Source organism: Monodelphis domestica, chromosome 5 (genome assembly GCF_027887165.1).
Source record: "Monodelphis domestica isolate mMonDom1 chromosome 5, mMonDom1.pri, whole genome shotgun sequence".
Lineage (NCBI taxonomy): Eukaryota > Metazoa > Chordata > Mammalia > Didelphimorphia > Didelphidae > Monodelphis > Monodelphis domestica.
In genome coordinates, this window is record NC_077231.1 from 239,868,204 (window position 1) to 240,156,561 (window position 288,358).

General features: G+C 35.5%; 2 protein-coding genes across 23 annotated transcripts in view; one reads left to right on the plus strand and one right to left on the minus strand.

Moving 5' to 3' along the window:
- Positions 1–47,244: 47,244 nt before the first annotated feature.
- ZMYND11 (zinc finger MYND-type containing 11) lies at positions 47,245–188,855 on the plus strand. Of its 16 annotated transcripts, none has more exons than XR_008912376.1 (16): positions 47,245–47,709; positions 102,849–102,982; positions 124,283–124,442; positions 136,217–136,378; positions 158,592–158,669; positions 159,186–159,278; positions 161,715–161,802; positions 162,938–162,993; positions 164,622–164,699; positions 166,235–166,353; positions 173,809–174,016; positions 174,465–174,533; positions 175,364–175,636; positions 175,968–176,153; positions 181,856–182,199; positions 184,882–185,116. XR_008912376.1 is itself a non-coding variant. In XM_016426281.2 (16 exons), exons 4-16 carry the CDS (start codon positions 124,287–124,289, stop codon positions 181,976–181,978), a joined length of 1,689 nt encoding a protein of 562 aa, XP_016281767.1. In that variant the 5' UTR covers positions 102,846–102,982; positions 121,838–121,952; positions 122,267–122,353; positions 124,283–124,286; the 3' UTR covers positions 181,979–185,116. The 16 variants fall into 16 exon arrangements, 11 of the variants coding, with proteins under 11 accessions (XP_056655964.1, XP_016281764.1, XP_056655967.1 ...); XR_008912377.1 differs by lacking the exon at positions 184,882–185,116 and adding an exon at positions 188,672–188,855 and having other exon boundaries at positions 47,313–47,729; XR_008912375.1 differs by having other exon boundaries at positions 47,313–47,729.
- Positions 188,856–223,507: 34,652 nt separating this feature from the next.
- Positions 223,508–288,358, minus strand: part of DIP2C (disco interacting protein 2 homolog C) — a 634,433-nt gene continuing 569,582 nt past the window's right edge. For 5 of the 7 annotated variants that reach the window (XM_007504698.3, XM_007504696.3, XM_007504699.3 and 2 more), the window contains 8 exons: positions 288,208–288,358; positions 276,830–276,859; positions 274,576–274,637; positions 243,167–243,224; positions 240,165–240,239; positions 237,789–237,963; positions 234,916–235,039; positions 223,508–226,963 (listed from right to left, as the gene is read on the minus strand). The exon at positions 288,208–288,358 is cut by the window's right edge and continues 20 nt beyond it. In XM_007504698.3, coding sequence (XP_007504760.1) covers positions 226,711–226,963; positions 234,916–235,039; positions 237,789–237,963; positions 240,165–240,239; positions 243,167–243,224; positions 274,576–274,637; positions 276,830–276,859; positions 288,208–288,358 — 928 coding nt within the window. In that variant the 3' untranslated portion in view covers positions 223,508–226,710. The remainder of the gene's footprint in view (positions 226,964–234,915; positions 235,040–237,788; positions 237,964–240,164; positions 240,240–243,166; positions 243,225–274,575; positions 274,638–276,829; positions 276,860–288,207) is intronic. The other 2 variants (XM_007504697.3, XM_007504700.3) reach the window with 1 other exon arrangement.

Below are 288,358 nucleotides of genomic sequence, written 5' to 3' on the forward strand. Positions count from 1 at the left end.
CTCATAGATTCCCTTCATGGTAAAAAGAAATGTTTCCAGTAGACCGGAGATACAGATAAAATGTTTAAGGAGAAAAATATTTTATAACTGGCCTCACTGTGAGCCTTAACAGCAATCTGCCATACTTAGCATTAAAGCAAACCATTTCTTGGAGGAGATCAGTGATGTATATATAGATATAGATGATAATGATATAGATAGGTGTGGATATATCCATTTTAATGCTACCAAGAAGTTCCTCCCTTCATGAAGAGGGAAATAGGGTCACCAGATTAGAAGAGTACTAACAAATTTCCCACCCCAAAAGTGAGAAAATATATACAATATCCTTCAGTTTCAAAAGATTTGCTTCTTTCACCTAAATTTATGGAGTTATAATATATACTTCTGGGAAGACAACAAACTGAAAGATCCCTCAGAAATCAGAATAATCACTGTCCTATGGGAAAGGAGCAATAGGAACACCAATTTGATCTCCCAAATAAAAACAAATTACTAGACTATATTTAAACAAAACTTAAATTATGAAAAATGAAAATGTGGCAAACAAAAACTAATAAAATAATAATGTGATTTTAAAAACAACAGAGAAAGAGGAATAATGATAGTGTCTTATCATCAAGAAGTTTACAATCTATTAACTAAAAGAAGGAAGACTCTTAAAGAAATATTATCCTTCACTGGAAGAATATAATGAGGTAAGGTTATTGGAACATAGTGTCCTGCCTGAGGAACACCAAAAAGACCAGTGTGACTATATTATAGAATTCAGGAAGGTGAATGATCTGCAATAGGGCTGGGAAAACATGTTGGAACAAAATTATAAAGAGCTTTAAAAGTCAAACAAGAGTTTATATTTGATAGGTACACTAATAGAAAGTCATAAGAGTTTAGATCATTGGTCAGTGATATGGTTAGTCATAGGCTTTAACAGCTAGCTACATGAAGGCTGCACATGATATGGTTTCTGGGTGCTAAGTGGACACCAAATGAGGAAAGCAGCCCAGAAAAGACTCTGCAAGCCTTCACACCAGAGGAACTAGTCTTCCCTGAATACCCTGTCACATCCCATTAAACCTTTTTGGCAAGAAGACTAAATCAGGTGGTGGGTAACTGAGAGGCTTCAAACCTATCAATGAGTCAGGGGGTTGTCTACCCTAGATTTGTGAAGATTTCCCCAATAGCATGGGTAGATAAGAACAATTTGTTCCAACATCCTTGAAGGTAGTGAAAGCTGGTGCTGTAAAGCACTTAGATCTTGGTTTGACATCAAAGAAATCAAGATCAAACACTGGATCCCAGACCATCACCTGCCATCTTGATTTTTGTTTTGCCACTGAACTTTGATGACTCTGGAAGAAAGAATGAAGCTGACATTTTTCTTCTGCTGCTTCACTTAAATTCAATTTTGCTCGAGTCAAAAGATATCACCCATGATGTCATTTTGGTCCTCTTTGAGTTCATGAGACAACAAACAATGTATTTGGAGTGGGAAGAGATTTGAGACAGGGAGACCATTTAGAATGCTATTAAAATGAAAGTAAGGGGCAGTTTGGTGGCTCAGTGGATAGGGAACCAGGCCTGGATATGAGAAGTTCTGGGTTCAAATCTTATATCAGACACTTCCTAGATACATGACCCTGGGCAAGTCACTTAATCCCAAATGCCCAGCCCTTACCACTCTTCTGACTTGGAACCACTACTTAGTATCAATTCCAAGACAGAAGGTAAGGGTTTTTAAAAATAGTTCAGTGTGGGAAAAGAAACACAGAAGAAAAACAACTGCTTGATCACAAGGGTCAGTGAGGCTATGACTGGGAAAGTAGACTCTAAAAGATCATCCTAGTGCAAATATTAATAATATGGAAATGGGTCTTGATCAATGACACAAGATCAATGAAAATGACACAGTGGAATTGCACGTCAGATATGGGAAGGAGGTGGGGGGGAGGGAAAGAACACAAGTCTTGTAACCATGAAAAAAATATTCTAAATCATCTAATTAAATAAAATTTTAAAAAGTAAAAGCAAAAAAATTTTTTTAAAGATAAAAAATAATTCAGGTGAGGGTAATGGAGGCCTGAACTAGAGTAATAGCCAATAATTTCAGCTACCTTTGTTTTATTGATATATAGTAATGGAATTATATTGCATTATGAGAAACATAGAGAATACAGAGAACTAAGGTAAGACTTGTATGAGGTAATATAGAGGGGGAAAAGCCAAAATAACAATATAGAAAATTACTACAATGTAAATAAAAACAACATTGGTAGGCAACAAAACTGGGGTCAAATACAATTGTCAAAGTGTCATACTGTCAAAGCTAAAAGGATATTTATCTCCTGTTAAAAATTTAATCAATCTGCCCTTATAAGTGCTTACTCTGTAACAAACAGAATGAACAGAATAGTGAATAAAAAGTTGGCTTCTAAGGCAGAAAGACTTGGGTTCAAGTCCCACCTTTGATCCTGGGCATATCATTTAACTTTACTATGTTCTAGGCAACAAAAGTTGTAAGACTCAGTGAGGGTACCAACCTGTATAAGTAGAAGGAGTTTCTTCATCCAGTAATTCCTTAATCAATGAAATCACAGGTCTAGTTTTTATCCTTACCCCTAACTGATTAGGTTTCAGAGATACAATAACAAAAATGAAACCATCCTTCCCTCTGGTTCTAATGAATCTGGGTTTGTATACCAAAGAGATAAAAAAAAATGTTTCTACAAAAATATTTATAGCTATGCTTTTTGTGGTGGCAAAAATTGGAAAATGAGGGGATGTCTATCCATTGGGGAATGGCTGAACAAACTGTGATATCTGATGGTGATGGAATACTATTGTGCTATAAGGAATGATTAACTGGAGGATTTCTATATGAATTGCAAGAATCTCCATGAACTAATGCAGAATTAAATAAACAGAACCGGGAGAACACTGTTAACAGAAACTAAAACATTGTAGCACAATTAAATGTATTAGATTCTGCTACTAATATGATTGCAATGATCCCAGACAATCCTGAGGAACTAGTGAAAAAGAATGCTATCCATGTCCAGAGAAAGAATTGTGGGAGTTGAAATGCAGAAGAAAAACGTATGACTTATCATGTGATAAGTATATGATTATATATATATATATATAAGTATATGATTGGGAGTTTTGGTTTTCAAAGCTCACTCTATTACAAATATATAATATAGAAATAGGTTTTGAGCAATAATACATGTATAATCTAGTGGAATTACGTGTCAACTCTGGGAAGGGGGACGAAAGAGGGGAGGGAGAGAATAGGAATCATGTAACCATGGAAAAATATTCTAATCAATAAATTAATTCAATTTTTAAAAAAAGAAGTACTTATTCTGTCAAAATAAAATGCATAAATAAAAATTTTAAACTAATTGTTTGGTAGGAATAAAAGATTTGAGAGGAAAAGATGATGCATTAAGTTTTAGAAATGTTGATTTTTTTAGGATCTGGAGGTATGTCTAAGTATATCTAGCAAAGAACTGAAAATATGGTAACAGAGCTCAGGGGAGAGATAGAAGTTGGCAATATACATTAGGTTGTGATCTACATAGAAATAATAATTGAAGTCTTGGGAGTGGATGAAATTGCCAAGGGAAAATATGTAGAGACAGAAGAAAAATGAAAAATGGAGTCTAGGGAGACCTATCATTAGGGAACAGGAGAGGAGAAATTGTTGTGCATAAGAGGGTTTGCTTTGGAAGAGCTTACTTTGAAACTTAAAAAAAATATTGACACATGTTAAGCTATTTTTCAAAAAAGCTAGAGCTATTTTGAATACCTACTAGTTAATCTTAGAAGATTTGCTTTAGGGGATCCTATTATGTGTTGAACTAAAGTTTGTGATATATTTTATTTTTTAACTAACTTATATCTACTATTTTGGTGTAATCTAAAGTCCTATATTGTGTGGTAGGGTAGTGTTTTTTTCTATATTTATCTCATAGTTAAGTATTTATTATTTTGTGATAAACTAAATACATGCTCAGTGAAGAACCATGAGGACATTTAGGTCAACAGGAAGCATCAATTCTTAATAAAAAACTCAGTGTCAATCAAGAAAAAAAGAACTAAATGACCTTAATAAATCGAGAAATCATCTACAAAGGGTTCAGTAACCAATGGGGTTAACAGATTCAATCTAACTATCTCCCAGGCAACCCTTTCAGTTATGGGATAACTCTTCTGTAGAGAAAAAAAAAAGAACTAAAGTTAAAAGCAATTATCATGGGCAAATGATTGTAAGTGAGTAGGAAAATGGAAACAAGGAGAAAATTACATCATAGTAAAAAGAATAGAAGGATTATGAAAAATTTTAACAAATATCTGTTTAGGGAAATAGTCTGAAAAGATATATCTCTCCAAAACTTCCTCCTCCCTCCAAATTTTCTGAGTTAGTTATAATCAATAAAACTTATTGAGATGCTCAAAAAAAAGATTTTAGTTATCATATTAAATTGTAACTCCAAACCTCTATGGGATGTAACAGGGGTAGACTACAACTGGAAAACATTCAAAGAAAAATAGCTAAAATTTATATATTGCTTTAAGGATTTCAAAGTACTTTACTTATGTTATCTCCTTTGAACCTCACAACAACCCAGAAAAGTAAATGCTAATATTATTCTCATTTTGTAGATGAAGACATTGAGGCTGAATGATGTTAAGTAAGTGACTTGCCAGGGCCATATAGCTAATAAGTAGATTCTATTATTATTTCCATTTTACAAATGAAAAAACTAAGACCAATAGAGTTTTGGTGACTTTCCCAGGATCTCTCAGCTCATGTGTAACTGAGGCAGGATTTGAATTCAGTTATTCTTGAATTTAAGTCCATTACTCAATTCACTCTAGCCACTCTAGCCATTTAATTAACAATGATAAATAAATGAAGAAGGCAAATAAGGAACTAATATGCTGAAGTGGGGAGAATCACAGAAGTTAAGAGAGAAGAGGTGATTGCTAATACCAAATGCTTTGCAATTAACAACAAAGTTTTTTCAGCACAATCCCCAGATGCAACAAATTCGTAACAAAGGAAGACCATAATAATAGTAATTAAATTTGCATCAGGAAGACAAGAAAACAGTAAAAAAAAACAGGCAAAATAAAATTATTCTGAAATAAAATTGACAATTTTAACATTTAATGCTAACCCATTCTATCTACTCTTAGCCAAATCAGAGTGCCAGGCATAGTCCACAAATCAACCAAGCAAGTTTCAATTTCAAGTGGTACCACAATTCAAAGTAAAACACTGATCCTTCCCAGCCAAGTAATAAAGTATATGAGAGTACTAGAGAAGATAAAGAGACATTGTGCAGAACTCATTAAAGGGGAAAGGCTTTCTGGAGGACTAGAAAGGTAGCCACAGTATCTTCCATCCTCACAGACTTCTTAGTGGGCATTAACAAGTATATTTTTCTAATCATTTGATAAGCTTCCCTATTTCAGGTAAATTGACAGTCAGTCCTGCAAAACTGTTCCTCTTCAGCACTGATGTGATTTGAGTATTAATCTAATGAATCTATTTACCCATTTGTGGTTTTTTTAGTTATCATTTATACTTTTTCTATTATGAGTGTATTTTGTAGCCCACTTACTACTGTCATTGATTGAGAATATAGTCTGCAAGTCTTCGTGGAACTCTATCTTTCATCTATATACACAGTCCTTCCTATTTCATTCATAAATGCTCCCAAAATAATCTAATTAAACTGGATCTCTCACCAAGCATTTTGTAAAGTTTTTTTCTCTCCACCACTTCTTGCTATTTTATGTGGCAATATAGTTTATAATTGTCCTCTCTAAGATTTTACAAATGAATTTATTTTCTAAATTAATATTACTCTTGCCTGCTATATATCAATACTTATCAAGGAGGTTATGTGAATGTTGGATGAGTGTTTTAGGCTCTTTTGGTTTCTTTATTATGAGGATTGAGTTACATAAGCTACATTTAGGAGATTAACCTGGGTTAGTATCTATTGCTTTATTCACCTTCCATTTGTTTATAAAAAAGTTCAAGTAAGGGTGATTTTTATTGGATACCAGTTTTCTTATCATTTTTACTTTCTACTAATATGATGCTGACTTTTCTATCTACTCTAAAAAAATAAATGGCCTGATTATGTACATTTTTGTAATGTGATATTGCATGAGCCATGACTAGTACCACATAACTCTCTTATAAAATAAATATTCATGATGTAGAGGTATATTTGTTTACAAGTCATTTTGCTTATCATGAAGCATTTTAGTAACATTTCTCTTGTCATCCTCATCTATGCCCACTTTTCATTGAAGTTACAGAGTATTATTAACACATATATTGGTTTAATATGGATGATATTTTGAAATTCACCCTGAATTTTTATTGGCAACAACTCTATACTTCTATAACTATATTTATGGTAGTCTTTTTTCAATTGTTATAATAAATACCAAAATATGAAATAGTCAAGATCCCTAGGAAAATGGGTTTCTTGTAATCTCTGGATTTCCAGATAAATCTATCTCTTGCCAACTCCTTTATATCCCCTCCAAGGGGAAGCTGTGAGTTAATTCTCCATCAACTGCAATATCTCTTGTCTTCTGATTTCATTTTAAGTGAAAATTTATTGGCAAATATATGATGATTTATTCTCATCTGCCACTTTAATATCTGATATATTAAATCAGGAAGAAGTCATTGAATAAAGTTAGAAGGGCTACTAGTGAAAAGAGAAAGATAGGAAAGAAAGGAAAGAAAGAAAGAAAGAAAGAAAGAAAGAAAGAAAGAAAGAAAGAAAGAAAGAAAGAAGAAAGAAAGAAAGAAAGAAAGAAAGAAAGAAAAGAAGGAAGAGAAAGAAAGAAAGAAAGAAAGAAAGAAAGAAAGAAGAAAGAAAGAAAGAAAGAAAGAAAGAAAGAAAGAAAGGAAGAAAGGAAAGAAAGGAAGAAAGGAAGAAAGGAAGGAAGGAAGAAAGGAAAGGAAGGAAGGAAAGGAAGGAAAGGAAGGAAGGAAGGAAGGAAGGAAGGAAGAAGGAAGGAAGAAGAAGGAAGAAAGAAAGAAAGAAAGAAAGAAAGAAAGAAGAGAAAGAAAGAAAGAAAGAAAGAAAGAAAGAAGAAAGAAAGAAAGAAAGAAAGAAAGAAAGAAAGAAAGAAAGAAAGAAAGAAAAGAAGGGAGGGGAGGGAGGGAGGGGAGGGAGGAGGGATGGGAAGGAGGGAGAGAGAGAGAAAAAGAGAGAGAGAGACAGAGAGAGAGAGAGAGAAACAAAGAAATGAAGAAGTCATACACAAACATGTGTATGCATGAAACTACCTATATAGTCTGGCTCCAGATTTCCTACCTAGACTTATTTGAAACTCTCCTTTATATACTTTTCTTCTAAACAAACAGTATTATTGTTCCCCTAAATCAACAATCCATTTACCATTTCCCTGTCTTTGCACAAACTTAGCCCCCATTCTTGGAACAGACTTCCCTGCTAACCTATCTTTCTTTGAATGCCTCCTTCAAGGCTCAGCTCAGATGCCACTTCCTCTGGAAAGCACTTCTTGATCCTCCTAGTTGTTATTCTTTCTCCTACCTCAAATTACCTACTATTTACTTGAAATCCAGGGTACCATGGAAATCTCTGCACCTCTAGCTGTTACTTTGGGGTTCAGTGGAGTGTGTTTGTTATAATACAGTTAGGTAAATATGGCTCAAATCATCATTCCAATAAATGTTATCAATTCAAATGTCAATTAGTAACTATAAATTAAATAGCAAAGAATTTAGTTAAAACATGATCCAAGGTAACTGAAAGGAAAGGCAAAGGCACCAGAGTCACTCTGTTTCCAATCCCATAGGTGCAATCTTTCATAGACAATGGAGGGGAAACTTTCAAGGAAACCTACCCCAGAGTAGGAAAATTCTGCCTACAGGAAGGAAGAACTGGAGGAGGGGTAGTGTACAGAAAGGATTAGGAACAAGTTCTACTTGTTTTACCTGCTCTCATCTTTGGTACCAGGAGTAATGAGAAGCTAGTAGAGTTTATTGAACAGGTAAATTACATGGTCAAACCTGTGATATATAGAAGATGGATGGAGGAGAAGGGAAATTTGAGTCAGGGAGCATATAACAGTTTGAAAGTAGAAGCAGAGAAAATAGATTACGAGAGTGATCCAAGGTTTTGAATAATAGAGTGGGAACAGTAAGGCAAAAGGATTTAAGGTTGAAAGATGGTGTGTTGTTGAAGTGACTGCCTATTAAGGCAAGATGATGAAAAAAAAATGAAGTCATTAGATGGAAGATGGACAAGAAGGGACTAATATGATTACAGTGAAGAAAAGATTTAGGAAATGAAACATGATAGAAGAGCTAGACTAAACAGAAAATTGCCATTTCAAAAGATAATTTCAGTTTTGAATCTTGAAGGTAGGCTAGTGTCAAGGAACGAGAAGATATAAGAGATCTATGCTAGTGGAAGGTTGAGATAGAGTGAAGAGGGAAATTACAGGGTTTGAGAAGGCTATAATGTGAAGAAAGTCTGGGGTAGTAGAAAGAGCTCTGGAATGAACAGGGGAAGGAAGTGACTTTGAGTCCTGCCTCAGACACTCATAAGCTGTATTTCCTTCACCAAGTCATTTAACTTTTCTCAGTCTATTATTTCCTCCTCTCTGAAATGTGAGATAATTATCACCAGCTTCACAAAGTTGTGGTGAAGACCAGAAGTCATAATGTGTGTAAAGCACCTTGCAAATATTAAGGCACAGCATAAATGTTAGCCATTACTGTCACAAAAGTCAATAAATATGAATATTAATATAACTAAAGATGGCAGGGGTTGACAGTGGAAAGAAAAGTGATATGCTGGCTGATGAAGTATATACAGGAGGGTGGTAGGTTGCATTGGCAAGGTTTGGCAGTGTTATCAGTATTAATTCCAACAGGGAAGTTTGTTGAGGGGTAATGAAAGAGCAAGAATTTCGAAGTAACAATGGACTGGAAGGATTATGACAACTTCTTTTGGACTTAGTAAGAGAAATAAAGGTCTTTAGAAGAAAGTGGAGTTTCAATTGGGTGGCAGAAATGAAATGTTTGTTAACTGTTTTTAAAACCCTTACCTTCCATGTTAGATTCAATGCTACAGTCACCAATCAAGGAAGGGTTTGCCATCAGATTTGAACCCAGGATGTCCCATCTCTAGGCCTGGCTCTCAATCCACAGAGCCACCTACCTGCCCCCATTTGTTAACTAAGAAGAACATCATTCTTGATGACACAATGAAAAAGACCAATAGTTGCTGAGGAAGTGTAGGGCTGAGCCAAATAGAAATAAAAGAACAGAGGAAATTATGAAAGGAAAATGATTTTTGGCTTAAGGTAAGACTGATTCTGAATGATAGGCAGGAGAAGACTGGGGTTTTCCAGCCATAGAGACTTCCCTAAAAGGCAAAGTCTTGTACAATTAATCAGTCTTAAGGTTCAAATGAAAATATTGATATGATGGTGCTGTCATAGATCCTATCTCTCAGGTGTTTATCATAGGGCCAGTGGTGATGAATGTAGCACAGAGAAAAAAGGGCAGGAAAAAAATGATATACAGCAAAACATTATCAGCAGTTGATTCAGAAATATGTGTGTGAGAGAGAGAATGAAGGGTGGAGAAGAGAGAGAAAGGAGGGGAGAGATACTTAAATGGACAATAATTGCATTTAAGGTAATTAAAAAGAAAACATTTACCAAATTTAAAAAGCTGACTTCCTCCATTGCTTTTTTTGCAGGAGAGTAGGGTATCTCGCTGGCAGCATTTTTTTATTTTATCAGCCCTGGTAAATATAAGAACATCATTTTTGCTGTAGTATTGCTTCATTCAGACACACTGGCATTGTTTCTGGGATGTTTTTAGTTGTAACACCATAGTGAAAATATCAAGACACCAGTTCTAAGTGACTATATTTCTATGCACAACTTCCATTCAAAGATAAATTACTTATATGTGGGAGCAAGATCATTGATTTATTGGGCACTTCTTAGGCTGGGGTCAGGTCTTATCAGAAAAATGAAAAAAAGCAAACAAGGGAAAAATTCTGTCAAATATGAAGAATTGAGATACTGTTAACTAACGGTCCTGTCTGAGCTTGTCACATCAAACTGCTGAACTAGCAACTTCTGGAAAATTGTGTATAATCCATATGATAAAAGATTAACCAATTGGATTTCATTCTTCCTATATGACAATATCAGTAATATCAGAAGGTACCATTTTTATTTTTGTACCACAATTATAATGATTGAAGCACTTTTAACTGTCTTTTTAATATTTTTCCATGTTTACAAGATTCATTTTCTTTCTCTCCCTTTTCCCTCCCCCCTCCCAGAGCCAATAAGCAAATCCATTGGGTTATACAAATGTTATCACTTGATTGATTTCCATTTTATTTTTGAAATTGTTTTAAGCACTTATTTTAAAAAATCTACCATGTAAAAAATATGTTTCTTTTGTTGGATTTCTTAAGATGATGCTTAGATGAAAGTTGATTTTTTTTTAAGTTCGTGAAGGAATTTAAATTTGGACTTAGCTATCTGGATAAAGGACAAATAATACAGTATTTCATTAATTTTGTCATAGTTCAATAAAAACCCTTTATTTCTATTTTGTGGATAAGAATGGATATTAGCAAGTAATGGGGGCAGCTGGGTGGCTCAGTGAAGAGAGACTAAAGCTTGAAGATAGGAAGTCCTGGGTTCAAATTTTACTCTCAGACACTTCCTAATTGTGTGACTCTAGGTAAGTCACTCAGCCCCAATTGTCTAACCCTTATCACTGTTCTGCCTTGGAATTGATACTTAGTATTGATTCTAAGATAGAAGGCAAGGATTTTTAAAAGAAAGTTATGGTAAGATAATCTTTTTTTTACTACTCCAAGAAGAGAAATTGTAATGCCAAATCTTGTCCCATAGAGTGAGAGAAGGATTATAGTCACAGAATGGCAGGGCTAGAAGGGACATTAAAAATAATGTAGTTCAATCTGAGAGTTTGAAAGAGTTAAAGTAACTAAAGTAACAAGGTCATACAAGTAAGAGGCAGATTTATAGGAATGGAACATATATTTTCTGACTCCAAATTATTCACTTTTTCTACTCCAACACAATTCCTCCCATGCTCTGAGAGAGAAAAGGAAAGAAAGGAAGAAAGGAAGAAAGGAAGAAATGAAGAAAGGAAGAAATGAAGAAAGAAAGAAAGAAAGAAAGAAAGAAAGAAAGAAAGAAAGAAAGAAAGAAAGAAAGAAAGAAAGAAAGAAAGAAAGAAAGAAAGAAAGAAAGAAAGAAAGAAAGAAAGAAAGAAAGAAAGAAAGAAAGAAAGAAAGAAAGAAAGAAAGAAAGAAAGAAAGGAAGGAAGGAAGGAAGGAAGGAAGGAAGGAAGGAAGGAAGGAAGGAAAAGAAGAAGCAAAATTCTGGGGCTTTCTGGCAATAGAAATGAATAGTGTTCTTGTCTTGTGGGGTACCCTAGACTCTTTCTTATTACAGGACCCCTAAATTGAAGCCTTATCCTCAAGTGTAGGACCCTGGTTTAGGGTCAAGTAGAGACAGTATATTCTCAGTTATTTAGTTTTTACTTTCTAGAGCAATTTTGCTGCATAATCTTACTATAAGAAGAAAATCTAGTAAGGATTAGATGAGTATATTTCTCCTTTATATGGTTGGGATGGAATATTCCTTCTGCCTCCCTGAGTTCAAAGGGAAAACATTGACTCAATATTTATTAACATCCTTCATGCATGCTTACTAGGAACTATCTAGTGTGGCTCAAGTAATTTGAAGTAATTATAAACTTCAAAGGCACCCTAAATCTTGTTCTCAGAAAGAAAAAATATCTTTGACACATTGAAAGAAATTTCATTTAACATTTTAGTAGTCCTTTGAACTTCTATAGACTCTTTAAAGAAGGATGCCAATAAGCTTTATGAGTTTCACAAGATCTCTACAAGGTAGATGGAGACCCATTCCACTAATTACCACTATGTAGCCTCTAACAGAATAGCAGTTTTGACCAGAATATGAAAAATTATATTGCACCTAGTTGAATAGGGACAGAGATTAGAACTGTGATTTCTTTTGGGTAAGGTAAGGAAGGTACCTTCCTGCTCTAATCATATATGCTATTAAAGAAAAGGGGAGAAGCGAAATAAGAATAACACTTTCTAAAAGGGGAAAATGAAAAATAGATTTACCCTTCCCCAAAAAAGATGTATAGGAAACAAACAAGAAGAAATATATGAAAACAGAAAAGAGTATTGAATAGAATTAAAACAAAAAATAAAAAAATAAGAATAAAGAACAAAGAAATGAAAAGAATTCAGCAATAATAATTCTCAAATCCACAATTTGGGGTAAAGAGTTTTATTGATTGTATTTTTAGTGTGTAGTTCCCTACTATATTCCATTGTTTATTCCTGGCAAATTTCCCATAATTTTAAGTTTGAAAAAAAGAATTTATCAGAATGATGTTGTTACAGGGAAATCAGTCTTGTTTATATTTTTGGAAGAGAGGTGCTTATTTATTTTTAATTATGTTGTATTTCAAGTTCATTTCTTTCTTATGTTTCTTTTCCACATTTTAGAAATCATATTTATTCTAAATTTTATTTTGTATCCAGGGTCATTTTCCTTTAAAACAATTATCTTCTGAATCAAGGAGCTCATATTGACAAAGACTAGAAATAAGTTTTATAGCCAAAAACAAAGGTAGAAAAAAATATCTGAAATTTGGAGTACATAATTGGTTATGATTTTCCTACCTATTTCCTTTAGCTCAGAAAAAAAAACAAACAAACATTGTCACTCCCAAACTCACCCTGAAAATTCTTGTCTGGCAGCCTTTCCCCATTAAAGGCATTCAAGTAGCAGCAGGGGGAAGTTTAAATAGTAATTCTTCACAAGAATTGGTGCTTTCAGAATGTGAACTATTCTAACTTTAATTTTATTTTTTGGGTAACCCCTCTTCATAATGTACTTAAAGTGTATTGTCTGGAGAATTAGTTGTTACAAAATTCGTGGAGGTTTTTTTTTCCCCTAGGAAATTTTTACAACTCTAGAGAGAGGGGAACACAGCATGATGGGAAAACCCACCTTACAACTTCTATATGCATAGTCAACCAAGCTGAGAATCCATTAACCGCTTCAACATATCCAAGTCCAAAATAAAAATAGAACTAACACTCCCTTATTAAATTCTCCCAAAGAAGTACAGTCTGGTTTCCTAAGTTGCAATTTTGAAGGAAGAGCAGACAATTGCCTGAAAATCATTTTGTCTCCTAATAGGCTCCCATTTTTTCCTGCATATATGCCTAAAAACACGACTTTAATACTAACTCTATTTGTTGAATAACTACAATATGCCCAGCACTACTAGATGCTGGGGATACAAACAAAGAAATAAAACAACCAAATAGTCCCTACTCTCTACAAGTTTACCTTCTGGAGGTACACATATAAGTTAATAAAAAATATATACAAAGTAATTTGCTGGTGGGGAATGGAACTAAGAACTAGAGAAATAAGCAAACCTCCTGATAGAAAGTGGGTTTTTTTTAACTTTTTTTCAAGTTTACATCAAAATGCTTTTTAGTAATTGTTTTTCAAACATTTTGTGATTCATGTTCTCTCCCTCCTTCCCATACCTCCTGCCTCCCTGAGATGGTAAGTAATATGATATAAATTGTATGTGTGTTGCCATATAATACATATTTCAATGTCCATTGTATTGTGAAAGAAGACATATCATTTGTACTAGAGAAAAAATATGGAGGAAATAAAGTGAAGAATAATATGCTTCAATCTGTATTCAAATTCTGTCAGTTCCTTCTATAGTGGTGGATAGTCTTTTCAACATGAATCCCTTAGAGTTGTCTTGAATCTTTGCATTGCTAGCAATAGTTGTCATTAAGTTGGCCATCATACATTATTGCCATTATTGTATACAATATAGAAGGCAATTCTTGAGCTGACCCTTGAAGGAAGGAAGTGGTCAAAGGTTCCCAAGAAGTTGGGAAGAGGAGGCAAAAGATTTCAGTCAGAGGGGCCAGCCTGTATTACTTAAAAATAATCCTCTTACTTCCTTAAAAAAAAAGGTAGAGAAGGTAAGTGGCTAAAAAGGAAGTCACAGAACAAAACATACATCAGTAACTTATTGGATACAAATTCAGGGTCCGATATTTTAATGGATACTTAACAGTTAGGTGACATGGTGGAGAGAGTACTAGACCTAAAATTAGTAAGACTTAAGATCAGTTTTGGCTTCAGACATTTACTAGCTGTAGATTGCTGGAAAAGTCACATAACTACTGTTTGCCTCAGTTTCATTCACTAAAAAATGGGGATAATAATAGCTCGTATTTCTCAGGGTTGTTGAGAGGTTCAATTAAGGTCATAATTGTACAGCACTTAGCATAGTGCCTGACCCACACTAAGCACTATACAAATATCAGCTATCATCATCATCATCAAATATCAGATATATAAATGAGTTTTCTTTATGATGGAATGGTATAACATGAAAATAAAAATCATTTAGTCTCATCGTGTGTATGTTATGTTCCCTCCCTTCCCTCAGATTTAGTGACATTATACAACATTATTGCATTTGTGCATTTTCCCGCCCATTGATCACTAAAAGGAAGGCATAACTCTTGGTACAACTGGGTGCCAGCAAGAGTAGAGTCAACAGCATCATAATGGCAGTGCATCTCCAACCTCAGTGATGATGAAGCTGCCCAGCATTGCAGGGGGTATATCCAAGCTCATTCAAAATCTAAATGGGCATAGCTAATCCATTCTCCCAGCAACCACACAGCAGGTTGCTGTGGCTACCAGTCTATTATTCCCTCCAGCCAGGCATAAGAATGTAGGCAGAGGATGAAGGATCTTCTGATAGCCACATGCAAGAGGAAATACATCTAATATCCTCCTAGGCTCAAAAGTGAAAATTCAGACCAGTACTGCCTCTTTACAGAGGAAAGTCTCTAGTGTACCATGTGGTCAATATATGTAATCATTCTTCATTGAATTTTGGTGCAAAATATAATGGGCTCTAATCTACTTATTGAATGTGCTTTTCGAGGACCAAATCTTCCTAAGTTCTCTTTAATAGTGATTTCTTTTGAACAAGGACTTATTCTTTAAACTTTACAATCAGTAAAGCTATCATACTGCATATTAAGTATGATTTCTTTTAAACCCCTTTCAAAATGTACTATTTTTTTTATCAACATGTCCCAGAGGGAAAAAAGCTTCTAGGCTCTCTTTCCAGCTATATTGTTCCCTTGCACCTTAAAAAAAGTCTGCCAATATCTTCATGTTGCTAAGGTGCAGAAATCAGGCATGATCATTCTATCAGATTTCAGAGTTTATGAAATACAGAGTAAGAATAGCTACTTGTTCCATAAATGACAATAATATATACCTTCATCAAAGCAAAACAGAAAATGTTTAAGCTTTCACTAATACATGCTTTTGATGAGGATGACTAAGGAAATATGCAATTAAGAATCCGTCTTAAGATGGTAACTACTTGGGATAGGCAGGTAGCACAGTAGAAAGAGAGTCAAGTCTGGGGATGGGAGGTCCTGGGTTCAAATATGGCTTCAGATATTTCCTTGCTATATGAGTCTGGGCAAGTCACTTAACCCCATTTGTCTAGCCCTGGCCCTTTTGTCACAGAGTTGTTACTAAAACCAAAAATCAGGGTTTTAAAAAAAGATGGTAACTGCTACTATGTTTTCTCTTCTCTGGATAAATTTCTATTTTTTCAGAATAAAACTATTTTTTTAAAGGATGATATTTAGAGGAGATAGAAATTCCTGCCTTAAAAATAATCACACCTTGAAAAATATTTCCTGCACATAATCAAAGATATACATCTTTACATGAGGGAGACTGTGTTGTGCTAGAAAGACAGAGAAATTGGTGTGTGAAGTGCTAGGTTCAAGCTCTGACTCTGCTACTTACTACCATAGGACCTTGGATAAATCACTAAATAAATACCACTTTCCACATCTATCATATGGTCATAATACTTATGTCACCTAACTCATAGAGTTATTGTCAGGATCAAGTGAGATTATGCATATAAAGTACTTTATAAACTATATAATATTCTGTAAATATAAATTATATATTAGTAGTAGCATTTGTATTATGTTTCTGGGTGATTAAGTTTAATATTAACTCTGTCTGTAATCTAAAAAAGATTTTATTGGAATGAATAGGAACTGGAATGAAATGGGGAATGGATAGAGTACTTGCTTCTGTGGAATAAATTACCTAACCTTTCTGAACTCTGTAAAGTACACTGCAGCTGTCCCATTATATCAGGGCTTAAGATTCCATCTAGCATATCATTCCAATCCACTGCCTCTAAGGAATGGAAGTTTGATTAGTAACATTTTTATTATATAAATTATCTATAATTTATTTTTTAACAATATACTACATTACATACCTCCAAAAGTGAAGATTTAGCAAGTATACGTTACATACAAATGTTCTTCTTTAAGATACATCATTTTCCTTTCTCCATAGAAAATGGCTGAAATCTCCTTGATGTCTGCCTATATTCTCCAGGGACGGAAACAAGTGATACCAGATCTTAGACTTCAGCATGAAGTCATAATTACAATTATATATACTCTATTTTAAGAATTGTTTTTCTGATATTTTATGGGGAACTAATAGTGAACTAGTTTTTAAATTTCCCTGAGAAAAAGGATAATTTTGAAAGACTCTTTTTTTACCAAGAAATCGCCTTGATAGGAGTAAACAAAAACTAACATTATTTTCAAGATTGAATTTTAGTATGTGAAATACTTTTAAAAACCAGAATTAAGGTCTGACTGCCCTGGCTGCTCATTTTTTAAAGAAAACTACCCTTTCTTATATACTGGAAATGGCAACTTCATTCCCAATACAATCCTTCTTTGTCTGTGGTGATAAATCTTATTTATATTGGGAAACTGGGTCTGGAGGGAAATGACTGAAAACAAGGTAACTATAGATCTCAAAACTTAGATGGACAAGAACAGAAGAAACATTAATGACCGGGGAACCAGAAAATTATTTTCTTTATATATTTCATCACTGAAAAATTGTACACGTATGGGACAATCATGGTGTTAGAAGAGAGGTTATATGGGTAGGTGTAATTTAAGGAGGAAGAAGAGGTATTAAGTCTCAGTATGAAAAATAAACAGCTTGACAACGTAAAAAAAATGTGGCTTTAATTTTCTCTTTTTCTAAATGAGGGATGCAACTTGGAAATCAATTATTTGGTATAGAAAGCTAATAAAATATTTATATATGAAATGTCTTAATTCCTGATCCCAAAGAGGCTATGTTTCCAAAGGATTGATTCTAGAGGGCTGGGTGGCTATGTGGGAAAAGAAGAACACTCCAAGAAAATGGACTAGTTGTGTGATGGGCCAGTCAGTGTAAGTAAAATGGAACAGTTTGCCATGTTTTCCTCTAATGGGGGAAAGGGCAATAAAGTGGACAAAGGATGGACTGAAATCTGGGGAAGAAATCAAAGATAAGTCTTGGACTTATTGTCCATGACATTTTAACTTTATATTATAAAATTACAAGCTTTGGGAGATTCAAAGAAGAGGGAGAAGAGAAAAAATAAGAGGGACATATCTAATTGAGGGTTTGGGCAGGGAAAGAGGGTGATATTTTTAAATCATCTAACGTCTGACTAATTTACTATAAGTAAAGAAAAAGAAATCTTATATTTTTCCAGTTTTGCCAATGTCATGATATCTTTTGAAAACTGAAAGATAGTACTGGAAAAAAATGGTTGTTGAAAAAAATCACAAAAGTATACATCTGAGCCTAACAAGAGGACAGTATTTTAAATGGAAATCTTTTTTTCTGATACTATACTGAGTATTTATATACATAAAATGAGCCTGTTTAATATCAAATGGCTCTGTCTGAAGTCCTGCCTAGTGTCAGCAAAAAAAAAAAAAATTTTTTTTCTAGCTTACAACTGTAATAAAAACCAATTATTTCAGGTTGTTCCCATGGTTTTTCTATTAACTGAACTATTCTGAACTGTTACCACTGCTACCCTAACAGCCATGAATAAGAGACTCTTCATAAAAGCTCCAGCTGATAGAGAAAATAGAAATCCAATGGTTTTGCTAATTTAAGAATCTGTGTCAACCATCAGTAAAAAGTATAAACCAAAGTGCAGAAATTATAGAAATGCACAGTTTTCTATTTACAGCAATATCTAGAAACAAAGAAAATCCATGAAATATGATAATTTACTCAGCCTTTGAGAGATCATGAAGTTGAACCCTTGTAATGTCACTGCAGAGAGTAAATGAAGGAGCCAAATTTAATGTAGAAAAAATACTTGAGAAATTTACTTGTTAGCATTGATTTTTTTGCTTGATCTTCAAAAACCATACTAACAAATTAATTTTGTATTTAAGCCAGAAATTAACCATAACTATCAACTTAGATTAAAAGTTGTAAATAGAGAATCATATATGTAATAGTTAAAAGATGATAGAAAATTAACCTCTCCCCCAAATTCCCCCCAAATGGGGGGATATGGGGATGAGATGTGTGGGAACACATTTCTGGCATCTATCATTTTGCCCATGCAAAAATGGCAAAAATGATCCACATCCTGCCTCTACATTGCTGTACATTGCTCTACATTGCTGCCCCAAACATTGCTGAATTTCTCTAAAACTCCCTGAATACTAGGTCTGATGCAATTGCTATGATTTTTATCAAGATAACATAATATAATAAACCTCTAATGTTTGGGAGACTAGCACATAATTCTCATTAATGTGTCATGCATTTGTTTTTAAGGCAGCTGAATAAAGTCACACGTCTTAATGTACTAATCACTCATATTCTTTTTTTAATTCATATTTTAGTGTATCATTGAGCTATATAAGGAATTCATTAAAAGTTTTAATCAGAAAGCCAGGGTGAAAAAATATCAGGGTCATAGCAGCTGGGAAACTGTACCCCCAGGCATGTTTTTAATTTAGCAAAAATGTGGCCCCAGTGTCTTATAAAGCACTTTACGGGCTTTGTTACATGAGGGCAAAAGCACCTTGGGGATGCTGTTTCTTAAGGTAAGAAACATTGAATACTGAATACTCTTTCCTGGTGCTCTCTAATTTTCAATGAGCTGAACAACTGGTAATCCCTGCTGAGTGATCTTTTTGTACAGGACTGAAACCAGTATCGAAAAAATTCACTTAGGGTCTGTTTTAAATTAATTTAAACAATGCAGAAAATTGTACTTTATGTTACAACATGTTGCTTTGTCTAGGAACCTGACATTTAAAAATGCAAGTGTCAAAATGAGTTACAGTTAAATCTTTCACTTATTTTTTAAAAAGGTCTATTTTCAGCTTTACATGACTTAGTTGCATAGTAACTTAAAGTTAATGAGAAGATTATTTTCACAGTTCTTTCCTGTTGTTCTTCTTTTAGACTCTACCTCCATTTATGCACTTATGTTTGATAAACATAAAATTTTGAATGTCTTATTTGTTTATACCCTTTTAAAAGGAGTGAGTATTTATTAGAAACCTAATCCATGCCTGACCTTTTACAGGATAGTGATAAACATATAGCAACTGTTCTGCAACTGGTAGTCTTAGATTCCCTCCAACCTGATGACACAGAGATGTTAATTAAGTGAGTTATCCTACTATTCAGTCAATATTTGTTATAGGTAGAACATGAACCCAGATCTTAATTTTCTATCTACCTTTTTCTAGTGTCTATTACTTTTTTCTACTTTTCTGTTTTCTATTGCAAGTGATCTGAAAATTAAAACACTATCACCACCCCTTGTCAAACTTGTCTCTATCCAAAAGTTTGTTTATACACTATGAGCTAAAAATGTTTTTTTTAATTTGCCTAATTTGTCCTGAAAACTGTAATTTCTTGACCCTTCTGCTATACTGTGCTGAACAGACACAATTAATTACTCGGTCATGTTGAATTTAACAGTAAGTTAAAATATAGATTATATAAACTCCCCTCTCATTGGGAGGGTGAGTTCCCAGGGAAAGGCCACATCTTCTCCACAGAGTTTCAGGGGTTCCCCTGTGGGATCAGAGTGTCTTTCTAATTTTATCAACTTTAGTCCCCCTTCCAGAGTGTTTCCCCTATATCAAACACAAGCCTTCTCTTCAGTATCCGCTAACCAAAATCCATTAATATCTCTCCTCTATATCATTAAACCAATTAAATTCACCTAGATTTTACAAAAGGATATTCACTGAGAAAATAGAGTAAGAAACAGAAATACAAACATTCCCCTGAATTGATCCATACTCTTCAAAAATTACCTTTATCCTGGGGAGAGTGAGCTCAAACTTAAAATAGTTACTACAAAGAGTTTCCAAAGAAAACTTTCTTTTGCTATATGTTAGAAATGGCAATGTTGTAGTCAATACAATCCTTCTTTGTCCACGATGATAAATTTTTGCTTTTGATGATAAATTTGATTTATATGGGGAAACTGGGTCTAGGGGGAAATGACTGAAAACAAAGTAACTACTTTATAGCCCTTGAAACTTAGGTGGGCAAGAACAGAAAAGCATTAATTTCTGAAACCAGAAAGTTTATTTTCTTCTTTATATTCAGAATTTACTTCACTTCCAAATGTGGCATAGCTACTGAATCATCTTGGATGTCATCCATGATTGTTATAATTGTTGATCTACTGTTTTATATATAATAAGTTATATATATAATATATATAAGATAAAAGGCTTCAATATTGAGTCATTTAGACTAAGGGGTCCCAATACACAGAAAAACATATTAACAAAGATAGTTTATATTTTTCCACTGTTAACACTGTGTCAGGCAGATAAGTCTTGTAGCTTTTAGTTTGATGTAGTTCTTGCCTGGCTAGAGAGATCTGAATTATTTCTCTCTTCTGCTCCCTTAGATACTTAACATTTGATCCTTTCACCAGTTTGTGGTTCCAATAAGGAAATAAAGAAAACGTCTTCATCACATTTGCATCTGATTAGAAATGCCACCTCCCAATTCTAACACCTGTTCTCAACTAACCCCATTTTTAGGATATATATGATTTTGCCACCTGAACTCAACTTTTAGCAGGTTTTCTCTCTGACATATCTCCTTTAACCTCACAAGAAATTGGCTGGGGTATCTTTCACTCATTTTTCTCTATTTTCAATCCAACACAATTTTCTGGGATCCTGTGGATCTTCTATAACATAATCCCTCAGAAATATCCTGGATCATTGCATTGCTGCTAATAGAGAAGTCCTTTACTTTCGATTGTGCCATAATGTATCCATCTCTATGTACAATGTTCTCCTGATTCTGCTCCTTTCACTCTGCATCAGTTCCTGGAGGTTCTTCCAGTTCACATGGAATTCCTCCAGTTCATCATTCCTTTCAGCACAATAATATTCCATCACCATCAGATACCACAATTTGTTCAGCCATTACCCAATCAAAGGGCATCTCCTCATTTTCCATTTTTTTTTGCCACCACAAAGAGCGCAGCTATAAATATTGTTGTACACTATGCCCAAAGGGCTTTAAAAGACTGCTTGCCCTTTGATCCACTCATACCACTGCTGGGTTTATAGTCCTAGGAGATGATAAGGGAAAAGACTTGTACAAAAATATCTAGATAGAGGAATATTGGAGAAGGCCATGGCCTTGTGATCTTTGAAAGGTGAAAACACTAGCATCTGGCTTGAAGAGGGAGCTGCCAGAAGTCTAGGGATGGGCGTCCATGCCAGAGATTTCTGGTGTCTGAACTACATCAGGAACAATCTGGATGACCCATGATAGCAGTGAATCATTGTTTTATTTGGTCTCACAGCTCCAGACCTGGGAGCCAGGAAACTGGTACTAGGGAAGCTGATAGAATCAAGAGTTTTATTATTACCAGATGAAGCAAGCAGGTAAACAAAAATTATAAATATTATATATATATAAATTATAGTGTTCATAATATATATGTATAAATATGCATATTTATTCAGCAATATAAATAGACAGGATTCCCCAGAAGTGGAAGAAACCACTTTGTGTGAGGTTAAAGAAGATATGTCAGAAAGAAAACCTGATAAAAGTTGGGTTCAGGTGGCAAAATCATATATACCCTAAAAATGGGATTAGTTGAGAACAGGTGTTAGAATTGGGAGGTGGTCTTTCTAATCAGATGCAAATGTGATGAAGAAGTTTTCTTTTGATAGTATGCTTGAGTGAAGTTCAGATAAGGGGAATTTCCTTATTGGAACCACAAACTGGTGAAATGATCTATATTAAGTATCTAAGGGAGAAGAAGAGAGAAATAGTTCAGACCTCTCTAGCTGGGAAAGAATTTCATCAAACTATGCCAACAAGATTTTAGTTAAAAGACTTATCAAGACTACTTATTGCCTGCTTAGGCTTAGTACCTATAAACAGCCTTTCTTGACCTAAGCAAATAGAGAAAAAGAAGAAAAATGAATAATAGTTAACAAAAATGAAAAGAAAAAGGATAAATTCTATCTTCTTTCAAAGAGAGAAATTCTAATGTCAAATGAAGTCACAGAATATATGGGATGTCTCAAGGGTGATATTACCTCCTCTCAGGTGAGAAACTGTCCCAGGCAAAAATTATTTTGAGTTCTTTCACTCAGAATGATCCAACTGGAAATCCAGAAAGAATTCCTCTAGGTATCATTTCACACAAAAGGTACAGCAATATTTTTCCATGAATCTTTGCATGTCTAGGACAATTGTACTGGAGCTCAAAATAAAAAAATATATATTCTTTGAGAACAGGATGAGGGAAATTTCTCAAATGTTTCATTGATAGCATATAGGGCAATCCAAATGGAGTTTCTGGCTCACCCAGTGATAGGATACAATAGCTGCCATTTAGGTGGTTTGCAGATCAACACCATAGGCATTATTGTAGGTAATTTTCACATGTAAGGAAATTTAGTCTCAGAGTTAAGTGACTCATCCAGAGTCACAAACTTCAAACATATCAGAAAAGATTTAAACTCAGATCTCTATAAATTCTAAGCACCTGTATTTTCCCACACTGCCTCTCTCTGTGTTTTAGAACATTTCATTTGACTTATTACAAATAAAAATTTAGATTTCACAGATTATATCAATTTCTGACTTTAAAACATAAATATTTTATCTAATAAACTTTTGGGTTCATAATTGAGAAAACCAAGCCTAGCATATTACTTCAAATAAAGAATATAACATCAAAATAGGACCCTTTGAATCTAAAAAGTTGTCTTAAAACTAAACTTAAAATTACATCTTTGAAAATCTTTTTTTGTTATTGCACAATGGTATGTAATTTCCTTAGAAAATGTATGCTGTAGAAAAGGTAGGCTTTTAACTGAGTTTTTTTAAGTTCATTTAAAGTGGATAATTAGAGTTATACAAAATCAAAGGCCCTAGACTATAGATAATCTAGACTATTATTCCTATTAGCAAATTAAGAAAGGAATATAGATTTACTATTAAAAATATATATTTTAAATAAGTCAGAACAAAAGCCCTAGTACTTATTTTCTAGAATAGTCAACTTTTCATTATTAGATTTCAGAGATTTAAAGGTCTCTGGACATATATAAATAATTCAATCTTGCTGCAATGGTTTTGATTTTATGCTGAAAGACAACATACAAAATCTTTCCTTTGAATTGACTGCTCACCCATAAGAATTACATTAGTAAGTCCCAAGTCCCGTGTTATGTCCTATTTTCCTTCTAATTAAAAAGCATAGTTGTGATTTAAGGTTTCTTTTTCTGATATGATATTGGCAATAGTAATCGTCTATAATCATAACTCAGCATTGATTCAAAAGATTATGCTTCTAAAGTGGATAATGCAATTGTTTATTGTTCTACTTATTAATGAAAATCAAATACATTCTCAGATATCCTGATTGAGACTAAGAATGATCTGTATATGGGGCAACTTAATGGTGTAATAGACAGTGTCAGGCCTGAAGTCAGGAAGATACTTCTTTCTGAGTTCAAATCTGATGTCTGACACTAGTTGTATGACCCTGAATAAAGCACTTAGCCCTGTCTAGCTTAGATTCTTCATCTGTAAAATGAGCAGGAGAAGACGTGGCAAACCACTCCAGCATCTTTGCCAAGAAAAACTCAAGTGGGATCACAAAGAGTCAAACCTGATTTAAACAACTGAACAATAACAATCTGTATATAAGAAAATTCTCATGGTTCATGGGGCGAAGGCTTCCTCATATATATTTTAAAATCTAATAGATTGTATGTTGTGATAGCTAATACTTTCTGCAATCTCTTCTTCCAGGTGAAAAAATATGGAACTTTCTACCAATGCATTAATATGGAAAGGAAAGGTTTGGAGCCTAACCTTTTAGAATCCCAGGTTCCTTTTCACACTCAGTTCAAGTGCTACTTCTCCAAGAGACTTTTTCTAATCTATCCAACTGATCATTCTCTTCCCCTCTGCAGCTCCCTACCACCTACTATCAATATATCTATCATTCAATTTATGTATATGGTTTTCCCCATTAAAATGTAAGTTCCTCAAGGACAAGAATTGATTTTGCTTTTTCTTTGTTCACCAATGCTAACTATGCCTGGCACATACATTTTAAAAAACAAATGTTCATTGATTAACTAAAAATGATGTTACCCAGAAGACCATTCTGGCTGAAATAGAGTTAAATAAGCAAAGGTTGGAGAGAAAAAGTTACACATTCTTTCTCATTTGTTATATAACATGGCAAATTAAATTTACATAATGTTCTTATTTAAATGTGTTTATCTGTTACATTAAAATACCCAGTTAATTCCCTCCATCTCTCTCATCCCTTCATTAGAAAAGCAGTCATTTGACAAAAAAAAAAGATATAAATAAAACTGTATCTTACTTATTTCTATTTATCAGTTCTTTCTCTGGTGGTAGACTACCACAAGTCATCCTTCAAACAATATCTCTGTTGCTATATATAATATTCTCCTAGTTCTGCTCATTTCATTCTTCATAATTTCTCGTATATCTTTCCATTATTTCCAAAATTAACCTGCTTGTCATTTCTTACAATGCAATAGTATTCCATCACAATCATAAGCCAATACATGTTCAGTCATTCTCAAATTGGTGGATATCCCTTTCATTTCCAGTTCTAGAAAATAGATGTAGACCACTATCTTACACCATTTACCAAGATAAGGTCATATCCTGCAAAGCATACATGGCCTTGGCATAAAGGGAGAAATAATAAGCAAATTAGAAGATCAGGAACATGCTACCTATCAGATTTATGGATGGGAGAAGAATTTGTGAATAAACAAGATATAGAAAACATTGTGAGATGTAAAATGTATGGATACTTCTGAATACATTAAATTAAAAGGGGATTTTACAAATAAAACTAATGCAGCCAAGATTAGAAGGAAAGCCATGTTAGAGAAAAAATTTATAGACAGTTTCTTAGGCAGAAGTTTCATGTCTAAAATATATAGAGAACTTGATCAAATTTAGAAGAATATGAGCCATTCCCCAATTGATAAATGGTCAAAATATATGAATAGTCAGTTTTTAGATGAAGAAATCAAATCTATATATAAATATATGAAAATGTTCTAAATTATTATTATTTAGAGAAATGTACATCAAAACAACTCTGAAATATCTAACACCCATCAGAATGACAAAACAACTCTGAAATATCTGACACCTATCAGACTGGCTAACATAATAAAAAGGCAGAATGACAAATGTCAAAGGAGATGTGGAAAAATGGATACACCAATATATCTTGGTGGAATTGTGAACTTATCCAACCATTTTGAAGAGCAATATGGAATTCTACTCAGAGTTAATAAAACTGTGTATATTTTTTGACCCAACAAAACCACTATTAGGTTTATTTCTTTAGGTGATCATGTAGAAAGGAAAACCTATAAATTCTAAAATATTTGTAATAGCTCTCTTTGTGATAGTACATAATGTTTTAAGTTTTACAGAATGCTATCCTCATGGCAACCTCAGTGAAATTATTATTATTAACATCATTTTTCTGATGAGGAATCTAAGGACAAGAGAGATTAAATGAATTGTTCAAAATGATATAACTAGTACAGTTCAGAACTGTATTAAGGAAGAGAAAAGACTGCATTTATCTTCCTTAATACAGAATGAAGATTCAAATTCATATCTCCTGAATTCAGTCCTATGCCATAGTGCTTCAGCATATTTTAATCTGCAAGGAAAAAATAAAAATAGTATTTATAGAGAGCTTTAGGGTTTGCAGAATTTTACATATGTTATCTCATTTGATCAAAAACATTTTCTAAAGCATTTGCCAATTCTAATTGTTTGAGGGTGGTCAGAGGAACTGATTTTTACAGCACAACTTCTGCTGTCAAGTATTTCTCCCCTAGATAACCAACCCCATGTCAGTTCTTAATTAGTACCTCCCACAGTTTTCAATACAAAAAGTTCTTTCATCTATGAAACAGAATCTTTTTTTTTTAATGTTCAGGCCTAATCAGTTAATGTTTATCTATAAAGCAATGGAAACAAAAAGAATTTTGTAAATGTTAATAGCTCCCTCCCAAAAGTCCTAAACCAATGCCAAATCATGAGGTGGTAATGAACCTCTCAAGAGATTATTAGGTTATGCCAGCAGAACTGCATCTCTAACAAATTGTACCAGGTTGAAAAGACTTCAAGGATGGTCCAGAAACAGAATGCTTCTGCTTTCCAAAGACCAACCTAGCTAAGTATAGAGAGGTTCATCATGTGGCTGATCTCTCGGTGATGAATTTTTTATCCATGAAAACCCAAGGGAAAAAAAAAACAACAACCTAAAAAATATAAGATAGCCTTCGGTACCCACCCCTCTACTTCTATAGTGATGGTCACATATTTACAATTTCTTACTGCATAAAAAAACACTCCATTTACCTTCATGTATCTGAGGTTTTCCAGTCTTCTTAAATCAATTGACATTTGCTTTGTTTTTGTTTTTTGCTACCATAAGAACTGCTATGAATATCTTGGTTTAAGTTGGACTACTATTTCTGTCTTTAATTGTCTTAGGGTGTGCAGGAAAAGGGTGTACACAAAAGGTGTGTACAGTTTAGTTACTTTTCTTGCATAATTATAAGTAGGAATCCAAAATGTTTGGAAGACTTCACAGCCCCATTAGCAGTATATCACAAATTGATGTCATTTCTTGGGAGCTCCTGCTTTTTCCATCCTCCTATCTCATATTACTTAGATGCCTTTCATCACAAACTTTTCTAAACATCTCCCATTGAGTAATCCTCACATAAAATGGCCTCTCCTTGCCACAGCAAACCCCTCACCTTGACATTTGACCCTATTCTTTCCCATTGTTTACATAAATTTATGACAAAGAAGTTAACAGAAATGATATAGTTAAAGTAAAGCAAGACCTGGATTCAAGTCCTGCCCCTGATTTATATTAACTATGTGGCCTCAAGTCAACCTTCAATTCCTTAGAAAAATCTGGAGGTATAAATTAAAGAATAACTGAATTGCAATGGTGGAAGGAGTTTCCATACTGGGAGCTTCTCACACTGATAAAATCATAGGTATTGATGAAAAATAAAAAAAATGTTGATTCGTATTTAATATAATCTACATGTGCATATGTTTTGATCAAGTCTAACATCAAATATTTATATATTTATTATGCTATTGCAAGTAATTTGGTATGAAATGGGTTGGATTCTAGAGATATCATCTCCAACCTGAGTAAGTGAACAGACTTGTTCTGGAAATCTAACTGACAAAATGATACAAAGTCAAAGCTAGTTATCAATTATTTATATTTTTAAACTGAATGCTATTCCATAAGGAATGCCTGTTTGGGTGAGAAAATTCCCTCTAACCAATGCAGATCACCAACTACTCAGCAAGTTATAGTCCTAATGAGGTGCCTGAGGACACTGAAAAGTTGTGTCTTATCTCAAACCAGCAGCCAGTATGTGTCAGAGGCGGTACCTTAACTCACTATATGATTGTGAGGCTACTCTTTAATTACAAAATAGGAAAAAAACACAGTTTTTCTGTCTAAAAACACAGGTTTTGACAAGATAACCTACCAAGGTCCCCGCCAACTCTGAGATCTCTGACTGTTTCTCTGTTAGTTTGGGGCTACCAACTATCAGAGCCATAGGATGTCATTGGTCTTCTTCAAAACAAAGGACAAACATAATCTTGGAGAAACAGCATAATTTGTATCACCTGGCCCAGGTGTGCTGGAGGAAGATGAAGGGTCAAGAATCAAATGGAAAAAGGGGAAATGCCTTTCTAAGACCAAGACTAAACAGGAGGTATTAAAGCAAGTGAAAGAAAGGAATTTTGCCTAGTCTATGAAAGAGGTTGACTAGTGATGAGCTATTCTAGAAGAGAAATGAGAAGTTCTAGAAGAGTTGTTAGAATTTCCAAAACAAAATTTCTAGAAGAAACCTGATTGTGTGCTCCAAGAAAAATACATTACAACCTTCACCTGAAGGGATCCTTTGTGTGGTGGATGGGGTTGAGGGATCTAGGAGTAAAACAATGGATAATTTAAATAGACACTTTGATCCTCCAAAAGCATGAAAGGGCTGTAGCACTGTTAGCTGAAATTTCTATATAATCACTTCAGCTTAGCCTAAGAGAGAAAGTAATTTGTGTCATCTACTGGAAAAGAGCCAAATAATGAGAAGCATCAGAGTGCCAGGAACAGGTAGTACCCAGGGTACCTAAGAATAGTCACAGAGATTGGACAGGTCCCTAAAGGGTGGTCTCCTGGAGGTGATTTGTATCTTGAATCTCTAAAATGTCGCTACTAAATCTTAGTTCTTTTTTTTTCTTCTTTTCTTTTATTGAAAAATATAACCCTTACCTTCCACCTTAGAATCAATACTATGTCTTGGTTCCAAGACAGAAGAGTGGTAAGGGCAATAGGGAGTAAGTGACTTGCCCAGGGTCACACAGTTGGGAAGTGTCTGAGGTCAGATTTTAACCCAGGACTCCCATCTCTAGGCATGGCTCTCAATCCACTGAGCTACCCAGCAGCCCCCTAACTCTTAGTTCCTGACTAAATAAATAAAACTATTTGAGGCTTTGTGAATCTGAGTGATTACAATTGGAAACTGGTGACTGCCCTTCAGAAATTACATGTGCTTAAAGAATTGATCAATAATATAATATTCACAGATCCCCAAATAACAATTTCTTACATTTGTATGGCATTTTATCAATTTAGAGTTTTTTACCAATATTTCATTTGACCTCAACAATCATAATATAAATGGGCCAGATATTCCTCTTTTACAAATGAAAACACTAAGACTCACAAAGGTTAAAGGGTAGCATAATCTTTGGTTTTAATCCTGACTCTTTTGTTAAGTACTTGTGACCTTGACCAAATCACATAAAATCTTTGGTACACAAATTGGATGTGACAGAGGCAGAATTCATATCTTGATAGTCTGACTCCTGAAATCCCTTTCAACTGCCTCTTACTATATGATCCTGGGCTAAAGCTGAGCAAACAAAAATTCAAGCTTCCAACCATATCAATTTATTAAAGAATGAATGTCATTTGCCTAACAAATCAGGATCCATAGTCTTCTTAAGCTTTGGCATGACTTCCAAATAATAATAATAGTAATACTTGTCCAACTTTTCCAATGTAAGGTACTACTATCCCTTTGGTATGTGAACATTTCTGGTTATAGGAAAAGAACATTCCTATAAGGCATGCTAATAAAAATTAGTTTGAGAAGAAATATAGCCCCAGATTAAAATACTTGAGGGGAGACACCTAAGGACATAGAGAAAACTACTCCTCAGACAAATGTCCTGAGAAGATCTATTTGAAAGCAGAGAAGCAACTTTGACCAACAGAAGAGTTGTATGGATCAGAAAGGGATCAGCTAGAAGTGGTTCAGTTTTTCCCAATAGGTACCAACTATTCCCTGAAGAAATAAGATCAAGGTCATCAAGTTTCAAGACAGAATGCTTCTCTGCTAAGAAACTGTGTGCATTGGTGGTAGAGTGTGGCCCATATTTATAGGTGGATTATTATTTTGGATAATTTCTTTTGCCTTTGTAATCAATAAATGTTATGTTTATTCTTGATTTTGCCTAATAGTAAATGTTTTGTATATTTAATGGATATACCTAAAGAAACTATATGTTCTAAAATATTTATTGCAGCTCTTTTTGTGGTGGCAGAGAACTAGAAGCTGGAGGTATGCCCATCAATTGGGTAATGGCTGAACAAATTGTGGTTTATGATTATAATGGGAAACTACTATGCCATAAAAGATAACAAAGCGATTTAAAAAAAAAAAACTTGGGAAGACTTATATGAAGTGGTTTAAATTATGGGAGTAGAACCAGGAGAATTTTGTATACAATAACAACAATAATGTATGATGATAAACTGAGAATGACAACTATTATCAACAAAAGAAGGATTCAGGACAACACCAAGGGACTCATGACAAAAAGGGATATTCATAGTCATAGAAGGAACAGATATAATCTAAATGAAGTTTAAAATTCACTTCATTTCCTCCATGAAATTTTCTCTAGTGTCAACAATATGTCTTATTTCCCAACATGATAAATAGGGAAATAAGATAATATATACACAATCTATATCATATTACCTACCTTCTTGAATAGGGATGTAAGATTTAAAATTAGGTTTGACTCAGGATGAGAGTTAGACAAATGAGATTGTGGTCACTATTTATAAAATATTAGCCCTTAAGTCAAAAATGACTGTTAGCAGTTTTTATTTACAACAAGGTAGAAATATTGAAAGTGGGAAATGTAGGAAGGAGACAGAGCCTTGTCTCAGCTACCATCCTAAGTGCTGATCTGGTAAAGTCTGGCTCAGCCCTCCAAAGGGGCTCCCTCAAGTCCCGATCTCCTCTTGGAAGTCCAGGTGGCATCTTTGGCCAGAAATCCACCAAGGAAAGCCCCTTCCTTCAGCCTGAGTCATTCACCCAGTAAGCCTCTCCAGGGTAGAAAGCTCCAGTCAAGGATGAGTCTAGGACAACTTAATGGCATCCAAGAAGAATCTTCCTTCAGCTCAGCTCACCTCCACAGAATGAATCCAGGAAAAAAGAATGCCAGAGCATATTCCATCTCCCCTTTTATACCCCCTTTTCTGCATCACTTCCTGTCTCTTCCCCTCTTCATAGGAACCAATCACAGCCTTTTAATTTGCCTAGCACTGGGGAGGAGGTGGTTTTGCAGGGAGTACTTTAAATTCTTGATTTGATTAAATTAAAGATTACTGATTGATTACATTAAAATGAATTAATTCTCTCTTCACAGGGATAGGGATGAAAGGAGTTGGAAAAAAGAATAAAAGATTTTTCGACATAGCTAATATGAGAATTTGTTTCTTGTGGATAAAAATTTATTCTAATTCATTATGTATTTATAATAAATAATATGTATTTTAGTTATGTTATATATTTTCTTTTAATACATAAAAATAAGTGGTAACAAAAAAAGAGTCAATGGTTTATTGTGATTATTTTATGTAATTGATAAGCATACCAATGGGGGTTTAGGAACTACAGGAAGAGTAATAGGATGGTATTCCACCATATCAGGTTACCCATAGGCATCTTATAATTTGGATAGTAATCAAGTGGTTATGGTTTTGTCAGGCTTTTTATTTGGAAAAATCCATTAGACCTGTCAGGAAAGATTTGGGTTTGTGTGAGTTAACCAGCCCAGAGAAAAGGGAAGGGGGATGAGAGGTCCAATAGTGGTATATTGCTAGGATATCTGGGCTATACAGGGGAGGATAGGTAAAGGAAGTTCTTAAGAAACTTGAATCCAGATAAATGAGAAAAATAATTTCTTTCAATGAATCTCTTGTATTTGAATAACTGCTCTAGTGGGATACTTAAATTAGTACAGAAAAGGATCTATATGGCATATAGATACATGTGCAACCTAGGTTTCTTTTAGCCATTTATTTAAAATTAAATAAATATTTTTATTCTTCTAAATGACTATGAATGTAAAATACAAAATTATGAAATAAAATCATTTGTGGCATTCTAAGCCTAGCCATATCTGAACAAAATTCCTCAGTACACTTTGAACATGTATATACACATATATACCTTCCTAAAATTAATAATAATACTCATTTCAATTTTGAGCTTAAAAAATATCATCCTCAGGATTAAGGTCTTCTAACATATATACATATAAAACACATATAGTACATATATATCAGATATATATATATATTATCTTAGAGGGATTTGGTATAATAATGGTTCATTAGTATATTAACTCACTCTGTCCATAACCTTCAAAAGTCTTTCACTTTTATCTGATAACATCAATTCAGTCTTAACAGAATTGAGTTTGAGCAGACTGGATTTCTTCAAGGAAGTAATTACTGAAATAACCAAGGTGTACTCATCTGAAAACATTCTGGGCCCACACAAGAGAAAATCAAAGAAAAAAAAATAATGGTTTTCCTCTTTTTTTTTTCAGGAGTGGGGATGGGAAGGAAGGTAGCATACATTGGAACATTCCCAACTTACCAGGCAGGCTATCATGGGGATTCCTTTTGTATTTACTGTAATTTGGATTAAATGGTTGCCAAAATATCTTTCAGTTCTCAAATTCTGTAATTCTCTTTCTCTGAATGTTGTATATTGTATTTTATTTAACAGAAGCTCAGGATTTTAAAACTGGAAGGAACCTCAATGATCATCCAGTTCAATTCATACCCCAAAATTAATTCCTACTAAAACACACAAAGTAATCTTCCAGCCTCTGCTTAAATATCTCTATTGATGGAGAATCTACTCCTTCCCAAAGAAGCACATTCTACCTTTGCATATCTCTATTTGTTAAGAAGTTATTTGCTGTTATTAAACTTATATTTGTCTCTTTGTTACTTCTAAACATTGTTCCCCTGTTGCTTTCTCAGACCAAAGAGAGCAATTCTAATCCCTCTTCCATATGACAGAATTTCAAATGCTTGGAATACTTCATACACTGGTCCCCTTCTGCCATCTTGCCCTGTATTTAATCTCCAAATGAAAACATTCTCAGGTGATTCTCAGGTAAGAAAACATTCTCAGTGTCATATAGTATGGCCTCAAATCCTTTTATCCCATCCTAGATGTCCTCCTTTCTCTTGGTGTTGCCTGACCAGAACAGAGAACAGTAGCATTATAACCTTTTTAGCCAGGATGCTATGTCTCTCTTAACTATTATTAGCTCACTAGCTATTTTTGGTTGCCATAGGAAGGCAGCCTATGATGAATTATGATCAAGATTTTTAGAAACTGAGTAAGTATGGATGTAAAGGAAACACCCAAATCAATGAAATAGTATTTAGAGTATTGGTGTTTTCTCACAATTGGTTTATAAGTCACTAAAATTCTGAATCTTTTTCTCCTTACCTATGCCTCCCCCATCTTATGTTTGTGATGTTGATTTTTGGTACCCAAGGTAAAACTTTACATTTATCCCTGTTGACTTTTATCTTATGGTATCAGATTCAACCCAATGATCTATCTTATCAAAATCTTTTTTGATTTTGGGTTTCAACACTTGTGTTAGCTATTTCTCCCAACTTTGTATCATCTGCCAATTTGATGAACATACCATCTATGTTTATCTAAGTAACAAGTGAAAATGTTAAATAGCACAAGACCAAGAACAGATCCCTGTAGTATTCTGCTATAAGCCTACTGCTAAGTTGACATTGCATGAATAATTAATGATTCTTTGAGACCAATCATCTAATCAGTTATGAATTCATATCACTGTATTATATGATGGTAATAATAACATTTAGACATTACTTTAAGGTTCACAAAGCATTTCACAGTTATATGATTTTATTAGCCCAACAACTATAGGAGGTTGGCATTATTATTATCCCCATTTTATAGATGAAAATGAGTCAGATAGAAGTTAAGTGATCTGCCTAGGAGCATACAGCTAAGTGTGTGAAGACAGAGATGAACTCTAGGTTTTGCTGAGTTCATATCCAGCATTCTATCCATAGTGTCATATAGTTTCCTCTAGTCCATATATATTTTATCATATGGTTTGGTAAAATTCATGTTGTATTTCATAACAAAAATCAAACATATATAACTGAGAATTTTTGTTTAAGAAGGCATAGCATGTACCTAAAAACAGTGGAATAAATAAATAAATAAATCTAGTGTCAAAAAAGGGATTTGCCACATTAAAGATTATATTGTAGATGGAATAGTATAAAGCATCTTTCCTGTTCCTTTTAGTAAATATCTTGACTCTTACAATATTATATTATAAACAACAATTACAACTTATAGCATTAGTATTAAACTGACTTTTAAGATGATTTTCCTGGATAAGAATTATGCCTTGAACTCTACTTTTTTGGTTGAACTGCTCTTGGGAACTGAGACTCTTGCTTTATTTTATTTTATGAGTTATTCATAGAAAGTTGGCTATAAATAGTTTATATTAACTGAATTATATATTTCCATTGGCTTGTTTGTCTTAATGCAAAACAAATACTATTTAAAAGTCATTAAAATACAAATATGATGACTTTCAAAAGGTTCTTAAAAGATTATCTCAAGTCTTTCATCACCAAAAAATTGGATCAATAATGTTATCTTCCTATACAAATGATGGTTTTGATTTTAATACAATTATTATATATAATGTCTCAAGTATAATACTAGGAAAATAATTTTGCTCTTATTATACTTATTCTACTAAATAAAGATTTCTGCACACAATGCTTCCTTTAAATTGGGGATCTCTACCTTTGCTGGTATTTTTATACCTAGGGATGCTACTTTTTATCATGCTAAATTATACACATCTCTGGAAAGTAGTAAGTAGAGCAGTAAGTTTTAGTATCAAAAAAGTATGTCCTAAACAGAAGTTTATGGGTTTAATAGTTAAAGGATTCCTCCCTGAGGCAACAAATCTGATTAGCAGTTTTGCAAAACTGTATTTGCTTAACAATATTCTTCCTCAAAACTTTCCCCTGAAGCAAATTTGGTATTGTAATTTTTTTTAGAGAATAGAAAAAAAAAAGTACAGATTTGCCCACCCTGATAAGTGAGTTCAGCAGCAAAGTCAAATACAGAATTGTCTGAATTGCTTGGATTGAAGCTTACCAACTCAACCATTTAGTTTGATGAGGCTTGCTTTGAAACAAAAATATAATTAACAACATGGATGCAAACGGCAATTCAGTGGGTGAAGGAGACAGAGGTCCTGAGGTGGCTGCCACCAGGGATAGGGGTTGGGAAAGCAAAGAAGAATGAGATGATTAGCGATTCAGTTGGAATGTGGCTATGGTGGGGGAAGAAAAGCACCATTTCCCATCTTCTATTTTAACTATTCTTATCCCTAAGTTTTAAGCTTACTTGTTTCTTTCATGCAAAAGGAATAAACGTGCTGTCAGAGCCCTATTAATTTTGACATCTTGGGGCAAAGTCCCCCTTCGGCCTGTTCCTATTTTAATTCTGTTAAAAAAAAAAAACCAAACCAACCAGCACAATAACCCAACTATTTTAATCTTCATTGTCTATCACGCCTTGTTTACCTAGATGGTTAGGTGCCCTCGCTAACAGCTTTGTAATGATATCTCAAGCATCCACACTAATGGGGGACAGGAATGACAGCAATAAATGCAATATATATATTTCACCTAAACTTCATTTTTGTCTGAAAGTCACCCTCTTTCTCTTCTATGAAACCTTCTATCAGAACTAATGAGCATCAAAATAGACTTAGGTGAATTTCATTACCTCTCCCTTCACCATCCAAGCTCTGGTGATAATGTCAAAATAGGGGCAGCAGGCAGGGGATAGAGAAAAAAAGAATGGATAACAAGTCCCTGTATAGGCTCACATTTAGTGTGTAGATTGAAAGAAATACAAGGCGTAGCTACTGGCCGAGAATAGAAGGAGGGAAGTGAAAGAGAGGACATAATAGAAGTGGCAAGGCACAAGAGGGGGAAGAAAAAGAGTAAGTTTTGTTATACAGTGCCATGCAACAGCATTTGTTATATAGTGTCAGATAGTGGTGAGGAGAGCTCCCAGCAGGTGTGTTGAAGACCAGCAGAGCAACTTTTGAAACCACAAGGTTAAAAATGGAAAAAGAGGAAAAACTCCTTTCAGTTGAGGTCAGGGTTAATGATGGGGTAAATTGTGCAAATGTACCTGATACTCTGACTTCATCTGAACACTGTGCATACACAGAAGGAAATTTATCTAGGGCAGATGCACAGAGATAGTCATGCCCCCTCCCCAATCACAAAATGCATAACATAATGGTAGTGACTCATTAGAAAGTATAATTTAATGACACGTTGTTGTTGCGGGTTTTGACTTTCATGTTTCCTCTCTAAAGTTTACTTATACTTTGCTTCCTTCCTGGGACATGAATTTTTCTTAACCCCCTGCTCTTTGGGATTTTTGAGGGTGATTAATTGCACTGATTCTTTTCACAAAGAGAAGAGAGAAGGGAAGAGGTTAAGGATTTTTTTTTTAACTTTGGCTAACCATATAAGATCTTTTATTTTATTTTTTTATATAAGATCTTTTAAATAGTTACTTTACCTCGGGCTGATATGCTTCAAAAGTACATGTTTCCCCCTAAGTTTTATAAGTAATTTCACTGGTTTTATATACTAAAAGCATGTAAATGAACTTTTTAAATTTAAATTTTCTTTTTAGGTAATTAGGGTTAAGTAATTTACCCAGGGTCACATACTTGGAAGTATCTGGGATAGGATCTGAACCTACATCTTCCCAACTCCAGGCCCCTCTGCAAATAAACTATTAAGATAATTAGGATAGCCAGGACTAGAAGTAACCTTCTCCAAATGTTGAGTAATAATTGAAATTCATATAGTGTTTTGTGTTTGATCCTTATAACAAACCTATGAGGTTGGTCTCACAAACATTATCCTCATTTTACAGATGAGAACACTGAAGTTAAGAGAGAATAAGTGATTTGCCCAGGGTTATATAACTAGGAATCATGTGAAGCAGGATTTGAAACTAAATCTTCTTGATGTTTGACTTCCAAAGAAAAACAGGGGAGCCATGAAAACAGCCAGGTGACAAAGTCGCCAGTTTGCCTAGCCTAGAGTCAAGAAGCCATCTTCCTGAGTTCAAATCTGACCTCAGACACTTACTAGGTACGTGACCCTGAGCAAGTCACTGAACCCTTTTGGCCTCTGTTTCCTCATCTGCAAAATGAGCTGGCGACGGAAACAGCAAACCATTCTCTGGCATGCCAAATCTTTGCCAAGCAACCCCCAAATGGGGTCACAGAGAGTCAGATGCTACCAAAACAACTGAACAACAGCAATAAGGATAATCAAAGCATGAGAGAAATTTCCAAGACACCCAAGGACACAAATTTGTCACAAAGTATGTGTAGCACTCCTTTGTTATAATCCTCAGCTCTCCAGGCAAACATCCCAGAGGACAACTATCGCAAGCTCAAGGCACTCTCTTGGTTCACACAACTAAAACCTTAGCTTAACCAGATCCCATTATTGTGTTTATCCCTAATTGGCAGAGAACAAAATTATCTCAAAATAAAGGTAAGATGGTCCACAGTAGAACATCCCTTCACCCCATACATTTAGGGCATAGTATTCCCCACATATTGTTCATTGGTAGAGTAAGAAAGTACCATGATCACATATGAGATGCCTACTATAGGATCAAAATGAATATCCAATAACTTCAAGTAGTATATTTTATAAGGCTTATTCATAATCACTTGAAGTGGAAAGAAAATAAACTAAAAGAAATAGAAGTTCAAACCTAATTATCTAACAAAAAGTAAAACCATGTGTGTAGATTCTCCTGCCTGGCATAAAGCCTGCTTTCCTAGTTGTGATCAGGGGGAAAGCCAGAGAGGGTAGAGCTACATTCATAACTTTATCACTAAAACATAAGGACGAAAGGCAAGAACAAAGATGGGAAGCTGGGAAAGAGAGTTTTGGGGAGCAAAATTCCAATTACACACTACACACAAGGAATACAAGTGTTTGAATCTCCAATACTGCATATATCCTTTTGCAATGTCTCTGTGCTAGTCCCTACTTGATGATCAAGACATATTGGCTAAGCACACAGCTTTTCTGGGTGTTCTGGGCTCTTTAAAAACAGGAACAGAGTGGATGGAGTGTCAGGCCTGTAGTTGAGAGGACCTGAGTTCAAAACTGGCCTCAAACACTTCTTAGCTGTATGACCCTCCACAAGTTGCTTAATCCATTTGCCTAGCCCTTGACATTCTGTCTTAGAATTGTTTCCAAGACAGAAAGTAAGGTTTACCCAAAGAGATAATAAAAAGGGGGAAAGGACCTACTTTTGCAAAAATATTTATAGCTGCTTTTTTGAGGTGGTAGAGAATTGGTAATTGAGGAGATGTCTGTCAATTGGGGAATGACTGGACAAGTTGTGGTATATGTTGGTAATGGAATACTATTGTGCTATAAGAAATGATAAGCAAGATGATTTCAGAAAAAGTGGAAATATCTGAGGGAAGTGATGCAGAGCGAAATAGGCAGAACTGGAAGAACATTGTACACAGTAATAGCAATGTTGGACAATGATTATCTGTGAAAACTTGGCTACTCTCCACAATTCAATGATCTGGGACAATCCTTGAAGGAATTATGATGGGGAAAGCTGTCCACTTCCAGGGAAAGAATTGTTGGGGTCATCTTTCACGAGTGTATTTTTGGTTTTATTTGGGGGTTTTGGTTATGGATGAACTTGTTTTTATAACAATGACCAGTACAGAAGTGTGCATCACATGACAATAAGAACGGGGTGGGGAGAAAGTTAGGGTTAAAAAAAAGAATGAATGGTGCAATGTGGGGGAAAATAATCCAAGAGAAACAATCAGCAGTTCTTTGGGGAAGAACCAGGAGGCAACTTTAGAGACTGAGAGATAGGTATTGGAACTGGGATTCAACTCTAGGAACACAAGTAGTCTAAATTCTGGGATTCTGTGACTGCACTCTCCCTCTGTAAACAAGATTTCCCTCCCTTTCCCCACATGTTATTGGGGAAAATAAAATAAAATATCACTGGAAAAAAATTTAAATAATCTCAAATTTAATTCAAAGTGAGTGGAGAAAAGACCCTGGGGCAACCTATTCCCAAGAGTCAAATTCCTGGTTCCAGTCACTTACCCTTCCTAAAATTTCCTGATTTTTAGCTTCTCAAAGATCTGATACCTTCACCAAGTGGATTGAGGAATCAACTCCCTCATTCATCACATAATTATGGGTTGGTTAGCTATAGAAAAAATGAAAATCACAAATACACATTTGGATCTTGGTATGTTTCTCACTTGTTTTCATTTGTTATCACAAAATTCCTAGATGACAAGTTAACAAATAATAATTTTTAAAAATCAAAAATAGAAAAAGAACGACATATTGCAGCTACTATTTGAGAACCAAATAGTAACTCTTGATTTAGGATCACTGAAATTGTATTGTATTGAAGTTGTAATATAATTCACAGAGATAGAACCAGTAGAGATGGTCCACATTTTACTGAATTCCAAATTTGTGGAATTGATAAAATACCTCTCTCTAACTAAAAAAGGAGCTGTATATTGGGTTGCATAAGCATTTATTAAACAAATACTATGTACCCGGCAATGTGCTAAGCATTTTAGGGTCTTGATTATTTAAAATGCTTAAGGGGGGGGGGGGGGGAAGAGGGATGATTTCCCTGAGGCTCTTGTCTGGTAGTATGAATCTCTGAATGAACATATAAAATTAGAGCTTTGGAAGAGTTTCCATCTCCATACCACTTTGTGGTTTATAAAGGCTTAACTCACAACCTAATGAAGACATTAATAAAACTATCTTCTCCATTTTACTGTTGAGAGGAATTGAATTACAAGTAAGTTAAGTGACTTGTTCACCATCCCACAGCCAATAAGTGTGAGAGCAAAGAATACAACCCACATCTTCTGGTATCAAATTTCATGCTTTTTCCAATGCGCCATGTAGTCTCTGGGAACTTATATGGCTGAACCACTATGGGATGCAGTTGGAGATGCTGACTGTGAAGAGCTAAAGGAGTTTCAATTAAATTTAACCAATTAAGGGTTTACAATGGGCAAGGCATCTTGCTAAGTGTAGGAATATAAAACCAAAACTGAAACCATTTTTCCCCCTATGAGGGTCAGTCTTGTAACTTTATTAATATAGAGACTCCAGAATAGAAGCTCCCTTCAACAATACAGACCCACAATTCATTTGTAATTTAGTCTTAGAGAATTATGGGTATTGAGAGGGTAAATTAAATCTGCCCTTGTTCAGACAGCTCGTATATGGCACAGATAAGACTTGACAGGTGATCCTTCTGCCTTGAAAGTTGTTTGTTTATCCACTAAAGAGTGCAATATCTCTTACATAAGGAAGTCAGTGAAGTCTGGCAAGTCTGGAGTCAGGAAATGGATTAGGAAAGGTTTCACGGGGGAAGAGCATAAAGGAGATGAACCCTGAAAGAAAATGAAGGGTTTTCTACCCAAGAGGTGGAGTTGAGGGAGTATAAACCCAAGTATTGTTATTCAGTTATTTCTGACTTTCTATGATCCCATTTGGGGTTTCTTGGAAAAGATTCTGGAGTAGTTTGCCATTTCCTTCTCCAGCTCATTTTACAAATGAGGTAACTGAAGCCAACAGGATTAAGTGACTTGTTTAGGGTCACACAATGTCTGAGGTAAGATCTGAATGCAAGTCTTCCTGATTCCAAGTCTGGCATTCTATCCATGGAACCACCGTGCTGCCCCTATCCAACTATAAGGGATAATGACATGAATGGACAGTCAGAGGATAGTATATTGAGTTCTGGGGACAAAATATATTCCCTTTGGCTAGTATATAAAGGGTATGAGTAATGTGGAGGGGGGGAAGGGACCAGAAAAGTAAACTGGAGCCAAATTTTGAATAACAAGAGCATCAAAAAAGACAAGATGATCAGGGATAAAGACAAATTAGAAGGTTCTGATGCGGAAAGAGAAGATTAGCCAAAGACTTCTGAGAAGGGCTGGGGGTGGGGAGTGTGGTGGGGTGGCAAGATGAAGAGGGAAAGCAGGATCTTGGGGATATAATTGAAACAGGGGTTATTACTCTGGGATCCAGGGACTAAGTACCCTGTGATAGATTTTGGGATGTCAGTGATCTTGGGGGGAGGAGGGAAATGACATCTTAATCTTTATTAACTTCTAACTAAAATATATTTTTTCTCTGATCATTTAAGAATATTATTCTGAGAAGTCCCTGGGCTTCAACCAGATTGCCAAAGGCATGACACAAAAACAGGTAAGAACTGTCGCTTTACAGGAACGTTGGTATGATTGATTGGGATGAGGCTTGTCATGGGCAATCTTTTTTACTAGGTAATGATTTATTTAATTGTTATTATGTAGCTTATTTTGAAGTGTATGATTGATTGGGCTGAGGCTTGTCATTACTAGGTAATGACTTATTTGTTATTATATAGCTTATTTTGAAGTGTTACTGATGAATGAACTTTTTTAAAAAAATCCTTCCCTTCCCTCTTGGAGTCAATACTGTGTATTGGTTCCATGGCAGAAGAGTGGTAAGGGCTAAGCAATGGGGGTCAAGTGACTTGCCCAGGGTCACACAGCTGGGAAGTGTCTGAGGCCAGATTTGAACCTAGGACCTCCCATCTCTAGGCCTGGCTCTCAATCCACTGAGCTACACAGCTGCCCCCTGAATGAACTCTAATTTTAGAATTACTGGTGAGAGACAGAGACCTAAGAGAGGCCAGATCCATTTATCACTTATTGTACATTGAAACCACAAGTGTCACCTCTAGTTTGGGTGATGTGTCTCCTAAGTAGAAGAAATAGTTGTATTAAAAGTATAGTTTACTGTAATAATTCTTGCTTATGTAACAAGAATGTTATTTGAAGTACGGTGGCTCAGTCTTATAGTTTGTATGCCTAAAGTAGAATTGTTTTTCTTTTGTAATGAAATTAACATTTCATTGATGCCTTTAGTCTTTATTATATCCCTTCCACATGAAGCCTGCTCTGTTACAAAGAAAAAGAATTAAGCAAAAACATCCAATAAAGTCATTGTGCTTAGCATTATACATAGTATTCTGAGTGAGTGGCCTCATCCCTTTAACCCCTGCTTCTATAACTTTTGTTACATTTTTACAAGATGTCTTTTAGGATTTCACTTAAAATCTAAAATTTTTTTTTCTAATTTAAGGATACTTTAAGGATAATTACATTTGAACTGGGCATATCACCTACCCTGTGATAAAAGTTACTTCTCAAGGCTTCAGAAACCATGTTATCCTTAGTCTGATTATGAGAAATTGCCCATTACAGGACACTTGCACAGAACAATCCGTGTCTGAGTTTATTGAGGGTGTTGAATTGTATAGCTAGGATGAATTGTCCAAAAGACCAATAATAAGTATTAAAAAGAATGTCTACAAGCTCTGGCATCACACCCTGGATAACCAGTGCTTCCAAATCTTCTGGGGCATGTTTTGAAGTGAGTTTGCTGTTATTTTTTGTCAGAGGAAATTATTTTGTTCCAATCTAACAATCTAACTTTAAATTACTTTGCTTATTTAAAAGCTGTTGCTTACATCAGCATTTAGATTCTGTCTCTTATCTTGGAAGCATCCAAGGGTTCTGTGGAAGCATTCACATTCTATTTACTTGCCATCTTTGATACCTAGCTGTAGCATAATCACCAATAAACCCCATTGGGAAATATATGACTAGTACATTGGGTTTTGTCTTTACCTTTTAGTGTCATGGCAGAAACATCTGTCACCCAACTATTTTTCTAGAGAGCATTTGGCTGATGAAAGTTAGGGAATGGGCAGAAGAGATTTGTCTCCTCTCTAACCCTTTGAATTAGTCCCATAAACCTAAGACAGGCAACAAAGACACACCAATTTCCACCAAAAGCAAAAATAAAGCAGGGTGGTAGGGAATCTAGAAGTTAAAAGAAAAGATCTTTGTTCCTTGAGACACTAAAAGTAGACTAAAAGATAATAGTTTAATCTGGAGTTGAAAGGTAGAAGCAGTGTTAGATTGAGAGGACAGGATTTAGGACTAGAAGGGGAAGTGTAAGTACACAGAATGCCTGGAAGGCATCATTTAAAACCAACATCAGTAATGTGAGTCTGCACCTGTGATTTCTGTCAACTGCATTGCAATCTGTCCCCCACTTCTATCACAGCATAATAAAACTGAGTTGAGGGCTTGAGACAGTAAGTGTGTATTGCCATACATTGTGATGTTAGAAAGACCAGTATTTTTGAAATCAGGGCATCTAGGTCAGAGTTTGGACTTCTGGCTATATGATGATGGACAAGACTTCACAGCTTTGCTCTTCATTATTCTCATCTGTAAAATAAATAATCATACTACACCTAGTTGCAGGTGTTTTGAAAAAAAGTACTATCAAATTACGTTAGGATTACTTTCAGAGAAATAAAGGGAGAATCTAGGATTCTGACTGTGGTGTTACCTCTCAAAGTACTTGGTGCTTCCCTTATTCACTTATCTATTCTGTTTTGAATTATGATTATTTGTGTGCATGTCATATCCTCTTCTATCCTACTTGGATATATCTTTGTAGCTCCATCACTCCCTGTCACCACTCTTTGTGAGTTGAAGGTACTTATCTAAAATGTTTATTGAATGGAGAAAGATCCTTTTTTACTGTTGCCAGTGGCATCGCCAAATCTAGGAGAGCTAGTACAGGGAGTTTATTCTCTGTCTTATTACACAGGGCCCCAATGTATTTTAAGAATTTCAGATAAAAATGCATCATATGTTGACTGGCAAAGTGGAATATTAAAGAATCAATCAATTAGGCATTATTTTAACATTAGAAAAGCTGGGTCTGTTTCTATCTTAACTCTTTCCTTCTTCAAAGTTGTCAACCTAGCCTCAAGCATTTTTCTCCAATGGGAAGACAGCTATTATCAAATTAGATGATGTTTATAAATTACTTTGCTAACCTTAAAATGCTATAGAAATGTCAGTTATTCAAATTTGGAAGGAAAGAATATTTTATTGATGTTCATATTTCTCTATAAAAGGAGAAATTTCATAATTTATGCATGAACACACATATAATCATAATTTTCAGCATGAAAAGGCAACCAGTTTGTAGCCTACATGTTCTTAAAGTGGATTCTGGAGAACATAAGCAGAGAGTTTGTATTAAACAGTTTGAGACATAAGTATGTGAGGAAGTCAGAGGGATTGGAATAATCATATGGATTGGATTTGTGATTCCACTGTTAGAAGGCAGTCCTAAATATAGAAACTTCCTCAACCAATGCAATTCAGTGCCCTTTCTTTTTTTATTCTTCATATTTCTTCTTTCCTTTTTATTTATTTGTTTGTTGGGTTCAATTTGTTTGTTTTTCTGTAATTTGAAGTGTCAAAAATTTCCCTAGAGCATTGATGTATTAAAGTGACTTACCCAGGGTTACTCACAGTATTAGGGAAGACTTGAACTCAGGTCTTCTTGGTTCCAAAGTCATCTAAGGGGCAGCAAGGTGACTCAGTAGATAAGAAAGCCAGGTTTGGAGTCAGGAAGCACTGGGTTCAAATCTAGTCTCAGATACTTCCTAGTTATGTGACCCTGGGCAAATTATTTGACTCCCACTGCCTAGCCCATAACACTTTTGTCTTGGAACCAATAAACAGAACTGATTCTAAGAAGAAAGGTAAGAGTTAAAAAAAAAACCCCACATTAGAACTTTGAACTAGAATCAGGAGCTTAAGCATAAACATGCTTGTCCAGTGGGCTCTTCTTATTAGGTGGTCTATTTCAATTACTGAAGGAGAGCTTTATATACTAAATACCAACGTAAACTGGCCTATTAAGTGATACCCAAACTTGATTTCCTTACACCTCAGGACGGCTCCAATTATCTCATGGGATGTCCTAAATTAATTTATCTATCTATCTATCTATCTATCTATCTATCTATCTATCTATCTATCTATCTATCTATCTATTATTCCCTACTGCCAGGAAGCAAACTTTTTTGAGGGGTGGGGGAGTGAGGAAAGGTAATTTCCCAGTTCTTCAGATAGTTTCATTTTTTGTAACTATTTCTGAGTGGAAAAAACAGTGGACTAGGTGTCATGAGATTCATCTTCTAATTTCAGCTTTGTTATACCAAACTAACTATGAAGTCATTTCACCCTTTGGGTATTTTCCACATCTGCAAAATGAGGAGATTTGACTGGATGGTATTTAAGGTCCCTTCCAGATTTAATATTCTTTGATTCATTAACTTCTAAGTGCCCTTTTGTGCCTTTCAAATGTAATTTCTTTTTTTTTTTTAATCTCTGTCCTTCAGTCATCCTCTCTTTTCAAAGTGGATGGAGGTTGATGCTGTTTTCTTTCCCCCACCTCACCTCCTACAATTAAGAAGAGATTAGAGAAGCTGGTAAGTGAAGTTGGCCAAAAAGAGCAAACCCTGAAGGGGAGATTGTCAGGTTAGCTTTAGGAGAAAAGCCAGAGAACAGTGATATTGTGAAAATACAGAAATATGAGTTGGTCTCTTATGAGAAAGAGAAAACAGATGGAAGAATAAAAAAAATGGAAGAATTAAATTAGCAAAATATAATTGGATTACAATTCGAATTTATATAGCATTGTTTTTCTTAAGAGTAAATAAACCCTTTTTACACTCACAAACACAAACATAGCATGTGTGTGTACTCAAATGAAATAGTATAATTATTTCTGAAATACATAAGGCCAATTATTATCTTCATTTCGTAGAATGAGATTTTTAATTCCATAGAAGTTGATTTATTTCAATTAGCCAGTGGTGAATTTCCTCCTGTTCCTTTTGATACTGCCTCACCTTTCCTTTGTCTTATTTTTTCTGCTACTCCAAAAGTGTTCGTTCTGTGGTATGTTCTTCAAATTAATTTAGTTTTGGGAATTGTAGGACATCCCATGAGATAATTGGAGCCGTCCTGAAGTGTAAGGAAATCAAGTTTGGGTATCACTTAATAGGCCAGTTTACGTTGGTATTTAATATATAAAGCTCTCCTTCAGTAATTGAAATAGACCACCTAATAAGAAGAGCCCACTGGACAAGCATGTTTATGCTTAAGCTCCTGATTCTAGTTCAAAGTTCTAAAAAGATCTGTAAGACCTGCCAGAAGATTGATGATTTGGCTTAAAACTGGATACTCCCAGTGTATCTCCCTGAGCAAGTGACTTCCAGTTACAGCACAGTATCAGATTTAATAACCAGGTAAGAACCAGAGGGAAGATCTTGGTCATTTATCTACCCAGAAAATCAAGTTCACCTACTCCCATACCTTCCTAAACCCAGCATCTGGATTTCTTATGGATTAGGACTGATAGTAAAGAATCATCTCTTCCTCTGATACTTATACTGTCCCTGTGAAAATGAACCATAATAATAGATATTTTGTACATTTCAACATAGGATGGCACCCATCCCTCCGACTTTCCCGGACTACATTTCACTACATCAGGCACTGAAAGTATCTCACAGACTTTGGTAATTTTAAAGATGAATGCTTTCAAGGGGTTTATTGAACCTTGGATAGAATTCCCATGGCCACGTAAAACATGGATATAACCGACATAAATATAATGGTGTAATCCCATTTAAACAGGAGCCTTGCCAGAATCTCACACACGCACACCTCTTTTGCAGTTGCCACTGCCGAACAATGAACAAGAAAGCTCCCGTTTAAATGTTTGCCTAGAGTAACTATTCATTATTACTCAAGTGTGCATGATATGTTTTTCACACGTGTCTACAGAATCCATATCCGTGAAGAGGGAGAAGTGTTAAGTTGCAACAAACCGCATCCAGAAGTGAGGGGTGGTGGTGGGGTGGGGTGGGGCGGGAGGCTCCGGGTAACTGGGTGTAAATGCAGATTTATTTTCATCATATAAATATACGTTAAAAAAAAATCTCTGCTTGGGGAAAGAAGCAAGTCCGACGACAGCCGCTAGAGTTCTCCTTCTCCCCACGCAGCGGCGGCTCCTCCTCGCACCCTCGGAAACCAACCCTGTTTACCCCGAGAAACCTGACCTGTGGCCACAGGGGGGGGGGGGAAGGGGGAGGTTCAGACACAATAAAACTCCAAGGGGGGGGTGAGAAAGGGAGAGCGAGGTAGAGGGAGCAGAGAGCAGGGAGGAGGGAGGGAGGGACGAGGGAGGGAAGGGTAGGAAAACACACACACGCACACGCAGACACACACACGTACGCACACAAAACCAACATGTGAAGGGGGAGGCAGCAGCAGCGGCCTGGGGAAGGGATTGAAAAGTTTCCCCCGGCAGCTAGGCAGGCCGGCGGGCGCGCCTCCCAACTTCTCGCCCCCGCCGCTGCCGCCGCCCCCCTCCCCCGGTCCCCCTCCCTCTCTGCCTGCCTCCTTTCCTCGCTCCCCGCGCCCTCCTCGCTTGCTCGCTCGCTCGCTCCCTCCCTCCCTCCCCGGCTCGGGAGCCAGCCCGCCGCCCGCGCGCCGCCGCCGCCGCCGCCGCCGCCGCCGCCGCAGCACCAGGTGAGGAGCGGAGCGACGCTGTAAGTGGGGAAGAGGCGGGCGGGCGGACTGAGGGGGAGGCTGAGAGGCTGGGGCGGCCGGGCTGAGGGGGCCCAGCCGAGCGGACTCTACCCCCGCCGCCTCGGGGCGGCCCCAGCGCGCTCCCTCCCCGCGGCCCCTTCCTTCTCGTCCTCCATTGTCGCAGCTCTTTTCCCGCCCCCCCGCCTCGGGTCTCTCTCCTTCCTTCTCCTGGGGCGGGTGGTGTGATGGAGGATTATCAACATGGCGCCTTACAAACTCCCGAGCCCCAAGCCCCCGGGCCCAGCCAGGAGGGGAGGGCGGCGGCCGCGGGGTCCTGCCCCCCGGGCAGGGCCCCCCCCAGCCTTCAGCCTGGGGCGCCCCCCGCTCCTTCCCGCCCTTCCCTGTCATGCCCTCCCCCGAGCTCGAGGAAGAGGGGGAAGGAAGGAAGGAAGGAGGGCGGGCGATGGGCGGGAGTGTCTGTGTGTGAGTGAGTGTGCGCGCGTGGGGGGGTGGTGTCGGGGGCGCCTGGCAGAGCCGGAGGAGCCCGAGGCGGCGGCGGCTGCGAGGAGCCCGAGCATAATGGTGGGGAGAAGCAGCCCGCCCTGGGGGGGGGGGGAATGCGGGGAGGAGGGGGGGGTCTTCAGCGAGAATTCCTGGCGGGGAAGGGGGATCCGCATTGTTATTCGCCCGACTCCCACCCCAGCCCCGCGATCTGCCCTTCTCACACTCGCTCCCCCAGGCTCCGGCCGAAGTTGGTCGCTGGAGCCGCGTGGGGTAGCGTGGCGGGGCTCCTGGACCCGGCGGGAGATAGGGGTGGCGGCCGTGGGCGGTGCGTTCTCGAGTCGTGGCTTCTGGACAGGTCCCTTTTTTTTCCCCAGGGGTGAGAGGAGTGACCCCTTTCCCTTTCCCCTTCTCCTCGGTGGATTTCAAAGGACGGTGGGAAAAGCTTCCCTTGGAAGAACCGCGTCGAGGCCTGGTCCGCGACGGGGAAGCCGGGGCGTCGCGTGGAGGCCGAGGGCCGGTCGCGCTCAACCTGGCTTCCTGGACCCTTCCACGGGAGTTCCCCCGCCCCCCACCTCTAGGGAACGTGTATGTGTGTGGCGCTGGCCGAGAGGTGGGGAAAAGGGGAGGGGAAGAGGGCGGCGGAGTGCTGCCACCGGCGTGGCTCGTCGTGGGGGTGGGGGGAGTAATGGCAGCTTCTGCTACTGTCGCCGCCGGCCCGGCCCCTGAAGGACTTGGGCGCCAGCGGGGCTTCCAAGCCTGGTGGGCCTGGCACCACCTTCACCTCCCTCCTTCCTCAACAGGTCCCTGCTCAGCTCATGCCTTTAAACAAATAATAATAAAAAGTTCCTCCTTCCCCCTCAAGCCCACCTCCTCTTGTCTTCTCTGGGCTGCTTGTAAGTGAGGAATTGCCACAAGCAAATGTCATTTGTCTCTTTGGGGAAGCATTTAGAGAAAAGCAATGTTTCCGTTTATAGAGAACCCTCTCATCCCTCTTTAGATTCCCCAGTGTCTTAAAGGTGTCTAAGTTTGTGGAGGAAAAAGAGGGTGGGGGGCCCAGGCTAAGGAAGGAAGAAGTTGGGTCAGCTGGCTCGTGCTGCTCTCCTGACCTTTTCGAGGAGGTTAAAGGGGGAGATCTCCCTCAGCTCTGGCGTATAAAGTCTCCTTTTATACTGGGGATACTTTGATTGCTTACTCTGAATTTGCTCTTTATACCAGACCCCATTAGATGCTAAGGGTCTGTGTGTGACGCTAGAGTTAAAATGCAACAACTTGGAGATTGTCTGGGGTAAAAAAGCAAAGGCTGCAAAAAGTTCCCTCAGTGAAAGCCCATCTTGGAAATAGGGAACTGATCTTTTTTGTAAGACAGTATTGCATTCCATGTAGGAAAACGATAAAAACAGGTGGAATTAGTGAAAAAGGCATTATTGATTCACATATAGAGTACCTCGAGTTATTTAGTCTCAGGCATTTTAACAGTGGGGAGCTAACACTACATCACTTTATAAACAATTTTATTATCGTCTTTTTATCCTAAAACAAGGTTTTTAAAGGGAAAAAAAAAGAAATTGGCTTTGTGAGTTTTAATTCAGGCCTTGTTAAAAGGGAATAAAGACTTTTTACCAGACTTAGGGGAGTCAAGATCTTCTTAGAGATTAGATTTCATTTACTTGCAAGACTATATTATTGGGGAAATAGCTCTTAGGTGTTTTGGAAGTTGTCATGCTTACCTTTTACTAGACAAGTACCCATTTGTATTTTTTGGTTTTCAGAACTGCTAAGCTGTTGAAGCTTAAGAGCTGAGTTACTAACTATATCCAATAAGCTTCTAGGAATAGTCTGCTTTATGTTACCTGAACAGTTTGATACTGTGGTCTGCTTTGCTTACAATCTTTTGGTCAACTGTCATTCTTTTCTGGCTGACTAAATTAAGAGTTTGGAGATCAGAAAAGATAATATATCTAAGCTCACACTAATTTTCCAGATAAATTTGAGATGAATTCATCAAAACTATAATACTTTAGCTGTGGTTGACATAGTATTTTAGTTTAATGAGGTACTTTTCACAAGCACAGATACTTTAAAGACCAATAAATTTGGTCATAGATATTGTCAGCATCTCTTCTTGGGACTCTTTTTTAAGCATAGTGTTCGTTCCCAAAGTGGTGACATTGAAAAAGTTAATTCTTCCATTAGTGGTCCTCATTTTTCTCATATGCAAAGTGGAAGGGTTGGTTTAGTTGGCTTCTCATATCTCCTGGAGCTCTAAATCTGTGATCCATTTATTTGGGTCTTTATGCAATGTATAACACAAAATATATAATATGTATATATATATATATATATACACACACACACACACACACACACACACACACACACACACACATATATATATATTTCTCAGAAATCAAATTGAAGGTTGATGCCCTCATAATTCCTAAGACATTTTTACTTGGCTGCTTTGTTATATCAGTCCCTAGTGGGATACAGTAAAATCTACTGATATGATTGAACACCTGTATTCTAAATATTTTAACTAGTTTGGCTACAGCCTTAAACATCTTGTGTCTAATGATCATTTTATTTCATGTCCCACAACTCACATCCACGTGGAAAACTTTGCAGTTAAGCAGTTATATGAAAGAAATTAAGGCAAAACTGGAGAGCAAAAATTTGCCATTAATTTTTTTGCAAGCAAAGTTTATCCTATTCTGCTTGAAAATTTTTAGTATTAAACATTGGGTTTAAAGTAGTTTTTTGCTATGTGAATGATGGTTCTGTCATGGATTCTTCTTTATTCATCATCTAGACATTTTATAAGAAAACATTGAGTTTTTCACATTCTAGGTATTTCAAAATATAAATCCTTTTAAAGTAGATTAATACATAATTCACCATTACTAGATATTTTTTTCTTGGTTTACTGCACTCTAAGAAATTCTGAACTCTTGCCATTTGGGGGGGCTTTTTGTTATTATTAAGTAAAATTTGTCTTTGATAGAAGAAAAGTGAAACTTTCTCATCCTTTGTTTTCAATGTTGTCTTTTTCCCCCAGCCCAGCTTATGTTATGCCAGCATGAAAAAGAAGGTATCATGCACACAGCATTTGCCAGTATCATTTTTTTTCTAAGTTACTTTGATAGATCTGTGATTTCCTCTATGAGGGTACTGCCTCAAATACAGTTTGCCCGCTGGCAATGGTGGCTCTGGCAGTAAAGCAAGATTATATCTTACTTTCCCAGATAAGAGTTGCAATGCCCACTGTACTAAATGAACAGAATGTACTGAGAGGACAAATGGGAGCATATAGCTAAATTTATCTTTATCATTAAAGGGAGGTATAGTGGAATGATAAAAGAAAGCCAGATTAATCCCAACCTTGATTTTATCCATCAATATATTTATATTCAGTTTAGAATCTTTTTTTTTTCTTAATTTGGTCCTTCAATTCATGTAATACTAAGTATGGAAATAAAAAGAGTAAAAGATAATTTGACTTTTGTATTCTGTGTATTATAGTCACTATTTGTTGAACTAACATTCAATTCTTGAATAACAATTTAAATAATTTTTTTTAAACCTTAGGAATCAATATTATATTCCCATTATTAATGGAATCTGTACTAGTCTTGGAGTCAGAAGATTTGGGTTTTAGTTCTGAGTCTATATTCTTTTATAACTGGGGAGATCTTAGACAAATTGTGAGCCTCAGTCTCCTCATCCATAAAATAAGGATACTAATATAATACTGCCCTGGTTTACAGGATTGTTAGCATCAAGGAATAATATTTTATAGAGCTTTAAAGTTTGCAGAGTGCTATGCAAAAGTTATTTCATTTTTTTCTCAACTATAATCCAGAATGGTTCTACTATCTCTATTTCTCAGAGGAAGAAACTTGAGTCAGAGGTTAAATGACTTCCATAGAGACATACAGTTAGTAAATGTCTGGGCCTGCATCTGAACTCAGGCCTTCCTAACTCCAAGTCCAGTTATCCATTCACTGCATTATTTAAGTAAAATAAAGTAATCTGTAAATACCTTAAAATATAAGCTATAACTGGTAACACAATAGCTGTATTCCTAACTTGAAGAAAAGCTTTTGTAAGGTAACTGCCTCTTATCTTGTATGTGTATTTACAGGTTACAATTCACTTATAGCCTTCAATGTACAGATCAAAGTAGATATATATAGGCAGTTATCTGGGGATGTAAGTAAGGGGGTTCTGTTTTTGTGATATTCAAGATTGATATTTTTTTTTGTACACCATATTAAGGATCTTTTAATAATTAGTTCTCAGTAGCAATTCCTTCTGAAGTCTTTTTACTACTTAATGATGGTGACTTTCCCTTATTACAGAAACGCTATTCTTCATTTACTCAATAAGTGTTGACTGTTTTGACCACAAAACCTTTACCTACATCTTATAATAAGTAACAAATTGAACTGCTTTTTTTCTACTCATTCTTTATTGATGTATTCCCCATTTGTTACTTCCTTTGTCAGAGGGGGTGCTGTGAAATTCCTAAGTGAAAATGAAATAGCATCAATTAAAATATATGTACCTTATAACTCTCGGAATAATGGGATTGCTTGGTGATCTTGAAAGGAAAATCCTGTTATATTTGAGTACTATTTTGAGATTGAGTGGTCTATTATCCTCCAGGAAATTAGCAATCTTGTCTTTTCTAGTATTTTTTAAAAAAATAATGTGATATCATCCCTGGTTTTGTTTCAGTCATGAATTAATTATTATTCAGTAACAGTAAATACATAAAAATCAGTACCAATTCTGGATTATTTTTCATTAACAAAGAGAAATATGGCATTGTTTGGATGTTTCATTGGAATTTTGTCCTAGAGGATGAATACTACTGACCAAAAAAGTATGTGAATCGATACTGAGATGACTATTAACGTCAAAATGCAAGCAGGACGTAGGAGAAAAATAGTCTAAGGAATATGAAAAATAACATAATCAGGATAACGATTAAAACAGCTATGTTATATAGAAACTGAGGTTGCTACTTTAGAGAAGTTTTACCTGTTCACTATTTTTTAAAAATTCTATATAGGTTTAATACGTTATAAAATTAGAAAAAAAATTGTTGGAACTTTTAGATAAATTTTTGTAGTCTGCAGAATTTTGTAGAATAACATTTTCCCAATTTATTTGGACAAATTATTTAAGTAGTTAAATGATATTTTGAAATGTTAAATATCCTGGCATTAAAGGTAAATTTTATATTTTCCCGGAAAATACTTTAACAAATTAAAGCAATTTTAAAAAATAAAGATGGGTAGGAGAAACTCTAGCTTATTAATAAATTATATTTAAATTTTTTATGTTTTTCAATAAATACAAAATATTTCTTTTGTTACTTTAAAAGTAGCTGAAAAATAATATTTTGCTTATGATACCTTTCTAGAATTTTCAGTAAATAATTACATAGCACTTAATGTGTAAATGTTAGAAGAGTTTATTGTCTGAAGTTTTAGTATAAAGGAGGCAATCTAATTTTTTCACATTATAGTATAAAGTGTTTTTTTTCTTAACATTGTTATATAATATTGGAGAGGTGCTTTTTAAATGGTGCCATAATAAATTAGTATAGAAAGAGCTCCCTGAATCTGAGGTCAGTGCAAAGACTGATGACTTATCAAGTCACTTCATCTCTGTGGGCCTTAATTTCTTAATTTGAAAAGTGACAAAATTTTACTGGAGAGTCCCAGCTAAGTATACACTTTCCATTGCCGCTTCCAAATACTTCCCCCCAAAGAATGAATGAAGCTTAATAGACTAAGTGATGGGGCTTTTAACCTTGTTTATGTCATGGCCCTTTGGCAATCTGGAGGGCCTTTCTGAGAAAACTTTAAAATAAAATAAAATATACATTTACAAGGAAATAGTTATCAGAACTTTAAAAAAATAGTTCACACATTCTAGGTTAAGAATCCATGGAATTAAATATTCATGAGTACTCATTAGGATCATAGAGTTTGAGTTACAAGGGACCTTGGAGATCATCCAACACAACCCTCTCATTTTACAGATGAGGAGACTGAGCCCTGGAGAATTTGAGGGATTGCCTATATTCACACAGGTAGCATGTAATCTATGGAATGGATTTATTTTTAAGAAGTGTATAATCATATTTTAAATGCTGTAGGAAAGCAAATCTCATGCAGAGAAATTTTTATGGGGCTAATGGCAGATGTTTTTATAATGCAAATCACTAATCTGACATAAATTCATATTTATATAACATTGAGGCTTTTTAAAGCAAGGCAAATCTGTCTGAAAAAATGAAAACTATCTTAAGATGATTTTAATTGAGTTAATATTACTATATAAACCTTAATTTTAATTATTTTTAAATGAGTTCAACCTAACATTTTTACATTGATTTTTCTTGGAACAAAGATTATTTTTAAAAAGCCACATGAAAGAAAAATAATTGCTATTTATGCTTTAACTCTGATTATTTCAAATATATGTTCTGAACTAAAGGTCATTTTTTAAAAGTCACAGAAACAGCAAAAAGCTTTTCTTAAAGGGTCCCATCTTAAGTCTTCATAATTTCCCCAGTCATAGCTGCATTAAGCTCTAGCCACATAACTATTAAGTAATACTTATGTCTACAGCTATGCCTTAAACATGTTTTATATTTTTTATAATTTCCTCCAGACTTCTAAGTGACAGTCATTCAAAATTTTTTTTTCAGTAATTTTTAAGTGAAATTAAATCTCAGATGTTATGTAAAGAACATAATTATTTTTCTTCACTTAGCTAAAAGGATTTTATAATGCCTTGAATTGATTAAATAAACTTGGAAAATTTTTAGCTAGAATTTTTTAAAATAGAGTTTACAGTGGAAGCATATTTCACATGATCTTAACTCTAGCATTTTAAACTAATTATTTTAATTCATTCACAGAAAAAATGAAAATAATTAATTGCAAGATAATTAAACAAAACAACTTTGTATAATGTGTTTCTGAGTTTTTAAAGTGAATATGAATGTACATTAGGTCACTTCAGAATCTTGCTTACTGCTGTATGCTGTAGCAGCTTTCTGAAGGTTGGCTGTTTCATCATAAACGTATTATACTGCCTGTGGCAGCAGACATTTTGAAGATAGCATGGCTCAGGGAAATTAAAAGCAACCCCCCCCAAAAAAAACAAAACAAAACAAAACAAAAACTGCAATACTTCTTTTAAGGGAAAGAATTTGAAAATCTTTTGAAGTTGACTTCAGTACAAATATTATTGATATATTAGATTTGGGAGGTAGTTAAGCAGTAAATGAAAGGAGTTGCTTTGAGCAGTATAGTAACTTAGAAAGGTCTCTGCTGAATCAGTACAGTTTCAGAACAGTTTGAATTGAAATGACTGCTGTAAGTGATGAAGCTTCGTAATTCCATAATATTTGTAGAATCCTTTAAAATAAAACTCATGCTCCTTCATAAATATTATGAAGGTGTGAATACATCAGGTAATTTCTAGACATATTCCTATCATACAGAGTCTCCAGTATCCCTATGTGGAGTAATATAGATGTTAAAACTTTTTTTTTTTAATTTCAGTTATGGAAAAACAAGAAATAATGAGTATTACTCTTTAAAAGTGTCCCAAAATCATTGCCTAAAACTCACAATAATTTATATGAATTTATTGGGACATTTTTCCTTTATGTGGGTTCTTGAATTAACTAGTATTATTGGTTCCCCACAAATTTGTTACATACTTGTTTTTATCAGAAGTGTATTTAGGGAGTATATAGGGCTTCTTATTCTGGTAGAAATTTGATAGGAGGGTCTTCTCAAGTAAAAAAGCTTTATGAAGTTAAAGAAATGAACTTAATTTATCTTTGACTTCAATATCTGCCACTTTTGATAATTTTTTGTGTATATGTTATTACCTTTGAAGTATTTTTTACTTATAATAAAAATGGACAATATGTTTTAATCCCCCCTTTCTAACTTGTAGTTTGTAGTCTCAGCATGTTTTGATAAGAGATATTTTATATCACCTTTCCTGACAACATTTTTTTGCAGTACATTTATGCTAATTATGTATTCTCTATAACTTCTAATTTTGACTTGCTGATCTCTTTAGTGTTTGTAAATGAAAAATTAAAGCTTATAGAAATGGAGATATTTCCAAGTTGTCTTGGATTTGTTTAATTCAGATTACATCAAATAATACTAATTTTATTCTTAAATTGCCAAGTTAAAATCCCACAAACAGTTCAGTTTTACTTGCTGTGGTAGTTGTGTATTTAACTATTCTGTGCCAGGTGCTATACTAGGGCCCTGGGTTAAAAAAAAAAAAGGATCAGTACTTTGATAGTTTATATTCTAAAGAAAAACTTCATACTCCTTACCAGTTTTCACTGGTGTATTTGGACAGTGTGCCTTTTTAAAAAAAATAAAGTCTATGATTTTATAGATTGAAAGATAAATGACTTTAAGGGATTATGACTGACCTCATTTAATTTTTAGAATTAATATTCTTCTGATTAGTGCTCTACTCCTGATACCATGTGACATAGTAAAGCAGAAAGTGTTAAGATTTATAATTTGCTTTTAAAGTTTGCTAATTTGTATTCTTAAATATTTGTTTAATTGTCAGTATTTTCAGTTTAACAAATGTATTTGAGGGGGCAATCTCAGTGGATTGAGAGCTAGGCCTAGACATGGGAGGTCCTAGGTTTAAATCTGAACTCAGACACTTCCCAGCTGTGTGATCCTGGGCAAGTCATGTAACCTCCATTGCCTAACCCTTACCACTCTTCTGCCTTGGAATCAATAAGACAGAAGGTAAGGTGTTTTTTTTTTTGTTTTTTTTTTAAGGTATTTGAATGTGGATATTCTGTTTGACCTGACATTCTGGATGCATATTTTCCTCTTTTAAAAAGGAACTGATCTCTTTAATATTCTTTCAGAATAAACTTCAGAATATAATTTGAAAATTTAACTTTTGTTGAGTCAGCAGAGTATAATTATCTAGTTTGAAGTACAAAGAATTTAGTTTAGCATAGAGATAATATTTCAGAGACTTCCTAAAGAATTTATGTTGGAAATAACATGAAGAACCCATTTGGAGGAAATTGCTTTCTTTTTAAAACTTCATAATTCTATTATAAAATAATTCAGATTATTAATTGCAACTAATATCAGGAATGGCAGTGGTTATTTTGAGTTAATTATTTAGCACCACCTTTCTTATATAAAATTATGATTAAACTTATTTCCTAAAGTTTTCGTTGCTATTGGGCAAACCTCTCAAGAGATTCTCTTAATTGCAAGGAAAAATACAGAATGAGATATACTAGTATAAGGTTCTGGCATAAAAAAGTTTTATAACTAGACTGGTTATGTAGACTTTTGATGAAATTAAAGTATTACTAAGTACTATACCATAGTGAAAAGGCAATTGTTAGTGTATAACAAACAACCCCCTATCAGGATTAAAGTGCATTCTCAGTTGAGAGCAATAATCACACATTGCTTGGTTCCTACACCCCCATCCCCCTTTGTGTATATCTGGCCCTATAATGTGTCCTCCAGAACTCTTAGCAAGGTGGTAGTTTATAGTTGAAGATCATCAATCCGAATTAAGCAGGAACTATTGTATAATTTACACAAATGTGTACGACTACTGAACATCTTAAAAGGAAAAAATTTCAAATTCGTGAAAATATAATTTAAGTGTAATTAGTATGTACCTGGACATTAAAATATGAAATGTGGGAATTCTGAGGCCTTCTTGACAGTAGGAGTAATAATATTTATCTAGGAGTAATAATATCTATCTCTGATTCTGTGAAAAACTTTGGATTACATTGTTAACTTTCTTGTGATTGTTTCACCTAGTCAACATACCAAATACCAACAAATTCGGATTGTTAAATCTTCCAAATAAGTAAGCTGTTTAAGTTTGGTTGTGATTGACTTCTTTTGAACCGTACTTTATCACTTAACTGCAGTTATTAAGACTCCATAGTATCTGCTAGCTAAATATTATCTGCTAATTTTAAAAATCTTTAGGGACATAGCCAAATTATATGTGGTCCATTCAAATCAAATTAAACTACCAGCCACTGTGCTTTAAAAAACTATGAATCAGGTTAAAAACAATAAGGACAGACTATTCAGCAAATGTAAGTAATTTAAAGATAAAAACCCTAAGATAAAAAATAACTGACAATATCCAATCCTGGAAGTAAAAGGGTCTTTCTTTTGATTTTTTAAAGAGATGTGGGACAACATTATGTTTTACAGAGTTTGAAAGGGACTTCTGGACATCTAGTTCAACTGAGATCTGAAAAAGAACCCTCTCTACATATACCCATTGAATGGCAGCCTGTTCTTGAGCATCTACCTTCCAAGATAGTCCTTTATACCCTGTCATAACTGTAAATGTTAGGAAAATTTTGTTTACACGAATTTTCCTTGTATTTCTCACACATTGTCCTTGGTTTTGCTTTTTAGGACTAAGTAGAACAATCCTAATCCCACTTCCACATGAGAACCTTTAAATTTTTAGAAACTCTTAGAAGACTTATTTTCCCTTCCCAAGTCTTCTCATGGATTCATTCCTTTATTAAAAAAGTATTAAGTACGCATTTATTCTGTGCTATCTGTTAAGGGCACTAAAACAATCTGCCTTAAAGGAGTGTATATTCTTCTAGGGGGAGACAACTTATATACTTCTAACTCACTAGAAAACTTATAAAAAAGTAAATACAAATGGATTTTGAAAAGGACCATCTTAATATGCTATTTACTCAATCCCCTTCATTATCCTCCTTATCCTGGTTGCCATTCAGTTTATCAGTGTCCATCCTAAAATCCTTGGAACTTCATTTTATATGCCATTGTCTGACTACAGCAGGGTATGACCCTCCTATAAACTTCTTATTCTTGGGTAATTTGGCTTTCTGAAAGCCACCTTTGACATGTCAAGAATAAGAGGCTAAAAGAAACTAATGATAAATACTACTTTTAAATGTTTAGCAAAATATTGGGACTTGATAAAAACTGATAAGAAAAAAGTATTTTGAATTTATATTTACATACCATCCTACCTGTTTTCTCCATTGTTTTTTATTTGGCTTATCAAATAGCTGCCTTGGTTCCAGGCAATAAACTGAACCCAAATCCTATTACTCTTTACACTAAAACTTTATTTTTTTTAATACTTTCATTAATTAAATTAGAATATTTTTCCATAGTTACATGATTTCATGTTCTTTCCCTCTCCTCTTCCCGGCCCCCTCCCAGAGCCAATGAGCAATTCTTCTGGGTTTTACATGTATCATTGTTCAAAACCTATTTCCATATTATTTATATTTGCAATAGAATGATCATTTAAAGTCAACATCCCCAATCATATCTCAGTTGAACCATTACATTAAACCTTTAGAAATCCAAAGTTCCAGCATTTTCATTTTTTTAAAAGGCTATACATGATATGATTTTCAAACTTTTTTTTTCTTGTTCATATTAAGACATTTTTGTAGCAGTGTACTACTTCCTTCATCTAAATACTCTTTCTGACTTGAGTTTTAGGCTATTAGAAATTTCAAATTTCTTGTTAGAATTAAGAGAGTAAACTGTAAAGACTTTCATTAGGTAATTAGGTGATCCCTCATTGGAGTTGGTAGGAAGTTCTGAAATAATTTTTAAGCACATATTCTTTGTATGAATTTATTTTTACATTATAATTATTCCAAGTAACCTTCTTTCCCATCGTCCCTGCCCAGATATCCATCCCATATAATAAATAATTATCATTTGAAGGGAAAAAATTAAGCACAATTGGTTAATACATTTTTAAAAGTCCCAAAACTTGGGACTTTTAGTATAGAATACCTGCTGCCTCTTTGAAAAAATGTAAGCACTTATTCTTAATTCCAGTAGTTAATATGTGGTCCATGTCATTAGTTCTTAAACCTCTTCAGTTTTAGTTAATTACTTCAAATATAATTAACCTGAATTATAGTACTTTTAACATGTTTTCAAAGTTTCTTGTTTTTCTACATTGAGGCACTAAGCGACATACCTCATAAAGTCTATGTTAAAGATTAGGTGTACAAAATGGAGAACTGAATCATTTAATTGTATTAGCTTATCCCAATCTAAAATTACTTTTCAGATTAAATGTTTTAAATAAAAAACCATGAATTTAATTCTGTGAATTTATATAATTTGATAAAATGATAGGCATAATTTAAAATAACAGCATTTCTGGATATTATTTAGAAACTTATAAACATTACATATATGAATTTCTACCAAAGTAATAACTAATCACTTTACTTTTTTAAGGCAGTGTTTATTTTAAGGAGAGGCAGCTTGGCATAATGGATAGAGAGCTGACCTGAGAACCAGGAAGATTTGGATTCAAGTATTGCCTCTGACTTGTGTTCTTGGGCAAGTCCCTTAATCTTTCAATGCTAAAGATAACTTTCCTAGACTCTGAGATACAGGGAATGTACAGACCTGCACTTAGGTCTCATGTTAATGAAATCATAGTTAGCCATGGCCCCTATCCCTGGATTCACATATTTTCAAATACTTAGAAATAGTGGTCTCAATTATATGCAGATGATTATTTATGAATTCCACATGAGCCACATCTATATAATTTAATCTTTGCTTTTTATGCTCAATGCCTGATATATAGTAAGTGCTTGATAAGTGCCTTTCGTTCTTTATAAGTCCCCCTTTTTCCTTGTAGCTGATACTTAGGAAAGGAAAGGAAAGGAGTAAGCATCTATATATAGCACATGCTATATGCCTATAGTTTTTATCTGGTGATTCTCACAACAACTTTAGGAGAAAGATAATGTTTATTGTCAGATAAGAAAGTCAAGGCAAATAGATGTTAGTTAAAAGTTCCTTTCTCTAGGTCTCAAAGCTACTAAGTGTTTTGAGGCCACATTTGAGCTCATCTTCCTGATTCCAGATCCTGCATCCTATCCACTCTGCCCCACTCCACTGCTGCACACCACCTCTGTGCCTCTTCACTATCCAGCAATCAGCATTTACAAAGAACAGTCTATTTGTCAGGTGCTGGAGATAATAATGAAAAGCAAAAACCCCCCAACTACTTGAGGACAAAAACAGATTAAGTCACATACAAAGTTAAATGCAGAAGAGATAAAGTAACCTTTGAGATGGGGACTAGGAAAGGCCTCCTGAAGGAAGTAGTACCTTTGCTGAGTCTTAAAGAAAGCCAGGGATTCTGATAGGCAAGCTTTGTAGGGAGCTTATTCCAAATATGCAGAAGAACCAGTGCAAAGGCTTGGAGATAGGAGGTGGGTGATATTATATGCAGATAAAGGAATATGGCAGGAAAAGTAGAAACAGTCTTAAGATTTAAATACTAAAAAAGGACTTTATTTTTGCCCCTATTAGAGTTTGAACAGTTTGATGAACATGGCCAAACCTGTTATTTAGAAAAATCATTTTGGCAGCTCAGTGGAGAATGGAATGGAATAGAGTGAGGTGGAGAGGTAAATTGGAAGGCTATTGGTGGATTAGTCAAATCAAGAGGTGATGAGGGATTGGAGCTATATGGGTGGAGAGAAAGGGACATATAAGAGAAATGTAGAAAATGAAGGCATAAAATATGACAAATAATAGTAATAATGAAGTTTATAAGATGGTGAATTCATAGAGAAATCTAATAATTATATGTTTTATGTTTCATAACTTAATAGAAATAGATGCCTCATTCCTTTGAAAATGTAAAAAATGTCAACAGTAATATAACTAAGTTTTCTTACTAATGGTAATATTTCATTTGTTTCCTTTGCCTCTAGTATATTAGCTTTGTAAATTTCCAGATCTAGATGAAACATAGTTGACTTTGTTTTCTTCAATCTCCCCCTTTTTTTATTTTCACAAAACCAGTAAAGCATCTTCTCTGGAGCACAGTGTAGCTACAACTCTTTTTTAACATGTAAAAGTACCCTGAATATGCCCTTGAAAGAAATTAGCTTTTTAAGCAAAATAATCTTAAGAATCATGCTTAATATTTTCATTCATTGCTAAAATTGGTGGTAGTACCAATTACAGGTTACAGTATTATCTCTGATGTACCATCCTTATCCTGCCTTTATTAAAACCCTTAACCTTCTGTCTTTGAACCAAGACAGAAGAATGGTAAGGGCTAGGCAGTATGGGGTAAGTAACGCCCTGGAAATAGCACCCAGCTGCTTATCTACCCCCTCTCCCTTTTTATTTTAAATCTAATGGTCTTTGTAGGAAGTCAGTGTACCCTATTTATTAGCTGTTTATATAATGTTTTAAGTTTTGTGAAGCAATTTACACTTTTAAATATGAAGAACTAGGTATTTTTATCACAGTTTTAACAGATGAGGATTCTCAAGCTTAGATAAGGTAAGTGAATTGAACATGGTCACACTGTTCGCAACTGTCAGAGAATTTCAGTTCAGTTTCTTTCTAACCCCATTACTAGCACTTTTCCATGCTGGCTTCCTAGTACTCCTGCTGCTGCCCAAAGTCATTAATTCCACATTCTATTATGTAATATTGACCTCATGTCATTCTCCCCAGACTGACTTCTCCTTCTTTTGCAATACTGAGTCTGTTTCCACTTGACCCAGCAACTGTTCTCTAATCTTTACTAAATCTACTTCCTGGTTCAGGTCTTTGGTTGTTAGTGTTGGAGTGACAGACCACTTTGAATTTTGCTGACAAAGGTGTTCCTAGCCAAGAGATTGGCTTTGATAGGAAGGAGAAGAGAGAGAAAAAGAGGGAAGATATAGGGAAACTGGAGGAGGGAGAGATGGAAGAGATAGAGGAAGGAGGTGGGAAGGGGGAGAGATCATGAATGAGGAAGAAAATATGATGGGAGTATGTAATTGTTAAATGTCAAGTGTAAGAATGCTCAGGAATGTAAATGACAGGTGACCGTTTTTAATAGTATAAAAAGGAGGATTTATGAGACAAAATGTATCACATAAATCAGCAAAGGGAAAAGTGAAAAGTAACTAATATCAAATGAAGTCAAAGTACATTCTGATTTTGCCACATACTGTGATTGGTGATCACAATGAGACAGCAAGAGATGAAAACTTCTAGTTCCTGCAATAATTAGCCATAATATAGGAATTGTGCTGTCAATATTATGTAAGTATAGGCTGCCAGTACTAAGAGATTGGTCAGTGCTGATTGAAGAGAACATAAACATACATGTGTAACTTCATCACGATATTGAATTGGTATAGTCTTTCATCCTGTGTCCTTTCTGGCTTATGCGCTCTCATAGATGTTCTACAGAGGATTTGCATTGCTTTGGGGTTTTTTACATAATAAGAGCAGCAGTTTAAACTCAGTTATTCCATCTCTTACTACTCAATTTTGCTAAATGACTACCTAACTTTTCTAGTCAGACATTTCTTCAAAACTATCTTAGTTATTCCATGCATTTAGTTATTTCATGCATGCAATATACTACAATCTATTTAATACTATTTTGCCTTTTAGATCACCTTTAATTTTGATTCTCCAGAGATTGTTTAGTTTCCATGTTCATGACCATAATTCATCTCTGTGAAAATATTTGTTGGTTTTTGTGCTGGGAAACAGTTTATAATGATTTCCTAAATGCAATTTAACCTACCCTCTATCTCCTATGGATATTTTAGTTATATTTTTAGTATTATTCTAAATTGTTTTTCAGAAAGCTTGGACCATTCACAGCTCCACCAGTGGGGTAGTGTGCTTGCTTTTCCATAACCCTTTCACAATCAACTCTTTCCAGTTTTGTCTTATTCACTAATTTGTTATATGTGAGGAACAACTCAAGATAGTTTTGATATACAAGTCTCATTTTCTTGAAGGAATCTTTCATGTAAGTGTTAACAGTTTGCAGTCCCTTTGAGAGTTGTTTAAAGTTTTATTTAATAGAAATTATCTGTTTTATTTTCTGTGGTCTTTTCCTTTACTTGGTTAAGAATTCTTCTCCTAGCCTTAGTAAGAAAATTATTTGGTCTTGTTTTCTTGTAAATTTTTAGGGTGTAATCTTTTCTTTTAGGACATATTTCAGTTTGATCTTGTTGGTGTAAAATGTTCTAAACTTGATTTCTGCCAAACTTCTTTCCTGTTTTCTCCACAATTCTTATCAAATGGAAAATTATCTGGTTTATATAGAACACTGGGTTATTGAATTTAACTTTTTCAGATGCTGACTTATCTAATCTGTTCCACTTATCTACTGTTCCTGTGCTTTAAATAGTACCAAATTGTTTTGATAATTATTGGTTTGAATATAATTTGAAATCTAGAGGTATTTTCCCTCCTTTATTTCTATTTTCCCTCCCATTATTTCCTTTGAGATTTTAGGGGTTTTTAGTGCTATTTTAGACTTGTTTTCACTATATAGATTTTAATAATCAATATTAAAAAATAATTCTGCCTTGGGCTGGCATTTCTTTTTTCCTTGCTAGGGAAATTGCTAGTTAAGGCAAAAATTTGGATTCTTTTGGCCTTATTGGTGACTGCTTTACCTTGGTTAAACTTTTTCAGAAAATGGTGGTAGAGGAAATACTATCTTTCAATTTTTGGTTTTGGGATATTATAAAGCACGTTGAAATAGGTCAACTTAAAGCTGTTGTATGCAGTAGTAAACAATACCATATCCCTTTTATCCTTCTAATTTGTGTTCATTTTAACATTATCTGTAATGGCGATAAGCTAAAAACCTTCCCAAAAAGGTCAGGAGTACAACAAGGATGCCCATTATCACTGCTACTATTCAATACTATACTAGAAATACTAACGATAGCAATAAAAAGAAGGAATTAGAATAGGCAGTAAGAGAAAAAATAAAGATATCACTCTTTGTAGATGATATACCCAGAAAAATTCTTGAGAAGTAACAAAAAACTAATAAAAATAACTTTAGCGAAGTTGTAGGATGTAAAACTCACAAAAATCAATGTTTCTCTATACTACCAATAAAGCCCAACCATAAGAGTTATAAACAATTGGAAAAACATTAATTGCTTATGGATAAGCCAAACCAATAAAAAAAATGCAATTCTTCCAAAATTAATTTACTTTTTGAGTGCCATACTAATAAAACCACCCAAAAATTATTTGAGAGAGCTAGAAAAATCACAACATACTCGATCTGGAAGAACAAAAGATGTAGAACAGTTATGGCAAATCTTTTAGAGGGGTGGGTGATGTGAGAAATGTCCTCAGACATGTGTAGAGAGGGGGAGGGGAGAAGCCCTACCCCACACCCCTGTGATTTTCTAGTAATGAATTCTAGCAAATGTGCTGGGGCAATGGCACATGTGCCCACAGAGAGGCTCAGTGTCCCCTTTGGCACGCATGCCATAGGTTTGCCACCATGGACCTAGAATGTCAAAGGAATTGATGGGGGAAAAAATGAAGAAAGCTACTTCAATGTACTGGATTTCACACTATATTATAAAGTGGTAACCATCAAAATAATCCGATACTGGCTAAGAAATAAGGTGGAAGACCAATGGAATAGATTAGACCAGAGATGATGAACCTTTTAGGGACTGCATGCCTTGCCTCACCTCTACCCTAGAGACCATGTGCTGGGCCTCTGCCCTGTCCCCTTACCCTGAAAGCACTTCCATTGGGCTCCTGGGCAGAGGGGTAGGGGAAGTGAGGAATGTTCTCAGTGAGTGTAAGAGGGGTAGGGGAGTGTCCCAAGCATTCTGCTTCTCTCCAGCTCTGCTGCCTGTGAGCTGTCCACCTTACCCCCTGTGTGCTCCCATTGGGCAGAGGGGCAGAGGATGTGAAAAAATGTCCTCAGGCACAGTGGAGGGGTGAAGGAGCAGCTCCCTCCAACTGAGTCTCTGCTTTTCTAGTAAAGAACTCTGGTGGGCAATGGTACACATGCCCACAGAGAACACTGCATGCCCTCTTTGACATGTGTGACATAGGTTCATCCTCACAGGATTAGACTTTCAACATGCAATGGTAAATGACCATAGTAATATAGTATTTGACAAACTCAAAGATCCAAGCTTTTGGAAGAACAACTCATTATTCAGCAAAAACTGCTGGGAAAATTATGACAGAAATTAGGCATAGACTAACACTTCCCACCATATACTAAGATCCAGTTAAAATGGATATGTGATTTAGAAATAGAGAAGTGATGCCAGGAATTCAGGGACCACAAAATAATTTACTTGTAAGACTTATGGATAAAGGGAAGAAATTAGGTGAAAGCAAAACATTCTAAACATTATATGTAAAATAGATAACTTTGACTATTAAATTTAAAATTTTCTGCAAAACAAAAGCAATGCTACTAAGAGTAAAAGGCAAGCAACAAACTGGAAAAAATATTTAAAGTGAGTTTTATTGACAAAGGCTTCATTTGTCACATATATAGAGAAATGAACAAGTTCTGGTATATGTTTGTATGGAATATTGTTGTGCCATAGGAAATGACAAACAAGATCACAAAAAAAAAAAAAAAACCAACCTAGATAGACATATGAAGTGATGTAAAGTGAAGGGAGCAGAATCAGGAGGTTGTACATAGTAACAATATTGTATAATGATTAGTTGTTAGTGGTTTAACTTTTATCAACAAGGCAAGGATCCAGGATATCTCTTAAGAGACTCATTACAAAAAAAGGATATTCACAGCCATAGAAGGAACAGATGGAGTCTGAATGCAAATTGAAACATGACATTTTTTATTTTATTTCCTCAAATTTTTCTGTAGTATAAGCAATATGGGTCATCTTTCATAATGTGATGAGCATGGAAGAATACATGTGTATTATTTGATAATATATGTGCAATCTTTATCATATTACCTGTCTTCTTGAAATGGGAGGGAGAGAAAATATCAGAAAACTATTTTATAAAGTGTATTGACATATATTCCGGAAAAAATATTAAAAACATTCTAAACTTAGTAATCTACAAAACAAACTTGATACACAAGCAAGAATAAAAGGGCATGTATATAAAACAAAATTTTTGTAAAGTGTATATTGACTTTAAATAGTGGAAGAGATACTTGCTTCCTTGTATCTTTTTGAATTTTCTCTTGTCTTTTCCTGGATTTTGTTTGCTTTTTCATGGTCATCTATATATATATATTCTGTTCCAGTATTCTTTACCTTATACCATAAGTTTTCCCATATTTCTTTAAATTTTAAATATTAATTACTCTGTTATATATTAATGTAGTTAATAAACATTTATATGCTATATCACATTAACCCAATATGCCACAATTTTTGATATATCTAAATTGTTGGATACAGGCTTTTCTGATATTTTTATTATGAATAATGAACATTTGTACAGATAGATATTTTTATAACAGATTTATAGGATCAAAGGGTATTAAGTTTTGTGTTCAGTGTAAAATGACTTTGTAGGTCATATTTCATAAATTCATTAGCATATCTATGTGTGTGCATGTGGGCACACTGGTATGCTGGTAAATGTTTTGCAACCAGCTCTCTGGGGGGGAAGGGAAGATGTATTCAGGATACATTTTAAATTTTAATCTATATTGTTAAGATTTTCTCCATTACTTGATTCTAGACAGTAAGATAGTAAATCAAACCCTGATTTGTAGTCTTTGCGAATTTCAAAGGTATAATGCTCACACTTATACTGAAAATGAAAATTTGTCAATTGGCTTTCTCCAGCCCAATTCAAGCTAACTCCAGCATGCCCCTTTCCCCTCCTAAGTCATCTTTCAATATACCCCAACGTTTTAATGGTCTTTCTAAAATGGTACCCACACTTGAAATAGTATATGTATGTGTGAAAATCGATGTGGGTATGATCAGGGAGAATATATAGTAAGGCTATTGCCTCATTCACTCTTCATGGTATGTTCACTTCTAAGGTAGCCTTAAAATATGTACCTTCTTTTGAGCTCCATGAAAGAGTGTTGATTCACCAGATTTGCTGGCTTTTTGAATGACCTGCTTTCTAATCATGTCTTCTCCATTTTATATTTGGGCAAGATTTCTCTAGCATATTATAAGTATAATTCCTAGCATCATGAACTTTGCAATCTCATGGTTATCCAACATTATTTTTAGAATGTGGAAGGGGAGAAATGGAACATAGTTTTTTAGAAGAAAATGTGCATGAGAAAAGAACTTAATGTGGATGCTTAAACTTACTCCTTTTTTAAAATGAAAACTGCTAAAGTTTGGAAATATGCCTTGAATATATGAAATAATATATTTTTGCTTTTATATTAATATTTTTGTTGGTTGTGATTTCATTGACATGGGTTCTCTTTATCCATGCAGATCATATCTTCTCCATTGCTTTTACATTCTATCCCATTCTTGGTGTTTTCTCATAAATCATCTATAGAGGATCTCTTCTGCCTGATAGGCAATTGAAAGGATACACACAATTTAAAATTAAAGTTTATTTATTGGATCATTTTCTTGTATATTTATAATTTTGGCAATACGTTCCTATGATAATTATGTAATCCTAATATTCACTCTGAGAAACATTTTGCATTTGTATGTAATTTGGATGCATCAAAAATTTGCTTACACATTTTTATTAAATGAGTTGTACATTTCAACCAAAGTATAATTAAAACATGCTTTTTTTCAAACTTTGCACAATTTTATTGAAGTGATATTTTATTTTTAACAGTCATTTTCACTTAGCATTCAATACATAGCTATTAAATAGCCAATATATACATAATACTTATGTAATGGTATGAACTTGAGCTACAGAGATGAAAAATAACATTCCTGTCTTCAAGGACTTTATGGTTTAATATACATAAACAAATACAATTCAAAGTGCAGTATTAAATGGGTAATAGAGATGGTTTTCTTGGAGATACATATCCAATATCCTTGGTCATGGTTTTTTGTTGCAGGCCCATGGAGAACAGTATGCATAAGACATACATAGTATTTCAAAGAAATATACCAGTGATACTGTATTGATTTTGCCTGTTTTTCTTATATTCAGTAAAATGTAAGCTTTTTGTAGGCATGGGCTCTTTTGTTGTGGCCATTACATCCTCCATGCCTAATACAGTACATATGCATGGTAGGCATTTAATAACATTTACATAGTGCTATAAAGTTTGCAAATAACTTCATGTCTTTTATCTGCTTTGAGTCTCGCAACAACTCTTTGAGATATAGATCCTAGAGGCATCACCCCCATTTTACATTTGTAGAAATAGGTTTAGAAAAGTTAGATGAATTATCTATTGTCACACTACTATTTGGTGTTAGAGGTCAGCTTTGAGTCTAAAATATTGATGCCACACATCTAGCTTTACTTACTGTAGCATTTATTGGAATTGAATTATAAAATGGCAACTTCAGATGGAATTGTCTTGCTTTTCAGCTTTACTTTGCAGCATTAGTATATATCTGAATCTTCTGCTTCTTCCCACTTATGCACTTCTCAGCATGTTGACAATGATTGTTCAGTTTGATTACTTTTGCTTACATTTTTCTTTTGACATGTTGCAAAACATTTGACTGTATAGGAAATTCTCACCTATTTGGAACTAACATGCATAGCCCTTGAATTGGTGAATACTTTGTAACTCTGCATGATTCCATTTTTGGGTTTTTCTTAGCAAAAATACTGGAATGGTTTGCCATTTCCTTTTCCAGCTCACTTTACAGATGAGGAAACTGAGATCAACCACATTGAGTAACTTTCCTAGGGCCACCCAGCTAATAAGTGTCTGTGGCCAGATTTGAATCCAGATTTTCCTGACTCCAGACCCAGTGCTCAATCCTTTGTGCCACCTAGCTCTCCTACTTAAAGCTCAAAATAATAAACCTGTTTTCCAGTTTTTATTTCATAACAGTGGAGTTTTCTGTTTTTTTAACTGTCAGATCAATTAAAGCCATTTTATTCATTTAGTACTTTTGAAATTGCTGTTTTAATTAATGATGCTTAAGTAGAAGTCATTGATTTAAAAACATTGAATCAAGCTTTATATTGTATTTTTTAACAAAGCACACTTAATCTTCCTCTTTGTCAAAAGACAATTTGTGTATAAAGACACTTAACATTCTCTTGACAAGCAGGCATTGGAGCTTATAAGAGGAGGCAATATATTAACACTTTAGGAAGTAATATAATAACACTTTACATGGCTTGACATGGTGCTTGGTATTTTTCTAAGTTTTTGATAGTCACAGAGTCCTGGTTTTTTGTTGGAACTCCTTGGAAGGCAATTACAGAATAAGGGAACTGAGGCTCAGAGACATGAAGAAACTTTTTTCAGGTCACAGAGCTAATTAATATTAATGCCCAGATCTCCTGAATCTCAATACAGTGTGCTTTTCACTATGCCATGCTTCTTGAATTGAATAAATGACATAGTTTTCATTAGCATACATGACATTGAGGCTCCTAGCCTTAAACTCAGAAAAGACATGTATTCAAATTCGGCCTGATAGACATTCTGATTGTGGACCCTGAGGAAAAAAGTGACATAACATCTATTGAAGCCTCAGTTGTTTCATTTGTAAAAAGGGGATAAGAATACCTCAGAGTTATGGGGAAGATCAAATGAGAGAATAAAGTAAAGCTTTGAAACCTTAAAGTATTATTTATATTTCAGGATATTTCTTTGCCTTGTACATTTTATTGAATAATAATTGGTAATGATAGTTCAGAAAGAGATATGTAATCATTTAGCATCAAGGTTATTTGGAATTCTTTTTCCTTTAACTCTTTCTTGAAAGTGAGTGCTTTCTCTATCCTTAATGATGCTATAGAATCCAAATTCAGGAAATATAACTTTCTTTATTTCACTGTAATGTTGAAGATTTTGTTTTCAAATTTTACCTGCTTCCTGTTTTGTTCCACTTTGGTGGATTCTTAAGTTGTAAAATTATTCATAACTGAGGTCACAAATTTTCAGCCATTCATAAACTAACAAAAAAAATTAAGATGAATTAAAATCTTTAAAGTTTAATAGCCTATAGTTTTTTTTAAGGGAAATAGGTAAGTTTGTAGCTATCTTTGAAATTATATTTTAAAGTTTCATATACTAAATTTGTTAGTGGACCAATATTGGAGTATTTTTTTTTCTAAATTACTGACTTTAGTCTGAAAAAAGGTGTTTAAAAAAACAAACCAAAACCTAATTTTCACTACCCTCTATTTCTTTTCTTTTCCCCTAGAATAACTTGTCCTTATTACCATCCTAGGTTCACAATAAACTTTATTTTAATGTGGGAGGATTGTTGGACTTTTTGCTGGGATACATTCAGAGAATACCTGGAGGAACTGTCTCCTGAATCTTGGGCCCCTAGCAGCATAGCAAATGGATGGAAATCATGGAGAACAGCATGACAGACCTTCCAAATCTCACTATATTTTATTTGCATAATATTAAGAGCCTTGTTAGGGATATGGTAGCAAGAACCAAGTGGGATTTTCCTGGTGTCTACCTTGTAAAACTTACTGCTAATAAGGGAATATACTAGACATAAAAGTGACCATCATGCAAAGTAATACATACTAAGTATATATGAAAGGTATGCCCTGTGGAGGTTTAAGGTAAATGATCATCAACATCTGGGGGAGATGAGGAAATGTTTTGTGGAGATAATTACCATTTGAGCTGAGCTTTAAAGGAAAGAGAGGAATTCAGCAGGGTTGATGGGGGCAAGGATGGAGAATGGGGAAAGAGAGATATACCAAGTATAGGAAACATATCATATTGGAAATGGTAGACTTTGGTAGTCAAGTAGTAGCAGGAATAGAGAATGAGATAGGCACACAGTTGTTGAGGGAAATTTCTCTAACCTGCCTGGTGGCATGGGTTTATCACATAGAAATTTAATCAAGACTTCTTTTAAACTAAAAGGGAAAAGAGAAAGAAAATAGCAAGATAAATTCAAGATTCCAGTATAAGGAGATACAGATAACACTACTCTGAATATGGAATAGGATAAGTATCATGAATTAATACGGAAGGTAAATTGAGGTTGAGAAACTTATTGGCACATAACATCATATACCAGTCAATTCTGTGCCAATCACTATGCTTAGATACAGATTCAAAACAATGAAAGAACATCTACAAAGGGAGCTTATGTTTTACTGGAGAGATACAACATATGTGGAGAAATACAAAATTATTGTGTGGGGATAGGGTGGTGGCAGGATTAGCAGCTAAGGGGTAATCAGTAAAGACCTTACAAAGAAGTTTGAGTTGAGCTGAACTTTAAAGTTGAAACTAGGGATTCTGAGAGGCAAAGGTAGGTGGGAATATGAATAATATTCCAGGCATTTGGAAAAGGCATTCAGATGGAAGATGTGTGAGAAACAGTAGAGAGGCCAGTTTGACTGGGGCATTTAGAAGGGCAACAATATGTAATAACAGCTTTTCTCCCTTTTCTATAGAAAAAAAGATGATGATGACCTATAAAGAATCTGAGAAATACTAGTAGTTCTTAATTATATTAATCTGCTTCCACTTACTTGTCTCCTGTTTCTCATGCCCAGACTTCAGTCATTAGATGGTATACTTTCTCTGATAATGCTTGTTTTTATTTTGGAGTTTCTTTCAGGAGGTGATTGGTTTTCATTTTCACTTTGGTCTCTAATTCTAGATTGTTTTCAATTATGATTTTTAAAAATATGGCACCCATGCCTTTCCCCCCTTCAACATTTTAGGAATTCTGATAGTTATTTTTTTATTTTGCATTTGTTTTAATAATTCTTTTTTCATTAAATCATTCAGATCTGCTTGGTGTAGTCTTTTAGGATGTTACTTTGCTAAGGTTTTGCTGTTCTAACCTATTTATTTGCCTTCCAGGTTTTTTTCTCCAGAACTCTTCTTTCTGTATAATTCCATTTTTTAAAAATCTCTTGCTTCATTTTTTCTAGCTACTCTCACAACTATTGTGACCAGGTCATTTTTTTTCAAGGCTCTGCTTATAGTTGTTTTGGAGTTATGTTCTCCTGGTTTTACCTTTTGGACATCTCTTGATCCATATTTCTTCAGTTTCTGTTATCTCTTGACTTAGACTTTGTGCTGAGAGATCTGACTCCATCAATTTCCACACTGTTTTATTTGGTCAGACCCATTAACTCCATTTCTTGTGCTCCTGACCCTGGATTTTATCTCACTCATGTATTTAGGACATGAGCTAGCTTCCATGGCCTCTGGGAGAGGTAGGCAATTGGCTGTCTCCAGTTGGACTGCTGCCACTCTGTCATTTCATCCACCAGGAGAGTCTCTGTTGCAGTTTTCTGGTCTGTTCACCTAAGCTTATAGTAGCTTTGCCATTGCAATCTCGTTTCCAGCTTTGAGATTCTTGGCGGTTTTGGGGAGGTGGTCCTGGGCTATTTTTTTTTTGTCATCATTTTTTCAGTTTGATGTTCTTTTTAGATTGTTACTAGAAAATATATGGGAGAGCTTTTTCCTATGCTTTTTCATGTCTAATATTACTTTGAATCCTAGAAATGTTTACCAACAGAAATACTTTAACATATAAAAAAATAAATTCTTAGCAATTATACTCTTTTAAGCAAAATTTTATTTTCAGTAAGTCACGGCCCCTTTTTTTCTATTTTATTAGGTAATAATTTTTATAATTTAAAGTAAAATTTACCCTACTCCATGCTGCTTTTAAAGTTACAGATGTCTGTATTTTAACATTGTTTATTATGAATTTAACTTTCTATAGGAACAAAATTTGTGTTTGTTTTGTTATAGTATAAACTATATGCATATATGTAAACATAGATTGTAATTCAATACATCTCAAGGAAAAAACAAGCATATAGAGAGTAAGCAAAATACTGAATTTGATTAGATACCTTAACATTGAATTTTTTTCATTGAAAGTCAGCTCAAACTTTAGTTTTCTTTACAAAGTTTTTATTAAAGAACACAATACATCATTTATTACAAATTCTCATTGCAATATGTGGTTTTTTCCATACTCTGTTTCTGCAGAAAAAATGCATTGCTGTCATGTTCACAAGTGTTTTGGTATGTTTCTGACACTGAAAATGTGAAAACATCATTTTACATCCCAAATAACTGATTATGTTAGTGAGTCTATCATGCCACTGTGGCTTTTTATTATTATAATATATTAGCCTTGTGTTTTAGTGTATTTCTCTTTAAATACTTGAACAGTAATAGGGAATAAAATTTTCTGATGTTTACAGTAAAACAGCACAAATGAAAACCTGTAAATTTTGTTATTTCAGTGGTTACTCTTAACATTGTTAGGAATAATAATAGGAATAACAAAAAAGTAATACCTTAGGATACGAAAAAGATATCTTCCTATTGTCCTTTGGGGATTTTCGCTAAGATTCCATATGCTTAGAAATATTACTACATATTGCCTGTCTTCTTAATAAATGTCTAGAGTAGAAAAATGAAAACTGTCAGTTTTGGTTAATAGCTGAAGTGCAGATTTTGCTAGTCCAGAAAGTAGAAAGTCAACAGGTTGCTAGTAATAATAATGATTGGCTTTTTTACATGACACTACAAATTATTTTCTGACATTTTGTGATCCACGTGCTTTCCCTCCCTTCTGCTCCTCCCCAAGATAGCTGATATATACTATATGCTGTACATGTACATATTTCCATGTTCATCTTCTTGTGAAAGAAGACATATCACTTACACTAGAGAAGAATTTCCTGGATGAAATAAAGTGAATAATAACATACTTTAATAATACTTTAACATTTCAGCCTCTGTCAGTTGTTTCTAAGGCAGTAGATAGCCTTTTTTGTCGTGTAGTAATAATGTTAATAATAGCTAGCAATTATATAGTACTTTAAGGTTTGCAAAGTGCTTTATAAATATAATATCAGTCTCACAACCTGGGAGGTTGTCAATATTGTTGTCCCCATTTTACAGATGACAGTACTGATAAAGAGATTGTGGAGATTGTGACTCAACCAGAATTACCCAGTTATAAGTGTATAGAGCCAGATTTGAGCTTAGGTCTGTGTGGCTTACAGTACCGTACTCTACCCATTACGCTATTAGTTGCTTCTACCACCAAACCTGATGACTAGTTTAAACTAGCTGTATTGGCCTAGTTTTGGAAGTACTTTTTTCCTTAACAAACACAGAAATGGCTAGACTGTTTTCAAGGGTAATTATTATAATAAACTAAGGTAAACAAAGCAATAAAAATTGTGAAGTGGAGTTACAAACAAAAATTTTAGTAGGTTAATCTTATTCTTAATGTTAATTATGGACATGTTAATATAACTGGGATAAAATAGACTTTTAGTTAGAGGAATATTTGGGATATATCCTTAATCTCTCTTAGAAACTTTTTTCTCCTTCCTACATCAGAATATGGGGTCTCAATTGTTACCTATCATTCAAGTCAACCAATTGTCAATTGTTTAAATTAAAAATTTACTAGGGGATTGGGATTGTGGAAAGATGGTGGAATAAGGCTTTACTAATACCACCCACAAACAACCAAAAATAACTCCACACAATCAATGCCAAAAGTAGAAAAAAACAGGAATCAGGAGTGAAGCTGAATGGCCAGGGGACAACAAGGAGGAAGATTTCTGTCTTCCTTGGCCTTCGTCTTACCACTGTAGGCCCTAGGAGCAGGAATAGAGAAAATAAGAGTATTGTAAATTCATTGAGCAGGCAACCTCACCTTGTTTGCTGAGCCATGGCTTGCATTCACAAGGATACCACTGGAATCCATAGATGGAGGGCCCTGGGAGAAGCTGTGTCTGCTGCAGACTTGGTTCCAGGGACCCCCCCCCCCATTGGTCCATAGTTGGTTTGAAGGAATAGACACCGCATTGTCTATGGGTGCCAGGATTGTGGAGGAATATAACTAGACTTGCTCTATCCCAGCCTGTAGTGGCAGTAGGAGTCAAGGATTGAGTTAGGAGGGCACATTGATGACTATGGTTGTTGAGGGACTGGGGCCCTATCAGCTGTGGTCACTCCCAAGGGAATGTGGTCCCTGGTTGGAACACCTGAGGCCCATTACTGACTGGGGTTTAATCAAAGAACCAGGAGTACATCTGGCCCTGGACTATAATTAGAATGATTAAATAGGACCCAGGAAAAAACAAAAACATTTTTAAAATCCTGAAATCTGAGGTAACACACTAGAAATGCTGAGAGCCCAGCCAATAATTAAGTCTATTGGACTGACTGCTAAAATTTTTAAATATAACTAGAAATGAGTAAGCAAAGGAGAAAGAACCCAACTATTGATAACTATTATGGGGACAGAGAAGACCTTGGCTCAAATTTAACTGCCAGTGAGGTGAAAAACCTTACTTCAAAAATAGCAAAGAAATATAACAAATGATCACAAGCTCATGAAGATATTTTAAAAGACCTGAAAAACCAAATGGGAAAGGTTGAAGATAGATTAGGGGGGAAAAATAAGAGCAATTCAAGAAAATTATAAAAGAAGGACCAGTCAAATGAAAAAAGAGATCCAGAAATTCACAGAAGAAAATAATGTATTAAAAACTAGAATTGGAATAGGAGAAACGATTTCTTGAGATAGGAAATAATAAAGAAAAGGTTTTTTTAAATGAAATAGAAGGGAATATGAAGCATCTCATCACAAAAACAACTGACCTAGAAAGTAGATCAAAGAGTCAGTATTTGAATAGTTGGATCCTCAGAAAGATATTATCCAAAAAAGAGAGAGAGAGATAGCTTAGACATCATACTATAAGAAGTCATCAAGAAAAACTTCCCAGAAATTCTAAAATTAGAAGGTAAAATAGAAATTGAAAAAACTGATTATCACCTCAAAAAGAGATGAAAATGCACAGGAACATCACTGCTAAGTTCCATGGCTCCCAGATTAAGGAGAAAATAAATACTGTGGAGCTACAGTGAGAATAACACAAAACTTAGTAGCTGCAACATGGAAAAAAAACCCCACAGGATATGGATCAAAGCATTCTGTGGAACAAAAAAACAAGTTTACAACCAATCTAACAAACATGAGCATAATTATAAAAGGTTTAAAAATGGATATTCAACAAACTAAAGGCAGCTACTTCTGGGTGGAAAACCAGAACTCGGCAGAAAATTTAATCTATAAAAAACATACAAAAGTAATGGAAGACTTAAAAGCACCTCAAAAGGTCAGATTGTTAGATTCTTATATGAGAAAATTTCATCTATGGTTCCTGGCAATGGCATCATTGGGGTCATATATCAAATTGAAGTGAATGGAATGAGCCAAAATGGCAGTAGAATAGACCAGGAGGAGGTAGGGTGGAATGGCTATCTCATATGGAGCAGGAATGAATAGAGGACATGCCATGGAGAAGGAGAGGAGGGAGCAGAGGGTTGGTAGTACTAGAATTCTACTCTTTATCAAACCTGAGATAAAGAGAGAACAACATATACAATAAGGGTAAAAATCTTCATACTTGTACAGAAAAACAAAAAGGAAGGAGGTTGGGATAAGGGAGGTCCTGCAGGAATTTCCTTGGAAAAGTGAGGGAATAAGAGAAGGAAGGGTGGGTTATGGGGATAAATAAAAGGAGTTGATATCTAAAGGGGAGAGTACATATGAAGAGGTAGGGGGATAATGGAGGGGCTCTTAGAATAAGGAAGATGAGGAATTTTTAGAATTGAATCCATCAAAAGGTAGGAGAGCACAGTTGAGGGGATAAGGGGTTTTTGGAAAGGTAGATTTGAAAAGGGAAGAGAAGGGACCTTTTAAAAGGTGGGCCAATTTGGAACTTAGAGGACAAGGGGAGAAAATAAGGGAGGATTTGAGGGGGATATGAATTGGAGAGATTGGTCAAAAGGAATTTAATATCTAAGAAGGCACATGGCGGGAAAAAAGGAAGAATGGGACAAACAGGAGAAATGTAGTAGATGGAAATGCACAGCTAGTAACTGGCATAGACCATAAATGAGGTGAATCCATGAGAAGAAAAATGTAGTAGTAGTAGTAGTCTCTCGGTAACCAAGGATGACAATTGTCTTTGTGCGTTTTTGTGCACAAAGACACTTGTGCATGAAGATTTAAGTGGAAAAGTCGATGCACAGAGACATTGGAAGCCTGGGTCCATTGGCATGAAAAGTTGTTACACCCGGAGACTTCCTCAGCTGCATTGGATGGCCGTGTTGTCTTTTGTGCTCCAATACGCCCTAAGCACCCCACAGTGCTTTGCTGTATCGCATCTCAGCCGTTGAACCTTCTTATTGGTTTCTTCCATCTGTTCAGCCGAAGCAGTCTTCACATGCTGGGTGAGCAAGGCCCTAGTTCACCAGGGGTCGAAGACGACCCGATGGCTACCCTCACAAGGTTTAGCCGGCCTGTCGAAGCCGTTGCCCGGGGTGTGGCCGCTGCCGCATGCTAGCAGTTACTGAGAGCCACAAGTGAGAGCTGGGTGTCAGGTGAGGGTCAGAGACTGGAGAGCTGCCCTAGGAGGGCACGACAAGCCCTCCATACCAAAGATATTACTCCTCCCTGAGCACCCCATACACCCCAGAAGAAAAATAGAAAGGATCAAAAACCAGTTTTTGATAAATGTGTTGTTTATAATAAACACACTGAAAATAAGAAATACACAGTGTGAAGATGAGGGGCTAGAGCAGAACATACTATGTGTCTCAAGCTGATCCAGAGAAGGCACGGGTTAGTAGTCATGATCTCTGACAGAGTTGGAGCTAAAACAGCTATAATTGGAAGGAATGAACAGGGTACTTATGGAGAGTGGGGAGGTACTGTGAATGATGAAGCATTATCATTATTGGACTTGTATGCACCAAGAATCCAGATTTTTAAAGGAAAAAGTAATAAAATAGTAATGAGGGCATTTAATTTTCCCCACTCAGAACTAGATAAATCTAAAAAATTAAGGAGAGGAATAGAACTTTAGCTAAGTTTAATGTGATAGATATATGGAGAGCCCCCACAACTCTGTATGAAGCTGTTGTAGATCTAAACCTGAGCATAGACATGATCCAAACATAGTTTCTAGTGGAACAACAATGATTTGGAAAGCATAAATATTATGCAAAAATCTTACTTTAACATTCCTCATAAAGCTGTAGATACAGTCTATTGCTAAGATCATACTCTTTCCAAAACCAAGTCTTTACAGCTTGGTCATACCTAGTAGAACTTTTGTTCCAATTTCACAATCCATCAGAAATGCAGGATTACCTCTATTGTCGGTTGTCAGGAAAGACGATGTAGAAGATAGTGCTTGAGCTGAATCCTGAAGGAATTAAAGGATTTGAAGAGGAAGTTGTGAGGGAGTTTATTCCAGGCTTAAGGAATAAGGGAAAAGGCATGAAATCAAGTGTTAGGAGTATCATATGTGAGGACTATAAGGCCAGTTTGGATTGTAGAGTAGTACATGACGGGCTATAATACATAAAATTGGAGAGATAGTTTGGACAAGCTTTAAATGCCAAGCAGTGGAGTTTATAAGGAACCACTGGAGTTTCTTGAATAGAGTGATACCAGATCTTCACATTAGGAAAATCATTTTTGTAACTTATGTAGAAGATAGACTGGAGTGGAGAAAGATTGAGGGTCAGGAGACCAATTAGAAGGCTCTTATAGTAGTAAGGATTAGTCTAGAAGCAAGATTCATGGTCTAGAGGTCTTCCCTTTCCTAGGGGCTCCTGTTCTCATTTTGAGATGTCCAGTAAGGCAGTTGGAAATGTGAGAATGGAATTAAGGAGAGACAAGATGTCTGGATTTTGTAAATTTGGGTGTCATCTCCAATAGAGATTATTATTGAATCTATGGGAGCTTCTGAGATGAGCAAATATAAATTAGAGAAAGAAAAACAAAAGGCCCACAAATGTGCCCTGAGGTATATCTGCATTTGTGATGCAGAACATGGATGATGGACTCTACAGTAGTCTGAGAAGGATTTTAGCAAAAAACCCAGATGCCATCTTATCTCCTCACTCTGACCTCCCAAAATCTATTGCCAAGTCCTTTCAAGTTCTGTCAAGTTGAGCTTCATAGACTCTCTCTCACCTATGCCCCATTACCTACTCTAACACTCTTACACTTTAGTGCAGCCCTTTATCATCAGTTCATGTCTGGATTATTATCTTTTTGACTCAAGCTCTCCTCATTTCAGTCCATTTTCTACTAAACTGTCAAATTGATCTTCCTACAACACAGGTCTAACCAGGTTATTCCTTATTAAATTAACCACAGTGGGTCCCTATAATTTTCAGGATCAAACATTAAATCCTCTTATTAAAAACCTCACCCCTCAAACCTTTCCTGTCTTCTTATACCTCACACCCACGTACTCTATGACCTTCATCCTGTTACTGAAACAAGTCATCCTCCCTCTTTACACTATACATTTCCATGGGTTCTCACAACTTCTCTTCTTTCTTCCTCTCAGTTTCTCCAGCTTTCTTCAAAAACTTAACTAAAAATACCACCTAAAATTTCCCCCCTAATATCCTTAATGCTATGGCCTTCTTTATTTTGAATGCTTCAAATGTGTCCTAGAAATATTGTTTGTACATAGTTATTTACATGTCTCTTCCATTAGATTGTGAACTTGAGATTAGAGACTAGAGTTTTTGTTTGTTTGTGGAAAAGTGGAAATAATGTTACATAGGCAGCATTTTCCAGGAGTTTAGCTATGACAGAAAAAAAGATTAATAGAAATAGAACATGGTATGGGATGGTAATAGAATAGTCTGTAAGTACTTAGTAAGTGCTTATTATGTGCCAAAGGCTAAAAATGTGATACATGCTCTCAAGGAGATCACTTTGTGATATATTGTAGGTGCTAGAAGTAGTAGGAATTCTTTGAAGGAAATAACTAGGCACTGGGAAAAAGTAGAGTCCTGGAAAAAACTTATGCATAAGATAGGATTTGAGAGAGTCTTGAAGGAAGCTGGGGAACCAGGAAATAAGAGGAGAGAAGGAAAGTAGGCATGGGGAACAGCCAGTGAAATAGTATGGAAGTAGGAGATGGAGATGTGTGAGAAACAGCAGGTAGACTTATGAAATTGGATTGCACAGGACATGAAAGTGTAGGAAAGAGTCAACTTTAAAAGCCAGAGAATACATTATTAAATGGATATATGAAGGAATATCAGTGACAGAAAAGTCAGTTACTCATTACTTCAACACTTGTCAAAAAGAAAAAAGATGACAGCATATATTTAAAGTAATTTGCTTTGAAATTTCGACTCTTGGTAATATAGTTAAATACTATATTTTTAATCAGCTTGCATGATTCTGGATTTTATGATTTCATTATTCTTTGGATATTTTCTTCTCTGATGAAGATCATTATCCTGAATTATCATTTTGTGAAATTCTTGTCTTTTGTAAATTATGAATTATAATCTTGTGAAATTCTTCTGTGTCTTATAAATCCTCCATAGAAATTCTATCCAATCAACTAGATGCCTTTTCCTCATGCTTTTAATATTTCATGAATATCATCAAAGCTTAGAGAAAATCCATTTTTACTACTTGAGGTACTAGCTCCATTTCTGGTCATACATATATATCCTTGATGAATTATTTTGAAGGTTATTCTAAATAAACCTAGTAACAATCAACAGAAACATTTAGATACACAAGGAATACAAAATAATGGTTTTTAAAACTGGATATGTCTGTAATTTCATTTTTAATATGGGCGATATTTTGGGGTAGTGGATAGAAAGCTGGCTTACTTGATTTCATGTTTTGCCCTCACACATAGGTTGTATTTCCCTGGGTAAGTCTTATAATGCAGTGATGTAAGCAAATCTCTTAAGACTGTGAGTAGAATAGGCTCATTCTGGGAAGAAGTAATTTCCTTCCAATAAGGAATAGAATACTAACCAAGTTTGTAGATGATACAGGTAGGAATCTAACTAACACTTTGAGAGTCAGTCTAGTTCCAAAAAGATCTCACCAGAATTCCAGCTTTTTGCATTCTGTTTTCAGAGCTGCTTAATAAATGCTTTTTGACTTGGACTTTAAAAAAAAAAAAGTTCAGGCACCAGAACAGTGTTATAATAGAGTTTAGTAACTTCACAGTAAAGTGTGAATTGCAGATAGAAGGAACTTCCCTTTGGTCATCTTAATTCATCCCCATACCTGATCTAGAGCAAAAGTCAGCAACTTATGATGCAATGGCCAAATGCTCTCACCCTCTTTTTTATAAGTCTTGTTGGCTAAGAATTTTTTTTTAACATTTTAAAGTAAAGTTTCATTGTATTTTAAAATGTTAAAATTATTCCTAGGTGAAACTTAAGGAGATAGTTTGCAGATCCCTGATCTAAGGGAAAGTATATAGGGATTTAAAGCCAGAACGCTAGAGACAAACTCCCTTACCTCATATTTATTGCATAGGTTTGTACTCTTTTCTAGGCTGCTCGTTTTCTTTGATGTTCATCTGCAATCCAGCTCTCACCTGTGGCTCCAGGAAACTGAAGCATATACTGTAGCCACATCCTGGCAAAAAATTAAGCCAAAGACTCACAATTGGCAAAACCAAGTTGAGAGTAACCTATAGATCTACCCTTCCCAGTGGAAAGGGCAGATGAGAACCATTTGTTCTAACAGCCATGAAAGGTGGAAGTAGGCATTGTGGAGTACTTTGGTTAGACATTGATGAAGCCAATGTCATTCACTGCATCCCAGTTATTCTAACTTGTCTTGCCACTGCACTTTGATGATTGTGGAAGAGAGTGAGGTTGACAACTTTGTGCAACTCTCTCACTTAAGTCCAATTTATGCACAAGTCAAAAGACATCACTAATGATTTTGGAGAAGTAATTTCCTCTCTCCAGGGCTCAGGTTTTCCATATGTAAAATTAAAGGGTTATTACCAGGCCTAGGGGGAAAAAAACGTATCCTAGGAGGCTGAAAGAAGGAGGAGATGGAATCTCTGGTTGAACTGTCATTAATGTTCACTTTGAAAGATTATGAGTTAATCAACTGATGTGATTGACCATTTATAACAAAAATGTTTCTATGAATTGAGAGGCAGCATAGTGTAGTGGGTTGGGAGTTAGCTTCAAAATCTGGAAGACTTTGATTCAAGCTTTCTAACACTTACTGGCCTACAACTGTATAGTGTAATTTGTCATTCTTTAAAATTTATATGAACTGTTCTCATTCCTTTCAATTCACTCTACAAAAGTTTAGAGAAATCTTCCCACTTGTCTCTGAAATTGTCCACTTTGTCATTTCTTATTGTACAATAATACAACAATATATTTGTTGGCAATAATTTGTTTTGCCATTCCTACTAGTTTCCAGTTTGGAACCAGTATGACTAGGTATTATAAATATTTTATATGTGTGGGCCTTCTCCCTTTCTTATATGTGGAATATATACCTTGAAGTAATATTATTTGGGCAAAAGGTATAAAACAGACAGTGTAGAACTAGATATAAGACTGTGTCTGGTATTAAGCCAAAGACTGCAAACTTTTTTTCAAATGTGCTGACCCAAACTGACATTTAATTTGTATGTGATTACTATATTCAATTAAGCACAGTCCTAATTATATCTTATTTCATTAAAATTTTATATTCAATAAAATTTATAAATAAACTTAATACTATATTAAAGATTATAGTAAGCATATGGGGTCCTAAACTGAGATACTTTTAATTATTACAGAATATCCCACATAAAATATTTGTGATTTTTAATATTTATCATTTTAATTGTAGATGGAATAAAATTTTATATTTAATAGTTATATAAATTTTAATTTGGAGCTTTAGGGGTAAATTTACCATTGTTTCTAGTTATCACTAGCACTTAATAAATCTATAAGAATATTATGTCATATTTTAAATTACCCTGGCTGTTCTTGCAACAAAAATCATTGGAACCTACAGGAGTAGAGACAGATATACGTTGTGAAATCTTCTCCTTAGAAGACTCGGTAAGTCTCTGGTGATAAAGTAAAAAAGTAGTATCTTGCTACTAGGTTAAAGTTTATACTTGGAGGGGACCGTAGAATATTTTTAAGCTGGAGAATGACTTGGTAAGTAAGACCTGTGCTAAAGCTGAAGGATACTTTTACTTACATTTGTGTTAAACATAGATTGGAAGTGAAAGGACCTAGATTGTGAGTGATCAATTAGGGGATGTTAGACTAATCCAGGCAAACACTGAAATGGGTGGTGGTAGTGTAGGAGTAGTGAAACTATGTGTTAATGTCCTGGATGAAGGGCTGGGTTTATGGGGCAAAATGAAAGTGGTAGTATCTTCAGTATATTGGTTAATGGAAAAAGTATCATTAGAAATTAATTTTTCTATATTGACAAGCATTCCTAGTAACTCCCGCATTAGACTTACAGTAATTTATCCATTTTCTGAGAAAAAGGAAAGGAATAAAACAAATTATAATTCAATGAACTTCAAGTCCAATGAAAATTCTAAATTGTTAAAGAGCTAGTTGGTGAATGTCTAGAAAGGGAAGCAGTGATTACAAAAATTTAATATGATTTCTTAAAGAATTACTACAGACTAACTTATTTCCTTTGTTGATTCTTACAAACTGGTAGATGAGAGGAGTGTTGTAATTATTACTTAACTAGGTTTTTTTGAAGTTTTTTATAAAGCATGTCAGTGTTGTTCTTGTGGAGAAGATGGACCTATGTAAACTAGATAATAGATTCATAAGTTGTCAGATTGCTTAAACTCAGAATTAATGGTACAATGTCAATATAGGATAATAGCATAGAAAGTGGAAGAGACCTTTGAGTTCATTGAGTCCAGTTCTCTTATTTTATAAATCAGACAATCAGGGAGGTCAGGTAACTTGCCCCAAATTGTATAGCTATTATGTGTCTAAAACAGTTTTCGAAACCAGGTCTTCTGAGAATGGTAAGAGGTTGGTCTCCTATGAAACATTCCAGAAAATTGTGTTTGGCTTTGTGCTAATTGACATTTTATCAATTACTTGGTTAAAGGCATACATGGTATGTTAGATTTGCAGATGCCACTATGGAAAACTAAATGACAAGATTCAAAAAGACTTTGGCAGATTAGAGAATTAGGCTGAATCCAGTAAGATGGAATTTAGTAAGGATAGATACCAAATGTTAAACTTGAGTTTTTTTTAAAAAATCAGCTTAACAAGGAGCAGAAGATGAAAAGGCAGGGCTAGATAATAGTTTGAAAAAGATATGAGGTTATTGGTCAACTGCAGTTCAACTTCATTATGAGTCATCAGTGTGATATGGTAACCACAAAACCTGATGTGATCATAGGCTGTGTTAAAAGAAATATACCTTCTAGGAACAAAGAAGTAATAGAATAGTTACACTGTATTGTCCTCATACCTTATCCTCATGACCTTATCTGAAGAGCTGTGTTCGATTTTGTACAACACAGTTTAAGGATATGGATAAGGGGGTGAGTCTTCTAGAGGAAGCTGGATACCTCCTTGTTGAGCTATGCTATATTGGAGTTTCGTTCAGGTATGGGTTGAAATGTCCAGTGAGTTCCCTTCTAAATTGCAAATTCTTTGGTATTCCAAGAGTTTGGTACTTCGGGTAGTTCTATATTTTACTGCAAAGATTGGAACATTTTGTTCCATTATAAGTTAAATAACGTGATTCTGGGAAGATCTTGTTGACTATAAAATTATCTTGCAAGACATCTGCTAAGGTGTTATTGTTAGAATTGAGATGAAAAGATGTCATAACCTTACTCATGGGCAATAAATATAGAAATGTTGATTGTATATATTACTATTTCCCTACAAGGGTATCTTGTATCTACTTTGTATCTTGTATGTCCCTCTTTATTTTCACTATTCTAATGGAAGTTATCTCTCTTCAATTAGAATGTAAGCACCCTGAGGGGAGGGACTGTTTTTGCCTTTCTTTATATATATTTCTTAACATTGTGCTTGACACTTTTTAAAGGTTTGATAAATGGTTGTTGATTTGTTAATTAATATCAGACTTAGAAAATTATAATCACCCATGGATTTAAACAACATTTTGCAAAGATTGATGGAACTAATGTATAATATTAAAAGATAATTTAGCACATGACTCTCCTTATTTTAAGGTTCTCAGATGTTTTATATTTTAAAATAATTTAGTCAACAAGTTGTACTATAAGCCTATAAATAATTATTTTATATAAAGTAAATTGTATTTCTGACTTTATTTTCCTTTTAGACTTGCTTTTTTCATTCAATCTTATGTTCTTCATGCTAGAATTCATTGTGACAAAAACTGAGGTCTTTACTGACCCTCAGCATTTCTGTTATATATATATATATATATATATATATTATGGTTACTAACAGTATCTGAATGACAAGTATTATGGAAGAGAAAAAAAACAATGACTAAGAATACCTGTTAACATTTTAACTTGGAAAATACCTGATAAAAGACTTTGCATTTTAAAGGCTTATATAGTATATTCAAATGAATCTAAATCACATGCAACTTCTTTCCTGTCCCTACTGTTTTTCATAGTTGCCCTCAGAAGATCCCACTGAATTTCCAGTAGGATAGTTTCCACTCATTTGGCTTCATTGTGTGTTTAAGTAGGTTTTTACTTGAATGTCCTCCATAGATGGATATCTATCCTATTTTCAAAGATCTCTTGGGATATAGATTGAGATCAGATCTACTCTTATATTTAAAAGACAAATAAAATAGGCAATTTACACTTAATTTTTCATTTGTCTCTGGTATGTATTATTTCAGGTTTTTGATTTTTGATTTCTTTCATCACTTTGAATGCAACATTTTTTTAAATAGATGCTTGGAATTTTCAGGGGCTTAGGTAGGAAAATGTTTTCTTTATGTCTGGAAATACCTGTGGCTCCCAAAATTGCCATGCTTAAAACTCATTCTAATTCTTCTCCTATGGTATTATATGTAGAATGATCCATTTACAAAGGGATCTGATGTTTAAGTTGCATTGCTTTAAAAAGAAACTATTTTATAATAGATTAGATGTAGATTTTTTTTTGCATTTACTTAGAATTGATCAATTCAAAGCCTTTTATAAATAAAATAGCTGGTTCTTCTGAAAAAGACCTGAACATTTGTATGCTGAAATATGAGTTTAAACAAATAAAGAAAGCTTATATAACTAGTGGCCTTTGTATGTGATTTTCATATTTTTGAAATGAGCAAAGTATACTGAAGTACTTGATTTTTATTTCCTTGATAACGCTTAAAAGACAATAGTGTGAATATCTTATTATCAGAAACTCTGACCTTTGAATTTTTTAAGGTTATTTCCTATTTCAAATAAATATGGTATGTGTGGAACGGGAGAATGGATCTCAGCTGGGCCCTCACTGTTGCACAAAAATCCTCTTTTTTTTCCCCATATTTGGCTTTTCTTCACATCCATCTGCCCTCCATCTCTAAATTGAGTTCAATTCACCAAATATTTATGAATGTAATAATGAAAGGCAAGTAAGATCATTTGATGGGACATCACTATCTATAGGGAATTTCTCTTTGAATTGGACAGTGTACTGAAACTTCTCCCATTACAGTAATGAATAATTTTGGCAAGCATATATATCTCTGTTTTATATCTCATTTGATGTTAGTGGATCAGTGTCAGAAAAGGTTATCTAGAGTCACATTTTGCCAAGATAGTCTACATTTTTTAATATTCATGTATGAAAACTTGCTGAAGGGAGCCTTTAAAGTTTTGCTTTATCTAATAAAAAAAATTTTTAAGCTCAGAAGTAGATTGTAAACTTTGATAGTTTGTGTGAGATTAAGGCTGTGATGGGCAGTGCCAGGATAAATATAGAGTGTGTGCTAGGGCTAAAGACAAATGTTTTAACATTTGATCACTGTGTGACCGCAAATCACTTAACTATGTTTGCCTCAGTTCCTCTTCTGTAAAATGATCTGGAAAAGGAAATGGCAAACCATCCAATATCTTCACCAAGAAAACCCCAAATGAAGTCACAAAAAAATCATACATAATCTACAACAACAACAAAAATAAAGATGTAGTATATACTGTGGATTTTTTTTCTTGCAAAAGTTCTCACTGTTCCCTTATACTCTCATGAAGTATGTAATGTGTGTAGATTATTCTCATAAATAATTTTATATAGCTGAAAATGTAGTCATTCAGATTATGCATAGTCCAGGTCCTCATATCTAATCTGTATTGTTGCAGTAGTGTTCTCTCTACCTTAGCTCACTCCTCTACTCCAACTTCTGTAACCAAACTGATATTGCTAACATGTCATTTCTCTTTTCAAAAACATTTAGTGGGTGCCATTTGTTGGTTAGTAACAAATACAAACTCCTTTGTAGACATGTAAAGCCTTTCTGGGAGGCAGCTGGGTGGTTCAATGGATTGAGAGCCAGGCCTAGAGACGGAAGATCCTAGGTTCACATCTGGACTCAGACACTTCCCAGTTGTGTGACCCTGGGCAAGTCACTTGACCCCCATTGCCTAGCCCTTACCACTCTTCTGCCTTGGAGCCAATACACAGTATTGAATAAATGAATAAATAGATAGATAGATAGATAGATAGATAGATAGATAGATAGATAGATAGATAGATAGATAGATAAATAAAGTCTTTCCTGCTACAAGCCTATCTTTCCAGGTGGAACACATTTCTCTCCTTCATTTGCCCCATGTTCCAACCAAATTGCCTACCTATTGTTCCCTATAAACTATATTCCATCTCTTGTGCTTTTTCCAAAGCTGTTCTTCCTTATTACCTCCCTCCTTTGCAATATTTAAGCTTCCTACAAAATTCATCTCAAATACTAATTCCTTCAAGAAACTTTTCTGGATTTCCTCCCCCCCCCCCCCAGTTGACAATGTGCCCATACTCCAAACCCAAAATGTATATATATTTTGTATACATACTATTTTTGCTGACCTGTCACCTATTTTCTTTTCTAATCCACTTCTATCCCAATAGAATGTAAGTTCTTTGAAGGCAGGGACTATATCAGTTTCGTATTTAAGCTTTTAGGTATATTGATAGTTACTGATGTTATTTTGGTAACATTTTAGAGGTAAATACAATACTTGGGATTTAATTTTTTTCCCCTTTGACTTCTTTAGGCATCTTGAGAATTATTATCTCAGCATTTGCAAGATTGTCACTTCCATCACAGACTTGTATATATTTGGTCTATTATTGCCATTTATCCTTCTTTTTTTCTTTAGTAAATCATTTCTACTTCATAAGCACATCTGGGGCTATAATATTAGTCTAAATTACTCTCTTACATATATGTATTTATTACATCTCTTCCTTTAGAGTGGAACCTCATTACAACTAGGGATTATTTCATTCTTCACATATATATGTATATATATCCCTAGTATATCATAACACATTTATTAAGTAGTTCTTAATAATTTAGTTGTTGACTAATATTATCATAAAAGACTATGTCAGTTCATGGAGAGAGAGGGAGCGGGGTGGAGATAATTTATATAGTTCATCAATATCCTTATGCAGTTAGGAGAACTTGAATAAAGCCCACTGCAGTTTGGGTGTCCTGTAATAATGAATCTATGAGAGGATGTTGAGAAGAGTCTCATAAGATAGGCAATATGGAGTGAATTGTCATTTGGAATTAATACCCACTCTGAATTTACAGGACCTTTGGAAAATTTGGAAATGTTCAAAGTGTACCACATAATTTTTAAAATGCAGCCTGGGGTGTTCTTTTTTGTTTCTATACTTTTCTTGCTCTCTAACTTTAGAGTTTGTCTGAGGAACCTGTCAAATGGTCTGTGTATTCCACTCTTATCATATAGTGCAAGATCTTTGAAAGCAAGAGATATATCCCATTTTAATTTTTTTCCATTAACAAGCATTTATTTTTCTCTCCATCCTGCCTACCTTCAATTGAAAAAAAGGGGAAAAAACTTTTACCAAATATGCATAGTCAAGCAAAACAAAACAAAAATCCCACATTCATCATGCCCCAAAATGTATATTTTGATCTGTCTTGAATTTACCTCTTACTTAGGAATCGAGTTGTTTGCTGCAGCATTATCATACTGGTATCAGGTTTATCACTTTCTCACACATAGTCAACAAGAATTTATTAAGTGAGTCATATGCCAAAGAATTGTGCTCTTTAAGGTAGGGTACAAAGTCTAAAATTAGATAGTTTTTTTCAAATCCTTCAGGCACTTACATTCTATTAGAGAAATACAAGTACAAAAATAAAAATCCACAAAGTACAAGGTAACTTTTTTTAGGAGAAAGTGTTTACCAAACATTTGTTAAATTAAAATGTGGGTAATCTATAGTCAGTATATAGCATCAATTATAGAAATGCCAGGTGCAGTTATTTGCCAAGGGTGGAGATTAAGGGTTTAAGGAGATAGAAGATGTGAAATAATTTTAGTAGTATGCTATAAAGAGTACCACTTTAAAAGCAATTGCCTGGAAAAGAGAATTATTAGGAACCTAATTTTAAAATAAAGATAGCCATCTCTTATTTTACTTTTAGAATTGAATAGCTATTCTTTTAACATTTACTTAATAAGGTTCATGTTAAACTATAAAATGTCACATGTCTAGAAACATATACAAATGGAGAAAAAAGTCTTTAAGGTATTATTATCTTACATTTTCTTAACTTTTTTTAGAAACCATAATTAAAAATAAAACAACTCATTTGGCAAATACCTTCAGTTTTAGTGGAATATATCACATTATTTTATTTTTTACTCCACGAGAGACAAAAAAAAAAGATTTTATTATAATTTTAAGTTTATAGTATAATTGAGAGTAAAAAAATAATCAAAAGGAAATTCATTTTATATGTAGAGTAAAAACACCACACTAAATTTGTTTTGCAGCCTCATCAGATCACAGACTCTTGGTGTCAAATCACTAGATAATCTGTTGGGTATAAACTAAAAGTGGATTCTTAGGATTTCAATTTTCTTGTTTTAACTATTCTCAGATATACTTTTGTATATGGCTTAGTGATATATAAATGAATAATTTTAACTTTACTAAAATTCATGGTGAGCTTAATCACATTTAATGTGTTCTTAAATGGCTAACTAAACAAGTAAACATAAACATTGGGTGCTTCATAAATTTGTTGATTGATTGGATTGGAATTTTGGAAGTGTAATGAGCTGGAATGAAGGCAAATGAAACTATCTAGTTGTTTGAGTCTTCTTACTTAACTTTGTACTCCCCAAATAAAGTATGTCCAGAGTAGATTATTAGCCGTAAGGAATTTGGAAACCGCAGCATGACCCAAAGCAGATGATATGCCACAATTTCAGTCTCCACCTCAGGTAAAAGTAGAGTACTTTAGTATTGCTTACATGGGATTATTTAGATCATAAATCTGGGATTAACATAGTTTATAATTGTAGCTTCAGCCTCTTAAGTCAGTTTTTAAAAAGACCTAAAAATAAAGTGAACTTCTAGTGGTGTTTACTAAAGCTTAATATTCAGCACTAAGTATTACACCTTTACACATGGTTTACCTTTATAATTTGTAAGAATATTATGAAACAAAACCTTTTTTTCTTGAGATATACAGTCAATATTCATATTATGCAATTAGAACAAGTTATGTTGACTTATAAAAGACAGCTAGTTTTCTGAAACCTGAAAAAGATAACAGTGGGCAAAAGGTGCCCACTTATCAGAGAAGATAGATTTGAATTCGAATTACATTGAAAGGCTTTAAATTAAATTAAACTCAATTAAAATTCCTTTCTAGAAAATGAAAAAGTTATTTTAAAAAGTGCTCTCTAGGAAATATAAGCAATTTGTTCAGTTGTGTGTGTAGGTTTTTTGCCTACTTAGAGCAAGAATATATAATTTTAAAGTATATCATGTGTGGGTTTATGGGCTCAAAAAAACAAAAGGAAATTTAGATTTACTGTGATAGTATTGTGCCTGACATAATTATCTAGGCATATTCATTTATTAGCAGTACTAGATAATGAACAAAGGTATCTCACTATGTAGACTTACAAAAGTATATAAAACCATAAAGAGAGGGTAACAAATAGGAGATTGAGCTAAATTGTGATTAGTTCTGTTAAAACAATAGAACATATGAGTTTTTAGGATTTGATTATAAAGAAGGGAAGCATTGTCTGCTGATATGTTTTAATAAGAGATGTGGGAGACAATATTGAATAATATAACATGTTGAATAGCTAACTCCCAAAGGGAATTTTTTTTAAAAGTGCAAGTATCAGAATGTTTTGGTTAAAGATATACATAGCTAAATATTTTAGTGGTGTTATACCTGTGTGATGGAGGAACTTTGATAGTAAAGGATTGATATTTTAGTTTGTCATATACTTGAGGAAAAATATAGCATAATATATATTTTATTTGTTCTGAATCTGCAAATCCAGCTGAGGAAAATGCCACAGTAAAAACAGATGAGAACAATTTTGCAACTAATTGTTACAAAGATGTAGTAGTGACAGGAGGCTCTTCAGCCACTTCAGTTTGCTTTTCCCCTGTTTATTAAAAGTATTGATTCTAAACTAGAAGAGCAGTATGGGCTAGGCAGCTGGGGATTAAGTGATTTGCCCACGGTCATATGGCTAGGTAATATCAGAGGCCAGATTTGAACCTGGGTCTTCCAGGCCTAGCACTATCCACTGTATTATCACATCCCTATTGCTTATTTCTTCAGTATAATGGCATAATGCATTTTCTTTATTCTGAGAGGTTATAGCAAAGGATCTGTAATTGTCTTATCATTTTTGGCTCCAAGCCCTATTCAGAAGCCAAAATTTATAGCAGAAGAACTCTTTGTTGAATAAATCTCTCCCTTCTCCCTCTCACCCCATCTTTACTATCTCTCTCTCTTCCTCTTCCTCCTATCAGTTAACTAGCATTTATTGAGCACTTACTATGTACCTGGCAGTCTGCTAGGCACCCAGGTTACAAAGCTAAAACAAAGTGCTGCATGCTAAGCGCAGACATTATTCCTACAACTATATACTCAAGACCAATAGAGAATAGATGTATCAGAGGGGAAAAGCACAAGTAGTTGAAGGAAGGCCTCCAGCAGAAGGCAGGATTTCAACATTGAAAGAATCCAATCAAGTTGAGAAAGGACTTTCTAAGTGGGGTGGCAGGGTCAGATAAAAAAAGTCTTTAATTGCTTCTATTTGTGCTCAGTACTTCCACACTAAGCAATGTTCAAGGTTCACTTTGTTTATAAAGACAAAGTAAAAACTGAAGATAAATAAGGAAACAACCTTTAGAGTTTCAAAAAAGAACCTCAAAAGAAAAAAAATTACTGTTGTGGGGTATGGAGAATTCAGTAGTATTCAGTAGTACCCCTCATTTCTGAAGTCTTGGCCCATCTCCCATGGTGGCTGCCTTTACAGTTATCCAGTCTTTGAGCCCAATGAAGCTTCTCCAGACTTCCCTCTTCCAACCCTTTTCAAGGTGTGGGTACCAGAGATGTCAAACATAATGGTCCCAAGTGCTACTGAGTCTAATTAAAATATAATTGGGAAACATTTTTTTAAATTGAGAAATATTTAACAACAAAAATTCAATAGTGTCAAGTTTTTTTATTTTCTAAGTCTGTCTGTTGACCACAGGAATCATTTTGATACTTAGATACTGTTGATATCCCCTTGTTTTTATTTAAGTTTGATACCCCTGTGCTGCATCTGGTTAGAAGCTAGGTTCCTCATCCAGTCTGATTTTGGCCTGACTTTAAAGGTCAACTAGGGCAATTTGCTCCCTAATATACTCTTATGGATGTTTAAAATTGTTTAATGCTTTCTTACCAGCCTTTTTTATGTGATTAGGTCCTGAGCTTGAGTCACTAAAAAATTAAGTGATTAATCCAGAATCATTTAACCATTATATGTCCGAAGTCAAAATTAAACCTACGTCACCCTCACTGTAAGGCCAACTTTTTGTCTGTCCCTCTCGGATGCATTTTAGCATAATATTTTAGTTGGATTTGAAAAAAGTGAGTTCTTAAAGGGAAAAATTGGTAGAATTTGTAAACAGGTTATTAATCAACAGATATTTGCTAAACTGTGTGCCAAGTGTTGTATTAGACTGTAGAGATAAAGACATAAGGGAAACATCCCCTACCCTCTCAAAGTTTATATTTTATTATTGGAGACTTGGATATGGATATGGATAAGTACATAAAATACAAAGCAATTTTATGAGTACTAGTAGCATCTGAGTGTTCAGAAAAGACAATGTAGGAGATAGTATTGGAGCTTAATTTTGAGGGAAGTTTGAAATTGTATGTGGTAGGTTGTGAAGAGTAAATGTTCAGTCTTTGGGAATCAATTCTTATAAAGGCATGGAGAAAGTGAAGGGAAATGGGATATGAGGACAATCTGGTTGTCCAGTTTGGCAAAACTATAGGTGTGTGTGCATGCATGTAGTAATATGTAAAAAGCCTTGAAAAGTAAGGAGGCAGATTGGGAGGAACATCAAATGCCAGAGTTTACATTTGCTCCTAGAGTTAATAGGGAGTTGCTGGACCTGAGTTGAGTGATATGGTCAGATTCTTTCCTGTAAACAAGAATATCCCTTTGCTAACTATGTGGAGGGGATAGGTTAGAGAGGGGAGAAACTGGAAACAAGGCATTCTATAAATATTTATTAAATGCTTTGCAATGTGCTAGGCATACAGAAAAGATGAAACTATCATTAGTTGCAAGTATCTTGCATTCTAGAAGGAGGAGACAACAGAATAAATATGAAGAAAAGCAAATACAAGTGGTTAAAATGAAGGTAGTTTGAGAGGGGGGAGCACTGGCAGTTGAGATTGAGAAAGATTTCACTTTGGTGGTGTTTGAGCTATGTGTGAAAGGAATAAAAAGGATTCATTGAAGTGAAAGTGAGAGGGCTTCCCAACTATTCCAAATGGCTGGTGTAAAGACAGGCAAGAGCCTGGTGAGTCATGGGTGATGAACAGAAAAGTGAGTTTGACTGGACTGCAGAGTACCACAGAAGGGAAATACAAGTGAAGGGAATGTTATAAAGGACTTCAAAAGCTAAACAGAATTTGCATTAATCTAGAGTCCATAGAGAGCCACTAGAGTTGATTGATTAAGAGACAATGATATGTGTTTTTTTTAAGGTATAAGGAAAAATTACAAGTTTGGAAAATGGAATGTTACAAAATGTAAGGTAGAATGATCATTTAAAATCTAACATTGTCTTTTATACGTCTCATATTAAACCTTTCTCGCTGGATTTTAGTCTTGCACATTTTACATTATAATCCACACACAAGGTGGGTAAACAATTTGACTGTACCTCTGAAATGTTTCTAGAGATCTGCCTCAGGTTGGACTACTTAAATTTTAAAGATTTAAAGATTTTTTAAGATTATAAAAAGGAAATACAAATGACTTGATTTTATTTATAGTCTCCATTTTGGTATGAAAGGTAAATATAGTTGTACCTTGCTTTGAAAAGTTGTCTGAAAATTAAGTTTTATTTTTGTTTTGTTTTTTTAACATTTTTTTATTTGGTCAATTTCCACTGGGTATAACATGTGTCCTTGATCAGAACCCATTTCCATGTTTAAAAATTAAGTTTTTTAAACAAAATCAAAATTTCTGATAGTTGACATTAGAATTTCTTGTGTATATATATTCCATGAGAGAAAAATTTTGCCCTTTGCTATAATAAAAATCACATGAGTAAAATGAACTTTTTAAATGTATCTCTCCAAAGAAAAATATCATATTATGAATCAATAATAATGAATGATATTCTGACTTTGTCTTGCATTTGACAGTTTATAGTCTTAAAACAATAAGATAAAGCATCTTGTAAAAAATATAAGGAAACCTTCATTTGGGATGAGTCTAAGTATTTTCAGGGCTATCTCAGTTTTCCAAGGTAGGGGAAGCTGCACCTTACTAACATTTACTTAAATTTATGGGTCTGTGATGCTTTCATTGTGGAAATCCTTCCACTAATAGTGCATCTTGCAACTTTTGTTGTTTTCATTTTTTAGTCATGTCTGACTTTTCACTACCCCTTTTGAAGTTTTCTGGATAAAGATACTGGAATGGCTTGTCATTTTATGTCATTATATGAGTGCCAGCTCATTTTATAGATGGGGAAACTGAGGCAAACAGGTTTAAATTATTTACCCAGGACCATACAGCTATAGTAAGTGTCTGAGGCCAGATTTAAATTTGGAAGATGAGTCTTCCTGACTCCAGGGCAGGCCTTTCTAACCACTGAGTCACCTAACTTACTCATATTGAAACCACTCTTTAGTAGATGATCTTTGTAACAGTTGTGGAATCTCAGAGTTGGAAGGAATCTCAGAGGCCATCTCCCTCACCTTAGTTCTAAAAAAGAATCCTTTTAACCATATATACTACCTTATGATCATTTTTTCCTTGACTTCCAAGAGGAAGTCATAAATAAGAGAAACTCTACTACCTCCTAAGGGAGTACTTTCAACTTTTACATAGTTATAATTGTTAGGAAGTTTAAATTTATTTGTTCTTCATCACTTCTATCTATTGCTTTGAATTCTGTCCTCAGGTAGTAAGCAATAAAGATGTAATTTCTTTTCCACATGACTGATCTTCAAATATTTGCAAACTTCATGTTCCCCTTGAATCTCCTCTTTACCAGGCTAAACATTCTGTGTTTCTTTGACTAAATCTCTATGATATAAACTCAAGGCTCACCCTTCCTAAAAAGTGAAATGAGAACCTAACAAAAATTCTCAACGTGTGGTATGACAAGGTTTATCAGAGTTATTACTTCCTGGTAGCTATGCCTCTCTTAAAGAAGCCCTGAATCGCATTAGTGTTCTTGGCTGTCACATCACACACTGTCATTAGAATAAATATTAATTTCATTTTTGACTAAATAAATTTAAAACTTCAATATGCTTATGTAACAATAAGTGTTTATTGAATAGATGAAAAAAAATTAGTCTTTACTATGAACCAAGCACTGTGCTAAAATTCAAGGCTACAGATACAAAAGCAAAGGGGTAGTCCCTTCCCCTTTAGGAATATAAATATATATGTGTATATATATATTAAACCCTTAACTTCCATTTTAGAATTAATACTGTGGTATTGTCTTGAAGGCAGAAGAGTGGCAAGGGCTCTGCAATGAGAGTTAAGTGACTTGCCCAGGGTCCCACAACTGGGAAGTATCTGAGGTCAAATTAGAACCTAGGACCTCCCATCTCTAGGCCTGGCTCTCAATCCACTGAGCTACCCAGCTGCCCCCTCAAATACATTTGTTAAACTGAAAATACTGACAATTAAATAAATATTTTACCCACATTTTTTATCATGAATCCTCTAGAGTCCTGGTTAGGCACTAAATTGATTGTATAAATTGTTCTGGTTTTGCTCGTTTCACTCTCTCACTTCATACATCTTCCCAGGTTTCTCTGAAACATTCCACTTCATCATTTCTTATAGCACCAATAGTATTCCATCATTTTCATATAACATAACTTCTTCAGCTGTTCCCCTATTTGATGGGTACCTCCTCATTTCCCAATTTTCCACTACTACAAAAAGAGTTTCTATAAACAGTTAGAAATTAACAACATGGCAATGGGTTCAAGTCAAGAACACATATGATACCAGTGGAATCACACGTCGGCCATGGGGGGTGGGAGGGAGGAAAAGAAAATGATCCTTGTCTTTAATGAAAAATGCATGGAAATGATCAAATAAAATACTATAAAATTAAAAAAAAATAAACACACAAAAAAATAAATTTATTATACATCATTAAAAAAAATAAACAGTTAGAAATAAAAACTTTAGAAACCAGAATTATAGAAATAGGAATTGGGGAAATAATGACAATGCTCAAAATGAAGAAAATTATAATGATAATATAATACCCAACAACAAAATATAAGAAATGGAGCTTGTCCAAAAAATAGTCGAGGTGCCCTTCAGGGGGGTGCCCAAGGAATATCCCAAACACAATGATGGTGTCTGGGGGGAGGGGGGCTGGGGCACAGGAATCAGAGGATACAACCTTTGATTTTCCAGATCCTGATGTCCTACTACCTGTTGTCCCTATCCACTGCCCTCCCCATACTAATGAACCCCATGTTACCTTAAAGGTGGATAACACTTATTATGATTGTCTCTTTTCCTCTCTCACTGATGTCTTTTGGAGTATAGACTTAGTAGTGGTATCATAGGTTCAAAAAGTATGCCCAGTTAAAAACACTGGGGACATAGTTCCAAATTGCTTTCCAAAATAATTGGACCAGTTCACAATTCCACCAACAATGCATTAATGAAAATGTTTTCCCTCAGCTGCTCAGGCATTTTTCATTTTTGTCATCTTTGTCAATCTGGTGGGTTTGAGATGGAGCCTCAGTTGCTTTAATTTGAATATCTCTAATTCATGACTTAGAGCATGTTTTTGATATATTGATAACTTGAATTTCCTCTTCAGAAAATTACCTTTTTATATCTTTTGACCATTTATAAATCCAGGAATAACTCTTATACTTGTGTATTTGAATCAATTCTCTATATATCTCGGAAATGAGACTTTTAATAGAAAAATTTGTGGCAAGATCTCCCCTCCCCCCCCAATTTATCTACTTTTCTTTCTGCATTGGTTTCATTTAGGGAAAACCTCTTAATATGAAATTAGAAATGCCCGTTTTTCCTCCTAGGATCTTCTTGACTATCTCTTGTTGGTAGTGAATTCTTCCCGTATCCCTATATCTGACAAATAATATCTTGCTTCTTTCACTTATATCACTTTTCATGTTTAAGTTATATACCTAATTTTATTTTATTTTATTTTATCTTTATCTATACCTGGTTTCTGCCATATTGCTTTCCATTTTTCCAAGCACTTTTTGTCAAGTAGCGAATTCTCACCTCAATAGCTGGGATCTTTGGGTTTATCAAACAGTAGGCCAGCATGCTCATTTGTTTCTATATGTTGTGTTCCTAAATCGCTTCTACTGATCAACCCCTGTTATTTCTTAATACAAAATTGTTCTGATTTTTTTCCTGCTGCTTAGTCTAGTTTGAGTTCTAGTAATGCTGGGATACCTGTTTTCCTATGTTCAAAAAATCATTTCCATTAAGATTTTATATACTTTATTCCTTTAGATGAATTTTGCTAGTTTTTCTAGTACAATAATTTTTTTTTGGTATGGCACTGATTTGATTGGTCTATAGTTATCTTTCTCTGTTACGTGGAAACTCTTTATCTGACTCAACTTATAAGTATCAAGACCATAATTTTATAATGGAAGGAATTTGGTAGGATTTCTTTTTTCCATTTTTTTTCCAAACATCTTTTATTGTTTTAAAATGTTTTGTTCTTTAAATGTTTGATAGAATTAGCTTATAAATCTGATCCTAAGGTTTTTCCCCCCCTTTGGGAGCTCACTTATGGCTTTTTTGTTTCTTTTTCTGAGATTGAGTTACTTAAATCTTCTATTTATAATCTGTACATTCTGTATTTTGGTAATATTCAATCATCAAAATGATTTTCCAAATAACCTCCAAGTTAGAAGAGACTAAATTGACCATTAGGTTTAACAGTGCCCTGAACAAAAACCTTCTCTAAAAACAAAAAAATACTCAAAAACACCCTAACCAAGTGATTGTTCAGTCATTTTCTGAAGACCTCTGGTGACCTACTGAAATCTATGTATTATAAAAATGTTTGTCCTTACATAAATTTTAAATTTTCTTTTTGCAATTTCCTTGAAATGTTTTTTAGTTCTTCTTCTGGGACCAAATATTACAAGTCTAATCTCAGTTCCACATGACAGCCCTTTAAATACATAATGACAGTTATCATATCTTCTAAATCATTCCTTCTCTAATATAAACATACTTTCATTATCCATTCCTTATTTGATATAAACACAAGTTTCCTTTGCCATTGTAATTGTGGTCATCATACCCTAGACAAAATTTGGTGCTAAGAATTGAGTATAGTACTCCAAATGTATTACCTCTTTAGTCCTGGAAACTTATATTCATTTAATTATACTATGCTCTGGTTCATCTGTTTCCTTTGCCCCCCCCCCCCACACAGCTATTGCATGACTTTATCAAATGTAGTAAGCTTTGAAAAGGAACCTTTGAAAGATTATGTAGGCATCATAGCTCATTGCTACTTTTCACCTGAAACTTTTAGAAATTTTGTAAATAAAGTTGCTTTTATGTTCTTACTCTTGATTGATTACTTCACTTTCTTCCTTAGTATTTCTGCTTAGTATATATTCAGAGGCCTTATTTTCTAATCACTCAAACTTAATCACTTTTGTTGATTTAAAATGGTAGTTTATAATTGCTAAACTACATTTCCTTTTACTACATGAAGTTATTTCTGAAAATCTGTTCATTTTGACATGTAGTATCATATTGCCATTTGGCAATTTGGAGAATTCAGAAAATAGCCTTAATTTTACTTAGTAAATGTGTTTCAAATTATTTCCATTTTCCTTTGATATTGCTTAAGAAATTAGTGCATTGAGAAAAACATCATTTGTTAAATATTTAAAACTTGTTAAGGAAAGGGTTAACTTTAGTGTCATTTCACATTAGCATAGTATATACAAACTCATCATGAGGGAAATTAAAGGAGCATTCTAATATTTCTGCTTCTTTTGGGTTTCCCACTTGAGTAAAGTCACTGTTAGTCCTGCTTAAAATTTTAGTTTCATCTTTTGTTCCTCTTATTTCTTCCCCTCCTATATCCAGGCAGTTTCCTATTATTGTTATAATCATAATCCACTTATTCTTTCATCAGTCATTACATATTTTAAAGGCTTTCTAGATGTAGTTCATATTAAAAATTTTTACCATCCTTCTGACAGATCACTTACCTTCTAAGAGTTATCTTCAGTAACATGTTTTTCCATCCATTAGAATCTCTACTATTTAATTTTTCTTTTACATTTGCTCCTAGACTAATCATCCTAATAATGAATGCTCATATCAGATCATGTCATTGCACTGCTCTAAAATTGTTTTGGGGAATCTCATTGGAAGAAAGAAAATAAATAATTTAGTAACCTTTCTTGCATAATTCAAAAATGTTTTCTAGGTTTATTAGAACTTTTGAATTCATAGATCTAATTACTATGTCTCCAACATTGACTCTATCTGTGTTCGGTAGTCAAGGGGTGGAGGACCCAACCTGACATCAGTAAGACTCAATTTCCTGAATTCAAATCCAGCCCCAGATACTTAACCAGCTGTGTGATTCTGGACAAGTAACTTAACCCTATTAACCTTAGTTTCCTTAACTGTAAAATGAGCTGGAAAAGCAATTGTTAAACCGCTCCAGGATCTTTGCAAAGAAAACCTCAAATGGGATCATAAAGAGTCAGGCACAACTGAAAGCAACTGAAAAACAACATCTTTTGGCAGTTTTCTTGATTCACTTAGTGTGAGTTGAAATCCCCAAATTATTTCATTTTGTATTTCTCTTGTAATTAGTCACTTGGGACATTTTCCCACATATATTTCTTCTTTTGAATATGACATATCTTTTTACAACTTATGCATTGAATAATGGCCTTTAATCATTTTGTTGTTCAGTTTTTCAGTGGTCATAATACATTTATGTTGATTTCCATTCTATCTTGCATACCAAATTTTTATTCATCACTTAGTATTTGTATGCATTGATTTTGTTTGTATAAAACTTGTTTTTTTCTCTATTTCTTTTTAGATATTGAATTCTGCCCTTTACCATCAATCTAAAAGATGTATCCTTCCATTCTCCTTAAATACAAGTGGCCCTTATGTTTAATTTGCTTATTAATTTGAAACAATGGCATGTGATACATAATATACTTAGCCAAAATACTTTGTAAAGATTAATATTTCAGGTTATATAAAATAGTATTTTTCAGGATTTATGAATTTGAAGTTAAGAAAATTAATCTAATTTAATTAAATAAGGTTCCTACATATTTTCAAGTGCTAAACATTTTGGTTACTTTCAAAAATAGTGGAAAATTACATAAAGCAGTTTTTAAAAATTATTTTGAGTTTATGTAGGCTTCTATTAAATTAGTAATGTTCCTTGTTAAAACTTTGGCACTGTCACTGCAATTGATGACTGAAGCAGAGTTTGGAGAGAGAAAAAAAGATGGAACAATGGGGAAAGAGAGACTATTACTTTAATACCTTAAAACAGATTATTAAAAATGTCTTTCCTTTTAGTAACTTAAAAGTTTCATATTTTGAGAGGTAAAGTAGATTCAGGTGTTTACTTTTGTATACAATTGTTGGATCTCCTAAAGTGCCTTCCATGACAAATGCTAATTTTTACATAAGTAATATTCATGGAAGTTGAGGGTCTTTGGAAATAAATAGAAGTGCTTTAAACTGGTTCTAGAGAAATGAGGAATATGACAATGTGACCTCACTGGGGCTAGGATAGGAATAAGGTTTGAAGCAAAGAGGCATTCAACAATCCTAGGACTATGACTTCCATGTCTTCTAAACTTTGATGCTCCAAAGTTAAGCTGAGAACCATCGTCTAGATGTTTTAGAACTGTATTATTTTTTTTTCTAAATCAGGAATTGCTAATAGTTCTATTTATCACAAGAGATATTGGTATACTTAATTCCATAACTAAGTATATGTATATTCTTTGTGTTTTACTGCAGCAAATTCGTGAATAGGTCATGGCACGCTTAACAAAGAGACGACAAGCTGATACAAAAGCTATCCAGCATCTTTGGGCAGCAATTGAGATTATTCGAAACCAGAAGCAAATTGCTAACATTGATCGCATTACAAAGTAAGTAGTACTTCATAATGAATATTTTTAATATTTTAAATTAATCTTTGTGAACTCTGTATAAAAAGATTTACAAAATCAGTATCAAAAATACTTTGTTTTTATAACATACAATTGTTGCATAGAAAATAATTGTGTTTTCTAATGCTATATAGAGTATTTTACATAGCTCATTTGATTGTAAATATCAACATCCTGATTTTGCAGGCAAAGGTAAAATATTTTAATCAAGATTATACAACCAATATATGGCAGAATTTGACCTCTGGGTTTCTGAGGACAACACTATTGTTCTTCCCATTCATTTATAAGTAATGAGAGAAACATTTAATTTGATATTCAGTCATTTGGGGGTCTGATTGATACCCAAAACTGTGCAACCAAAGCCAACAGACAACATACAAAGACTAGAAATATAGGTTTATCTTAAAAAGTTTAGTAACTTATAAATGCTTAAAATGTATGTACTGATATATATATATATATATTTAAATTTTCATATTTATTTGGGATTTTTTATTTCCTTTTCATATTTTTACTTAACATTGACTTCCATATAGCCTATGACTGAATATTTAATCCATATTTTACAATAAGGTACTGTAAACATCCCATAAAAGAAAAAGAAAAAATTCAGGCTTCTTGCTTGATCTAAAGGGAGTAGTCTCTGACATCATAATGCCTCAATTGCTAATAGAGAAGTAGAAACAGCCCTTTTTAAAAGCAGCAACATAGAAGTATTAGGACTAGACCAAGTATTCATAGAAAAAGGTCCATTCTGCTAGAGAAAAAATAGTTTTGGGGTATTTTTTTCTCAAGATATATAAAAGAAGGAGCAGATACCCAAGTTGTGGGTAATACCGAGTTTTCACAAGATCCTACTATGCTTATTGTCTGTAGTGTATTTTGTGGGGTGGGGGGCAGGGTAGGGTGGGGTGAGTGTTGATTCACTAGCAAAAATAACATTGTCTTAAATACTCTTCTAAAGGATTGTCAGAATAATACATGATTCTTTGTAAAATAGAACAGATAACCTTGCATATTGGCACTGATCCTTGATATCAAGTGAGTCATAAAAATCTCAAACTCAAGAAGCAAACTTTGCGATAACCATTAACCCATATACCTACCTTCCTGTTTATATAAAGTAATTAAAAGAATAATCTTTGTAAACATTGTGGGCATTTTTGATGAGGGTATTAGTAAGGAACAAAGTAGATTTTTGTAGGTGATAATCAATGGTACATTTCATCTGTGGTCTTCTTGCACAATTGATTGAAAGTTGTAGAACTACAGGATCACATTGTGTTTTTTGTTTATGCCTTGGGATACCTAAAAGCTACATCTCTATTATAAAACAGAATTCTAATACTAAAGTGTTACATCTTTTATTTGAGTTTAAAGAAAATAGATGTATTATTTTAAATTTTGGGGGGTAGAAAATAAAGCTACTAGGCAAATATATTGTGTTTAAAATTTCATAAACATATTGTATTTAAAATTATAAAATATTTTTGGTAAATAAAATTTCTAAACAACTCATGAGTCTTCAGAATTTCCTATCCATGTAAATGTACACCTAGCCAGTCATATCTCCCAAAGCAGCCCATTCCTTTTTAGTAATACACTTCTTGTTGGGGGCAGAGGTGTTTTTAGTTTTTACATCAAACACAAATCAGCCTTCTTGAAATTTTTGTCTATTATAGAGAAACAGAACAAAACTAATCGTTCTTCCATTAAACTATCTTTCATGTATTTGAACACAACTATCATATCTGCTATAAGACTTCATTCTTCAATGCTAAATGTCTTAGTTCCTTCATTCCTTCTACAAACTGTCATATGTCATGATCCTAAGTGCTTTCACTATTAGTTTTTCTCTCCAGACACTCTCTAGCATATTAATGTATTTACTAAAATGTTGTACCCAGAAGTGAATTAAGTAATTCAGTTTTATATAATATGACAAGGCAGAGGATACTTGAAATGACTCCCACCTTTGAGTAGTTCTTAAATTTTTATTTTTCTTCTTTGCCTAGTATTTTTCTTTGCCAGGAGGAAATGCTACAGAGAACAGAAACTTGGGAGACTCAAGCAATGTCGTAATATCACATCTTGTAAATTCTATATGATTTGCAGAACATTCACATATACATGTTAGATTGCTGTTATTATAAGTTCCATAGAATTTTTTACATTTCTCATACCTTTTATACTTTCATCCTTTTTACCCAGCTTTGTAACACTGTCTCCTTCAGTGGATAATATATTAGTTTTTTTAGTTTCCATGTCACATTGTTCATTAACGTTGTTTATAATTCACTAAAAACACCAATTTTTTAAATGAACTGATATCAAACTATGCATGATAATTTAAAACTCAATCATAACCACATAGCCATTCCCCAATTGATGGACATCCCTTCAATTTCCAATTTTTTGCTACCACAAAAAAGGCTATCTTAACTATTTTTATACAAATAGGGCTTACTATTTTTGGTAATCTCTTTGGCATACAGACCTAGTAGCAGTATTTCTGTATCAAAGGGTATGCGCAGTCTTATTTTAATTAGTTTGTTACATTAAAGTTTCCATGTATTTCCATCTCTCCTACCTTGAGAAGACATTGTTTGACAAAAAAAAAAAGATATATAAAAAAACTTTATCTTGCTTATGTCTATTTATTAGTTCTTTCTCTGAAGGTGGACATATACAAGTAATTATTGAAACAATATCTTTGCTGCTATATTTTCTTGGCTCTAAAGCCCTTCAGGAACAATTGCAAACTCCTCTCCAGAATGATTGGATCAGATCACAACTCCAGTAGTGCTATTAGTATACCAATTTTCCCACATCCCCTTTGACATCTAGTATATTCCTTTTCAATCATACTGGCCAGTCTGATAGATATAACAATTTTCCCACTAATACACATTCTAGCAGAATTCACTCAATATTCCCCTCCAAACAACTTTAAAATAATGCATCAAATAAAAATTCTGCAGCGGGAAAAGAGAAAACAAAGAATTTGTGTGTGGCAAGATGCGATTCTGTTAGTACCAGGATTGTTTTTCTAGTTTGGGGTTCGGCAAGTTAACAAAATTCAGGCATCTTAGGAGAGCACTTAAGGGTCACCTAATGATTGTTTAACTGGCTTCCTCTTTGGATAAAACTTTTCTGAGTCCAGAAAAGTAAAACAGTTTATTGTCACTATAGAAAAATGAAACAAATTCTAGTTCTAGAGACAATGGAAAAAACGAGAATATATGCTCCCCATTTTTAAGTCTAATGGAAGATAGTTTTCTAAACTATAAGTACTTAATCTGTTTTCTACAGGTCAGGTTTTATTATTAAATTTAAACCTTAAAACCAAACATTTCAACATGCAAAGAACAGAAAATAAGATATATATGAATAATGTTATTATTTACCTAAGAAACAAATATTAAATTTAATATTGTAGGAAAAAAGTTCTGTAGTGGGTTAACAAAAGATCAAGGATAACCTTTGGAGCTCAGAAGGACAAAACCCCATGACACTGGGTTTGGGACTAGTTGACAGCACATAGGGTAACATTGCCTTTGGTCTATGGAGACAGTGCACCTCTTAACAGCAACTATAGTACCAGTAGTTCATACCACCCAAATACAATAAGGGGATTAGATACCTTATCAAAAAGACATGATAAAGGATCTCTATTTGGGCACTAGGCTTGAGAATAGAAACCATTTGGCAACCCAATTGCCCACTACCCAGTTCTGGGCCACAGTTCCAGGTAAAAGAGATGTGTTTGCTGTCACAAAGGAGCACAAATGGTCACATTTCCAAAGCAGAGAATGATACTTGTCATCTCAAAGGAGCTAGTTTGCTTTCTAGGTAAAGACCAGAACAGGTTAGTAATCATATCTCTCCCCAGACACACTATTCTGGAAGCCTCTAAAACTTAGAGACCCACAGAAATAGCTGCAAGAACAGTAGGGCTAAAAAGCTTAAAGCTTGAAACAATGATCCTCTCCCCCAGGAATGAGTAGAACTCTACTATAAAGGTGAAAGTCAAGAAATAAACTAGGAAAATGAGCAAACAACAACAAAAGGAACCAGAGCATAAAAATCTACTGTAGTCACAATAAAGCTCAAGATACAAATTCAGGAGAAGACAATAGTATGAAAACATCTATGAGCAAAACTTCAAAGAAAATTCGAATGCTGGATATAAGCTCAAAAAGAATTCCTAGAAGAGCTAAAAAAATTTTTAAATCATTTTAAAAAGCAAATAAGAGTAATACGGGGGGGGGGGTATCAGGAGAAGAAGTGAGAACAATATAAGAAAATTATGAAAAGAATAGTTTAGCAAAAGAAGCACAAAAAAGCTAAAGAAAAAACTTAAGAAACAGATCAGCTAAATTATGAGGTACAAAACCTCACTAAAGAAAATAACTCTTTAAAAAACAAATTGAATAAATGGATAAAGTGGTTAAAAAATCAGTGAAGAAAATAATTCTTTTAAAATTGGAATTAAGTGGAAGCTAATGACTCCACGAGGCATTCAGAAACAATAAAACAAATTCAAAAAAGTGAATAAAATAAAATGTGAAATCTTTCATAAAGAAAAAAAAAACCTGGCCTGTGTAAGGATGATATTAGAAAATAAGTATTGTTTTATTAGTTTAGTGATAAGAAATAAAGTGGTTGGCTTGAGAAAGAACTGGAGTTTGAAGCAGAGCTGAGAGAGCATGTTGATTTCAGATGTTGGCAGTTATGACCGTTTTCTGTGTCAATTACTCTCTCTGGCAGTTGGGAGTTGGTCTCTGGAAGTTGGTAGAGACACTCTCAAAGACTCTCTCAGGGTTGGAGGAGGTAACATCTTTGCCTCTCTCTCTGTGTCTGAGGGAAAGACCTAGAGGAGCTCAGTGTTTTCCTTTCCCAACTTGGGAAACACTACTGAATATCTATTGTGGTTGTTATAGATTGTTTAACTCTGAGAAGACCAAAGAAAAACCTGGTCTTTGGTTTGGACTGGAGTCTTACCAGTCTCAGAGTCCTGACTTGATTCTTGTTGAGACTCAACCAGCTAGCCTTTGCTATTTTATAATTCGGAAACAAAGTTAAGATTTATAAGGATAATAGTGGTAGTTTTATTTAGATAGTATAAATTTGATTAGTCAGATCAGGGAGGATTAGTGTAGCCTGGAAACACAGGAGAAGCAGTTCCTTGTGGAACCAGGAAGTATAAGAGTCTCTTTAGCATCCTTGCACCTAGCCCTGAAGGGAAGTTCACATTTGAGCTTCACTTCATCACTTAGGATACTTCTGAACAGTTTTGAACCTATATTGAACAATTTTTCCATCTAAATATTTTATTTATTTAACTCTTCAATTTATTTTTACATCTGTGAAATAGATGAGGTAGAGATAATTTTAGGCCACTTGAAAACTATGATAAAAAAAAGAGCCTAGATAACAAATTTTTAAGAAATTATCAAATAGCAATTTTTTAAAAGGGTTCTTCATTTTATAACATAGGTAATATATTTTTCTCCCAGTAATAGTGTTTCAGCCATGTGGATTGCATTGTTTTTAACTTTTTCAGTCATATGTAGGAATGTTGTACTAACAGCTCTAGAAATAGAAATGAAATACTCATTTCAATAATTTAAAACATTCATAATTTCATTAATCTTAGTATTATCTCCACTAATGCAGATCACATGTTCTTAGTTCTGGTTCATTGAGTTGTTGTAGCCAAAAAATACTCATTACCTGATACCAGCCTTCTGGTGATATGTTTCTTCTAACCACTTATCCTGATTCTCAGAAGATAGTCTTCTGCTAGACACATTCTCAAAATTCACCCCACTTGTATTCATACTTGACCTTGTACTCATTGAGACATCCACATAGCGCTTTAGATCAAAGATGGGTGCATAAAAAACCAGGAACTATCAAGAGTTGGCAGTGAGAGGAGGCCTAGAACTGAGATCTCAGCAGTCCCAAATAAGGAGTGTTGCTCAATTTTCCAGTCCAGTTTTAGCCTTATGTTGTTATAACCAAGAATAAAATTGTACACATAAACCTCACTCTCATCACATGACTAGCCCATTTTTTCTCTTCATGCATTTTGATAACATCCTTTACATTTTTACTACTTTTCATTCAAACTTCATTATTTGTAATATATTGCAGCTTGGTTGTAATTGCTTGGCATGCTCATACTCATTGTGCTCTTCACTTTTGACCTCTGGGTACTCCTCAACTATAATACATTATTTATAGCTGTAAAACATCACTTGAAGAATATTGGTATTAAAAAGGAGCTTTTATTTCAGGGAGATTCTTGAGATCTTTAAAAGAAAATTTGAAATTTCTTATGAGCAATACACATTAATTAAACTTAATAAACATTTGTTACCACCTACTCTATCAAGACAATAAGAACTCAATTAATACTACGTAAGGGTTGAAATCAGTCTACCAGGACCTAAAAATCAAAAGACATGAAGTGTTATCGTTTCTGCCTTTTAGATACTCTGTCTAATGATCGAATAAGAATATCAGTTACTGAGAAAAGATAAGCATCTTTATAATTTTTTATATTATCCAGCTCTTTATTTTTCCATTAGGATAATTTTTCTTTCAATAACTACTATTCAAAAACTTAATTCTATTTAATTACTTACCTGGTAATTCAGTGACACTGTCTAAAACCTTTTAGAACTTGGATATAAATTGGAAATTTAATCTTAAGTAACCCATCAGAATCTAAATAAAGTTTGGTTTCTGGAGCCTTTACAAAAGGGAGGAGAGCAAAGGAGATACCCAGACTAAGTATGTGGGAAATTTTGAAAAGCCTCTCTTTAGACTTATAATAAAAGTAATTTTTCATGAATATTTATTAACCCTTTTATTGTATGTGGAAATTAAGTTAGCCAATGTTCAGTCACTACTAGACCATCTTAGACATCTGAATTCATAATTATGAAGAGAAACCCAGACCCTCCTTGTTGGATTGAATCTCAAATGCAATGACTTTTTTAATAAAAATATTAAATGACATATGAAGAGTTAGACAAAAGCCACATTTACTTACTTTTTTGAAAACTAGTAGAAAGTGTAAACATAAAGCAAATAATTTATTTTAACTCTGACATGAACCAAAAATGTTATATCTGGTAGTATTTTTAATCCATCAACTCTATCATTGTTGTAATACCAAGAGGTATTGGAAAGATTGATGAAATTTGAAGTAGGAAGATAGATTTTTGTTTGTTTTTACTAGAAAATATGCTGTTCATCCTTCTTGAAAGGAATATTGAGGGGGCAACTGGGTAGCTCAGTGGATTGAGAGGCAGGCCTAGAGATGGGAGATCCTAGGTTCAAATCTGGCCTCAGGTACTTCCCAGCTGTGTGACCCTGGGCAAGTCATTTAACCCCCATTGCCGAACCCTTACTGCTCTTCTGCCTTGGAACCAACACACAGTGTTGACTCCAATATGAAAGGTAAGGGTTTAAAATAAAATTTAAAAAAAGGGAGGGATATTGAACTAAAAAGAAAGCTCTTTTTTTTTTTTTGGAGAAAATACATTAGCAGTATGTCCAGCAGGTCTTTTTTGTTTTAGGTTTTTTGTGAGCTGTAATGGAAAAGATACTTTTCAGTTCTCTATAATTCTCTGATAGTCTTCTATTGTTTATTTCCAGTTTATCCTGTAGGTCTCTTATTTATACATAGTTGTTTTCATGTAGTCTTCCTCATTAGACTGAGCTCTGAGAATAGGGACTCTTTCCTGCCATCTTTTTATCCACTATCTTTAAAACACAGTGCCTGGCACATAGTTTTGTTCAGTCTTTCAATAGTGCCCAAGTCTTCATGACTCTTTGGACATTTCCATGAGAATTTTGGTGGGGCATATTTGCCATTTCCATCTCCAGTGGCAAATAGAGGTTAAGTGACTCGTCCAAAGTCATACAGATGGGCAATTTCTGAGGCTGGATTTAAACTAAGGTTTTCCTAATTCCATGCCCAGCACTCTATTCACTCTGCCCTCTAGCTGCTCAGATACTTAGTAGAGACTTAATAAATATTCATTAACTGACTACTTTGGGGCATCTGAGTGGCACAGGGGAAAGAGCACTGGGTCTAGAGTCAGGAAGATTCAAATTCCTGAGTTGAAATTTGTCTTCAAACACTTATTAGCTAGTTAACCCTGAGCAACTAACATAAGATTGCTATTTGCCTCAGTTTCCTTATCTATAAAAATGAGATAGAGAAGGAAATGGCAAACCACTCTAGTATCTTTGCCAAGAAAACCCCAAATGGGGTCATGAAAGGTCAGATATGACGGAAATGACTAAATGGCTAGAAGACTCTGATCCTTATTGTAGCCTAATTAAATGTTTTCTTGGCATGATACAGTTCCAATTTAGAAATCACTTAATGCATAGTTACGATAGTTGAATGCCAAGTACAATGCCATCCATTCATTGTATTTAGGAAGAATTATTCTCAGTATTTAGAAGGAACAATTTCTTTTCTATCATTTCAATAGTAGACAGACCACAACCAATTGAACAAGTTTGCTTTTTTGGGTGCCTTTTTAAAAAACTATATTAAATCCTATTATCATTTCCATAGATTAGTTCCTTTAAGACTAATGTTACCATCTTAAAAGAGAAAGTAAATGAACAAAGAAGTTCAATTATTAATATAGTAAGAAAATTGATCTCTCTTCCCTATTTTGCACCATGGACCAAGGATAGGGAAGAGCAAAGCCATTTCTGCCCTTTCACTATTTTGACCTAGAATGCCTCAGCATGACAGGGGGAGAAGTGATATTGGTAGTATTTAGTAACCAGAGAGGAGTAAACTTTGCAACATATACAGAGTAGAGTGCCTTTTCTCTGAGAGAATCTTCAATTTATATTATATGATGTTATGTTATATTTGCTGCATAATTGTTTGCTGTCTGTGTTTTCCATTAGATTTTGAGTTCCTTGGGAGTAGGCAATATTTTATATGCTTTTATATGTTCATCACTTAGCACAGTGCCTGGCACATGTAGGTGTTTAATAAATAGTTGTTGACTTGACTGCAAGAAATCCGAGAGTTTAAAAGCATTTGGCTGGTACAGTTGCTAATGTTAAATGTTAATGTTAAAGTTTCTGAACTTATATGAATTCCTCTTGGGATTCAGATACCAACCATAATGAAAAATATAGATGGTAAGGGATTTCTTTTATCTTATAAATTAGTCCTACTCTTATCACTAGGTTCAAACTGTGATATTTTTCTAGGTTTAGAGAACATAATAATATTCTCTTATCCATGTAAATTCCTGCATATGCCTCTCTTCATAATATAGCATTCACAGCAGAAGATAGAACCCATGCAATAAACTTATGTACCTGAATGGGATCACTCAACCAAAATGCACTTTTAAAAATTTGTTACATTAAAATATCCAATTAATTCCCTTCATCTCTCTCCTCCCTCATTAGAGAAGGCATTTTTTGACAAAAAAATATATGTCCATTTAAAGTTGTCATTTCTATTTATTAGTTCTTTCTCTGGAGTTGGAAATACTAATTCTTCAAACACTATTTCTGTTGCTATATAGATCTCTTGATTCTTCTAATTTTATTCTTCATAATTTCACATAGGTCTTTCCATGTTTTTCCAAAATTAATCCCTTTTGTCATTTCTTACAACATAATAGTATACTATTATAATCATATGCTACAACTTAAGTGCATATATTGTAAAATTTACTATACTAGGTGCTTGGGATACACATTTTAAAATTTAATAGTTCCTGCTCTCAAGAGATCTTACATTCTGTTGGAAGAGCTTTGCTTATTAATTGCATGTGACTTTAAGGATATCTTCTGAGGTCTCAAGAGAGATGATATACAGTGCTATAAATATTCAAGTTTCACCAAGAGGGCTTCTTAGCTCTTTTGTATAGGAAGGTTCCTGTCTCTGCTGTACACTGTTGACTTGCTCTTATTTTCTTGAGAGTCTAGGGCATTACTAGAAAGTCAGAGGGGCCATGGGGTGGCGATGTTCTCCTCCCCCTCTCTATGCACAACTGAGGACATATCTCACATCACCCACACCTCTAAAAGGTTCACCATCACTGGTCTAAACCAATGATTTTTAAAGACCATCTGATCATGCCCAGCCCTACCCCGCACTATGTGCAGTGCTGTCCCTCTCCCCCCAAAGAATCCTGTAGGGAGGAGGGTCTACTTTTCAGGATATTGCTTAAGACCTTAGGCAGCTTTCTTCAGGAAAAGCCACATGGAAGAGATTCCTAGGCCAGTAAGTCCTGCCACCATTCAATTGGGGAGAGGAGATAGAGGTGGTTTAAACAGGGTTCTAGAATAGGATGAACTTCCCTTTTTTAAAAACAAAATTGTCTTTTGTGGCAGCTAATCCTGATCTGGGTTCAGGTCAAGTCTGAGCTTGCAAGAATTGATTTACCAGTGTTTCTGGTCTGGTTGCAAACCTGAAATCAGAAATTTTTTCTTAACTGATTTTTAAACCAAAAAGAAAAGCTCAGCAGGGTAATAAAAGGCCAAGGGAACCATTTTGGGATATGCAGTCATATTTGTGACTGGTAAGACAAATCATAACTTTGATGATGACTTTGATGATGAGGAAAATAATCAGAACTGAAAAAGAACTCAGATTATTTAATACAAACCTCTCAACAGGGGTTCTTGTAATAAAGCAGTCTTTAAGTTGTTCTATATCAAGCACAACAAATGTTAACATAAACAAGTTTCTTGATTGTTAGTTCAGTGCTCTTTCCACTCATAAGTTTTGCGTTTACTTTTTAATCAAAATATACTTCTTACTAAGATAAATAAATAAAATCCAAGCAAACCTACCTACACAAAGTTAGAATCAACTTTGGTCAATTTCACTGTAATACAGAGTCCATAACTAGCATGTTTGCCCTTATTCCCCCTCTACTCCCCCCCCCCCCACTGTTGCTCATCTTATGAGCTAAGAAATTTTTACATATTTTATTAAGATTTTATGATATTGATGTTTCTCCTTCCATATCATCTTTGGCCAGCCCACCATGTTTACAGCTGCTGCTCATGATGGAAGTAGCAGTAGGGGCAGCAGTGGTAGAGCCATACTGCCTCATTCTGTGAAGGGTGGAGCCAGCCAAGATTCCAATCTTGAAAGCAAAGGAGGAGCCCCAGGGAGGGGGACAGAGAAGGCTCCACAGGCTTGGAAGTCCAAAGGAGGAGTGGCATTTGGCCCAAACCTTCACCCACAGTTTCCTTCCTGCCTGCTGCCCAGGGTGGTTGCACTCAGCCTTCAGTGCTTAAGTCTCATCCTCCTCTCCACTGTTTTCCTTCCTTCCTGGCACCCAGGGAAGCTACATGCAGCCCTTAGCACCCAAATCTCCCCCTTAGCCTCAGCTTCCTCTCCTGAAGGAGGAGGGTCAGTGGCCTGAGGGTTCCATCCAGCGGAAGGGGGGAAGCACAGAAGGGCAGGGAGACGTGGTAGAGAAGGGGAAGGAAGTAACTCTACCAGGAATAGTCCCACGTGCCCACAGAGAGGTCTCTGCATGCCATATTTGGCATGTGTACCATAAATTCACCATCCCAGGTCTAGGGCGATTATTGGTGGAGGAATAAGTTAATCTACAATAGAAAGTTCTGATATGTTTCACTTTACCTACTGACATCAGTTTTGTTGCCTAGACCAAAGAACATTTCTCAAAGGACTTAACTAATCTTTTCAACTTTCATGAGTTCACTATATCTAATTTAGATCCACTTCATTTAAAAATAAGAAAGTTGTCTAGAAAAAAAAGCTACTTTGCTTTGTCAATGATTTAAAAAAAAACTAGTTTGATTAACTACATTTTGCATGGATAACTCAACCTTCTAAGTTATTAGGAACAAAATGATGACATCAAGGATTTCACACTTCTCTACCATATTTTAACTTCTTTCTAAAAAGGCTAAAAATTTCTCATACTTTCCATTTGCTAAGAAACGGAAAATAATGGTTGAGAATACAATAAAGCAGTGTTGCCTCATTTCTTTCTCTAATAAGAACTAATAGTAGGATCACTGTAGTAACTGTTTTCATCTCTCTTTGTTATTGAATCATTCCATTTTAATACATACTGCTCACAGTACATTTTATAATAGTATTATCTAACTCCTGGGATTAAGAATATAGTATGAATTTAATTTTGTTGGTATTTTTCTATTAAGTTTCTTATAATTGTATTGTATAAATGTATAATTTATACAATGTAAAATGTATAATTATATAATTATAATAATAAATTAAGTTTCTTATAATTCTTATAATAGATCTTTTTATAATTGTGTATTTACAAATTGTCAGTTATTAGAAATACGACAATTGTTAACAATGGTGGTGTTGATGATGACACTTTAAGATAATTATATCCTATAATCTTTATAATGATATTTATTTCTTTGAGATTTTGAAATCTTCAGACTTCCGCACTGAAGGGAATAACTTTTCTATCGGAATACCCTAAAGTTAGTGTTATGGTAAGCCTATTTACCCAAAAGGCAGTAAAATTCCATTTTTCAAGCTTTCAGTGATCCTTTTAAATTGATTAAATTGCCAGTCAACTTAGTCTTTAAGATTTAGATAACTAGAGTTTCTTTTTTCATTAATAAAGGGAACCATTGTCCTATACTAGGTGACATGGTAGCTAGTTCTGGTCCTGGAGTCAAGAAGACCTGAATTCACTTCTGACTTCAGACACTGGGTGTATGACTTTGAGAAGTCACTTAGCCCTGTTTGCCTCAGTTTCTTCAGCTGTAAAATCAGCTAGAGAAGGATATGGCAAATCACTCCAGTATCTTTTCTGAGAAACCCCAATTGGCATCCCAAAGAGTCTGCTGAAATTACAGAACAATAGCAAAAGTACATTTTTCAGTATTGTGCTTACAAAATTGGGGTGCAACATGGAAAGCTTTAGAAATCATAGTTCATAAATTTAAAACTTGATGGGAACCCAACCTCATTTTATACATGAGGAAAATAAAACTCAGAGGGGTTTAGGGACTTGTCACCAAAATTACTGTGAGTTTCAAAACCAAATCTTCCTGACTCCAGTTTATTAGTCTATTGTGTACTATACTGGTAGTATAGTAATACTGACTAGAAGGATCAGAGGTCAGTAGGGATGTTTTACTAGCATTCTTTTAATGAATGATGAATTACATGTTTTGTTAAGTTATTTCCCACATGTACCATTCTTGGTTAAAGTGCTCAAAGAGGTAAGTGCACCAGAATCATCAGAGATTAGAGCATTTTTAAGAGTCTTTGATGTCATTATATATATCTTCAAGAATCCATAGTACAGAAACACAATCAGCATACCTTTTTTAGCATTTAAAATAATATTTCACAAAAATTGGATAGTTCTCAAGCGATAAAAAATATTTAAGATAGATTTATTTATAGCTACTAATTTGCTATTGTTGGCATTGAGGTTTTCAGAATTAAAAGCTATTTACCATATTTTAGTTTTGCTAACATTTAAAATTTATCTCAGAAGAGCTGGAATGACATGGGGATTCTCATTCTGTTGCTTAGCTATATAATAGTGTTCAGAATTTTAGGAAACTAATCTTCTACCAGGCATTAAGAGGTATTCAGTTAAACCAAGAAAAAGAACTAGAGAAATTAAACTGGAGAAGAATAGGGATGTAGAAATATATTTCCAAAAAATTCAAATTTAAAGTGATAAAAATATTTCAATATTAAAGGTATTAAACATGAACAAAAACTTTCATGATTTAAGCAAGTCAGTGAAAAGAATTAAAGATGGAGGATTGCCAGACTGTTATAAGTTAATTACTTCTGTGGTATTATTTATGCTTATTGAATTGAAAAAGACAACAAAACTGCAATGGATTAAACATCAAGTAGGGTACTCAGACTGGTCTTAATTTAAATTTTAAATTTAATTCATATGAGATAAATTTGATTTAACACATTGATGAATTGCAAACCTTAGAAAATGAGTAGTACATTCAGTTCTGTTATTGTACTTGAACTGTGAGAAGATCACTCCTTGAGAGTTTACTCCTTGAGAGTTTACTTATCAAAGTCGATTTTAACAAATCAAAAGACATTCAACCAGTTGTTCTAAACATGGGCTGGTAGGTGACAATATGAATAAAGTTCTAGGTCTAGAATCAGGAATGTTCAGATTTGGCCTTAGACACTTACTAGCTATGTGACTCTGGGCAAGTCACTTAATCTTGTTGGCCTCAGTTTCCTCATCTCTAAAATAAGCTGGAGAAGGAAATGACAAATCACTCCTGTATCTTTTCCAAGAAAAACCCAAGTGGGATCACAAAGAGTTAGGCATAACTCAAATAACCACAATTCTATCTTTAACAAAAGTCAGAAATACAAGATATAGCGAGAATTTACAAAAACAGAGGAGTTAAAATTTTTCCCCACTGGTGAGTGGGCAAGGGATATAAATGCTTTTCAAAGAAACGTAATCTATCAATAACACTGTGGGAAAAATGCTTTAGATCAGTAAGGGTAAGAGAAATCCCAAATAAAGTAACATGAAGGTGTCACTCGTTCCCATGAGTTTGTCAAATTTGATGAGTCTAAAAGTGTTAGAAGAGCTGTGAAGCAATAAATACTCTAATATACAGTTACTTCAACTTTTAATTATTACAGTTATTTTGGAAAACAATTTAGAATTAATTAAGAAAATTTAGTAACCATAGTTTGACTCGTAAACTATAATATTGATTTAGAAATTCCAGTAGTGGATGTGTACCACAAGGGGTCATTTACAGAAAGATGTCCAAGATATCTGAAAATATTCATAGTGATATTTGTAATAGAAAAAAGCTGGGAACACAGTAGTTACCATTAATTAATGGATGTCTGAATGTATTGTGGCATATAATAGAATATTATCGTTCTTAAAGAAATTAAAAATATCGGGAATTAAGAGAAAGAAAGGAGGACTTGTATGAGTTGATACAGAACAAAGGAGGCCAAAATTAGAAGAATAATATACACAATTTAAATTTGTAAAATAAGAATTCAGGCCAAATGTGATAATAATCATTATTGGTTCTAGAAGACATATTGGAATATAGTTCTCTTAACTCATTTTCTCTGTGGACAGGTCTTGTTTCCTTCCTAGACTATAGAGACAATATCATTTTCCATCTAACATAATGCATTGCACATTTTAATAATTAATAAATATTTGTTCAGTTGAAGGGCACTGAGGTTGAGCTAAGCACTTTCAGTAGCCTCTTTTCTATATGTGCAAAGCTGTTTGTATCTCATCAAAGTCATTATAATAGGAGCTCCTTTGCTGTGGGGCAGGTTTTGCTTTTTTTTTTTTTTAGTTCCCAGCTCTTAGCACAGTAGCTGACATATACTAACCACTGAATCAACATTTATAAAATGAGGAGCCAGTTCAGGGTTTTCTGAGTCTCTCAGAAAACAGAAAATATTGGTGATTAGCTGGTTATCAGTATATACTTGCTAAAAGTGTGCTCTATCATCAATACTATTGCTGTGGCTAAGGCTAGAGACACTTTTGATTTCAATGGCCTTCTTATCCAGGCTGTTCCTTCCTTATCCAAGGATGATGATCATCTTTTGTGATCAAATTCATGGGGGAAGCTAATAGAGGAACCATCTAGTCAGTTAACAGCCATATAGTAAGTTCCTAATAGGTGCTAAGCATCATACATGGGCTGGGGATAAAAAGAATGACAAAAAGTACCATTGCACCCACAAGAAGCTTTCATGGAAGCTTTCATGGAAGAAATGGCATGTAAGTAAAATAACCATCTTTAAGCAAGTTACAGAAAGGACATAAATGGAAAGTACTACAATCAGAAGGGACCAGCAAGCTACAAAGGGACAAAGCACTACAAACATGTAGGGCAATCAATTCAGGGGGCAACACAGAGTCTAGAAATAGAGTAGGTGGTGGTGGTTGTTTTGGGAAGGGGGGTTGCTAGAAATAACAAAAACTTCAGTGCCAAGTGGAATATAGAGTACATAAAGGAGAATAAAGTGTAAGAAGAATGGAAAGGTGGTAGGAAAGCTCCAGCTCTTGAAGGGTTTTAGCTGCCAAATAAAGCATTTTATATTTGATTCTAAAGTTATAGGGAGCCATTGTAGTAGATGTATTTTGGGGGGTATGACAGCAGACCTATATTCAAGGAAATCTCTTTGGCAGTTGACTAGAAGATAGATTGAAATGAAGAGAGGCTTGAGGCACAGAAACCTAGAGTATAACTCTAGGTGAGAGGTGATGAAAGCTTGTACTAGGATAATGGCCATGTATGTGTAGAGAAGGGAGAAGAATAGAGAAAACATGGAAGTTGAAATGATAATATTTGTCAATAATTAGATATGGGAGGGAAGGAAGATGATATTGAGATTGCAAGCTAACATGACTGAGAAGTTAGAATGGTGATTGGTACCTCAAAAGTAATAAGTTTTGGAAGAAGAGGAAAGTTTGGAGGAAAAGATAATGAATTGTGTTTGGGACATATTGATGCCTAGTTCAAGATGGCAAAAAGACGATTGAGTTTGTAAGCCTAGAGTACAGAATTAAAGACCAAGCCTATTTATGTAGATCTGGGAATTATCTTCATAGAGGCAGTAATTTGGATGCTGATGAGATCACAAAGTGAGATAGTATTCAAGGAGAAGAGAGCCTGGGACAGTCTTGATCATTCACCCATAATTATGGTCATGACTTGTTTAAAGATCTAGAAAAAGACCCTAAGAAGGAATTATCAACAAATAAGACAAGAGCCAGGAAAGAACCACACTTCAAAAGAACATAAGAATGTATATTCAGGAGGAGATGGTGAAAGTTTCAGACAGGTCAGTGAAGTTGAGGGTTGAGAAAAAGACATTAAATTTAACAACTGAGAAAACATTGGTGATTTTGGAGCAGACAGTTGAATGAGGAGATTAGAAGACCAATTCCAGAAGGTTTAGGAGTGAGAGAAACCAGAGGAAATAAAAATACCGAGTATATGCATGTTTCTCATTTATTTTCCCCACAAAGGGGAGAAGAGATAACAAACAATAAAAAGAGGGAAGGTTAAATGAAAGAAGGATTGTTTTTCTTTTTTAAGGATGGAATTAGAATTGGGAGGGGGGCGGATCCTCAGGGAAGGAACCAATTAGATAGTGTACTAGCCAGGGATCAGGAACCAAAGCTTGAAAGGTCTATAAGAGAGGGAGATAAATAGAAGCACTACTTCCTCTCCCAGGCAGAATTATACAAGGGAAGGTAACATTGGATCAATGTCCAGAGCTGAAAGGTAAAAAAGGAAATCCCCTTCAGGGTCTGGTTTCTGTTTTCTTCCCTGGATGAATAGAATGAGATTAATATAAATACAAATACAAATGAATTAATATAATCTATTTAATATTTTGATATTCAGGAATGGTAGGTTTAGGGGAAAAGGAAAAATAGGAAGTCCCTAATTCTATTTCAACCTAAATTACCTTCAAGTCTGGGGACCCGAGTCCCTGATGAAGTTGTGGAGTCAGGCTGGTTATTTCCTAATATAGAGAGATACAGCTATTGAAGATATCAATGGGAAAATTTTCTTGGGTGGATAGTCTCTTATCTTTCCCAAAGGGAAAAAATCTCTATCCACCACTATTGAGGAAGGATAGCTAAGTTGCTCTTCTCCCTTTCAGTTCAAAAGGGGAAAAGAACTCCTTTCCCACTGTCTATCTGCTTTTCTTGGCTGGAGATTCTAGCGCCATCCCCTGTTGTCACCAAAGTTCCATTTCCTTCCTGCATGAGGTTTCCTTGTAAATCAAGTCCTTGCAGTGTAGTCTGTACCTCTCTCATCCACAATAGGAAAATATTGAAGAACGGGAATGAGGATGATAGTGGAGGAATATGTTGAAGAGGATATATCACATATGTTTTCCTTGTCAAGGAACAGGACCACCAACTTAGAAGAATTTCATTAGAAACAGGAATGAAAGAAGAAAAATGGAGGAAGATGTCTGAATAATATGAGAAGAGAATGAGGGGTGAAGAAGGAGCTCTTAGAACAATTACAGTTTTTTCAGTGAAGGCAAGTTTTTAGCAGATATAGTATGAGGAGGTAGTACAATGAACAACTTGAAGACTAAGGAACAAGTTTGGAATAGCTATCAGAAAGTTAAAATATATAGGTGTCTATTATAAAGGTTACCTTTAAGGGGGGAAAGCACCAGCAAGCTAAAGGTGGGAGGTTCAAAAAAGGTATAATCCAGAAGGAGGAAATTGAGCTGTCTTGGAAGATACCAAGAACCCCCATGAGTCAAAGAAGAGTGATCATTCCAGACATGAGGGACAGTTGTTCCTCCCCCCCCCCAAAAAAAAAGCATGGAATGAATGAGTGGTAAAATATTTGAAAATATTTGTTAAGCAAGATACAATTTCATATGTAATGAGCATTTAGTAAATAGTATTTTTTGGACCATAGAATATGTAAAGAGAAGTAATTGATAAGACTAGAAAACAAGATAAGGCTAGGTTGTGAGGAGAATTCAATGAGAAACAAGTTTATTTTTATCTTGAGGATAATAGGGATTCACTGGATTTTTTTAAGGTGATATAGATTTGTGCTTTAGGAAAATTAATTGGCCAGTTGTATGGAAGATGTAGAGGTAATGAACTTGAGGCAACTAAAACCAATTAGGACGCTGTTTCAATAGTCCAGATGAGAGGTGATGAAGGCCTAAATGAGTGTGGTGACTTTGCAAGTGGCGACAAAAGGGGTATATATGAAAGATCTTATTTGGCATCTGTTTGGATACATTAGGTGAGTGAAAGTGAAGAGTCAAGGATAACACCTAAGTTTCAAGCCTGGATGACTGGATGGATGGATGGTGGTACCTTCGAAAGTAATAGAGAACTTCAGAAGGGGCCTGGTTTGGGTAAGAAAGATAATGAATTCTGTTTTAGACATATTGGGTTTGAAATGCCTCTGTTTCACATGTGCAGTTGGTGATGTGGGACTAGAACTCAGAAGAAAGACTAGAGCTAGATATATGTTTCAAGAAAGGCTTCTATAGCTACTGATACATGAACCTCCTTGAAGGAAGCTAAGGATTCTAAGAAGCCAATATGAGGGAAAAGTTCATTCCAGGGATAACCTGAATTCTTCAAACATGTAAATTCTTCAAATCAGGAGAAAACCAGAAATCCATCAAGTGAGAATTATTTTCTTTGCCATTGTATTCTCTTCTAGCTACATACGGGGCTGGTGGAAGAGAAGGGGAGCAGACATTTTTCAAGTGGAACTATGTGTCCCCCAGGCAGGTTGACTAAGATAATGGTGAGCACAACAGGAAGTATGTTCCTTTCTTGCTGTGATCATGAAGGCAAAGTGGCTAGACATGGGTCCTGGGATAGATAGACAGGTACCTGGGCAACAAAAGGATCTGAAGCATGGAGTCCGGCATTATTCCTTTCCCCAAGATCTGTCCTCTTATTTCTTCTTTCCATCCCTCCTCAATTCAATTTCCTTATCTCTTCTCCATTCTCACACTGTACTTAGATCTGTCAGTCCATCTTGAGTGGGGAGTGAGTAGTATGGAGGGTAAGAATATATCTTTATCACCTCTTATTACTTTACATAAAATAAAATTTTTCATTAGAGGTAAAGTTTTATTCCTTCTGGTGATTAGATATCTTACAAATCTGAGAAGTGTCTTGAGGTTCAGAAAGTAAGTGTCACAATATCAAAATGACCTTGATCCTCAGGTTATCAGAATTCTTTGGCCCTGTACCACACAGCTTCTTCTACTGAGATGAGAGATGAATTTGTTTCTTGTTTTGAGTGACTTTGAGCAGATTTTGTCTTCTAAAATGCACACTAAATTTTCTTCCTCAGCTAAATAGAGATATTTCAGACAATCTGGTTCTGTAGATTGAGACCTTTGTGGGGCTTGTGTCATTTTTCACTCCTTAGCAATCTATAATAGTCTTGTTGAATCTTTTACTTTTCCTGAAATGCAAATCCTTGTGGTAGAAGAGGGAAAACATTTATTAAGCATTTACTGTGTGCTATTCACTGTGCTAAACACCTGCGATACAAATACAAAATTGAAAAAACTCTTCAATTCAAGTACCTTACATTCAAATGAGAAGTCACAGCATACATATAGATGTGGTCACCCAGGAAATACATATCACAAGAATACTCTTTCCAGGAAAAAAAAAAAAGATAATATGGTAGCATTAATTAAATTAGCAAGAGAGACTTTCATGGGTATGATGCTGCAGAAAGACAAAATGGGGAAAGGGAAGGTTTAATGACTGAAAATCATGGTCTGATTTGGTGAGTTGGGCCTCACTAAATATTGTGAACTTGTTGGGTTGATGACGATTTGACTCAGAATATGAGTTTCAAAGCTCAGTGTATTAATTTCCATGAGAACTGGGATATTTTTCTGTCTTTCTGGTCTGGAGATGATATGGTGCCAGTTGGTTAGAAAAAGGAAGGCAAGAGCATTAGGGAAATGGTGGAGGTGGATGAGTATGAAATGTGAAGTTGCAATGCTATATTTGTAATAATGGTTTTTTCCTATTTTTTTTAATTAATGTGTTTCTACAACTAGCTTAAGAATCACAGTTCATTCGTATCACTATTTTCATAGGAAAACATGTTCAAAGTTCCATCTAACATTTATAATAACTTGTTTGTAAGTTAAAGAATTTCATCCATTTTAAGTGTTTCAAGCATCCAAAGACCAAATTCAATTGGAAATGAATTTTTCTCAATGCCAGCTTTTTTCTTTGATTTTTTTCCCTCTTATCTTTACTAAACTTATTATAATTCCTACTTTTTTGCCTCTCTCCTTTCTAACTTTTGAAAAAATGGATTTTGATGTTCCATATTCTACTTCAGGAAAGCAAAAACAATACAATCCTTAAATATAAAAGCTATGAGTGGTCATTGCTGTGAACTCAAGATTAAATGGAATATTTGGCTGAGATCTATTAAGTGAATTGTGTTTGCTATTTATAGATCATTAAAAAATTTATAACCCCTATAAATACTAAAAAAACAAAATCACATTTTGTGAAGCAAAGATACTAAATGAGAGTGGTCACACTAAAGAATCAGACTTTTTCATTTTACTTTTCATATTCTTGAGCTTTGGCTGTAGGTACCATAACAAGAATGCCTGAAAATGGATTCTTTTATTCATTTTTTAATTGTTACCAAAACGAGTAAGGTATGTTTTTCCTCTGTGTTCAGGTATATGTCTCGAGTCCATGGTATGCATCCAAAAGAGACAACACGTCAGCTGAGCTTAGCAGTGAAAGATGGGCTCATTGTTGAGACCCTAACTGTGGGCTGCAAGGGGTCTAAGGCTGGTATTGAACAAGAAGGCTATTGGTTACCAGGAGATGAGATTGTGAGTATAATTTGATGAATCTTACCACATTTCTGTATATATTGAATTTTTATATTTTTAAAAACTTGTTTAATCATTGCTAATATATGTACATCATAAAGAAGTAAAAATTTTTCAGAAATTTACTATTTAAATGTAAAGAGACTTTCTCAAAATTAAGAACTTATACCTCCTTTGGATGTGCTTTTTTGGATATCTTTCAAGAATTACTAGGTTTTTTTGTTTTTTGTTTTTGTTTTTTAAGCAAAAGCCTCTTTATTGAACCAATATTGACAAATCTTCAGGAGAAAGACAAGGACTTCTTAAAAAATACCTTTCTAAGAGGCCATCTATAATTAGTAGCCCTTGAAAAAAATGTTTTCTTTCAGGATTTGTACCTAAATTTATGTTTGAATCAGAGACCAGGGTTGACAGTTTGATAGATGAAAAGAATGGACCTCAGGAGAGTGATGTTAGGGGCCTATTTAAAGGCTAAAGTTGAATTTTGGTACTAGGTAGAAAGGATCCATATTTTAATTTTTTCCAGTACTAGTACTGGAAAAACTTATTGTACTAGTATAGTACAGTTCTATATACAATAGTATAGTACTATTCTTGTCTGTTTTTGTGGCAAATGTATAAAAATCAAAATAGAAAGATTATTAGGTTTGTTCTACTTTTACTCTTGGCCTTATTTTTAGACCTTCATTTATTTAGATTGTATTATAAACTTTTTTTTAATCTGGGTATATCATTTTGCTTCAGTGGTTATTTAAAGGAGTAACCTTTTTCTTTTTTTCATATGTAAAAGTGATTTAGTATATAGTATTTCTAATTCCTTGAGGTTCTCATGTTTATTATTTCTGGTGTGGATATGACTTTTAAAATACACTATTTTAAAATGATAGGTTGAAAATGTGCCAAATTTTAAAATTAACTGAATTTGATAGAGCTTAACTTATTTGGCTTAACTATTAACTATTATTAAAAACTATTATATAGTTTTAAAATTAGTTTGTGAAAGCTTTAAAATAAAAACCAAAAATGCAATCTTTTCTATAGCTATACCATCTGTTTTGAGATGTTTGCAAGGATAAAAATGTTTTTTACTTCTTTTTTCTTACCTTTTTTATAACAATGAACTCACAAACACAGGAGCTGATAGTTCTGTCCTTTCCTGACACATTAGCAGGAGTTAATTAACAAATTTTGTTTCAGTCATGATAATTCACAAAAACAGCTATTGGAGGCTGATAAAGATAAAATTGGATAAGTAAACTATAGCACTTTATGTTAGTGGAATTAAAAATATAAGAAAACTCATTTGATGAGTAAAACAAAATTGTGAAAATAAAAGTATTTAATCGTGTAAATATTTTATGATATTTTATAGGCATTAGCTATACTGAAAAAAGTTTTAAAATATATCAGTTATTTTATTTGCATACTTTATAAAAATACAGATTTTCCATTGAATTTACATTAAGGCATAAAGAACTCACTGTCACAAAATATTTAAAAGAAAAAGATTGATTTTCATGATTTTATTGTCAAACTATTACAGAATTATTACTTTAGATAATAAAGGCTTTCAGCTACTCTGCAACATATAATATAGTATGCTTTATACTTGGCGATTATTTTTACAGTAACTGCCTAGGAAGTTGTAATCAACCACTCTAATCCAGGGATAGAACTTAATCCATAAGATTGAAGTTTGGGGATTGCTTGGAAATTTCCTTGATAATAGCTGTTTTTCTGTTTGCCAACCAGTATAACTTTCGACTCTAACCTTTTTATCTGTAAACCTCAAAATTTCTTAGACTTATAAATGTTGGAAATTTCACCATTGGGAAATTTCATACTTGAAAAATTTCCTATTGATAGTGGGTCTTGACTATTGGAATGTGAACCCCATTGGCATGGGAGGTTCCTTCTCTTCCCTTCTTCAGATTACTTTAGGACAGAAACCTTTTGCTGAACAATGGAAAGGACTTTGACCTATGCTTAAGCATAGAACAGGAATTTCTTTGAGTCATGATTGATTTTAGAATTGATACAATGGAGATACTTGGAATCAATCTCCACCCTATTCAGTCCTAACAGGATTGAGTAAGGGCTGCAGCCTAGATCAAAATTTAATTATTCCAATCTCTACCCTACTCAGGTTAACAGGATTTAGAAAGGGCTGTAGCAAAGGAGCAAAGATTTAATCATTTGAAAATATGACCTTCAACAGACATGTGCAAAGCCTCTGGGCGGTCCTGGGTTAAGCTAGAGCCTCCATTGGCACAGGGAAATTGATGGACAGTGATTGGTAGATGTGAGAACTGAGGGGAGGCAACTTGGATGGTTTCCTTAAAGATCAGGGGGGTCTGAAGACTCGGGGTGGTTAAGGAGTTGATCGGAGTGGTGGCAGTGTACTCTGAGAAGCTTGCTCTGAAGGAAGCTGAAGGTGGGGGCCCTGAGACTGTTTCTCCATTTTGGTCACGTGAGTAATAGGGACTGATCTCCTTTCTTTGCCCCAGCTATCTAAGGGCTTGGGCCTTTTGGCCCAGCCTAAACAGAAGGGGTATTTAAGCCCTAATGAACATTTAAACTTTTGTTCTGCCTCTGTAAGTTATTTACTTCTCCTGTACTTTGCTTTCCTAAATGCTTTCATTTCTCCCAGGTTATTAGGTTCTTTTTGTTCAGTTCATTTCCACAAACATTTCTATAAACTACAATGTGCTCAGCACTGTGGTAGATGGTTTGTCTTAATCATTTTATATTTTTATTTGTTTTGGGGTCATATGAACCTAGGTCCTCCCAACTTCAGGCCTGGCTCTATTATCATACTACCTGACTACTATTCAAATTCTTAATAACTATACAAGCATAATCACTGGAAAGAATCGTCTTTATATTTTGTGAATTCTTAGAATGTAACGCAAATACATTTCTAGAGTAATTATACTTAAAAGTGTATACAGAGAGTATATAAAATACAGAGTAGCAAAAATTTCTCTGTATGACTTATAGAATACTTTTTAATGGTTACATGATGTTTTTATTCACATTTCATGTATGGTACTAACATATACCAAGTACTTTGGATAATTAATTGTAAATGTAACATTTAAATTTTAAGAGGTTACAACTTTGGCTTACAATGATGAACAACAATTATGGCCTATTTATGGCCCAGATTCTAACTCCTCCATCAAAAGTAGAGGGTTGAAATCAGGTGACTATAATATGACATTGTGTGGGTAAGGCAAGATTTTTTTCCTATTTATTGTTTGTAAATGTTTGTAAATGTCATAATACTTTTCAGCCTGGCAAGTTTCCATAATACAATGGAGTGAAACACCTTTTTTCCCCCCACCTTAAACTCTTGCAGCTATGAGTAGGGAAAAGGAAGATTATCTCCTTTCTTTAGTCCCCACCAGTTGTATCCAGGATACTTTAGGTGGAAAAAAGACATCAGCAAGCTAGTTTTCTTTTACTTACACATCTAAATAGGCTTTTGTTGGCAGAGAACATCCATTAGTAAAGTATCTTGTGGTTATACATTTTTAATAGTGGTTTTAGTTGTCATGTTTATTAAGTTTTAGGGTATTATGAAGGTTGTAGAACATAAACTGCTGATGGATTTCATTTAACAGCAACTTAATTTTTAAAAAAGAATATAACCTATTATTACAGTTTTCAAATAAATTTTTATTATCTATTTTTAAATTGTCTAAATTTCTTCTAGCATATCTTCTCATTTTCATTCCCAAAATAAGATGTCTAAATATAATACATAAAAGAAAAAGATGAAGAAGAAAAATTATCAACAAAACTAATCAAAACATAAGAAAAGTCTGAAAATTTTGTAGTGTCCCACATTGTTGCAAAGGAGTAGGAGAAAGGTGTCTTCTTATATCTTTCTGGCTATTCATTTCCTTTGTGATTCTGCAGCATTCATTTTTAGTTTTCCTGAATACACCTTCCATTTACATTGTTGTAGTCATTGTAAATATTGTTTTCTTTCCTCTACACTTTGTATCAGTTTATTTAAGTTTTTTTTTTCCATGCTATCCCATAATCATCAGATCTTACAGTACAATAATATCCCATTACTTTCTTGTACTGCAATTCAGTAGCCATTCTCCATTTAATGGACATCTACTTTCTAAAATATATTTTTTTTAAATGCTCCCTTCTGTGTAATTATAATTTTCTCCCCAGGGTCTTTCCCAGCATCCCATTTATTTATCTACATTAACATATTAACATAGGGAAGATATAAGTTTTGTGTAGCTCCTCCCTTGAGCTCTTCTCCTGGAATGTGGCTGTGGTGGTTGGGTGAGTGCTAGGCATAAGTTTATGCATGTGGTCATACTTACGTTTTGTACTTTGTTCGTTTATTTCTTCTACTTCAAGTGATTACTAATAAATCTTATAAAATATAATACTTGGAGTTATTGGATATTAATTTAAATTTTACACTTCCAATATACTAGGTTTTTTGTTTGCTTGTTTAATTTCATGGCATATTAGAGTGGAGGACCTAAGTTTGAATCCTGTCTTTGATATTTATAAACTATATGACCATGAGCAAGTTACTTAATTTCTCTTAGTCTCAGTTTACCCATCTATAAAATAAGGTGCAATATCTCACAATGCCTGCAATATATGACAAAATGGTGATTAGAATCAAATGAAATAATTTATGTAAAACATTTTTAAACATTAAGACTTTTTGTAAGTGCCAAGTATAATTTTTTAAAATTCTGATATATATTGAAAAATGCCATTGATGACATGTGAGCCTAGGTGTACCAATTATTTCCTACAGGAATAAGTTTGCCATAATCAATCATTTCTAATCTGGCATCACATTGACACTATGCTATATTAGATTAAGAGAAATTTTAAGAAATGAAAGTTAAATCATATTGCTAAAGACTTAGGAAACTAGAATTAAATTATATTTTTCTTTATTTGATGTTTTAGAACAATAATGCTGCTGAACCCTGAGGGTAGTAAGTGAGCAGGTGTGAATAGTCTTCGGTACATTATTAGTATTAACCTTCTACGATGCTGGAATTTACCTGTATCAGCATATAAAATAGGGATAATCAGGGCATTCTACTGCTGGTGTTTGAAGATACTACTTGTAAAATTTTATAGATGAAAAAAATTGAACTTTGTGAAAATAGAGCAGTATAATGTCAGTTTGGATTTTTCTTAGGAGTTTTTCCTTCTGTGTTTTGAGATGTTTTTCACTTTGTGATATGTATGTTGTGTTCCAACAAGGAATATTCTATATAAGCCATGACACCCCATTACCCACGTCACATGCAAGGGATTTGGCAGTAATACATTAGTGTCACCTATTCAGCAATAGCCAGGCATCTTGGGAGTTATGACCTCTTCCAGTGCTATGTCAGTGTTGAGAGTTTGAGGGATGCTGCCAGTAAAGTGTTCATAATATGCAAGAATAGAACCTAAGAGTCCATCTTTTTGAGTTGAAAATGAAGATACCAAATTTTTTCAATCCATGAACAGTGAGATTTCTTTATATTAGTTAGATAATATATGAGAAACCATTTGAATTTGACCACTCACTGTTATAACATATTTTAATTGACTAGATCTGGGAATCAGTGAAGTTAATGTCATCTATCTGATGACTTCTGAATTGTTACATGCTAGAGAAATTTTGCTCATCTTTAATTAAGCAAAGTAAAATTCATATCAGAAAATTCATTTTGAATGTGAATTTTGGAATTGATAAAAATGTAAATTGACCATTGCTATAAACCATTTCCCCATTTACTTACCTGCCAAACCTGAACTCAGGGTCTCTTGTTTCTTCTTCCATAGTTGATGTCACTACAAAAATTAAACAATACAGGGAATGTAGCTTACATTTTCTGTGGGAATGCTTCCACCATTTTGTTTTGCTGCTTATGATTCAAGAGAAACTGGAAACTTGAACTCAGGTCTTGGCTGTTAAGTTCTTCTACTTCAATTTGAGTACTTTCTTTCCACTCAGTCCTGTTTGTATTGCCTGGTAAGCAGAATTTCATAATATTTTGACACTCAAACATAGATAGCTACTTTTAAATGAAACAGTGAAATTTATTCTTTTGCTTTTAAATGAGAATTTTAGTCTTTTTTCCTTCTAATTGTAGTTGATGACAATTGAATGATTTTTAGTTTTTAGATGAAGTAAAAGCTTCATGTTGGGCTACTAAATTCTGAGTGAACCATTTAAAATTTTTTATTTCACCTTTTTGATTTGTGATAAATAATGTCTTTCTACCTCATATAGATTTGCAGTATAAACAGACTCAATTCATATATATTTTTAAAAATCAACTGCATCAGATACATCATTTGGATTTGACATTGGACTGGTATTAAAAACCTTATTTTGCAAAATAAAAATTAAGATCATGGCAAGAAGTGTTCCTTTTAGCTTTCTTTTTAGAGAACATTGTTAATGGGGAAGAACTTATTTCAGTTTTTTTTTCTTTCCTGATCCCCTTATCTCCACAGTTATGCATCTATAGATTGTTGGTACAGGAACAGTTTTAAGAAAATATTTTTTTCTTTTTGTATTAATTTACTTCACGTTTGGCATGCCATTTATACTAGATTAGCATATATTTTAAGTGCACTGGAAGTTAACATCAGTTCCCTAACTTTGTGTTTTTTAATAAGTATTTCAGCATGTTCATGTTTGTTAGATGTAAAATCACATGCTCCTTTAAAATGTCCATTACCTGTCTCCATTACAAAGAAATTCATCATAATTTGTTAGTGATTAAGTATTTCCTTTATACATTAAAATCAAATGAGGGAATATTTTTAAATTGCTTAGCACAATGCCTACCATATAGTAGATACTAAATAATACTAGCTATTGCTATGATTTTTATTATTAAAATTATTCCTGTTTTGACAAGTAGTTCCATTATATTTTGCAAAATGGTTTAAGATTGTGATACCCTACCTCATTCTTTTCAGAGCATATCAAGATTATCCCTGTCTCTTTCTAAATCCTATATTACTATATCCAATAGCACAGTTAGAAATATTTTATCAGATTCCTGTTCTTTTATGAGAAATTGAATATGTTAATACAAAAGTAAAAACAGTAAATTATAGAAATCTAATTTAGTATTAGGCAGTTTTATATTAGTGCAGCCAGGTGGCACAATGGATAAAGCACTGGGATTGGAATCAGGAAAACTCATCTTCATGAATTAAAATGTAGCCTCAGACATTTACTAGCTATGTGACCCTGAACAGGTCACTTAACCTCATTTGCCTCAGTTTCCTCATCCTAAGCTGAAGAAGGAAATGACAAATTGCTTCAATAAATTTGCCAAGAAAACCCCAAATGGAGAAACAAAAAGTTAAATACACCTGAAGAACAATAAAGTTTTATGTTGTAGCCATGAATGAAAAATTGGGAAGTGGTATGAATTAGTAAATAGAAGGCCAGCTTTAGAAACAGGAAGCCCAGATTCATTTCCTATTTATCACATACCTACTTTGAACCATGTTTAGACTCTTAACCCCTCAGTTTTTCAGGCAACTCTCTAGGCCTATAAATTAAATAAGAATTGTACATCTCTATAATTTTACCCTAAGAGTTTCATCTGCTGATGTAATCACAGAGCCCTACCCAATCCTACACCCTGCCAAAGAAAAGAAAAATACTGTGTTCAGCAATGTATTTGGAAATTTCATCTATTCATTTATACATACATATATTTATATGTCAATGTATCTGTTTATTAAAGAATACTAAATAAAATTGAAACTTTCTTAGGACAGTTGTCTATAGTGGAAATAATACCAGACTTAAGAGATTTGGAAGACCTGGATTCTAGTCTTGGCTTTTCCATTAATTTGCTTTCTGACTCTGGACAAATAGTTTAACTTCATTGTGCTTCAGTTTCCTTATCTGAGGGACATGAAAAGGATTACTATGAACAGGATATATGGTTTTACAGTTTGGTGGTCCTTTGGGCACTGTGGTAAAGTAGTATATTTGTGGCATACTAACAGATTTAGGTATCTAGACTGCTGCTGAATTATGTAAATTTTTAATCCTTGTAATTTACAAATTTGTATTGAAGTGCTAAGTTTACTTTCATACTATAGCAACCCCATTTATATTTAATCTTTTTTGAAAAAAAATTATATATCTTTATGACTTGTGACTTGATGGCAAACAGAGTTGTAGAATGTAGATAAGAATTTTTTTTTGTCTTTATCTTGAAAGCCCTATATTAGGAAGTCTTTCTTTAGGACAGTAGCCCAAAATGGAGTGAACTCCTTTGGCACTATGTGTTGTGACTTAGATTTCTTTATTGTACGTTATATATTCCTGTCTTCTGTTAGGATAATTTAGATAAATTTATATAGACTAATCCTTAAAATCTTACTATCAACACCAGGCTTCCAGTTTTGAAGTATATTTTCCTATCTGCTCTTACACAGATGCAAGCAGTTACCACATGCTTTGCTTTTCAGGATTCCTTTGAGCCAAGTTATGGAGTGGCTGATGACATCTGGTGGAACATACTTGAAAGTACAATCTAACTGTGTTTACATGTGTTGAATTTTAAGCCTGAACATTAATATCCAGATTTTGTTACTTAAATAACTTTTCTTCTGTAAGATACATAAGTATCTCCACTTAAATTACACATATTAACTTCTTGTGCCATTTATAGAATTTATTTGCTATATGAAGAATCAATCCTTCTGGAGAATGCTAGTGTATTTCCAATGGCTGTCTTGAGATTGAAGATATACTTTGGAGAAATTTTGCCAGAAGGCAGTTAGACCCTTCTAGGAAATATCTCTATTTATCAATCAACAACCATATGCCAGTTACTGTGTTAGGTATACAAAGGCAAAAGTGAAATAGTCTTTGCTCCAAAGGATCTTCCAGACTCCTCAAAAGAACAACATATACAATATAAGTAGATACAGAATGTATTCAAAATAAATACAGAGTAGGTCAGGAAAGACATGAACATTTGTTGGCATCTAGAAAGGCTTCTTTCAATAAAAGTAGAATTTGAGTAGAGGGTTAAAGGAAGCAAGGGATTCTGGGAGGCAGAAATAAGGAGGTAATGCATGCCAGGCAAAGCAGATAGCCAGTTCAAAGGACATAGAAAGCAGTTGGGGTACCAGTAGCATGAAGAATAGCAAACCAGGCCAGAAAACCCAGATAGGGAAATATCGCACAATGAGGCAGAACAGGTAGATAGGTATGTCTACAAGTTTATATTTGACCTTAGAAGTACAGGAAACTATTAGATTTTATTGAGCAGTGATCTGATCAGACCTGTGCTCAAAGCAAATCACTAGCAACAGGATGAAAGATACATGAAAGAGACAATTTCCAACTCATTTGCCCAATTGTGAGCTATTCTACTGTAGTATAGCTTGATTATTGCTTTTAATTTTGTATTATGAAAATTGGGGTCTAAAACTAACCATACTCTATGATAAAAACATCTTTTTTCTTTTAGAAGGGAAACCTTTTTGTCTCCTGTTTTCTTCCATTAAGTGACCCAAGTTCTGTGGACTACTATCTTGAATATTTTTGAAAATAATTTCTTAATTTAAAAAAAAGAGGAAAAAGTATAAATTTTGCAATGTCACAATGCTCTGTTGCTTATACAAAGCCAAACATATGGAAATATTTTGATGTTCTGTGTCAAATTTCTCAAAAAAATTTTAAATTTCTGCACAGAAATGTAAATTGTTAGCAAATGTTTATGGAATGGAAACCAGCAAAAGAGTTTACTGAAAGCAAATTTCTTTACATATCCAAAGAGGTTGTGAGATATTTCAGGAAAATGAGAATAAAGATTATCTAAACATTATCATTGGAGCAGTTTTCATGAGATAACGTTAATTTTGCCATCTAGCTATTCAAGATACAGTTACCATGTTGGACTTTTCATTGATCAAATTTATTTGATGGAAGATATAGATCTCTTTAGCAACTAAGGGAATAATCATATCCATGCTATCTTTAGTTTTGTTACTTAATATTAAGTAAACTCATAATATAAGAAGATAAAAGATTTTGAATTATGTTCTTTAACTTAGATGCTGGTAGTAGTCATACCAGAGACTTGGTTTGTGGAAATTTTATCAAATCTTGTTGTTCTAGAAGGAGCAGTGCTAATTATGGTAAAAGAGTGAAAGACCAAACTTGTAGAATGAGGAAGGGAAAAAATCCCACTTACTGCTAAATGAGTTATTCAACTTTAGAATATGTTAAAACAGTGAAGTTTATAAACAGGAAAATGATGATGTATCCCAGTCCTGGAAATTTTTGAGACCTTGAAAATGCCCTTGATTGAACCAACTGGCTATTTTAACAAATACTCATTTGAATGGAATTGGGGGAAGGGAATTTAGTTCTGAAATCAAAATTGCCAATTATTTCATCACTCTTTTATATAGGTCATTTTTATCATTAAGCACTTAAAGCAATATTTATGAAAGATAAAAAGGCTAGATAAAAAGAAAATGTAGAGAGCATCTATGTACTAATAATTATATTTATTTACATCCAAGAATATCCTTAGTAAAGATTTAGCCCTAAAAATGGCTACATTTTAAAATTGATCAGGATAAACTTTTAGTTTTTTTAAAACTGTATTCTTACAAATTGATATTCAAAATTTAGAATCATAATCAAAGGCACATATGCTAGTTAATGGTAGTTTTTTTTAATTAATCAGGTAAATATATAAATAAAATCATTCCAATATGAAAAAAGGGTAATAATCATAATTCAACAGTGATCATCATCTCTTGGGTATTCTAGGCACTTTACAAATTTAATACTTTGCACATTAAAACAGACTTTCCAATAATTTAATTAAAAGGCATTTGTTAAGCCCTTATTCTTCAGTAGGAACTCTGTTAAGCTCTGGGGGTACAAATTAAGGCAAAAGACAGCTTCTATCTTCAAGGGAGCTCACAGTCTAAGGTGGGGAAAAAACAAGAAAATAAATACAAATAGGTTATACATAGGCTAAGCAGGAAATGAGAAGGTACTAAAATTAAAAGGAATTGGGAAAGGCTACCTGAGGGAATAAAGGAAGTAGAGGTGAAGAAGGAAAGCATTCCAGGCATGACAGACAGCCAGGGAAATGTCCAGAGCCAATAGATTGACTGTCTTTTTCATGGATCAGCAAGAAGAGCATTGTCATTGGATTAAAAATACATAGTTTGATTCAAGGTGTAAGAAGACTAGAAAAGTTGGTTTTGGAGAGAAGTACATTATTAAGGACTTTGAATGCCAGAGCATTTTGTATTTGATTGATGCTGAAAATGATATAACCTCTAGAGTTTGAGTAAGGAAGGTATCAGAGTTTGACCAGCACTTTAAGAAAATCACTTTGGTGGCTGAATGAAAGATGGTTTGGGACATTAATTATTTATTAAAATTTATTAAATTAATTGCTGATAAATTATTATTAATGAGTGGACCATTGGTTATATAAAAGATGAGTGGTAGGTAATTTTATAGCTTTAGATTAAATTCTATTTAGATTAGTTTTGAAATTTTATCTTCATTGATGATGTTTGGGGCAGCATTTAAAAAATTATTGAAGTCCTTCAAAATTCTAGATTTTTAAAAATTTTAACACAAATAAAATATAAATATTCAGATGTTTTTATTAGTTTTCTAAAGTGCTTCAAATTTTTTATCTTATTTTGTTGGATATGTAAGCAAAATTTTACAACAATTTTGCTTTTGTTTTTTGTAGGACTGGGAAACAGAAAATCATGATTGGTATTGTTTTGAATGCCATTTGCCTGGAGAAGTGTTGATATGTGACCTGTGTTTTCGAGTTTATCATTCCAAGTGTTTATCTGATGAGTTCAGGCTTAGAGACAGCAGTAGCCACTGGCAATGTCCGGTTTGCAGGGTAAGTATACCTGAGCTTTAATGTGCTGTTCAAAAAGTAGACTTCATCGATAACTACATTAAGGTGTCCCAGATGATCTGGCTAGATTAGTGAATAAATTAATGATATGTTGTCTGTTGAAATTACGATAAATGCAATGAAAAAAATGTGGATATTTCTGAACACTGAAATTATTCTAGGGTATTGCCCAGGAAAACTTTTCATCCTAAATTATATACTGCCTTCTCTTACTGTAAATCAGTTTGCTGGTGATGTTACTGATCAAGTCCCAACCAACATTGTATCCTCTATAAGGTTAATATTAGAAATTGTCTTGTTATATGAGTTTAGAGATAAGAAGTAAAGAAGCTGTCTTGAGAAAGAATTGGAGTTTCAAACAGAACTGAGACAGTGTCAGTTTCAAGTGTAACGGTTTTTCTGTGACAGGTGGTCTCTGGCAGTTGTTAGAATTAGACTCTCTGAGGTCTTGGAGGAGGTAACATCTTTTCTCTCTCTCTGACTCTCTGTCTGTGTCTCTCTCCCTATCTCTAGATTTCTCTCCTGTCTGAGGTTAAAGGAAAGGAGAAAAAACCTGAAGGAGCTAAGTGTTTTCTTTTTCCAAACTGGGAAACACTATTGACTATCTATTGCTATTTTTATAGATTGTTTTAACTCTGAGAAGACCAAAGAAAACGCTGGTCTTTGGTTTGGACTCTGAGTCTGCTATGGCTCAAAATCCTAATTTGGTTCTTGCTGAGACTCAACCAAGCTAGCCTTTCTTATTTTTATAACTTGGAGACAAAGTTAAGAATTAGAAGGCTAATACTATTAGTTTATTTAGAATAGTAAAAAATTGGGTTAGTCAGATCAGGAAGGATCATAGTAGTCTGTGGAAACAGGAGAAGCAGTTCCTTGTGGGACCAAGGATTTTTATTTGGTGGAGTTAGAATTCCTTGGAGTTAGAAATCCTTTTTTATTTTATTTTTTATAACAAGAGTCTCTAGCATTCTTGTGCCTGGCCCTGAAGAGAAGTTCACTTATGAGCTTCACTTCACTGATATAAACTGAAGATACTTTGTAAGCACAGCAAGCAGAGTATCAAAATCAGTTTATAAACCAATAATCATTCTATTGCTTTATTATTTTTACAGGTCACCTATTATATTTGTAGTCTCTCAGATTCTCTTCTACAAGTATATGATTATGAATTTCAAAATCTTTGGCACCCAGAGGAACATTCTAAAAAGACATATTCTGAAAAGTAGAATGCTTTATCTTTTTTTATTCTTCCCTTTTTTATGAACTGTTCCATTTATTTTTGTTATATCTTGAATTAGCTTATTTTCTTTATGTTTTATCTTGAGGAAGGAAATAAGGAAGAAGCAAGTATTAAGGATTGTAGGGGAGTTTTTTTGTTTAACAGGTAAATAAAAATAAGTAATGTTCAAAATTTATTTTATTCCCCCATTCCCATTCAAATATGTCTTCTATAATGGTAGATGGATATAAGGACATATGTTAAAATTTAATATTTAAAGATATTTTTGGAGAATAAAAAGAAAGTAAAAGATGGGAAGCACAACTGATTAGTACATGAAAAAAATTCCAAAAATGTGTGTATTGTGTAATATTCATGGACCTTCCCTCTCCAGTACAGGGTGACTGGTGATGTCCTCTCATATCTCTTTCTTTGAGTCCTTTTTGATCTTTATAATTTTGTTGTGAATGCTTTTGGTTTTTGGTTTTGTTTTGTTTTTTGATTTGTGGTTCTTTACATTTACATTATTATAACTTTTTTTTTCTTGGCTCTATTTACTTTTCTCCACATCAGTTCATGAAAACTTTCTATGCTTCTCTCTATTATTAATACACTTCATTTCTTACAGCACAGTAATGTTTCATTACATTCATATACTTGAATTTGTTTAGCCATTCCCCATTAGATGGGCAGCTTTGTTTTCAGTCCTTTGTAATCATTAACAAAACTGGTATAAATATTTTGGGATATATGAGGACTTTCTTCATTAATGTATTCTTTTGTGTATAAGCTCAGTAATGGAATCTTTGATTCAAAGAGTATGGAAATTTTAGTCCCTTTATTTGCTCATATCCAAATTACTTTATAAATTGATTATACTGTACTGTTACTGTGCCAATTTGCAGGGTGTAGAGTGAAATCTTGTGATCTTTCAATAAAGATGATTTAGCTTTTATAGTGAGGAACTTCAGAAAATAAATTGCTAAATGTTTAATGCAAAAAGTACAGAAGTCTGCTTAAGAAAAATAGTAATAAAAACCTAAAATATGAATACCTGGGCTGAAAAAAGTATACTTGATAATTATTTTGAAGAGATCATTTAACCACAGTTTATTTGCATGTAAAAATTGTCCTTATAATGTTGCTAAGATCACTCAGTCAGTCAACAAGTATTTATTAAGTGTTTACTTTATGCTTCGCACTATACTAAATGCTAGGGAGACAAAAAAGGAAAATAGCCAGTCTTTGCTCTCAAGGATTTCCTCTTCTAATGTAGGAGACAGCATGCTACAAATTTATACAAACAAGATAAATACAGGACAATTTGGAGATAATCACAGAGGAAAGGTTCTAGCACCCGTCTCTGGCTTAAAGTGATTAGGTTTCTTGAAATCATAAAGGATTCTTATAGAAGGTGAGATTTTAGCTGGAATTTGAAGCAAGTTGAAAAGCAGGTTTATTAGGAATGATGACATTATAGGCATGAGGGACAGCTTTAAAAGCCAAACAGAAGATTTTTATTTCCCCTGGAGATAATAGATCATGACTGAGTTCTATTGCTTATATGGCTTGGAGGGTAGGGGTGGAGGTGTGGGAAGAAGGGATGATGACATAGTCAAAGATAAATTGAGCAGCTGAATGAAGGATATATTGAAAAAGAAAGTTGAGGCAAGGAACAAGAAAGTTATTGTAATAAACTTAATCATGAGAACCTCTGTAGGGTGGTTGCAGTATCAGAGGAGAAAAGATAACATACAAGAAATGCTACAAAATAGAAGGGCAGCTAGGTGGTGCAATGTATAGAGTTATGAGCCTGGGGTCAGGAAGTCCATAATTCAAATGTAACCTCAGACATTTTCTATCTGTGAGACCTTAATCCAGTTTGCCTCAGTTTCCTCATCTGGAAAATGAGCTGGAGAAGGAAATGAACAACCTAGTAATTTTGAACAGCAAGAACAAAAAGAAGGGACAGCTCTTAGCAACTGATTAAATATGAGGGTAGGGGAGCTTGAGAGAGAGAGTCCAGAATGATTATCTAGGTTGTGAGCCTGGGTGACTGAAAGGATGGTGGTGCCCCTACAGTAATAAGAAAGTTAAAAAGAAGGAAAAGCTTGATAGAAAAGAGAATAAATTCAATTTTAAATGGGTCGAGTTAACTACTGGATATCCAGTTAGAGATAAGCAAGAGATAGTTGAAGTTTTGAAATTAGAGGTTAGGAAAGAGGTTAGGGTTAGATAGGTATGTTTGAGAATCATCTACATAAAAGTAATAGTTGAATCTGTGAGAACTGATTAGATTGCTACACAGAGAGAGAGAATATAAGCAGGTACAAGGCAGAGCTTTAAGAGGTAACCATGGGTCGTGGGCATGACCTAGATAAAGATCTAGCAGAGGAAACTGAGGAGTGGTCAAACAAATAGGAAACCTTGAAGGAGTAGAGTCAAAGAAACTGAAGAAAAGAATCAAGGAGAAAATCAATAGTAGAGGCAAAAGCTACAGAGAGGTCGTAAAGGATAAATATTGAGAAAAGGCCATTTGATTTGACAATTAGGAAATTATTGGTAAAGTGAGGGGAAAAGGAAGTAAGTAGAGGGCTGTTATCACTTATTTTTCAATTGTGTGAATTTATTCAGTTCAAACAGCTTCATCTTGCTCATTCAACTTTGCCCAACATAATTTGCCCAACTGCTTAGGATATTTTAAAATATAATCCCAAAATACTATTGTGCTGAAAAAAATGATTAACTGGAGGAATTCCATGTGAACTGGAAAGACCTCCAGGAATTGATGCAGAGCAAAAGGAGCAGAAATACGAGAACATTAAACACAGAAACTGATATATTGTGGCACAATCAAATGTAATAGACTTTTCTACTAGCAGCAGTGCAATCATTCAGGACAGTTCTGAGGGACTTATTAGAAAGAACACCATCCACAGCCACAGAAAGAACTGTGGGAACAGAAAGGCAGGAGAAAAACATGCTTGATCACATGGTTTGATAGGTATATGATTGAGGATGTTAACTTTAATTTTATTGCAAATATGAATAACATGGAAATAGGTTTTGAACAATGATATAAGTAAAACCCAGTGGAATTGCTCATCAGCTCTGGGAGGGGTGAAGGAAGATGAGAGGGAAAGAACATGAATCATGTAATCATGTAAAAATATTCTAAATCAAATAAATAAATGAATTTTTGAAAATATAATACTAAGAATTATTTTTGTAAAATAACATAAAAATTATTTTTGGTAATAATTCACAACTCTACAAAATATCTTTTTTGGACATTCTACTTTGAAATATATATCTTTGTAGATTGCTTTTGGGCTTTTATTTTATAAACTCACTGGATTTTTATTGTTAATTAGTTTGTGAATACTGAAATGGCATTTTGTTTTAGAACAGAAGAAGCCTTGCAGCAAATATTTGGCAACCATCATATTTTATTAATGGAATGTAGTATTTAATCTTTATTAATTTTCCTAGAACTAGTCTATATACAACACTTTCTGACCCTATTTGGATTTTGGAAATGTGATTATTTATATCATGTAACATTTCAATAAAAACTTAGAGACTAAAAGATAACATAACTTTATAAATCACGATTGTATGTGCATGTATATATATGTATGTGTGTTTATATATATATATATATATATGTGTGTGTGCAAATGTGAAACACAGGTGGCATTTTGTTGTAGTCATTTTCTTTTCTCTTCCATGAATGAGAAAAATGGGCTTTTTTAAAGAAAGTTGAGAGCCATTTCCCTCCCTACTACAAAATGTCCCCTTCACCCCTCCTTTTGTAGGTGTTAGCACAATCACTGTTTTAAAGGAAACTAGGGAATTCCCAGAGGCAGAGGCAAGGAAGGTGTGCATTGATGCATTAGAATAGCTTCTATAAAGGTATGGAGAGATAATATTGAATGCCAAAATTGGGAAATACAAATAGATCAATTTGGTTCCAGTCACACCTACAAAGAGGAAATTTATGCTATGGAATTTTGTTCTTTAAGATTTCATGTTTTTAAGTGCCTTTGAATGTATTCTTCTCTTTATCTCATAATACTTCTGACTAGAAAGAGAATTATAAGGAATGAGAGAGGGTATAAGGCAGTGATGGTGAACCTAAGGCACAGGTGCCAAAGATGGCACTCAGAGCACTTTCTGTGGGCACACAGGCTGCCACCCCCCAAAAATTGGTTACTAGAAAGGCAGAGGAACTCTGGCTTAGCTGCTCTCCCCCATGTCTCAGGACATTTTTTCACATACCCCCACCCGCTGCCCAGCAGCCCAATGGGAGCCCACAGGAGATAAGGTGGAAGACTCACAGGTGGCAGAGCTAGAGGGCAGCGGTGTACTTGGGCCACTCCCCTCTCCCTCTCTATACTCACTGAGGACATTCCTCACTTCATCCACCTCTCCACCCAGCAGCCCAATGGGAGCGCTTCCTCCCTCCCCTGTGTGGGGTGAGGTGGGGGGAGCAGGATACACCTAGTATGTGCAGTCTCTAAAAGGTTTACCACCACTGGTACAACGTTTTCTTTTGTACTTAAATTAAATATATAGCTAGCACCCTTTTTCCAGCTGGAAGTCAGTTTAGAATTTGTCGTACAAAGTGGTTAAGTTTGTTTTTTTAGTGAATATAAAGATTAGAAGGATACTGAATTCTATAGCTTGAGGTCTACTTGTTTAGAAATTTTAGGCAGCAAGGTTATCACCTTTTTTCTTCTATCCTATTAATGTTATGTGTACACTTGGGTGGATGAATATTGTTTTTGTAACTTGAAGGAAATTTCAACTACCTTTTTCAGAGGTTTTTTGTTTTGTTTTGTTTTTTTTCCATTTAAATGCAGACTCAAAGCTAGGGATTTAAAGTTCTTTTTAAAATAGCTTTCCTATACCCAAATCATTTTAGAAAATTTGAGGGAATGGATTGGATCGCCCATGGTGATTTACAAGCTTTTTCTTCCTAAACTACCCTAAGGTAGATTATAGCCCAAGTGAAATTCATTCAAATATTCCTAACTTGATTATGACCATTTATCAATACTATAAGATTATAATACTGTACTCCTCAAAAATCTCAGATTCACTATGTAAATTTTATATTACTTTCATATTAGACCAAAGAGAAGTACCTTTTAAATGGAAGGAGTAACTTGAGTTACAATAAATAATAAGAATTTATCTAAGCAATTGAGCAAACAAATATTGCTATTTCCATTTTACTTTTAAGTAGGAAATATTCTATCTCAGTGTAGTATTTTATTGAATTAGCTTAATCAAGAGATAAACTATTGTAGAACAACAGACCTTATGACAGAGAGTGATGGAAAATTCTGTAGAAATTGAAACTAGAATAAACATTTTAACAAATTTAAATCTAAGCTCCATAGAATTTTTAAAGATTTTTGTTTCAGTACCTAACAAAAATGTAATGTCATATATCAGATTGCTTTCACTGCCTACTCTCCTACTTTATTATATGGTTACTGGAGCTTTACTGAGATCAAACTGCAACTTCCTTTGCAAGTCTTCCATAAAAAAAATTACTGCAGCTTCTTTTGAAGCGATCACCCAGTAATTTTTGTTCATTTCTATGCAGTCTAACTCCCCATGAGGATAGAATGTTTTAAGAAACTTGATTCTTAGGGGAAAATATACAAAAATAACAACATGGATATACATTTGTGAAATTAAAATATTTTAATTTTTATTTGTTTTCTACTCATGAACTTGCTTTACATCAGAGCATAATGATTTTTCAGTTAAGTTACTGAAAATCTTAAATGAATTTAGATCATTCAGTGTTAGCAATAGACCTCAGAGCCCTCTGCTTAATGTTCAGTATAGTGAAGCTGTAATGTAGGATCCTTGAGGATGTTATACATCAGATTAAATAGCTAGAACTGGAATCCACTTTGGATGCCATGAGGAAGAGCGCTCAAGGAGGTAACTGACTAAGCTAAGATTACACAGGTAGTAAATAGAGCCAATCACTCTACCACACTAGACTCCATATCTCTGCATCAGCAGAATGCTGAATAGACTTCAGTGAATTATCTGCCTTATTGTTTCCCAAACATCCTTTTGACCATTCTTAAAAGTTCTAATTTTCTCTCTTTTTTATCTTGGAACTGGAAATAGAAAAATGATGTTACTTAGTGTTCTCATCTTTTGGATTCTTTAATAATACCCTTTCTGGCTAAGCTCTTTTAGTGTAAAGAGTGGTGCTCAAGATTATAACACAACCAAATATTCTATTTTAAAATAAAATGAAGCAGTCTTGATTAAGTACAAAAAAAAATCACTTACTTGATACTATTTGACTTTGTTAATATAGGAATGGAGAAAGCTGCATTTTGCAGTCTTCATTGTCCAATACATAGGGTTTTCACAGTATTCAAAATAACATATTAATTTTGGAAAACCATGGAAAAACCTACAAGAAATTGTGAAAGGTGAAACAAGCAGACCCAAAAAGAACATTATTTACAATAACAGAAATATTGTTTGAAGAATGACTTGTATATCTATTTCCAAGAGAAGGAACTGATTTGAAATAAGTAAGAAATAGTTTTATATATATATATATACATATATCTTTTTGCCAAATGTTGCCAAATGATAGAGAGGGAGTTAGCCAGATATTTTAATGTAACAAATAAATTAATATTTTTAAAATAGCATGTATATCAACTAAGTAATTATATAAGGTTTTATTGCCTTTGCTTAGCATAACAGCATGACTGAGAACCACAAAGAGGTGGAAACACTAGTGATGCTAGTCTTATTTTTTAAAATTAATTCTGAGACAAAATATTGAAAACCAAATTTTTATCATTATAAAATGACCACGAAAGTGAAGGAAATTTTGTTTTAATTTTCATCAGATAATATCAAGGAAAAAAATAATTTAATGTAAAATCTATTTTAGCATATGAGAATATATTTTGACTGATTAATCATATACCTATTTTTGTCTTATTAAAATTTAATTTATACTTTTATTTTTAAAAAAGGAGAAATTAAGAGAAAAAGAATTGTAAATAGGATCATGCATCAGGGTGGTCAAAATTAAACCTAGAAAATAAAAGTTCATATTCAACCAAGTGATTATGAACTATAAGTAAAATGTGTACTTATATTTAACCCAAGTTCTCTGTACATTACAAATTATGTAATAGTATCGAGTCATAGAAAGAAGAAAACTCCTAAGTATACCTGTGGCTTTACCGAGCTTAAGCAAAGATCCTTTGGGAAAATGTCACCTTAAGGAAATCTGAAAAAAAAAAAGACCATTAATATAATTTCAGACAAGAAATCCTTTCCCAGCATTTTTCTTTTGTAAATTTTTTTGTCTTTTCAAAATGAATTCTTTGCCATAGGAAGATAGAATTTTAAAAGCAGGTCTTTTATAAGGGAAAAATAATTTTAGTAATAATTTTTAGGATACAGAGGGAATTGGCTTTTTCCATAGCCATTTGACTAGAATATAGACTCCCTGTTTAGTTTTCTCTATAAGAAATTTAAACTGGACTTTGTAGAATGAGTTATACAATTCTTCTTAATGTGTTAAATGAGGATGATATTCCAAAAAGTGAAACCAGTTTAATTCCATTGGAAAATTTGTTTCCTTTCACAATGCTGAGTCTATATATTCACTTTTACTCATATCTTCTTACTTCCAACTTGCTTAGTTTCCGGATTCAAGTCATTATCTTGAATTGTACTTAGACAAAAATATCCTTGTCTTGCATCCCTTCTTTTTAAAAAAAAAATTTTTTTTAGCAAGTACTTGAAATAAAAATTTTTAACAAATATTTTCTAAGATTGTGAGATCTAAATTATCTCCCACCTTACCTTCCTTCCCTTCTTCCTGAGATGGTAAGCATTTGATTTGGGTTATACATTTATGATCATCTATCATCATTTCTATAAGAAGATTAAAATATAATTGCAAACTCATTCAAAATCAAGTTTTCATTGGATATTTAGTTTTTCAACAGTCATGTTCCAAGATTGCATGGTATAAATTTTAACTTTTATTGGTTCTCTAAGGTGGTAAATCTCAGTTGTCACATTTAAATTGTTTATCTCTATAATGCTAACTTTGTAAGTAATTTAAATTATTTTAAAGGGATACAAATTAGCATTAAAACATTGTAATCATATAGCACACGGCTTTGTTGCTTCTAAATTTCAGTTTGCCTTGTAAATGAAAGTAAAAATTGAAAAGATCTTTATTAAAATTATGTAATTACATGAAGGAATTTTTCCATGGCACCTATTTTAAAATTTAAAATTGAGATTTTCTATAAGGTTTCAAAAGTGTTTTAATAGGGTTTCTTTAGTTTAAAATATAGTTTAAAAGCAATTGACTTTATTATATGTATTACATATTATATATACTTTTGTATAATTTCTGACCTTAAGAAAATGTCAGGCTGCACTATTTTCTATATCTTTGACTATGAAACAAAAGGAGACTTACACACTCACAGAGAAAAGCACTCCATGTGTTTATGTCTGGGGATTGGAAGAGGAAAAACTGTCCCTATCTTCCCTTAAATTCATGTTTGAGACTGTATGTATAGCATAATATATATATATATATACACATAAATAATAATATACATTAATTATGTATATATATTATAATACATTTATGTATTATACATAAATATGTATAGCAACATATTTACCTCATTGTTCTTTAAATTGGTATCACAGTGCCCTAATTCTTATAAAAATCTGTGGAGTTCCCTGAAACTTGAATTGTTCAAATTGAGCATAAGTTTAAGTCAAAGGAAGAATCTATAAGGTAGAAGTCTGTCCCTATTAGTTCGAAAGAGGAAATTATTGTGCTCTCCCTATGAGAGCACAGTGGGAATGATTAAATAGAATGTGTGTCCAAAATCGTTGAGTAAGTTCTCTTGTATCATTTTATTCTCAAAGCTTTAAAGAGCAGAGTGTATATTTACTGACTGATATGAAATCTTCTAAAAGGGACATAATTTCAAAACTGGAGGCCACATAAACTGTTATGTTATAAGTATTTTGCTTTAAATTTGTCTCATGTAAGATTGCCATAGTATACCACCATGTATTTACATGATTTCTAATGTAATTATATTTGGATCACCATAGTATGTTAAAGTAATTTATTCATAATTCTCAGGAATTAAATAGTGTGTTCATACTTCTAAAATAGTCAGGAAGACTGAAGTTCAAATCTGACCTCAGACACTTCCTAACTGTGATCCTGGACAAGTTTATTTTCTCTCTCTTTGCCTCTGTGAGGATCACATGAATAAGGCTGAAAATACTGGAAAACTGGCAGGGGTTAAGGGGGTTGAAGGAGAACAGACTTTTAACACCAAACAAAAGATTTTCTATTTGATCCTAGTGGTTAAAGGGAGCTGCTGAAATTTATTCAGTAGGGCAGTGGAGTAGCTAGTCAGACTTGTGCTTAAGGGAAATCACTTTGACAGCTGGGTGGAGGCTGAACGGAAATGGGGCAAGATATACTGCAGGGAGATCAACCAACAGGCTGTTGTAAAAGTCTAGGAATCAGTTTATGAGTGGCAGTGATGCTACCAGGATAGAGACACTGTCAGAGGAAAGAAGCAGGTACGGTAGAATATATAGGACTTGCCAGTAGACAATAGGATGTAGGGAGAAGCTGAGAAAGTGAGGAATTGGAGGTGATATTAGGTGGTAAGCCTAGGAGGGGGGTACTTCCCTCAACAGTAATGAGGAAATTAGGAAGACGAAAGAGTTTGTGGGGGGAAAGAATGTGAAAAGTTCTGCACATGTTTGAGTATACCGTGTCTATAACATCCACCTAGAGGTGTACAGTAGGCAGTTGGAGATGCAAGACTAGGAGCCAGCAAAGGAATTAGGCCTGGAGAGGTAGATTTGAGAGTCATCAATTTACAGATGGTAATTTAATTCATAGGAGATGATGAGGTCATGAAGTATATAGAAAGAATAGAATAGGGCCAAGATAGTGCCCTGTGGGACATCCATAGTTGGCAGACATGAATGAAGACCCAATAAAGTATACTGAGAAGGGACAGTTAAATAGCTAGGAGGAGAACCTGGAGAGAGTAGTGTCACCAAAACCGAGAAGGAAGAAAGTATCAAGAAGTGAGTAATCAAAAGTATTAGAGGCTATAGAGAAATCAAGGATGAGGATTGAGAAAAGGCCATTTGATTTAGTTATTGAGATCATTCGTAAAGTTGGAGAGAGTAATTTTGTTTGAATAGTGAAGGAGATCAGACTCTAGAGAAGAAAAAGTGTGAGAAGAAAGAGGTGACAGCCTTCTTAAGAAGTTAAGCCACAAAAGGAAGGTGAGAAATGGGACTTTCATGAGGATCTTTTTAATAAGGGAATCCTGGGCATGTCTTTGGGCTATAGAAAAGCTGCCAGCAGATAAAGAGAGACTGAAGATAAGAATGATTGGGGACAATAGAGAGGACCTTCTGCTGGGGTAAACAGGATGGAATGGGAACCCCTTGTGCATGTGGAGAGGCTTGCCTTGGCAAGAAGGGCCCTCTCGTTATGTGAGACAGGGTGAATGAAGAGATGAGATGAGGATGAAAGGAGAAGAGTGAGCTCTTGGCAAAGAACCTCAATTTTTTCAGAGAAATATGAAGTAAGCTTTTCAGATGAGTGGGTGGGGGAAAGAGGAACCATGGAAGGTTTGATAAGAGCCCTGGTGGTGAAATAGTGAGTTAATTAGGAAAGTATATAAGAATTCTTTTGCCATAGTTGACCCTTTTAAAACTATATAGCATACATTGGTAGTAGAATTTGTCATGCTGGTTTCATGATTTCTTCAGCTTTATTCAGCAACATATACTTGTAAGCAGAATAGATGGTGGTAGTGATCCAAGGCTGAGGCTTAGCCAAGAAGGATCAGTGATACAGTAAGGGACTTGAGAAAAGAAAATATAGGCTATCTGGTTCACCAGCAGTTCAAGATGGTAAGGGGAGTAAAGTGTAGTTAATGCAGGAGTGATGACCTGGTAAAAATTTGGGGACTTGAGGGATTGGAGGCAATGATGTGGACAAAGAACAAAGGTGCTGAGATCAACCAAATACCACAAATTTTGTCTGCATGCCAGTATGTCAAGTAGTGGGAGAGTGATATCAACTTGACTGAAGTAAGGATAGAAATTGTGCTTTAATTATATCAAAAACTAAAACTATAATTCTGAATTCTCTAAGGGGAGACAATTTTTTTCTCTTTTAGAAAGGATGGCTTCTGTAGCAGATAAAATGAAAAATCAAATGGGTCTTAAGGCCGCAATAATTTTGCTTTTTTTCTTAAATAGCACATATCTTCAATGACAAAAACTTAAAGTTTTAATGATAAAGATGTAGGTATTAATAGATAATACCAACTGAACTAATTTATAGATTTAGTAGTATTCCAGATTACTAAGAAATCATGTAAAACTAGGCAAAATATGGACAAGATTTGCTTTTTTAAAAATATTTTTATTTTTTTTTTACCAATTACATGTAATATCAAATTTTCACACAAGTTTTCCTAATAAAATAATAAATTTTATTTTTTAATTAATTTAATTAATAAAAATAAAAAATAAAATATTAAAATTTCCTAATAAAATCCTTATATGATTGAACTTATCCCCTTTCCTCCCTTCCCTTCCTCCTCCCCATGCTGGCAAGCGATTTGATTTTATCAATCAGAACATATTTCTGTATTGTTTATTTTAAGTGAATAATCTTCTAAAACCAAAACTACAAAACATAAATCCAAATAAGCAAGTGGAAATTGGTATGTTTTGATCTACATTCTGACTCCAAAAGTTCTTCTTTGGAAATGGGATAGCATTCTTTGTCATAAATCCCTCAGAATTGTCATTGTTGGAGAGAAGGACTCTTGGATTCATTGCTTACATGTAAAGAGAGCATCTTCTGTTGAGACTGATTGACTCTATCCTATCACATGAATTGGAGATAATAATCCATTGACAAGTGGATATTGTTTTTTCGAGAACACCATTAAATTCCTGATTTTTCCCCTTTTTTTATTATTGCTTTTCTTTTATTTTGATTAGAATATTTTATTTTTCCCCTTTTCCTCATTTCTTGTACTAAAGGTACATACAATTAAATTTTTTTCTCTTTCTGCAGCAATATAAGTTTTAATATATATGTGTATGTATATATATATTTATGAAAATATATATACTTGCTATAATATTAATACATACCCAAACAGCTTTAGACTGTGGGAATCTGCCATTTTTTTGATAATTGTTATGGGACTGTGATTAATGTTTGTGTCTGATTCTAAAAAAAAAAAAAGGAGCACAGACTTAACCTGAAATAGTGCCAAAAGAGCACACAGGTCAAAAAAAAAAAAAGAAGAAACCAATCCAGGTAGGATTGATGCACTTCTAAGCCAATACTAAGGACTTCAACCCAGTGTGAGACTTGAGGTTGCGATGCTTGGCATACGTTAAAATGTAGGCCTGCCTTGTATCCACACTCTTAGTGGAAATACTTACAGACAAGTACCAAAGGTTGGCTATCATCCTGGCTCCTTCCATACCTGAGAATGAAGGTAAAATCAGACCAGGGAATGACACTTCCCTATCAAAATAAAAATCTGGTCCTTTTTTTTTCTCTCCTATAGTATGGCAACTTCCTGTAGCCTTGGCTGCAAATGGGTAAGTGAAATATTACTGCATTCTGTCCTACAGACTTGTGGGATTAGAAATTACTTAATTGGACCATAGTACAAGGGCCTGTGAAAAATTTATTCTTGCTTACTCAAAATTTTGTATACATAGATTTTCGATATTTTGATACTGATTTTGAATTCTTATTAAAAATATATAGATAAAATAAAAGGGTTTCATTTTTCTTTCAATTTTTTTATTTTGTTTTTTGTTTTTGCTTTTGCTTTTTTTAAAAATTGAATCACACACCCCCATAACTAAACCTTGCATCCTTAGCTGAACAGGTGTTTTTCAACACCTTCTTCAGGGGGGATTGGATTTTCATAAAATAGAAGACTTAAATTTTTGTTTGAGAGAGATCTTCAGAGAAGCTTGCTAACTCCTAAATCCAGAGAATGAACTGTTTGCAGAAAGATACCTAAACCCTTACTTTACAGGAAGATCCAGAATGGACCTTGATTGAACTGAAGCTTGATTGAACATTTCTTTTTAATGTACACTCTTATGCCAAAGGGGACTGCACCCTAATTGGCTTTTTTCAGTGCACCCAGCAAAACATTTGTTTTGCTGTCTCTATTCTATTTCTCCCTTATCTCTAACCTATTGTAGTTTTCCTCTTAGAGGGTAAATTTTTGTATATACTTGCAGTTAGAAATTTTTGGGGTGCAGGATGCTTATTTTTAGTGATCAGTTGGGGAGACTAGTCCCCCAATCATCATCAGGGGGGATTGTGATTTTTAGATTTTCTCCATCTTGCTTGGTCTAGCACCCAAGAATGTGCACACCCACATTACACAGGCATGTGCTAGCAAATGACAAATCAGAAACAGAGGACAGACCCCTGGGCTGTCCTAAGTCAAGCTGAGCTATCATTTGTACAGATGAGATGCAATAAAGTGGTATAAAACCATCTATATAAGGCACATCACTTCCTCTCTATGCTTCTCTATCCCAGAGAGGTGACTCTGGCTGGAAGCGTGCTAAGCGTTCTGACATCTTGGCCTGGTGGCAGCTATTTGTCTAGGTTTTGCTGTGAGTTTGCCCTTGATCTGATTCAGGCTCAGACATATTAGCTGAGCCCTTTTGGAGTTCAGGCTGATTCCTTCCTCCTTACTTTCTAGAGCCTCTGGTCTTCCTTCTGGCACTAGCCAAAAGGGAGAAATCCTACTCTCTTTCCTTCTTCCTTCTTCTTAATCTCCTTCCACCATATCAATTAAATCACCATAAATTTCCAGCTGACTTGGGTATTTTATTATTTGGGATTTTCCCTGGCGACCAATTAAATTTATATTTTAAGTCACAATGCTAAAATTGTCTTTAAAGATCACAATAGTATTCTATTGCCATTATAATACTACAATTTGTTCAATCATTCCACAATTGATAACATCTCTTTACTTTCTAACTCTTTGTCACCACAAAAAGAGCAGCTATAAATACATTTTTTTTAATCTCTCTGGGATATAGACCTAGTAATGTATTCCTGGATCAAAGGGTATCACAGTTTTGTAGCCCTTTGGGCATAATTCCAAATTGCCCTCCAGTATGTTTGGATCAATTCACAACTCCATCAGCAGTGCATTAGTGTCCCTCCAACATTTATCATTTACCTTTACTGTCATACAGGTCAATTTGATAGGTATGAGGTGGTACCTCAGAGTTGTTTTAATTTGTGTTTCTCTAATCAAGAGGGATTTGGAATATTGTTTTATGTGATTATTGATAGCTTTGTTTTCTTCATCCTTTGGCCTATTCATATCCTTTGACTATTTGTCAATTTGGAAATTACTTGCATTCTTATAAATTTGATTTTAGTTCTTTAGATATCTGAGAAATAAGACTTTGTTAGAGAAATTTGTTATACAAATTTTTTCCAAGTTTGTTGTTAACCTTCTAATCTTGGTTGTATTGGTTTTATTTGTACAAAACATTTTTAATTTAGTATAACCAAAAGTATTCATTTTACATCTTGTAATGTTCTTTATCTCTTGTTTGGTAATAAATTCTTCCCTTTCCATAGATTTGACAGGCAAACTATTCCATGTTCCACTACTTTACTTATATCTCCCTTTATGTCTAAGTCATATACCCATTTTGAACCTTATTTTGATATAGGGTTTGAGATATTGACCTATATATCTAGTTTTTGTCATATTATTTTTCAGTTTTCCCAGAAGTTTTTGTCAAGATTCACTATGAGGAAAAAAGTGTTTATGATCTCCAGGGAAATTATGGGAAAAGGATAGATATGAGCAGGTTTTTTCATTACTGATTTTCAAACTATATTATAAAACACATCAAAACTATTTCATGCTATTTGTATTTAACCCTTAACTTCCACCTTAGAATCAATATTATTGGTTTCAAGGCAAAAGAGTGGTAAAGGTTGGTAATACAAGTTGAGTGACTTGCCCAGGATCACACAGCTAGGAATTGTCTGAGGCCAGATTTGAACCCAGGACCTCCTGTCTCTAGGCCTGTCTCTCAACCCACTGAGCCACCTAACTACCCTCTGGTGCTAGTTTTAAAATAGAAGAGTAGATTAATGAGAGAGAGAAGATAAGGAAGACCCAGAGTCAAACAATATAGCCTAATATTTTACTTTAAATGACAATAATAACCAAGCATACAAACACTGGGAAGGATTCTTTTTTTTTTTTAATAGAAAAAAATCTAGGAAAACTCTTAAGAATGTTTGGCAAACAATAAAATTGGTTTTCCCAAGAAGATAACAAATACACCTACCTTTTATTTAAAAATAAAAATAAAGAACCAGATAACTTTCAGAAGTATCATTGAGTGACCAGAAGGACAGTATATAGATTAGCTAGATGGATATACATTATAAGACAAAATAAATGTTTATATATCTGTACTATTTAGAAGTTTTTATCACAAAATGCAGTCAGAATAGGAAGAAAAACAAATTAATGTGGAAAAAACCTACTTCACATGTGTAAAAATTAAAATTATAATTTCAATAACAAAAATATTATATTTTAGGAGATTTATTAACGATCATTAGAAATAATGGAATAAAAGAGGATACAAAATAAAGACCATATGCCCATGGCTGATCAGCCTGTTGAAAATCCCACTCACCACCATTGAGCCAAGATGCCAAAGAGAAAAGGACCCTCCATGTCCCAACCTAATATCCCCTGTTTACAGGAAGTCATAATGAGAGGAAGTCAGTGGGCTCCCAGGAAATGTAGTTCTTTTTTAGGGTAACAGATTTTCAATTATACATTCCCCCCCGAGATATGTGGAAGACTGGTCTCGCCAATGGATCTTGTAAACATAACCAACTTTGAAATTACAATAATTTGGAGATAAAAGGAAAAAAGAACAAAACCAATGATTGCTAGGCACATTGAAAAAAAGCCAGTTAGGGGGAAGTCTCCATCGGCATAAGAGTATACATACAAAACAACTGCATTCAACCCCACATGGTTCAGATCACCACATCCCAGAGTTCACTCTGGATCTTCTTGTGCAGTGTGTGGTCTGTGGAGGCATCTTCATGGTGCCTTCTCCAAACATTTCACTTTCAGTATTTGGAGAGGTAGCATATTTCTTAACATAAAATTATTCTCAAAAAGAATTTAAACTTTGCATTTTAGAATAATAATATATTCTCCCCTGAAGAGGGTGTTGAAAAACACAGGGACCACTTAGGGATACATGGCTGAGTTATGGGATGTATGAGTCAATTGGCAAGAGAAATCAAAATCTTCAAAAAAAAATCCAAATAAAAGAGAAAAGATAACTTCTGGATGAAATATAGACTATCCAAGTCTTATGTGAAAAAATTCTATTGGGTCCTTTAATCAGGGCCCAATTAAAGTAATTTCTATCCCACAAGTCTGTAGAACAAATGCATTAATATTTCACTTACCTCTTTGCAGCCAAGACTACAGGAAATTGCCATACTATAAGAGAGGAAAAAAGGACTAGATTTTTGTGTGATAGGGAAGTGTCATTTCCTGGTCTGATTTTACCTTCACTCTCAGGGAGAGGGGGAGCCAGGATGATAGCCAAACTTCAGTACTTGTCTGTCAGCATTTCACAAAGAGTGTGGATACAAGGTGTCCTGTGTCTTAACATATGTCAAGCACCACAACCTCGAATCTCACACTAGGTACAAATCCTTTTATATTAGCTTAGAAGTCCATCAATCCAGCCTGGATTGATTTGGTCCTTTTTGACCTTGGGTTTGATTGGCACTATGCAAGTAGCTTTGTGCTTCTTTGGCACTGTGCAGTGGCTCATTTTGTATTCCCTTCTCCTAGAATCAGACAGAATCATTAAGCAAAGTCCCATAATTTTTTAAACAATCACTGGCATCATTTTTATAGTCTAAAGCTTTGGGGTATGCATTGACATTAAGGCAAATGTATTTTAAACTTAAATTACTGCCAAGATAAAAAAAATTAAAGAAAATCTTCTCAATACTGGTGACATGTGCTTCAAATACAAAAGAGAGAGAGAAAATAAAACTGAAATAGTATATTGCACATGCAAGCAAAAACAATACAAGTTTTAAAAATCAAAAATATATAGCTTACAATCATTGACACATAGTATCAGCTAAGAAAAGGTAGAATACAAAGGTTCTCACCCAAAAAGTGAGATCCATGTCCTTTTAAAAACTTGGCCATGATCCACTAAGAATTTTTTTTTAAGAACAGTAGTACAGCATGTAATGCACATTCATGAAGTATCAAAATCCCCGAAGTTATAATAGCCCATTTAATGACAATTAGAAACAAACCCACTATCATTAGGATTCACATGAGTCTGCTGTATGATATTTAAAGCTAATGGATACTTGTCACAAGTTTTTCAGGTGTAGCAATCTTTCAAACTTGGCTGAGATATTATTTTTAATCTATTACTGCCATCCCTATAAAAATGTATCAGGAGTCTAGGAAAAAACCAAACCTCTATACTGTTGATGTTGGGTCTAAAAATGTCACCAAGAATCTAGATCTTTCTGGTTGAAGGCTACAGTAAGCTGAAGAGTTACAAATGAGAAATGGATGTCTCTTGGGAGCCATCCAGGGGTACCATGCCCTGGGATAAACTTCCCAGCTGCTTTTGTGTGAGACTGTTATGTCTCAACCATTCACATTTTTACAAATGCGGAGGTGGGAATTATAATAGTCCTTCACTTCAGCTACTAAAATGGACTCTTTACCCCACCTATCACAAATAACTCAGAGGCAGGCAAAATGATCAGTCAGAGTTGTTGGGGGAGGGGGGGAATCTAAAAACCATGTCTGAAGAACCCTAAAATCAATTTTAGATATTTAGCTCGTTAAGTTCTTCAAAGGTTGTTAACCAAGTTGAGTCCATCCATCATCTATGTGACAATTAAAAAATGCAAAATGGAAAAAGAAAAACTGTTTATGGGCTTTTATATTATAGTATTTTATAATATTTTGTTTAGTAGCCATAGGGGAAAGGTAACAATATAACAGTAGTTAAAACAGAGTAGATTAAACTGATTCAGTGTAACAGAATAGTATTGAATACATTAATATATGAACTTAAAACAACAAAATTAAATTTTAAACAAAAATCATCAGCAAAATACAATAAAATACAAAGACTTTCATTTGAAAAAATGGTGTCTGAAAAGGCTTAAAATTTCACCTCCACACTCTTTCAAGTTCCTTTCTCAATCTGTTCAGATTCCTTTTGTCAGCACTCTTGGGTCTCCCATAATGAGGGAGAACTCCTTGATGAGCGTAGTGTGAAGGAATCCCAAATTGGATGAATCTTAGAGACTGGGCAGGTCCAAGTGGCAAAGGGTTATAGGGAGATGAATTTCCCCTGAATCTCAGGCAAGATAAGTGAAAGGATCAGTGCATGCATGAAAAAAACATGCTAAAACTGGAAGCTGCTTGAGATAGGTAATGCACTGCTCTTACATAGAATGTGCCATGCTTGTAATTTACTTCCTATTTGGAAGAGTAACTTCCTTCTTCCCTTCCCTTCCCCCACCACTCTGAGGTCCCCTGCCACATGGAGACACATCCAGGTCTTTTTACCAGCAGCCTGGAGGGAGGCTCCAAGGACTCCCAGCTTCTTGGCTGCAGCAGTCAGCAGCAACAAAAGAACCAGCAACAGGGGCAGCTACCAAGGTCTGGGCCCAGGACTGGGGCTGGGGCTGGAGCAGGAGCAGATGTCTGGGACAACCCAGGTGGCTGGATCCACAGCAGTATCAGCAATGCCAAAGGAAGCAATGAGGAATTAAGGAACATGGGCTAAAGCAGATGGGCAAGAAAAGTGACTTATCTCCTTTTCACCAAGTGTCCCCCGGCTAAAAATAGCCCGGCCAGTAGGGAGTATCACTGGGGGGAAAGTAGAAAAAGAAAAAGACAGCAGCTCTAAAGAGACTTCAGGTGCGAGGGTGGGCAAAAAGCTTTGGCAGGAGAAACGTGGCTTAAAAAATTTTATCTAGGCTATCTTAAAAAATTGAGAGGTTCTTCTCTGACTGGTGTCTGCCATCAATGTAAAAATTAAAATTAAATCTCGATAATAAAAATATCATATTTTTGGAAATTTATTTAATGATAATTAGAAATAAAGGAATAAAAGAGGATGCAAAGTAAAAACCACATGCCCATGAATGGTCAGCCTGTTGAAAATCCCACTCACCACCATTGAGCTAAGACTCCAAAGAGAATAAGACTCTCTACATCCCTGCCTAATATCCCCTGTCTATAGTAAGCACGTAACAACAGAAAGTCAGTAGGCTCCTGGGAAATTATTTTTTAGGTTAACAGATTTTCAGTTATACACATGTCTGTGGTAAGACTGATATATCCAGAATAAATAGGAAATTGACATAATGTTAAGAGTCATTCCCCAATAGATAAGTATTCAAAGTATGTAAACAGTTTTCAGGGGGGAAATAGTTCATTCAAACTTTAGACATGTGAAGAGAATGTACCAAATCGTGAAGAGAAATGCAAATTAAAATAACTAGGTATTGTATCATACTCATCAAATTGGCAAAGATGATGAAAGAACTTGTCTGCATTGAATGGATCATGAGAAAATAGGAAATCTTCCATTGTTAGTGAAACTGTAAAATAATCAAACTCTTGCACAAAACAGTTGAGAATCATGAAAGAAAAGTCACTAAACAGACCTTTTTCCCCCATTAATACTGTTTATTTTTTACAGCAGTCATTCCTTGTTTATACTCTTATTCTTTCTTCCTCTACCTTGATTCCTCTTTAAAGGAAACCGTGATGACATCTGAAAACATATTCAAGGACCAGCAATTCCCTAGGAGATAGTCAGAAAAGTCCTGTATATACTAAAATATTCCTAACAGTACTTTTTTGTAATAACAAAAGCTGAAAAAAAGAATATGTGCTCCTTAATTAGGGAATAGCTGAACAGATGTATATGAATGTAATTAAATTTACCATAATGGTATGTGCTACATTATAGTAACTGAAAGAAATAAGAAATTCAGAGAAATATGTAAAGATTTGTATGAAATAATAAAGAATGACCAAAAAGCAGAACTGGAAGAACAATTTTAAATTTACTGCAATAATATAAACTCAAATTGCATTAAAAAGATTTCTTTGTTGAATAATAGGTTGGGTTTTTTTTTCTTTTAAAGCCTTTTAACTTTCTAAAGAGGAAAATATTTCACTTTAAAATTGCTTAAGAATTAGCATTTTTAGAATAACAAATTTAAGTATCTTCATGAAAATAAACCATTAACGTTTGTTATGGCCAAAAGTTGTCATTAGCTCTTTTACATTATTATAAGGGTAGTTTCCATAGTAGAGTGGCATATTGTAAAAAACAAAAGACACTATAACAGTAAATCTTTTCTAAAAAATATTCATTGAACTTTTTCCTAAAGGATTTTTTATATATCACATTTTTAATAGACCAAACAATTCTATATTTGTGCTTCTTTTGCTTTCATGTGCAACATTGCAAATACATATTGTTAAGGATATTACAAATGTACTAACTCTATTATGAATAAAATATAAATTCTTAAAAATCTTTAGTGAAATGCAATATACATTTTATTTTAGCCTAATGATTGTGTTTTGAGTTTATGTAAAAATCATTGCGTTTTTAAATAAATGAGTATTTATTACAAACAGCTTATATATACATATATGAATATGTAAACTTATATATGTATGTATAAAAGAGCACATTTGTAATTAAGTACTTTTGGTTGTTGTTAAACAGAGTATTAAGAAAAAAAATACAAGCAAGCAGGAGATGAGCACATACCTGAGATTCATTGTTTCCCGCATGAAGGAGCGGGTAAGTCCTTCTAAGGAAATCTCTCATTCTTCTCTTCTCCTCCTTCCCCCTTACCCCCAGTTGTTTTTTTTTCCTTAAATTCAGTTTGAGGAAATTTATTGAGTGACTAGTACTATAAATCATTATAAAATGTGAAAATCAATGCTTTGGTTTCTCAGGCTTTGTAGCTATCTTTTTAGTTTTCATTTTTGAATCTATTACCTTTTTCCTTGTATTTTAGATTTAAAAAATGACTTACTTTAGGTTCTATTAATGAATGTTAGCATTTTTTATAAGCAATTAGTATTTAGAGCTAAGTGAGATTTTTTAGGATCACTAAAACAGTTGTTTTTACAATTAAAATCAGGAATCCCACTTGTAAAGTTCTCAATGCAATATGCATACATTCTTAAGTTACATTTTAAGTATTTCTGATAACATTTCTTCAGATATAAAATAAATTGAGTTATACATATTAATGATTTTTATATTTTACTTTAGCCCCCCATTTTTCATTTTCTCTAACAATTCTTATAGGCTATAGATTTGAACAAAAAGGGGAAAGACAATAAGCACCCAATGTACAGAAGATTGGTACATTCAGCTGTTGATGTTCCCACAATACAAGAGGTAAGGTCATATTCTAATCCCCACACTTCCCAGAATATCTTGCTTTTCATATTAAGAAGTTTTTCAACCAATAAAATTTGTGGTTTTGGTGTTTTTTTTATTTTTAATTGCATGCTTTATCAGACACAAAACTATAAGGAGCAATTAGTACACTGTATGACAGAACTAGAATCTTAAAAAAATGATCTTGATGAGCTAAAACATGGGACCAAATCTATTTAATAGGGACAACAGTTTTATATACTTAGTTGGGTTTAAAAAAAAAACTTTATAAGAACAGTATGGGGGAATTAAGGTTAAAATAGCATAAAAACTAGCATATTCTTTTAAGCTACATCAAGAGAATATAGTGTCTAGAACCAAGAAGATATCCTAGTATACTTTGCCCTAATTAGACCATATCAGTTAAACTGTGTTAGCTATGGGTACCATATTTTAAGAAAAATATTGATAAAAAAATCTAGGGGGGGAAAGGTAATGAAGATGAATAAGGACCTTGAGAGCATGCCATCTAAGAATGCATTGAAGGCCTGGAAAAGAGCACTTGATAGTTCACTTAAATACTTAAGGGGCTGTCATGTGAAAGGGGATTTTATTTCTTTTGCCTGGCCCCAGAGGGCCAACCTTGAAATAATCTCTACAGTATAAGCTACATAGATTTAGAAACTTTCTAACAGTTAGATCTATTGAGGAGTAAAATAGGTTATCTCAAGGGATCCCTGATTTCCCCTTCACTAGAGGCATTGAAACACTGACTAAATAAATAACCTGTTAGGGATGTTGTCAAAGAAATTCCTTTTCTATAGTGGAGGAACAAGGAGGGTCTCCAAGGTCACATCCTGTTTTGAGACTTTGGGATTGAAGAATGACTCAAGGGCTTACTGTCCTCTTAACAACCTGATTGGAGGATGTGTTCTAAAAAGTCACACCAGCAAAGTGCAGGATAGGGAAGCAACTACAGGTTTAGAAAGGCTTTGACTCATGTCTTTATGTCATCTAAGAAACTTCCTAGATGAGTTTGAAGAGGGTCATCAAGGAATGCATTTGCTGGCCACAATCCATTTATGAAGGTGGGAAGTAAAATAAAATTTTAAAACACAGGAAGAGTTTATAATCTGATTCATTAAGCATATAAATAAAAGAACATCTCTTAAAGTATTAAAGACAATTTTAAAATAATGCTCAGTGGATTGAGAACCAGGCCTAGAGACAGAAAGTCCTAGGTTCAAATCTGGCACCAAACACTTCTGCTGTGTTACCCTGGGCAAGTCACTCAACCCCCAGTGCCTATCTCTTACTACTCTTCTGTCCTGGAACCAATACATAGTATTGATTCTAAGATGGAAGGTAAGGGTTTTAAAAAAAATGATCAGAAGTTAATCATTTTCACAATTCATCACATATCAAGTGTTCTCCAAAGAAAATTATCCATGTTTCAGATTAAGATTAAGATGAATATGATTAGGGGCAGCTGGGTAGCTCAGTGGATTGAGAGCCAGTCCTAGAGACGGGAAGTCCTAGGTTCAAATCTGGCCTCAGCCACTTCCTAGCTGTGTGACCCTGGGCAAGTCACTTGACCCCCATTGCCTAACCCTTACCACTCTTCTGCCTTGGAGACAATACACAGTATTGACTCCGAGATGGAAGGTAAGGGTTTAAAAAAAAAAGATGAATATGATTGCAAAATGAGTCTTTCTGGGTCACTTTGAAATTTTAGGATATAACTGTTAGTTGTAAAAACTTGTAGATTATCTTAAGAAGCATTGCTAACCACTAACCATCTCAGACTTTTCTGGATAAAGGAACAAGAAGAGATTACTAATTTGCAATTCAAAGAGATTTACTTCAGGAAAAGAGATTCCTTCAACTTTTTTTCCCTGACCCTGGGCCATATCAGGGAATGGGACTTTAGCCTCCACACTAAATAACCTTCTCATAGCCTCAGCCCCTTGGCAGCAGGTGTAATTGAAAAATCACTAGATTCTTGATCAAAAGATCTAAATTCTTGCCCGAATCTACCGCTAAATCTATATGACTTTGAGCAATTCACTTCACCTTTTTAGGCCCAAATTTCCATTTCTGTAAGAGTTTTAGAGTACAAAATCCTAACTTCCTATAAATCTAAAACTTTTAGATTAAGACTCTTTATGAACTATAAGGTCACTCCAGTCAAACAGGCATAAAGGGACTTAGTGGTTTGGATCTTTCATTCCTATGGATTGTAATTTTATTTTCATAGGTGTTAATCCTTATCTAATGTTATACAGACAACTTTGAGATTCTAGTTGGAAAGTTAAATGGTCTCTCATCATTCACTTACTCTACTTTCAGGCATTGTGACCTACTCTGTCCTCTTCCCAATTCAAATTCTCCTATTATAACCTCATAAAATAGAGTTTTTGTAATACTTTTGTATTGTGTTTTTGTATTATATAGAAAGTGAATGAAGGAAAGTACCGAAGTTACGAAGAATTTAAAGCTGATGCTCAACTTCTTCTCCACAACACAGTGATTTTCTATGGAGGTTGTCATTTTGTTTTTTCTTTTAAATCATTTGACTTCCAATAGAAGGAAGTATTTGACTTTAAAACAACTGTAGAAATAATCACTAATTGTTAATTACCTTAAACTATACAATCTAAGATAGGTATATGAAGGTGCCAGAGTTAAAGTATATATGTATTTGACTATTGTGGTAATAAAATAAAAGGCAGAATCTTGCAAATTGACTATAGTCACATAATTTGATAGAAGTATCACTAGAATTGTAGCCAAAAGCCATGAGTTTAAATAAATGTCATCTCTGTCACATCTACCTGTATAGATGTTAAATATATGATGCCCAAGGTTACTTGGACATCAGTTTCTGTATCTCTAAGATGGGGATAGAAATATTTACATTTTCTACCTCCTAAGGTTGTTGTAAAGATCAAATAAGATAAGGTGAATGGAGGAGGAGGTTATTGGGTATACGAACTACATACTTATAAAATGTAATTTACAAATATACAGGGCAGCTAGGTGGCACAGAGTGTGCCGAGGCTGGAGGCAGGCAAATCTGGGTTCAAATCCAGTCACAAACACTTATTAGCTGTGTGACCCTGGGCAAATCACTTAGCCCTATTTGCTTCAGTTTCCTCCTCTGTAAAATGAGCTGGAAAAGGAATGGCAAACCACTTCAGTTATCTGCCAAGAAAACTCCAAATGGTGTCACAAAGAGTCAGAACACTGAAATACAGCAATTTACAAATATGCATATATGTATATTCTTTTTATTTTTCCTATCTAAAAGGTCATACTATACTCAAGATAACAGATAGATTATGATTGCCTCTATAGTTGTTTTGTTTGTATTTTTTAAATACAGATGTATTAGTCAAGAGTCTTTGAAAAAAAACCCTAAACTACAAACAGATAGGCAAGAAGGTATTCTCAATCTAGATAATTATCACATCTTTCTCTGTCACATATTTTTGTTCATTTTGATCTTTTAGTAGAAATTTGATTTAAGGAAACATTTGGTTTATAAAAGCACAGTTGCCTGTGTTTGCTTCAGTTTTGTAAAGTATAATGTGAATACCCCAAGTCAAATGTTTTAATTTGACTTAGCTCATGTTGTAAGACTGTTGGTAATGGGTAATGTCTGTCTTTAATTACAGCGGACAGTGAACAAGCTGACATAGCCAGAATGCTCTATAAAGATACATGTCATGAGGTAATTTTAATGACCAATAGCTAAATATTAATATGCACAAGCCAAACATTTAAGGATTATGTCATACTAGTTGATGAGAACACTGAGTTTTTTTTTTCTTTTTTAAGCTACAAATAATATAAATATTTATTGTGATGGTTGTTTTAAACTTTACCAAAGAAGTATTCCTTCCTATATTCTTAATTCACAGAATTACCTTTTTAAAAATGGTTTTAAGTATTTTATAATACCATAATTAGTCCTAAAAAATAAAAAATCAGGAATTTTTCAGTTCTACAACTTTAAAGATATATCCCAGAAATGGACATAAATATTTTATTTTATTCAGTCTTGAAAAAATTCATTTCCATCTTTGTGAAAATAAAAAATGTCACAAACAAAATTGACTTCATTTTGTCAATAATAACATACATGACATCAATTGTCCTTCCCTAATAAAATTATTGTAATTTTATCAAATAATTTACTGATATTTTCTTTTTATGTTTATCTCTATGTTAAATCATGAAAATATCTTCAAAAAGCAAATGTTTAACTCTGTTACTTGATCCAAAGTATTTCATTTCCATCCCGAACCACGCATTTAACAATAGTATCCAGTCTAATGCTTAGTTCTTATTGACAATTGATAAGGAAGAATGGGGGAAAGAGAAGACCCTCATATACAAGTTATATGTACATAGTAAGATAGAAAAAACTCATGTAAAGGATCACTGAAGTACAGGGTCACTAATGTGGACAGGCTTGGTCACATTGGAACAGCATGCTCCTGGGAAATGAACATGTAGTCTAAAGTACCTTTCTGAGAGGGAGATACTGACCCGCATTGTTATATTCACATTATATGACCTAATTTAAGGTTTGTTTGTTTTTTTTATCCGATGTCTTTGATTGGCCCTCAGTTCTTTCTTTAGATATAAACCTGGGGACTTTTCTCTTTTGACACTCATTTGGGGGGTAGGGGGGTTGTGCTGTGAGTCCAGCCCTTGAATGCAAGGATGAAAAGGGATATTTCTGTCCTCCCAGGACATTGCTCCATTACAGAGGATCATCACAACAAGAAACTTAATTAATATTGTGACTCTTTCCCTTAGTATTTACCTGAGAAAGGAAGTTACCCAAGAATCCCTGACAAGATTGTTTGGGTCAGCTACACAGCAGCAAAAAGCAAAACCAAGGAAACCTATACGTTTTAATTGGAGGCAACTTTCTAAAAATAATTATTAATAAAATAGAGATATCTAAATGAAATTTCCTGGGATATGTATTGTTATTTTAATATTAAGATGTTATCACCCACAATTATATACCTTTGCCATTGGAAAGAGGCATATTTTGGGGTGCTTTTCTTTCATTTCATAGATGTGGCTTAAAGGCAGCATTTTCTTTTGTATTAGAGTGAGGAATTTTAAAGTTCTCACCCAAAAATTTAACTTTGCTCTTTCAGGTATTATGATTATTTTTTATTTTTTCAGAGTTGTATTTAAGCAACTTTGTAGAAGGCTAACCGTTGTAAACATTAAACTATTTATAGCAGTTTCCCTTTGAGTCTTTATTAATGTGCATGCATGTTTATACATTAGTCAATAAAATATTCTTTAGGTGAATTTTTTGTTTTTATTTTTCAGCTGGATGAACTGCAGCTTTGCAAGAACTGTTTCTATTTGTCAAATGCACGTCCTGACAACTGGTTCTGCTATCCTTGTGTATGTTTGTGAAATTTTGAAATTTGTTTATTGTCATTTTTTTCTAGTGCCAGTTTCACCTTTGAAACATAAAATACAAGCTATCCAAAATGCTTTTATAATAAAGATACATGTGTGTATACCTATATATACATGTATCTTTACATTGGGTACCAAATTTTTCTGATGTTGATTCTTTTTAATTTTTTTGAAAATGCATAATATCATAGCTGTGGTTCAGATGCAATAGGAAACATGAATGTCTTCAAGTAGGCAGACATCAGCAATATAAATTTAATCATAATCACTCAAATCAAAATGAGAGTTAAATCTTAGCACCTGCTTTATATAAAAGTATCCTTTAGGGGGCAGCTGGGTAGCTCAGTGGATTGAGAGCCAAGCCTAGAGATAGGAGGTCCTAGGTTCAAATTTGGCCTCAGACACTCCCCAGCTGTGTGACCCTGGGCAAGTCACTTAACCCCATTTGCCTAGCCCTTACCACTCTTCTGCCTTGGAACCAATACACAGAATTGACTCCAAGATGGAAGGTAAGGGTTTTAAAAAAAAAAAGTATCCTTTAATGTTGGAGATCCAGAGGCTTTCTCTATCTAGTATTGAGGTATTTCTTAAGCTTGATTTTTCCCAACTTTAATTACTCTTTTCTTGCAAGAGTTTTATGGTTTTTCATTTGGCCATAGCATTCTGAGAATTCTAAATGGGTAATTCCTACAATGAATCTAGGGAGAAGTGAAAAAAAAGAACTTCAATATATTAGTCTATCCCAGCCATTCCACCTCAAAAACCGGGCCCAACCAGGGCCTGAAAAAGGACCAATGAATTGCATGTACCTGACATTCCCCTGCCAGGTACATTATCTAGCTTCCTTGAACAGAGAGCATAGGTCTTTTTTTCATTAATGAGAATAATAATAGCACCTACCTCATGAGATTATTGGGAAGATCAAATGAGATACTCTATGTACAGTTCTTGCAATCATTCAAACTATATAATTAATAGCTACAATTAAAATGACTAAAGTAGGCAAATGTATAAATTACAACTTAAGACCATTTCTTGTATTTCTGAAAAATCAGTTCTGTAGCTTTTGAGAGAAGACCTTAAAACTTAAAAGTTAGGCATTTTCTAGTTTCTAATACACAGTAGCATTAATGGTTTTAAATAGTACTAACTGGCTTGTTGTATAAGGTAGCTGGTAATCCAGAGAATACTATTTTCAGACAATATAGGAAATGGAGAAGAAGCTACTTTACTACCATCATCTAGCAGTGATTGTATATATTTGTTTTCCTTGAAAATTTATTGCATTTTCTTAGAGGAAGCAATGTCATCTACTGTGTAAAAACATTCTCTATTAACATATGTACATAAAAAATTAAAGTAAAAAGTAGAAATTTGGTTTTAGTGAAGCTTTGATTTTAAGTGACTATTGTAATACTTTATCTTAGAGTTTAAATGCTAATAGTATATATACTTTTTAATTTTTTTTTATTTTTAACATTTTTAAAATTATATGGGGAAATGTGTTTTATTTTTAGATACCTAATCATGAGCTGGTTTGGGCCAAAATGAAAGGTTTTGGATTTTGGCCAGCCAAAGTCATGCAGAAAGAGGACAATCAAGTTGATGTTCGCTTCTTTGGTCACCATCACCAAAGGTAATTTATGAATTCCTTATGCAAATTGTCATAACCTTCCTTGCCTTTAAAGGTGTCTTTACTATTACATTTTATTAGTCTCAAATTCCCTAATGCCTGCATGTTTTCAAAACTATTTCAACTAAATGTTATTCAGTCATAGAAGATTTGAGGCAAGAACTTCATTAATTCTCTAGAGTAATTATAAAGTTTGATTCATATTAAATAAAAAGAAATGAAGTTTTTGGCCCAACTTGAACTTGAACTTTTAACAATTGCCAACCAGCTTCAGAAAATATTTGCTAGAAGTTGCATAATCATATGATAAATATTTTAATATATCCAATCAGTTATAAAGCCTGAACCACAGTGAGCAAATAGAATAATCTATCATTTCCTTGTGTATCAAATTCAGGACATTTTTGATAACTGAAACTGTTTAGTACTGTAACAGTAGTGTATTAGCCTTGAATATTGATTAAACTAAGATAGTAGGATAGAAAGGCTCAGAGTACATACAGATTTTAGTAGTATTATAATGTGATTATAGTAGTTTCAGCCTTAGTGACAAAGACCTAGTAAAACCCAGGGATTTTAACATTAGGGAAATTATCACCTTTCCGGTAAAATATACAGTTTGACTAGGTGCATTTAAAAATATGTATAATTATTTTTCATATGCATGAGAATTGTAAAAAGTACATCCATGACTATGCTATGAGACAAAATTTCTAGCTTTGAAAATATTTTTTCTTTTTCTTTGCAAGGGGAGCTCAGCTTCCAAATTATATTTTTCAGGATTTGGATTTAGATCAATGGCAGAAATAATTTTCATTTTTTAGTTCCATAAAAGTACTTTTAATAATTTTTCTTTCAGAAAATGGAATGTATAGTGACACATAAATCTGTAGTATATGTTATTCACATTGACATTGCTTAAAATTTAGTTATAACTTAAATTTTTAAGTTCTTTAATAATAATGCTATTAATAAATTTTCTAGAAAATGGAAATTCATTCATATAACAAACATTGTGTACCTTCCATATACAAGACTTTGGGGAAAATATGCAAGCATTTGTTATGCGTACTATATATGTTAATCACTTTATTGGGTGCTAGGGATACAAAGGCAAAAATGAAATAGTTCTTGTCCTGAGGGTGAATTTGACTCTTATCTCCATGCTGATGACTTGGTGATAGATAGATAGATAGATAGATAGATAGATAGATAGATAGATAGATAGATAGATAGATAGATAGATAGATAGATAGATAGATAGATAGATAGATAGATAGATGGATAGGTGGATAGGTGGATAGATTGATAGATAGATAGATAGATAGATAGATAGATAGATAGATAGATAGATAGATAGATAGATAGATAGATAGATAGATAGATAGATATCCAGCCCCAGCTTCTCCCCTGAGCTTCAGTTCAGTATCAAACTGGATGTCCCAGAGACATTTTAAACTTAACATGTCTAAAATTTTACTAGGTTGCACAATGGTAAACACTCTGGACCTGGAATTAAGAAGACCTGAGTTCAAATCCTGTGTCAGACATTTTCTGGCTTTGTGACTTTTGGCAAGTCACCTAACCTTGCCTTGACTGTCAAATGGGGATAATAATATCATCTGTCTTGCAGGGATCACATGGGATAATATTTGTAAAGTACCTATCACTGTTCTGTATTATACATGTATAAAATGTTTATTCCTGTTTTTCCTTTCCCTTCCCTTTTCACATAAACCTATTCCTCTCTGAAACTCCTCTATTTCTATTGAAGGAACCATTATCCTTCCAGTCTCACATTTGTAACTTCAGTGTTATCCTGTACTCCTAATCTCATTTATCTAGTCAGTTCAGTTGGAAAATCTTGCTATTTCTATTTTTACATCTTTGCATCTGACCTTTTCTCTTCTCTTATACACCACTACCATGTGGTTTGGGTATTTGTCACCTCTTACCTATATTATTGCCACAGCCTCTTAATTGATCTCCTTGTCTCAGTTGAGTCTCTCTCCACTCTAGTTCATTCTGTACACTATTGCCTAAGTGACTTTAAGTATAGATCAGTCCCTTTTTTTTTTCTTTTAAAGCCCTTCTCAACTTGGCTTCCAGGTTCATCAATCATTTTTCCTCCTCCTGAACTCTATGAGCCAGCCAAACTGGCTTTTCCTCTCCCTTTCAACACTACATGTCCATTGCCTTTGTACTGGATGTCTCTCACACCTGGAAAGCCCCTTCCTCCTTACCTTTATTTCATAGAATCCCTTTCTTCCTTTAAGTTGAAATGTGAGCATCCTCTTTTGCCTGAAATTCTTCCTGATTCACCAAGCTTCTGTTGCTATAATATCTTATATTTAACTATGTTGTGAAAGTATCAATTTTTATATAGACATAGATAGATACTTCTTATTTTTCCCATAAGACTGTAAGCTCATTTTAAGCATAGATCATTACATTCCTTGTATTTGTGTTTCCAGCACCTGGCACAGACATTTAATAAATACTTTTTGATTGATATAAAATAAAGAAAAAACATACAAGCTAATTTGGGAAAATACATCCACCAGTGGTGAGGTCCAGGAAAAGCCTCATGTAAGAAGTGATATTTCAGCTGAGTTTGGAAGAAAACTGGGTTTTCTACAGGAGTAAGGCGATGATAGCATGGGTGACAAATTGCCTATGCAAAGGTACTGATGTGGGAAGCTGATTGATTTATAAGGAACAGCAGGACCAGTTGGCCTGGATTATAGCATGTGTAGTCATGTATTCCAAGCTTAGAAACATGAGTTATAGATCAGAGAAGTCTTTAACAAACCAAAAAGATTTTGTATTTGATCCTAGAGGTAATAGGGAGTTAGGGGAATTTATTTAGTTCAGGATACACATGTTTGAACTTGTGCTATAGAAATATCACTTTGACAGCTATGTGGATGATGGATTGGAATGAGTAGAGACCTGAGACAAAGAGACTAATTAGGAAATATTTGTAGTAGTCCAGAGGAGGTAATGAATGATTGAACTAGAGTGGTGGTGACTGTGTGAGTCAGGGCAGAGGAAGGGAAGATACTAAAAATGTTTTGGAAGTAGAATTGAAAATTCTTGGCAACTGATTGGATGTATGGCATGTGGAGAATGAGGAATCAGGGGTGACTCTGAATTCGTAAACCTGGATGATTGGAAGGATCTTGGTGCCCTCAGCAGAAATAGGGACATTAGGCTATAGTACAGCTTTGGGAGAAAAGACAATGATGCCTTTAGAAGCCTTTAGGTCTTCCAGTTCCAGATGTCCTATAGGTACTTAGTAATGTAGATCCAGAGAAAGACATGGATATCTAGATATCTAGATCTGTGTGTCTTCTGTGTAGAAATGATTAATAACATCAAAAGAAAGAATAGAGAGAGAATAGGAACCAGGATAGAGCCTTGGGGTATATTTGCTGTTAGGGCAAAATATAGATGATGCTCCATCAAAGGAGTCTGCAAAGTAGTGATCAGATGGACAGAAAAAGAATCAGGAGAGAGAAATGTCTTGAAAACCCTGAGAGGAGAGATTACTCAGGACAGTGTAGTCCCTTAATTTCATAAATTGTAGTGGGTTTAGAGAGGCCACAATGGATAAGGTTTAAGAAAAGGCCAGTAGATGTGTCAATTAAGCCTAACTTGGATAGTGTAGTTTCATTTGAGCAGAGATTAGAAGACAAATGGCAAAAGAGTTGTAGAAATGAGTTTGCGGAGAGAAAGTGGATGCATACAGATGGCTTTTTGTTGTTGTTTATAAAGAATCATTTTAATTATCCCAAGACAATATAAACCTATTTAAGTTGTACATTCATAAAAGAAGTAAAAACATAAAGGCTGTCATAAAAATATTCTAAAAATATTTTTAATATGCAGAGTCACATAAGAATTTGGACAGCTTGTAATGAGTTTTCATTTTGTGCTGGACCTGGATTCAGAAAGACCCAGGTTAAAATCCTCACTTAGGCATTAAGCTGGTTCACACTAGCTGTGTGAACTGGGCAATTCATTTAACCTTTCAGCCTCAGTTTCTTCCTTGCAAAATGGGTATGATAACAGCATTACCTCATAGGGTTGCTGTAGATGGCTTTTTAAGAGTTTTGCTGTAGTGAGTGGAAAGACATAAGGTACTGGCTTGAGATAGTCAGGTGATGATTTTAAAGATAGTGGAGAACTGTTTGCAGATAGCAGATAATGAGCTTCAGATAAGGCAAGATTTAAGAGTAGCAGAAGAGGATGATTGTGGGGAACAGTATTTTAGATAATATGATAGAGGATGGGATTAATCCTAAAGGGGTTGAACAAAGTAACCCCTATTTTAGTGATTTGCATGTTTTCACAGCATTATTATTCATAATAACCCCAAAAGATATTGATCCAAATGATCAATAGAGGTGTGGTATAGAAGATGTACTTAGATAATTATAATACTAAGTGCAGTGTGAGGGGAAATGAGGAATCAGGGAAGACTCGGAGGTTGTAAACCTGGATTTACTGGAAGGATAATGGTACTACTGAAACAGTGGGCACAAGAGAGAAGAGGGTAGGAGGTCATTCAAGCCTTGGGGATTACTACTGAGTTACAGATTAGGTTCTAAAGAAATCTGAAACTTAGAAACAGAAGCAGGGTGCCCCAAGAGGTCCAGGAGAAAGCAAATGGGAAGAGACCTAGGAATTCCCTTTGCAGCACTGTTCTTCAAGAGGTTGAACATCCAAGAGCTCATAAGGCATAGCATTTAGTAAGTAAAGGAATCTTTCTGTTTAGCTACCTTGGGCCCTAGTTGATACTGATACTGATACTAGTTGATACTGATGCCCTAGCAGGGCACTGGCATTGGATACAGCTTCCATCTCTGCTTCACAAAGAAGAGCCTAATCCAAACTCCAATCACAAAGACTTATTTAATCCTTATCCTCAACCACATATGATACCTTCAAATCACCATAACACCATGTTTTTTAAAAGTACTTCTCCTATAGCATTTGTCATATATTTGATATTATACTTTCTTCCATTCTTAATTTACTTTCTCTTCTAGATTGAAATTTCTTTGAAGGGACTATCTTAATGATCATTAATATAATAATGCTAACAAACACTGTTTTGCACATAAACACACATTAAGTATTTGTTGACTGAATTTACAGGCATTTATGTGGCAGGCATATAGGGCTAGAAACTGGAGATTTAAAAAACAAAACAAAACTTCCAAGGGCTTATGTTTTGTCAGAAGAGACATGCTGTGTGTGTGCGTGTGTGTGCGTGTGCGTGTGTGTGTGTGTGTGTGTGTGTGCACGCACACATGCATGAGTATATGTGAGGATATTTATATGTACATGTTTACAAAAAAATGCAAGGTACTAGGGTTAAGGGGATACACTGAGGGGGGGAGTAGCAGTTGGGGATATCTAGAAGGGCCTCAGGCATAAAATGATGCTTAAGCCAAGCCTTGAAGGAAATCCGTCCAAGAAGTAGAGGTGAAAAGAACTCACATTCCAGGCATAGGATATACAGAGTACAGAGAATAAATGAATGACTCAGTTGTGTTTGAATAGATAGAACTGCCTTAACTTTATTTAAATAAACTAAGTAAACCTGTTTTACATATAACCATTCAGAATGACAGGTGAAAAAGAGCCACACACCTTCAGTGTCATCAGTTAAAATTCTTTAGAGAATTATAATCATGGTGAGGTCTCCTAACCAAAGTGAGCTTTGCTTTTATTCAGGCACAACTGTTACAATCCTGTGATAGAGACTTTCTTGGAAGATCTGCCATTTGAATACCTACTCAGTCAGTCAGTAAGATTTATTTAAACTTCTACTCTGTGCCAAGCCCTGGGCTAAGTTCTGGAGATATAAAGTGGCAAAAGTCAGCCTCTATCCTCTAGGAGCTTGCAGTCTAATGGAGGAGACATATCCAAACGAATATATACAAAGCAAGCTATAAATAGAATAAATATGAGGAAATTAACAGATGAAAGGTATTAGAATTAAGAGGAATTGGGATAATCTTCCAGTGAAAGATTAGATTTTAGTTGGAACTTGTTAGGTAGAGTTGAGGAAGGAGAATATTCCAAAGATGAGAGATAGCCAGAGAAGATGCCTAGAGCAAAAAATGGAGTCTTTTGCATGGAACACCCAGGAAGTCAGTATCACCAAATGGAAGAGTGCATATTAAGGAGGTAAGGTATAAGAAAGACTGAAAAGGTCATGCAGGGCCTTGAATCTCAAATGGAGCATTTTGAATTCTATCCTAGAGGCTAAAAGCCATTTTAGTTTATTGAATTAGGGGGTGGTCAGATCTAGACTCTAGAAAAATCACTTTAGTGACTGAATGGCTTGGAATGGAAAGAGACACTTGAGGCAGGCAGACTCACCAACAACCAACAGCAAAATTGACAGGCCTTGGCAACAGATTGGCTATGGGAGATGAGAGATAGTACATTTTGAGCTTGATGAATCAAGAAAATAATGTTGCCCTCTATAATAACAGACAGTTTAAAGATGATGATAGTAAGTTCTGTTTTGGATATCTATGCTTTATTTGAGTTTGGTAAAATTAGCACAATCTCATTTACAAAAAGGAACATTTGAAAGAATTCACTGTCTCTCTAAGGAATGACTTCTATTTGGACTTGGAGCTAGATACCTCCATGACAGTGACAAAGACCTTTGATGAGCATATATATCAACCTTCCCTCTTTTATGCCTTAACAGAGTTACTTCTGGTATAATGTAGGATCTTCTATTCATTATCCTTTCAGGCAATTATGTAACTGTAAAGATAAGATCTGCTATAGAATATCACTTATTAAAATCTCAAGCCTTCATCTAAGATAGTCTTGTTGCATATGCAGGTTATTCTCATAAAATTTGGTAGAAACAGACACATAGGTCAGTAGTTGTGAATATTTTGTCACCTGTTTCTTGGTAATAAGATCAATAGAAGATTCTGATATATAATATCTATTATATAGTTCCTATGTATGAAAAGACCTATCCCAATGTATAAAATCATTTAGAGTATTCAAAATTAATCAAAACATTTTGAAAACTAATTGATAATACTGGATATATGTGAGATTATGTCTAGATATAAGTTGATCATATTAAACAGAGTATTAAAAACATTAAAAGGCATTTGTATTAACAAATTTAGACTTTGAGAACTTTGAAATCAGCTTTTTTTCCCCTCCTTAGCCAAGAGTCGTCTTATGTTTAACTGAAATTATAATGGATAGTCCCATTAATTTTTAACTTCTCTTACTAGTTCCAAATTTGGATAAGACTCATCAAATTTTTCATAAATAAGGGTGATTGTTTCTAAATGAACTATAATACAAACAATTTTAACACCCCCAAACCCCCATCCACTAATCACATATACATATCCTTTCTCTTTGGGAATTTCTAATTGTACCTTCAAATTATTTTTATAGGGCCTGGATTCCATCTGAAAATATACAAGATATCACAGTTAACATCCATCGATTGCATGTGAAACGCAGTATGGGATGGAAAAAGGCATGTGATGAGTTGGAACTACATCAACGCTTCCTGCGTGAAGGAAGATTTTGGAAATCTAAAAATGAAGATCGAGGTGAAGAAGAAGCAGAATCCAGCATCTCTTCTACCAGTAATGAACAGGTGAGTCCTACTCTCATTGGAAACCAGAAATCATTGTTAAATGTGAAAATATTTGAGTTCACACTGTCTAATTAAGAACAGAACATGGGTCATAATTTTTCCATTTCTTAACCATATTGTAAATTGCTCTGCAAAAATAAACAGTATCATACATTGTCCTCTTCTTCCTCTCAATCCCCCCAAACCAAAGAGCCTTCAAATATGACCCTCCCAAGGAAAAGGAAGTAAATTACTCACTTTGGGGATACACATTAACTTTTTCAGATCTTTCATCTGTGAGCACTTCGTGCTTCAGGAGAGATTATTTACTAATTGGTGCAAAGGGCCCTAAGAGTAAGAAGGCAGAAGTGAGTAGTTAACTCCTTTCTCACCTCTAGGTCAGTATTTTCAGCCCAGGTGAAGTACTTCACAAAAATAATGGGCTCTTACTTTTATCATGTGTTCACAGCTGAAAGTCACTCAGGAACCAAGAGCAAAGAAAGGCCGGCGTAATCAAAGTGTGGAACCCAAAAAAGAAGTAAGTTACCCTGACCCCGTGGTGTCCTTAAGTGGCAGGTGATCCAGAAAGTCATTTCAAAATCATGGCCTGAATGGTCCCTCCTATGGATACTTGTGTAAACTGATTGTGATCATTGAATTAGTTACATCAGTCAAGTGAGAAAGTTGCCTCATCCCTTCTCACATCTTGCACTTACTAGGAAGAGAGAGATTGGTATCACAGGTGACAGTTTCCACTTGATTAAAGCATCATTAAGCCCTGTGGTTAAAGGGGAAAGAGTACTTTTTTTTCCATGCAACTTCGCTGGGAACTCTTATTTTTCTATTCCTAAAACAAATAATGAAACTAACATGAATCAAGCTGCCATTTAAAAAGCCAGCACTTTTTCAAACTGGTAATCTTTTCATCATGAAATTCATGTTTTTTAAATCAAGTTCTAGGGCTGAACATAGTTCAGGTATATATATTCTGTAAGAAGTGGTTGGAGATTTTAGCAAATTGAACAAATCTGGTCAAAGCAAGTGATTTTTTAAAAATCAATTATCATCAGTGTGTGGAATAATTTTATATTTAAGAGTTTAAGATTATTAGTATTCAATTTTTAATTACACAACCTATATAATTATTATAGATTAGAGATTAATGTCTAAGAAGCCCAGCAATCCTGTTCCTTTTAAAGGAACTTGTTTCTTTAATTTTAATTTAATGATGATAACTGTTTATTACATGGCTATTTGTCTATTACTAAACTTATAAGTTAATATAGTTCATTCTTTATTCTTGTGTCTGAGATGTGTTGATTTATTGTGGCTATAGGTAATGTCTAGTACTTTTTTTTTGCCCTCAAGGAACCAGAGCCTGAAACTGAAGCTGTAAGTTCCAGCCAGGAAATTCCCACAATGCCTCAGCCAATAGAAAAGGTTTCAGTCTCAACTCAGACCAAGAAGTTAAGTGCCTCTTCTCCAAGAATGCTGCATCGGAGCACACAGACCACTAATGATGGAGTGTGTCAAAACATGTGCCATGACAAATACACCAAAATCTTTAATGATTTCAAAGACCGAATGAAATCTGATCACAAGCGGGAGACTGAAAGGGTTGTACGAGAAGCACTGGAGAAGGTAATCCTGTCTTTGATGTCTGATTGTTATAATTTGTTTTCTGAAAATGTTACTTAGTAGATGAGCGTCATTTCCTGTAATGGTTTAGTTACTTGTATATAGCCACCAGCTAGGCCACAGATTTACAGCTATGCATATCACCTCCTTAGGCTTTTTTGTACTGGTCTTACTAATAATCTTATACTCCTGGTCTCTTCTTGCATATTTTTATCACATTAATGAAGTCAAGAGGATGGCATTACTTGAATAACAGTGTATGGTTTGGTTTGCTGAGTTTTTAGCCTATGTCTATATTAACTGACATGTCTGGGGCCTGATTTTTTCCAATTAGCTGCGTACTGAAATGGAGGAAGAAAAAAGGCAAGCTGTAAATAAAGCTGTGGCCAATATGCAGAGTGAGATGGACAGGAAATGTAAACAGGTAAAGGAAAAGTGTAAAGAAGAATTTGTAGAGGAGATTAAGAAGCTAGCAACACAGCACAAGCAACTGATTTCCCAGACCAAGAAGAAGCAATGGGTAAATATTAAAAATCATATTTTCATCTTTTTATTGAAAATTGCCTTTTATGTAGAATAACAATTCATGTGTTGGCTAACAATAACTTTGCCATCGTGCATTTGGGAATTGCAGTGCTGATTTGATCAGTTTCATCTTTTCCACAAACTTCCTTTGCTAATCATTTGTTTAAAAATCAGTTTAATTATTTTATAATTGCTCCTCTTACAGTTTCTCACTCTACCACTTAGTGTTCAGTCCTGTACTGTGTTAGTGTCTCTTTGTTTTACACTGGTTAGTCATATCTTCCTAGCTAAATGCTAAACTCTTTGATGACAATAAACATATCATATACTTATTCTTTTATGACAACAAATATATTATATTCTCCTATAGCCCATATTCTGTTCAGATATAGAATAGGCTCCAAGTAATTATTGATTGGGTGAGAAAACACAAATGGTATACTTGCAACTTCCAAATTTTTATTGCCTTGTTTAAGTTTACTTCATTTCTTGAAGTTTTGTTGCTACTTTCTTTAATTCATCTTACTCACTTGCAGCTTCTGTAATCTAAGGGGACTATTTTAAAACATTTCATAAAATCTTTATGAAAAGTGAATATTGAAAATTAGTTTAAAGGAAAGATTTGACAAGCAGATAAAAGAAGACTGAGACTCAGCTGTGAAGACAGGTTAGTGAAAAAACTGAGGGGGTGGGGGATGAACAAAGAGAGCAAGATATGGGGGCTAGGGAGCAGGCAGGATGCTTGGAAGCTGTGCTGTCATAACAGTTCTGACTTCTTACAGGGATGTGGGTAAGAGAATGGACCCAATAATCTTAAATGATGATGACATTCAACAGGCTAATCAGAAGAAGGAGATCCCCAACAGTAACTGAAGAATGAGGGAAAAGGAAGGCTTGGAAAGAAAAGAAAAGAAAAGAAAAGAAAGAAAGAAAGAAAGAAAGAAAGAAAGAAAGAAAGAAAGAAAGAAAGAAAGAAAGAAAGAAAGAAAGAAAGAAAGAAAGAAAGAAAGAAAGAAAGAAAGAGAAAAGGAAAGAGAAAAAGAAAGAAGATTGGTGTTCTTCACTGTCTGGTAGCAAGATATCCAGATGGTAGATGAATATTAAAAGAAAGAACTCTAGTATATGTATGTCAGATACCTAGACATAATTTTTGAAATAAGATAAGCACTTCAAACGAAGGAGTGATGAAGGGTGAGACACCCTTTCAGAGGAAAGATTAAGTAGTGTAAGAATTCTGAGACACAAAAAAAATCAGAATAGAAACCAATACATGAAATTATCAAATATAGTTATCAGAGAGAAAAAACAGCTTTCCTAAGGTTAGGACTGCTAACAGTAGAATATGATTTCTTAGATTTATTAAGTGGAAGGTCACCAGAAATTTTCAAAAGAACAATTTTGTTGAAAGAGGAAACCAAAATCAAGAAAAAAGATTAGAATATTGTGCTTGTAAGTTGCCAAATATGGACAGCAAGTCCAAGAACCTTAAGAAATATAATAGAGGGCACACACCTAGGAGTCTCAGTGGATTGAGAGCTAGGCCTAGAGTTGGGAGGTCCTGAGTTCAAATCCAATCTCAGATACATCCTAGCTGAGTGACCCTGAACAAGTTACTTAATCCCCATTGCCTAGCCCTTGCCACTCTTCTGCCTGGAATCCCATACAGTATTGATTCTAAGACAGAAGATAAAGGTTTTAAAAAAAATAAATATATATATATACATATATATATTTTATACATATATATATACATACACACACACATATATATATTAGAATCCTGCTCTAATCATATCCTTGGAGTCTGTACTTTGGGGCTGGCTTCTTTATAGATATTTTAATGTGTAAAAATTAAATTCTCTTGGATTCTTAGGTTGGCCTTGAATTCATGTTATAACAAGTTACACTATAGTGAGACTGATATATATGGGAGGTTAGAAACATTATTTAATCTACATAAATCGTACATATGGTTACCAAGTATTATTTAAAAAACACTCAATTAGGTGTGATGTGTTTATAAAATTAAAACTTAATCAGCAGATTTTTTTTTACATAGTTGGAATATATAAGCCAAAACTAGCCTATTTGCTAATGAGCCAGGCATCCCAGCAGTTGGCAATGAGAAATTGGTCTCCAAAAGGTGAAAAAAACTAATCTTTTCAGGTTTAAAAAAAAGAGAGAGAGAGAGTTCAAAAGTTGAATAAGTTAATTTAAAATGATGTTTTTTAAGTCAACAAAAGTTTGTTTTTTTAATTGAATAAATTTGTTGTCACTTAGAAAAAATTTAGGATTTTAAAAAGTTCATTAGGATATTGTTATTGTTTTTACCTCAGTAAAAGTACTTGTTTGTAGGTTGTTTTTTTTTTAAATAAACCTCACTTTCTAAAGCCTTTACTTAAACTTTTCTCTATGCTTGGGCAGCTGTCATTCATCACTTGGTCTATTTCTACATGTGTGCCTTAGCATTTCTTAATACTTTTCTTCTTTTCCCTTTCATTTAAATAAAGGGCAAAGAAATATACCAAAACGTCAGACTCTGACATTTTAGTTAGGTGTATCACACAGTTTATAGCTACATGACAAGATTATAACCACAGCTTGAAGGTGACACTTAATAAAGAAAAACAACAGGGATTCTCCATGGATCTGTCTTGCCCTCCTAAGTAATATACTTCCTTCCTCACCCACTTTGGCTTCTTACTCCTGACCCAGCACATGTAAACCATTTTAGAGGTCTGGCTAACATGCCATATGATAATCAACATAAATACTTTTTTGTCCATATTGCTTTTCAGCTGATGTTTCTAATGACTTCCAGGAGTTTGTGAAATCCAGGAATGTGGACCTCTAGAAAATACTTGTTTGGAACACCATTATAAGTTAATTCCTTGTAGCTGAATTTAGGGAAAAACAAAGGAGACTACTAACAAACAACTTTTGTAGTTTCTTTATATAAGAAAATAATTATCTTACTTTATTCTTAAAATTGGAGGGATACTGCATTTTCAAATGTTGAGTACCTTGTAACTGATCAAAACTCTTAACAAGGTCCTGCTTCTAAACAAAGTATAAAGGGACTTTGGCTTCAGAAAAAGCAAAGTTCCATTACTGAAATTTAATGTCATTCAAACTGGTTTAATAGTTTCTCATTATCACATAAAGTGATATCTGCTTATGGTCATGAAAACTTCTTTGTGTTGGCAGTTTTGCCATCTCACTCCTTTGGACTTCATTTTCATTTCATAAGATTATATTCTGCTTATTACATTTATCTTGTTACTCAAATTTAAAAAAAAAAAAACTGTTTTTTAAATTCCTATTATCCAATACTTTGTGAGTTAACTGGGTGTATAAATTCTTCTGGGTAAACTTGGATCATCACAAGGTGATAGATAGCTACCAATAGTTAAATGTCCTTTATTTCACAAAAATCTCTAAATCAAACCTCTAGTTTTACAAAAAGAGAAAACCAAGATCTCGAAAAAGAACATTGGCTAAATGAAGCTCAAATATGTAGTAAGTAGCAGAGCTGGGACTCCAACTCAAGTCCAACTACATAAAAGTCACCTCTCATCTTTTCAGTAGAATGATCTTTCACTTGCCAGGATATCACCAGAAATGTGCAGAATACAGTATTCTGCTTTCTAGATTTGGCTATAGTAAGAGCTAGAGGTGGTTTTCTCTAATTTGTGTCTTGGGTCACTCTCTATATCCAGTCATGTGAATAAACTATTGCTTTACACAAGTTGATGGCAAATTGGGTGCTTTGGAAGATATATCAGTGCTTTATCAGCTCCAAATATATCACTTTGTAATTGTTGACCTGAATGAGCTAATAAACTCTCTACCTTGATGAAGTTGATTCTCAAAAATTATCAAATTTAAATACAAGTTATTCAGCTGATATTAATAGCAACAATGTGCCTAATGAAGTGCTTTAAGAAAGAGACATAGACCTTGCTTTTGGGTGGAGCATGAAGAATTAAGCATCAAATCAAAAAGTATGTTCTATCTGCTTCCAATCAGAAAAGTATTGATTTAAAGAGAGGATGAGTTCATTAAGAAAGAACTCCTTGAAAGGGGTAAATTTTTCATTAATTTTATTTCTATTGTGAACCAAGTTTTATAGGCTGTGAGACACATGAGCTTCCATATTGATAGGATATGTTAGACAACAGAAGATTAGAATGACACCATGTGTTCTACCTCATGGAAATAAAAGAATAGAAATGATGTTAAAGAAAGATAATACTGAGGCAGCTAGATGGCTCAGTGAATTGAGAGCCAGGCCTAGAAACGGGTGGTCCTGGGTTCAAATTTGACCTCAGACACTTCCCAGCTGTATCACCCTCAGCCAGTCACTTGACCTCCATTGCCTAGCCCTTACCATTTTTCTGCCTTGGAACCAATGCATAGTATTGGTTCCAAGACAGACAGTAAGGGTTAAAAAAAAGAAAGAAAGAAAGAAAGAAAGAAAGAAAGAAAGAAAGAAAGAAAGAAAGAAAGAAAGAAAGAAAGAAAGAAAGAAAGAAAGAAAGAAAGAAAGAAAGAAAGAAAGGTAATACTGATATTTGGCAAAATAAGACTGGTTAGAAATAAGACCAAGAAGTAACTTTACATGATAACATAAAAGAGATCACATGATTATTTCCACTAGAATTATAGAGCACAAAGTAATTAAGTATGGAAGTTTTCCTGAGGATCAGTTTTTGTTTTTTTTAACATTGTTGACACAAAAAGAAAATTAACATTTCTTGCCTCTGTCGTTATCGGTTGTTGGCCTTTGGTATTCAGGAAAATGCAAAGATGTAATAGGGGATGGATAAGCAATATTATCAGCTTACTACAAGGATAAATGGCGATCATTGACAAAAAGATCTTTATTTCAAAATTTTGCAGGTAAGTCCATCAAGTAGTGCCCAGATTTCAGTTAGTAAGGTAGGGTCTGACTCAGAATAAAAATGAACTTCCAGTTATTAGAACTGTCCCAAAATGGAATGTGGTGCTTCCTAAGAAGCAGTGATATTGAAGTAGAAATAGGATATTGTGTAGAAGATTCATGTTTCAGGAACTTAATAGACGAGGTGACTTCCTAAAGATCCTTCCAATCTTCAGATTCTATGAAATTGGTCCAGATAAAGCAAGAATATTAGTAATGGTGCTAGTGTAATTTGTAGGGACTTTTTTTGAAGTTTCAAAAGTGTCCAATGGATGATTATTATCACTGGTCTTAATTTTGTTTTATAGCATCAAGAAAGGAGGAAAAAGATTTAAGTTTATTAATCCCTTCCTTGACTTGATCATTTTGGAAGCATTGATCACAGAATCATTGACTCATGGCTCTAGAACTGAAAGGGACCTCAGGAGGCATCATTTAGTAGATAAAGAAGCCCATGTGGAGAGAAGGGAAGTGATTTGTTCAAGGACACATGGGTAACAAGAGGTAGAATAAGAGCCAAACTCAGGTTCGGGGCTTACCAGGTCAGTGATCTTCCCACTGGCCCATGCAGCAGCTGCCTGGGACTGAAACTCAGACTGACTTCAATCATTTTACTGTACTTTTATCTCATTAAATGTGGAAAATGGGCCTATTCAACACAGAAACCAAACTAAAATTAGCAAGGAAAAGCTTTAGTTTCTCAGGCTCTATATCTTATATTGCAATAATAATGCCTCCTGGCTTGTTCTCCCTAGTGCTACAACTGTGAAGAGGAAGCCATGTACCATTGCTGTTGGAATACGTCCTATTGCTCGATCAAGTGTCAGCAGGAACACTGGCATGCTGAACATAAACGCACCTGTCGCCGAAAAAGATGAAAGCTGTATATTCCTCCTCCTCAAGAGAGAGAGAGCGAGAGAGAGCGAGAGAGAGAATCACCCCGATGATTTCTATTCTCAGACAAAGCGGTTTTTGTTTCCAAGAAGCCAAAATTGTTTAGAATTTGCTTCCCATTTTGCACCAGCCTTTAAACACTTTTCGTGAAGAAATTTTGCACAGTAGTTTAAATCTTCTGTTCATGCTCCTCCAGATTTTGTCAGTAAGTAAGATTAACATCAGTGGAGGGTATTTTAAGGGTTATTTTAAATGAATTTTAATTGAGGATTTGTTGCATTTTCAGCAAATTTTAAAACATTTTTAGGTTTTACAGAGATTTTAACCTTTAAACAACAGATCTTTAAAAAAAACAGGTGAATATAAGTGAGTTTAACAAAGAAACATTTAAAATAGATCTGAATGTAAGAAATATAGAACTGTTTCAGAAATAAAACATACTACCTTGATGTAACATTTATTTCTTAACCTTGTTGAGCTGGTTTTGTTCAGCTTAATTTACTGTTTAAAGGCATTATCTATTGGTTATGCCAGTGGGTATATGATTGAATTTAGGGAACAGGGTTGACACAGCAGGTGCTAGTCCTGCATATTTTTTCTTAAATATTTCCCAATTGTGTTTTTCATTATTTCTTTTCAATATATAACTTTTATAACAAATTATTAGCTTTGATCTTGTAGTTTAAAATTGCAGGGAACTGGGGTAATCTTTTACTGAGCTGGATCTTAGAGAAAATGAATATTTAAATTTTAAAGTTTGCACATTTCATTCTTGTCCTAACACGAGTGCTTGTAACAAAACAAGGAAAAGCCAAAAACTACCTTTATTCATACATGAAATTTTAGATGAGGCATACAAATTTCTTTAATGCTTCCCTTCCCTCCCCAAATATCATCTGACTGCCTATTATCTGGTGTCACCTAGTCCATTGTAAGTTAATATTCAAAGGAAAGAAAGCACTTAAGTGTCACAGAAGCCGTTATGTTTGTAGTAATGGGTCATTGCCTGTTAATGAGCTCCATCACTGTACACAGAATGAAGAATAATGCATGTTAATTTTCTTGTATTAAAGATGCCGTGATTTGTAAAAAGTCTGTATTTTGAGGAATGTCTGGATTAAGAAGCATTACCAATAGGAATGGATCGATAGTTGAATAATGAGTTTTTTTATACATAGCTATATAAATCACATCCAGTAAAACTTAAATTTCTTTTCTTTTAAAAAGTCTCATAATTTGTTTTTTAAAAGGCTGATTGATCTTAGACCAAGTCAAATTCCCTTTATCATCTAGCTATTTTTGAGAAGTTAGAGAAATAATTTGTAAATATTTATTTAGATCTTTGATATTTATTAAAGCAATTACACACAATGGAAGTGAAATAATAAGGAGAAAAGCCTTTTTAAAAGTTTTCTCTGGGTTTCGTCAGGGTCACTCTAAATACAAAAATCTAACTCAACTTTCTTTGAAAAAAAAATCCAAACCTAATGTTGTTGCAGATGGTGGTGACACAACTTAATTGACCAGCAACTGCCAAATAATGCACAATATTTTGCAGAAATGACATAGCAGCCCTATTCAAAACAACATGCTAAATTACACAGTAACTTGCATTATTTCTTGTTTCTGTGTAATTAATCCATGTTGCCATTTTGCTGTGGCACTGGTGAGGTCCATCATAGTAGAAGAAAATTAATCTTTCAGTTATTTTACAAATTCCCAAACTTCGATCCACCCCTATGAAAGCAAGTTATTGTGGAAATATTTTTGGTGTAAAATCATTCCAGAGTATGTACTATTTAACTGATAGCTGCATGAAAGTAAGATTCGTGTTACTTTGGCTTTTTCGTCTCTGTTGACACGGTTGCACATTTCCAAGTTACTACAGCGTGAAAACTGTGTGTTTAAAAAAAACAAAAAAAAAAAAACAAAAAAAGACATTGTGGCCTGGTTTTGTATAAGTTTTAGGTAAAATTACAATTGATTGTTTTAGGAATCATTATTAAAAATTAATTTTCTGCAAATCATAAAGCTATATTACGGTGTTGAGCTTAGCCACTATGCACATTGTAATTATTCATTGTGGCTGTCCAGTTCTATGATGCATTCTGGCATTTTGTAAGCTGCTCTGACTAGCAATATATAGAGTCATTTAATGTGTTAACATTGGTTAATAAATGTATTTAAAAAAATCACTGGCTTAATAAAGTGTCAATCTAGTTCAGTCCCCTGCATCTAAATACAACTGCAGCTGAATGCTGATTCTGTATTATGGGTCATTTACTGGCAACCATTTTCCTTATAAAAGAATAATTTTATTAAAATAATTCTCCTACAAACAACATCTATTTAAATCAAAACTGCATTCACAATTTTTTAAGTTGTGTTTTCTACCATGGTTAACAAGAGGATATATGCATATATATGCATTGAGGAACCTGATAAATTCAGTGCCGCCATATTTAGATTTTTTTCAGGAAAACTGTTTTGGTTAATAAAACTATAATCTAAGAAAGTTGGTCTGGTTTCTGCATCATGCAAAACTGGGCAAACAATTAAAAAAATGTTTGTTAGCAAAGAATTAAACTCAAAGCTTTTTTTTTTTTTAAGATTTTTTTCCCTTTAATTTTCTATTCAATGTTCTCTTGACTATTTAACTAAGGCACAACAAATTTGAATCATCTGCCAGGAAGTCCTTACTTTTAAGTTACTGGGATTAGAATGTTGTTATTTCAGCTAAAAAACAGAAATGCTTATTCTTTTAGGAATTGTGCTGTCATTGAAATTTGTTAACACGTATATATGGGATATGTTCACATGTATGTATTTGTGTCATTTCTTGGGCCATACCCTTTCTTCTTCTTCACCCTGCTACTCTCATCCACAGGTGGAGGAGATCCCATTGATCCCAAAGGGAACTCCAGCTGCAGGACATGTCCAGAGAGGAAGGAAAATCCTCATTGTAATCACTTCCAACATTCATTGTTTGACCATTTCTGTGTATTATCTTTGGATCTCTATATAGTGTGTGTCACAAAAAAAAAAGAAAGAAATGAAAGAAAACATCAAAAAGAATTTATTTCTTTGTAAATTGAATATAAAACACAACTCTTGGATTCTCACTGTATTAAGCATTTGTTATTCCATTTTAAGAAATAATGTTCCTATAGCAGTATATTTGTTTTTACACTGTACATAGACTGCATTAGAACATTTCCTAACCCTACACAGTGACTAAATGGGTCCCACGTTGTTTTTCTTCATCTAGTGGAGCTCCTACTTTGAGCTCACCAGTCCCAAATGTTGATAGTTTCAGAGTCAGACTCCTTACCATTAAATTGTAGTTTCCCTGGTCCTTCCCTGCTGCTCTGTGCATGTTTTTTGTCCTGTAGGCATACATCTCTGAGAGACATAGTTTTGAGTTCTGAATATTGGTTTCTCAGATTATCTGAGAAAATGAGGTTGCAACACTGTTAATAAAATTATTTAAGGTACCCTATTACAATGTTGTCCATCAAGAAGCATTTATTAAGTTGTTACTATATACCAAGGACTGTGCTAAGCTCTGGGGATACCAAGAAAGACTAAAGCAGTCATTAAGCTAAGTATATTTTTCTTAGGGAAAGATTCGCTAACCCCAAGCACATATTTCTGAGTCCTGGGCTTATGCAGGAGCATGATGCTCTAAAATAACCATTTACCAAATTAAGGAATTTGTTTAATTTTAGCAAATTTGTATTATGTGGCCAAGTGTGACAGATGTGAACTCTTTCATTTCTATGTTACAAAATCAGGAAAAGAGAATAGAAATGAGAAAAAAGTACACCAACTTGAACAAGGCCAGTCTACATTAATAAATTATATGAAATTTTTAACTACCATTTTACTTAAATAGTTAAAACTAAACTCTGAGTATTGCCTCAAAGATGACCTGCTCAATGATTTCTAAGAAGCCTAGAAAATCCCAATCTCATGGAGAGTTGGTGGCATTTGGAGTTACTTTATATGTTAAACAGGTGCTCCTAGAAGTTCTTACATACTACTAAGTAGCATAGTTATCCCATTTTTTTAGTAGACAGCATAAATTCAATTCAAAGTATACATTTTTGGAAACTTATAGTCTATAAAGACAAAATAATATCTAAGGTCTAATAAAGACAGATTGTAAATAAAAAGAGTTTCAGAGGACCCAAAGAACAAATAAGAAGACTGGGAAAGATACCCCAGGGATGAGGCTGGGGGAGAAGGAACAGTGGTATTTATTAGAATTGGTGGTCTTGCTGGAGCAGCTTATAACTGACTCAAAGGAATTCTAAGCAGAGCAATCTGACAGTAGACTCCCAGGTCCAGCAGTATTACCCAGCAGAGGTAATACTGATCTGAATCTCAGGCTCCTTGGAGAGAGGTCCAATGTGGACTATTCAGTGGCAGGGCAGAAGTCTGGGCTCTCCTCTTGCCTGATGCTCTGAGGAGAGATCACGGAGGTCCTGGAACCACATTGTTGTTCACCCAGCCTGGCCTGCGTGGGCCAGGATTCCTCTGTAAATCAACCCACGTCCAAACAATGAACAATTCTGAGCCAACAAAGTCCAAATAAATGCTTTCATCCTATGTACCCTGAACTTCAGATGTGTGGGTTGTGGCAACACTGCTATCACGACATGAAATGTCAAGTACTTTAGTTAGGACTCGATAGTTTGTTCATTGAACCAGAAGAGAAGATACTATGCTAGATGTTGAGAGATGTACAATGAGGAGGCTCTGCCATGAAGAAACTCACACTCTAGTGGGGGAAATAAGAAATCTGGGTCCTGTGGAGGTTCGGACGAGGGAGATTGGAAACGAACTCAAGAATAAAAAGGACTTCAATGGGTGTCACTTGGGAAGATGGGCAGGGAGGAGGCAGAGAGGCAGGACTAAAGGTATATAGTCGTGGCATCCTCTATCACCTGGTGTGTTTATTTCGTGAGAGAGAAATCTGGAAAGGCAAAAGTTGGACCCACACAGTGAGGAACCCTAAATGTGAGGCTGAGGTGTGAGCTTGATTTTCTAGGCGGTGGAGCATCTTGAATAAAAATAAACAATCAAAACTGTGCTTTGAGATTAGTTTGTCAGTGGTGTATTAAGATGAACTGAAAAGATGAGGAACCAGAGGCACGGAGACTAGTGAGGCATCTGTCAGAAAGGGGAAGGACGCAGTGGAAGTGAGAAAGTTCTAAAGTAGGATCGAAAGGAATTGTTGAACATTGGGGAGAGGTGTCGCAGGAAGGGGAAGATCTGGAGTGAATTGAAGTTTTCATCCAGGTTTGCCACAGAAAGGGTGCTAAATAGGAAGAATAAAGGAGGAAGATGGAGCCTGGGATGAGCTAGGTTAACATCAGGAAATACCCCAACTCTGGCATCAAGTAGATGTTTGACTTTGACGGAGACAGTGAACATATTCAGCCATTGGTTTCTTCCCCAGTAAAATGAAATTGGGTGAGATGATCTTTAAAGGCCTCCTCCAGCTCTAACGTTCTGGGATGTCTGATTTTCAGTAAGAGGGCATCCAGAGGAGATCCAGCAGCATTCGGAATGAGTAACCTAAGCTCCAGACAGGGGCTAAAACTGGAGAGATGAGTGTGTGGGTGAAGTGGGAATTACTTAATCATTCCTTTTTTCAAATACGTTTAATCTTTCTTCAGTGATTCCTTTCCATTTGACTTCATATTCAAATCTCCTTAATCTTTAAGAGCAGCCCACCTTCCAACTGTCCTCCAAGCCTTCCCCAGTTGCATGACCTACCTTGAAAAATGAGCTTTCTGAAGCCACCAGTGACCTTTTCATTGCCAAACCTATGCCTATTTTTCATTCTCCAAGCCACAGCCTTTCTACATTTATTTATTTGGGGAGGGTTTGACACTGTGCATGCTGTACTGCTATTAAAAAAAAAGAGAGAGAGAGAGAATGTCAGAGAACATTTAGTCCAATCCATATCTAAATGAGCATCCAGAGCCCCAGAGCCTTTGTTCTGAGGTCCTAGAGGAGAGAGACCCACCACTGTCCTTTTGGGCATTTGACTCATTTTGAAGTTTTTAACTTACATTAAACCTGTTTGCCCCATGTTTGCCCCATGACTACATCCTGTTACTTTTCCTGTCTTCTGGGACCAAGCAAATTATTGTCATTTTCTCCCACTCCATCCCACAGACATCTCTAAGCAAGGCATCCCTAGTACCTTATAATTTGTCCTGACCCCGAGACCTCCTAGTTGGCCTCCAGATGTTCTTCAGTTTATTAGTTTCTCTCAAAAACAAAAAGCCCAGCATTAGAAGTAAATATATTAAATTAGAAGTTAACTTTTTTGAAGGAAAACTTTTTATAGTGGAGATTCATTGTTTAATATACAAAACTCTCAAGTTCCTCATGATGAGAAGGAAATATGTTTTAAAATAATGTTCAGATTTTACTCCAGATGTAATCTGACTGTCAGCAAATCTGGATATCAGACCTTTTTTTTTTTTTTAATATAACCTGCATTAACTTCCTAGGCTACCATGACCACACTTTGGATTCATTTGAGTTCACAGCCCATTAAATCTTCAGATAAAGTCCAGGTGACCTTGCCTCAGATGCTTATGGAGTTGTGTTTTTTTGTTTTTTTTTTAATTAAGACTTTACATGTGCTTTATTTTTAGGAGATTCAACCTATGTTTACCCTATCAAGATAAGATCTTTGCAGATCATGATTTTCATCTACTTCTAGCTACCTTTGTGCCCTCTGCAAGTCCAAGAAGTGTGTCATCCAAGTCACTATTTTAAAACAAAATTAATTATTGGCCAAGCAAAGATTACACGTCATTAAAGTTCTTTCCAAATTCACATTGCATCATTAATGATTGTTGGGGGGTTGGGGGGGGGGTCTATCCATTCAACCAGCTATAAATGCACTTAGTTGTAATTATTTGTAGTCCACATCTCCATCTTGTCCAAAAGAAAAATATGAAAGGCTTAATCAAATATTTTGCTAAAATCTACATGCAATACATTGTCCTTTGATCTGTCAGTCTAGTAACCTTGTAGAAATAGGAAACGAGATTATTCTGGTATTTCCTGAGATCTATGGCAATAGAGATCTTTAGGGGCTGCCTAATCCAAGTCTCATTTTACCAAAGATGAAGGAACAGAAGTAAGAAGGTAATGTGCCTTGCCCAAGGCCACAGACAGCACATATCAAACTGTATGTAATGAATGCAGGTCCAAATGAATCTCTTGGCATTAGAGCCTGTTCTTGATGGAGCCAGGATGGGTTTTTGTGATTGCTGTTGCATTTTGTAGATGTTTACAAGTGCTCTTTCATTCATTGACAGTTTATCAGTTACACCCACCAATTCTATCTAGAGAATGCAGTTCTCTTGAGTGGGCCTTGGACTTAAACTATTCAGAGGCAGCAAGGCATTCTTACTATCTCAGTATTCATCTTGGATATCAGTACTCAATTGCCTTTTTTTGTTTTGCCTTTTTTAAATCCAAGGACCATTTCTCTTTGCAGAAAAGAAGTAAAGTGTCTGAATTTTCTCCACCTTTAGTTATCATCATGCCCTGCACTCCAAGCAGCACTCTCTTTATTCTCCTCTAGTGTAGCTTTAGAAAAAGCAAAGCAACAAACAAATCCTGGCTTTCTTGACTAGCCTAAAGTCATTCTGAGTTTGTGCTTCTGATACTTTTCTCAAGACGATGCCATTACATATTCTCCAAGACTGATTCTTACTTCCATCTTCAGTATTTGTCTTTCTTAAATCTAAATTATTAAGTGAATTCCCTCTACATTCACATCATTCTTGCTAATCAGTTTCCCCCTCATTAAAATTATTTCTTTGTGTTTTCATAATTTCATCATAGAGGGCATTCTCTCTTGTGGGCTGGCTTCCTTAGCGATATTATATTAGTCTCTTGGGTCCTACCTATCTTTTCTGTGCACCTTTTACATTTTTTTCTCCATAAAGCCTAACTTTTCTCTCCTACAGCAAAAAATCCCAAAAGAATAGACACCATAATTCATGTCATTTCCACCTTCAGCATCAGTTTCTCCTTGTTGGTGAGAATCAAATACAGCATAGAATTTACCTTTGTTGGTTCCCCTGCCTTTTGAAGGATGACATCATTAAAGTAAGCCAGGAAGTTATTAGCCCGGTTGTTTTTGGCAAAAAGAGAGCTCCTGGAGCTGTCTAGATAATTGAAGTCTCCTGTCACTCTGTTATGGGCAGGAAGGATACCCTTTGGGTTCTGGAAGGATACCTTTTGCAAGCATGCAATGACTCCAAAACTTCGCTTAAAAACAAAAAGATATTTGTTAATTTAGAAAGTAATGTTGAGAGTGGCCAGGAGGATAGCAAGGTGGAACAGCAAGATGGGGAGCAGTTCCTTGGGAGGACAGCATGAAAGGAAAGGCTGTTCCTCCATGGGGACAGCATGGATGGAGAGGCTGTCCCCCAGATGACATCAGTTCTGGGGTTTATATACTCTTTAGATGCTATGTCCTGGTGTGGATGTGACTTGGAGATTGTTAGTCCCTCAGGCATTTGGTGGGATAAGGTGGTCATCTGACCGGGGTCTGCCTGGAGGCATAAAGATTCATTTCTTTGTCCACCTTAAATCTAGAGGACAAAAGAGGGTAAACATCTCAGGACCCTGGGTGGGGTCATTGGGCGTTTCTACTTTAAGAGTCACAAGGATGCAAGGGCAAAGGAGTTTCCCTGATAATAGTTGGCCTGGGTTTCTGGGGTACAGTGCCCATGTGAACTCCTACTGGTTTCTCCACCAGATTTCTGAAACCTGAAGCTTTCTATTTTTTCTTTCTTTCCAAGTAGATCAGTAAATTGACAGCATCACTCATTTTTTCCCCTAAATGCCATCCATCTTATTTCCCTACCCTTGTTCTCAGATTTTTCTTTCATGGTACTCAAATCTACTTTTTCCTTCTTTCTTTTAACTATAATTCACTTTTAAGGCTGTTTCTACACACTAGTCTCATCTCACCAAATCTCAATGAAACTTCATTGTTCTTGTTGGAGGTCTTGTTGAAGATTTTCAGATGTACTCCCTCCTTGATCAGGAATCTGCCATTCCTGTATTTTAAGCCTTGGTACAGGAATCCATATCACTATCAGGCAGTCTTCTGTTCCTTTCCAATATCTATTCTCTTCTCAATCCCTTTTCTTTGATGGAATGCAATCAAAACAGCACTTTTGCTCCTAGAGTCTTTGGTTTTTTTTTCCCAAGAAAGCAATATTTAGCAAGGTTTTCTTGATTTTTTTCTAGCAGTATCATTTGTTCTCACATGAATCACCAGAATATTGTCATCTGGATTGACAAGTTGACATTCACTGTACATCCTTGAAATACACCCTGGGAAGATGGAATACTTCCCTATTATTAGCATGTCAATAAATAGCTCAAGTCGTCACTAGTTGCTTTTTCTCTGACCCTTATTGGGTGATCTCATATGGTAATATCATTGAGTCTCTATCATCTTTTCATTTCTTGTCAGTGATTACTTTCTCTTCTGGTCATTCAACTCCTTTCTCTTTTAGAACTCATTTTTCCCTGTAGATTCAGGTTTTCAGTGGTCCTTTTCTCTTTCTTTTCTGTAACATTTTGCCAAATCCAACAAAGACGGGTCAAGATTATTCTCTGCCTCTTCTGATCTTTTTCTTGTTAGCTTCCTTACTGAATCCTTTATTACAACTCTTTATGTAATACTTTCTTTTTACCCGATGACTAGAAAATAGAAAGACATTCTTTAAGGCAAGATGAGGCAATTAGTCAGCACCAAGGAAGATAAGTTACTCCCATTTGTTCTCAAGGCACTTGGGATAAGAAAGAAATCTTATGGATGCTCCTATGTTAATTAATATTGACTTACCTTTATATAACACTTAAGATTTATGGGAGGGGGAAATTCTTGGAATATACTTGTGAGTTCAGGGGTACAATCATTGTCACCATTTTACAAACGAAATTGAAATTCAGAAGAGTGAAGTGATTTTTTTCCCCTCGTTCTTAAGTAAGGGCAGCCAGGTTGTACAGTGGTTAGAGCATCAGATCTGGAGTCAAATATTACCCCAGACACCAGCTTTGTTACTCTGGACAAGACATTTAACCTCTGTCTGCCTTAGTTTCCTTATATGCAAAATGGAATCAATAGCACCTACATCCCAGAGTTGTGACAATCAAATAAGATCATTGTACAGTGTCTGGCACAAATTAAGTGCTATATAAATGTTATGTACAGTTGTGTACAGAGATGTAACAGGATGTACAGAGAATGTAACAAATCCAGGCTTCCTGATTCCATGGCCAACGTGCTTCCCATTGTACCACATACACTATATCTCTGTTCCAGAGGTAGAATGAACCTCAGAGGTCACCTAATTCAAACTCATTTTACTGAAGAGAAAATTGAGGCTCATCGAACTTGTCCAAGGTCTCACAGAGTGTCAGAGGTGAGATATAGACCCCAGGTCCCCCGGCTCTGGAGTCATTATTTTTTCTACAGAGCCACACTAAGCATTGGTCTGAATTTGTAGTTTGTATTAACATCTATAGAGCAATCAATCATCATGTGCCAAGCAATGCACTAGGCATTATGGGGAAAGGGCACAATAGAAAGAGAAGATAAAGACGCCATACTCAATTAACCAATTTCAGTGCTGACAGAGCATCACTTTTAGGTACAGTAACAACAGGGCAACTAGCTACAGAGGGAACTGGAGCCTAAGGAGCTCACAGAATGAAGTTCATCAAGAGAAAATTATGTGGATAGAACAGTAATAACATTCATAAAACATTTTACCATTTTCACAGTGCTTTTGCTTCTACATAAAGCAGTTCAAAGCCTAGGAAGTTTGATGGCAGCCATATAGATAAAATAAAGGTAAGAATTTGATCAAGCAACAGGAAAGACAGAGGTAGAAAGCTATGCCCAACGGCAGCCCCACTTCCATTTTCCCTTCATTTTCATTGAAAACCTATAAATCTTGGTGAGAGTCATAATTGGGAAAAGTCATGGAGTCTGAGATTACAAAGCTCTTGTGAAGTTTGTAGCAGACTCTTCCTGAGCATCTTATGGTAGGATATGAGGGCACAGGATCTCCATGAGGGATTGAATGAAAGTGTAAGGAATTTGTAACCCTAAATCAGATAGTTTTCTGTCCCATCCAGGCATAGATTAAATGCCTGTACTACTTAGCTCAGTGGTTCTCAACCTCTCAATTTGTAGCAATGAGAATACATAATGCATATCAGGTATTTCCATTCCAAATCATAACTGTAGCAAAATTACAGTTTGGAAGTAGTCACCAAAATAATTTTTTGGTTTGGGGTCACCGCAACATGAGGAACTGTATTGCGGGGTCACAGCATTAGAAAGGTTGAGAACCACTGACTTAGCTGATGGGTTGTATTTGGTTCCAAATAAGCTTGGTCTCTGGAGAGGCCTCTAGAAGATCAAATTCCCATAACTAAGACCGTAGGAATTGCCAAATCACCTTTCTTCTCAGCGAGAAGAGAGTAGCTAAGGGTTTTCTGTAGAGTAATAATAAGCATAAGAAAGACAAGAGAAAGAGTAGAATCCATTCCTCATCAACTGAAGACTCCAACAAAAGTCAGCAAAACTCCATAAATATGTGCCCAATTGAATAATGCTTTCAGGGACCCCCAAACCAGCAGAGCCCCAACTGTGGACTCCATGCCATGGAAGACCAGGGGGAAACAAGTCCAGAAAGAACAGAATGATGGCAACAACAGAAGATGTGACAGCCCTGCAGTGCTGGAGGCATGAATTGTTTCTACACACCTCTGCCCTGACCACATCTCTCTGCCAAAGGAGTTCCCCTCCACACCTTTTCACAAGCAAGACTACTCTTCTGAGCTATGATGTAGGCATTTGTGCGAAAGTATGCCCCAGGTTTTTGAGATAATGTCCTATGGCCACTCTTCTTAGTGTACTTACTGTTTCATTTAATACGTTTACTTTAATCCAATTTTATCCCCTGAATAGTAAAAAAAAAGTTTGGGAGCTATGGTGTTTGAATCGATGCACAATCCACCAATAAGCACCTTGAACCTTTTCTGGGGGTCTCTTATTTTATTCGATCTTGTCAACAATTCTGTATAGTACTGACTCCAACTACTGACATTCCTGTTTTATAGATCAAGATACAGGCTAAAGAGGTTAAGCAATTTTTCCACAGCAAGGAAGTGGTGAAACTAGGAACAAAGGCTAAGAGAACCTTCTTATTCATCTCCAGCCCTATGCAAACTTGTTTCCATAAAGCCCTACAAGTGAGTAGTCCAGCAAACAAGGTCCAACAGGAATGGTCTCTTTCCGACATCACCAATGTTTGAGGTAGAACAATCCAATTCATCTCACTTTTCCAGTTAAGTTGATTTTGTGAAGAAGTCCATACCACAGCAAAGATCTGAAGAGTCTACCAACATAAACAACAAAGAAAACCACAAAACAAAATAAACCAACCAAAAACAAGAGACATAAGCATCTCCATTAAATTCAGAACTTTGAGAAAAAGAGAAAGATCAGCTGGAACCATCAGTGGCTAGGAAGGGGATTGCATCACAGGAGCCAGTAAATAGAGCTGAAACCTACAATCTTAGGAAGAGAAACTGCACTAGGTAAAAAATAAATTTTATTTATATATATATGTATATATAATTTTTAAATTGTAAGAAATAGAGATTTACAATACAATGTATAATTTTTGTTTTACTATATATTCAATATATATATATATATTATCTTTTTGTTGTAAATTTGAAACAAAAAAGTTTAAATTAAACACAAAGATATGTATGCCCATCCAACACAGTTCTAAAACTTCTAAAGTAGCAGAATGGAATAGAAAACAAAATCCAAAACTATATTATTTAAAGGAAACATACTTCCAACCTAAAAATTCACATTATTAAATAGAATGGGTAGAAGCAGAATTTATTATATACTTCATATGAATACAAAAATCAGAGGTAGTATTTGTGATTCCAGACAAGTTAAATGTTTAAAATAAATGAATAGGGAAATTACATTATACTTTAAGGACACATAAATAATGAAATAATAGTAATACTAAAACTATGTAATTAATGTCAACATCTAGACATTTAGAAGAAAAGCCCTTTAAATTAATTTTTAACCTAAGTGAATAATAGGAAGGAACAGATAGCAAAACTCATGAGAGTTGAAGATCAGTGAATCATTTTCAGAACTAGACAAATTTAATAAATTTAAATTAATAATTTAAACAAGAAAGATATGAAGGACCTGAGTTATTAGTAGAATTAAGGTCAGCTAGCTTTGCTTTCCACTCAGTCAACAGACGTTGTTTTACAGACAAAATGTCGTACAGAAGCTGCAATAAGCATTGCTTGACGGGCAATATACAAAGGGTAGAAGAGGTATTTGACCTGGTTTTAAGCTTGGGTAACATTTTATTAGGTAGAAGTAGTGAGACAAGCATTCCAAGTGTAAGAGATAATTTGAGCAAAGACACAGAGGTAGGTCCATGGTGTTTCTGGGAGATGGCAACCAAGCCAGTTTAGCTTGAGTATGTGGGTTACATAGAAGCAGGGCTATATGAAGTGATTTTTATATTAATGAGGTCACAGAAACGGTTTGGGGATACACCAAAATGTGATAAGAGAAAGCTTGCTTTTAGCTAGGGTTCCATCATTCCCAAATGGGCACTATCCTTCAAATATCCCAGCGCTATTTATGGGTTGGTACAAGGAAATTATGAGAGATGAATCCAGAAAGGTGGATTATAAAAGTCCTTGACCACCAAGTTAAGAACTTGTTAATTTTAAAAACTGGTTGCCAAAAATGTAAAGGTTTTGGCCAAACTGGTAAAGATAATTTTTAGTGTTTTGACTTAAAATCTAAAATAAGTGGTCGCCATGAAAAATTCCCAAAATATGAAAATACCCAAGTCATCTGGGATTTTATGGAGATTTTAATTAATATAAATGAAGGAAAAGGGGGAAGAGAGAGAGAGAGAGAGAGAGAGAGAGAGAGAGAGAGAATAGCCAAGCAGTAGAAAAGTAGGCTATCTGAGCCTAAGGAAGAGTGAGTCAGTCTTTATCACTCACCACAAGATTGTCTCCAAGCAAGCTCCAGTCCTCACTTCAACTCCGAACTCCAACTAACTCCAACTAACTTCCAATCCAAACTTCCATTCACCTGAGCTGACTTCTCCTTTTAAAGAATTTTTCTCTTATGTCACTTCCCCTAAATTTTCACATGTACCACATCATAGTAGATGCTTTTTCCCAGAACTGCCCATTCTTAGTTCTCATCTTCTTTTGTTCTCACCTTCTCTGGTTGGATAAAATCCTCTGAGTACTTCACATCTCTTTTGTTAAGCTTGCCTTTTGTAAGTTGCTTGACCTTTTAGGTACTAATTTAACCTTTATAGGTACCTAGCACCCTTTTGTATTAAATCTAAAAATAGACCTGGCTTAAGGTTTTAGCTTTACTATAAGATATGAGTTAGGGAGTTTTCATTCTTTAATCAGGAGTTTTCAACTTTATCTTCCCCTAAGGCACTGTCTGAGTAGAGTGCAGTAATTTTAAAAGTTCTCAATACATTCCTGATCAAGTACCTCCATTGTTAAAAATGGGGAATAGCTAGACAAAATCTTCTAAGGTACAGTCTGAGTAGTTTTTAAGATTCACAAACTAGGGAGAGAGTGGTAGTAGAAATTTATGCCTTAGCTTGGACATCGCTGTTTGAAGCCTACTTTACCTTTAATTTATAATGTATTCATTTTCTTTTTTTCTTGTTTACACCTAGTTTATTCTTTACTCATATATAAATGAGGAAACTGAGTCCAGAAAAAAGGCTTTCTTTTTACCCCCAAAGGACACATAGGGGCATTCGAGCCTAGAGTTTATGTCTTTTGCCTTTCATTCAGTACTCTGCATAGTATGCTATTAGGTTAGGCCACCCAGCAAAAATCTTTCCTGGGCCAGGAAAAGATGGATAGTTAGATATTGATGTTGATGTTGATGATGATAATGTTGATGTTGATGATTGTTGTTGTTGATGTGGTTGATGATGATGATGATGATATTGATGATGTTGATATTGATGATGTTGACAATGATGATTGAATTTGGAGTTGGAGATTTTCCTTCCATTTAAACCTTTCTGACCCTTTCCACTGTAATGATTAAAATTTTCTTGGAGACTGTCTCTAACTTCTTTCACCCTTTCATTGTATTGGGTTTCCCCCCTCACCCCCCATGCACTTCTTTCTGAATTATAAAATTACCCCATTTTCTTTTCCCATTTCTCTTATCCTCTTTTTTTACCCCTAGCTTATATATATATATATATATTTGACATTTCATCATATACAGTTTGTCACAGTTCTTTCTAAATATACTTCTTCTAGCTACCCTGATGATAATAACAATTTTTAAGAGTTGCCAATATCATCTTTCCTTATAGGCATACAAATCATTTGAACTTGTTGGATCCCTTAAAATTTTTTTTTCACTTTTCTTAATTTGCTTTTGGTGATTCTCTTGAGTTCTGTGTTTGGGGATCAAACTTTCTGTTTAAGTCAGGTCTTTTCTTTATGAATGCTTGGAAGTCATTTTATTAAATGATCATACTTTCCCCTGCAAGAAATATAATCACTTTTGCTGGGTAGTTGATTCTTGGTTGTAGACTCAGTTCCCTTGCTTTCTGGAATATCATATTCCATACCTTCCAGTCTTTCAGTGTGGATGCAGCCAGGTCCTGTGTTATCCTAACTTTGGTCCCATGGTATCTGAATGGTTTCTTTTTAGCAGCTTATAGTGTCTTTTCCTTGGTCTGGTTGTTTTTTAATTTGGCTATAACATTCCTGGGCACTGTCAATTGGAGATTAAATGTACAAGGTGATCTGTGTATTCTTTCAATCTCTACTTTTCCCTCTTGTTCAAGAATGGTGGGGCAGTTTTCTTGGATAATTTCCTATAGAATGATGCCCAGGTTTTTTTTTTCTTTTGTCATGATTTTCTGGTAGTCCATTAATTCTTAAATAGTCTCTTCTGCATCTATTTTCTAGGTCTATAGTTTTGTCAATGAGGTGTTTCATATTTTCCTCACTTTTTTCATTCTTTTGATTTTGTTTTATAGACTCTTGATGCCTTGTGAAGTCATTTGCTTCTAGTTGTTGATTCTAATTTAAAAGACTGAATTTCATCCCTGGCTTTTTGGTCATCCTTCTCCTTCTGGTCTGTTTTTCTTTGTAGGTCATCTTTCACTTTTTTGCCTCATTTTCAAGCTGGCCAATTCTGTCTTTCAAGACACTATTTTCTTATTTTAGCTCATATGCCTCTGTTTCCAGATGATTTATTTTGCTTTTTTAGTTTTTTTCACTTGCCTTCAGTGCTTCTCTTAATTATTTTTTTGAATTGTGTTTTGAGTTCTTCCAAAGCCTGAGTCCAATTCCCTGGAGTTTCTGCGTTTTTGCATGATGTTCCTTGGTCCTCCTCTGTTCCACTTGCTCTTTGTTCATTACCTGAATAGAAGCTGTTGATTATAATTTTTTTTCTTTTTCTGTTGTTTACTCATATTTTTTCCTTCTTTCCTCCTGTCATTGGCTGTAATCTTGCTCCTCTGATTATTTTCTGGATCTGTGGGTTTGGGCTATTCTGTTCTGAAGGGTTTTCTTCTCTGCTCCGCTGATTGACTACATTAGACTGATGAAGTACTAATGAGCCCTAAGGTCAGATCTCCCCCAGATGGCAGCAGAAGCTGAAGGTATAGATATCTGAAGGTATGAAGGCTAAAGGGAGCTGGGCTTCCCGCCCTGTTATCAAAGCATTCTGTCATGGTTGTAGTCTTTACCCTGGGACCCCAGTCAGTCAGATTCTTACAGTGGCTCTTAGAACAGTTAATAGGGGAAGGGTGTTGGAGATTGACCTTTCCTGCCCTCTAAAGACTTCTTATCTGCCCTATTGAAAACTAGATTAAGTCAGTATGGAGTTAGTCTGCAGAGCTAGATGTGCTCTGAAACCAAAACCTAGAGAAGAGGAGGCCCAAAGTGGAGAGTGGTGTCTGTGACTAGGTTGCCCTCCCTTCTGTGCCTCTCCTCTAGCTGCCTCCCTGCCAGCTGTGGTTAGAGCCCTGCGCCTAACACAGCTGTGGCATTAAGGCATTCCCTCCCAGATGGAGCCTTTGCCCTGAGATTCCAGCAACCGCCAGAGACTCAGCACAGTAGATGCGGGAGGGGTCCTGGGACCTTCCTTCTTCCTTTTCCTTAACCCTGAGAATTCAGCCTTCTCTGTATACCTTTTAAGTTGAATCAAGCAGGAGGGTCCCCTGGCTCCATCCTGTTCTTAGAGTTGGTTTTCTGGCCCCTCAAAGCACTTTGTTTTTGATTGGTGTGGACAGGTTTTCATAGAGGTCTGGACTTTTTGTAGCTTCTGAGTGACCATCTTCACTCTGCCCCATGATGTACTCATTTTCGACAGCAGTGGTTAGGAGAGGAATATACTCAAACATTTTCAACAGCAATTGTCATAAGACAAAACAAGCTGCAAAGTTAAGGGAGTTGACTCCAGAAGGAGGCAAAGGGGATGCTGAGAAAAGAGGCTAGCTAACTGCTGCTGCCGTGCCACAAAGACTGGGCTCCTTTGGAAATTAACACATCTACACCTCAGACAAACTACAGCCTTCAGGTGCCTTTAGCTAGGGCTTTCCTCACTTTCATTTTACAAATAAAAAGGTTTCTTGCTCTGGGCTCAACCTCAGCTCAGCTCTGAGACTAGGCTGAGAGGCAGCATGATATCATGGGAAGATCAATGTGTTTTGAGTCAAAAGACTTTGGTTCAAAACTGCATTTTGCTTACTAGCTGTTTGATCTTGGGCAAGCTGCTTCATTTCTCTCAGCTTCAGTTTCTTCTGTAAAACTATGATAATACTGCGCAGAATACCAATGGGATGATTCAAGAACACAATGTATATAGAGCACTGCGTGTCCTCTAAGTTACCATAAAAGTCACTGGACATAACATGACATTAGAGGGTGGGATGGGGAAGCAGTATTGCCTCTCTTCCCCTGGTCCTTACAAATAATAAGCTCTAGCTGTTGACCAACTATTCCCAGAGGCTGCCTAAGTGTCCTCCATCTTTTCTATGCTGAATAGCCAAGCAGGGAATGCCTGTCTCTACACAGCAGGCTCAGCAGGCAAAAAGAAGTTAAAATGCAACCAGCCTGCCCCGAATCAAGTATTTGGAAGTCAACTGGATTTGAACATGCCAATGGCCAAGAAAATAGTAAGTTAAGGTCCAGGAAGTAAATATTCACTCCCTAAGCTATCAGCATCTTCTCTGATCATCATGTATTTTCTCTTTGGGGTGTGTGTGTGTGTGTGTGTGTGTGTGTGTGTGTGTGTGTGTGTGTTTTAGACTCTCTCAGCAGAAATTGGTTCACCCACTTATTCAGTTCAGCATCTTGGATATTGATGTTCCATATTCCCTCAGATATCTGACCTTGACCTGACTTTTAGAAATAACTGCTCTCCTGTTTTGAGCACTTTGCTGCTGGTGAGGATTTACATTTCTCCTCACCCAGGGATTTCTTGAATTATTGGTCCATGCCAGTTGTGCTTCATACCAGCCGGAGTTTGAAGCCTTCACTTCTTAAGACTACTCTATGGCAATCTAAAAGGCTTGTGGGAAGCCAGTCTTCTGAGTTGTTGAAGGATGGCTGGTAAAGAACAATTCCCACTAGCTTTCAGGTCTCTCCCTGGGTCACCCACCACATGTGTTTCTGTACAATTTACCAAATCTGATAGGAAACTAACTACACTTTTCCTCCTTGTTTCATTGGTGTCCTTTTTAAGCCACGCTTAATGCTTTAAGTGAATCAAGACAACATCAGTAACCTGGACTAAAAAAGTCAACCAGAATCAATTAAATTTCAAAGAATCCATTGATTCTGACACCGCCTGGTGAGCTATTTTGAAAAGCATCAATATTGACAACAAAAATTTAAAAAAAGCCAAATATATTTTTAATTCATGAAATAATTTAAAGGTTTTTAACATTACATTTTTTTTTAAATGTTGAGTTCCCAATTTTCTCCCGGCCCCACATCCCTTCCCCATTCCTTGAAAAGGTAAGCAATACAATATCAATTATACATGTGAAGTCATACAAAACATTTCCATTGTCAGGAGTCCCCCCCGACAAAAAACCTTTTTTTAAAATCCTTGCATTAGCCTCTCCTTTTCCTGAGTCATCATGGTCCTGAGGGCCAGACCCAGCAGCTCCAGGTCCAAACCTAGCAGCTAAGCATAAATCAAGATGTGTTATGAGTTTGACTTCACAACAGTCTTTTGCATGCACACATTCAAGGTGAACTCTTGCTATCAATCTGTTACTGTCCAAACCGCGGACCAGAGCCATGGGCCAGCTCAGACCCACCATGTCAGCTCTGAGTAATGGAAAACACCTGAGAGAACTTCATCCCAGAAAACATGGCTCTGTCATGAATAGACTATTAATCACCAAACAAATCTAACTGTCTCCCTTTTTCGATGGTGGACAAACTGTCTCGTTACTAAGCAAACTTTGCCTTCTTTGACTTGTCACAACTCTATGTATCTTGGCATTGTAAAAAAATAGACTCGAATACAGGACTACAATCCCCATGAGCCTTTGCTCCACTTCCCCAGAATGCCTTGTAATCTCACCTGGGCTGAGATCGAGAAGGTATTTAAGCTGATTCAAAGGCTTTTGAGGGGCTCTTGGCTCTTTTTGGACTTCCGTTTTGGAGCAGGCGCATCTCTTGCGTGATGTGAGGTTATTTTGTCTAGGCCTCTGGCCTAGGCACATGTTTCTTACTTGTATATTCTTTAATCTTTAACCTTTAATAAACCTCTAAAAAATATAATACTTCTTGCAGAGAGAAACTAATTTCTACCTGCCTCAGTCTCCCCATCTCCCCTAAATTTTAACTGTTACAGCATTTAGGGTTAGACTCGGGGAAGAGTCTTTCCCCATCATGCCATGACTTGTCCTACCCTTCAACAGAATAAAACCTGATAGTGCTTGATGAGTACTTCAGGTTATTCTTGGGTTCCATTGGGTGAGTGGTCAACACCATATTAACCAGGGTCAGAAAGCATTTCTTGTATGCAAAGTCCTGGAGAAAATTTAACAGAAGGGTGGCAAACAGTCCCCTCTCTCAAGGATGATTCATTCTAATAGGGGAGACAGCATGAAAATAACCAAATACACAGAAGATAAATGGAGAATTGATGTAGAAGAATATAAAGGGAAAGCAGGTTGGGTGGGGTGGGTGGGATAGAAAAGGCTTCTTCTAGAGGTCAGGATTTTAACTTGTCTTTAAGGTAGCCGAGGAACGTTAGAGGCAGAAATGTGGAGGGAAAATATTCTAAGTATTGTCTAGAAATAGCCAGTGGTCCTTTGTAGGGGACAATCTTACAGAGGTGAGTTAGGGAAATAGAGTATCATGCAAGGAATAGCAAGTAAGCCAATGTAACTGGAATGTGTGGAGGGAAGCCTGGAAAGAATGGGAAGGGATCAGTTTATAACATTAACTTTGATCCTTTTGCTGAAAAGAGGAGAAGATTCCTATAGCAATATGAAAAAAAATGTTCCAAACTACTAATTAAATAAACAAAAATTAAAGTGATAGTTATTGATCCATCAGACTGACAAAGATGACAAAAAAGAAAAAAGTTACATGTTGGATGTGAGAAGATAGGCACATTGACGAATTATTCTTGAATGTTCTATTAATTGTTCTATGAATGGCTACAACCAGGAAAGTTACTAAACAGTATGTGCTCATTGATTCCGCTATACCACTACTAGACTAATAGCAAAATAAAATAAAACAAAGAAATATAAAAAGATCCTATATCTACAAAAATATTTGTAGTAGTTCTTTTTATGGTGGCAAAAAAATTAAAAATGAAGGCATAACCATCAAATTAGAAATTGTTCAATAAATTGTGGCAAATTAATATGATGGAATGTTGTTATGCTGTAAGAAATGATGGGAAAGAATATTTAAAAGAACTCTGGAAAGGAATTCAAACTGATGAAAAGTAAAGAATGTAGAACCAGAAGAATATTTTATACTATAATAATCAATATTAAAAATCAAACAACTTTGAAGACTTGAAATTAATAAAGAACAAAATGAGCAGTATTTCAATAATAACTATAAAAACAAATGATTTTCAAATCTGTAAGAATTATGATCAATACAATAACCATTTATTATTCCAAAAGACCTCTTTAGAAAAAGGCAATTGAGGGGCAGCTGGGTAGCTCAGTGGATTGAGAGCCAGGCCTAGAGACAGGAGGTCCTAGGTTCAAATCTGACCTCAGATGCTTCCCAGCTGTGTGACCCTGGCCAAGTCACTTGATCCCCATTGCCTAGCCCTTACTACTCTTCTGCCTGGGAACCAATATATAGTGTTGATTACAAGACAGGAGGTAAAGGTTTAAAAAAAAAGAAAAAGAAAAAGGCAATTTACTTAGGGTGCAAAATGAGACATATTTTTGAATACAATGACAGAATTTGTTTTGCTTGACTATGAATATGTTTTTCTTTTCTCTTTTTTAATGGATGGATAAAAGAAAAAAGAAAAATAAATTGTTCCATTAACTAGACATGTTTAAAAGTAATAATAGCTATTATATATAGATCTTGAAGGTTTGCAAAATATTTTACAAATTTCTTTATAAATTAATATCGTTTTATCCTCTCAATGCTCTTGACTATTATTATTCCCATTTCAGAGATGGGAGAAATGAGGCAGGGATTTTTTAAAGTGACTTACCTAGGATCTCAAAGTGTCTGAGACCAAATTTGAGCTCTAGTCACCTATTATGCCTTCAACACAAATGGTCTTGGGTAAATCATTTCATGATCCTCAGCCTCAATTTTCTCACCTGCAAAATAGGAGGGTTGCATTGGAAGAAGGAAGAAGAGGGAGAAAGAAAGCAGAAGAGGAAAAAGAAGAAAGGAGAGAAGAAGGAAGGGAAGAAGGAAAGAGAGAAGGAGGGAGAAGAGGAAGATGAAAAGTGTCAGAGGTGCAAAGAAGAAAAATCTAGCATTTTAGAACTGAAGTTTGTTCTCAAAAGGCATTAGATTACACAAGCAGTCCTATATCCGGGAATTTGATCTTTTGATGTTCCTCTCTCAGAAGGTCCTGTCAGTTATTCCTGAAGGTGAAATATGACTCCTGAAGGAAAGACTTACCAGATCATCACCTTATCATAATAAGGAACTAGAGAACGAGGAAATACTGGTTTACATTTTATAGAAGGAGTTTCAGAAGGATGAGTTGATAACTTGCTTGAGGTTACTTGGTAAAAATGGAGGGAACCAGAAGGCAGAGAATCTCTCTTGTTCTAAAAGCTCAGCTGACACTCCCCACAGGGTCAAAAGGAAGACAGGAGGGAATGAAAATTACTTTTTCATTCAGCTTCTGTCCCTCTGACCTTAATATACTATTGATGGAACTACAGGCTGATCCAATGTTTTGAAGAGCAATCTGGAATTATGCCACCAAAATTGTGTAACTACTTCACTTTTGAATATTTGCTGGTACAATTCCTCCATCCATTCAGGTTAGTTTCCATCTAACTCCAGGAAGCCATTTCTGATTTTTCAGACCAAAGTAATTTCTACATCTTCTGAACTCCTATGTAACTAGTTTGTACCACTGAAATAAGCTCATTGCAAAATAAAATATACTATGTCTAAATTAGGTAATGCTAGGTACTACAAGGAAGCCAAGAGAAGAGAAGAAGAGAAGAGAAGAGAAGAGAAGAGAAGAGAAGAGAAGAGAAGAGAAGAGAAGAGAAGAGAAGAGAAGAGAAGGCAAGAACAATTCTTGTTTTTATAGCATATATCATTTAATCCTTGTGTTTGTTATTCATTCAATAAATATTGATTATTATATGCAATTCACTATTTTCTTTCCATATCTTATATCCTGAACTATTAAATTATCTCCTCTAACTTTGTCATCCATATCAGCTAGCCTAACCAATCAATTAATAAGCATTAATTAGGTGCCCATTATGTGCCATGGTCTATGCTAGGTCCTGGGAATACACATACAAAACTGAAACAATTCCTGCCCTCAGAGAGCCTTTATTACATCAGAGAACTTAGACATTATATATTTATATAAAATAGATTCTTGGTGATTTGGGGTTGGGGGTAGGGATAGGAGGGTAGGTAAAAAGCACCAGATAGGTCCCTAGGAGATTAGGTGACCTGCTGGTCTTTACTCATCAGCATGTTTAAGTCAGGTCTTGAACCCACATTTTAACTCCCCAAGACAACAGATTTTTTTTTTTTACAAAACAGTACAGGGGAAGAATAAAACAAAAAAAAAATGTTCTTGGCAAAGGGACTAGACTCAAGATTCTCTAAGGCCCCCCTCCAGATCTAAGCCTATGATCTCATGATTCTCTTTTGGAGACTTCATAGCACATCACAGTCTGGCTCCAAACTATTTTCCTTTTTCTTTTTTCAGTTACACGTAGAAACAGTTTTTGACAATTGTTTTTGAAATTTTAAAATTTTGATTTTCTCTCTCCCTACCGCAATGATTAAAATTCTCTGGAACTTACATATATAAGTTCCAGAGAATTTTAATATATATTTATTAATATATTATATATATTATATATATATATTAATTTATAGCTATTTATTAATGAAATTGAGGAAGAGAAAAAGAGAGACAGAGAGAGAGAGATCATCAGACTATTCCAACTAAAAAGTCTCAAATTGGTGCCACACTTCCTTGGCTCCAATTCCCAGCCATGGCTCAAGCCCAAGCAGAGCTGGCTCACAGAGGCTTGTAATCACATTCTGGCCAAGATTGGCCAGTGAGATAAGGCAAATGCCAGCTAACCTTAAATGCTACAGAGAAGAGAGAGTCCCCCACAAAAGAGACCCAGGGCTTCCTCTCCATCCACTCATATAGCCCATTTTCACCACTCCTACTGGGGCTCTCTGATTGGACAGATTTAACTTCAGTTGGAGTCCCCAGTCCTGAATTCCAAACATGTCACCCATGAGGACTTCCTACTGTCAGGATTTCAGGTAGCCACAGGGGCAATTTAATCACTTAATGGCATCCTGCCTAATGAGGTGAGCTGAGTAGAATAAAGCAGTGTGCTTTATATTAAATTCATACCCTACCTTCCCCCCCTCCCCAAGGCATTGAATGGTCTGATATGTGTTTTACGCAAACATTCATGTAATACATAATTACATATTGCTCATGTCATGATAGAAGATACATATCACACATACAATAGAAATCTCATGAAGGATATATTAGAAGATGGCATGCTTTGATCTACACTCAGACTCCAATAGTTCCTTCTTTGGCTGTGGAGAGCATTTCTTCATGAGTCCTTGGAGTTTATCTTGCAGATTTCCTTGATTGATAATGGTTTAGTCCTTCACAGTTGATCATCATATAATATTTCTGTTATTGTATATATTGTTTGCCTGGTTCTGCTCACTTAACTTTGAATCAGTTCATATAAGTCTTTCTAGGTTTTCCTGAATTCATCTTGTTTATTGTTCCTTACTGCACACTAGTATTCTATTATGACCATATACCACAACTTGTTCATCCATTTCCCAAGTGATGAACAATTCCTCAGTTTCTAATTCTTTGCCACTACAAAAAGGGCTGCTAAAATATTATAAATATATTATATATATAAATATATATATATAAATATATATATATATAATAAAATAATAATATATAATAATAATATATAAATAATATATAATATATATAATATATAATATATAATAAATATATAAAAATAATATATAAAAAATAATAATATAAAATAAAATAATAAATATAAATATAAATAAATATAAAATAAAATACAGGGGGGGTCTTTTTCCTTTATCTCTGATCTCTTTGGAATATAGACCCTGCAGTGGTATTGTTAGGGCAAAGGGTATGCATGGTATTCCCTCCAATATTTCTCATTTTCCTTTTTGACATGTCAGCCAATGTGGTTGGTGTGAGGTAGTATCTTAGCATTGTTTTAATTTACATTTCTCTAATCAGTAGTGATTTAGAGCTTTCCCCCATATAACTATAGATAGTTTTATTATCTTCTTCTAAGAACTGTCTGTTTATATCCTTTTACAATTTCTTGATTGAGAAATGTTTTGCATTCTTATAAATTTGACTCAGTTCTCTATAAAATTTGAGAAATGAGGCTTTTGTCAAAGATAGTTGCTATAAATTTTTTTCATATTTCTTATTCCCCTTTTAATCTTGGTTCCATTGGTTTTATTTATATAAACTTTTTCAATTTAATGTAATCAAAATTTTTCATAATGTTCTCTTTGTCTTGTTTGGTTATAAATTTTCCCCTTATTCATCAGTCTGACAGATAAAATTTCCATGTTCCTCTAATTTATTTATGGTGTCTTATTTTATTTCTAGATGAAGTTTACATTTTGAATTTACCTTGGTGTATGGTGTGAGCTATTGATCCATGCCTAATCTCTGCCCTACTGCTTTCTAAATTTCCCAGAAGTTTTTGTTCACTAGTGAGTTATTTCTCCAAAAGCTTGGATCTTTAGGTTTATTGAATGTTTTTTGAATTGCTATGAACATTTACCATGTGTTACTAATCCTTTCCACTGATCCACCACTCTATTTTTTAGTAGCACATTATTTTGGTGATTACTGCTTTATAGTATAGTTTGATATTTGGTACATATTTTTTTCATTAGTCCCTTTGATATTCTTGGCCTTTTGTTTTTCCAAATAAATTTTGTTCTTATTTTTTCTGGTTCTTTGAAATAATTTTTGGGTAGTTTTATTGGAATGGCACTGAATAGGCAAATTAATTTAGACAGGATTGTCATTTTTCACTCTATTGGCTCAGTCTATCAATGAACAATTGACATTTTCCCATTTGATTAGGTCTGACTTTATTTGTGTGGAGTATTTTGTAAATGTATTCATATAGTTGCTGGGTATGTTTTGGTAGGTATGCACACAGTTGTTTTATACTGTCTAGAGTTAGTTTTTTAATAATAGAATTATTTTGAATGAATTTTTTTTCCTATCTTCTACTATTGGATTTTGTTGTTGGTAAGTAGAAATGCTGATGATTAAATAGGTTTATTTTATATCCTGTGACTTTGCTGAAGTTGTTGATTATTTCTATCATATTTTTGGTTGATTTTCCAGGAGTCTTTAGGTATCCCATCATATCATCCAAAAAGAGAGATAACTTTGTTTTTTTTGTTGCCTATTTTAATTTTTTCAATTTCTTTTTCTGATCTTATTGCTATAGCAAACATTTCTAGCAAAATTTTAAATAATAGTGGTGACAATGGGCATCCTTGCTTTGTCCCTGATCTTATTGAGAAAGGTCTTACTTTATCCCCATTACAGATAATGTTTGTTGATGGTTTTAGCTAAATGCCATTTATCACTTTAAGGAAGGTTCCCTTTATTCCAATGTTTTCTAAGGTTTTTATAAGGAATGGGAATTGTATTTTGTCAAATTATTTTTCATTATCTATTGAAATAATCATGTGATTTTTATTTATTTTGTTATTGATATGATCAATTATGCTGATGGCTTTCTTAATATTAAAACCATTCCTGCATTTCTGGTATAAAACCCATTTGATCATGTTATATGATTCTTGTGAAAAAAAATATTGCTAATTCCTTGCTAGTATTTTATTTAAAAAATGTTCAATGTTCAATAAGAATATTGGATTATGGTTTCCTTTCTCTATTTTATTTTATCTTGTTTTAGTTAGCAAAATAATTTGTTTCATAAAAAGGGTTTGGAAGGATTTCCTCTTCCCCATTTTTTTTAAATAGTTTATGTAATATAATTAGTTGTTCTTTGAATGTTTGGTAGAATTCACTTATGAATCCATCTGGTCTGGGGGATGTTTTCTTAGGGAGTTCTTTTAGGGTTTCTTCAATTTCTTTTGCTTTGATGGGGTTGTTTAACTATTCTATTTCCTCTTTTGTTGATCTATGTAGTTTATATTTTTATAAGCATTCATCTATTTCACTTAGAATGTCATATTATTGGCATATAGTTGGACAAAATAACTTCCAAGTATTGATTTCATTTTTTTTCCCATTGGTTGCAATTTTGCCTTTTTCACTTTTGATACTGGAAATTTGGTTTTCTTCTTAAAATTTTAAATCAAGTATAATTTATCATTTTTTATAAAACCAACTCTTTATTAGTTCAAGGTTTTTCTTATTTTTAATTTTGTTAATCTCACCTTTGATTTTCAGGATTTCTAATTTGTGGTGTTTAATTTTGTATTTTAAATGTGTTCTTTTTCTAGTTTTTTAGTTGTATGCCCAATTTATCTACCTGCTCTTTCTGTAGTTTGTTGATGTAAAGCATTAATCAATAGGAATTTCCCTCTAAGTAGTGCTTTGACTACATTCCATAAGTTTTGGTATATTGTCTCCTTATTGCCATTTTCTTTAATGAAATTATTGACTGTTTCTATGATTTGTTCTTTTACCTATTTGTTCTTTAGGGTAAGATATTTAATTTTTAATTAATTTTCAGTCTTTCTGTTACCCTTTGTTGAATGCAGTTTTTATTGCATTATGATCTGAAAGGCATGCCTTTAATATTTTTACTTTTCTGCAATTGAAAGTGAGGTTTTTATGCCCAATTATGGGTTTGATTTTTGTGAAAGTGCTATGTGCTTCTGAGAAAAAGATGTATTCCTTTCTATTCCCATTCAGTTTTCTCCAAAGAACTGACATATCCAGCTTTTTAAAAGTTCTCTTTATCTTCTTAACTTCTTTCTTGTTTATCTTTTGGTTGGATTTATCTACTTTTGAGAGGGGAAGGTTGAATTCCCCTACTAATAATTTTTTCCTATATATTTCCATCTGTAACTCATGTAACTTTTCCTTTAGGAATCTAGATGCTATGCCATTTGGTGCATATATATATATATATATATATATACACATATATATACACATATATATTTAATATTGATATTGTTTCACTGTCTATGTTGTCTTTTATCATGATGTAATTTCCTTCCTTATCTCTTTTGATTAGATCAGTTTTTACTTTTGCTTTGTCTGAAATCATTTATAAAAATCATGCTATTTTTACTTTAACTGAGGCATAGTAAATTCTTCTCTGGCTTCTTACTTTTACTCTATATATGTTTCTCTGTTTTAAATGCATTTCTGGTAAATAGCTTACTGTGGGGTTCTGGTTTTTAATCCACTCTGCTCTCCTTTTCCATTTTATGAGTTCATCCCATTCACATTTATACTTACAATTACTAATTATGTATTTCCCTCCAATTTGTTATTCTTCTCACTCTCCTTTTAGCCTTTCCTTGTTCACAGATTTTTTGCTTTTTATGACTACTTTGCTCAATTCATCCTCATTTTTCTCCATCCTCCCCTTTCCTTTTTTCTCTCTATCCTCTTTCCTATAGAGTAAGGTAGGTTTCTATAACTGACTAATTGTAGGTGTTATTACCACTTTGAGCTAGTTCCAATGAGAATAAGGTTCAATCATAGCCACCATCCCATCATCTGCTCCACTGTATTTGCCAATTATACACTTCTTAAAGATAGGTAGTTTACCACCCTTTTATCTCTCCTTTTCTATTCTCCCTCATGTGTTCCTCATTCCCATCCTTTTTTCTTTATATCAACTCATCTTATTTAGCTTCCTTCCTTCTATATATACTTCTTCATTGCCCTAAGAGTTATAAAGTTCTGAAGTATCTTAGGTACTTTAAGTATCTTGCATACTTTAAGTACCTTACCTTTCTCAAGTATCATAGATATCTTAATTATTTTAGTCATCTTCCCAAGGATGAATGTACTCAATTGAATGTTAATAAAAACCCTAAAAGTTTTCACATTACCCTTTTATGCTTCTCTTGAGTGTCAAATTTGCTTCAATTTTTTTTTTCAGCTCTAGCATTTTGGTCAGGAAAGTCTAAAATCTTTCTATTTCATTAAACATCATTTTTTCCCCCTTAGAATATTATGCACAGTTTTTCTGAGTATATAATTCTAGGTTGTAGTCCTAGATTATTTACTTTTCAGAATATCATATTCCATGCCCTCTGGTCCTTTTATGTAGAAGATGCTAGATCCTATGTAATCCTGACTATGGCTCCTCAGTAATTGAATTGTTTCCTTCTGGCAACAACAAGTTAAAAAGTACTTTTTCCTTGGCCTGGGAATTCTGAAATTTGACTTCAATAGTCCTCAGGTATTGAGGGCTGGGGGTGTCTTTTTCAAGACGTGATCAGTGAATTCTTTAATTTTCTATTTTTCCCTTTCTAAGGATACAAAGACAGTTTTCCCTGATGATTTCTTATAATATGGTGTTTAGGCTCTTTTTTTGATCATGGCTTTCAGGTATTCTGATAATTATTCATTTATCTCATCTATATTTGTTTTCCAGATTGGTCATTTTTTCCAGTGAGATAGTTTAGATTTTCTTCTATTTTTTTTCACTCTTGATTTTGTTTTCTTGTTCCCTGATGTCTTAGGGATTCATTCACTTTTGTTTGTCCAATTATAATGTAGGGAATTATTTTCTTTCTTGAATTTTTGTGTTTCCCTTTCCTCTTGGCTAATTCTCTACTTTAAAGAATCTTTTTTTTTGTCTTCATTTCCGTTTGGTTGATTCTATTCCTTTGGTAATTGTTTTCTTCAGTAAATTTCCCCCAGCTACTGAGTTTTTCTGTCAATTTTGTTGTTATTTATTTTTTAAAATTTCTTTTTAAATTTCTTCCATGGATTCTTTTGAGCCTGGATATCCTTTTCATGTTTTCCTTTAAGGCTTCATGTATTTCCTTTTTGGCATTGTTGTTCTCTTTAAGTTAATATTTTGTTCTTTCTTGTTATTAAAGGAATTTTATAAGGTCAGGTTTTTTTAAATCGTTTGCTCATTTTTCTAATTGTTCCCCCCCCCCCCATTACCTTATCTATCTGTTGAGGTTCTTCTATGTTTCTGGGGTAGTGGAGGCACTAATCCAAGTTTGCAGAGTACTCTACTCTGGTTATTGGGGTAGAATTGGCTGTGGTTGTTTCTCACGGTGTGGTTTGCTTTAGGGAGGTTGCAGCTATTTTGCTCAGGTATATATAGAATTTCAAGCTATAATTTCCATGTTGTTTCATGGACTGGGCTGGTCCCCCTCTGCTACTTCCCTGCACCTACCAAGTGGTCTGGGCTGGGCAGAATCTCTGCCTTAAGCTCTGTCACCTCAGGCACTCTGCTACTATGTAGGAGGGAGTGTTACTTCACTGTAGTTCCACTTCCCCCTTTATGGTTCCCTATAGCACAGGGCTCTGCTGCCACATGGGAGTGGATAGGTTACTGTAGTTCCAGGTCCCTGTCTCTGTTCTCTTGTAGCTCCCATCCTCCAAAGCCACATGAGAGTTTGTAGGTTTCCTGCCTTCTCTTCCTGTGTGGAGTGGCTCCTATTCTGTAGCTCTGTTACCTCTGGCAAAATTGTGGGCTATTCCAATATCTGTGGGTTCACACAGATGCTATGCTGTCTGGGCTGCTCTCTCCTTTTACCCTAGTGGGACAAGTTCCTCCAACTTTCCTTTGTTTTGAGGTTGTTTTCTTTTTGTGTGTGCATGGAGGGATTCAGGGAAGGGAGAGTCTTTTACTCCACCATCTTAGCTCCCAGCATATAACTTCCTGTCCTCAATTGATCATCCCAACCTATTTTTCCAAACTTACATTACTTTCTGCCAAGAACCTCATGTTCCAACTAAATTTGTCTACTCACTATTCCTCATATGCATAACATCTCCTACCTCCAATTTTGCATAGGATATCCTCTAAGCCTGGAATGTTCTGATTTCTCATCTCTACCATTTTGAATCTTTAATTCCTTTCAAGATTTAACTCAAGGGTACCTCCTCTATGATCTCCTCACCATTGTCTCCATAGGTTACTTCAGGCAGAACCTTGGCTCTGGAATTTATAGTGAGTTGGAAAAAAGTTACTACCCCAATCCAAACTTCTTCCTCTCCTTTCTAACACTGCCCCACCAAAAAAGGAGCAAAATATAACATAAAGGGTGAAAGAGGTGAAAGAAAACCCCCTACTCGATCTTTTAAAAACTTTATTAAAAGAAAAAAAAAACCCACCAGAGTTCCCTAGCTGAAATTAACTAAATAACCTGCTACTCTGAATCTTCTCAGATTCGAAGTTTTTTCCTAGGTGTGGGATTGGTCCTTATATAGACCAATCCTGCACCACGAAGTAAGGGGGCATGGCTCCTCCCTAGCATGGGATTAGTCCAATTCAAGACCAATCATGCCAGGAAATAGGGAGGGAAACCTTAGGCACTCTGGAGGATGCTGTTCCCCAAACCCCAATGTTTTAAAACCCACAAGGGTCAAGTTTTGAAAAATAAGTCCTTTTTAGAACACATATTTCTTTGTATATGATTGTATTTTACCATAAGAAATAACAAACAAGATGATTACAAAAAAACCTGGAAAGATCATTTTTTAAGAAACTCTAACCCCTTCAATCTTGGATTTAATAATGGGTATTGGTTCCAGGGCAGAGGAACAGGTAAGGACTAGGCTATAGGGGTTAAATAACTTACCCAGGGTCACAGAGCTAGATTCAAACAGAAGGCTTCTCTCTAGGCCTGACTCTCAATCCACTGAGTCACTCACTGCCCCCTGGAAAGAGTTATATGAAGTGATACAAAGTGAAGCAAGCAGAACCAGGAGAATGCAAGGTCCTAGGTAATTTGAAGAGACTCATGATAAAAATGGCTACCCATTTCCATAGAATACACTAATGGAGTCTGAATACAGATTGAAACATACCATTCCTCACTTTATCTCTTCCACAATTTTTTTCTCTAATGTAGGCAATGCGTGTCTTCTTTCACAACATGAGGAGCACAGACATATGAATTGTATGGTAGCGTGTATGACCTATAATATATTACCTCTTGTCTTAGGGAGAGAGGAGGAGTGGGAAGGAGAGAGAGAACATGGGTCACAAAATGTCATGAAATAATTATTGAAAATTATATAAACTTGTAATCTGGAAAAAAAAAAGAAACACATTTTTCTCCTCTACCCCTCTTCTCCCACTTTCTTCTGACTCTCAAGCTCCAGTTATCTCAATAGAAGAGTTCCTGTAGTCTATGTATGGGTGGAATGGACCTTTGGAAAGCAGTCAATGGCAATCATGGTAGTTTGCTTTCAGGTAGATATAAAATAATATTATTGCCACTTCATGCTCTTCAGTTGTAACAACCCTTGGGCAAGGGCTGGCTGGTCAACAAACGTTGTGGGATTTATAATTCTTCCCAATTTGGGTCCTTCTCAATTTGTAATTCTTCCCAATTTGGTTAGGTGGGATCCTCCTCACCTAACCACTCCCACCAATACATGGCTACTGTAGGAATTCTAGGGGGATCTCAAAGAGAAAAAAAGAGGCAGTTGGGGCAGCAGCTGGTGCAGCCACACCTATAGCTTCCTACTGTAAAATCATGGGAAGTGACCTCCATCTAAGAGGGCAAGTGTCCAGTGAGTGTGCACTTTAGTGTTTTATGGAGAGCAGAGAACTGAGAAGTGCTACTCTGGCCAGACTCACTGCCCTTTTTGCTTTTCTTAAATTTATACTACGTAATGATGGGGAATAGGAAAGAGAAACTTTGGGGGTTTCCTGTAGTCTTGGTTGCAAATGGGTAAGTGAAATATTAATGCATTCTGTCCTACAGACTTGTGGGATAGAAATTACTTTAAATTGGACCTTTACAAGGGCCTATTAGAAATTTATTAAACCCAAATAAGGGCCTAGTTTGAATTTTTTTTCCTTATGTTTTTTGATTTCTCTCTCTCTCTTTTTTTTTTTTGATAATTGACTCATACACCCCCATAACTCAACATTGTATCTTGGATGTTTTTTAACACCCACTTCAGGGGGGATTGTATTTTAATAAAACCCAAGATTTTGATTTTTTGTTCAAGAAAGATCTTCAAGGAGAAGCTTGCTAACTCCTAAATCCAGAGAATGAAGTGTTGCAAAAAGATGCCAGAAAACCTAAACTACATCAAGAAAATCAAAACAAACTTTGGCTATAGTTGATTGAACTGAAGTTTGATTGAACATTTATTATAAAGGTACACTTTTATGCCAAGGGGACTGCCCCTAATTTGGCTTTTTGTCAATGTGCCTAGCAAAACATTGGTTTTGCTTTCTTTCTTTTCTATTCTTCCCTAACTACTGTAATTTCTTCTTAGAAAATTGAATATTGTATAAATCTGTAGTTAGAAGTGCTTTAGGATTACAAGATTATTATGTTAAATGATCAATATGGAGACTATTCTCCCAATGATCATCAGGGGAGATTGTGAATCTTAAAACTACTCAGACTCTACTTTAGAAGATTTGGTTAAGTAACTTCCCCTATTGTAACAATGGAGATACTTGATCAGGAATGTATTGAGAACTTTTAAAATTAGTCCACCCTACTCAGACAGTGCCTTAGGGGAAGATAAAGTTGAAAACTCCTGATTGAACAATGAAAAGTCTCTACCTCTTACCTTATAGTAAAGCTAGAACTTTAAGCTAGGTCTATTTTTAGATTTAATAAAAAAAAGTGTTAAATACCTGTAAAGGTTAAATTAGTACCTAAAAGGTCAAGTAACTTGCAAAAGGCAAACTTAACAAAGAGATGTGAAGTACTCAGAGGATTTTATCTAACCAGAGAAGGTGAGAACAAAAGAGTGGTGAGAACTAAGAATGGGCAGTCCTGGGAAAAGCATCTATTGTGATTGGTAGATGTGAAAATTTAGGGGAGGTGACATAAGAGAAAATTCTCTTTAAAAGGAGGTCAGTTGAATTGAGTGGAATGCTGAACTCAGTTCAGGAGATTCAGTGGAGGACTGAAGCTTGCTTGGAGACAATCTTGTGGTGAGTGATAAAGACTGACTTGTTCTCCCTTAGGTTCAGGGCTAGGCCATTTTGGCCTAGGCCTTTTTCTACTGCTTGGCTCAGCCTGAGCCAGAGCAATTTTAAAAGTAATTCTCTCTCTCTCTCTCTCTCTCTCTCTCTCTCTCTCTCTCTCTCTCTCTCTCTCTCTCTCTCTCTCTCTCTCTCTCTCTCTTTCTCTCTTTCTCTCTCTCTCCCTCCTTCCCTTAATTCCTTCTTTCTTTATTAATTAAAATCTCCATAAAATCCCAGCTGACTTGGATATTTTTTCATATTTGGGAATTTCCCGTGGCTACCACTTATTTTTAGATTTTAGGTCAAAACACTAAAAAATATCCTTTACAATTTTGGCATTTACAGTTTTTAACATTCACAATTGATGTGTCAATGAATAAACCTACTAATTTAGAGAGTATTATAATTTTTATTGCATTGACTTGGCCTACCTATCTAAACAATTATTGCTTTGAAGTGTGTTTTGTAATTGTGTTCATATAGTTCCTCTGTGCTTGTGTGTGTATTGGCCAGTAGATTTCTAAGTATTTTATATTGACTGCAGTTATTTTAAACAGAATTTTTCTTATTTTTCTTCCCACTTGGTGATATATAGAAATGCTGATGATTTGTGTGGTTTTGTTTTCTATCATAAAATTTTGCTAAATTTGTTAATTGTTTCAATGAGTTTTTTAGTTAATTCTCTAGGGTTCTCTAAGTATATCATCTGCAAAAAATTATAATATCATGTCCTGAATGCCTATACTTATTCCTTTATTTTTCTTGCCTTATTGCTATATACTAGCCTTTCTAATACAATATTAAATAATAATGGTGAAAATGGAAATCCCTACTCCTGATCTAATTGAAAAGACTTAAGAGTTTATTTTCATTACATATATACTTCTTGCTCTTGGTTTTAGATAGATAATACTTGCTTTCAGTAAAATTCTATTCCTATGTTTACCAGTGATTTTAATAGGAATGAGTGTTATATTTTGTAAAAAAATTCTTTTTTCTGCAATTATTGAGATGATCATATTTTGATTGTTTATTATTGATATGATCAATTATGCTGATAGTTTCCCTAATATTAAACCATACCTGCATTCCTGGTATAGATAAAGCTTGGTTATAGTATATGATCTTTGTGGAACATTGCTATCATTTCCTTGCTAGAATTTTACTTAAAAATGCTGTATTAATATTTATTAGGGAAATTGGCCCATGGTTTTCTTTCTCTGTTTTTGCTCTTCTTGGTTTAGGTCTCAGCACCATATTTGTGTCATAAAAGGAATCTAGTGAGTCTCCTTCTTTTCCTATTTTACCAAATAGTTTATATAGTATTAGAATTAGTTGATCTTTACATTTTTGATAGAATTTCCTTGTGTATCTATTTGGCCCCAGGGATTTCTTTTAGGGGAAGTTGTTTTTTTTTTAATTTACATTTTATATTCATTTATAGCTTGTTAAAATTTCTTTTTCAGGTAGTGTATGATGTAAAATTTCTATTTCCTCTCCTATTAATTTAGATAATTTACATTTTGGTAAATATCCATCTAATTTAGGTAGCCAATTATATTGACATATATTTGGACAAAAGAGCTCCAAATAATTGCTTTAATTTCAACCATTTTTGATGGTTGTGCTTTTATCCTTTTCTTTAGCCATAGTAAACTCCTAGCTGCCCTTCCAGTTCTTTGGAGCTATGTGTATCATTTTCCCATAAAAATGGAAACACTTTAACCTTATTAACTCCCTTATAATTTCTCTTTCTTGTTTACCTTTTTATGCTTCACTTGATTCTGGTTCTTGAATGTTGGATTTTCTATTCAGCTTTGGTCTTTTCATCAGGAAAACTTTAAAGTCTTCTTTTTAGTAAATGTATTTTTTCCCTTCAAGGGTTATACACAGTTTTTCAGGATAGTTTATTCTGGGTTTTAATCCTAGCTTCTTTGCCTTCCAGAATATCATTCTAAGCCCTCTACTCCTTTTAAATGATTCTAATATGATTTGATCCAGGGAGAAATCAAGTCACAGACCCTTGTTCTGAGCTCTGATCCTTAAACTCTAAACCCAAGCCCCATCACCAAAAACACCCCCAAACAGAGCACTAATGTCTGAGGGTCACAAGAAATTCAAGAAACAGCGGAGACTTATAGCACCTCAAAGTGTTTGGGTGGGTTTGAGTTGGTCAGCAGAAATAAAAATAGATAATATATTTTGCTAGGAATCAATCAAATAGGCAAAATAGCAACTAGTGGATGAGATCTGTGTTTCTTATACAGTACTGAGCATTGCAGCTGTTTAAATTTAACTGAATTAAATACACTGTACACAGATAGATCATCTTGAAGAACTCAAACATTGTCAAGCTCAGGAATCAACTTATGAGCACGTCTTTCTAACTACTTGCCACATCACTGGGAGATTTCTAACTCTACAATAGGTTATTGTATTAGACTTGGCCAACAGGCTCTGGACGGTTTCATAAGAATTTGACTGTTGATTCATTTAAGGTTAAAAAAATAAAACAATTCTTGGCACTTATTAATCACCACCATTTATCTTTTCCAACCACTTCCTCATTTGTTTTTTCACATTATTATGCCACGTATGCTCTAGAATTCCTGCATATGGAAGTCCCTTTTCCTTTCAAAAAGCCTGTGGGGGAATGAAAAATTCATTTATCAAATATTCTGTGTGCATCTGAGATAATCAAGGCACTGATTGATTAAGGGACATAAAGGTAAATCATGTATTTACTTTCTAATAAGAGAAACATTGGGAATAATACAACAGACATTTTCATCACTTTTTGGCTTCTAGGGTGCTTCTGTCTTTCTCTCAACAACCCTATGAAGTATTTACATAAGTATTGTTGTCCTAGAAGCTAAGCGTCTTGCCCAAGATTGCACAGCCTGTGTTTAAGTCACGTGCCCAGGTATTCTGATTCAAAATATCAAAAAATCAGAAATCTTTTCATTATTACACCAGGCCATACAAAGCAACACAGCCCAAGAGAATCCATTCCTTTATGATCCCAAGGGGAGCACAGCACTGCCATTTAAAACCTGGTCCCTCCTTCCCTTCTCTTATATAAGGAGAAGCAGAGGAGGTTGTTTTCCTCACAAATGATGTATAGCAAACTTAAAGAAAAAAACCACACAACTTCCTGACATCAGTCACAGTCTAGGAAGGAAAATAAGTCATGATTTCTAATCTAAGATACTGTAAGGATGGTGGCACCAGTAGATAGAAATAGGATAATCCTGGAGGGAAATTGATTTGGGGGCTAGGAGGGAAAGCAGATCCTTTTTGGATATGGTAAGTTTGAGAAGTATCTTGATGAAGATATCTTCTTGGTAGCTAGAAATTTAGGGCTGATAAAAAGATGAAAGTTCAGATCTGCAGATATAGATTAAGAAACCATCATTTTGCTGAAAAGGATTCATCTGGAAGTGATATATTTTAACATTAAAACAAAAGATTATCTATACATGATCAAAAAAAGATATCATATAGATCCATTCTAACCCATCAATAATAGGACTATAAATCTAGCGCTAAAAGGGACTCTCCCAAAGGTCATGGACAAAGAAATGAAAGGACTTGCCCGAAGTTAATAGATAATAGACAGGAGGTAAACTCAAGACCCATGACTCTAAAATTAGTGTTTCCCCAATATTTCTAAAGAACTTTATGATGTAGAAAAACATGTAAGAGCCATCTCTTTTGAGCGTCACAGCAATACTGTGAGGGAGGTACTATAGTATGATTATCCCAATTTACAGATTAGAAAACTGAGGTTCAGAGCATTTGAAGTGACCTACCTGGAGTTATAGAACTAGTAGGCACTGGAGGTTAAATCTGAGCTCATATCTACTTGACTCCATATCTAATATTCTCTATCACTTAAAGCTCCCAAATCTTTGATGTGCTATAAGTGACACTCTTTGTCATTATCTTCTTTTCCTGCTATTATCACTTTTGACCTTAGGCGCCCATTCTTTACCTGGGACTGAATTGACCATACCAAGATTAGACTGGTATTCTCAACTATCATAATGAAAGAACAACAGGATCACAGAATTAGAATTAGAAGATGCCTTAAAGGTCATCTATTGCACTGTCACATTTTACAGATGAGGAACCTGGAAGACATTTACCCAAGGAGTCACTTACCTATGCTCAAGCAGGTAAATTAATTTCAGAATCAGGACTTGAACTCATATCTCCAACCTGAATCCAGGGTAGTTTCCATAGTGCCATACCAAGATAGCAAGAATTAGCTTTCTCAGCCATGATGGGTTCTGATGATTACATCTTTACAGTCAGTGCGTTCAAGACTGAAATATAAAACCAGGTTATTGTTGCCTAAGAGAACACATTTAACTTGAGCCAGTTTCCATCAGATTGAACGTACTTCTAGTAAGTTAGTCTCCTGTTGCTTGTCTCCAGAATTGAGCTATCTCTTCCAGAATAACTCAGCACCAAAAATAGCAACCATTTGGGATCCTCGTCCATCTCTCTGAGACATGATAAAATGTGTAGTACCTTGATAGAAGACACAAGGTAGGGGTAGGTCATCAATGTTGTGGAAAATGGAGCCCAGCCTAGGGTTTGTAGTACTTCAAATAAGTTTCTGCTTCGTCTACACATAATTTCTTGAGGTCAAGTAAGACAACAAACCTTGGATTTTCTCTTGATAGGGAAAAGGCAGCTGTTTGAGGAGCCAAGTCACTATTAGCATTGGTGTCAATCCTTTGAAGCTTAATGCATTCATGGAAGTCCTCGACTTGTATAATGCTGGGGCTTAGTAGATGCTCAGCACTTTGACGACCGATGAATTTCTAGGATTGATTGTCTTTTCTGGTTTAAGTTAGCATGAATAATAAACATATTTAGCATTTATAGAAAGTTTTATTCTAGTAGTGTCAAACTCAAATAAAAATAAGGGCTACTAATCAATATGTCAGGGTCCTTGTAGGCCATGTTGACTTTGTTATAAATGTTAATGTTCTCTATTATGTTGCATTTTTCTTAAATATTTCATATATATTTATATATTTAAACCCTTACCTTCTATTTTAGAACTAATATTGATTTTACAGCAGAAGAGTAGGAAGGACCAGGCAATGGGGTTTAAGTGACTTGCCTAGGGACATAGAGTTAGGAAATATGTCTGAGGTCAGTTTTGAACCCAGGACCCCCTATCTCTAAACATGACTTTCTATCCACTGAGCCACCTAGCTCCACCCCCTGCATTGATTTATATTTTAATCTGGTTTTGGCTAAACTGGAGAGTGTTACCATAGGTTTGACATCTCTACACCATTTCAAAATAGTTCCAGAAATTTCCATAATTCTTCTTCTGAGGTATGTTGGGTGGTTATTAATGAAATTGCAGTCCTGGCTTATTTAAGCTCCCACGGATAATGAAGGAGATGAGACTATAAGACCTGCCAGTAGGAAATGTGCATCCATGCATATGTCTCAGAGTAGTACTTTGGTTAACTAATGCACATTAGATAATGTCTTCCTATGTGATCTCCTTGACAAATAGATCATCTAATACTTAGTACAGTTCCTGACACATAGTAGGCTCTTAAAAATGCTGGTTGACTTGATTTGACTTCAGTGAGGTGGCATCTAGTGTCAGAGCATAGGCACAGAGCACGTAGAATTGCACCCTGTGTGTTTGGTCAGGGCTTCAAACTGTTCTGCATCTGCTGGGCTGCCTTGTGTCAGGAGTCGACATCCAAACCCAGAAACTTGCTTATTGGAGCGAGGCTCCTCCTGGAAAATGTAAGACCAACCTGTAGGGATGTTCCTGAACTAAATCAATTTGTATTTGGTTGAAGGTGGGAAGAGAAGGATGGAGGTGGGGAGGGAAGTGAAGAAAAAAATGCTTTTAGATCAAGTCTTGGGGTTTCCGGCTTGCCAGTTTTGAGTTCTGTTGACTTTCAAATGTGGTCTAACAACCGTGAGCTCTCTTCAATATCAGGGGGGCCCGATGGATGATGAACACCATGCTCCTTCCCCAAAGAAAAAACCATAATGAGGCCCACAGCTCATATGAGCAAAGGATGTGGCTTTTAGCTGTTGAATGAATCAAATTAATTTTGGTTACAGCAGCTGGCTATTTCCTGAGGTGTCAGAGGTGACCTGTAGCAGGACCGAGGAGACTTGCAAACCTTAAGAAGGTGCTTCAGTTTGTTGCTGTCATTCAGTCTTTTTTTCAGTCGTGACCAATTCTTTATGATCCCTTTTGGGATTTTCTTGGCAGAGATATAGGAGTGGTTTGCCATTTCTTTCTCCAGCTCATTTTACAGATGAGGAAACTGAGGCCAACAGAGTTAAGTGACTTGTCCCAGGTACACACAGTTAGTGTCTGAGGCTGGATTTGAACTCAGGAAGCTGAGTTTTCCTGGTCCCAGTCCCAGCACTCTTTCCAGTCCAGTCTGTATGCTCATTACTGCTTCTCACAAGACATTAGTAAGAATCCAGTGCTTTGTATATTTTCAGGAAAATGCATTAGATTAGAACATGTTTACTTAAAAGGCTGGGAGGGAGAAAAACAAAAACATTTATTGCTATACTCAGTTGCTCAAAGTCTGAGAAACAGCCTGACATGATAGATACTGAGCTGGTCTTTGGGAGTGAAGAAAATCTAGTTTCCAATTCCACCTTTCACAGTTAATAACTGTGTGATCCCGGGAACTCCTGCTACCTCTCTGAGTAATTGTCTCCTTCAGAGAATGTAAACTCCTTGAGAACAGGAACCATTTCATCTCTCCTCCTATTTCCTATTGCCTAGCAGTGCCTGGTACATCGGAGTTGTTTAATAAATGCTTGCTGCTTAACCTCAGTTTCTTCATTTGTACAGAGGTAACAGTAGCACCTAATTCATAGGGTTGTTGGAAGGTATCTCAAATGAGATACTCTGTATTAAGTGCTTTGGAAACCTCACAGTGCTATATAAATGTTACTATTTTAGTTATGAAGATCTTTTATCCCATCAGTGAATAAGCATTTATTAAATACCTCATGTGTGCCAGGTATTGTGCTACATTCCTGAAGGAGGTCACAGTCTGATAGGAGAGACAACATGCAAACAACTGTGTAGAAACAAGCTGTATACAGGATAAATCGGGGTTAATCCATAGAGGGAAGACATTACAAAAAAGGGGGAATGGAAAAAACCTTCCAGTAGCAGGTAGGATTTTAGCTGGGACTTAAAAGAGACCAGGAGGTGAAGCTGGGGAGGAGAGAGTGCTTCATGCATTGGGGGACAGCCAATGAAAATGTACTGCCACTTTGGCAAAGACCCAAGCTACGGTATGGTTCGATAAAGAGCGGTGATGGTGATGTCCTTGTGCTTTAAAGAGAGCTCAGCTATTTTGAAGTACATTTGTGTTTTGTCCCCCTGGGGAACCCATTAAGAAACTATTTTCAGAGCAACAAAAATAAAAGCTTTTATTTGTTCATTTGAATATAAAACAGGCGTTATCACAGATGTACAAAGCGTACTGGTGGTTTAACATACAAGAAGGTTTGCTGTCCTTTGCACATAAAAACTTTGTTTGAAACTGTGATTGGCTGAGTATATGAACTGCTCTAACCAGTCACCACACTCTATGAAATAACGCTGCTAACATTCAACTGATAAAAGGGACAGTCTCCCCTTGGGTAAAGTGTCAAGCAGGATTAAATATATATATATATATATATTTATTTATATATATATATAATAAACAAGCACCATGAGGAATCTGCTCCTGTTTGATTAGGTCTGTGTGTGTGTGTGTGTGTGTGTGTGTGCGTGTGTGTGAGTGTGAATGTTCATTGTGTACCCTCTCTTTGTGCAAATTTTGATTACATGGTTTTGTCTGACTTCGAAAGCACAAGGTCACAAGACAAACATTTTATACATTCTCATGAATGGTTTATCTACAATACAGTTCCTAATACAGAACAATCCTTCTTTATTGCTGAATCTGGTGGTATCAAAGGGTTGCCTTCCATTTTGCTTTTCACTATGTTGCTCCAAACTCAGTCCTTTATCCCTTATTGGGTAGAAAACTCAACACCACAGATGACAGGTTGCAGAAGAGATCCATTATTATTAACTCCCTTTCCCAACTGCATTGCAGCATATATCTCTCCCTCTTCCCTCCTCCATGAATGGAGAGTTAAATTTGGTGAAGGCTAAAGTGACATTGGAAGTGATGGTCAAATATGGCTAAAAGGATTGAGGTGGAATTTTGGAATTTCACAAATTACCCTCCATTCCCCCCTTCCAGCCCAGCCCAGCCCCCCACCCACCCCCTTTATATTTAGCAATTGATCAAAATTGTGTTTGAAACTTAGGACAAAGCAATTGTATTTCTACAAGACATTTCTTTTTTTTCTTTTTCTTTACAGAATTTATTTATTTTTTGCCCCTTAGGAAGTAGAGGACCTCATGTTGTAGTAAGTTCTCCGATTGTGTGTTTGGAGCATATGTTTAAAGATATCAACACAGCAATGAAGTCCAAAATGGTGATCTAAAAAGCAAATGCCTTGTGGACATGGGAGGATGCACTGTACATGCAGACCAAAAAAAAAAAAAGTGCTTTTAAAAAAATACTCAGAACAATTTGCCTTAGATTTTGGAAGTCAAACAAAACTTTCTTTTAGCAAAGGGCCCACTACTGAATGCATACCTCAAAGTCAGATGTAGACTTTACCTAAAAGTGTCATTTAAAAAAGAAAAAAAAAAGGATCTAAATTTTTCCCAGCAACAATCTCAGTCATGCATATCCAGTAACAAGAGAGCTATCGCAGGAGCCTATTTGGGACAATCATAAAATAAATCAGTCTTAGATGACTGCTGATAGACTCACTCTGGTCAGACACAGACAGGCCAACTTGATTTAGAAATGTACTAATGAGCTCTGAAAATAAAAAAAATAAGGGGTGGACGGAGGCAGGAAAGGAGAGACAAGAATGGAAGTAGGATCTGAAGACCTATTTATCTATGGGTAGCAAAATGAAGGCAGCTGTGAAGCATGCTTTGTGACTCTTCCCTTTCAATGGCCTCTGTTACAGGCTACCAGGGAAGCTCAGTTCCTTGAAGAACTTCCTTTGGTCTAAGAGACCCTGGAGAAGAATACTCACTAGCTCGGTTACAGGCAGGAGGAGAAAAGACCATTTACCTAAGTCCATTCCCTACAGTTGTCTTGGAGAATGTGCCTACCCACTACAATGGCCAATGGAGGGAAAAATGAGACCAAGTTGGTGCAAGTGACCATGTAAAACCGTTCCTTATCACAATGATAACAGCAATGAAAAAAAATTAACACACCAACAAAAATGATGGGGAAAACTTGTGCAACAAATTCTTGCAGCTAGGAAACAGTGCTATTCGCCAATCTGCCTTCCTAAAGTCTAACAAGTGTAAGCACATGCCAGCACAAATATAGTTATTGTTACCTCTGTGGCAAAGAAAAAAATATTTTAGTGCATGTTTAGCCTTAAATTCATTCACCATCTTCGAGATGGCAATAATTTCACTTGCTGGTATCTGGTATCTAGAAGAAACTTTGAGACAGGGTTGGCAATCCACGATTGCTTTCATCAGAGAAAGTTTGTGTGAGTTAACACTCAATTATCTACAGTAGAGTGGGGGTTGGGGGGAAACAGGGACACCATGCAAGTGACAAGTTCTGCATTTTAAACTTTAAAATCTTCTTTTGTCCTTAGTGAATTTATATTTCATATATATATATTTGATGTGATACTATCCACGCAAGATAATACAACACTTTTTTATATTAGCAAACATTGCAAGACTTTAATATTCTTGAATGTTTTCTCTTTTATACTTCTAAAGAGATCAAAATAAATTAAACGTTTTGTACATAATTACATATGAAGAAGTTAACTTATTTTATCTTTTTAGTTTAGTACAAAGATATCTGCAAGATAATTGCCGAAATACACCTTATTTATAATTTCTTCTTTCTACACTAACGTCAAAGGCCATTTGGTAGCCTTTATCCTTCGGCACATTTCTGACAAAGAAAGCTGCTAAATTCTAATTGGAAGGTGCTATTTGGAAAGTTTTCGTACCTCAACATGTTTTCCTAAAACAATGGGATCTAAAGATGGCTTCAATTAGTAACAGATCCACGTTGGTAAAGATCGATGACACATTAAAACAGTGAAAACAATTCTTTGTTACACTATGTAAAATTGTTTAAAAGAACCCATTCAGTGGGCAGATTTTTTTAAAAATTGCTACTTCAGCTCAACATAAAGTACAAAGCCACATTTACGCAGAAAGCACTTATCCAATAAGCCAAAAAAATTAAAGAAAAAAAAAGAAAAGTTTTAAAATGGGCTTTTCCAACAAACCAAAGGCAGTAATCCCAAAGTCCTTCTGAGCTAAAAATTTAGTGGTAAAGGAAACACATTTCACATTTTATTCCCCGGCCAATTGTGACTGCTTTGAAAAGTCATAGTCATCATCATCACCGCCATCATCATCACAATAACAGAAACAGTTCCAAACTGATGAGCATCACCCTCGCTTCTCTGCACATTGTTAGTGGACACTGAGAAAAATGTATACATCTCTAGTAAAGTCCATGGAAGCCAAAGGGTCAAGACTACATGTTGTAGGCCACATAAATTGGATCTAGCTGGTCTGCCAAAAATCCATCTCGTAGGTGCATACGCTGCTTCTCTCCACGGGAGTTGATAGGAATGACACCAATGTCCACCACCACCACCACGCCTACAATCAGGTAATGTTCTTCTAGAACCACATTCGTGACTAAAGGAACAAGGTCCAAGGCTTCTTGCTCTGATCCATCCAGCTCAACCACGACGACTAATAAATTTGTCCAAGTAAACACGGCACTAGGAGGGGAAAAGACAAATCATTAGTATGGTAAACAGGATAGGGTTAAAAAACAATTCTACTTTTATAGATAGATATCTTATTTTTTTTCTCATCACTGCAATTTCCTGATTTTCTACCCCCTACCTTTCCCTAGTAACCAAATAAACACTAGTACAACCAACAAAGAGACCACATCTGATCTTGCTCCTAGACTCCCTCCCTCTACTTCTAAAAGGATGAAAAAATGCTTCATCATCTGTTCTTCCAGACTTAATAGTTACTGTAATTAATTCAAGTTCAGCTGCCTTTTAGCATTCTTTGAAATTATATGATTGTAGTAGCATTTTTCTCCTCATTATGTTTTTTTTTCACTTTCCAATTCATGTCTTTCCATTTCTCTAAAGTCTTTATATTTTAAATTTTTCTTACCCTTGCTTGATAGTAAAAATGAATAATATAGAAATAGGTATTGATTGATAACATTTGTACAACCCAGTGGAATTGCTTGTTGGCTCTGGGAGCAGAGAAGGAAGAGGGGAGGGGAAAAAATGGATCATGTAAGCAAGGGAAAATATTGAAAAATAAAATAAAATCTTCCTAGAGTAGAATAACATTCCATTTACATTTGTATACCACAGTTTGTTCAGCCAGTCATCCCCCAATTCATGGATACCCACATGTTTTTCATTTTGGGGTTTTTTGGTTTGTTTTTGCTCTAAGAAGAAAGCTTATGATGATATTTTTTCTGTCTTTGATCTCCTTGGTGAGCATGGATGCCAATATACTTGTCACTTTGTCACAAAGAGTATGAACAGTTGAGCAGTTGTGTTTGCTTTTGTCTTTCCTGGGGGGAGAGGGGGCTAAATCAAATTTACTTCAGCAGCTAGGGAGATTAAGAAAGGTTTCGCATGGCTCTTGAAGTGAATTTTGAAGGCAATACAAAACTTAATAAGCCAAGTTGGTCATGTGACAAAAAAAATCCAAAACAAAAAATTCATCATCCACCTGGGTAACTTTCTGTGGCCATAAGTCTGTGAGCACATGGAATTGCCACAATGAGGCAGCAGAACAGGGTTTTGTATAGGTAATAATAATCATATCTTATCTTTAAATAGCACCTATATGTTAGAGATATGATGTGGTATAGTGGATAGAATAGTGGATTCAGAGCCACAAAGGCATAGGTTCAAACCCTATCCCAGCACTTACTAGCCATATGACCCTGGGCAAGTCACTTAATCTTTATGAGCTTCAGGCAGCTAATTTTCTAGGAGTTAAACAAGTTAAAGACTTGTTTTGTTCTTTTGTGGAATGAGTTTTCTCATCAAATCTATCTCTATAGCACGATTACTTCACCCATTGTCCATTGGCTCTCCATGGACTGTAGAGATTTAGGGAGTTCTATCAACTTAAATGCGAAAAAAAAATTACATCTTGGCATTTATGTAATGCTTTAAGGTTTGCAGTTGTTAGTTATTTCAGTATAATCAGACATTTTGTGACTCCATTTGGGGTTTTCTTGGCAAAGATAGTGGAGTGGTTTGCCATTTCCTTCTCCAGTTTGTTTTACAGATGAGGAAACTGAGGCAAACAGGGTTAAGTGATTTGCCCAGAGTCACACAGCTAGGAAGAGTCTGAGGTCAGATTTGAACTCAGGAAGATGAGTCTTCCTGACTTCTGTCCTAGTACTCTATCCACTGTGACACCTACCTGGCCTAAGGTTTGCAACAACCCTGGGAGATAGGTGTTATTGTTATCTTGATTTTAAAGATGAAAATAAAAACAACAACAACAACCACCAAAAAAAAAACAATGGAGGCAAACAGAAGTTATGTGACTTGTCCAGGGCCACATAGCTAAGTGTGTGAGGCCAAATTTGAACTCAGGCCTTTTTGATTCTAGGTATAGTACTCTATTACTTAGCTATCTGCTTTCCTTTGTTATCCTATATATTTTATGAATTTCAAAACATTAATTATTCTGAGAAGTCCCTAGGTTTCAACAGACTATTAATGGGGACCTGTCCCACCCCCTAATTTAGGAACTTCTGCTACAGAGCAAATTTGCAAGGTACTTCTTTCTACAACATTGTCTCATTTGAGCCTCACAACAACCTTGAAATCAGTAGAATGAATACTGTTATCACTTGATAGGAAAAGAGAAGACCAGTGACTTGTTCAAGACCCCCAAAATCTAAAGAATCAGAGGCAAGACTTTCCTGATTATGCATTCTCTCCATAGAGACCTTCAAACAATGGCTAAATGGCTTATCAAGAAGCCATTTGGACATTGTCCCATTTGGACAAAAATGGCACCTGAGTACTCTTTGAACTTCTATGACAATGGCTAAGGTCCAAAATGGTGGAGCAGCTCAGAGGACTTCTATAAAATCTGAAGTCACTTGGATCTGGGCCATGTGAGTCTGAAAAAAAAAGCTGACTTAGCTCTATGTTTCTTTGCCAAATGAGATCATCCTGCTAAGTGCAGCTTGAAAAAAATCAAATTACCAATCCCTGAAATGTAGGAATTTATAATGAGCAGTATTAATTATCTTCTCTCTTGGTATTTTTTTCCAAGCAACATAAAACTTAGCCATAAAAATCTGCTCCAGGTTAATGCTTTGCTGACTTAGTTTTAAGGGAGTTGGAAATCCTGTTCTGCAGTTTAATGGGGGAAAATGCTCTGATTAAGCAACATCTCTTAAGTATGGCCCCAAAAGGAGGGTCACTAGATGAAAGATTCTTCTAAGTCTTTACCAGTGTAACTGAAAAGTTAGCAGACTGCACAAACATTACAAGTAAATGAGGACACAAAGGGTATCAATTTTAGGAATAAAATAATTGCAAATATCCAAATCAGAGCAATGTAGGGTGGGGTAATGGGTGAGATAACTGGCTTATGAGTGAAGATAACACAGGTTCAAAAAAACCTGTTTCTGACCCATTCTGGCTCTGTGACCTTGGACCAGTCATTTATATTCTCTGTGTTCTAGGAAATTTGAAGACTATATGAGTTTTAGAATAAGTGCTGAGTAGAATTATTCCTTTCCTAAGAAGTGCCTCTATCAATGAAATAATAGCTGTAGTCCCAACAAAACTTCTAGAAACTATCCCTTAGGATCAGAAAGCACATTCAAAACATTCCCTGCCTCCCCGGATTGTTGGTTGATGGGAGGGTCAAGTGAAACTTTGCAGACCTTGAATCTCTACCTAAAAACTAGCTCTCATCGGGCAAGGCTGTTGGAGTGAGACTACCAGGTTTTTCTCAGAACTTAGTGTATTCTTCATGACACCACTGACTCTAGAAAGAAATGTGAGGGATGGGCATCTGGTAACCCAGAGTCCATATAGGTAGGAGAGGGGTGGGAAATAAAGACAGAGTTTTCTCATGAGCATATGATGGCCCCCACTTAATGGTCAAATACTTGATGCTCAATGGGGTAGCCAAATGACCAATCAACAAACTTTTTTAGAACCTACTGTGTGCCAGGTACTGTGTGGGGCTCTGCTAATACAAAACCAAAAGCAAGTAGTCCCTCCCCCAATGAACTACATTCAAAATGTGGAGAGGGGGGTGGGCAAAAAGCACATATATGCACATATGAAGAACAAGAACATATATACAAGGCAAACCAGATGGGGAAAAGCCCTACCTGCTGGGGATGGGAGAGGTATGTGAACATTAAAGACTTCATGTTCAAAAGAGTAGAAAGATGAGAGGGAAAGAATTTCTGTTAATCTGTTTATTGATTGTTTGCCAGTCTTAAAGAAGATGTAGAGAATATTCATTTATACCTGGACTCTTCATGAAGCAATCCCTTTGCTTCTTTGCCATATCTTCAGAGACAAATTAACAAGGGAAACCAAAGAAATTTTACAATTAAAAAAAATTGGTTATTGAGCAAAAAGGGTTTTGATTGGCTGGAATTATTTTCTGGTTTCTTCTATAAAAGCCTGAGGCTTTCCCTGTCTTCATCGCTCAGCCCTTGCCAGTATGATTACATTCCATTTTCTCTGTATATGTCTTATATGAGATTAGAATGAATCTTGAGTCTTTTTCATCCATTTAGAGCTTTCAATTCTGAAGTATCTATCTTCATTTTTCCAAAGATGAATCCACATTGGTCAGTAACACTCTACCAGTAACAATCAGTTACTTATGGAAGAAACATTTTCTTGGGAAAGAATTTCATAACATAGATGTAGGGATGCCATATACCAGACAAGCAGAGCATCATGGAGAACTAGATGTTCTTTAAAAATGAGAAATTAATTCAAGTTAAAAATGTTTTCTTTGAAACATGAAAAAGATAAGTAGTGGCTAGACTGACCTTTAAAGTTCTTTTAAAGAAATCTAGAGACCTGAGCCTGGAAGCAGAGAACAAAGATGGAGAGGGAAGGAGAAAAGAGAAGATGGATAATTAAGGATTTAATTTCAGGGTTTTCATTTTTAGATGAGTGGGCTTACCCACTTGATGGTAAAAACTCTAGCTCCTGTGTTCTGCCAGATACATCCTCAATGACTAGACTGTGAATGGTGATAAACACAAGTACATCCACTGTAAAACCAGGGGCTTAAAAGCAGCAGTTAATGCCCCTTAGTTTCAATCTCCTCAAGAGTAAGAAATGATTTTGGGAGGGATGTTGGAGTTTTCCCATCACATTTTTTTTCTACACTTGCACGTCCTACAAGGAGGTACCTAAATCCTTCCCCTAGGTGAGAGGCTTGGTAATCCTAGGCAAGCACTCCTGTTCCTGCCAATCAGTCAGTCAACAAACACTGATTAAGAGTTTACTCTAAGAGCTGTGGGTTCAAATCTAGTCCTCCAACATTTCCTAACTGTGTGATTCTGGGCAAATCACTTAACCCCAATTGTCTAGCCCTTACTGTATTGTTTCTGGAACAGACAGTAAGGATTTTTTTAAAGGGTTTCCTCGGTGACAGTAGGAATGATGCTAAGTACTGAGGATACAAAGGCAAAACACCTGGTCCTTGATCTCAAAACTCTGTCTAATGGAGACAATATGCTGAAACCAGGTACATACAATATATATCCAGGAGAGGTAGAAGGCAACATCAGAGGGATGGCACTAACATAAAGAGAGCCTGTGCTTTCCAAAGTTAGGTTTTAATGGAAACTTGAAGGAGCCCAGGGGAGTTCAGAGACAGAGGAGAACATGGGAGAGCCTGCCAGATAAGGGTGGGGGACGGCCACTGAAAATACATGGAGAGTGTTTCCTTTGAGGATGGCAAGAAGGCCAGCATCCCTGGAACAGGAGGAAGAGACCAGGTTAGGAAGGGCTTTAAAACCCAAATAAAGTATTTTATATTTGATCCCAGAGGAGGAGAGGAGAAGGAGGAAGCCCCTAATTAAATTGAATTACTGTTTAATCATCAGGCTTTAATACGATGTCCCTGGGCTGGAAAAGTTAGCTGGATGGGGAAATCCACCAACCCTGGCTGCCTTAACTGTTAACCTCCTCTAAACTACTTAATCACATTGGAGAACTTGTAGTACAGATTAAAAAGGCTCAATCACCCAGCATGGCTGTTATTATTTATGGTGCTCCACTAGCATACCAGGCACTTCACAACAGATTAAATGGACTAGAGACAGACCAAAAGCCCCAGCCTCCAGGGAGGGTACAATTTTAAAGTACTTAACTGGGCCAAGGCCCCATTATGGACATGTAACCTGTTAGGCTGTTTTATTGCACCCAGGATGACAGGGAGCATCTGAAATAGGTATTCTTTTTGTGGGGAAATAGGGTGGGGGGGGGCCCTTTGTCAAATTCATGTAAGCCTCCCTTTGAAAATTCCTCCATTGAAACTCTGACAGGTTTTTCCCACCCCAATTTAACATTTTCCCACATACCTCACACATTGATTTTAAAAGATCCCAGGTGACAGCTCCTGTTTTTTTAAATCTCCTGTATCAGGTTTTCCTGAAGCCAAAAACTTTTCTCTAAAACCTGACAAAAACTTGGCCTCCTGGAAAATGTTACTAAGAAGTTTTCACTATAATAAAAATAAAATTAGTTCCAGGTAAAGCATGATATATTGACCAAGCTGGGAGTGTTTTTTTATTGCTAAGTTACTAACCCCAGGAAAAAATAAGGGTTTACAATTGGAAGGTCCAGCAACACTTTCTTAGCCCTTCTTTCAAGGTCCACTTCCACCAGTGTTTTATAATGGCAGGGTACTTTGGTTGCAACTGATTGGAAAACAATGCTCAGAGATCACCTTGCATTCATCAACTTGGCAGCAGTGGCAAAGGGTGAAAACATACAACACCCATTGGGTGTTAGGAAACCAAACATGCTAAGTTACACAGGGGGGACACAATGAATTGGTCTGATGGTTATAGAAAACTGTTGGAAAATTATCACAGGAATGTTACTCAGATGTTAATGTTCTTTGATCCAGAGGTTCCACTATGGGATTTATAGCACAATTTACCAATTAAAGAACACCCTGCTGTATCAAATTATTAATGGCAGTGATATTTATAATAGCAAAGGACTAAAAGCAAACTTAGAGCCCCACAATTTTCTTTAATTTTAATTTTTAAAATTTTATTTAATTAGATAATTTAGAATAATTTTCCATGATTACAAGACTCATGTTCTTTCCCTCCCCTTCCCTCCCCCACCGCCTTTCCATATCTGAAGCATAATTCCACTGGGTTTAACATGTGTCATTGATTGAGACCCATTTCTATATTATTTGCACTAGAGTGACCTTTAGTCTACTTTTCCAGTCGTAGCCCCATCAACCAATGTGATCAAGCAGTTGTTTTTCTTCTGTGTTTCTTTTCCCACAGTTCTTCCTCTGGATGTGGATAGCATTCTTTCTCATATGTCCCTTCAAATAAGGAGCCCCACAATTGATAAATGGTTGAATAAACTATGGTTGGTGAATGTCATGAAATATAAGAAACTTTTAATAACTTAAAACTGTTCTAAGTCTTTTGGGACACCCTGTGTATCATTTTGTGGTAAGAAACAAGAAATAGGGAGGATTCAGAGACACATGGTGAGTCATGAATGAAATTATACTGAATGAAGAAAGTACACCTAAAAGTACAACATCTACCATTATAAAAATGAAGACATTAAAACAAAACAAATGAAAAGCAACCTTATGTTAAATACAATGGATAGTGTTGGTTCCAAATTGTTCAATTTAATTCACTTATCCTTTTTGTCCAAAGTAAACAGTAAATATGTAAAATTGCAGATTATTAGTTGAATAATTCACTGTTGTGTGGTTTTACTTAACTGTTGTTTTTTGTTTTATTTTGTTTGATTGTTTTTTAATGGACCTGTGCTTTCTTTGGTGAGGAAATCTCCACCATTTGGTGAGCAACTTCTCCATCCATGAAGGCAGATCACCTATTTTTTTTACAATTTAAAGCCTCACAGAGTGACCTGGGGGAACACTGAGGGATTAAATGACTTACCTGGGGATACACACCCTGTGTGTGTCAGAGGTTGGACAGGAATCTGGGCCTTCTTGATTCCTGAGGTTAGCTCTACACTGAACTTGTATCATATTGCTAACTTTTAATAGATTCAAACTTGTTATGGCTCTGTCCCCTAATCAACTCCAATCCAACAGCATTTCCCTAGAAAAGAGGGCTTGTTCCTTGGGAATAACAACAGCTAGCATTTATATAGAGGCTCGAAGGTCTACATTTTCTCATTTGAACATTCTAACAACCCTGTGAAGTTAGTATTGTGGTGCCCATTTTACATCTGAGGATACCAAGATGCAGGGAGTTTCAGTTTTCCAGGTTGGTGGGACTGGAATCCAGTGCCCCCCTTTCTCCACTGTGAAACTCTGCCTCTTACATGTAGGACTTGTAGTCTGTCATGCACCTATATTCTACCATCTTGCTGGGGGAAAAATGTTTTCACATTATAGTTCATATGGATACAAACTCCAGGCTCCACATTTTGCTACTTACCATTCTGTGACACTCTTATGGGCCCTGATCACAGATGTCTCAATATCAATTGGATGATACCTCATTCCTCGCAGTTCCATAGCTTCATCTAATGCACCCACAACGTAAAGGGCATCATGGCGCTCTGTTTTATGAACCAGGGGGAGAAAGAACAGAGATGCATAAGCCATCAGGATTGTACAGTCTAATTCACTTCTTTTGAAAATGATTAAAAACCAAATTTGAATTAATTATATACCTGCTTGGGGGTGTTGTTTCCTGTCATTAAAAAGGAAACAACTTTTAGTTGGGATTCCTCAAAGGAGAGTCCCTTTACAGGGCACAGAAAACCAGTAAAAATGACAAAAAGAACAGTATATTTGAAAGGATCCTAGACCTAAAGCTGGAAGGGCCCTTCAAGGTCATGGCAATAAAATTTTCCTTTTCTATGAGGAAGCTGAGCCAGAAGGATGAGCCTGCTGCTTGACGTCAAATAGCTAATCAATAGCAGAATCAGGATCAGAAAGCAGGTTCCCTGATTCCAAACCCAGCACTCAGTACCATGAAGACATTTCACTGAAGATGTCTTAAATTTTTCAGGCTTTGAACTACCCCTACCTTCATCATCCTAGAGAATTCTCCCTCTAATCTTCCAATAATGCTGGTCTTTACTCATGTTAAGTTTCTTCTCATGATTTTAGGAATGAGAAGGGAAGGATCATGCTTATTTATTTTTTGCAAGTTACTACATACTACCAAACCTCTGATGGGTACTTAATTTTTTTTTTTAATTCTGATGAAGATGAGTCCAAGAGACCTTAGTGACTATCTGGTTAGCACCTCACTTTTTCAAAAGAGGGAATGGATGCCAAGAAAGAGCAAGTGGTTTGTTCAAAGTCACAAAGGTGATTACTGACTGGGTCAGAACAATAAACCAGGTCTTTACTTCCAGTCTGGCCATCCCATGTTGATATCATGCTGCAAAGAGATTCCATTTAACCCAGGAGACATTGTGTTTTCAGGGCTCATACTGAATGAATTATTCCCAGCCCATTTAGGAAAAACAATAAAACACTGTCCTGTGCTTCTTTGAAAGTGAAGAAATATATCCTTGATCTTTTAAGTGGTGAATGAAGGCTTCTCTTTGAAAAATGATCAATTTGTGAATAAAATGAAAGGAATGGAAACAATCATTTTATATATTTTTATACACATACATTTTATTATATATATGTGTACATATATATATATATGTTTATATATACATATTATACAAATATCTTCCATGAGCCTGGCACTGAGTAAGCATTTTTACAAATATTAGCTCATCTGATGCTGGGTGCTTTTGTGATCCTGATTTTACAGTGGAGGAAACTGAGGCAAACAGAGGTCAAGTGACTTGCACAGGGTCACAAAACTATTAAGTATCTGAGACTGGATTCGAACTGAGATATTTAGGTCTCTATCCATTGTGCCACCAGCATCCTCTAGTGAAACAAATCTTTCTTAGGTTAATATATGATGATAGGAATTGAAGGCATTAAACACACATGGCTATTAATATCTCGCTCCATTCTTGGCGAGGGGTGGTACAGCACTGGGATGCTTTGGACATCATGGTAAGGAGGGGAACAAGAGTACCTCTTGAACCCTAAAACATCCAGCATCCAGGAACTGTGTTTGGGAAGCCGTCCAACTCTAAATCAATGTGCAGCTTCTCAACTCTGTTTATATCTGTAAATTTGGTTTTCTATAGGCATTCCAAATAACTTCTTCAAACCCAAATAGTTCATGTATCTTCAGAATTCCAAATGTAATCTGCTGTCTGAATCGAGGACTCTTTAAGTGGGTTCATTCAGTTGCCATTCAGTTTTTAGTGGCATGTTAATGTCTTAGTGTCATGAAATGAAATTATCCACTTTCCCCTGGCAGAGATGAACAGATCCCCAGGTATGGGTTGAGTGAGCTGGGCGTCAGTGAGACATGGAGATAACTTTCTGCTCCAGCTCTTTTACAAGCAGAATGGCTCTCCATCTGGTCCATTTCTCTTGCAAAGTGGTCCCTCTTCCTCTCTCAAAATTGCTTTGCCCATCTTGCTAACAAAAAGCTGGGGAACCAGCTCGGGTCAGTCTGATTCCATCCACCAGAGGGCAGCAGGACACCCTTCCTCGAGCCCTGGCTGGAGGACAGCTGCTTCCAGCCAGAGCAGTCAGATGGTAGGAAGATGGGGATGCCAGGCGGGGCTGGCCATGGGACATTTTCCCCAGGCGAGGATGACAAGCAAAATTACCCTAAGGAAGGAGAAGGACCAGACAAGCCCTCAGCTCTTGTCCTGTGGGAACATCAGGGCCGGTTTCTATTTTGGGCTGACATCTGGGAGGAGGTTGGGAAATGGGTCCAGAGTGAGCAGGGAGGAGAACATCCACCAGGAGCCGTTTTAATGCAGTTTTGGAAACATTCAAGTCCTTAAGCAGATGCTTTGGAGTGTATTAAGTAGCTAAAGAGCCCTCATTAGTTTTAAATGGAGTCTGCCTTCTTGCAAACAAGGCTGAGGTTTATACCAAGCGGTGTACAGTATCAGAGAGCTCCTAAGTGGGCACAGTTGTTACCTACAGCAGGAATCCTTCATGTTTTGCAAATTTGGTTACTTTTGATCAGCATAACATTTTGCGGTTTCTAATTCATTTTGGGTCTCCAAAGGGACAAATGAGTATTTATTTAGTCCCTAATGGGTGGGAACAGGTCTTTGGGGGAGGGGGGCGGGGTTCAAAGGAAGGCAAGAAAATAAGGAGTCTGATGTAACTGGGAGCTAATTAAAGGGCTACATATTAGGGAATCTGTCTGGTCTGATCTTAGGAAGCTGTTTGAACTGGACTCAGTATGAAAATGCTCACCTCCATTGGCATCTGTAAGCTCAGTTCTTCTCAGGAATCCCAAATAGCCTGTTCGAGCCCAAATTGTCTGTGTGTCTCCAAAACTTAATCTTGAATTAAAGTGATCAGACTGAAGAGATTCATCTCCATAAATAGTAAAATAGCCACTGGCATTGTGAGCGCTGTGAACCCAGATCTGTTTAAACAAAACACAACAAATCACATCAAATTGAACAGAGCTTTATTCAACTGACTTAGGCAGGAGTTTTCTGAAAACCTCGATATTTCTAAACATTTCTAATTATATGTTTATTTGGACTGATAGTCAGATTCGTTAATCTCATTCTAAGCTTTGGGGGATACTGGAATAAATAAAGCTTCCTGAAATAATGGCATTGCTCATCTCTTTGGCTAAACCCTCTCCCATAAGTCCTACCTCCCAGGAGTAAGAAAATACAAGTAGACAAAAGCATATTCTGCGGTATTCTAGAGTAACTGCTAATTTGTTTGTTGTTTTTTTTCCAAGTGGGATTTTCACTGTATTCATATCCCTCCCATAATTAACTTCCCTAGTACTCAGTGGAAACCAATTCTTGAGTTCTGGATGGTCTCAAGGAGCATAAATACTCTGGATAGTAGAAGGGACCATCCTACTCCTACTGCTTTTAACATTTTGTACCCAGGTTTCTTGGTATGGTTATATCTGAAAGAGGCTAATTCCAGACTAGTTAAGTGTACCTAATTTCCAAAGGACATGACAGAAGTCAGGCATAGGAGTCGGGAGGGATCCTGGGCTATATTGCTTGCTGGAGGATCTACTAGGAGGGAAAGGTGACCAGGTACATCCTGTTTATTCCTTTGCTGCTTTCAAGGGTATCTTTTTTTGCATATACATATATGTTATCTCTTCTGATAGCATATTCCCTCCTTGAGGCAAGGGGATGTTTGTGTCTTGGTATCTTTCCAGCACCTAGCTAGCCTGGTATCTGGCACACAATAGGTGCTTTAATACATAATGGTTGATTCATAGATATTTACTCCTAAAGTTGGCTTCAGGAACCCCAAGAATTAACCCTAGCAACAGCATGGGGACAACCTGGTTTGCCTCTTTAACAAAGAATATGTATCTACTTTGTAAATGGGGAAGGAGATCATAGTAGGATCATTGTTTTAGAGCTGGAATAGACCTGAGATGTCATCTCTTCCAGCCCCTTCATTTTAAAGGTGAAACAAAGCCCAGAATTAAGTGATTTGCTCAGGGTCACACAGTTGTCAAGTTTCCAAGGGAGAATTTGAATCCACATCTTCCAATGCCAAAATCAGAACTCTATTTCATTATGTTACTTTTCAAGGTAGAAACTATGCCAGCATTTTTTGGCTCCTGGCACAGCATACTTATTACTCCATGCTCCTAGTAGTGGTCATACACAACACTGTGGTATCCCATCTGTAGGCACTGAGATTTAACTAAGCATTTTTCTCAAGACATTTTTATCACTTGAATTCAGATACCTACACAGTTCTATAAACTCTACTGGGATCATCACATATGAATAAGAAACAGAGCCAATAAAAAACCCTTGAGGAAAAGGAGTATAGGAAATGAAATCTGATCATGAATTGAAGGGTTATTACAAGGGGAAAAAATGGATAAAGAATGATATTTGAGGTTTGTCTCCTTCATGACTACTTTTGCTAAATAAATTATAAATGCTAGATATTATCCTCCAATATAAAACTGCAAATTTTAAAGGACATTTATTTTATGACCTGAAATAAAATTATATTATTTGCATTCTAGTTAGTACACTTGCCATCATTTCCTAAATGATTACTGTGTCCAGATTCTAAATTGTAGTATCATTATTTTTGTTTGCCTTTCTGTTATCTCTTTTGCATCTGAGGAGTTCCCAGCAAGGGCAGCAGACACATGGGAATCAAGAGAGGAGAATGTATCCAGGGAGGTGAGGAATAAAGAAATGTTCGTGCTCCCCCTCCAGTTCCATGCATTATTATAGCCAAATGTATCTTTAAAACATTACTGTGTTTATGATTACACAAAGAATCTTACATACTTCTTTAAGGAACAGACATTTTGTTATTCTGAGAAAAAGATGTAACTCTGTTTCAGACTTATATGTAACTAACTCAATGACTCTTCTGTCAAGTATTCCAGATCTGATCAAATCAGACTTTGTAGTTCATTTTCCAAGTTCCATTTCCTTTGGGGGCTATTTGTTGGCTCAGTCTCTCATTCATTCATGAGGATCCAATTAGAGATCAAATGCATGTGTGAAAAGTCCCTCCATGGTTTCAAGGAGAATACAATATGTATATCTGAAGAGGAAAATTTGGTCTTAAAGGGTAGGCTTGCAAAAGACAACTCCCATTACTTACCTCCCCAAGATGAGAGTCTCCCAAAGGTCCTTTTGTTTCTGGATTTGCAATTATGATACGGACTCCAGGGAGGATCTATTGAAGGAGAAGAAAAATCCAATTGAAGGGAAAGGAGAAAAAGGAGGGAGGGAGAAGAGAGGAAGGGAGGCATGCAAATAGGTGAAGGATATAAGCAGTCATCCAAGCAAAAACACATTTATTCCTACACTGATGCTAGGTGTACGTTTTCCTTCCTTTTTGAAATTTGGTGAGCCCGAGTCCAGAACTAGACAATACATTTCTTATGATGTGTAAGAAACACATTACCTTTAAGATGTACTCAAATATTTAAATTACAGTTAATGAATAAACAGGCAATCTTCACTTTACATGATCTTGTTAACAAAAGTCCAAACTGATAATCAAGAAATCTATAATGATAATGAATAATTACATGCATTTCTATGCAGTTTTACAGTTTGCCAAAGCATTTTCCTTAAAATGACCCCGAGAGGTAGCCAGTATAAACACCCTTATCCCCATTTAATCGACAAGGAAAAATTCAAAAGGTGGAAATGACTTGTTCATAGTTATAAAAGTTATTAAGTGTTAGAGCCATGATTCTAAGTCTTCAGATTCCACATTCATTTTGTGTTAACTGCAGGCTTTAAACAAAGATCATTTTCAGAATAAAACCTAATCCTTGAGTGCACCTAGGAAATGGTAATCCTTAGCCTGTGCAGACCTCAGATGTTTCATCTATAGAATAACTGAGTTGCATGAAGTGATCACTAAAGTTTCCTAAGCTATATTACTATAATCTTTTATTTCAGGGGAGGAGATTTGTAGGTGAAAGCTGTTACTTCATCATGCGTTAGAGTAAAGGAGTTGGTGGCCAAGGACTGAGGGCTAAGGGTACCCCCAACATGTGCCTGTGGCCTAGGAGGGAACCGTTTTTTAATCACCAGAAGTGGAATCCAACTGTATCATTCCACAGTAACTCCTCTCTTTCCCCTAAGTTAGCAATGACCTCTTATTTGCCAAATTCAACAATTTCCATGGGACTTAGAACTTATAGATGCCATTATTGATGTTTGCTTGTTCAGTTGTATCTAACTCTTCCTGACCTCATGGACCACAGCTATCCATCGGGTTTTCTTGCCAAGGATACTGCAGCCATTTCCTTCTTCAATGGATCCACTCTGTATTCACTAAACCTTCACATTCTGGAGCTGATCACTCCAGCCAGAAGGGATTTGTCTTTTCTTAAATCATTCAAATGACCCTCTTTGACCTTTCCTGAATATTTATCATTCTCTAATATAGATCATAGTTATTTATGTACCTGTGCCACTAGAAAAGGGAACCCAAAGACTTGTTTTTGTAAGAAAAAATCATAAATGCATTTCATTATATTTGGATTTTTTTTGGTAATATTATATGATTTCTTTTATGCATTTAAAAACATTATTCTGGGAAGGGGTTCATGATCTTCACTAGATTAATAACAGAGTTCATGATATAAAGAAAGGTAAAAAACCTCTGCCTAAGAAGCAATTGGTTGGATTTGGAGTCAGGAAGATTTGAGTTCAAGTATAGTCTCAGACAATTATTAGCTATGTGACTCAGGGCAAGTCACAACCTCTCTCTGTCTCAGTTTCTTTTGTTATAAAATTATAATAATGATGATGATGTCCACCTTACTGGGTCATGGTAAAGACCAAATGAAATGCTATATTATGTGCAAAACACTTTGCCCACCTAAAGGAAGGTGAACTATTATTCTTCTTTCTAGAGAGAAGTAGAGACTACTGCCTTTCATTTATGTAACCTCTTCAGCATTTATCCAAGTGCCATGCCCACATTAATATTAATTAATGCTAATAAGAGCATTAATTGAAGTACCAAGGACTTTTGATATATGGCATCTCTTTTGGTACTTGTAACAACCTTTAGGTATAGGTATAATTATTCCCATTTCACAAATAAGGAAAGGAGGATCTGAGGTTAAATGATCTGCCCATTGTCAAAAACAGGAATACGCAAATATCACAAAGTTAGCACTGGGAGGGGCCTTAGTGGTTATCTAATCCAACTCCATTTTAGAACTCAAAAAAAGAGAGCATCAAAGAAATTAGATGACTTGCTCAAGGTCACACAAGGAATAAGGAGCAGAACTCGGCTTTTTGAGTCCAAGTCTATCACTCTATTTACTACTGGAAGGACTTTACCTTTATTGAATATTCAAAGCAAGTATAACTAGCATGCTTACTTTCATGTATCCTTAGATGTATCACTAGATCCTTAGAACAACTCTGTGAGATAGGAACTGTTATCCCATTTTTCTGTTCAGGGAATAGACTTAGAGTTCTCTAGAGTGTGCAGTTACACAGTTTGGAAATGTCTGAGGTAGGATTGGAATTCAGGTCTTCCAAACTCTGTTTCTGGTGTTCTAACCACTGCACCACCTAGCTGCATTAACTCTTTGCCCTTGCCTTTTCATCAAGATTTGTACTTGTTTATTGGGGGACTCTTCTAATATATTTCCATAGGAAAGTAAGAGTTGCTACCTAACCAACTTCTTGGGAGAGCATATTTAAAGCAAGAAATGTAGTGGATGCATAATGCTGATGATTAGAAAAGCTCAATCTGAGAGAGAAGGAAAGCAAAGTCTCAGGGTGTGGTTCTGATAATTCAAAATGGCAGAACATCCTGGTGAGAAGACCTTTTGGTACACAACACAGAACCTTCTGGAACAGGTCAGACTGGATAGAGGTCTGAAGTAGCATTTTGTATTGTTGTAGACCTAAAGGGTCTGGACTAATGGGGGTTCTTCTGATGGTAAATTAGAATTATTATTATTACATGAGATTTCATTGGTCAGATTCTCTACCTGAAAAATTATCCAGTTTTCAGTGATACTATCTTTTTAAGGTAAAAACTTAACACACACACACACGTATGCATGCACACATACTCCCAATAATGTGCAATGAGCCACAATGGCTTCTTTTAATACTTACTTTTCCTGATTCCATGAGGGGTAAACTGTGAGGAGATCCTCTTTCTACTAGACGGACTCTGCAAACATAGAAACAGTGGATAGATATGAATATTTTCTCCTACTTTCGCTAAATCCTCCTCCCACTTAGACCCAGGCTATTTCTCCAGCAGGTTCTATCAGGGAACAATCATTTTGCTGTTGGTGAACCAATAGCAAATGTGGTTAAGAAGAAAAAGAATTTTTCTCATGTAGTATACATATGGGGATAGAGTGCCAGCCCTGAAGTCTGGAAGCTTCCTCTTCCTGAGTTCAAATTTGGCCTCAGACTCACACTAACTGTGTGACTCCAGGCAAGGTGCTTTACCTTGTTTGCCTCAGTTTTCTCATTTGCAAAATGAGGTGGAGAAAGAAATGGAAAACTACTCCTGTATCTTGGCCAAGAAAATCCCAAATGGAGTCATAGTCAGAGACAAATGAAAAAGGATCAAACAATGACAGAGGTAGAGAAGTAGAGTCACAACCATAATTAAAGGTAGGGGGGAAAAGTGTTCAATTAAGAAATGCCAAATTGGCTGTGAGACTTCTGGGACTTGTTCTGTAGCTCAGCATCTGGGAATATCCCACTTTATATCTGCATATAGGTAACATACTTAGGCTCCAAGTAGGAAAGATTAGACTTATTTATATGATAAATCTTAACTTAGCAACAATGTTCAATCATTAATGCTAAAGAAAAGAGTTTGAGTTCTTGGTTATATGTGTGAAGGAATGGGAGGCATCACAATCAATCACAAACTGACCCCTTTTCATATTTTGCTAGCCTCCATCATCCTGGTGAAATGATGATCTCCAAATTACATCCCATTAAATACTGATAATACTGAATGATAAAAAGCTAAATTTGTGTAAGGACAAATCTAACTTGGAATTCCAGTTCTGATACCTACTGCTTGGCACTGTGCATATAGCATGCCATTTATCCTTTCTCATCTTTGTTTTAGTCATCTGTAAAATGGGGACAATAAGAATATATTTGTGTAGGGAGGGCAGTGACTGCTACTGGAAAAGAAGTAGAACAGAGATCACTAGCCCCACTCAAATCCTTTCATTCTAGATCCCTTGATTATCTGCAATGACCAATAATAGCATGGGGAAGGGAAGGAGTGGAAAACAATTTTATTACTCTAAGTCAGACTGAGTTTAGGAAATGATAGCTCAGGAAGCACCAAAGAGAGTTTGAAAGAAGACTTGTTTAACCTAAACCAGAGGACTTTTGCTGGTTGGCTGTGGTTTTGAAGTTTAAATCACATACACACACCCTATCAAATAGCACACGAGGCTATGTGTTAAAATAGCTGAAACCCCTCCCTTATAGAAAGAGAAAAGGCCACATGACAGCAGAAAGCAGCAGAAGACTTGTGCAGCTTCAGAACACTAGCAAATGGTAGCAAAGAATAATCTGGGTGCAGATGATAAGAGAATAACCATGTCCAAACAGCTTAGCAGCCTCTATTAGGGTTTCTTAACCTAGTGTAGATTTCAGGGGGATCCATGCACTTATATGGGAAAAAAAGATGTCTTTATTTCAACTTAATTGGTTTCCTTTGTATTTTATTTTATGTATTTAAAGCCATTCCTCTGAGAGGGGATCCATAAGGCTTCACCAGACTGACAAAGGAGTCTGTGACTCAAAAAAGGCAAAGACTTCTAACTCAATGCATCGCCTAGTCAATCAGATGGCATGAGTTTATTTATAAAGGAAGCAACAGGTTCCAGTTAAGACAGCTCTATAGCTCAATAAAAATTATATGCTGCCTTGGCTTTACCCATTCCCTTCCTTTCTACTGAGTGGGAAGTCATGGGAGAATATACTTCTTTCCATGTGGATGGGGGAATTTCTCTTGAAACTTCATTTTGTTTATTTAAGTATCTTTTGGTTTGAACTAATGTGTCTTCCAGTTGGTTTGGTAAAAGCATGACACTGGGAGCTCACAAGCTTTTGTTTTGAGTATTTGATAAATGGCAACATGCCTTTAACCCAGAATAACTATTCAAGGCGCACATACACATTGGAGTGAGTTGTGCTACCAGTGCAAATTCTTCATTCTATAGTTGAGGAAACTGAGACTCAGAGAATTGACCCATAGTCTCAGAGATGGTAAATTGCAGGTCTGGAATTTGAACCCAGGTTTACTGACTCCATATCCAAAGCTCACTACACCAAACGATACTTCCAACTGCTTTAGGGAAAGCACTTTGTAAACTTTAATGTAGTATAGAAGTAAGCTGTTACTGTTCTTTTGTGGGTTTTGTGTATCTTGGACTAGATCTATATCTAATGTTAATTGGGAAGTACTAGTCTCTAATTGGGGTCTGGAGGCCTTTGGGTCATGAATAATGTGTTTACCTCCCAAAATGAAAAAAAAAAAAATAGCTGGCAGCGCCATAGTGCTTTAAGGTTTAGAAATCATTCTGTATATAGCATCTCATTTTGTGCTTCACAGAAGTTACCAATGAAATATAGTTGATGGATGGGGAATTTGGAAGGTCTGGGTTTGTATTAAATCAGTGTCAGGTGCCATTGTTTGATCCAGGACCTGCTATAACAAGGAGAAAACTTCTATCTCATGTTGGTGAGTAGATCATAGATTCAAGTTTAGAAAAGAATCTTTGAAGGCAACCTCTTCAACTTTTTTTTTTTAACTCTTACCTTCCATCTTAGAATCTACACTGTGTATTGGTTCCAAGGCAGAAGAGAGGTAAGGGCTAGGCAATAGGGGTTAATAGGACTTGCCCAGGGTCACACTGCTAGGAAGTGTCTGAGACCAGATTTGAACGGAAGAACTCCTGTCTCTAGCACTGGCTTTCAATCCACTGAGTCACCCAGCTGCCCTCCCCCTTCACTTTTAGATAAGGAAACAGGTCTAGAAAAGCTGAGTGACTTGTCCATATCCATAATGTTGCAGAGTTGCAGCATGTTGCAGAGTCAAAATCTGAGTCTTTGAAATTTGGTGCTCTTTATAATAATAATACATATTATTTAATTTAGTAATAATAAAAAAATGTAATATTATAGAAATAATAATAATTTACTACTAATAATAAATAAAATAAAAAATAATTATTAAATGTCTCTCACTTTAGGAGTACCTTTTCCTGGACTCCATTGTCTGTGTCGATCTCTGCATTGCTGCCAAGGGCATAAAAATGTGCCACTATTTGAGTGGTGGGCTGCTTTCCAACAATGGCTTTTGAGTTATGCCCCAGACAGACAGGCTATGGAGTGAACCCTTGGGCAAAAATTAGAGTCCAGTAGTCTCAAAGGGATGAGAGGTCAGCCAAGTTTCTATTCCTGGTCACCCTCTGGCCTATCATTTACTCAGTGTTCACTATTATTTTGGAAAGTGAAAGATCCCCGCCAAGCATGTCATCAGATATGCCGGTAGCTCAGGGCGCTTTATTAGGATGATCGGTTGTGGAGCCAACTCATGCCGACTCATGGAATGGAAGTAGCTGTGAGAATCAAAGAGGGAAACCCCAAACCCTGCTCACACACAGCTTCCCTAATCCAATGTTTAACACGTCCTCCTGAGTTCACTCACTTCTTACTGCAGGTATCTATTGCATCCTGTATCTTACTAACTTATCAAAGGTCAAAAAAAGCAGGAATATGCCTGCCAATGTTGGATCTCAAAATGGGTATTTAAACCCTCAAGGGTGCATCGTGGCTGGACATGACTCATTAGATGTTTCCTTTAATTGTGCCAATACTTTTTTTTTTAATAGTGGCTTTAATTTTTGTCTCAAAGTACATAGTTGCTTAATAGAGTAATCTATTTCTACAACAGCCATCTGAATTCTTGTTTCTAGTTCTAAACTCTTGGTACAACTTTGTCTTCACAAATCACAAGATCAGAGCTGGAAGGGATCTGGAAATCAAATCCCTTTGTTGGATAGATGTAGAATAAAGAAACGCTTGGTGCCCATCAACTGGGGGAATGGCTGAACAAATTATGGTACATGAATGTAATGCAATACTATTGTGTCATAAGAAGTGATGAAAAGAAAAGTTGCACTAAAACCAAGGAAGCTGTGCATGAACTAAGAAAGAACCAGGAAAAGCCATTCATGTAATAACAAACCTGAGAAGGACAAACCATTTCGAAAGCCCATAAGAACATAAGAACATTGGTTAATTGAATGACCAACCATGTTTCTAGAAGGCTGGGAATTCCAGAAGGCTCCCCAACTCCTGACAGAGGGGTGATAGACTGAGGGTACAGAATAATTTTTCTGAAAAGACCACAACAGGAATATATCTATATCTATATATTTTACTCTAAATATTTTTTTCCTAGAGATTTTTTTTTTCTGTTGGGGAGGGAAAAGGAAAAAAAAACCTGTTTGTCCACTGAAAAACACAACTCCAAATTTAAAGAAGGAATGAAGGAGGGTTTGCAGAGAGTACAGTGGGGAGAGAGCTGGGGAGAAGTGTCTAGGAAAGAGGTGTGAGAAGAGAGGAAATTCTGAGGAGGGTAGGAGAAAGGCTGGGAGCATGGGAAGAGATTGTCCAATTAGAACAATCTGAAGTGCAATCATTGAGGAGAGGGGGCAGCCATCCTTCCTTCATGGAAGAGAGAAGGCCAAGTCTTTGTTGGAGACCAGTGGAAAGGAAGAGGGAATCAGAGATGATGTCTAAGAATGGGAGAAGAGGGAACTCATATGGAATGCAACTTTCTCCATAAAGTAAAATAGATTATCTTTAGCTAAGAAACAGAAGAAGAAAAGTTGTGGGAAGCTTAAAGAGGAAAGAAAAGGTTGGAAATAGATTTTGGTGGAGAGTGAGTGAGATGAGAATTTAATTAGGGAAGAATAAAAGGACTATACCTTGATGCAGGGAGAGCCCAACAGAGTTTAACATGAACTTCATTATTGACAGACCAGGTTTCTACATCTAGCAATTTCCACCTACTCTCTCCCCTTTTTACCTGTTGAACATTTTAAAGTCCAACTCAAATGCTCCCTTTTCAAGGAAGACTTCCCTAATTTCTGTAGGCAGTAATGATCTTTCCCTCCCAGAATGCACATTGAACTTTTCACATAGTTCTTTGGTGCTCTTGTTTTTATATGTCTTGTATCTGCTACCAGACTATAAGTTTCATAACCACAGATACAATATCTTAACTAAACTTACTAGTTGCGTACCAAAAGTGCTTACTTAGTATGTATTAAATGGAAATGTATTCAACCACATGACCTGGATTCCAGCCCTGGCTCTGTTTTGAACTAGTTTTGTGGCCTTGGCCAAGTAACTTCACATCCTCCAGTTCTCAGGTTCATCATTTGTAAAATGAGGGGACTAGATAAGATGCACATCCCATTCCCCAATCCCTTTCAATGGCAACATTCTATAATTCTATAAGGCTTTACAGTTTTGTCATAGCCTAGCTTGGCTAGAAATACATATTACTATGATCTTGCAAAAGAGCTGGGATGAGGAAATAAAAGACAGCTATAAAGAATATTTAAATTCTTTAAAGATATCTAAAATTATCTACATTTTATTTAGCTATTTCATATATATCTATTACATAGCTAGATATCCAAAAAAAATCTAAATTCTTTAAATAAAGAATATCTATAAAGAATAATCACTCAAAAGCCAAATATGAAGTAGAATGTGAGATCTAAGGATTATAAATTTTAAACTGACTGGTAGAGAAACCTTAACAATCATCTAAAGCAAATCCCTCATTTTATAGAGGAGGAAACTGAGGCCTAGAGAGATAAATGGAAAGGTCAAATAACTTAAGCGGCAGAACCAAGATGCTGACCTACAATCTCTATCTCCAAACCAGAATTCTTATCACTGCAATTTTAAAGATTTATCCCTTAAAGCAAAGAGCTGGGGGTCAAGCTGTCAGGATCTACAAAACAAGTATTTAAAAGAACTTTTTTCATATCTAAAAAAAATTTTCAAATGCACCACATGTGGTCACAAATCTGTTCACTTTTCCTTTCATTGCTTTTTGCATTGAGACTACTACTCCAATCCTATGGGGGCCTAAAGCAAAAGTCTTGCCTCATTACTTATCCTTTGCAATTTCCTTCCAAGTGCAAATGCTGACCTTAAGGTGGACAGTCCTTTTCATGCTATCCTTCTATGTTGCCCTGGAGTTCAGGATTTCAGCAGAAAGAAGGAAGAAGGGCCACAGGTATTGTATAAGAAGAGAGGTATTGGGAAAACTGCTGGGGATGTGAGATGTGTGTAGAGAAAACATAAAAAAAATTTGTTTTTCATTATCAGTTACAGATGTGCTCTTTGCCTCCAAGCCTCTAACTTCCTTGCTTCAAAGATCTGTGATTTCATCATTTTGGGATCTCCCTCAACTGATGCAGGTTGCCATCCCTCTCTAACCTAGCTGGTCTTCAAAAGTATCTGAAGCTAAATGTTCTAGCGCCCTGGCTTGTCATCAGGCCAGTATTCGGTCTCTGAACGGCTCTACTGGAGCCTTTGCACAGGCTTTGGGAGACCAGGGTCACTTCCAAGTCCCCAGAAGGCCTTTAGAATTTAGTGACTCATATATCTAAATAATCTGGTAGAGACAGTCTGGCTCAGTGGAGAGAGAGAGCTAGCCTCTGAGTCAGGAGACAGGCATTCTAGTCCTGCGTCTGTCCTACACAGGCCAGGGTAGCTCTAGAAGAATGACTTAATGTCTTGGATCTCCCAGTGCGCCAGGAAACTCTCTGAGGCTACACATTGTGTAATAGTTGCTGAACTACATGGATAGAGGAAATTTCTTCTCTTCTAGGCGTTCCTTATATTAATAAAACATGGCTTAAGAGTCTCCCCTTCCAACCTCCTAGAGTACCCAGATAATTATGGATTTGTTTTGGCCAATTCCTTTAAAGAGAAACTATTTATATGGTCAATAAGTCCACAAGCATTTATTAAGCCAGGGACTCTGAGAAGTGAAAACAATCCTTGACCTTAAGAAGCTTACATTCTACTGGAGATAGCATGTGTGTGTGTATGTGTGTGTGTAAATATAAATATATATATATATATATATATATATATTTTTTTTTTCCCCCCAGTTAAACACAAAATATATACCAAAAAATACAAGGTAATTTTGAGAGGGAAGGCACTAGCAGCTGGTGGGGATCAGGTCTAACTGGCTTCCTAAATCAAAACCTAAGTGGAATAAATAGGCCCTTGGTTGCCATAAAAATCATAGCTCAGTTTTACAGTGCCTCAAGCTCTACAAAAGGCTTTTAGAACTATCATCCATCATGTTATCATCCACCCAACTCCTCAAAACACAGGAAAGTCAATAAGTGAGGCATCAGAATCTGCACTAGAATCTCCATTTCCTGGCTTTTAATCTGGTCCCCCTACCATGTGGTGATGCTTTTTTTCAGGAAGCTTAAAGCTCAAGTTTGGGTACCAGCAATAGTCTCTAGTCCCTTATATCTGCTAAGCAGAGTCCAGTAGAATTCGGAGTCATTCTGAAAGTGGTAAAATCATTTCTGAAGGGAGGTGAGGGAGTTCATGCCACCTCTCCACTCTGGCAAGAATGTCAGTTCAGCTAATGCCATTCCCTGATGGGTACTGAAACCTATTATTAGTCTACTGGTTTGTATAGTGTCTATCAATCTTTGGCAGCTGGAGACTTATTTATAACAATTAAGAAACAAAATTACATTAGTTGTCCCAATGGGGGCATATTGAAAAAAACCCATCACAACAGCTGCTGCCAAAATTACAATCACTTCAGGATTACCAGAAGCAGAAACTATAAATGTCAAACATCCCATCAAAGGAGGGACAGTTGCTTGCTGGGGAATGGAATGCAAGCTGTGGGCCCCAGCCTTCTTGGGCAGTCTAGGAGTGGGATAGAAAGAGGTCTAGCCTCTAGAATAACTCCTCAGATTTCTATGTTTCTGCATTTTAAAAATGTTTAATCTCACAAGAACCTTGTGAGGATGCCAGTTAGTCAGGAAGTATTTATGTTCCAGGCATTATACGAAGCCCTGAGGATAAATATAAAGAAAAGAAAAATTGGTCCCCAGCTCTCAGGGTGATCATATCCTAATAGGGGGAGCAATATCATTATCCCTATTTCACAGATGAGGAAACTCAGAAAAGGGGAACTGACTTTTCCTTAACTAGCTAGTATCAAGAATGGGAATTCATACCTAAGGTTCCTCACTCCCAATTCTAAGAGTTTTGAATATCACTCCATCACATTCAAGTCTAGAAACTAAGAACAAGAGGGCTGTAGCTCTTGTGCAATCAAATCTTGGGTCTGTGGGGACTGATGATTCTTGTCATTAATTACTGGGTCCCTGGAGTCAGGTCCCCAAATTCTAACTCTGATGCTAGCTCTTTGACCACAGCTGAGTCACTGAACTTTCTACTATAAAATGTTGGGTCAGATGGCCTCTCAGGTCCCTTCTAGATTGAAATCTATGATCCTGTGACTCATTCTTTGTCAGCCAATGGGCCTGTATCCCTATGAAGCAAGACCAGGGAGGAGGATAGGGAAGAAGTGACAAATACATTCTGTAACAGTTAAAATTTAGGAATATGGGGAGACTGAGGCAGGCAGAAATTAGTTTCTCTCTGCAAGGAGTATTATATTTTTTAGAGGTTTATTAAAGGTTAAAGATTAAAGAAAATACAGCATAAGAAAAAACACATGCCTAGGCCAGAGGCCTAGGCAAGATAACCTCACATCACGGAAGAGACGCGTCTGCTCCAAAACGGAAGTCCAAAAGAGAGAAAAGAGACCCAAAAACCTTTGCCACCAGCTTAAATCCTTCCTCGATCTCAGCCCACCTCAGAATTCCCCGTGAAATTACAAAGCATTTTAGGGAAGTGGAGCAAAGGCTTATGGGGATTGTAGTCCTGTATTCGAGTCTATTTTTTACATGCCTCCGTTTGATCCTCTGGGAAGAAGTCCTTCCCCAAAGGATCATAAAAACATAATCAATTTAAAAATTACAATAATTTGAGGATAAGAGAAAAAAAACCCCAATAATTACTGAACACATTGACAAAAAGCCGTTAGGGGGCAGTCCCCTTTGGCATGAAAGTATACATACAAATAAATGTCCAATCAACCACACCCAAAGTTCAATTTTGTGCAACTTGTGGTCTGGAGGCATCTTCATTATGTCTTCTCCAATAGTTCAGTTTCTGGGTTCAGAGAGGTAGCATCTTCTTTACCTAAAATTCTTCTCAAAAAGAATTTAAACTTTACAATTTAAATAATGATATTTTTTTACATTCCCCCTGTTAAGAGGGTGATTAGAAGAAAAAAAAAAGGATCACTTATGGATGCATGGCTGAGGTATGAGGTATATGAATCAATTGGCAAGAGATATTAAAAGGATATCAGAAAAATCAAAAAGAAAAGAAAAATTTCTGGATGAAAATATAGACTATCAAAGTCTTATGTGTAAAATTCCAAGTAAAAAGAAAATAAATCTATAACAGGTCCTTCTATCAGGGCCCAATCAACATGATCGAAGCAATGAGGCATTTACCCAGTCAGTAGCCAGGACTACAGAAAGGTACCACACTATGAAAGGCAGAAAAGGGACCAGATATATGAGCCAAGGTTTTGGGGATACTCGTCTGTGAGTATTTTCAGAGTGAGTGTGGACACAAGGAAAACCTATGTCATAACAACAGGTTAAACACAGTAACCTCGAGTCTTCACACTAGGTTCAAGACCTTTGTATTGGCCTGGTCAATCCATCCTAGATTGAGAGGGAATTCTAAAAACACCTTACACAGTTAGGGTTAGTATTCTTCCCTCCTAAACCCTTCAGCAAAGCTAAGGACACTACACTGGGATTTCAGTGTCCTTCTCCTCTTCCTTGCCCTCTGAGAGATCCAAAGTGGCTGAAAGGTAAGCAGTGGGAAAGAGAGGGAGGGCAGCAACCTCAGCCCTTCATCCTCCCCATGCTTCATACTCCAGAGCTTCCTTTCAAAGGTATGATATTTTAGGTTGGGAAGAAGGGCCTGCTGCTTAAAAACCTAGTACTGTGGCTTAAACTCCAAAGTTAGAGTTTGTGGCAATTCTCCCTACCCCTTCTCATATTTCCAGTTATAAACAAATGAAAAGAAAATTGGGACAAAAAAAATAGATGATGCTTTTGTTTGGTCTCCAGCATATTTCAGCCACTGAAACATCCTGCTCAGACCTCACAATTCATCCCAACAGCTTATGCCCTGCACTAGGGTGGTTATATGCTTCTGACAGTGCCTCCCTCCCTGGACTCAGCAGCCAAGAAAAGCTCCAGCTGACAGTTACCTTTGCCTTTCACCAAGGCAGCCATAGAAAAGTACCAATGACAAGGAGCAGACAGGAATATTCAGTGCCCTAGCAACCCAGACATGCCCATTTACCACCCCCCAATTCTGTTCCTGCAGCCAGAACCTGAAGTCGGGGTGAGTGGAGGCAGAGAAAGAACAGCAGCAGTCCTCCTACTCATTTGAAAAAGAGCATCATGGTAATTAAATGCCAGGCTTCTACACTGCCAGGCTTCTGTGTTTTTTTTTTCCCTTTTAATTTCATTTTCACCTGATGGTGGGTTTTTTTTCCTTTCTTCACTTCCTAAGACATTTCCTATGCCCTTGATACACCCTTATCTTTCCGTCTTACCATTTTTCTTTCCTACTTTCACCTTTAGGGCTTACATTTTTTGATCTTCTATCTTTTATCTCTTTTATCTTCCCCAGTAGATAGAGATAAAATTCAGCTTTCAATGAAGTGTGGATTGAAAAGGCTTGGAAATGAACCAGCCTCTGGATGGCACTGAGGTTAAGAGGGAAGAAAGGCAGCTGAGAGCTTTAAAGACATTTTAAATAACAACAAACACAAAAACATGAGTGCGCAGGTATTCTTCTGGCGGTTATCATAGATATCATGACTAAGAAGACACTAGTACAAAAATCAGCAGGTCTCACTTTGTATTTACAATGCTGATACTGCCTGAATAGGTGCTACATTTTAGCAAGGTGGAAGTGTATTAGCTCCAATATGCAGAGTTCCATAAAAGCTGAAGAAGACTGGAACTAAGCCACAGCTCTGTGAACACATCAAGCTTTCATCCCCAAGCCACCATCTTTGTGGTACTCACTGTTCCTGCTGCCACCCTAATAGGATACCAAGAATAGACCCCAATCTGGCAGCTCAGTTACCTCTGGGTTCACTGGCTGAACCAGCTTCCAATTCCTTTCTTTCCTCCTGCCACCCAAACAGAATGTAGAAGGATGGCACACAAGAGAAATTAGTTTAAGCATGCCATGTTCTAAGGATGCTACAAACAAGATGATGATAAAGAAAGACTTGCTATTTTCACACTTAAGTCCAGAAACAAACCCTAAATCCCAGTCTCTTTACTTGAAAAAGTGTCCTGGATATGTAAATTAAGTACTCAAACTAAGTAATAAAAGTTTTTTGTTTTTCCCTGACTGAACATGCTTGTCTTTCCCCCTGCAGATAAAAATCTATGAAGCAAATCTTTCTATTATCAGAAAAAATACTGTTGTAGATAAATGGAATGGTTGTTTCTTGTAGCTACCAATTCTGAGAATTGACACACCCTTTGAAATTGTTCCTTAAGACTATAAAACAGACTCTGAATCTTAAAGGAAATCACTCGGTAAGTGAGTCGGACATTTTATTAAGCATCTATTATGTGTCGGGCACTGCGCTAAGCACTGGGAATTCAAAGAACAGAGTCCCTGCTCTCAAAGAGCTCACAATTTAATGGGAAATAGGCCAACACTAAATAAATAGACACTAAAATTATATATAGGATAAATAATCAACCCAGGGAAAACTCTTTTAGAATTAGACACTCTTAGTAAGAATTAAGAGGGTGGGAAAATCTTTCTATGAGATGTAATTTTAGCTGGGACTTGAAGGAAGACAGGAGGTTGAGGTAAAGGGGGAGAGAGTTCCAGGCATAGGAGCAAGAGAAAAAATGAAGCTGAGAAATGGAAAAGTCTTCTTTAGGAAACAGTGAAGAAATCAGTATCTCTACACAGAAAAGAGTGACATGGTGTAAGATATAAGAAGACTTAGAAAGGTAGGAAGGCACTAGGTCATGAAGGGCTTTGAATGCCAAGCAGAGGATTTTGTATTTGAACCCAGAGGTAATAGGTGAAGTTTACTGAGTTGGGGGTGGTGACACGGTTGGATCTGTGCTTTCGGAAAATCACATTAGTGTTTGAATGGAGGTTAGATTAGATGGGGGAAAGAGTAATTAGGCAGACCCATCAGTAGATTATTATAGGTGTGAGGGGATGAGGGCCCATACTAGAATGATAGTAGTGTCAGAGGAAAGAAGGGGGCATATTGGAGAGATGTTACAGAGGTGAAATCATTTGACAGGCTTTGACAAAAGATTAGATAAAAAGTGGAGAAAGGTAGTGGAGAGTAAAGAATGATAAGAAGGTTGCAAGGCTACAGCCTGGAGTAATAGCAAAACCTGTGAAGGCAATAGGGAAGTTTGGAACCTGAGAGGGTTTGAGGGAAAATATAATGAGTTCAGTTTTGGACAGGTTGAATTTAAGATGTATGTTGGACATCTAGTTTGGAAGGAATGATAGGGAACTGGAGATGCGAGACTAGAAGTCATTCCTCAGGTTAGGGCGAGGTAAAGAGATTTGAGAATAATCAATAGAGAGATGATAATTAAATCCATTGGAACTGAGATTAACAAATGAAGTAGTACAGATAGAACCCTGTAGGACATTCTTAATTGGTGGATATGGCCTCAGTGAAGAGCCATCAGAGAAGGGGTGGTCAGATAGGTGGGAGGAGAACCAGGAGCACTCTTCTGAAAACCTAGAGAGAAGAGAATATTAAGAAGAAAGCAATTGACAGTGTCAAAGACTGTAGAGAACTGAAGCAAGATGAGGACTGAGAAGAGCTCACTGGATTTGGAAAGTATGAGATCACTGGTAACTTTGAATAGAGTATTTTCAGTTGAACATAAGAGTTTGTACTGTAGAGAGTTAAGAAAAGAAAGCAAGGAGAGGAAATGAAGGTACCTATTGTAGATAGCTTTCTCAAAGAGTTTGGCCACAAAGGGCAGAAGAGAGATGGGATGCAAGTGCCTATGGAAGGAGCAAGTGAGGATTTTTGAGGAAGGAAAAGACATGGGCACCTTTGTAAGCAGTTAGGAAGAAGTTAGTAGACCAGGAGAAATTAAAGATAAGTAAGAGAAGATAAGAGAGAGGAAATAAAAAGGAGGAAGGGAAATGGTATCCAGGGGAGTTTGACCAGGCACTTGAGCATACTCTAACTGCATGTCTCATTAGAGCAGAGGTTCACAAAATCTATAAAAAGTGGAGTTCTAACTTTGGTAAAGAGTTCTACCATGGAAGAAAGACTTTCTCTATAGTCCAGTTGGTAGATTATGGCTACTTTCTAAAACTCAGCTTAAGTATAGAGAGGCTCATTGACCTTGAGTTAGCCACTAGATGATGACTATTTTGGCCATGACAACTAATGAAACAAAGGAAAATATAAAGTAGCCCCCAATATTTTGTGATTCCAATCCAAATCTAGGATGATGTTGGTAGAAGGGTGGAAAAGGAGGCAGAGGGTACTAAATTAATTCATCATTTAGCAAGCATTTATTAAGCAGTGAGTATATATGATGCACCACGCTAAGTGATGGTTATACAAAGACAAAAGTCAAACAGTCCATGATTTCCATGTATTATATTGGGGAAGATGGCATGCACACATTTTTTATTTGCAGAACATATTCAAAATGAATATAACCTAGTTTTGGGAGGGAGTGTCATAGCAGCTGGATGAGTGAGGCCAGGAATGGTTTCATGAAGGTAGTGACACTTAAATCTTGAAGGAGACTGATTTTGAGAGAGGGGTGTACATTCTAGGCATAGGGGAAGTGTGCACAATCCAGAGTAGGGCAGTATGACTTGGGTGCAGAATTTGAGGAGGGCAGTAAAATATAAGAAGACTGTGAAGAGTTTGTGAAGAGCTATAAATTGATATCATAGGAAGCCACTAGAGTTTGTTAAGAAGGGAGATTCTAGGAACCATAAAATTTATAGGCCATTAACATGAGGTCTGTGTGCAATGACCAACATATTGGCATAGTGCTAGAAGAACTGAACCATATCTATATTGACATTCTTCTTATAAATGCTGCCAGAGTGTATTATAGAATTAAAGTGAAATATTTCTCATAAAGGTCTCCTGGGAAAGGAAAATAGTTTGGGTTATTTACATGTCCAAAGCCAATAAGAAATATAATTTAATAAAATGATTGGTTACTTCAGATAACAGCATGATTAGCATAAGCAGAAAGGCAATCATGAAGATAGTTGTAGCATATGGACCAACATCCAAAAGAGAGGATGAGGAGATAGAGGAATTCTACAAAGAACCTGTGAGATTCTCCAAATTAAATGAACATATATTTGGCAAAGGCAGAGGACAAGAATAAAAAATATGTAGGAAAGTTTTGCTTTGAATCAAGAAATAGTAGAAACTTTCAGATTAAATAGAAGCCTAGTATCTCTGTTTCATGGATGCTTTCTTCAAGAAAATTGAGCTATAATACTAAAGAAAAACCTTGAATAATATCAATAAGACTGAAATGGATGATCCTTTAGAGAAAAAAAAATGATTGTTATCAATGTGGCAGTCTTTGAACAGTCAAATCTCTGATTTGTTAAACCAAAGACCAAAATCAACACCAAATTAGAAGAATAAAAATGAGAAGACATAGCCTATAGTTCAATGCTATCCTAATCTATTTAAATAAACTCTTGATTGAAAGTTAGGAAGTAGTTAAAGGAGACAGCCATCGACATGGACTGTCACTATATTCAGCAGAAGTATAACCATTGAAAATCAATGGCCATAAAGGAGAGGCTGTCTACTACACAGGAGAAGGAGAAGATGATTTCCTTAAAGAATGAGGTCTTCTAGATGCTACAGTTTGCAGATGCCATTTTGCTGACAACATCAATCTCTAGTACACCACAGACTCCTAAATAGATTCATAATCACCTAAGAATTTCCATATGGCAAAACATGAAGCTTTTTTTTTTTGCTTTAAATGCTGTTTAATCTTGTGATATAAGCAGCTGGATGGATGGCCCATACTGTTCCTTCTATCTTGAACAGATACTGTAAATAGACAATGAAAAGGGTCCAGGATTTAAGGGGAAAGGAGTGTGCTACTTTTTGCATTTGGGAACTTATATGCAGCACTCCAATGACTGTAAGTTTCTTCCTAAAATATCTCATCTTTTTTAGCATCCACATAATTCTGACTGGGAACAGGTAAGTGGCTAAGGATAGAGTGCCAGGCATGGAGTCAGGATGTCTCATCTTCTTGAGCTCCAATCTGATTTCATCACTGTGTGACCCTGGACAGGTCATTTAATTCAGTTAGCTTCAGTTTCCCCATCCATAAAATGAGCTAGAGAAAGGAATTCAGTATCTCTGTCAAGAAATCCTCAAATGACAAATGAGGGCACAAAGAGTTGGACATGATGAAAATGACTGAACAACCACAACAAAATTCTTCTGGCTATGTAGTATGGAATCAAACTTTGGAATAATGCAATTTAAAATCAAATTTTCAGGGAGGAATCACCCTGAATCATTCCAAAGGGAAATGGAGAGATGCATGGTGTCACAAATAGGCCACCACACATTACCAATGGTGAACTGAATGTGCAGAGCAGTATGAAACATCCTTAAAGCAAAGTATAAGCCAAAGTGAAGTTGTATAGCAAAGTTGAGAAATAACACAGACTGGCAACTCACACCTACTCTCTGTTTTTGTAAGGATATAGACATAAAAGGCACAATCTCTATCCTATAAAATGCTTTGTAGCCTATTGAAGAATAAGATACATGAAAAAGGGAAAAGAATATAATAATGCATGGAAACATGCATTAAACTGTGGGATAATAGCCTATGAACAGTCAAGATAGTCAGAGGAAAGGCTGCAGTGGGGACTTATGGGAAAACTTCATAGAAGTAGCTGGATAAGAGCTGGGTCTGAAGGATAGAGAGAATTCAAGTGGGAGAAAAAATACAGAGTAAGAGTTCTCATTTAGGTTTCTCTCCAAGTTCTGCACACACCCATTCCGTAACTTATTTCCTTTTTAATCTAGAGGAAAATGTTAGCCCGAATCATTTTTTAGGTTAGAAAAGTGAATGACACCTGTTACCTCTTAAAAGCAGCCTCTGGAGGGGGAAGTTTTCCCTAAAGAGCATTTTCCTCAAGAGAAGTGACAGACTAGAGTTATGGCATTCTTCAAGATCCTAACCCACCCCTACCTCCAGTAATGGTGCCTCTCCAGTTTAAAATAAATTGCCCTGAGACAGTTTCTCTTATTGGGATGTGTGTGTGTGTGTGTGTGTGTGTGTGTGTGTGTGTGTATGTTAGCAATTAATAGAGTGCCTAAAACAAATAAAACCAAACAATGAGCAACAAAATTTAAGAACTGAATTCTTTCCCTTTCTTTGATAAGTTAAAATAACTGGTCAGTAAAGGCTGAGTGACAAAGTGATGCCAGCCTATGTCCTAAGGGAAAAGCCCTTTGCTGAATAATACATAAATGTTTAGGGGAAAATTTAGTCCCAGGTGGAACAGAAAGGGAGGGGGGAAAGAAGCAGAAGAGCAAGAAAAGCCCGAGAAGGAAGCAATGGGAATAAAATTCAGGCAAAGGGAAACACTCACCGAAGGGATTAATAGGTTTGAGTGGGTTTCCAGTTATTAAAGATGCAGGAGGAATTGTGCAGTGTCTTACTGATAACCAAATGAAAAGGCCATAAGGAGAGAAACTTCATTGCTTTCATAAAGATAGACCCCAGGAGAGTTTTCTCCAGGGGACTTTTAGGTTGATGCTATTGGGGATGCATGTTATTTTGTAATCATTACACTCAGATGGGTTTGCAGGTACTGCAGAAAACACAGCTTTCCATACTGGCTGGATTTGTACAAAAAAGAAAAGAAAATCCTTTTCAGGAACTAACTTTTACTGAATGATAGATTGCTAACCCGAGAAAAGAGCCAAATGCTCTGAAAACCATTAAGCAGGATCCATGGATACTTGGTGGTGTCCTACTTCTTCACTTGGCTTCTAAAAGAAAATTACTATTAAAACCTACTAAGCCTGAACCTAGTAAAAGGATTGGAGAACAACTTCCCAGGAAGAAACTGAAACTTCTAGATACCCAGTTCAATCCTTGCTTGAAACCTACATCTCCTTCAGCATCCTTGACATGTCTGGACTTGGAGTGAACATTTCTCTACTTACATCTTTGACAATGGTCCATCAAGGTGGGGGAAAAATGGAGCCCATGGAATTTTAAAGCTGGAAGGGTTTACTTTGTTCGCTCTCCTTATTTGAATGCTTTTGCTTTGTTTTGATTCCTTGGTACCTTTTTCTCCCTCTAGAACACTATAGTATTCTTGGTTCTATAAGTTCTGACTAACTTAATTTTGCTGGGCTCTTCATTCTCTTCCCGATTCCTGAAGTAGGAGAGTCTCCTAAGTTTTTAACCTTTATTCAAATCTCTTCTCCTAAGAATTCCTTAATATAGCATGTTATTATATTGTTATTGTACATAATTATATCATATATGTAATACACATCCATACAGTATATTAATCAATGTACATATTACATGTATGTATTTATCTTATATACATTATATATGCTATATACATTGTATATATGTATACATGTGTTATATACATATTTATAAATGTATTCTAGATATCTAGAAATATCTAAAATAATTTTATAAATATATATACATATAGGAATATATATGTATATATATTTATATATAAATCCCTTTCCTTGACAATTTTATATAGTCCCTTCAAATCAACTATTAGCTTTACATTCATGATGCCCAAATCTATATATTTAGGCTTGTTGTATCCCAAGTTTAAGATCTAGCAGCCTACCAGATAGCTCTACTCGGATGTTCCATCAATTTAACCAGTTCTTAATGAGCTTTCTATCTTTCCTAAACTTGTTCCTTTTCTTAAGACTTTGAAAATTTCTCTCTGTACAGTCACAAATTTAACTACTTTCCCCATGGTTGAAATTTTCAGGGTATCTTTGGCTCTTTTCTCATCCTTATCTTACATCTTCAGTTATGTACAAAGACCTGTGGACTCCATGCAGTATTTTCCCCATCTACCTCCTCATTTCCATTGCCAAAAGGTCTTTAATAACAGCTACAATTATGTGCATGGTCAATTATAAAAGCCTCCTAATAGGATTCTGGACTAATAAATATGGCTCTGTAAGAATTTTTCTAAAAAACCTCCCTTGGTCTCCCACTGTCTATGAATTAACGTTCAAACTTCCATGTATGTTATCAGACTTTTCTCATAACATTCCTCTCCAGGTACTCTGTATTCCAGCCAAATGGAATTACTAATTCTGTACTCTACCTCTTTCCAGGAAACCTCCTTGAGGGCCTCCAAATCAATTATGGTGTTTCCCTCCTTCAATTCACATTAAGTACTTTATTTGTGCCTCTCTGACGTAACTACAGCTGTTTGTGTATGTGTCACATTTTCTCCCTCGATTGACAGTTCCATGAAGGCAAGCACCATATTTGATCTAAACTTTGCATTTCTCTGGGGGCCTAGAACAGTGCTCTGTACTTATTAAATGTGTAATAAATGTCTGTTGGGTTGAACTGAATTGTACAAATAAGGAAACTGAGGGCCACAGAAGCTCCAGGGTTTGAACAAGGTTTGAACAAAGTAAACAGGACAATTAGGATGAGAATTGAATCTAGCTATACTTTATGCTCTGCTTCTGCCTCACCTGACAAAGCATGAAGCAGAGCTGCAAAAGCTTTTTTAGGAATCACCCACCCCATCATTTTCCACTTACAGATTGAAGACACAGAAGAATATGGAGGAAGAAGAGCAGAGGTTCAGAGAAAGAAGAAACCACATCACTTGAAAAAAGAAGTCAAGAGATTTGAAAGGCACGTGGTCTCTGAGCAATAAGGGGAACTGCCAGATACTTGCTTGGGTTTTCCCCTCATTGACTCTCAAGTTCAGCCTTCCAGACAGAGGCTTCCTGTGTTCTGTGCAAATCAGGCTGTGTCCCCAGAAGGGTTAGGCTCCTATACAACAAAGCTGTTTTATGGTCTGTGACACGACTCCTTCTCTATCATTTCTTTTTGGCCCTCATACACAAGTTCAATTCAAGAAGTGGGTTTTCAAGTAGGATGAACGGAAGGCTTTGTCCCTTCACTTTGAGGAAAGGTCTGCTCTGCTTGTATCCTCCTGGCCTTAGGGACTGGGTGGGAGTAATGGAAAAAACATGCCACTCTCAAAAAGCATGCCTCTGCCCTTTCTGGATGCTTTCCAGCATAGCTAATTTGCCCACAGTTCTGCAAATTTACCAGTTTCTTGCTATTTACCTTATTACTCTGTTTTAAGGGGAAACTTCTTACCCTGATTTTATGTATGCATAAAGTTTAGATTAGAAGCCCTCTAATGATAAGGGTCAAGGGTTTTGAATAGTTGATGATCCCCAGCCCTAAGTACCCTGAGAAGTAGCAAGAATTTTCAGAATTATGTGGGGATCCACTTCTTGGGGGAGGGGGGGTCCTGTTGCTATGAAAGTAGCATCCTAGTTTCACAGTGGAAACCAAAAAATCAGTAAGGGTCCTTCTGATTCGAAATCTTTTTGCTCTGATGCATGTGTCCTAATTATCTTTGCAAATACCAACCATCTTAACTGGAAAATTCTCTGAAACCTCTAAACCTTCTCTCCACACAAATCAATATATGTGAAGTCAAGAAGTATTTATTTTATGCTTGTTTTGTGAGAAAACACCATCTTAGGGGCCATGGAGCCTAAAAAAGAAAACAAGATATCTGTGGAAAGGGAAGACTCACAAAGATGAATTAGAAAATAGAAGGTAGAACAAACTATGTTAATATATAACATATATAATAGAGAAATATATTAAAATAAAGTATATATGTAATACAGGTATAATATAATGGATATATGTAATATATAGAAATATAATTAAAAATTATATTGTCTGATTCTCACTCTAAATGTATCAGAAATTCAGAAAAGAAGAATCATTATGATTTGGAAGTATAAGGAAAACCTTTTGAAAGCACTGAAACTTGTTGAATTTTGGAAAAAGTAACACATCCAATCCAGTCTAATCCAATTTTTAAAGTACTTGCTAAGCACCCACAATGTGCAGTATACTATGCAAGGCAATGGGGATAAAAAGACAAGATAAAAATAAGCCCTTGCCCTCCACAAGCTTACATTGTACTAAGATGGGGATATAACATGTAAACCAATAAGTATATCCATAATAGTTCAAAAATGAGGGCATGAACACCAACTACTGAGATAAAGGCTTTTCTTTTGGAGATGGCACACAAATTGAGCCTTGAAGGAAGCTAGGGATTCTTAAGAGTGTGAAAGGGAAGGTACAGTATATTCTAGGCATGGAAGAAACTATACAAAGTCCTGGAGGTAGAAGATAAGTAAGTATGTTCTACTCTGATCATTCTTTGTTGGGAGTTCTCTGCAGATCATTGTCTTTATCACTTGGATAAAGTGACGAATAGCATCTTTATAAAATATTGAGGTGACAAAGCTGCAAGGGATATCTAACACACTGATAGATGAGAATTTTAGGTCAAATCACTAAGATAAAATTTAATAGGGAGAATCTAATGCCCTACTACGTTTGGTTGCAAAATATCATCTTTATAAGTATAACATGGGAGAGGCAAGGGTAGTGAGTGATTTGGCTGGAAAAGATCTGGGGACTATTGGGCTTTATGTTTAACAAGAGTTAAGAAATTGATATGGCAGCCAAAAAAGTCAATGAGGTCTTTGGCTTCATGAAGACAGACATGGTGTTGAAAGCTGAGAACTTCAGTGTTCTGTCCTGGTCCAATTTTGACTCCAAAGATACTGCTCTTCCCACTGTACCACCCTGCTTCACCATCATCAAGTGGTTATAGGTTTGGTGAAATCATTAGATTCTGATGCACAGAAACAGAAAAAAGGATGTCTCATCCCTTTAAGAGCTTACATTTCATTTGGAGAGATTGACCATACACTGTAGCAATAAGCATGAGAATCATCAATGCATAAAGAAATGAAAAATAATGTCATGCAATCTCATTGGACAGAGAGAACCAAATAAAGAAGTGATGGCAGCATTGGGGCTAAATATCAAAGGGAACAAGAATCAGTCTCTGCTCTACAAATGGAATTATAATTTGATGATTTTTATATATGATTTTAGGAAGGACAGAATCACAATGACCATTATCAGTGCCTTTCAGTTTAAATTCTCCCAGTAAGGCTGATTTCTCTTTCCCCCTACTGTTTGTTGACCTAATGACGAGTGGTATATTGACATACTCACAGTCCATAGCTGGTCTCTTCAAAAGCCCCTTTACTCTGCCGGCTCCTGCCTCATCTTAAGTATACTTATTCTTTGCTTCTCTGACTATCCTCCGTAAACACAGTCCATGACTTTGGGTTGGATATTTGGTGATGAAGTCTAAACAAGCTTTCATTCTTTAGTTATCTCATCAACAGTGCATTCAGAAGAAGGGGATGGGGTCAGGGAGGTGTCAATAGGGGTAGGGTTTGGCTGGGGAGAGGGGACATTGCTAAAAGGCTAATTTAAAAGCAGAAACATATTTTTTCTTCTCCCACATCAGGCCTGAAAAAGCTTGAATGTTTTAAGAAAGGTCAACCTTAGAAATAATCTGGTGGGTCAAGGGTACATTGGAAATGAACACATAACAGAGTATATTTCTTAAGCTTAGCAGTTATTTCCAAATCCCCTCCAAACATTTTCATCCTTCTCCCCTCCTCCTTGTGTATGTGGGAACTAGATTTATTCGAGCAGCAGTGAGAATTCATACCCTTATAAATTCCATTACAGGAGACAAAAATACTCTCCATGGCAACCTGCTACAAATTCAAATGCATAGAAAGAAACTCAGACACTATGGTTCTGGGAGAGAAAAAGTGGAAATAAAAACAGGCAGAAAATGAGGTGGTAATAACTTATCAGATGATGGGCTCTATCTGACAATGTGCTTCCTCAATGGCACTTCATCTTGTTTTGAAGGGAGTGAGCCCACCAGTATTGACAAGTTAAGTTTCTGCAGGTTAATTAAGTGATAATTGGACAAATGCCCTGGGGCTCCCAAGTGAATATACTATGAAACCAAAAGCAAAAGTGATTAATCCTTATGACAGAATCCAAACAGTTGAAACACTGATAGACAATAATGATGAGATTTTTTTTTAAATAAGGGGAATAACAGGAAAGAAATAACATAGAGTGGGCTCTCCCACCCTTCCCTACTCTACCCACCTCCAAAAGGTTCTTCTATCACTCTGGTTCTTTTGCCTTCTCTGTAGTTTACAGTGACTGGCACATAGTAGGCATTTAGTAAATTGTTGACTAGTTTTCTTATCTGATGTGGATCCCTTTGGAAATTGACTCAAACTGCTCAGGGTTTAACCTGTCTAGAGAGATTGTGCACGTGCGTGTGTGTATGTTGGGGGAGTGGGCAGCTACTAGAATAGAATTCTATTTTTGGGTTAAAACAGGAAATGGGTGCTAGAGGAATAAATCTGGAGGGAAGGGAAAAGAAAGATTTTTCTTTAGCTAAAATTCATTAGAGAAGAATAAGGTCTTCAAGTATGTGAAAGGCAACACAGAATGATAAAAAGAGCCCTAGCTTTGGACCTGGGCTTGAACCCTAGCTCTGTTATTCCTTGTGTGATCTAAGGCAAACCATTTAGTCTTTGTGGGCCCCAATTTCCTCATCTGTAAAATGAGAGAGTTCCACTAGATGGCCTTTGTAGTCTCTTTTCACTCCAGCATGCAATATTTCCAAAGAGGATGCAAAAAAAAAAAAGGAAAAGGAAAAGGAAGCAGGTTTTAGGATGTCCCTCATGGAGAAAGAAGGAAGGAAGGAAACAAGCCTTCATTAGACTCATATTAGGTGGTGTGATCTGTGCCAAGTATTTTACTACTATTATCTCATATTATTTAAGTAAATGTCCATCTCTTTCATGGCAGCCCAGTAATCCTCAAATGCTTTTTCCTTCTGTGACCCACCTGAGAATATTGCAATCCTTCTCTTTGTGCCCCAACATCCCTACTGATTATCTCTCTCATCTCCATAAAATCTTCAACTTTAACTGTGTTTCCAGATTGTTGAGAAGGAGGAATGACAGTAACATTTCTGCTATACTTTCTGTCTCTTTTAGACATGCTTAAGACCCTTCCAACACTAGGGATCAGTCCTAGATAGGTAGGCAGAGCCATAGCTGGGTAGATGAAGAAATATTAACAGTGGAAGTCTGAGGAATTTTAGCTTGTGATCTGCTATTTGTATCTCCAGAGCTCAGTATAGTACCTGGCACATTCTTGTCATTTCACTCATGTACTACTCTTTGTGACCCCATTTAGGGAATTCTTGGCAAAGATACTGGCATGGTTAGCCATTTCCTTCTCTGGCTCATTTTACAGATGAAGAAACTGAGTCTAACAGAGTTAAGTGATTCGCCCAGAGTCACACAGCTCATAAGTGTCTGAAACCAGAGTTGAACTGACAAAGATGAGTCTTTCTGGCACACAGAAGGCACTTAATAAATACTTACTGCTTGATGTAATGATGTGATAAGATGTACTGAATGATGTAATAAAGATGTAATATAAGAGGTTACTGTGTAAGAGGCTTTACCCCTGTTTTCTAGCTCTCATCAGAATTCTTACATTCTTTTTTTTTTTTTTGGAGGGGACAGAAGAGAAGATGGTCCAAGCCCCAGATTGATGGAATCTTTTAACTAATATGAGAACTTGCTGGTGCTTTGATTTCAGAATGCATAACCTTCCATTACAGATGAAATGCCATTTGGCCTGTGATTTGTTCCCAAATGTGTCCCTCCTATCTGGATTATTTGGTTTCTTCTGCTTCATTTGTTCTTTTGGATAAGCCCCTGAACTGTGATCTGATGAAAGAACAGTCTGTATCTTGAGCACATTAACACCCACAGACTTGATGATCCCAAGGCCATGCTAAAGAGCTGAGGAGGCGTGCCCACAGAAGTATGGCTAAGCCTCCTGAATCAATCTTTAAGAGAGCCATAAACTGATGACCTGAGAAAGCCAAACAATTTTTGACAGGCATGAAACAAAATGATCTAAAAGTTTCAAAGTGCTCACAAGCCTTCCCACACAAACAAGGGTCATGCAAAGCAACATGCTAGCAAAACAGAAGTCAACAGGCATTTTATTATGCTCTAAGATAGACTCCCTGCTCTCACAATACCTCCATTCTGCAGTGATATTCATGTGAAAGTAAAACACTTTGTTTTTCCCAAACTGAGCCAGAAGGAAATATACTAGACTCACCTATAGCCAAATGCTTGTTTACATGTTAATTACTTATACCTGAGCTGCTAGCTTTTTTTTTTTTTTGGTTTATGAAATTTGCATTTGTATATGAAATTTTATCTTCCCCCTCTTGCCTTCCTACCAGAGGTCTCCTATGCCTGGAATACATTTCCTCCATACTTTTACCTTTTGGAATTTCTTTCTTTCTTTCTTTCTTTCTTTCTTTCTTTCTTTCTTTCTTTCTTTCTTTCTTTCTTTCTTTCTTTCTTCCTTTCTTCCTTTCTTCCTTTCTTTCTTTCTTTCTTTCTTTCTTTCTTTCTTTCTTTCTTTCTTTCTTTCTTTCTTTCTTTCTTTCTTTCTTTCTTTCTTTCTTTCTTTCTTTCTTCCTTCCTTTCTTCCTTTCTTTCTTTCTTTCTTTCTTTCTTTCTTTCTTTCTTTCTTTCTTTCTTTCTTTCTTTCTTTCTTTCCCCTTACCTTCCATCTTGGAGTCAATACTGTGTATTGGTTCCAAGGCAGAAGAGTGGTAAGGGCTAAGCAATGGGGGTCAAGTGACTTGCCCAGGGTCACACAGCTGGGAAGTGTCTGAGGTCAGATTTGAACCTAGGACCTCCCATCTCTAGGCCTGGCTCAATCCACTGAGCTACCCAGCTGCCCCCAATTTCTAGCTTTCTTAAAAACATAGCTCAGATCAAATCTAGTTTCAGACAATTTCCCAGCATTGTGGCCCTGGGTAAATCACTTAACCTCAGTTCCCTAGCCCTGACCACTCTTTTAGCTCTTTTGCCTTGGAAATACTTTGTACTAAAGCCAAAGGTAAGAGTTAAAAACAAAACAAAACAAACAAAAAAACCAAAACAACCCTAGCTCAGCTGTCAGTTCTTTCATAAATTTCTCTGTATCCATGTCCCTCTTTCCTAGGGTTGTTCCTTGAGGGTAACATTTGTTTCATTTTGGGGGTTGTTCTTTCCCTAGCTTAGAGCCTTTCACATAGTAAATGTGGTAATAAATATTTATAGAAGAGGTTTTTCCAAAGTATGTGGATAGTTTTAGGTCATGCTATTTAATTTTTTAAAAGCAAACACTCAGATACTTTTATATCCAAATGAAGGATAGCAGTTTCAAAGTAGTCACCTTGGAAGAGTACACAGTTATTTTCTATGGGCACAGAGGTGGCACAGTATATAGAATGCTGGACCTGGATACAAGAAGGCCTGAGTTAAAATTCTATCTCAGGTATTTTATTGGCTGTGTGACCTTGGGCAAATCACTTAACCTCTGTCTGCCTCAGTTTCCTCATCTGTAAAAAGGAAATAAGAATAATACCCACTTCACAGGACTCTTGTGAAGATCAAATGAGATAATATTTGTAAAGGGCTTTGGACACTTTAAAGTGCTACATAAATGCTATTTTTACCAAGAAAAAAATCCAACAGCAATGCTGATAATGCTCAAAATGTTGCTAGACATTCTCTTTGGAAAAGTGTCTCCCAAACTACTTTGCCAGTCCCTTGATAGACTCGCAATCCTTCTTTTGCTTAGTTGTTTTTTTTTTTAAACAAACAAAAAAAACCCCAAGGTTTTTTAAAACCAAAAAAATTAGTTTCGCCCAGATTTTTATCAACCTGTATCCTTCAACATATCTGAGAGTAACTTTGTTCTGTTTCCAGACAAAACAAAAACCCCTTCATCAAATGAAGATATGCAGACAGGAAGTCTCAATATGTTTTGAACAGTGACAGAATTACTGAAATAAATACACACCCTGCCCAACATGATAACCTTGAAGAAGTCCCCATTCTTCCAAGAATACATTTAAAGATGTACAGATGGATCCCAGGTTTCATTGGTGTGGGCACCCTCTAGTGGTACAGGTGACCACCTTGAACAAACTATACCAAAACCTACAAGTGACCCATGGTATGGAAAGGCTGCATCAGTCAGCCAGGAGCTGTCTAGCTGCAGAGGCATTACAGACCAAAGGTTTGGCAATAGCAAATATGAATTTGTTTTCTGAGAATCATATGAGCTAAAGAGAGCCTCCTCACCTCATCACTAGGGAGATGGATTCTGGGGGCATGACAGTTCTTGCAGCACAATATAGCATTATCAATACAGAAGCACTCACCAGTAACAGATCGGCTTCCCCTATTTGGCATTTAAAGAATTTCACAATCTGGTCACAACCTACCTTTCCAGGCTTCTATTACCTCTTCTACATATTACAATCTAGCCAAGTTGGCCTTCTTGCTGTTTTCACACACAACAGTCTTTCTTCTTTATCTTTATCATTGTACAAACTGTTCCCCATGCCTGGCACACACTCCCTTCCTCATCTCCCCCTCTGAGAATCCCTCATCTTCTTTAAGGCTTAGCTCCAGACCCATCATTTAGATGAAGCCGTTCCTGATCCCCCCCAGATGCTGGTGTTTCCTTCCTGATTCTTTCCTATGTGCGTATGTGTGTATATGTTGTCCACCCCATCCAGACTGTTAAAACACCTTGAGAGTAGGTAGTGCTTTCCCTTTGTCTTTGTGTCTCCAGCATCTCTGAACACTTTGAAGAAGGTGCTTAATAAATAAATGCTTTGTTGGATTGATTTTCACAACACAAGCGAACGAGCTCATCTTTTCGTGATGATCTGGGTAAGGCATCTTCCCCAGAAGGCACGAGTGGAGTCAGAGGAGCCAGTTCCTGAGATCTGCTCTTCCTTCCACATTAAGCTGCTTAATCTAAGACAGCATGGAAAATATCCCATTCAGTTGCCACCCCGTGGGGGCCATGAAAAGGGAAGTCTTTTTCCCAGTGCTCTAAAGGTCAGCAGTCTTTATCAGTGCTGTCTTAGTACATTAAAGTTTTTCTCACCTACCCCAAGGGCTATAATACACTCAGTGTATGGGAGTCACTGAGGCATACATGTTTTAATGAGGTGGTATTGACTTTTAAAGAACAGCCACTCAGTGTGCAGGTGAGGAGGCTTAGGGCTGAGCTGGCTCCTTGTTGTTGGATTGTTAAAAATCCCACTTGTTTCTGAACTGTTTTTCAAGCAAGCTTGAGTTCTTCTGAATCTACAAAGAGCCTCTGACATGGCTTTTCTGTTCCTGGATTTTAGGCATGTATTTTTAGTTCCTTGCTAGTGCTTCAATATAAATAGCACTGAATCCCTCAAGAAACACTTGGGACTGCTTTACATTGAAACTGCTTCATGCCCAGTATACCAGTAACTAAATCTCCTTGATAATAAAAATAGTCATTACAGCTCACATTTCTAAAGAACAATGTTTACAAAATGCTTTCCTCATAACAATGCTGTCAAGCAGATAGTATAGTCTTCCACGTGGCTGGCTGAACTGAATACAAATACTATTTTGCCAGATGGATAGGTGAGTCGCCTAAGACTCAGAGTGGTTTTGCACCATGCCAAAGATCACACAGCTAATGAGGTTTAGAGGTAAGATTGGAAACCTAGATCTCCTCATCCTTGGGTCAAATTGGGAACAGCATGTGTCTAATCCCACTAGAGCAAAAGTAATGTGATGGTGAGGTCCCAGCATAGAACTTTTTTATCGTTTTTAAAATAGGAGGGGAACATTCCACACCAAACATTTCTAAAATCGCTGTATTGTCAACAGTGTATCATAAGTCTAGAGCTGGAAATGATCTCAGGGGTCATTTATTCCAATGCCCCCATTTTACATACGAGAAAACTGAGGTTCTAAGAGATTAACTGAATGACCTAAGATCAGAGAAGTAGTAAGCATCAGAGACAGAATTTGAACCCCAATCCTCTAACTCCAGAGTCTAAGCTCTTCTTTCCACTGTACTAATAATTGGTAACTGAGATAAATTCGAGCGATATACTGATTTCCCAAACTACTCCATTTAGTAATGATCCTCTAGCTTTCTTTGAGTGAAATATAAACTCCTTTCTAAAAAGCTAGAGCTCTTGGGTATGGCACAGCCTACTTCATGTGGTGTCACTGCATTATGAATATTAAGTTATTACTATTAGAGAAAAGGGGGCAGGTTAAATGCCAGGCTTAGAGTTGGGAAGCTGATTCAAATCTGACCTCAGAAATTTCCTAGCTGTATGATTTTGGGCAAATCACTTGACTCTGTTGGCCTCAGTTTCCTCATATGTAAAAATGAGCTAGAGAAGGAAATGGCAAACCTTTCTGGTATCTTTGCCAAGAAAACCCTCAATGGGATCATGAAGAGTCAGATAGGACTGAAAAATGATTGAGCAACAGCAACATCAGAGAAGAACATTTCAAAATATTTGGGGAACAAATGGGTGGCTCAATGGATTGAGAGCCATTTGGGGGACAACTGGGTGGCTCAATGGATTGAGAGCCAAGCCCAGAGACCAGATGTCCTGAGTTCAAATTTGGCCTCAGATACTTCATAGCTGTGTGACCCTGGGCAAGTCATGTAACCCCCATTGCATAGCCCTTACCACTCTTCTGCCTTGGAACCAATGCACAGTATTGATTCTAAGATAGAAGGTAAGGGTTAAAGGGAAAAAAAAGAAAATATTCTGTGGGCAAAGCTCGGAACTTCTAAATACGATTTACTTTACTAAGAAATTTATGTGTGCTTTCAGACTAGAAAAAAAGAACATTCTAAAAACTTAAATTTGATGATACTTCAATTTCTGTAAAGTTTAACTGAGTTTAGAAAGGGACAATGATCTCTTAATGTAAGAGGCTCAGTACAAAGAAATCTTTCCATTTCCAAGAATGAATTGTGGTGGGCTACTTAAAGTTGATAGAAGACGGTTTACTTTTTTCTTTTGTATAGACCTCAAGTCACCAGAATGGAAAGAGGGCTGGATTTGGGGTCAGCGGGCTGGCTTCAAACCCCAGCTTCTTCCACTGACTAATGTGACTTTTGGTCATAACCTATACTCTGAAAGCCTCATCTGTAAAATGAAGGGTTTGGACTAGCTGGCATCTGAGGACCCTTCCAAATCTGTATCTATAATCCTATGATTGAGAAAACAAATTTTTAAAAAGATAAGATTGTAAGAATCACAAATATAGTTGGCTTGTTTCTCAGTGAGAGACATATTCGCTTTTTGGATAATCCACAATTTTAAGTCTAGGCTCATTTGTATTATAGCATGAGTTGCCATACTTTAGTTGAGTCAGAGTAAGCTAGGAGAATGAAAACTCATCTTGAAACTACATCAAATTCAGAAGGTTAGAATTCTGGGAGGAAAAAACCACATATGAACACACAACCACATTTCCAAGTCAAATGGGAGATGTTTGGATTATCTGTTGCCTGGGATGCTCCATCCTTGCAACCCTTTTGTTATTGTGGATAATTTAGAATTGAGGTATTGGGTTACAGAAGAAAGAATGCTGGATCAAAAAGAATGTTGATGTACCTAGGGCAAGTCACAAATCCTTTTGGCTTTAGTTTCTTTGCCCATAAGCTGAGGCAGACAGACTAGATGATTTGTAAATTCCCTTTCCTCTACAAAATTCTCTCTATGCCTGAAATACCAAAGAACTCTGGTGACATCTTTTATAGACTCTGCACTAAATCAGGCACTTATTAGGAAATGTTTCTACTAAAAATCAGATAGTAGGAACAATAGATAATCATTTTCAGTACTACATAATAAACAAGAAAGATTCCAAAATGTTTAATGAAAATGGTAAGAACCACTTTTTCCCATAAAATAATTTACTAATCTATTCTTTATAACAGAGGTTCCTTTAAAAAGGAATAGAAGGAGATCAACAACACATGTAAAACCCAGTATGAATCATATAACCATGGGAAAATATTCTAAATTAATGAATTAAGTAAAAATTTTCAGTTAAAAAAAAAGGAATAGAAGAAGAGGCAGCTAAGTGGTTCAATGAATTGAGAGCCAGGCCTAGAGATGGGAGGTCTTGGGTTCAACTATGAGCTCAGAAACCTCCTGGCTGTGTGACCCTAGGAAAGTCACTTATCCTCCATTGCCTATCCCTTACCACTCTTCTGCCTTAGGACCAATACATAACATAGTACTGATTCTAAGATGGAAAGGGTTAAAAAAAAAAGGAAAGTAAGGGGATAAACATTTATATAGTGCCTATTACAGTGACTGGCACAATGCTAAGCACTTTTACAAATATTAGTTCAACAAAGAGAGTTAGGTGCTATTATTATCCCCATTTTACAGTTGAGGAAACAGAGGCAAATAAAAGTCATGTCATGCCAGGATCATACAACTAGTGTCTGATGCTGGATGTGAAGTCAGATCTTGGCCCAGAACTCTATTCATGGCCCCACTAGTTGACTCTGTGCTCTCCTTATTCCTTCCTTTTTCTCCCAAGACCTTTCATTGCAGCACTGATAAAAAAAATAAAAATAAAACAAAAACTATATGTGGTTCTTCTTCTAGTTATAACCTGGTAATTTACTTCCTAAATCCTTCTCCTAGGAGTGATTAGAAAAAGCCACCTAGCTACGGCAGCCCAGTATATACTTAAAAGATACTCTTTGGGGGGGGCGGGATAGAGAGATGAGGACAAAATTTGATATTCATCAGTGGTGCAAAATAGTGGTTATTTTAAATAGCCCAGATCAAGATCACAGTGACAATTATAAGGTGAGATTGTTCAATTCAGCAGCTTTAATCACTCCTGGTTATTATGCAGGAGCATTTGCAGTACATCTGTACAGCATGTGCCATTTTTCAAGAGGTTTATTATCCCACTGGGCATGTTAACTCCAAAGCTAAAAATGTGGTGGAGATTTACAGTGCTTAAAAGAACCAGCTTTCTGCTTCCTGTCCATGAAACCCCAGCTTCCATCTACCCTTCTGTCTTATTTAGATACCTATCCTCCTTTGAACTGGTCAACATTGATAGCTTCAACCTCTTTTTTTGCCCCCTGTTGGTTTGGGTACCGGAATTCTAGGAAAGCAACAAGAACAGGATGTAGTCATACCTGTCATGTCTTAGGGCCCTCATATCAACATATACAGTGGTTGGATCAGGTCCAGATGTTCCCTGTAAACAAGGATATGTTTTAGTTAATTGGGGTTGTGAATGGAAAAACTGCATCCCTGACTATGGAGCACTTGTTCTTCATACTCCATATTTTACTTATGGAGTAAGTGAGCCAATAAAATAAAAGCATGTAACGTGACTATGAATTATGTGGATTTTTTGTAGAGACCCACTTACTCCAAGATGCAATCTCTAATTAGAAAAAAAAATGCATAAAACCATACCTACCCAGAGGTACCTGTTACCCTTTGAGACTGATGATCTGAACTTCAAAAGAGATTGGACTCAAAAGAAATTGATCAAACAAATGTGGATATTCAGAAGGCTTTAAACAATTCAAACACAGTTATAGCTAATGGAACTAATATACCAGAAGAGGCATGCCAAATGTTTTACCAAATAAAAGAAAGCTGGGACTGTTTAAGAAAACATTTGGGTGGTAGAAGCAGGCTGTCAAGAATATGAAGCATGATTTGCTGAGAAATTCTCACTGCATGCACCAAAAAAAAAAAGGTGTGTGTTTAGAGCTCAAGATATTAATGCAGAACACATGGCATGAACTGACATGGATTAAGGAGGAAGATGTAAAAAGAAATTATTTTGTTCCTTTGAAGCTTTCTACAACTCTATGATCCGATATTCCTGCTGCTACTTTGGAAGTTGTTTTCCCAAGCCTTTCTGAGACAGGAAGAGGTTGTCTACACCTGCCCAATTCTGGCAAATGGGACATTATGGTATCTAAATGGGAGTTTGTTTCTAGCTAACTGACTAGTGCTGGTGTCCAGGAATGAGTCCTCACTGGCTCTGAGATGGAACGCTTTGTTCTTTCATTGTTATTATCTGAATGTCCAACATTAAATCCTTGCCATTTTTTTTTTTGCTCTCTGACAAGAAAGAGATCTTGGCTAAATCCTGTCCCCTCTAACATTTTGCCTTGGCTCCATAAATCCCTCCAAGAGCCGCACTAAGGAGAAAGATAAAGCATGAGAGAACAATTCCATTCAGTAACAGCATGACAAGCCCAGGGTTCACACAGACCCTTGGTAGGGTAATCTTTGTTGTTTGGTGTGGAAAAACATGGAATCCACTGAAGAATTGTGGTGATGGTGAGGGGTTATGAAACTATGCCTTATGAACATGGTTTAAAAAGTGGGGCTGTTTAAATTAAAGAACACCTGGGGATGGGGAGAATACTTGTCTTCAAGGATGTGAAAGGCTAGCATGTGGAAGAGGAGTTTGACTTTTTCTGTTTGTCCTTACAAAGCACAACAAGGACCAGATGGGTAGGAATTAAAGGCCAATGTATCAGCTTGATAGTAAATGGAACAGAATGCCTAAGTGGGGAGCAAGTTTCCCATCAGGGGAGCTCTTCAAGGGAAGGAAGGATGACTACTTATCTGATATAACATAGATTGGATTTATACTGTATTTGATGGTTACTGTGTGACCCCCGAGGTCAACAATTCTTTGAGTCTGATTCAATAGCAATTTTCTGACTACAAGCAATGTCAGCTGGCATTTTAGTTGTAGAACTATGCTCCCTCTCTGGGGGAAAACCTAAGTCTATAGCAAAGGTAGGTGAGTAAATTAATTTTATTCTTGATCCATTAACTCTATACTATTTACAAAACAAATACTTCTCATCAAGATCCCAACGCCAAGACAGAGAAAGACCTAAGGAGCAGCACATGCAGGTTAGCCTCTAGTACGAAGATTACATTAATATACAATACAAGGAGCAGCCTAACTGGCCAGACGTCTGTGGCAAATCTACTAAGTAGACTCAGCTGTGTAACAGACTAGTGCTGAGTGGAGAGCTAGTTAGATGTTTCAAGTAATGCAACATGCTTTATTGATTGTAGAATGAAAATGGGAAGAAAAGATATTTCTGTTGACAGATTTTCTAGGACTCAGCCAATTTTGAAAACAAATATAAAAAGGGACTAACAATGAAAATGATGGAAGATGAGATTAACACACACCATTGGTTATGTTCAATGGAAGTGGAGCATTTCTCACAAAGGTGAAATGTTTCATGAGGTTTTAGCAGATTAAATTGCCCTGGGCCATCTGCACTGTTGCACCAAAGGGTCTTTAAAGCCCTCAATCTCCAGACTCAACTTCTAGTCTGTCCCACTGTTGGAAGCTGATAAGGTAGGTATTGCTATTGAGGGAACAGGAAAATCCCCTACCTGGTCAGCCAGCTTCCCCAGCCTGTGAGGCTATAGCAGCAGGACAGCAAGGACAAGAGGAGAGAAGGAAAGAAGAGAACACAAGACCCCCCAAAAGAAACAAGACAGACCACGAACCAAAGATAAAACCAACAAAACAAAAAACATACAAAATCCCCCACACAGCCAAACAATTAAAATGAGAAGTAAAAGTGGGAAGGGAAGGAGGAAAATGCAACAAGCAGAGAACAGAATAAAAAAAAAGAACAAAAATAATGTCAAATACAGAAATGCTTAAAATGAACCACTGTACCATTAAAGGTTTAAAAAAATTAAAATGAGATGTCAACATCTTAGTGATAGAGCAACAGAAGAGATGGTAATAAACAAATAACCATGGATAGTTAAATGGTTTTAAAGACATATAGATAATGTTAGTAGATGGTTTCATTTTAGGAAGCTTTTCTTGGATTGTTTTTCCCAAAAGAAATGGGGTTTGAATTTTATTGGCCCAGGTATTTAATCCCTTAATTAGCTGAAATGGCAATCCAAATTTGTTACACCAAAGGATTTTAGTGATGGTCTTTTGTCCCTAAAGCAACATACCTACACATACTACATTAACTTAATAATACTGCTCAACAAGATCCCAAAACCAATACAGAGAAAACTTAAGGAGCAGCACATATTCTAGTCTTGATAGATTTGTTTGTGAAATCAAAACAAGTTTTCTTTATGCTATTTCTTTTAGCAGAGGCTACCTCCTCTTGAAAGGATCATCTGTACATCCTTTCTCTTCATGCTCAACCACTGCTTGGCACCATCAGACATGTGCTCCCCTCAAAAATATTCCCTCAATGCAGCTTGACTCATATCCTTCCCTCATATCCTCATGACCCAGTAGTTGCTCACATTTAGAAGTAAGATCAGATTTGCACCTGCCAAAAAGCTGACATTAAATTCATGATGGAACAACCTGGAAAAGGTGACCCAGATAGCATCTGTTCACAAGATACCAGAAGAACTATTGCTACATTTTCACTCCCTCCCAAAAGAAGATGAAACATGTAAGTGAATCTGTATTGCTTTTGAGATAGTTGAATTCTAATCCCTCTGATATAAATCCATTATGATTAAAACTAACAAGGGGCCCGTAAGCTATTTCAAGCTGGAATTTTTGAATGGCTCACTCTGGTACCTAATTTAATAGCATGTAGAACTGGAATGAAGTTTCCTGTTTACCTGTAACTTCCCCTAACTCTTTCCAAATTCTGACATGAGCACTGTCTAGATGAAGGAACATTGCACTAAATTTTAGAAGAATTAGGATCTGTTCTTTGGATGTATCACATATTAGGACAGTGGAAAAAGCTCTGGCTTTAGAAATTACTTCAAGCCCCAACTTTGATATCAATTATGAGTGTGATCTTGGATAAGTCATATAATTTCCATTGACCCTTGGACTACATCACCTCTGAGAACTCTTCTAGGCTTAAGTCTATAATCTCATAAGTCATAACTCTTCTGGCCCTTAACTTCTTTAACCTTCATTATAAGGGTCACATTTCTAATGGTGTGTAAGGTCTACGAATTGCTTTTTTCATAACAATACAAGTATTACTGTTCCCATTTTAGAGATAAACAAGGGGAGACTCAGAGAAGCTTAGTGATTTGACCCTATCCACACAGCTATTGAATGCTGGAATTGGGAAATGAATTTAGAGTTTCATAACCAACAGTAGTTTTTCTGCTGAGGCATATTGCCTTCTCAAAGTTTAAGTTAAAAAAAGAACAGAACCTAAAGTTTATAAAGAACTTCCTTCAGGACAATTTTGTGATGTAGTTATTGCAAGCCCTTTTATACTCATACAGATAGACCACTGAGGCCCTGAGAGGCTTGCCTAGACACCAAGTTTGTGGAGGGGCTGAGAAAAGAAACCAGGTGTTCTGGTTTCTGATCTGGCTCTTTCTTCCCTTTCAGCCTCCCTCCCCCCTCCCCCCAACCCACTGCCTTCCCTATAAATTGAGGCAAAATTGAAGTGAGAAAGAACAAAGAATGCATGTGTGGTGTGCTTTTGTATTCTTAGAGGGAATCATGCATTCCAGATGAATATAATTATTTAAATAACATCCTTCGAAGAGTCCACAATTGTCTGAAGTCAAGCTGGAGTTGGAACTGGGTCAATTCTTTCCACAAATTACCCAGCTGCAAGAGGAGTCAGAATGTCCAGGGTGGTGCACTCTGGAAAATATTTGTGAGTGGAAAACCAACTTCCTACCTGAATTGGGTAAAATATAGAGACTTTTCTTTCAAATCATTTCAATATGAATTCATGTGATAAAAGCCTTAGGAGAGTTGGGAACTCTCTTAACACTGGCTATGATCCCCAAAAAGACCTCTCTTCTCAAAGGGAAAACTTATACCCATGGAGAGAATGGGAGGTAAGGAAATAAAAAAAAAATCAGTATGTCCAATTTTTTAAAAAACCTGAGAGACTCGATTTGAGCTCAATTAGGAGGTTGATATCAAAACCCTTGTTTACTTTACTAAAGTAAAGGCTCACTTGCAGGGTTTCTTTAAATAATGATGTTCCCCCCCTGTCGTTATGGTCTTCAGCTCATTAAATACTTGTCAGAGAGGTCAGCAGTGGCAGGAAGATTTAAAGTGATGGTATTAGCATCTATTCAAATTGAAGATTATTCAGAAGTGAAGATATACCACATAAATAGTAAATAACAGAATTGAGAATTGAACCCAAGGCAAGGAAAAATAGGCTAATATGTAGATAAACTTCATTCTATACATAACAGATAATTTACCCACAGATATAAAAACCAATCATTATAGATTGTGGAATGTGAGGAAGGGCTAACAAGAAAAATGAGATGGAGAATGTTCTACCTATTTTTATTTTTTTAGGTTTATTTATTACCAATTACATATTGTTTTTCCTTTTTAAAAAGATGATAGTTTTCAAAGACTTTTAAAACCACTTTACTAACAATCCCAGATTAAGATTTAAGAGATCTAGTCCTAGAAGGGAAGTTCAAGGGGTAGCTGGTGATTTGGATTAAAGCTCAAGAGAGAAGGTAGGCGGGCTATATAAAAAGCTCTAAGAAACATCTTTATAGAAATGAAAAATTGAACTCTTGAGAACTAATGAAATCACCAATGGAAATAATAGAAAGGGAAATGAGAAGAGAATCTAGATCAAAGCTTTGAGGTACATCCAGGATAGTGGGAATGACCTGGATAAAGATCCAGCAAAGGAGATTCCGAAGATCATTTAGTCAAAGACTTTCATTAAACTCTTCTCATAAGATAGAAAATGGAAGACACAGAGAAATAATGTGAATTACTTAGGCTTACAAAGATACTAAATAACAGAGCTAAGATTAGGACTCAGTTCCCCTTGTTCCCCATCAGTGCCTTTTCCTGTAATACCATGCTGACTCTTCTCTTTCCAGTAAGGCATAAGAAAGAGGAATGAAATGTATTTGGACAACACCTAGAATTGGACCACAATCACAGAATATCAGAGGATAGAATTAAGAGAAAATGAGTAGAAGTCACGGAAAGGAAAATTTAGGCTTAATGGAGTGGGGGACGGGGGGGAGAGGAACAATGTTCTAATTATTAGAACCATCCAAAAAGGAATGGGGTTCCTCAGGAAGTACTGGGTTCTCCCTGAATGCCTGGATGACCACTTGATGGGTATATAAGTGTTCTTTAGAGATGATTAGTGTTATCTACTCAGAGTAAACTATATTCCATAGACCTGAAATGAATACTATATAAAGGTCCTTCTATCACAATATTCTAACAAAGATTCATGTGGTGAAAATTGTAGAGGAGTTAGAAATTTTCTTCTACTGGCTGTGATCCTATGAAAACCTCTCTTTGCTATGTTAATGCAAATTCAAAATCAAAGAGGCTTCTCTTAGGAGAAAGATGGCTTGGCTTCTATTCCAAATCTAATTGGATTCAAGTGGGAAGATGACCTTAGTCAATCAGTAAGCATTATTAAGTGATGACTTACTATGTTAAAGGAACTATGATGGGAATACAAAAAAGGGGGATAAAACTCAGTCTCTTCCCTCAAGGAGTTCACTTTCTAAGTGGGGTAGAAAATATAAATAACTACAAGCAATAAACACATACACACACATACTCTAGACCTTTTCCCTGGCTGTTCCACTGTGCCTGGAATGGTCTCAATCTTCACCTCCTCCTCTTAGTTTCTTTTAATTCTTTCAGGATTCAGCTCACTCCAATGTTCTACAAGAAGCCTTTACTGATCCTCCACTGGTAATTCTTTTTCTGAAACTGGCTCAAATTTAGCCTCTGGATATGTATGAATTGTGAGTGTCAGTAAGGAATTAAAAATGTTACCAAGGTTGAATGAGTCTGAGTTGAAAATGCCTTGGGGATCAATAGAGGGCTTGGGGAGAAACATAATGATTTCTGTTGAATTTGAGATGTCCAAGAGGTACCTGATAATGTAGGACTAAAGCTCAGGAGAGAAGTTAGGTCAGTACAAATAGGTCTGGGAATCACCTTTATAGAGATGAAAATGAGGAGCTAATGAAATCACCAATGGAGACAGTAGAGAAGGAAAAGAGAAGAACATCTAGAACAAAGCCTTGAATTTCACCTATGGTAGTGGACATCATCTAGACAAAGATCCAGCAAAGAAGACTCAGAAGGAGTCATCAGACAGATGTGAGTAGAATTAAGACACAACAGCCCAAATCCTAGAACTGAGAGAATCCAGTAGAAGAAAGTGATCAGGAATGACAAAGGTTGCAGACAGGTCAAGGAAGATGAGAAATGAGAAAAGGATCCTTAATGACCACTGAGGGAGGCGAAGGATGAAGGAGTGCACCAGTTCCATGAGATAAAGAGCAGAATTTTTACCAGATGCTCTGATTCTTTAAACTTAGAACCCTAAAAAATGTATTACAGTGAAAATGGAACTGAATTTGGAGTTAGAAGACCTGAAGTCAAATTTTGCCTCTGCCACATACCATACTGACTGCATGAGTCTGGGTTAATTCCCTCATCTTTATGCCTCATTATTTTAAATTATAAATGGGAAAAATAAAAAATTGATCATAGAATCATCATGAGGCACAATGATTCTTCAAAAGTTTCCATTTTGAAATAAACTTTTATGTTATTATTATTATTATTATTATAGTTGAGGATTTCTATTCAGAAGTAGGATATATAATCTCTAAAGTCTTTTCCATCTACAAGCTTATATGATTTATGTTTATTATTAGGATAATGATTCTCCAAACTCCTTTTTATGATTCTCATCTTATATGCAACAAAGCTACATGGCATGCATTTAGCCTTACATAAAAAGTAAATTCTAATAAATCTTTCATGAGTTTGAATATTTGGTATGTGATATTTTGATGAATTAATAGAGTGTTTGGTAGAAATTCTATATTTAGGTTTCATGGGATTTAGTTCTGGAAGGGACCTTTAAAATCACTAGATCTAACCCTCATTTTACACATGGATAAACTAAATCACAGAAAGATAAAATGACTTTAAAGTCAGACAGGTAGGAGAATGGCAATGCCAAGATTTGGTAAATAGCAAAGCCAGAACCTCTGATTTCAAAACTAGTGCTTTTCCCTTTCTATTGTTTTTGTTCTTTACTATTGCCAATTTTAAAATAGCCATATATTTATTCCCTTTCCGGCCTTGGTCATTGAACAAAACTGAATGCCTGTGTATTGCTTTGAGGAGATTCTCGTACCCTCAGAGTTCTAATTCTGACTTAATTCAGTTTGTCTAAAAATATAGATGCAGGTTAACAAGGGTATGAAGCAAAGTCCAAGTCCAGGACCCACCAACTGTCTAGAATATGCTAAATCCTTCATGTCAGTTTCTTTTGTTGATAATTGCCTCTTTCTCATAAAAGCAGAGTATGGGTCAGGGGAGAATCTAATTTGGGTTATAGTTAATGATGACTTTACTGTGAAATTAATTTTATTTTGAGAATTCCATGGTACCTGTTGTGTTAACTTGAGGCCCCTCACGGACTCGAATATCTTGGGTTGGCAATTGCAGGTAAAGGGAATGAGTGTGAATGGTATGGTATTTCTATTTTTCACCTCCTGGTCTTCCCATTTTAGTCTGTATATCTGAGCTGTCAATCTGCAACAGAACTAGTCAGTACGTGTTATCAATGATGCTTAATGCTTCGCTTGTTCCACATTTGATATTTATAGTTGAAGACTGGGACAAAGAGGTTTAGTGGACAGAAAACTCACTGAGTCATCAGTGTGACATGGTGGTCAAAAAAGTTAATGGAATCTTAGGTTAAACGAAAAGAAGTTTCCCATGCAGGAATAAGAAGAGGATAGTAAAAGAGTACTGTACCCTGCCCTGGTCAGTCAGCATCCAGAGTACTGGATTCATTAGGAGGAGCTACATTTTAAAAAGGATGACAGTAAGCTGAAATGAATCCAGATGAGGCTGATCAGGTTAGTAAGGGGGCTGAAAACCATGCCATAAGAGTGATAAGAAGTGTGAGTATTTAGTCTGGAGAAGAAAAAAATTCAGAGAAATATGGCAGTGGCCTTTAAGAATTTGAAAAGATATCATGAGGGAGGAGGGACTAAGGCTTTTAGAAATGTTGTCCTAGAGAGCAGAACTAGGACCAATGGCAGTTTGAGGAGGAAGATTTTCAGATCATTTTTATATACATATATGGGTGTGTATGTGTATTTTTTAGAAGGCATAGTTTTTATTATTGAAAACCATAAATTATATAAACACATACACATATATACATCTATGCATATACATGTACATCTAGAGCGGTTTAAAAATGGAAAGCACTGACTTAGGAGGTAATGGGATCCCTGGGTGACTCCATTGTTAGAGAGATTATATTCTTCTTTGGGTGAAAGTTCAACTAGAAGCCACCTGAATGATTTTCAGTTATGACATTCTGTGAACTTAAAGTTCTCATGACTATTGATTTCACTGAGCATTGAAAAGCCTGCTAATTGTAAATATAGCTTCCCTTTCAAGACAGACCTTTATCATCTGTAAAAGAGCAAAGATCAAAAGGTTTCATTGTTAGTAGCCCAAGTACACTTCAACCCTCCTCCCACATCCCCCCCCAAAAAAACTAATTTTGATCTGCTTTTTTAAAGGGGAAAAGATTTGGTCTTTCTTCCTCATGAATCCTATGGAGAAAGATACTAAGATTTTTATGAGAAAAACACAATTTCAAACCTAGTACAAGCAAAAACTCTTCATCTTAATTTTTTTCAAGAGAGTAATTGTGGCTTCAGGCAATATCCTTTCCAACAGAGGTTAATAAACAAGTGACATTTTTTAACGGCACCAAGAGAAATTTATGTTAAGGCTAATTAAACACAGAAGTCAGGATGTGATCTTTTTAATGTTCTCTTTGACACTAAATTCAACAAATTACAAGTGTTTTATATTAAAAGTCATTTGTGCAGCTAGATATTCTGGGAAATGACATTTCCTGAAAATAACAAATGGCTCCTACATCTAGAACCCTTTTCTTTGAAAACTGTCAACAATCTTAGAAGTTCATACAAAAAATCAAAGTAATCTAGTTTTCATTTAAGAAGGTCATTCCTTTGTAAAAAAAAATGACTTATGAACTCTAAGCATCAGTGTCATAATGCACACAGTGGATAATTCCTGTCTTGCCATGATTGGAGAGCCAACAACTACCCCTTGGATTTTCAGATTGAATTATTGTCTCAGCAGCATCACAGAAATTAGATTTTTCTTAATCAGCTTGTCACTAGAGAGGCAAAGTATTTAATAATATCACACTCAAAAGAGTTGAATAATCTAGAATTATTGATACTCGAGTATTCCATCACTAACTGATTCAATCTTAAACCTAAACTCTATAGGGGACAGCAATGGTGAACCAAAGAATGAGTATACTTCTCCATCATATTACTAGCTTACTCTTAGATGGTGCTTCACACTGATGAAGTACTTTGTTATACATCAGCTTATGTAGGTAACACCAGGATTATTATCTGCATTTTATCAAAGAGTTTTCTCTTTGGTGGTTTGGAGAAGTTAAGAGATTTATTTTAAATTACATAGTTAGTGAATGTTCAAGTCACAATTCAAAAGAAGATCTACCTTTAAGACAGAGCTCTTTTCATTCAATTAGTATTTCCAAACTTATTAATGTATAGCTCACACAGAAACCAAACACAAGCCTTTCTAAAAGGGATTCAATTACCAGAAGAGAAAGTCTGATTCCTTGTGCTAAAGCATACAAGTTTAAAAGCTTTTTAAAAAAAATTACTTTTTGGACATTCTGGCTTGGAGTAATAAGTCCAAGGAGAAGCAATGAAGTTACCTTTCAATGCTGCAGAATGTTAGAGCTCCTTAAGAAATTTGCCATTTCTCACATCATCTGAAACATAGAGCTTTCTTAGGCAGGGATTTAGTCTTTGTTCTGCCTTGTGATCTGACAGCTATTTGTTCAGTTACGGGACCTCATCTAATTGAATGAATGTTCTTTATGTATTCTACCTTGTTCAACCTGACCTTGTACTTGCAAGCTGGGCTCTTGAAATTTTTGATTATGCAGACAGTGCTACACACAGGCTCAAGAAAGAAGTGACTAATTTTTCCCTCCTACCCACAAGTTTGATTTTTAAGAAAAGTAGAAAGGTCCTTTGGTCACTTTTGTATTCACTCCTTTCATGATAGTGAAAAATCTGAAAACTATTCCTTTTGATAGGAAAGCCAGGAAAAATGGAGAAGTCCAAGAAGCAAAGGCACAGGGAAACTGAATTCCTTTTTCCACAGAGTGCCTAGCTCATGTATGACTTGTTCAGATGTAATAATGAACAGAGGTCAGGGAAATAAATATAAGAAGCAGCCTTTCTTTTTTTCTCAGAAAGCTCTTGAGACAATCAGATTAAAGCAAACTCACCATTTGGTGCTGTCTCTTGGTGAGTATTGGGAATATATGAGTTAAAGCAGTCTACACATAAGGTCCACTTAAGTTATAAAGGGAAACTGAAAGCATGGGTTTCCTCTCATACTTTAAAAAAAAGAGGTTCAGGTCACTATTATTCTAAGAAAAATCTTAAAAGCAATGATTGGGGTGCAGCTGGGTGGATCAGTGAAATAAGAGTCAGGCCTGGAGATGGGAGGTTCTGGGTTCAAATCTGGACTCAGATACTTTCTAACTCTGTGATTCTAGGCAAGTTACTTAGCCCCTATTGGCTAGCCCTTATCACTCTTCTACCTTACAACCAATACATAGTATCGATTCTAAGATTAAAAAAAATGCAATTAGGGACAATTCCAAGAAGAACAGTGAATTATGTTATTTCCTTATCTGATGTAGCAGTTCATATTATAACTTCATTTTAAAGGAAATATAGTATGTAGGTTTACCTCTCTCTACATGACAACTATGTTTCTGAAAAGATGTATTTTTTTTCTTGTATCAGACACTTTTTATACTTGAAGGAACTTGCTTTTTAAAAGATTCTAGTCCTAAATTCTTGGGAATCATGCATACTCAATGAATATTTTTAGAAAGCTAATATTTACCTCCAAATTTAAACTATTTAAATTATTCTTTCTACAATTTAGTTTCTTCCATTTGGAATTTAAGTATAAAATCGATCATTTCCTACCTCACAAGAGTGCTTTGTGACATTAATTTGTTAATGTCTACAAATCATGTCAAAGATGACAAGTGCTAAATGTTACGGTTATCTGGTGCAATCTGTTTTGTTTTCCTTTTGTGAAAGGGCTTCCTATAGCATTTCAAAGTAGCAGCTGAGAAAGAAATAGAATAAATACATTTCTGTTGCCAAGTGACCATCTAATGTTTTCTCATTATAGTCTCACTTGAGGAGTACCAGTTATTCTCTAGGGGAGGGAGGTGTTATTGCTGTTTGGGGGAAGTTGCTGAATTTGAGGCTGAGACAGAATGATGAAGGTGCAAGAAGGGCAAAATCTTTATGAGAAGGGCCATAAGAGTGTTGGCTGACATAAAAGCAGTGTTAGAACACTGCTTGGAGATAGGAGAAGAGAAAGAAAATAGAAATGGGGCAAATAACTGGTAGGAGGTGAGAGACAAGATGAAAGTAGAACTAGGAATAAGACTTGCAAGATTCCTCTGGGCAGTTCTTTTTTAAAAAAAATAATTAAAAAAAAATTCTGAACTTGACAAACACCAAAAGAAAAGGAGAGGAAGAAAAGGAAAAAAACCAAACAAACCTTCCACATGTGGGAGTAGAACAGTCTGAATCTGTTATGTACATCTTGGTTTTTTTTTAATGTATTTAAAATTTTTATATTTAATGTTTGAAGCTGTTCTATTTGTTTACATTTTCTTCAGCCTTTTTTCTGTTTTCTTCTAATAATAACAATAAAAAATCCATTTTCGTTTGTTAACAAGAAGGCATAAATAAGGAAAACAAATCCACCCATTTCCTGGCAGGGAGGGGGGAAGGGAGTGAAACTTATAGAGACATAGGAGAGAGTTTCATTAATGAATGAGAGATACAAGTCAACATTTGTCTTTTCTGCTTCGAATGCCAAAGAAAGAATGATAGCTCTATACCTTAAAGACAAGTTCAAGGGATTTAGTTGTAAAAGACCTTGGGGGAAGATGAAACATTTTTACTTTCTTCTAAAAAAAATTAGTTTTATCTCTGGGAAGTTTGAGCTTTTCCATGGGCTGAGGTATTTCCTTTTACAAAATAAGTGCTTAAGAAAAGGCAGAGATTATAAATATGGTTGGAAGGGGCACTAATGACAGAGAAGGAAAAAAATAAATCAGATTTTGTTTGGAAGATTTGAAAGGCTAATAAGTGGTTATCTCAGGCATCTGTCTTTCTTAACAACTAAGGCAAGGAAATGAAGTTGAGGTTGTGCTTTAAGGGCTGTCAATACAACAGGAGATATTTGAACCTGCTTTAAGTAACTTAGTTCTTCAAACAGCAATTATTTGCCTACTTACATCAGACCAAGCACTTAAAGAGACAGGGATACAGGATGTATGAATACATTATTTCAAATGTCTAATCTTTAGAAAACAGACAGCAGAAGTTGTGACAAACTGCCATGCTTGTTACTAAAGTTAAAAGATTTGGGGATTGGGTAAGTGCTAAGAATATCTGTTATGAATAATGGTTACTGACAAATGGGAAAATGTAAGAAAAAAGTAATAAAATCAACACCTATGTACCCACCACATGCATTTGCTGAAAAGATGACAAAACCCTAACTAGGCATCAGATGAAAAAAAAAAGGGCAAAACTTCCAATTTGTGCTGTGTGCTTCACATCCACTTGTCAAAGCCTTGATTCCAGCATCTCATGACATCAATGAAACTCACCTGTAAACAGATTGCCAGGTTCACTCTACAGCCAAATGATGTGCTAACAGCTCTTGGATGGAGACCCAGATCTTTAAATAATTTTGAAAATGATTGTGTGAGGGCTATTCGAGGGCGTTCTTCTGCCACCACCACACAGGTCCGTACCCGG

What these genes read in the sequence shown, in the direction of transcription:
- ZMYND11 (XM_056799986.1), top strand. Translation starts at nt 102,867, where the DNA reads ATGGCACGCTTAACAAAGAGACGACAAGCTGATACAAAAGCTATCCAG. An exon ending in AACATTGATCGCATTACAAA is followed by an intron (nt 102,983 to 124,282) that starts GTAAGTAGTACT and finishes CTCTGTGTTCAG; the next exon opens with GTATATGTCTCGAGTCCATG. An exon ending in TACGAGAAGCACTGGAGAAG is followed by an intron (nt 175,637 to 175,967) that starts GTAATCCTGTCT and finishes TTTTCCAATTAG; the next exon opens with CTGCGTACTGAAATGGAGGA.